The sequence below is a fragment of the Lepisosteus oculatus genome, chromosome 15, assembly GCF_040954835.1.
Source record: "Lepisosteus oculatus isolate fLepOcu1 chromosome 15, fLepOcu1.hap2, whole genome shotgun sequence".
In the NCBI taxonomy this organism is placed as follows: domain Eukaryota; kingdom Metazoa; phylum Chordata; class Actinopteri; order Semionotiformes; family Lepisosteidae; genus Lepisosteus; species Lepisosteus oculatus.
The window spans coordinates 27737263-27996844 of NC_090710.1; the positions used below are offsets into that span (position 1 = coordinate 27737263).

Sequence of the window (259582 nt, forward strand, 5' to 3'; positions counted from 1 at the left end):
TTTATTAAGGGCCTGTAGGATGTCTGAGGCAAGTTGGAGAACAAAGTCTTTTGCTTGACTTCCCCAGTCTTGAATTTAGACTCACAGAGGAGTTGATGAACCTTATAGTGACAAGTTGAATGACGTGGAAAAATTCACTGTGATGGTTACAGAAAAAAAAAAGAATCACCAGCACTTATCCAATACTGCTAGCAATACAATGAAATTAAATGACAACAGTAGAAGAAATGTAAAGAAATAATGCAAATCATATTTGATACTTAATACTACTCCTTTTCATTTAAAAATGTGTAAAAGCATATAAAGCATAAGCAGATCAGAAAGGGCTAAATAACTGAATGCATTCTCCTCATACTGCAATGAAGTTGACTTACTGTAGCAAGACATTCCAATAGGCTGCTCACAATGCACATTCTTTCACCTGCAGTGTCCCCTTGAACATCATTCCTTAGGATTGTTAAAGATGCTGTGCAACTGACTGTGTTTGAAAAGTGTTTTTTTCACTATGAACACAAAAGTAATAGTAGCTTTAAAATTGCTTGGGATTAAAAGGAAAATATAATCATTTCATTGAAAATAATCTGTTTTAACATGGTAAAGACATCACCTGGTAACTAGCATTAAATGCTTCACAAAGTTATATAATATTGAAAGAACTGCTGCCAAATCGCTTTACATGAAACAATGCAATAAAATAATGGTGATTTTTTGTTGGTTTACTTCCTAGGGTCAGCAAGCGATCTAGTTCTCCTTGAATTTTAATAACAAACAATGAAACAGATGTGGAGCCCTTCTGTTTGGCAAGCAAACTTCAGTGGAACATGCCTTTTAATTAGGTCTGCAGTGTTACGTGCTGTTCGCTTGCTAGGGAATTATTAGAATTCTCTGAATATTAGGGACAGTTTCCCCACAACCTAAAGCATAGCACAGAACAGTTATATTACAGTTTCACTTTCAATCAACACTACCTTGACACTACCAAAGATTTTTCCTTTGGGTTTTCATTATTTTTCTGGCAGTACAGTGTGTGTTAGATTTTAGAGCCACTTGAAATTTAGTCGAAAGGACCGCTAGATACGAAATACAAAATATGTATAAAAGACTATTTGCAGACATTACAGGTGGTACAGACAAAGAAAGCCTTTGAGAGAGTGGCTTGAAAATACATTACACTTAAATTTCAACAGACCCCTGACAGAAACACATTAAAACAGAGACTATTTCAGTCATAACACTGCTTGGTGAATAAATTAGTACACAGCGTAGAGTAGTATTTAGTTGGCTTCAAATCAAATTGGTCAAGTTTGGTGGTTTTAAATTAATTGTTTCCAAACTGAAGAGCATCCCAGTCACACTACACAATGTAAATACTGTAGCAAAGATGTTATCTACATTAGGAATTGCATTGCAATGTGTAGTGACATATCACAGATATAATGGTAATGCTCAAATATCTGTTATTGTGTATTAGGTGGAACAGCAGTGTATGAATAACTGGAGATTATTCTTTGTAAATGGATTGAATAATATGTTTCATAACATTTTAGACAATGGATCTTCTTCATTTAATTAGAAATAAATGTCATCCATTTAACACAAGGTTACATTTCTTTCTCTTCAGCTGAAAAGGGATTTTTGTCTGACATGTCCTTCAACCAATGGTTTTGAATAATTTAATTAAATTTTGAATTGTTGTTATAAGTTGTGTACAACATGAAAACATTTCCTGTTTCAGTCAATATCTTCAATCGTGCTTACAATAAAAGTCATTGGAGAGAAATAAAGAATGGCTGAATTCTAAATACAGGCAATTGGAAATAGTTTTAACACTAATGTATTTAATACGTTTGAACTGTATTTTGTTTACTGAAGAAATTCCGGTTTGTAAAACGATGTGCTAAAGCTTATAAAGCTGCATTAATCACACGAGCAACCCACCCCAGAAATTTTAGAAATAAATACATGAACTTCACAAAAAGTGAGAATATTCCAAGTCTGATTTTCAAGGAAACAAATGTATTTAGCTACCAAAGTTATCTGAGTTAATTGTAATAAAAATATATTTAAACAACGAGTACACAGCTGTTGTTTCAATACATGGTAATAAAGAGTGCACTTTGGCTTTACAGTATTATTAGTCAAGATCTGCGATGCCATACTTTTTCTGCAAATAGTTTGTGTGTTTAAGTCAAGCTTTGCTTCCAAGGGCAGTCATTACCCTCTCATTTCATCAGTCTGGCTTCTGCCCATTTCTGTTTAGCTACATGTTTTTCTGTCCATGGTAAATCTGCATTTCTATTACAGCTCTCAAGATTGACTCCATGCCAATAAATGTCACCATTAAATGATTAACATTATTTATGAGAGCTCCAGTGAAAAACAGAAGAAGGTGGATTTGTGCAAGCATTTGTCATGTCCGGGATAAATATATTTATATGCAGTTAGGGAACCATTATTGCCTGACAAATCTGGCATTTAGTGTTAACCTGCACAGCTGAAATTGTGGGTTCCACTGAGAATTGGAGAACAAGGATATAATTTAAGCACTTGCAGTCAATCCTGTAAATATGAATACCTCTTCCATACTTGTGTGATTTCACTTCGAGAAGACAGGCCAACTTGCAGTCTGTGAACTAAACTTATGATGAGTCATTAAAACTCATAAGGACATGGATCTCTAGTGTGATGTCATTAGGGAGTCTGCATATGACAAACTGCCTGCAGATTCAATAAAAAACTTAATATTTTTTGTTCCTTGTGGGCATATTCTTGACACAATAAACTATGCATAGTAATAAACTCATATGCCATTTTTAAATGTACACATGGATTTCACAAAATGAACTCCCTATGTGTTCCTGTGAAGTCTGGAAGTCAAATATTTCACTTTCTTCTTTTCATAAAAAAAATTGAAACAGGAGAATAGCACAGTTATTAGGATTTAAACTTCAGTGATCAATCAATCCTGTATCCTAGAGAACACGTGATATTGTTGCATCTGGAACAATCATCGAATGAGTTTACTGCACCTCATTTTTTCAGACACTCTCTAGAGTGCAATGAGTGCATCACTCGCGAACTTCCAGGTAACATTACCAAGATCTGCCAAAGCTGTCTTGTAGCTATGAGATGGCTTTAAACATTTAATATGCAAAGGTTCACAGTAGCAAAGGACTTCACCAATAGTAAGTTAGGTTGGTGATACAGTAGTTGTTTAATTTTAGCATTATATAATGTGTAAATCAACAGTAAACAGGCAATTTGGTTGATAGCAAGGTATCTCTGGTGATATGGTAGGTAGATATAAACTGAACAATCTTTCCACAGTCAACAAAAATCTAAAGAACTTTAAGTATCCATTCAGAAAATATTAATCAGATTGTTTTCATAGTTTTAGCTACACTAGCATTAGCTGATTCAAACATTCACTGTTGACGAAGGCTGCTGTAGAATCAGCAGTAAGACATGAGCCAGGGAGGTAGGTTTGACCCCCTGGGAAAGCAGGCTGAGTGGACCTGGGAGCTACAGTATCTGGAAGGAAGTAGAGCAAGATACATTGCTTGCCCCTACCTGGGATTGAACCCCAGACCTTCAAGTCAGGAGTGAGGCACCCTTGCCATCTGAACTACCACAGCTCCGAGACACATGCCAGAGCGCATGTAAGTGGGAGAACAGGAGGTATTTCTTCACACAAAAGGTTGTGGGAGTCTGGAACAAGAGGCCAAGCCATGTTACTGAGGCCTGAACACTGGCTTCGTTCAAGAAATGGCTAGATTTGATCCTTGGCTCAATTAGCTGTGAAATACACCAATGAACTTGATGTGCCAAATAACCACCCATTGTTCACAAACTTTATTTACTTCTGTAGACAAACTTCCACTCCAACCTTCCAAGGTCCATGTTTCTAAATATAATCCCTGCCTATTGTGTATGAGTATGCCATTTATATATGGGAAGCGAATAGCAAGCAAATACCTGAATAATACCAGAAACAGGCTAGCTGTTGAGTTACTGCTGATCAATTGGGTGTTTAATCTAAAACATTTCAGTCAGTTGCAATTATACATGACTTAACGTGTACTCTTTTGGGTTCTATTACAACTCGCAAATGTTTTTTTTGTGAATCTACTACATGTGGTATCTGAGGTCAGAGTACTATGTGCGGAGTCCCTTATTGTAATACGTACAAGGACGCAAAGGAATCCAATACGTTTTGCCTACCATGGGAAAAAAGGACAAAAAAAGACTATAATAGTTATAGCCTCAATGCATCTTTCTAAGTAATGCTTTAGAAGGCTGTCGTTGAGACAGAGGCTTGAAGCCCCTGCTAGAGCTCAAGAGACCCAGTTCAAATGTTAAAGGTCACAGAAAGTTTGATCAGCAAGCCAACAATAGCCAATGAAAAAGTTGTGTAAACAGGTGGTGAGATAGCAAAAGGTCTGGTTTATGAACAAAAAAAACAAAACAAAATGAATGACCCAGAAGCTCCCAGGAGGAATCCTATAATCTGAGGAATGTGAACCTGGATGATTGTCTAAAAACACATTGTGATGAGCCCAGACTTTTTCTCCCCTCTTCTTCACAAAAGAGGGGAAAAAGCAACTCTGTCTTTCCAGCACATTCACTCCTGGCTATAGAGTCAGTAAAATGTCTTCTGGTTTTCATTGCAGGTTTTAACTGAATGAAGATTCGAAGTCAGGTATAGTGTCTAACCTGAACCTGTGGCCCTCCAGGAGCTGTAGAAAATATCAGTGCTGCAGATCCACAGTATGTATAAAAGCAAACTAAAGTCACAAAAATGGGAATAGTGAAGCACAACATTTTCAAAATAACATGTATTTTTATTGAATGAGTATAAAAGATGTGAACTGCGTTAATGACACATTATCGGTTACCACAATGGAGTTATGGCAAACAATAATAAGACGTTATATGGATTTGAAATAGTGTTAATTCCTTATTTAGAAAACCCATTTTTAGTAACAATTAAAATTGTTTTTCTCTTATCCATATCCAATACTTAAATGTCAAAGGACACAGTACTCCAATGGGAAATCCTGCTTGTGTCCTGTACTAAACAGAGAAATTGGACCGTAACTGCAAAGTCTTCATTAAGGTTTTAACTAAACAGCAGGAAGAAAAGTGAACAGCAAAGTAAACTGTCTTTCTCATTATAGGCCTCATTATATGTGCTTTTGACACACTTGTTCAAATGCATTTGTGCCAGCATTCTCTCACAGTAAACAATTTGGACGCTGCTGTTGGAAAACAAATCCTGAATGTGGAGTAAAAGCCAGGAAGATTGAAAACGTTCTTGCACAGACACAGCCTCCTGGGAAGATGTCAAGATACTTCTTCCAAAAAGGTGTTTTAGTCTCAGTCGTTTTGCCTTGAGAAGCATCCCTAATGGTGTTTTTTAAATCAGACCAGTCAGTTAATTTTATTAGCCATTTAAATCTTTCAGCGATTGAGACTAGGGGATTTGGCACAAGTCAGAATAAAGAGAAATGGACTTAACAGTGTTTTCAAATGGCACTCGAGTGAATTGAAATACCACTGAGCAAAGCAAGGCAATAAACACATTTCTAGGTACATTGAGTATTAACATCAATAATCATTCTATAAATACAAACAGTGGCATCAGCTCTGCTTTTTAATTATCAAAACCCAATAGAAATATGCAATATTTATTTAAAGAAAATAATAATTCGAAAAAACAATTTTAACTGCTGGTTACATTTTATTGTCTCTTCTCTGCATTAATTTTCTGAGAGAACAGTTTTTGAGCAGACGAGAAGCTCTTTGTTACCTCAGTATCGGCCCATATTGTATCTGTCTGTGTTGTTTTCCACTGCAGCTATTAACCAAATCTCTTTATGCAGGAAAACAAAACATGATACTTTTATTTACATGGGGGAATCCAACAGATGCAAATAATTATTGTACTGCCTTTAATCTTAGAGCATGCAAATAACGTGGTATAATTAGTAAGAGAAAAATCAAGGCTTTTCCTGAAATTATTATATAAAATAATCTAAATATCTAGAAATGCATGTTTTTATTAGTATGTTTTGTGTTTTTAATTTGGAAAACCTCAACAAATTCTTTCCAAGTTACAATATGGGGAAACTGTGGCCTTCATTAAAATGCTGATATAAATCTAAATATATGTTGGAGAGCATGAATACTTCTGCCATGTTCCAGACATTTTTGTAAAAAACACACCTTCACTTTACAGGGTTCCTGAGTGGGTAATTGTGCCACGGTCTACTGCAACCTAGACTCATACAGTGAAGTGCATTAATTCCCAAATCAAACTTAAGAACTCCATGTCGGTGTTCCTTGAACTTCCCTCACAGTGTTGCCATTGCAAAAAAAAAATTAGCTTTACCCAAAAATGCAGAAGAAGAAATATATTAAATGAAAGAAATTTCTTGTCATTTGTGCCTCTGTGAAGTGAAAAGTCTGTAAACCTACTTCCTGTCTATTAAAAATAATAGTGTCTAGGATACACCTCTAAAAAAGTACTTATTTCAGTTTTCTGCTGCAACTCTTTTCTTGTCCAGTGCAAGCTTATGATTAAAGACAATAATAAATTAATCAGAAATAGGTTGTCCAACACTCAATGGAAAAAGTATCAGAACTTTTTTTTATAAAAACATACTTGCTGACTAAAGTAGGTAGGTTTTTTCGATGCTTAGTACATTAGTCCAGACAAGTAAGTAACATTACTCACTTAAGATTTGTGCGTACTAGTAAATAAACTGTAGATTTATAAATACAGCAGCAAGTGAAGCATCTAGGGTTAATTTTGTGATAAGTTACTTCATATTTCAACAGATATTTAACTAATATTCTTTAATTCTAAAGATAAGTGCATTGTTCCATAGCTATATAAGTGATGAGCTCCTTTGATGCTCAGTATACAATTCACTACCTTTAGGCATCTGGTGTGTATTCAACAAAACCACAGGGTAGAAGCTGGAACTGAAAAGAAAATTTATTTGAACAGGAAAACAATGGTAGCCTGACACTTGCAGCTTACCTAGCAGGAGTGACTATCACATTGCTGTTATTAAAATGTAAAGTAGATCCCAGGGCATCACAGTGGCACAGTGTTTAGCATGGCTGCCTTGCAACACTGGGGCCCTGGGTTAAGTTCCATTTCATCTGTATGTTCTTGATGTGTTTCAGTGAGTTTCCTCCAACAGTCCAAAGTCGTACAGCTCTTGTAGGTTAATTGGTTTCTGGTAAAAACAACTGGCCTTGGTGTGATTGTGTGTGTGTGCCTGTGTGTGCCTTGCAATGGACTGGCGTCCCATCCAGAGTGTATCTTGCCTTGTGGCCTTTGCTTGCCGGGGATAGGCTCTGGCTCCCTTATGATCCTGTACTGGATAAAGTGGTTGGAAAATGGAAGGATGGTTGGTAAGCCTATCCAAATCCCAAATTCTTAGCCAGTTTGTTTGTCGTGGTGATTGACTATGTCCGCTCTGAAATAATCTGTCTTGTTGAATTGTATTACATGATTGTGCTGCCTTGCTTTTCATGGACTAACAAAGAGCACAGAGAGATTTGTTTTCAAAACACTGTCTATTCCACTTAAAATACTTCCAACTTAATTTTTTTTCTTCAAAATACTACATATTCCGCTCAAAACTGTGAAGTGAGAAATATATTTGTCTGAAATGGAACAAAACATTCCATTATAAATTGCTTAACAATTGTTGAACACTCTTTTTGTTCCAGGTGGTGGTGTATTCATTTTGTTGATCTTTTTTATAGTTCTGGTTGTGACCTCTGTTGTATGTCCTGTAATTTTGTTGGCTTCTGTAAAAAGTTCTTTAGGTTGTCTAAAACACAATAGATTTGAGACAAATGGTATTTCTCAGACAGTTATGTGAAACAAAGTGATTTGCTTGTAAATGGGATACATTTATTATGTTTTAGACTTTATCACAGCATATATTAGACTGATGCATATTGTCTAGTTTGTTATTGGCTCTTGACATTTCTCGATTTAAAAAAAAATATGAATTGTGGGGCTCCATTTTGATAATTCTTTTTTTACAGATGTTTTGTGTTGAACTGGATTCTTGGCACTACAAAAGGGTCTGGCTATGTTTATATTACAAATATGCACAAAATCACAACAGTCAAATGAAATAAGAAGTCAAGTTGTTTAAGAAGCACGTGGACATTCTTGTTTCCAGTCCGTGAGTGTGGGATTAAATTTGTTGGGGGGATTTTATGTAGCCAAACGTTCTAAAGCACAATGTATCAATTACCACAATAAAAATTATATTACCAATTCAAATAAGTAAACCATCTAGGAGGTTACAAACTAACCATTCATTATGTGCTACCATCCTAGAAAATCTTTCTATAAACTCACTCTCATAACTTTGTGGTGACTTCTCGATAGTCACTGTACAGTATATTCCATCGACAGACATTTGAAGATACGAAGTCTTTTCATTCTCCTGATTTTGAGGCTAATCACATTTCCTGTGTTAGTCTTGTAGTGCATTTTAGGTAGCAAAAGTTTGTTAAGTCATGTCTGACATACTGGAATTTAATTTCTAATTGCTTTATAATTGATCTGTTAACCTTTAGGTGTGGTGCAATTATGTTAGTTTCAAGTGTAGCTTTCAATTTCTGAATTTCTGAAATTTGGTATTTGATATTGGGTATTTTTAACTAGGAAAAAAACTGCTACACTTTTGCTTGTCTGATGCAGGCTGAGAAATAAGAACATTTTGAGATTTTTTTACTAACATGTACAGAACATGTTTTGAGGTTAACAGTGAGAACTATAATGCATTTATCTTGAGAATTGTGAAGCCAGTAAGAATATGAATAAACATCATGTGCTTTAAGCAACATAGCAAAAAGTTATGTAACAGTGTCCTGTCTGGTTAACCACCAATTATTCAAGACTATTAATCAAACAACAGGAAATTAGTATTAATTATCATGGTTTAAGTGGCTATGGTTTTGACAAAGTACCAGAAAAGTATTAGGTTTTATAAAGCAAACCACAGGTTGTTGTAACGGTGTGGTAAGAAAAATATGTAATATAATCTTGGTTTTACATATTGACAGACAATCTGTAAGGAGAAAAGTTGTTTTTTCTTACCCTTACTCTTGTTCCACTGGTGTCCCTCAAGGTTCTGTGCTGGGTCCCTTGCTATTCTTGCTATATACCCATGCCTTGGATTATCTTGTTTCCTCACATGGATTATTATATTACTTTTATGATGCTGCTGCTCAATTCCTTCTTTTATTCTTTTACTGTAAGTGATGCTTATGTCTCCTCCCATATCCCTGCCTGTCTTACACACATCTCTTCCTGGATATATACCTTTCAAATTTAACTGCACCTCATTTTTTCTCACCTCAGTTTTTTTAGCTTTTCCTTATCTCTTTCCCTCATGATTGCACCATCACCTTTGCCAAAAACCCATTGACCCATCCCTCTCCTAATCTCAACACATTTGCTCTCTGGCACATTTCGCCAAAAACATCTGGAGCAATTTTTAAGAAATCCTCAATTTCCTTACCAATCATTCTGTACAACTAATAGCCCAGGCCCTATCACTGTCCCATCCAAACTTGTGATTGCCTTTTTTGCCAGCCTCCTTGGTAATTAGATTTTTCCTCACCAGCTCATTCAGTGAGTGTGGGTCTCCTCGCCGTTTCTCTTCCCTCAATGTTTGGCTCCCTATTGTAGTGTACATCTGTTAACATTAGTTCTTACCTACCATTGTCTCTGCTCCTATCTTCAGACTCTCAACTCCAACTCTCAGCTTTCTTGAATTACTCACAAGAGTAATTCCTACTCTTCCCCTCTCTTTGCACGTGTCTCTTAGTCTGCCAGATTTTCTGGACACCTTCTTTGTTCTCACATTTCTGTTCATTCTTCACCCTCACTCCTCAATGGTGGAAAAAACTACTCAGAGAGATCAGAATTACACAATACATGCTCTAGACAATCTGTTTAGACAGCTCCCGACATTTCTCAGCTGTCAGCTACATCCTTCAGTATCTCTTAGTCTCTATCACAGTAAGGTTTTCTCAAGCCAGTGATGTAACTTGTTATTTACTATAACTATGGAATGCCCATAGGATGCATTAACCCTACTTGTATACTGTCATAGTCTTTACTGTTTTTATTGCACTTTGTTTGCACAGCTCTTTCATTACTGCTCAGATTTGTGCTGTTTTAAAATTTTATTTTCATCTTATTTTATGATTGTTCCTTGTTTTTAAACATTTTTTGTATATACAGTAGGTCATCCTGGGTAAGAGCATCTGCTAAGCAAAAAGTGTATTTTCTTAATTACTTAAGAAATAAATAATAATTTATTTCAGATAATTATTTATTATTTATTTATTAGTTTCATGCAAACTTACATTAATCCCAATTCCTCAATGTCTATGAAATACAACACCTTCAGGAATGCAATTTGTGAGATAAGGGCTTGTGTTCCTAATATAATGATATCATATTCTAATGTGATCTGAATCACAGGATCTAAGAGAAGCTTAGGACTAAACATTAAAGTTACAACACACTGTAAATTGTTGTATAGCATAATATCCAGAGTATATGAAGCTGCAATTAAATGAGAAGAGTGAAAAACAAATATCATTTGGATGTATTTGAGAAGGTGGTCATACTTTTCATTAATCTGTTGCTTATACAATACATGTCTTACACATAGGATCTATTTAAAAATGCTTTGAAATACAAATTAAGCATTCCATACAGGCTGTAAAGTGGCATGACTTATCAATATGATTTCTTTAGTATGCAATGCATCCATAAAACACTAAAATGTTCTATAATTTCCTTACTAATCAGAATTAAAAAAATCAGCTGTATTTCTAATCAGCATATTAATTGTTCCGATGATAAAATCAAATCTGATGGCTTGTTACAACAAACCATGCTAATCACCCCTGATGAACATTTCCAACTTTTACACATTGAAGTTCTAAATCAAGAAATGTGCCAAACAACACCAATGTATTTGAAGCACATCTTTCCAGTTCTAGATATCCAGAGACCAGAAAACAAGGATTTGACTGAAACGTGGAGTGTTAGTACAGTGTCAAAAAAGATGCAACAATTTCTAGTTATCTTTGATTTTAACTTAATTATGGACAAATAATCTGTTTGCTGCTTGCAGACTTTTTGGAGCACGTGAAGAACAATGGATCACAGCCTACAAACATTCAAAATATTTTCCTCCCAACAGCCCAGAGAACAAGCAACCAATGTCAATCCTGTTTTCCACACAAACATCTTATATCAACATTTTGATCTTTCTGCATTTCATCATGGACATCAGCATATTTGTTTTTCAAATTATGCAGAAACCTGCTTAGGCTATGAACTAATGCCTGTCTCACAGTCGTTTAATGACAGATAGCCTGATTTAGGCTACAGCTGCTTTTCTAGAGCCAAGCTGGAACACACTGAACCATGTCTGAGAAGACTATTATTCACTTTTATTGCAACGTTTCCCCAAAAAGCATGCATGCATGGATACCTAAATACACACAATAATCAAATACTTCAGAAAATAGTACAAAAGGTTCTGACACAAAAGTTCAAGCCTCTGAACATTTTACCAGTCAATGATACGATTCCATGCATAGACATGTTGTACTGTATTGTTAACAATGGAGATATAGACCATGAAACGTTTTTTTTTTACAGCGACACTGCATATGTTTTGGCCAAGTTATATGCTTGTTGAACATGCTTTATAAAATGGACAGGTGCAGACTATTTGTGGAGACATTATGCACCTGAATAAAAATTAAAGTATAATTTATGCAAAGTAACTGACAGGAAAGACTGAAATAACAGACTGCTGCAAATATCCTACAGGATTCCTTTGTTTTGAAAGAGGTTATAGAAAATGTCTAAGATTTGACTCATAAAATAAGGCCAAGGGTAGTTTCTGGTTCCTTGTAAGGGCAACTGCATGTGTTCAACATAAAACAAACACTAGCAGCAAACAAAATAATTCATAACTCCTTTAAAGCCCAAACTCCACTCAAAGCAGCACCCTGTATATCAGCTGAGACAAGTAGTCTGTTTCCTCAATGCCTTCATAAAGAAATATAGAAGCCTACATTAAGAAACATTTACAGAGTTGTATCTACCAGCAAAAAACACCCTGGTTTAATGATTCCTTATGAACCATAGGCACCTTTTTTTGCCAACAACCATCCATGTTCACATTTCAGTTCAATTAACAATTATTCAATTACTTACAGCTTTCACACTACTTGTAAGCTGATGTGTCCGAGGCCCCCTAGTGTTGGTCCTGTGGTCATGACAACCTCTGACTTCACTTCAGCTGAAGACCATCAATCCACCATGGGACTCCTGCCCTGTTGCTTTGCTTTTCTTTCAAGAAAATACTTTCAGCACTGTTTTTTCAGTGGTATTAGACATTAAAAAACTAAAAAATTGAAAGTAGAACATTATTCACTTCTATTGCCTGTACGTTTTTATTTGGCTTGAACCACAGTTATGAGCTGAAAATAAACAGTGGGCAAGAGGGTATGACACTTGCAAGTGACACAGCTCTTCTGAGCTTCTTGGCTCAACTGTTACACACAGCAATGCATCACAGATGATCACCGTCAAAATATCCTGTCTTTAATCCAGGAATGCATATGACAGACAAGTAGAAGCCAATAAGTTCTATAGCAAGTGTTTTAGGCTCAATTCATGGGGAAGGGTCCTGATTTGGCTGCACCTGAGCTCTCAGCTTCATTGTTGGTCTATTTGTTTTAAGTAGCTGCATGGTTCAGCTCCTGACCTGGCTTGATAAAGGCGATTTATAGGCAACTGTAGTTTACAATTGAAGTTAATATGTATTTTGTAAGAAATCAACTGTATAAAACCTTAGATAAATCCTATGTAGGTCTTAGAAAATAATTAGGTTAACTGTTTAATTGACTACTGATAGTTGGGGGATAGGTGACTAAAAAAACTAACTCCAACTCTGGTCCTGGAGACACCCAATGCAGTAAGGTTTATAGGTCACTATTAAATCCCAAAGTTCTATATAATTCTAACAAGGTTACTGTGATGAATTATACAGGTTATGTATAGTTTACGTAATCCTGGAGTTATTGGAAGCTACATTCTGAGTAGGCGTACTCTTATAATAATAATTATAATAATTGCTTACACTTATATAGCGCTTTTCTGGACACTCCACTCAAAGCGCTTTACAGGTAATGGGGACTCCCCTCCACCACCACCAATGTGCAGCATCCGCCTGGATGATGCGACGGCAGCCATAGTGCGCCAGAACGCTCACCACACATCAGTTATCAGTGGGGAGGAGAGCAGAGTAATGTAGCCAACTCATAGATGGGGATTATTAGGAGGCCATGATTGGTAAGGGCCAATGGGAAATTTGGTCAGGAAATTTGGCCGGGGTTACACCCCTACTCTTTTCGAGAAACGCCCTGGGATTTTTAATGACTACAGAGAGTCAGGATCTCAGTTTTACGTCTCATCCGAAGGACGGCACCTGTTTACAGTATAGTGTCCCCGTCACTATACTGGGGCATTAGGACCCACATGGACCGCAGGGTGAGCACCCCCTGCTGGGCCCACTAACACCTCTTCCAGCTGCAACCTTAGTTTTTCCCAGGAGGTCTCCCATCCAGGTACTGACCAGGCTCACACCTGCTCTTCAACACTCTTTAACCCTAAAGGTCAAAGTTCTCATAACTAAACATATTACTTAATTCATGAAGACTGTTTTCAGTCGTTATACACAGGTGCCCTATAATGTTTACTACAGTAGATTGGGACTTTGCAGAACCAGCAATGTAGAGCTCTTTTGTTTGAGACCCCGTTTCCTAAAAACACCTTTATCAAGCCAAGTTAGGAGCTTAACAATGCAGCTACATAAAAAATAAGGAACAAGTAAAGGTTTATTCCATGTTGTAAAGAGAAGAAAAGAAACACAACATTTCAGCTGTGGGGCCTTCTTCGGGACAGCCGAAACCTTGTATTTCTTTTCTTCTCTTTTCAGCATGGAATAAAACTTTACTTGTTCCTTTGCAGCCTACACATGTTGACGCAGCCAACTACTTGAACTAAATAAAAAATTGACCAATGGGAGTGGGAGCTCAGATGGAACCAAACCAGACATCACCAGGAACCTTCCCCATGAATTGAGTGTATAATTGGACTACATTTTACACAAGAAGTCTGGAAATGCTATATTCCTACATACAGTATATACAGTAAATGGGTTACCAGCAACTGTACTTTCAAATTCACCATTGGCTTGAAAGTATGATTCTCGAAGTTTGTGTCACGCTATATTTAGTGTCACAGTGATTTTAAATCCATGAAAAACAAGACTAGACTAAATTATTTCAATTGTTTTCTTTTTATTGGATAATTTACCTGTTATTACAGGCTTTATTTCTTGGCAGTTTAAATTTGCCTATGAAACATATTAAAATAATTTTACTGTACGTGAATGCCAGTAGGTCTTAATTCAGTTTACTAAGGACTTTACTTCCACAAAGCTGACATTTGTTATGAAGGTCTTTATCATTATGGGTTACATATCTACAGATCTAAAAAAAACAAGTGTGTGGTGTTCAATTGGGCAAAGCAATGAAATCCAGAGGGGCCACTGGTGTTTACCTGATGTGAAGATGGTAGACATACATTTTTGAGACAAGAACTAAACAAGCTCAACTAAATACTGTTTATACACAACAGACATTCAAACGTGGCCAGAGAAAATAGGAAAGCTAAACTGAGCATCCAAGATGATATCTTTTAAAAAGTGCTTTAGTTCTAGATGAAATACAAACAAACATAAGTCTGCAATAAAAAGGACACTCATTACAAAAGAATCTTTAAAATAAACAAGAACCTCACAGGGAGTATATGGCAGACAGCAACATTGCTACACAAACACAACACTTTAAATAATGGATAAAATTTGAACCAGCTGTGGTTTGTGTCCTTATGACTTCAGCAAGGACTCTACTGTCCTCAACATTTGCCAGTGAAGACAGAGGGCCCAGAGGGTCGTTCTCAGATGTACCATAAAACATCACAGCCACTGCATGAATTGAGGCTGAGATAAGTAACTAACATTTACACCTCAAATTATGAGCTGGAAATCAAATACAACACATTGTAAACACAAAGAGACTAGTTTTAAAGCCTCACCCCAAACCGAAGAAAATAATTTCCTTGAGAAGAGGAAATGTTACACAGCTCATCTCGCTTTTTAGTAACTAATTCAAGGACTGTTAAAACAAGAGTTTAAAACAGTTGTGAATTCACTCTTTTTAGGAATCGCAGTGCCAGAAATCCTACTGAAAGTGATGGTTTATGGTCTCTCCCCACTGCCCCGTGTTTAAAGAATCCAACTCCTTTGCCTCACACTTTCACAGCCTCCTTCTCCACCCCACTCACACCCCTTTTCATTTCCCTCGTCTGCGGTGTCTGCTACAGTGCCTGCCTGCCTGCCTCTCTCCAGGTCTACCTCTTCGACTGCCCATCTCCTAAGAAGGACTGGGAAGCTCCACCCACCTATTCATAAAAGCCAAGTACAGGCTGCCAGTTACTGATCAGACCGCTTTCCCAGTTCTCTGCTTGCAGTGATTGCTCCTCTCACTGGAGCTTGCACAGATCAAGGTAAGCACCTTTTTTTTTTTAGTTGCCACCCCATGTGTTTCACAGAGAAACCGCCGTTTGCAATTGGATGCCCCAAAATTCCACCTGTTCCTCTTCAAGCTTTTTGTCTGCTTTCCATGTGTTTTTTCTTCCCAACTATGAAAAAGAGGTCTGACTGATCAGCCTCTATACCAGGGTTGCCCAGGTAAGGAGATTCACAGCTGCTTGCAATGCATTACCATTTTGAAGACCTAAAGACAGTGCCTGAAAGCGTGCTTTATTCGGGAGTTGAGGTTAGAAATCACTTTATTTTTTGTTAACCGCTAAAAGCTGCTGTGGTTTAGTGTGAAAGTCATGCATGAGTCAGAACTTGCCGGCAAGAATGTGTTCATTTCATCTGAAATACCAGTATCCTCTGGTGAGAAAAGAGGGTTTCCTTGGAGCTCTTTTCACTGACAACATTTATTTGTATGGTGGTGGAGGAAACCACAAATAGATGGCATTGTGATCTGTAAGCTTTTGTGTTATGGGAAAGGAAAGGGTATTTAAAATTGCAGTCAGTAAAAACTGATTTTCTGTACCATGAGTGTAATATGGATAGACATATTAGAACTACACAGACTAATTAGTGAATCACCTGCCAATGTTAAAGAGAAGAATAAGACATTCTCTAGAAAGATAAGAGAACCTTTGCTTTATTAGATAATAAATTGATCAAGTGGTAAACTTAATTACGCAATAAATTTTAATCAAATTCTTGCATATGTCGATTACAGATTTGGTTTTACTTTATTGGTATTTTTATGTATAATAAAAAATCAAGAATTAAAGGTATTCTTGAATATGAGCAATGAGCCAAGATGGACCGAGATTATTACTGTCAAAAGGGTAGTTGCATGTAAAATGTAAGCCCATGCCAGTATTTTTAAAATGTTGATGATACTGTGTATAATTGCCATCACATGTATTTGCTGTTGTGTTTCTCTTTGCTGCTCATAACAGTGAAGGTTTTGATACTATTGTTTTTCTTAGCCTCTTGACATAAATTGCCTGTCTCCCCTCTTTGCTTGCCAGAATTACATGGCATGTGACCTCATGTGTCTGCGGAATGATATCTCTGTACCGGTTCACTAGAAAAAAAAAAACGTCCCCTTTCGCATTCTTCTTCCACAAAGGTGCTTTTTTTAAAGGTGCAGAATTTGAAACTTCAGTGTGGTCTCCCCTCAGCTGCACTTTCTCTGGGGGAAAGTCAATTTCCTCAGGAATTTTGCAGCTAAACCTTAACATGTGCAGTGTGTGAACTGGGACCAGTGTTCTGTTTGGTGCTTACAGACAGTATGGGTGTTAGAATCTTGAATGGTTAACTCCTACTGGATACCTCTGAAATGCTGTATCTACATATGGAGTGGATCAGAGGATTCTTAGAGACAGCACTGATCTCCCTCCATCAATGCCAATGAATTGGCTGAAAGCAGTAAACAAAATCTCTGTACTGTATCTAGCATGTGATATACACAGCTTTTCTAGCCTGTGACTGCATTAATGTTTAAATGTATTAAGTATAGCATGCCTGTAACAGTAGGGGATCTGCACTATGATTTAGGGCATGAGAGAATGATTTTTGATAGAAAGTTTTATCTCTATTTAAAAAGATGCAGCTCTTCTTTTCTTCTGTACTTGCAGTTATTATACAAATGCCTTTGAATAAATATGTAATGCATCCCGTCTTAAGAAACAATTTGGCACACTTTTTTAAATTCAACAGTGATTCACAAAATTGCACAATCAGTCCTATAGGTTCTATTATTAATTCAGCAAATATGCTCATGCATCCTTGGGATTCTTAAAAACTGGTACATTGCATAATATTCTTAGAGATTAAATATTCTAAGAGTTATAAAATTTGGTATTCCATACTTTCTTAAATCATATTTTGTTTCACATACAGTTGTGTCCTTAGAATTTAAAAGATGATGGAAAGGAAAATATTATTGTGAATGTCTGTATGATAATATCCCTTTATTTTATTCCTAACACAGTGCTCAGAATTCTCACTCTAATAATATATATATAATAAGGGAGAAGCACACACAGGTTGTAATCAAAATGGATTATGTAGGATTCTTATTTTGCAATTCCAAATTATTGAGCGGGTATTTTGTACCTGTTTAAGTTTTATTATTAATTAGACTCCTAGATGTTCAAGGTTTATATAAAAGTAAGATAACCACTTCTCCCTCAGCATAGAACAGTTAAAATATCCCGTGTTTGGTGTTATTGATTATTTCTATGACATTCACTATAACCCATTCTACATTATTCCCTATCTCATATTCTAGCATATGAAAAATGTCGACCTCATTTTAAAATTCTTCTGCCAGAAATATGACAAGTTCTGTGACTGCCTTATCGTGGATATTCAGTGAATTCTGGAACAGAGATGGCTGTCTCCACAACAGTCAGAAGAAATGTATAGCTGATGCTATTTTCAGCAAAGTTGCATTGCATGAAATCTAATTCAGTTCAGTGAATAAGCAGTACAATACCTAACTTATATAACAGTTCTATTTTCTGTCCTGTCCTTTCTTTCAAGACTCTGACACGACCACACCACATCCTTAACTGATCAGCCTGGATAGCCAAGAGAGATAAAAAGGTCATAGTGTTCGAGTGATAAACGTGAAGTACTCTTCTCTAGCTGTGAATCAGTCCTACATGTATTTTTGAGACAAGTTCAGACAAACGTACATAAATTGAATTTGTCCAATGTTAGTTTTACTCTCAAGGAATATTGCTCCACATGCATGGATATATTACCAGACTAAAATGAGTTTACAGAGAAACAGAGTAATACCGTCAAACTCCATCAAGAGCAGCCGACAGTTTGATTTCTTTTTCAAAACTCTGTATCAAAACAAAAGCTGCATGCATAGTTTTCGTGCTTTGAAAATGTTCTGCTTGGTGATAAAGCATATGCAACTTCATCTTGGGGTTTCAATTAATTTTACAAAGTTAAGGTGTTTGATAAAACTCCCAAGAACAGGCTGCAAGGCCTGTCCAGTAAAAGTAACTGCTATATTTTACTACTTATTTATGTATCTAAAATGTTGAGGCTTTGTGGCTCAATCTATGTATGTACATAGAGTGTTGTCCTGTTTCTGATTAGTTGCCAATAATTCTTTAAAGAAGTTAATTATAAATAAAACCACTGCTAATACTCCTTTCATAAAGGCTATACTCTCTACTTTAAGGTAAAAAACTAAATCTTAAATGTTGGCAAAATAGGTTGTTGTTTTTTTTTCAAAATACAGTGGTCTACAATGATCACATTTTACAATTACCTGATAATCGTTAAAAGGAAGTTTGGGTTCTGTTAAATTTTGTATTTCAGATATTACATATTTTGCTTTACTTTGCAAGAAGCTGAAAAGAAAACCATGCATTTCAGGCATAATCTCCATTCAGACAAGCTTTTGGCCCATATTAACCACAGTTCCTTTTCCAAGAGCTAAATTCCTAAGCGGGAAACAGGCATCTGGAGACATGATTGATGGAACCACAAGTAAGCAGTAACAGCACATTCTCAAGATCGAGCTACTGTTACCATAATATGTTTTGTTGCCAAAACTGTATTTTGTTGTATTTTATTATATTTCCCACTTCCTACATCTTTGTGATTATTTTAATATCTTTTTGGGTTTAAAGTTCTATTTTATTTTGACTTCATACTATAAGCCTATCAGCAATTTTCACAGCGAGCTTTTTTGCCAGTGACACATTTCTCATGTATTAAAGACTCAATACCAGACACGTATGATGAAAAAACAATATTTATATAGGTCACACAGGATTCTGATATATATTGAACTTAAACATATGATACCCATTCCCTTATACAGATTGAGTATTGAGTATATACAATATTCTATAGGACATAGAATATTGTATATACAATGTACATAATAATGCTTATGTGTGAAAGAATGGATAGAATGAAATAGGAAAATTATCTTCTTTCATCACAACAGTGACCTTTAACAGAATTAAAAATTGCATTATTAAACTAATTGTATGGATATTTGGAAAAGTCTGGTATTTTTGGATAGGATAAATCATGTGTTGGCCGGCCATGGGAAAAAGCAATTTTTGAGGGCCTAACCTGTTTGTCTTAAAGTACCCTGAATGCTGTGAAGTCAGTCTAGATTTTGGATTTTATTGAAACTGAGAGAGTTGTAATTCACACTAATCTTTTGCTGGAATGTGATAAGGCAAATACTTATCCATGTGCTATCCATTCTCTAGAAGTTCCAAGAGTCAAAATGTCTTTGTTAAAATAAGAAGAGATTTTTTTTGGAATTCAGAACAAAGAAACCAAGTGAGATGTGCACAGCCTTGTTTTACTGTCTTCAGCTGTGTTCTTGGACCTGTAACAGTCATATCAACAGAACACTCTTCATAGTGTCTGGTAAGACTACTGTAGATTATTAAATAATAAAATGAGTAACCAACTGAGTATTGGTTTTGATGTCCCAATTCTATGATCTTGTTAACATATGGAATTCCACTAAAATAAACATTATTACAGTATATTATCTTTTACTGAGTTAGATTTGAACAGTTAAATTTTGAACAGCAAATAATATTAATGTTAATATTCAAATTATTTCATTTTCAGCAACAATAAATAAAAATATATTCCTTCATCTAGGGTTTCTTCTTGACTTGATAGCTAGCAGTGCTCACTTGCTTTTCCTGGATGTAACTAATTTCTTAATATCTCTGATCCGCATGTCGGTGCCATCAAGCTTTGTCAAGCGCAGGTTCACATTTTTACATATCTCACAAGGTAGCCCTTCCTTGATCCAGTGGCAGCTTGATGGCCGACAAATCTCCCAAAAGTACAGGACCACGGACAAATGTCGAGTATGTGCCTTAGCCTAGATCTCCGTGACGTCGTCACTCATTCCAGTGCCGCCTTGGTGTGATGGCTGCTGGCTTCACTGGTTTCTCTTCATGCCCACTTCTTGACGAAGACTTGAGGGTTTTGAGGATTTTGATTAAGACCACTCCAGATGGAACCAGGCATGGAAAACCTCCCAGCCTTTCCCCGCCTTTCCTTGATGATTCATACTGAGTTGGCCGGGTGGCAGTGTACCGAGAGCTCTGTGGCTGTAGCCAGCGCTCTTCAGCTCACCCTCCTCTGCCGATTGCGTGTCAGGGTTTGTGTTTTCAGCCTCTCTTCCACGCTCCACCAGTTTGTAACTGCGGTAAACTATAGTCACTGACATGTGCTTGCTCCATTGAATGTGATTTTATCACACTAAGATTTCCTAGGTGTGCTTTATATCTGCTCTGGCTGATGCAGGTGATGACTACAACGACTCAAAAGATTTATTTTCTAAATAACACAACTCCCCAGAACAGGGTGGCATGAAGGTAGTGCCTTGGAAGTGTGTGTGTGTGTGTGTGTGTGTGTGTGTGTGTGTGTGTGTGTGTGTGTGTGTGTGTGTGTGTGTGTGTGTGCAGTAGGTACTATATGTTTTTCCTCTGCTCAAAAAAAGCTCTTGGCTTTTTATCAATCCATGGCCCTGTGGTGGAGTGCTGTTCTGGCCAGGAGGAGATCAGTTATATGTTCTTAGTCATTGTGCTGCTGGGGTAGTCTCCTGCTTGCTGTGACCTTTACTGGGTTAAAAGGCTTGCTGATAATGACTGAATGGACATTTAGTGTTTAATCACACATTAAAGTACATTAACATTTTGTACAACCTATTTAAAAAGCCTAGGGCTAAACCAGGCCAAAACTATTTCTGGCAAAATTGTATAAATTAAATATGAAGCATTTTCCTTCCCCTTCAGGAATTTTACATATAAACAGAAAGTTTAGTTTAAAATAAAACTTTAAAATTTTATTTAAAAATAACATATTTATATTGCTAACACTTGTACTTAATTTTTAATCTAGAAGTGATACATACAGTATAAGTGGAAAATTATTTTATTTTTTTAAGATGGTGGCTCCTCGTTTTTAGATTTATTTTAGATATGGACTTTTTTGCAGTGTGAAACTGTGGGTTCTCTGAAAAGGGTGGAGACCAGGAATTTCCTGGACAGCTGCATTAACTTTCTTTTCACACCCCTTCACTATATTAATACAGCACTGCTTTCCACCCATTTTATGTAGCTTTAAGATCTTAAGATACTATTTAATAAAGGTAACAGCAACATAAATATGAAGACAAATTTACAGGGGTACATAAGACAGTTACAGTTCCATCTTTTCAGTGAATAATCACAGAACATTTATTTTTGGAGTCATACCTTTAGCATAAAAAATGTTCAGGAATATAAGAAAAGATACAGTGAAATCTTGCTCATTTTGATATAAAGTAGTTAAGTGAAGATAAAATTTCATCCAGCCATTTCTTCTGTGTCTCAACCACTTGGCTGGGACGTTTGTTCCAGCAGCTGACAGTCTTCGCACTGTTAAGAAAAAGTGTTTTCTATTCTCTGTCTCAGCTAGGATTCCCTGTTGCCATGGAATGGTGAGCCCTAAATGCAAGAACTAGTTTTGATAGGTGGCGTAGTACGAAGCAATTATGAGGGTGCTAGGACCTTTTTTCACTTGCCACAGGTTCTTTTTATGTCCCAGAACCACGGATACACCCACAGATCAGACAAAACTGTTCGCATTGATTAATGTGACCTTGTTATCTTAGTATTTTCAAAACCCTGTCTCCCCAACATCCAGAGCTCATGACACATAACTCTCTCCAAAGATTCATCCAAGCTCTTCTTCTCCAAAGACACATTCCAGATCAGCACAAGTGCCCATGTACCCCAGGTACCAGAACAAATGTCCCAGAAGAGTGCAGTCCAGCAGTTATGTCCTCTGTGTAGTTCTTTTTGTGGTACTTAGGCATCATCTTCAGTCCCAGGCGTCCTGAACAAGATGTCCCCTGTGTTCCCCTCTCTACCCTGTTTGTCTCCAAGTCAAGTTTTGGGTAGAGGGAGGAGAAAGACAATACTGGGGCTTTCCTCTTGTACTCTCAGTCCCTGGTGTTTGAGTTGAGTTCTCTCCTGGGTCCAGCCACTATAATCTCTCTTGCAATCCCTCCTTCTCCAGAGTCCTGATTTCTCTCATCGGGCTTTTTCAAGCCTTCTTGACAAGCGCCCATGACTCCTTCTGTGGGGAGGGGTAAAGGCGTTCCTTTGATGTCTGGGGTGTGGGCAGAGCTACCAGCTCAGGGCTCGTTGAGGAGCGAACCCCCTTCCTCGTCACAGGCGTAAACCTCACCTCTGAACAATGTGTTATTGCCCAAAATCTATGCTAAGAGGGCCTTTGATCAGAGCAGGAAACTGGAGAACAAGAGAACAAGGTGCAAATCTCCATCAACACTTAGGGTGACACTGGCCTTCAATGCAACTTAATAGCAATACAGACATCTGTCGCTCCACACCCATTATATCACTGTGTGGTACTATTAGGTTCCAGCTGTGACACTGCGACCTTGTTTTAGTACTGTGTGTGCAATAGTCCAATGGGTTGACTATTTTGGCCTGTCTACTCTAAATCTCCTTTGTTCTAGATTGGTCTGAAGATATTTAGCTCCTTCAATCAGTCTGTATATAAGATTCCACAGAAACCAGGCATCATTCTTCTGGCTCTTCTTTGAAGGCTTCCTTTGGGTATAATATATTATTTCTGGTATGGTTACCAAAACTGAACACAAAATTCTAGCGGGCATAGAAGAATCTCTGTAGTCATCCAGATTCCTTTCCAGTTCAGAGTGACCCAAGTGATGCATGGGTCATTTTACAGTACAGTTATTTTAAATGGCATTACCGTGTGTCCATCCGATTCTTTTTTGTTTCATAAAAATCGTCTTATAACTGTTTGGCTTCTGTTATTGAGTTTATGCCCTGTATTTTGTTTGTTATCTGCAAATTTACTTGGGCAACTTTATGAGAATCTAAATCATTAATACGAATCATAGTACATACAAACAGCATAAAGATATAAACAAGACATGGCCAATTGGCCCATCTAGCTCTAGCATCTAGACCCGATATCTAGATCAGAAAGAGCAATGGGCCTTAAATGAAACCCTGTGGTACATCATCACTTACATTAATGTACATCTGACCAAATAGAGGTTGCCTATTATTATATATTATGTTATTATTGCCTATTATTGTATCTCTCTTTCCTATTCATTAACCAGTTCCTAGTTCCTGATACCTGTGTATACTGTACATCACCTTAGATTTCTACAGTCCATGTGAATAAGGGACCTTGTTAAAAGCTTTCTACAAGTCTGAATATACTTTGCATTATGTTGCATTATGTTTTAATGCAATCAGCTGTCCATATTGTTTATCTGAGGAATGATATTGAATAATCTATTTTATCTGTTATATCATTACCTTCTTTTTTCTAAATCCATGTTTGGGTTTGGATTTTGAAATGATATGCAGGTATGTAAAAGAGGTAGTCAGTCTGTATAGTGAACTATTGAGTGCTTAGTATTGTAGTGAATTCAGGTTCCTGGGGTTTCTGCCCTTGCTGCTCCTGCCCCAGTTCGTCCCCCGCCTCAGGATCGAAGCCAGGTCTCCAGCGTCGCTCAACAAGGATGTTGCTGGCTGAGCTAAAGAAGGCCTTCATCAGCCCGGGTGGCCAACATCCCTGTTGTGCGCAGGAGAGGGCGGTGCCGTCACTGCGCTGTAACCGGCTTGTACAACCTGTATGTCGGCCGTACGTTACACTCTCTCCCGCTTAATTTTCACCGTCCTGGGTGAAGGGCTATCCCATCCCACTGCTGACACCAATGTAGCGAATTCGGGTTCTTGGGCTTGTGCCCTCGCCGTTCCAGCACCAGTCTGTCCCTCACCGCATGGACTCAAACCCAAGTCTCCGGCATCTCCAGGGTATTGCTGGCTGAGCTAAAGGAGCCCTTTGTCAGCCCGGGTGGCTAACATCTCTGTTATGCGTAGGGGAGTACAGGGTGGTGCTGTCACCGCGCTGCAACCAGCTCATACAACCTGTACGTCTTCATTACGTTATAAATACTTTGATATTTATTGCAAATTGTTACATTTTCTCACATTTTCTAAGAACGCTCCCTAACGCTGAACATGAGTTAGTAAGGTTAGAAATGCACACAAGGTGTCTTACAAGGTTCAGTGTCACCAGTAAATAAACTATAAAGTTTCCCTTTTAGAATTATATTTCTCAGCTGACAGATGGCATCAATACTCTTGTGTCCTGGAGACACCAACTATTCAAAAAGGATTCCCATTCCTATCAAAGCCAAGCCTTCATACAATTAATACTACAGTATTTCACCGCAAGAAACCTCAGACAACATCTGCGCCTCTAAAGTCAGTACCAACCAAAAAGTGTCATGGTAGGCCATATGGCAGTGTTGGATATGTAATAAAGCAGAGATGGAGTGTAGTTACAGTAAGTGCAGGCATCACTTTACCTTAATTAAGGAAGGAAAAGTTTGCTTTTGGTGAAATAAATGTCTATTCTTTTTCAATATGTTTGTGTTATTGCCAAATAACTATCAAAACTTTACAAATAAAAGAGAATAAATGCAATTTGTCCATTAAAATTATTTTCAGAAGCTAATGCAGTGACAATATAGCAAGTAACTTTTATTTTTAAGTAATTACATTGAATGTATATATTTACATTAGTTATATTACAGCTAGTACAGTCACCTACAACTTCCCACTGGAAAAATGTACCTGAAAATTGTTTAAAAACAATTTGCATTAGTATTTGTTGAACAAATATATGGAAATACAAAAGACTTCTAACTGTTTACTCCACAGTTTACTGCACTGTTTTGAAGTGGACCCTGGAACAAACCCCTCCATCTACAGGTTTTCTTATGGGGAATTAATTAGATTTTAATTTACGTGCTTATAAATTACAGTGTAGTTTTCAGCAGATGCATTGTGTATTGTAATGTAAATCGAGAACTTGGAGAATTCAAGTCCTTTAAGGTCAGCAGCAGAATTTTGAATTTTATTCTGAAATAAATCCATTGGCAGCTAGTGCAAAAGGAACCGTAAATTTAAGGGCCGAATTCTAGACCTTCATGATTCACTGATAAATTGCGTATCAATGGGACAGCGAACTGCAAAATGTGAATGCGTGAACGTGAGAATAAGATCAAAGAAGCTTCATAGATTCATTTCAGTGATCTATTCAGACAGCTGCAGATAATGTTCTTGATGCAAGATGGGATTGATTTCTTTCCAGTAATCATCAAGTGTTGCTTTTTACTACCAATACATTTGAGTTAAAAGCCACAACTGAAATCAACATGAAAAGGAATTTAACTTTATTGGATCACTTGTTCAGAGCTTCACACCTTGAACTTTCCACTCACTCATTACTTCAAAGATTTCTTATGCCAATTGCACATCTGTCTGACGTCTTATCCTTTCTGAGCCACCACGCTTCTACGCATTGACATTGAATGACTTACCTGTGCCAATTTCAACAACCAAACTCTTTCAGACTTCCCTGGATTGGCACAGCGGTTTTCACTGACCTTGAGAATCCTGACCACTGTGTTTAATCCAATTGAGTGCCGCTTCTCCAAAGTTATACAGTTTCACATCAAATCCAAACCCAACCCTCTTTAAGCACGTTCACCACCTTCCACACTTAAGGGTTCTGTTTCTGTTATTACAGGGTTCTCATTTGTTATACTTTCTTACCCTTTTTCAAACACTTTTATTTCAAGGCCATGTGTCCAGAACCATCTCTCTCTGGTCACTGTTGAAATGCAATTAAGCTACCCGCAATCATTTCATTTAGCTCTTAAATGTTTGCTTTGTTAACCATGCCTTCATTCATATCCTATTTTTGTAACTGAAGAATTGTACGTTAGCCTTACGGGATCTTTTTCGAGTTCCGACAAATCTGTCCCTCTGGGTCCCGCGATTTTAATCACACCCCCTCTCTGCCTTTCATAAGATCTGATCAAACTGACAAATACTGAAAGTGTTAGCTATTCTGCAAGCACAAAGACAGACTTTGGTAACTGTGAGAAACAGAATACTGTATAGAAAAACTGTAAATGCTACCAAACAGTACACTTACTTTTGTTTTGTTTTCTTTTCTGAAGCATGACTCGTTGCCAACCAGATATTTGTTGTGTAGCGTGTCAGTTAGAACATTATTGAAATCAGCAGGTACTATCTCTTCACCAATTCATTCCCTCAATAAGGTCAAAGATCAGACAAACTAAAGGGCCTCTGTGCCACTGCACCACTTCTACACAATTTCTGATTTGCATTTTATTGCGCAACTATCGGGGTGGCATGGTTGTGCAGCGGTTAGCACTGCTGCTTAATTGCCTTCTGGGACAATTGGCCCAGGTGTGAGGTGTGCATGGTTTTGTCCATGTCTGTCCTGCCATGGACTGGTGTCCCATCGAGAGCGTATCCTGTCCAGCAGCCATTGCTTGCCACGATATGTAGGTCCCAGCTCCCCTGCATCCCATTACTGGATAAAGCGGTTAGAAAACGAATGGATGGAAGGATGCATGTCTGCCTTGCTGCTGTAATTTTGACACCTACTGGCGTCTTCTGAGGCTTCTGTGGAAAAGAAAGTGGATTACAGATAACGTGAAGAAATAGAAAAGGCATCTTGTAAAGACCACATCAGAAGTACTTTGAGGTAATCTGCTCAGGCGTGAAATAGTTTGGTTCTGTGCATGTATAAATCCATACAACTCACATTCCTGAAAGACAAATAAATCTCAAATACATCAGTTCTATTTTTTTGTCAGGCATATATAGGGCAGCGCAGTGGCACATTCATTAGCATTACTGCCTCAGAGCACTGTGGCCCTGGGTTCAGTTCCAAAAAAGGGGTGCTCTCTTTGTGGAGTCTGTACATTCTTCCTGTGTTTGCATGGGGTTTCCTCCCACAATCCAAAGACCTTCAGGCAGGTTAATTAGCTTCCAGGAACACTCCACTTTTTGGAGTGAGTTTGTACTGTATGATTGTGTCTGTGTGTGTGCCCTGCCATAGACTGGCATCCCATCCAGCGTGTATCCTGCATTGTGCCTCTTGTTTGTTGAAATAGGTCCTGGCTGCCCTGAAACCCTGAAATTGGGTGTACAATTTGTGTTACATTCCGGGCAATAAGCTATGATTATGAAATATCCTTTTCAGCAGCTACTGTATGCTTATTTAATAAGTAAGTATGGCAAGATTTTCAAAGCACTAACAAACAGTATCAGGCAAAACAAACAGCTGACCATACAATAAGCAAGAAACAAAATAAGAAGTTTATATACAGTATACTATTGTGTTATTACTCTTGTACCTGCATTGCACTTTCCAGTCCATTTAACAGAATGAGATTCAGATGGTCAATGTTGTGGTCTGGAGCTATGTCTCTAAAAATGAAAGGCAAGGAAGTTCCTTAATTGAATTAAAATTGGAAGAGACAAGTTACATTTCATCCTCCTGAGCAAGTACATTCTCAGACAAACACAAAAATTCAGACCTGATGTGCAGATATAACCTACTGGAAAATGTGTCAGGCACAGTAACTATTCCAAGTGCTGTCTTCTCACAGATGCTGTGATAGTTTAGAAACACTCATAACTCAGCTGCAGCAAAGGGAGATTCATCTTCAGGCAAAAATAAATATTTTTATACGTACCTGAAACTATGAGAACTTGAATTGATGAATAGGTCGCTGATTGTGATTTATGTTACTGTCTCTAATACTGTGTAACAAATTGCATATCTATTAAATTCCAAAAATCTGATTTGTGTTCTGGGAGAGAAATATAGAAAAGGAACCGGTTTTGGAAAAAACTGTTTGACAGACTCGCTTTTCTCTTCTTTTCATGTCTTCCACATGTTCATTGCACTGAATCTTGTTCCATTTCTTCTCTTTATTATTTCCGTGGGATAATATTTTGGATTCAGATCTCATACTGTCTCATTAAAGATTGCAGTACCACAGCTCTTTACCTTTAACACTATAACACTATGGCGCATCCACCCCAAGGGCATCTGAATCATCAGCTAGTGGTCACAAATGGTGAAAACAGAAAGGATTTTGCATGAGTTCTTCTGAACCCTCATTAATAAGAAGCAAGATTATTAATGGCACTTCAAAAGGGCAGCTTATGTTGACAGTAGACATATTAGCTTTCATACACACTCATGTATACCACAACCAGTATTATAACTGTTTCCATGGCATGACAAAAATAATAAGGGTGCTTAAGTTCAACCTGCATACCATCTCTAATGGATGCATGGTTAAGTTACCCTATTTGTTCCAGCTTACTTCATTGGAAATTTCTCCTGATAAAGTAAATTAGTTTCAGGCCCTCAGTGGTATGTTCACATTTGCCTTCCTTTAGTTACTCTGTGTTCAATATTATATTGCAGGGAGAGGACCGAGAATAACTCATATTGCTACATTATATCCTAGCTATGAGAGTCTGTTTTTGATACATAATTTCCTTGAATTTGAGAGATTTGGCTTCTTGTTTAATAGTTTCTCATAAGCATCATAGGAACTAGGTAAATTATACACCAAGTTTAGTTAAATGATTTAAACATGAAACAAATGTCCATTTTGTCGAAAAAAAAATCTGAACCATAGTACACGTGTATGCATTTTCTCATTATAATGCTCTGTTAGCTTTTATTTAATTATTCTCCTACCTAGAAAATGCATTTTTTCTCCAGCAAGACCATTTCAATTAAAGCTTTCTTTCCAATTGTATGCAATTAATCTCCCATAGGATACTCTTTTCTTTCCAACTTGAAAAATATCTCTCAAAGATTTTCAAAAGAACTGTAATAAAAAATGATAGAAAATGACAGTGCGCATAAAATGTAGCTTGTTTTATCACACTTGCCAGTGACAGGATAGCATAAAGATGACTGTGTTTTTAAAATACCCTAGTAAATACTTATCGTATGCATCTAGAATAATTATATACATAAAGAGTTTATATATTTATTAATGTTTATAAATGTGTCCATTGCAATGGAAATAGAGGGGGAAGGCCCAACAAGGAAAATATGTGGTGTAGGGATTAATTTATAACAATTTATCAGCAAGCTAAAACATTAGCAATTACATTATCAAGACAATAGAATTTCTTCCTTTCACTGAACTCTGGACTTGTTCACAAAGTTCTAACAAGACCCATATAATAACAATGCATTGTAATTTTTACCCCCTTCCAATCATGCCAATAATATTTGTGATTACTGTATATTGTGTTTATGTTTGTACTGTATATGTTTTTAAGGTAAATATGTTCAATCAAAACTTAAACGCTGAAACTGCTGAAACGGAAATGCTAAATGCAGAAACTGATTAATTTTCAAGCATTAAATGTGATTTGTATGTTAATTGAAATTAAATGTTGGCTGTATAAGTATCCGTTCCCCTTTTCGTCTGGCCAACCAATATCTTATATATTATTTTACAGTATGTCTCCTAGCACACCAAATTAACTTGACAAAGTCGCAGATAAGTGTGCAATAATAGTGATTCACTAGATTTTGGGAATAAATATGCCGGTTTCTGTAAGGTCCCTCATTCGGATAGTGAATTTCAAATGAAAACTCAACAATGAAGACTAAGATCTCAAAACAGCTCAGACATAAGAATGTTAAGAGCCACAGATGAGGCGTATACACATTTTCAGCAGCACTGACTATCCTTTTGAGCATGGCGAAGTTGATTATTAAGGAATGGAAGGTTCATTATACTGTCCAGTCACAGCCTAGATCACGCCGTCCCTCTGAACTGAGCAGCTGGGCAACAAGGAAATGTCAACTTTCAAAGAGCTAAAGAGTTCAATGGCTTCAACAATACCTCGATCGCTCCACAAATCTCACCTGTACGGCACAACCCAAACCCATTATAAATCCTGGTTGGAGTTTGCATCAAACCATTCAAGAGATTCTGCAAATCCGTCGCGAGAGGCTTTGTGATTAGACAAGATAATGACGCAAAGTTCAATGCCAGTGCGACCCTGGAGCCGTTTAGCAGGATGAAAATGAGGGGCCCTGAAAAAATCCTCACCTGACTCAAGGAAATCTGTGGCAGAGGTTACAGATTGCTCTCCATGTATAGTATGGTTCTCAACCAGCTGAACAGACCCTGAGGATTCTCAACCAGCTGAACAGACCCTGAGGAAGTTTGCAAAGCAGAATGGGTGGCTGCAACATTCTAGTGTTTAAAATCGGTAGCGACATATCCATAACTGCAGCCCACTGCAATTGCACCATGTATTGACTCAGGGAGGTGAATACTTATGCAATCAACAGATTTTTGTTCTTGATTTTTCTTTGCAGTTGTTACTGATATTTAATTTCCTTCACCCATGAAAGTGTTCGGTTTGAGTGGGAAAGTTTTCATCAAAGAAATATTCACTCGAAAATGTACATACATCATTTGTAATTCAACCAAGTGGAACATCATTGGGAAAGACTGAGCTTTTTTGTACGGCGCTGTACATTAAATGATTGCCCTTTCACTTTGTTTTTGTTCCCGTGCTTCTAGAAAGTACATTGCAAATAATCTGAAAATAACTTAATCATCCTGCAGTTTCCAGGTATGACTGATGATGTCAGACCTCAGCAAAATGCCAACATATTAATGAGTTGGATGCAGAAAATTCCGACAGGTTTGATTGTTTCAAGGTGTTCTTCACTCTGGGATTTTTCCACATAAAACGGTGGAGAATGAGTTCTTTGAACAAAGACAAAGCCAGACTTCATGATGTCTACCCACGCTTTTTTTTCTTAAAGCCAAATTGGCCCAAGTCTGCCTCGCTGACAAACAGATCAGAATGGCCGAAGGCACCTCCAAGTATAATCAGCAGAGCCATGATATCATCAATGTCCTCAATGATTTCTGGAACTGAATATAAAGCGCTAAGCCATTATGGAAATATCTGATTTAGTTTTGAGGTACTGTAACAGCTGCTCTTTTTTCACCTTGGAGTCTATCGGTCATTCTAAAAGACAGGGTTGTGTCAATGCTGGGAGACCTATTCCAATGTGATGCACCAGCAATCAATAGGTTTGCCTTCCAGACTTCCAGACCCTTCTCAAGCTTCTAACGAAAAGTAAGAAATTATTTGATGTTAAAGATTCCATAGCTTTAATTGGATTGAAGCATGTGACTCTTCCCTGGGTGGGAGGCTGATCCATCACAGGGATTACATCCCAGTAATGCTCCACTTCCACAGCTGGAGGAACTGGACAACTGGTGTAAACTAACTTGCTCAAGGAACATCAGCAGTGTGCGCAGCAGGAACACGAGCCCACAGCCTGGTCAGCTTTGAGTCCAAAGGCTTACCCGTTACGCCATATGGCTGCTTATGTGGAATGTATCTTGTAAATGTTATTGCTTTGAAATAATGCCCACTGGACATTCCAAGCGGCTTGTGTAAGAAAAGTTTTCTCCTTGAGAGCGAACTTTTGATCACCGCCACAGCCTGGAAATAACAGGCCCGAATGTAAAATGTGCAACCCTGAGTCCTGAGCCTGGAGCTCTCGTGGAAGCGCATGCTGTCATCGACCAACTGTCAGGGGGAAAGATGAAGAAGCGGGACTGCATAGGGAGTTGTGCAGTCGTTGCGAGCTGCAGGTTTCCAATTAGCACTTCTGTTTCATTGAGAAGGAGTAAAGTAGTTTTCCAGCAGGTGTCTCTCTAGGGAAATCCTCTGCTAAAATGAGCATTAAAGCAGCTGAAAATCCCAAATTAGACTGCACAAAAGGGAAAAAAACAGAATGCCAACTTTAAAAAAATAGACTCCATGTAACTTAAAATGTCTGATTTTGACTTACCAACTTCCATCTAAAAAATTTATTTAATTTAACTTGAATACTTCATTCAGAATCTTCTCACAACTTTATCATCCTTTGGACAGAAAAGATGGGACACAGAAAAATACTGTTCACTTGACATTAGTGTAATAAAAAGGCTGTGAACTAATTAAAAGCTTAATCAAATTAAAGGTTAATTGAACTGGCTGGTTTAATTAAGGCAGCACATATTGCCCCACACTAAACATGAATCAGCACATTGATTAAGAGAACATAATTGGTTTTAAAATGAATAAATAGCTGCCAGGCCACTTATACACCCACTGGGAAAGATGGACAGTATCTAGAGCTTGTACAGCAGCTCGGGAAATCCCTCCCAAGGTAGGGAATGTGCAGAAAAGCAGCTCCAGCTTTTATACTGATCTGTCTCTCACCCACATCTGGTTTCTGAACTCTGGACAAGCTTGCTGTTGAGCTGCTGCGTAGGCAGACATTTTTTGGCCCAGTCCTCAGTTTTACAGAGTTGAGAGACAGGGTGGAGCATTCCTTCACATAAAGCAAAGGATCTGTGTTTCGCTTTGTTGTCCTGGAGAATACGAAGTGCTTCAAGATAAAATATAAATCAGCATCAAGTGAGAAGGCACGAAGGAAATACAAACATAATCCGTGGTACCAAAAACACTTCTGGCTAGAGACCAGTCTTACAGGATGTAAGACAGTCTTTATCCCACTATTTGCCCACCTGATACAATTCTAGGTAAAATAGCTTTTGCCCTATATTATCCAGTTTGGCAGCCATGCTTCAGGAAAATATTTTTTAGTTCAAATGAAGAGCATATGTTATACAAACTTTTTTTACTGCAATGCAATAAATTCTTGGGTTATCAGGCATTTTTAGGCCATTTTGAAAACCCAAAACTTTCTCATAGCTTTAAAGGACGGTAAGAACCCTAGGCTACAATTATGAAACATTAATACCACGTTCTCAGTTACCGTAATTCTATTTGAAATTAATTTCTGATTACATTTTTTCAGAGAGGACATTGGTAACCTTTTTTAGAGATTGCATGATGTTCTGTAAATTGAGACTCTGCTACCTTTCAGCTCAATTCTGAAGATTCCAAAGGTGGAGAGAACAGACCCTTTGAAGGTTTCTGTGTGCGTCAGTCTTTTCAAAAACGTAAAACATATTTTGAATCGTAGTATTACAAGATTATTTAAGACCATTAGTTTCTGAGCAGCTGAATTGTGTTTTTATGAGATTATCTGAATGTTATTTGAAGGTTTCTGGGTTTGTAGTGTAAGATATTTGTGAAGGCTGATCTCAGTCAAAGCTGGCTTTTGGAACATAATGTTTGATATTCTATACCTAATGTCTGTAAAGTTTGCAAATGCTCTAGGAACTACAATTGGTAATCCTGAAAGACAAAATTGAAAGGGTTAGGAGACAGCAGCGTTTGGCATTGTGCACAGCAGATGAAACCCAAATGTTCTATAGTCAGATTTTCCTGTCTTACAAGATCAGTGTGAAAATAAAACACTGATTATGTCTGAAGTCAATGATTATTTGGTCAAAGCATTGATATCCTGCCACAAAACTGTAAGATATGTCTGTGGTCAATACAGCTTTTCTTTTCCTGCATTACATTCTCCCATTTAGGACAAAATGCTGACATCTTGTTTTGCCTGGTTTAGCTGTTACTTGAGCTACATAGAGAAAATATACAGCTCCTCCAATTTCTGATAGGCTGCAAAAGTGAAAACCCAATGGATGTCAGATCTCCTGGCATAACGTGTCTTCTAAGTGGGTGAAAAACACAGAAAATCATCACATTTGAAACTCAAGTGTGTCTGCAAATCAAATAAAATAATGTGATTCTCTTCAGAACAAATATTCATTTGTCCTTATACACATTAAGAAAAGATTAACTGAGACACTGACAAGCACTGAAAAAGTTTTGCTGTTTTTTTGCCTCATTCCACTTGCTGTTTTCTGTAAATATTTTTTTTAGAAAAGTAAAACATTTTTGCCTTGTTTATTTTTTATTATGGAATCCAATAAAAATGTAGTTGGGAACGTGCTCAATGCTTTGCAATTCAAATTATTTATAATGGATGCTAGATTCTTACATGACGAGAACTACTTTCAGAGTCCAGTCCACAAAGTAATTCTAAATGACAATAAATTCTCGCTTCTCAATCTGTAAATTCACCAGCTGAACAGAATTAAGAAGAAAGAGTTTCTGTGTTTCTAGAAAATAGTGTTATTCTATTTCCTAATGTGCACTGGTGCGTTTTCAAAGGATTCCAGTTCCAATGTTGGAATTATCCCTGTGTTTTATACCAATGGATTAGTGAGCATTCTGAGGTTAAGACAGCCATGAAACAATCATCACCAGGTTTTAACAAGGGGGTCATGTAATGATGCAATCTACCAAGCTCTAATAGATCTGTTTTTCTGAAATACAAAAGCTGCGAAGTGTTATGACAATATTGAGCAAAAGTTACAAAATACAAGGGTTATTTTTTTCTAAACTTCTTAAATTGACAGCAACTAATGTAAATGAGTTAGGCCTGTCTTTGCAGGGAATTGTTATCTGTCAAAATGCCACTGAAAGCTAATAAAGGCCTATGTTATTGTAAATAGACACACTGGGTGCCGTAAGATACTAATTGAAGGTCACATTCTCACAAGGGTGTGATGACCAGACAGTCTGGGTACATAAGGACTTCATAGGGTTAGATGATGTTGGAGGATTTAGATAGCAGTTTCTTTGGGCTGTGGTGATTTATTGCTTTGATTTATAAATCTTTGTAATAGAGCACTGTTCTGTATTGTTTGATACTGATGTCCTACCCTCATTTACTACATATGATTTAGTACAGCCAAAATAAATCATTATTTAATTGCTAAAATATATCACTTTCTATTTATCAGTATGATAAGCAATTTGTAAATGTTCCTATACTTTTGCATAATTTGTCTATTCTGGTATAATGATGGATGTCAGAAGTGTGCCCTTATAGTATGTAAATAAGATGTTAAGTTAAATTACTGGGAACAAAGGAACCAACATTGTAGTTCTTTTTTTATACTTTTTTGCTTTTTGGATTTAGTGAAAGTGTATTTTTGTTGCTGTCACTGACATGAATTCTAGTCGAAGAAACAAAGCTGTGGTTGAAAATTTAGACATACTCTACAACTAGATTATTCTTTGATGTCTTAAATTCTTACTGACAATACCATTTTGTAACATTACTCTTAAGTTTAATAAGATGTATTTTCATTAAACATTTCTTCACCACTTTAGGGTACCTGATCAATTGATTATTCATGACCAGGAACTTAATATTAAATTATTCATATTAAATATTAATGATTAATAATAAATAGGATAGAGAAATCTGTGATGCAGAGTTTCTATTCCAAGATGCCTTGCCTGTACATCTCAACAAACAGCACTACATCTGACTGGGTTTATAATTGTATTACTAATATTTTTTTTTACAAAATCTTTTTACCAAAACAAAATTTAACGAAACAAACAAATTACCATGAGAAAAACACAAAATACAAACATCCTCATTTTATCTCTACAGGTCTGTAAGGGATTTACGAAACTGACATGATTCTAAGAATCAGTTAACTGGGGTCCATATTGCTTAACTCATTTTGTTTTGTACAACCTTGTTGTACAACTCACTGTGACAACTTGACGTGAGTTGTACGTCCAGGTAGGCTATTCTATTATTAGACAGTCTTGACATGGATCAGCTTTTATCAATACAAAGAAAATACACAAATACACAAAGCTTGTTCATAAAAGCACAAATTTACTCTTACTGAAGACATGCTGAAAGTAGTTTTATCAGATCGGAAATGATTTCAAGTCCGTGTGAGGCACTGAGGCTGAACACTTGACCAAAGAACAAGACCTGCATACAGGCATTTTAAGATAAGAATGTTATTATAATAATAACTGCTTACACTTATATAGTGCTTTTCTGGACACTCCACACAAAGCTCTTTACAGGTAATGGGGACTCCCCTCCATCACCAGCAATGTGCAGCATCCGCCTGGATGATGCAACGGCAGCCATAGTGCACCAGAACGCTCACCACACACCAGCTATCAGTGGGGAGGAGAGCAGAGTAATGAAGCCGATTCATAGAGGGGGATTATTGGGAGGCCATGATTGGTGAGGGCCAATGGGAAATTTGGCCAGGACGCCGGGGTTACACCCCTACTTTTTTCGAGAAACGCCCTGGGATTTTTAATGATTTTTAATGAAAGTCAGAACCTCAGTTTTATGTCTCATCCGAAGGACGGCACCTGTTTACAGTATAGTGTCCCCATCATGGACCCACATGGACAGCAGGGTGAGTGCCCCCTGCTGGCCCCACTATGTTGAGATGGATTTCTGAGTGTAGTATTTTCTCAGCATGTTTTTGTTATTATTTTACTTTTATTAGAATTATATTGCTTACTCTTATAATTGGTATTAGTGTTATTGTTGGGAATACTTCTATAACACGTTCAGTGTGTTTTTCATGTTCAGCGTCAAGACTGAAGAGATAACCAGAACAACCACAGAATTTTTCTACATTTTATTCATAGCATGTGAGTGACTGTTAAGTAATTAATTTAAGATTTATTTTTCATGAATGAAATCTGCTCCTGCTGTAGTAAAATATAAATGCAAGTATTTAATACGTTAGTATTAGAGTCAGTATCTGCATGGCATTCAGTATTGTATATTACACAAAGCTGATCATAAGAAATTGTTAAGACCAGTTTATTCTTCATTAATTGTCAAAAGAATGGATAAGGATAAAAATCTTTGCTTTGGCCTTGATAATCAGAACCTTTTGATTGTTGATTTTGATTGATTGTCTTTTGATTAACTCGACTGCTTTTTGGTAATTTTCTAAAACGAAATGTTTACCTAATAAATTGGATAGCTCTATGCTTCTTCACCTGAAAAATTCCATTTTCTGCTTTACTAGTTTACAGTAGGTCTGAGAAAGATGAAAGCATATTTTTTTTGTAATCTCTCCTCCTGAAGTGCGGAAACTGCTGATCATATTTTCATGCTTTGTCAGTGATTGCATGTATGTATATTGCCAGCACTGGGTTCCTTTAATGTGCTGAACTGAAGTTCTAACCAGGAAAGGCTGGGAGACAGAGTGGAATTGTCTCACACTTTCACATCTGGAGTCAATGTTACATTGTGAGAATCACAGGCACGGTCAGTTTGGTGGTTTTGGCTTAATTAGAGGTGGATATTTTGTTGCACCACATGATTTCAATTTGGACTATCTACTTTTTTTTTTTTCTCAATGATCATATGGCATAGATTTGCCTAACCTTTGTATTCCTCTGTGGTGCTGTGTGTTGATATTCTGAATTCTTTCAGAACCCTTTCCTGAAAATAGTCATCAAAGATTAAACCATGTACATTTCTTACTATTACAATACAGACGACTTCACTTAATAATTTTCATTAGGCCCCCCCACCACCCCAGTCATTACACACTTGTTTGCAGTCATTCAAAACAAAACATGTCAGTGTCTATTTCCAAAAGCCAGATTAATTTCGGAAAGCCAGCAAACACAGAAAATGCATCATGATTGGTCTTTTTAAAGCAATTATGACAGAATAAGCAAAAAAGAGTGAGAGAACCATTATGGACTTGTGATAATAATAACATGGTATGCTTTGAAGTAAACAATGAAACTGCACAGTTAGAATTCAAAAGGTTTACAATTACAATGTGTTCATCTGACAGATCAGACCATAACGGAGTTTGATTTGCTTAAAAGGTTCTAAAGCTCTCCTCCCACTTCATTAAAACCCGTTCATCCATTATTAGACTGGCACATATTCTTGGTAAGGGTAATTCCAGATGTACAGTATAGACGCAAGGTGACCAAATGAACATGACTTCAGAAAGTAGGCACTAGGCCAAAATCCAAACGGGGAGAGACCAACAGAAGAGAATCCTCTAGTTTAAAAAACTAACCCAGCTCTTGGCTTCAGTGCTAACTGCCACACCACTGCGCCACCCTTCACCAAAGTCCTTTCTGGGGAAACACTTTTAAAACCGTTTTTTGAAATAATACACAAAAGCTGTTCAGCGAAGCTGTATTTCTATGCAGAAAGTATGTAAGCACGGACTTCAAAAGTGCAGATACAGGACCAAATCTCAGGCCAGCGAAGATGGCACAGGACTGTTATAATTGCCACAAATATGGGAAAAGTACAAGTGTATTAGAGGGGATCATTAATCATTATGACAGTTCTGGCCTACTGTAGATTAGGAATATAGCCAGCTTTTTAACTTACTCAACAAATGAAACAGATCGAGGAAAGACGAAAATGTCAAAATAAAAGCCACCCCCCCCAAAATAAAACTGCTTAATGTATGATCATACTCACCATAGTGGTAGAAAATGATAGGATATACTCCTTCAAATCATTTCAGTGTGTCAGTACATAAAGGAGTATTGAAAGGTCTAATTTCACATCTGGTTATCACCTACCTGTCTTCATGCGCAAGTCTTGAATTCAATACGCTACAGTATGCACTGTGGACAAAGGCTGGGGGAAATTGTGTCTTTTCTTGACTTGATATATTTGAATAAGATACCTGAACAACACTCATGATGATGTGAGCAAAGGTCAACTGGTTCAGAGAGGAAGGACCAAGTAAGCCATTTTTTTTTCCAAGATCACTTTATTGGCCATATACAATTTCTTGTATTAGGAATTCGTCTTTTCATGTACCCCAACTTGGTCTCCATGAGACACACGGACAGGGAGAGAAGCTGGGGGTCAGAGCTCAGGGTCAGCCACTTATACAGCACCCCTGGAGCATTTGGGGTTAAGGGCCTTGCTCAGGGGCCCAACGGAGTAGGATTCCTTTACTAGCCACAGGTTTTCAACCGACAACCTTCCAACCACAGGCGCAGATCCTTAGCCACAGTGGCACCGCTCCGCCCATTTAAGCAGTAAGGACCTTCAGGCTCCAACATTTGCAATTTTGGATTAATTTTGGATTAAAACTAGATGTTAGTGACATTAATCATATAAACTTATATAATTCTGGCAATGGTCCATTAAATTCATTTTCTTCTAGGTATTCTACAGGATATAGAATAGACTTCCAACTGGTAAGACCAGTTACCACAGAAGAAAGATGAAGCCCACAGGATGCTGTGTCAATATGAGTTATACATTCCTGCAGAATTAAATACAGCTTCACCTAGAATTGAAAGAGAATCAAAGTTTAACACATTCTATGCCAATATATTTGTTGGTTGTGGGTCAGATCAGCTCCACGTTCAAGCATATGTGTGTTAGTTTACATGCAAGGAAAGGTTTTAGGTTGAACAGATAATAACCAAGGTGCTGCTCTAATATGAAATAGTTATTAGTTAAAACAATCTGTTAGATTTCTGATATACTGTCAACACATTAGAAAAGTTACAAAAAAGGAAGACTATCTGACCCATCTAGCCCATTCAGTTGTTAGTAGCTAATTGATCTCTTCCAGTTGTTTCTTGAAAGAAGCCAGAGTATCAGCTACTGTACAACAACATGGCTGGGTATCCTGTTACAGACTCCCACACCAAAACATACATATAAATAAGACAATTTACAGTAGCTAAATTTGTTTATCCCCCATTTTCATAGTGACTGTGAGGTCCAAGTTTAATGTCATGCATTAAAGTGCCACAGACACAAGCTGCCGGAAGGGTGTCACAGTGCTATGGAATTGTCCTGTTTGAGTTTTGAATCTTATCGATGTTTGGCTTTTTTCCCATTGCCCACTCATGCATGGTTTCCTGCTTTGGAAATGCCTTGGTTTTAAAAAATCACTTTTTTGTTGCGGTTAGGGTGGATTACGGCATGGATGAGGCGATAATTTGTCAGCAATTGGAACCGCATTGAACCAGTAACAGCAATGACTCAGGCTGGGCCGCATGATCCACTCATTGCAGGTTCAAGCCTGCAGGTTCATGTCAGTAGCCCACTGTGACCACGTTTCCTCAAGTGGCAGCATGACCCTGCATGGGGGGAGGATTGGCATTACTCAAACAGCTAGACAATTAGATGAACTGATGAGTGAATGGATGGGTGGATTGCTGGAAGGATAGATAGGTAGAGCTTTCTTGGCTCTCCGTAGCTCGACGATGCTGCGACTGCTGGGATGCACGTGCTCCAGCTGGCCCTGAACTTCCTGGACGGGTGGGCATGGCCTGTAATGTGTTAAAAAAATAGTGGCTCAGAGGCAGTTCGATTGCAGGACTCTGGCCATGCATTCTCATTCTCCCCTACGTGTTGCTGAAAGGTTGGTAGTTGGTAGTTGTGAGAGGAGAGATGAAAACACACAGCTGATGATTCCAAGCTTATTAATAGTGTAATATGAACTATTATTAATAATAGTGTTAATAGTTTCAATAATTACATTATTTAAATTATATACATTATTTAATAATTTTATTGAGAACACTCTTTACATTACAGAACAAATCAACAGTATAAGAGTAAAAAAAACAATGAGACAGAAAAAAAGGCATTTTTGTATCAAAAGTCATGAAAAGCTAGCCTGAAGATACTTTAACAAAGACAGAGAATTCTTGGCATAGTAACTTTGTCTTTTATGAAAGCTACAAAGGTAATAGACATTTTGTCTTTGAAAGAATAATATGATTTAGGCATGCAATGCATGGATTGTAGTACTGTATGTATAGCTATTTCTGTGCTAAAATAACATTCTCAGAATATTTTGTAGCCATTTTGTGGTGTTAAAAATGCAAGTTTAATATGTTAAAAGTAATGGAGTATGACCACAGAAGGCTTACAAAAAATAAAGATAATTTGAACTGAATTCCAAATTCTCACAAATTTGTGTAAAGATGTGTTTCTGATTTCCAGCTGCAAAACTAAATAGACCTTTTATTTATTTGTGTATTCTTTGTCTAAAGCAAGCCCAACGCTTGCCTTTTGAATCCTTTAAAGGGTTATGGATAGCTTCATTAAATCACACATAAATCTTTTTTTTTCTTCCAGGCTTAACACATTACATTTAGACTACCGCTGTAGTATTTGACCAAGCTAGGATCTGTGTGGTTTTCTGATGTCGACTCTTTAAGAGGTGCCATACAATAGACAGCAGTCGCAGCTGTAATTGTTGCTGTCAAGTCTCTGGCAGATACTGCATAGCACAGCAATTACAAAACCTTATTACAAAATGGGAACTATTCGCAGTAACCAAAGTTTGAAGTTCAGTAGCTTGTCTGTAACAGAAAAATGTATGGTTGTTATAGATAGCTATCTAAATGTTACAAATTCTAATCTGAAATATTAGAATTTGAAGAATCCTAAATGAAGCCATATTTTTATTTATTTCACACAGACAATTTAGTATTGGACTAAATTCTCGTCAGTAATAAAACTAGTAATTCAACCAATGAACTGTGACTGAATGACAAGCAAGCACGTGCAACAACAAGTTAACTATTCCAAATTACTGTGATAGAGGGTGTTGTTTAGAAATAAATAATTCTAATGACAAGATAAAGTAATTTTGATTCTTTAGATTTGAGCTAGACACAAGCCATTTACAGAATTTATAGTTCCTTTGTGAAATGTGCAAGCACAGACAACTTACAAAACGGTTTACCGATAAAACCACGGATTTACAAAAATAAAAATACAGCATACAAAAATAAAAATATAGTATCTAAGTTTGGTTGATCATTTTACTTAAAAGTTAATTTTATTCTGTTCTGAATGCAATTCAATTATCCTGAAAGAACTGTGTTACTGAGATGGACTTTTCCATTCCCATAATTGTGCTATAACTTTAATTCTAGGACCTACCTCCTTGTGGTTATATTATTTTGTATGCTTTACAATGAAGGAAAATACACTTGTTATAAAAAATAAAGATAAAAATACTGTATATAGTACAAAATAAATATAGTGTAACTGGATTACGTTAAAAACAATATAATTTCAAAACGGCATTCGTAACACCGAATGTACAGATTTTTAATTAGACATACTGTACGTTTATATAAAAAACAGGTAACAGGTTTATTCCATGCTGAAGAAAAAAGAAAGTTAAACACAAGGTTTCAGCTGTGGAGCCTTCTTCAGGTGTGAAAGACAGGGTACACAGCAAAGATTAAACAGCACAGGAGAACAAAAGCTGGACAAGTGGAGGAGGAGGGAGAGGGGAGAGGCAGAGAGGCCACTCAGGAAGTGCAAAGTGGAGAGGGGTGGAGAAAGGTCTCCTAGTCTCCTTCCAGTTTCCACAACGTAGATAGCTGGGCATTTTTTTGCAAGAGATACAGTAAAAACATATTCGTATCTTATGCATACTAAGTAGCGCGGTCCCCTCTACAGGACAGCTTTGGTATTGCAACCTGTTAAAAACTAAAAAATGACAGCAGTATCTACAGGACAATTTGCGTATTCTGGCTTTAAAATATTTCTGAAGCACTTAATTCAAATCCTTGTTGAGTGAGCGGTCAAATAGTATTTAGTACACAATGTCTGTTACATTGTTAAATATGTTTTCATGGGTAATATTTGTAAAAGATAAACATATTTATAGTTCTGTAAACATACCTGTTCACTGACCCCAAACGGCTGAAATGATTGTGTCTCTGGCTGTTGACAAAGAGTCTGAACCATTCTTTCTCAGATACTTCAGTGCAATATTTTGAATATTCAAATGAAGACATAAATCGTACACCAAAATGGAAATATAACATTGCCCTGTTGCTATTATATAGTTATAGATGATAAAATATGTGCAATATATCTTTTAAAACTGAATCCATTTAGTGTCAGAAAGTCTGAGTTCCTTTCATCCATGTCTTAAAATATAAGTACATGGAATTCAAATAATATTTGCAGTTCTTGCAGACATACAGTATGAGCTTTCTAAATATTTTTTGTCCGGTGTCTACTGTATGTACAGGCTAGTTTCGTTTATAAAATATGAACTGAAGCAGTTTCAGAGTTTAGGCTTTGCCATTTACAGTACGTTGTATTTCATGCTCTCCTGCTAGGTGTTTTCAGAGACATGCTGTTGGTGTGGGTATTTAACAGGGTCTAGTTTGCCCTGAATGGACCCTTTCACCTCCTGCTGTTGAATGTTACATTCTTCTGAAAAATACAGCCAAGCGAACAAAGAAGGCGAGAGCCAAATATAATATCCCAGACGACTGAGGAAGGATAGGAACAACAGTGCAGAGTGCACTACAGTACCTAGAAATTTAAAAAGGTAGAAAGATGAACAGATGAGAGGAAAACTGATGTAGCCAGAGGGGAAAAAACTCTGTGAATTTTCTTGAGGCAGCAATGACACTAACGTCCAGCACTGTTAATATCCATCTGGAGGTGGCAATGCAAGATTTATTTTAAAATGTACCCAGGTTTAAGCATCAAATTCATTTCATATTTTTGGGGTGGGATAACAGCAGTCATTTCAGCATTCCAGATTGTCTCTCAAATTCTAGAAATACGAGTGGGTTTACAACACTAAGCACGCTTCCCATATTGTCTTTTGTTTCTCAGTGTGTGAGAGAATGAAATGAGCCTGTCAATGATGCAAAACAAATATGTAGGGAAGGCTGACATGGATGTTAGCAGGTGTAAAATATTTCTTGACACTAGAAAAATCCCCCATAATCCTTCCTTAACATTAAGAGAAAAAAAGATGAAAATATGTTTTTTGTCACATTTCCTGGACATCCAGGAATGTTTTTAGTTTACTTCTCAAACAGTATAATTTTTTAATTAACTGCAAAATATTAATACTTCTAATCAGGTTCAAAATGGTTTATAATGTAGGGAATTGAACCTATAATAAAGTGAATCATGTATTACATGTATTATTTTACTTTTATTTATCAACTATAAAAGACCTTATAAAAATCTATATCCATTATTTAGTTAAATTTCAAATAATTTGGACTGACCTCTGAGATTTAAATGTTACTCATCAACCACGTAGGTTTTTCTAAACAAAAAGGATGCGTTTTCATACACTAATTTTGGGCTGCATTTTCAAAACTGAAATTTATGCTGATGTTGTTAAAACCAGAAAATCAAAACTAGTTCTATGTGAAAAATAGAGACATAGAGACATAGAAACAGATGAAAACTTCCAGAGGTGTATGAACACTTGCAACTATCAAATAACCATCAGGGAGACTATAAATTAAATTCCAAAGTCAATGACTTTAACAGTGTATCAGTCGATGTTGCCAGAAGTTCATGTGTCCACAGTGTCCTTAGTCTGGATTAATTTCCTTACTGCTTCTATTAAGATCATTGCAGCTTTCTTCCTTTCTGCTAAATTCATAAATGCACGAAAATGCAAGAACGTCTATAAATCTACCCATGTGCTTTAGCAGTAGCTCTATGCTGTATACTGTATGTCACCTCCTGTAGTTACAGTCGTAATTCAACTTGAACTCTTATTGTTGGGGTTTTGTGCAAAGGTAATGATGGCCCTAAAACAGCACATAAGCACCTGAAGTCCTGCAGAAACCACTAAAAGATCATCCATTGAAGCACAGCAAATATGGAGAAGATACCTTTTTGTATTTACAAGAGGCGTTCTGGTCCAAGCAGTTTAACTTTTTTATTGATGAGAACCTCAATTCAGGACTTTGTCTAACTCTTCATTTATGTGATGTGGAGAAGAAATGGATTGAAGTTGTATGTGGCCCAGTGGAGGGAACCACAGCCTGTGGTGAGGACGAGGCCGACAGGACCCCCCTCTCTTCACGAGGAATGAGCCAGGGAGCCGCTGAGAGGGTGAAGATGGGGGGAGGGAGAGAGTGCAAGAAAGGAGTGCAAATTGGGGGAGGATTTATGGAAGAGATATTATTGTGTTGGAAAGCAGAGGGGGGGAGTAGATTGCTAATTTGGGCTTCTCCCGAACTTCTGTTTAAAATCATTATCTTGTGTGGCCTGTACCAGGACCCAACCACTTTAATGTGCCAAATAAAATTCTGAAAACCTTCAAGACAGCCATTAAATTAGATTCTAGTCTAATACCTTAAATGACGTCTATAATTACTTTGTGGTGCTTTCAAGCAAATTAACATGAGAACAGTCACGGTATGCGGATACAAACTGGAATACAGAACTTTGTTAGGATAGTGATTTTGATCCATTATATGCAGCAAAACTATGAATCCCTATCTTGGATGGTGGTACTGTTTTGGTATATCTAGCAACAGAGAAAAATGAGCAGAAATCAGAAATGGAATTAGCATTTTGTCCGTTTAAATACAGTATTAAAAGAAAGCTTATTTGAAGCTGCAATGTGCAGTACATTATTTTTTCAATAAACAATCTTAAGATAAATACTGTAAGGATAAATATGTTTATAGGCACAATGTTTGCTTGCAGATTTTGTTAATATTAGTATAAAATCATAATCGTGTTCAAAATTATCATCATATGCTTGATGAAAGGATCAAGAATGTTCAAATTTATTTTTCTAGTTTAATTATTTCTGAGAGGGGATTGAGAGGTAAAACTAAACCAAATTACAACATTAGGTACAGTAGTAATAGCTAGGCTTCTGAACTCATAACCAGAAAGCTGATGATTCAAATTTGTTGTACTCTCGAGCAAAGTACTTCATTTGGATTGCCACAGTAGAATTGTCTGTTGTATAAATGGGTAAAAATCTAAATCACTTTGGAAAAAAGCACACACCAATTCACTTAATAATAATTGCAGAAAAGCTTTGATTTGATTTTACTGGGTGGGATTTTTTGGAATGTCTGGTGTGCTGGACATGTCCATTCAGCTGCTGTATATGCAGAATCTTTTCTATACTGTCTTTTCAAAGAATTATTAAGGAAACATGATAAACATTGTAATAGAAGCTCTCTGCAATGAAAACCTGGTATTATGTTTTTAAAAATAACTCATTATCCAATTTTAAAAACATGTCTGTTTTGACTGATGCGACGTAAATAAGTATATCACGCAAAATACAACATAGCTCATAGTCCATTTGACAAAATACAGACATCCCCTAACACCAGCATTGAACAGTCTGATGGTAATGTGAAAAAATTAATAATTTGTAATAGATGCCCATCTGAAATCAATTAATTAGCATGTTCACTGATGCTTAGAACTGCAGTGTCCAAAGTCGTTCCCACAAGAGGGGCACAAAGACACTAGGCTCTAATTTCTTAACCTGCAACATCTGGTAATTACACTAGCTCAGTCTCGAAGCCTCCATTATTGAACAGAACAGATAGTGACCTTCTTCGGGAATGAGATCTGGCATCTCAGGCTGACTTTTCTTCTGTACTGTAATTTAAAACCTCCTCAAAACAAAATATTTTTATTAAAGTAGAAAACTAGTGTCCTTGAGAGAGTGCTCAACTATCCAAGTCTGCAGTTTTTGGCTGGAGTGTTGAAACGATACCCTGGATGCATATTTGCGAAAAGTAAAATTAATCTTCATTTATTGCAAGGTCATTTACATAAATCACACTTTTATTGGTACCCTTGAACAGTATGATATCAAATATTTAAAGCTACAGTGGTAGATCTTTCATTTGATCTTTTTAAAAGAACATTTTGACTCAAGGATTAAATCCAATAAAACTTGTGATTATCAAAGATCCAAAACATTTTCTAACCCCTTCTTCCAATTCAGAGCCGCGGGGGAGCCAGAGCCTATCCCAGCAAGTATCAGGAGTAGGGCAGGACACACCATGGGTGGGTAGACAGACACAAATACACACTCACACCAGGGACAATTTTCCCAGAAGCCAATACCAGTATGTCTTTGGATTGTGGGAGGAAACCCACATGAACACTGGGAGAACATACGAACTCCACACAGAACTCCCAGAAACACCCAGAGCCCCAACGCTTCTTTTGACTTTGGCCTACAGTATATGCACTATATAATTAGAATTCTGGGGTATTATTTAAAGGGATATCTTTGAGAGGAAATTGGTACAAACGTTTTATTCACTGCAGTACTAAACCCAAACAATTATTATGTGTTTAGAAGTCATACTGTTTAAAAAAAATGATTGCTGATACAATATACATTGACTAGGCACTATTTCAGTTATCTACTGTGCAATTCACGGCCTATGAAAGATTATGAAAAAATATAACAGTGAGTAGTCATTAATATAAGGGAAAGTTCTGGCATGATGTGTTATTACAGTGCCCTCTGCTGGTTTGGGGCGGTGGTGCACAAAACAACTGGAAATGTACGTCAGGCCAAATAGTCATATTTGGATCGCTCAAACTGTATTTTAAAATATCTCTAATATTTAGTGATATATCAGAATAATTCCTATTTAATTTCAGAATCTTTAAGCTTCCCAGTCATCACGTTTAAGCCAATGAACTGGCTTCTTTCAAGAAACAGTTGTAAGAGATCCTTGGATCAAGTAGCTACGAACTACCGAACAGGGTCAATGTTACTACCATACTTGTAAAACATTTTGAGAGATCACATTTAACATAATTTAAAGGTAGATTTTCAGGCTCACTAAAACATGCAGTGTCAAAATCCATATGTCTTAGAAGTCGAGCGAACTAATTTAAAACCAACATAAATTTAGGATTACTCATTCGTTTACACTTTAAAATGATCTTGTGATTAAATATTCAATAATTCAACTTTTTCAGATAAACTATTGACCGATACTGTACGAATTAATAATGACCTGTATTATGGTACAGTGTCCACTGCAAATACCTCATGAGACATGGGCTATGAAGAAGCTTTACAAAGCCTTCTGAACAATTACAGTATATGTGAAAGTGAAAGGGCGAAGTTTTATACTATGGTATAACGGTATAACCCATGACACACACACACAAAAAAGACCTAGGAAGTCTACAAGTTGAGCGAGCAGGATTTTCTGGAGTCAGAATAATTGAGTGCCCCTTTTTGTGTTCATTTACTGAGGAAAGGTCCTTTATAGTGAAAAATGTAGAGAGCTATTGTCATTTTCGCCGGCCGATGGAAGTTGGTTTATGTGCAGCCAGTGATGAACTGACTTGTGAGACCACAAACACAGGGCAGTTCCTGTGCGGACACGCTGCTCTCCTCTGCTGCTTGATCTCGTCGGCCGATGAAATGGTTTTTGTTTTTTTTTCGGTCGTTGCAGCCTTTCACATACACGCACAGTATATGTATATACAGTACGTTTACGCAAGACCGTGAGAAGTTATTGCGAGAGTGAATATTGTAATGCATACGGCCGACAGGCACTGCGTAAGAGCCGGCTTACCAGAGCGGTGACGTCACCGCCGTTCCCTGTAATAGCACCGGGCTGGGTCCCTGTTGATCGACGCGGGAGTCCTGGGTTCGAGCCCCCGACGGTGCGGGGCCGACCTGTGTAGGCAGCAGGCGAGGGCGCCCACCTGAACCCCGTAGCGTTACAAGATGTTAAGAACGTAAAACAGTTTTTCCAAGTTACTTCCCAGAAGTCAGTTCGTGGAAGACTTCGTATCATGGTCCTTAATAGGTGACTATATTGTCACTTTTTTTAATGAGGTTAAGCATGTCGCGTAACATTACAAGAAAAATCTTTTTTTAAATTCAAAATACATTATACACTGGATTTACTGCCATGTTTCTCTCTTTATTTTGGCATACAGTTGTGCGATGGACAATGTTCTTTTAGATATTTTGATATCATGTACATGGGCTGATGGTGATTAGTGAACATGTTATGTAACATCATGTCATCAAAAAGATTGCTGTGCGAACATCATGACAGGGGCTGTTCTATGTACACCTCCGCCTCTACCTATCGCAGTTTGAAACCGGTAAACATGAAGGGTAATTGGTGGCAGATTCACTAGTACTTGTGTACCTGTTGAAGTCTCTGTCAAGGGCTAGAGAAATTCCTGACAATGTCTGTTTACTCTCCCCAGGTCATGGCTGTACCAGTGCTCCCTTCACAGCTCCTGGCTGTAGTTCTTCACCTGGCTCTGCTCCGCTCTGCCCACTCCGGAGCTTATTATGGGCTAAAGCAGTTGCCCCAGCAGCACCAGCCCCTGCAGCAGTTACCCCACATCCCCCTGGGGAAAGAAGGCATTCCCATGCAACACCTGGGGAAGGAAATGCCCCACATGCAGTATGGGAAGGAAATTCCCATGATGCCCCAGTACAGGAAGGAAATCCCCCAGATACCCATGCATTTTGGGAAGGAGCTACCAAGAAAAGAAAGCAAAGGTAAGCAGGAAAACGCTGCACAGCAAACCTGTTTCACTACTGTATTACAGTAGGATGAACTACAGAGGAATTCAATGCAAATCTAGAGGTTATGCTTTGAATGCAACATGTGTCAAACATTTATGAAAAGGGAAATACAAGTCCAGATGATTAAAGGAAAGGACTGAAGGACAAGAAAGGTTATAACTATTATCAGCAGCCATATCACCATGCAATTCACAACTGGCAACCCACTGAGTGTGGCCAGCAGAGGGCGCTCACCCTGTGGTCTATGTGAGTCCTAATGCCCCAGAATAGTGACAGGGACAATATAATGTAAAAGGCATCATCCTTTGGTTGAGAAGTAAAACCGAGGTCCTGACTCTCTGTGGTCATTAAAAATCCCAGGGTGTTTCTTGAAAAGTGTATTGTTGTTATCCTGGTGTCCTGGCCTTTACCAATCATTGCCTCCTGATCCCTATTTATGAACTGGCTTCATCACTCTGCTCTCCTCCCCACTGATAGCTGGTGTGTGGTGAGAGTACTGGTGCACTATGGCTGCTCATCCAGGTGGGGCTGGACACTGTTCGTGGTGGAGGGGAGTCCCCATTACCTGTAAAGTGCTTTGAGTGGAGTGTCCAGAAAAGCGCTATACAAGTGTAAGGGATTATTATTATTATTATTATTATTATTATTATTATTATTATTATTATTATTATTATTAGATATAAGAAATATATCTTTCTATATACTGTATACTCTATTTATACAGTATCCATCACGGTTACATGTTTTGTTAATATTCAGGCTGGAAAGAGAAATTGTTTGAGAGAAGAAAACACCAATTTCATGCCACATAACTTTCAGGATGACACCCAGGATTCAGATGTGTTTAATGGGTGCTTAAGTATAGAGAGGTTTGGCCTAGGCAGCTTGGCTGAGGGCCTGCCCCCTGTCCACAGGACGGGGAGGCTGGGACCCCCCTGCACTGTGAGGATGAAGATGGGGGGGAGTTGGGAATGTGTAAAGCCTCAGTTTTGTCTGATATAAATGTACTGTAGCTCCAAGAAATAGCTTGGGAAATGTATAAGATTAAGAACAATCGGCGTGCGACTGGCCTGATTGTCATCATCCCTCTTGAACTTCAGTTAAGGCATTCGATTCATTGTAAATCCAGGAAAGGTCTGTTGTGTTCACTACCAAGATCGTATACTCCTCCTACCACTTCAGTACTTTGCAGCTCAACTTTGCATCCCATTTCCAGCTCTCCTGACTAACGAGTGTTCAATGAATGAGCGAAGCACTCTCAGCACAAAGACATTTTGGGAGGTGCTAAAACAGAAAGTAATATTAAAGAAGGAATCAAGGGAAATTCAGAATCTGTGAAGGAGATGTACGTATCGCTCTTATACCACCAAGCTTCAGAGTTGACATATTTAAAGTGATTGTAATTTTTGATTAAACAGTTTCACTCCTCAATAAGGAACTGGAGACGTACAGTATCTCCAGCTGTATTTCCTTTGTTGCCTGAAACCCAAAGTATACAAAAACCATAAACAATGGTGTTTCACCTACGTACATTAAAAAAATGGAAACCATGTTTCTTCATACAGTGGTGGAAAGCATCACAAAAAACACTTGCTCTGTGACAAAAATCACATTTTTCAAATGACAAACCAAGCCATCATACAGAAGGAATTCACAGTGACCTGAGAAGAAACCAGCAGTGCTTTTAGAGCTATGATCTCAATTATCAGAAAGAAAAATCTGCTGATCTTGACAATAAAAATTGAGCTTCCTTGAGAAAAAGTTCATGTGTAAAGCTAAAACCAATAAGAATACAAAATCAAGAACACCCTGGGATTTTTGATGACCACAAAGAGTCAGGACCTCAATTTTACTTTTTATCTGAAAGACAACACCTTTTTACAGTATAGTGTCCCCATCACTATACTGGAGCATTAGGACCCACACAAGTGTTAAGGTGTGTCAAAGAAAACTCTTAATCAGCACTTAATTATTGCTGTATCCACCTTCAAAGTTGCTGGTAAATACTTTACCTTAAAATTAGCTAGCAGTGTTTATGCAATAGACCAGCTAACACCTCAATTATTTGTCATATGGAAGGTGAAGAATGTATGAATATCAGTAAGCCAAACCTGAATTATAAAGCATTTAAGGAATTAAAAGCCTGGTTAAAACTTATAAAGAAATAACAGATTAAATCGTGAGAACAAATCAAATCAATATACAGTAAAGTTTTGTCTTGCGTCAAGATATAAGATAAAGGTAGTCTTGAACTCGTGGTTTGAACATTTCAAAACAACAGCCAGTAGGACAGGTGAGTCAAACATAAGGGCCTGCATCTGGCCTGACAAATTAATTTGTTTGTCCCACATAGCAGTTACAATCAGAGTCATCATTATTTGTATTTTAAAAGGATATATGTTGCTGTAAATACCATAAAACCTACAAATAAATAGTAATATGTAATGATTATGCCTAGTGTTTTTGATCATTTATGGTTTGGATGGCCTGCTTGGAGTACATTTAAATATAATCTGGCCCACCTTAGGGTGTGTTTGACCTTACTGGGAGCAGTGCAGATCCTTCGCCGTGCGTGATCGTGGATCTGAAGGGAAGGAGGCACGAAAACGCGCTGTTGCATTATTTTCTTTTCCGCAGAAATGCTGCAGAAGGGTGAGAGAGGTGCCCCAGGAGATGTGGGACCACGGGGCCCTCCAGGTCCTCAGGGCCCCCCAGGACTGCCGGGCCATGGCTTGCCAGGACTCCCAGGGAAGCCCGGCCCCCCGGGTCCTCCAGGATATCCAGGGATGGGCAAGCCCGGCATGCCGGGAATGCCAGGAAAACCAGGAGGAATAGGCCTTCCCGGCCCGAAGGGTGAGCCTGGTCAAGGTGGAGCCGAGGGGCTGATGGGGATGCCGGGACCCCAGGGGCTTCCCGGCCCACCAGGTTTGCCCGGCGTTGGGAAAGCAGGTGGGCAGGGTCTGCCAGGACAGCCGGGGCTCAGGGGTGAGCCGGGGCTCAAGGGGCCACCAGGCCAAGCGGGACTACAGGGACTCAAGGGCGACAAAGGGATTGGTCTGCCTGGACTGCCAGGTTTGAAGGGCCCAGCTGGGCCACCAGGCCAACCGGGGCCAATAGGTCTCCCTGGAGTAGGGAAACCCGGGCTCAATGGGCTCCCTGGGGCCCCAGGAGGACAAGGAAAACCAGGCCCCCCCGGGGAGCCAGGTGTACAAGGGCCACCCGGGCAAGGTGGACAGCCAGGACCTGCTGGCTTACCAGGAGCCGGTAACCCGGGCCATGACGGATTACCTGGCCGGCCAGGGATTCCCGGGGGGAAAGGGGAGCCGGGCCCTCCTGGTTTGCCGGGGGCTCCTGGGCTACCCGGGTTTGGCAAGCCAGGATTTCCTGGCCCAAAAGGTGACCGCGGGTTAGATGGCTTAGCTGGTCCTCTGGGGCCCAAAGGAGAAAAAGGCCATGCAGGACTCCCCGGGGTGGTGGGTCCCCCGGGGGCAATCGGCCCACCTGGTTTGCCTGGTCCCATGGGTCCACCGGGAGGTATTGGCTTCCCGGGTCTGAAAGGGGAAGAAGGTGCGGGGGGTCCTCAGGGGCAAATGGGTCCCAAAGGTGAACCGGGCCCTGCGGGACTTCCAGGCCAGCCCGGATTTCCGGGAGAGGCCGGCCAGCCGGGTCCCAGAGGGTTACCGGGGCCTATGGGGCCTAAGGGGGAAATTGGCCACAAAGGCTTGCCAGGCCTTCCAGGTGTCCCTGGCTTGCCTGGGGTGAAGGGGGAGGCGGGGCTGCCGGGAGAGCAAGGCCAACAGGGCCCCAAGGGTATCCCTGGAATAATGGGCCCTGGTGGTCCTCTGGGCCCTCCAGGGCTACCGGGATCAAAAGGAGAGATGGGGCCGCCTGGTCTGCCGGGCATTCCCGGGGTAGGAAGGCCAGGGCCCCCAGGACCTGCTGGGCCGCAGGGGAAGCCAGGAGCCTACGGGCCTCCAGGACAACCTGGGCAGCCTGGGCAGCCCGGTCCCCCAGGTCCACCTGGTCCCCCGGCACAGCCCCCAGGCGTCGGCCAGATAATGGGCCCAGGCTTGGATGGTGTGAAGACCCCCCCAGGGGGGTACAAAAAGGGGAAACACGGGGAGGTCATGGGTGGAAATGGGGGCCTCCTGGAGATGCCAGCGTTCACAGCCGAGCTCACGACACCATTCCCGCCCGTAGGATCCCCAGTGAAGTTCGATAAAATCCTTTACAATGGCCGACTCAGTTACAACCCCCAGACAGGCTTCTTTACCTGTGATATTCCTGGAATTTACTACTTTGCGTATCATATCCACTGCAAAGGTGCCAATGTTTGGGTGGCACTTTACAGGAACAGTGAACCAGTTATGTACACGTACGATGAGTATAAAAAGGGCTTCCTTGATCAAGCCTCAGGAAGTGCTGTTCTCCCTCTTCAACCAGGAGATAAAGTGTATATTCAGCTGCCTTCAGAGCAAGCAGCAGGACTCTATGCTGGCCAATACGTTCACTCATCTTTCTCTGGGTACTTATTGTATCCAATGTAAAAAAAATGTACACATTCATGCATTTTTTTAAGTAACTTGTTTTTATACTGTTGAAAGCTACGGTGACAAGTGCACAGTTTGGACCGGCTCTTGCAATGTAAAAGTACAAGTGTGAGTTCAAAGGTTCATGTATGCGAAGTGTCTTATAATCATGCTACTGGGTACGTATTTGCAATATCTCAAACTTGTTCCCCTCCCAAAATAAATAAAAATAAACGTGAAATATTATCATGAAAGCTATATTATAGGTTGAGTTCACACGTTATAAAAAAAAACAGCCACATCTTATGTGGATTTCATGTCATTCCTAATCCCGGTGTTTAGTCATCTTCAGCGTACAAATAAATCAGTAAAAATTATTCTTGAAGTGTTTTGGGAAAATCACAGATTGCACTGTCGTGCAATTACCAGCATATGTTTCTGTGTTAAATTGGCAGCTGCACTCAGAAAAGATTGTAATGAAAAAATGTGAAATGAAAAATTGCAAAACTGTTTTTTTTTTAGATAGTAACGTACAAGAAACAATGTTTTGCGAAAGTTCTAGGATTAGTTTATAAGAGACCATTGAAATAGAAGACATAGCTATCAATAGAGAGGTACCTTATGTGGTACGCATAATGAATAAACGAAAATCTGCTAATTATTTATTTAAAATAGTTTTAAAAGACTTTCAAAAAATGGTAATCATAAGCAAGAACATTTAAAGTTTCAATACAGGGTACAGGTGAATGTTTTCTTTAAAATAGGAGAGACTATTTACAAATCGGAGAGGCGTAAATGCGAAGTGAACTACGTACAGGACAAAGGTGAGCTATTGAAATGATGAAACGATGATTTGGCTTAATGAAAATGGAGAGTAACGGGATATCTAAAATATACCTAAGATCCCAGAAGCAGATAGACATGCCTGGTTTTTTCAAGAGCTCAGGTGAAGGAGCCATTTCATAGTGCAGAATAGATGAGAATCTTAATTTATGCCGGCAAGCGCCATCTGTGATTTTATTTGCAGAAGTAAAAACATGTGTCTATACCGGGTCTCTCTCAGTCTTCCCATCTCAATGTATTATCTCTAGGGTCAAAGCTACAGTAAGTGGTGTGCATCTCGTGGTCTGGTGCTGCTTGGCGGTAGTTAGTTACTGTCTTAAGACACCCATACTTATTTTTGGCAACTGTGTTCAGAAAGGCACATTGAGGACACAATTTTACATTTACATTAAATATACAATAACATTTCAAATTTCAAATATTTCAAATTTCAAATATTTTGTCTTATTTTATAATAAGACATAATGTATTATACACATACAACACTTTTTTTTTACTCATTGTAGAAATACTTTCTCAATACTGGATTAAAATAACCCACTATCAAAATGATAAAAACGTAGCCATAATTGCACACTGTATTTATTTCATACTAGTCCTGTTGATTTTTTGCCAAATTTTCAATTGCACTATTTTTTTCACATATAAAAGGTATCAGCTTAAAGCAGAGGAAACTTCCATAATTCCTCGGCACTGTAATTCGACTGAATATTCAGTGTTTCTGTTTCACGGTATAGTAATGTTTGAGGAAATGAATTAATAAAATCATCCTATCCCATTATGCATGAAAAAGAACTCTCTTTCACTCTTTGTCCTCAATGATCCAAGATAAATAATAAAAGCTTTCAATTAGCTGGGAATTCAGACGGAACTTTGCTAGGGATTTAGACATTCCCTAGTACCTCTAACAAGAATTCCTATGAGGGAAATCACAACAGAGTTTAGAAGTAATCATTTCCTCGGAATTACACTGTTCTGCAGTTCACGACCATACCAAAACCAGCTACCTATTTCTGATTATAAATGAACCCCTTTGGTATGGACCAAGATGGCATAAATACAAAAGGCTACCTACACCAAGTTACATACTGGCATGTGCTGACTGCTGTTGTCAGGAAGGTGTGGAAGTAATGGTGGACAGATATTACTGGGTGTGATGGGAGTGATGCTGGACTGGTAACGCAGAGATCAGAGTGTATGGGGGAGGGGTGGGTTAGGTCATGTTAGGGGAGGGGTTGTTTTACTGTGCCTAGAGCAACAGAAAGGGGGAATAATTTTTACAGTGATACGAAACAATCCAATATTCTAATGAAAGCCGCTAGATCTGAAATGGATTTGTTTCAGCTTTTGTCTCTGTAATTTATTTGTTTGACTACTGATTGCCTAAATTTGTATATGAGCATAAAGGCAGATGGGCCTCATGAAGAAAAAAATAACCATGTATAAATTCTTTTTTTTGTCTGACAATGGTGCTAATCACATAACCAAGTGGAAAACTAAGTTTAATGTTTGTTTCTTGTTTTGTTTTTTTTTTAATAAAGGTGAATTAAAATGAATGATGTGCATTTTTTGTTTTCTTTCGGTCTTTCATTTCTGTGAGAACAGTATGTACCATAACAACAAGGGAGACTCTTGTTGAAAAGTCATAAAACTAGAAGCAGAATACAAGGAAAGAAGTGCACTTAACTTTGGAATTCATTAATTTTGTCAAAAACCATGGCTTGGTCTGGCCATAAATAAATTCTGAATCTGAGATCTGAATCCAATCCCCAGATTAAATAATGACAATTTTTTTTAATGTTGCACTGGAATGTCTATATCAGGGTGTAGCGAAGCATTATTCCACCCTATGCAGACAACACAATCCGGAGGAGTGAGGAAAACACGGGGAAAAGGCATGCAAAGGGCCTGGCAGGAAAACAGGGGGCGTGTTCATGGTGTGCTGGTGTTTGGGTGGGGGGGCCGAGGCAAACAGTCCAATGGAGCACGAGGCAAATCCACGGGTGTAGCAAAAGTCCAAGACCGGGTAATCCATCCTGACAGACGAACAGAGTTAAAAGCCAGAGCGGGATCTGGCGGAGGGACGGGGGAATAAAAGGGGGGTCATGGGACCAGACGCTCCCTATTCCCGGACTCAGAAGGTCAAGACACTGTGATGAAGCTTGTGCCATCAAGTCGCTCCTGCACTCACGGATAGGCGGGCTTCTGGGCGTCCATCTTCCAAAGCTGAGCCCCAATAGGCAGGAACGTCTGGCTTTTATAGGACGGGGGGCTGGAACCGGAGGCAGGTGTGGGAGATGAGTATAAAACAAGGAAGGGCTGGAGCGTCCTTAAGAGGAGGGGTTTACGAGCATGACACAGGGACTCTCTATCATTCTCTAGGGATCTGGAAAGGTTTTTCCAGTTGCTAAGTACTGGTTTTAAGAAATCATCACTTTTACTGCTTTCACGAACCCTTGAAGGGATTTCTTGGAACGTACAGCGAATGCTTCATCATTTCACATTGCATCTTTATACTAATTATGCATTGTGATGGAGCCTAATGTTTAAATTGGATTTCTTGTCTTGCTTGGTTGGTGAGTGATTGTATCTAGTGAGATTCAGTGTCTTCTTACTACCTTTCTGGCCTCAGTCCTGTTATGTACTGACTTGAAAAAATATATGGAAACCAGTGAGGAGATAATATGACTACTAGTGGTGTACCTGCACTGCTGACAGACAGAAAACTACAGAGCATCCAGCAAACTTCTCTCCCCCATTTTTCATTGCAAAACAAAACTCTGTACTCACTGGTAAATAAAACAGGAACAATGAAATAAAGGAATAAACAGTATACAAGTCAGTGAGTTGATGTGATGAAGATAGAAAGGAAATGTTGAACTTTGGGAAAAACTAATTCTTCATATGAAGGTAAAGTCAATACCAGAACCACAGTGGCACATGCGGCCAGACTCCAACTTGGTTTCTGTAGCACCAATAAGACTGCAGATCACCTGACTTCACACCTACTGTAGGTGGAAACTGGACTGGAGCAAGTGGGAAAAAATCCAAATCCAAGAGTACATCCACAGTGTCTATGGTAGGGCCTTAAATCCATAATCTGTAAATTTTGAGTTCAATACACTAAGCTGCACAACCTGCAAGATACAGAAATTGACGCTTCCAGGGGAATTCACAATTATTAAAGCTGAAACTTATACTTTTTACATATTTCCATTGTATGTCTTGCCTTTTGATTCTTTAACTTTCTAATATAATTTAAGTAAAAAAGGAATTGTACTTTAAAAGCATTAATAGGGGGAGCAGTATTAGACCATTTACTTTTGTGGATGAAGTATTTCGCCAAAATAATTAACAGATTAATAATTAGAACATATCCTTTATCCAAATCAGATCTAAATATAAACATATAAAATATCAAAATCTTTAAATTTTAAAGTAAAAGTTTAACATTTACCTTTAAATGTTTGACAATAACATTTTGCAAATCTATCCAAAACAATTTTGGATATCCTGAATGCAATTAAGAAATGAATGTAACAAAGATTCCTTCTCATTATTACAAAATACACATAAGTCATCTTGTTCATGTTTAAATCTAGAAAGTGCCAATTTAATAGGATAAAATCTATGAACGATCTAAAATGAAATGTCTATAACTTTATTTGTAAGACAGTATCTATCAGCAATTGTGCGACTAATTTCCAATTCCCTAAACATAGCATTCCAAAAGGAGACACAAGAAGGTATTAGGCCACCGTACTGTAGGCTTCTTTTGCCTGATGAGCAACCTGGCCTGGCTGCATTCATTGCTGGCGCCAGAAGTGAGATACGAAGTCGGGATTGCGAGATATAAAGTCGTAAATTCGAGAAATGAAGTCGGAATTCTGAGATTTTAAGTCGCAATTGCGAAATGTGAAGTCGTACTTCTGAGATTTTAAATCGCAACTGCGAGATATAAAGTCGTACAGTACTTCTGAGATTTTAAGTCGCAATTGCGAGATATACACTCGTCATTCTGAAATATAACGTCGCAATTGCGAGATACCATAGCGCGTTTTTTTTTTCCACTCCCTGGCGTGAACCTGCTTCCATAACAACCGTGATGCACGCCGCTGAAGTCCTCGCGTGTGTGTGTTTTGGCGTGACGTTTTAATGGACCGCTGTTTCCGTCAGCTGCCAGCAGGCGGCGCGAGCGAGTCAGATTTTCGCCCAAGGCGCGGGAGTGTCAGTTATAACCTGGACTTAACGGCCGGTGGTGGCCGCAATTGTGGAGAAGCGCTGCGGTCTTAATGACCAAACTTTGTACATTTACAGGTAAGCTGACGGTCTGAATTTCATATAAGTTGTGTAAAGACATTAGAGTCACTCGGGTATGTTTACTTTTTTAGTTTTTTTTCTCCCACTTAATTGAAGTCTCTGTTTAAATTTTGAATCTGACGGGTCAGGATATAACAAAGGAGTGGGAACTAACCAACTGAGTAAGCGTTGTGACTGAGTAAGCGTCGTTGGGACACATGACTCATGGTCAAATGTTAAACCAGTTGCAGAGTGTTAAAGAATATGTTGTACTTGTTATTTCTGAATTGGGTTGTATGTACATTTTATGAGGAAATTGGGCAAGATTCCACAGGAGGTCTAGCAATGGGCATTGAAGCGATATCATTTTATACGGAAACTACAGAAGCGCATTGCTGCCGTCAAAGAAAAACATTTCACGTGGTGACTCGTACTGTAACAATTAGATCCCGTCATTGCATGACGTTGTACTAGGCTGTCAATAGAATCATTGGTATCTCTTAATTATTATTTACTTTATTAATAAAGAGGTATCATAGGAAGTGTATTTTATCTTGATGGAAGCAACGCGCTTCCGTAGAATACAGTCTGTGTTGGTTATGAAATTCAGTATTACATATAGCATGGAGCTAAAAGGTGCTAGTGATGGTACAGTGTAGACGGACATAGTGGGAGATGTTTAATTGTATGTTTATGAGGAAGTAACCGATTATAACGACAAAATACCGCTGTGGTAAAGCGCAGCAGCTTTATCAGTCTTTGTAAATTTACAGATTTACAGAAATCTAAATGTGTGAAAGCCTGGATGGACACGTCTGTTCATTCCTTTAGTGCAACAATAACTCTCACCACAATGACCCGACTCACCTCGCCTTGTGTTTGCGAAGGACAAAGCAGTATTCATTAGTAAAGAAAACTCTTAACTTTGCTGCTTGAGCGCTTATGCACGAACTTTTAATAAAAAACAGACCTATTCACATCACATAAAAGAGCTTTGCAAAGGGGAGGGCGAGAATGAAACAATCTTTTAACACTATCGCAGCAATATACACGTGCAACATACACAAAGGTTTTCTTTATTGTGTAATTTGACTGGAAATTATGGATTAGTGCCTTCAGAATTTATAAATCAGCTCGTCAACTCTTTCCTATAGAAACCTTTATGTTTTGAATTACTTTGTGGTCCATTGTTAAGATTAGGGATGTTACTGTTCATTGGCAAAAACACCAATTGAAGTATTAAACACCAGTGAAATATTGCCTGACCTTAGTTCCTCTTTTGTGGGATAAATTTTGCAATTATTAAGATGCAGAATAACCTTGGGGCTCCCAGGCTTCCCTTTTTCAGCAGGATGTTTTTCACTGAAGGAGCAAAATATGAGGCAACCAATAAAGACAAATGTGTTGATCCATGCAGGCGTTTGATTATGCCATGTAATGCACAGGTGAAAGAGCAGTAACCTTGAGTATTCTACATCACATATGTTTTCCAACCATTGGAGGCCTAACTCTGTGTGTCCCAGACGATTTTGCACAAACAAGAACAATCACTCCGTACTTGTTTTATTTAAATTCTGCAGCACACATTTCACTGGCACTAGCTAATGTAGTTGTAGGCAGACACCTCTAAGATGGCAAAGGAACACATAAAGGTTTATTCCATGCTGAAAACAAAAGACCTCAAGATTTTGGCTGTGAAGCCTTCTTCAGGTATCACATGCGTACTGATGCAGCTACTGTACATACTGAACTTTTTCAACCTCTAAGACAGGCCAGTTTCATCATCATCATCATCATAAATTTAATTTGCAGTCAGTCATTAGTCATCCAATAATTTCTGGAAAATGTCATCATAATAAGAATCACAATATAGTATATTTTACTAATGGCTGGTAGTACTACATACTATATAATGTGTTCATTTTTTCTGTTTTTTATGCTATTTTTTCATACTATTGAATGCACTATCTGTATTTTATGAATTAATAGAATAGAAACCAAATTTTGAAAGACGTTTCATAGGTAAAACTCCATAAAACTGATTTCTGATCCTGCTAATAGTCAAACCTCCTAAGAAGAGGTAATCAAGACTGCTGATTTGATCAAATAGAATCTCTGGTATTAGGCCAATATATCAATCAAAAGCAATATTAGCAAACTTAAGACCTGGGCAACTGCAAAAAACAAATACTCCATACGTGTTTGTAATGGTTTTAAGATATCACAAAATACCACTTTATAACAATATAAATTAGGCAAAAATGTTCCTTACCAATGTTCCATACTTTTCCTTCATTACTTCAATTAATTACTTTTACTTTAGAATATTTGTCCTATTAAAAATCTTCTAAAATCAAGGGGGTAGGAGATGACTTTAATACAGCATAAAGTGGAGACCAATTATTTGATTCCAAATTAAAATAATCATTCCTTGTCATTCGATCCATTCATTTATCTCAACGTGTGTTTAGAAACATGTTAAGATTCTAAAAAAGGTTTACCAAAAGGTGCTAGGACAAGTGTGATTGTCATATTTTTTCCAATATTTTCTTGGGGGGAATGTAGACAGTAGTTTCATAACCCTTAACTAGCACAAATATTAGCCTAACTACTGTAGTCTTACTCTGTCAAATCAGTCTTTAAGTCTTCACACCCAGTGTGCCTCAGTGCGAGTTTAATATATACAGTACAGCCTTAATCAAAAGACTATAAATATCACACTACTTGCTGCCTATCTAGTGCAGAATTTAACTAAAACAGTTATTTACTTATTAACTTTTCATGTCGTCAACTGGTTAGACAAGTTCTGGTATACTGTTTATGCATCCTGTTTATTGAGTAGCTCCATGGGTGTGAGCAATCATGGTTGTGACATATTTTTCCAGCAGTTCAGTAATGTGTCTGTCTGTTAATGCTCAGATAATATTCACTATGGAGTAATAACACTGATTACGATTTTAGCGTTTTAATATTAGTCATACTATAATTGTAATGCACTTACACGAGGAAACGTGTTTTGTTCAGTAGAAAACCGATACACACTCTTTTACTGAATCTGTACGTTGTAATTTCGTTGTTTTTCCAATGTGCAGCTACCAACACCAATTTTTTAAACAATTACATAAGTGCGCTATTTGAATGCCTTGTCAGATTATTCTGAAGTATTTTGACGTGTTACAATGTTGCTGTTTCAGAGTGAAAACAAATCCCAGATTTTGACTGGACATACACCGAACCTAGTCCCGGAAGATGTACAAAATCAGATTAAAATGTTTAAAAGAGTTTGTAATTAAAACATTGTTAGTTCATGTTGTGTGTCGTCTGTGCATATTTAAAAATAATAGAAGCATGCATATTTGCTTTTGAATTTATGTACAAAGTGCTTGTTAAATCTATATGCTACATTTTATGACGATCCCTAAAGTGTTTCTTAAATTGTTATTTCACAGACCATCCCTAACTCCAGCGGAAGTGTCGTCACTGTCAGACAGCCTTATGGCCAATCAGCGACTGACTTATGTGTTTCCGCTATCCGCATGCCCAGAAAGTAGTTTTTTTTCTGGAGCGAGTTGGCTAGAAAGGAAAACAAGGTTCTTGTATTGGTTATATATGTATAGTTTATGTCACCGAATTATTTTTGTTAAAAATATCAGGCGAAATTAAAGTAAGAGTAAGTACAGCAGCAGTTTTATTAACTAGTTAACGGTATCATCCAAAACAAGGATGCACTGATGTTCATTCCAGTTATATTTACAGCATGAAAATCACGTTGTTCATGGATCATGAATTAATCAATGAAACAGACGCATTCTTTCCTTTTTCTCCGCGTGGTTCTAGTCGTAGTTAGCGTTGTGCTGAAAATCACACACGTTTTCTGGATTTTTAGTATTTTATGTAGAGGTCCCCTTTTTGTGCTTGGTCATTTACTTCTCATTGAAAATAACATTTTATCGTTCTCAAGCATTATAACTCTCTTAGGATATATATATATATTCTCCTATCTCGTTTTGTTCTTTAGTTTAAAATGCTGTTGTCTTTGAAAAGAAAATGACATTTGTTTTAAAAAAAGGCTGTATCTGCATGCTTTCTCAGCCGACAGCTCATCGCCATGGCTTCGCGAGCGGGACCCCGAGCTGCAGGCACTGACGGGAGCGACTTCAAGCACCGCGAGAGAGTAGCGTCGCACTATCAGGCGAGGTACACTCATTGACGCCTCGAAACCCACCCAGGCACTGCTAGAAGTACATGTTAACATTAATAACGCCTTGTGCGTACATGTAAACGGAGGGTATGGATGACTCTTATTTTCTGCCTTCATTTTATAGCGATATTTTTTACATTGTTTACTTTATGCATAACAACAGGATCATTTGGTAATAACTAATACCGATCATGTCCGTATCTGTACGTTTTTCATTTACCAACAGATTAAGATGAGAGAGAGTCTTTATTATCCCCGAGGGGGTAATTTGTTTTATAGCACCAGTGTTGGTATACAGAAGGACAGAAAAAAAAACCATGACAACATCAATACACATATATATTTCCATATAAAATCAAGTGTTAAGTAAGGATATGGCTACAGGTATGAATGAGAACTTAAATCTATTGTTTTTGGAGTTGGGGAGTCGATATGTGAGTTCTGATGGGAGTCATAGGAATTCATTTGTGTGAAGAAACGGGGGCATCACTGTTTTTTTTTCTTTGACAGCGTTTCCCTGAAGTCAGAAATTCGGAAGTTGAACTTGGTCCACGTGCTGATCTGGGCCCTTGTAGCAGCACAAGTGATTGTCAACTACCTCAGCCTGGTGTCTCATGATGTGGTGGCCACTCCATACCAGTGGGAGTACCTGTACCTTCTGAGCATCTTCCCCTCCATCTTTAGCTTCATGTCCATGCCTCGCAACAACATCAGCTACCTTGTCATCTCTATGATCAGCGCTGGGCTCTTCTGTATCGCACCCCTCATCTACGGGGCAATGGAGATGTTCCCAGTAGCTCAGCAGCTTTACAGACATGGCAAAATTTACCGCTTCATCTTCGGTTTTTCTGCTGTGTCTGTCATGTATCTGGTCATGGTGATTGCGGTACAGGTGCATGCCTGGCAAATCTACTACAGCAAGAAGCTTTTGGATGCCTGGTTTGTCTCCACTCAGGACAAGAAGAAGAAGTAAAAGGGCAAACCTGAGGCAAATTAAAAATCTTTATTTTTTCTTTTGAAAGAAAAGACAGTTCAATAAAGGGGTACACCATGTAGATTTTACTATGTTTATGCCATGAGATGTCCTACCCATTATCTTACCTCATTAACTACGTAATAATCCAGATTTAGACACTGATCTGTGTCTGAAAGTAAGCATGCACCAAGGATTGACAGAAGTTCAAACTGGGGGATTCTGGCTTGTGTTATGGCCACTCTCGTTTATTTAAGACTACGGACATATGAGACAGGACAATTCTATTTGTTTAATAGTTTCCTTTTTTATTGATGATACAGTTTGGAGGACTGGTGAGTGATGTTTGTGAATACCACATTTTGCTGAGGGTAATGAATTTATGTGTCTGAAGTGAAGCAGAGATAAATACTTTTTCGTTTGAGATACATCTGGTGTATACACAATGTGATGCTCATAGTGCTACTGTATTTTCAACCTCGGACAATAAAAAAAAAAACAAGACGTCTTGTGTTTTCTATTTGAATATTCCAGTAGTTTCCTTAGGAAAAGAGATTGCTGCATGTAAACTCCTGTTTCAAGACTTTCCTCTGCTACTAACTCTGTTACACCTGTGCAGGTTATTATTCATCTTGTGCTCTGTAGGTATGATGAGACCTAAAACCAGATCCCTATTGTAAATGACTATCACAACAGTTGTTCTATGTTGTTCTAATGCTAATCTGAATATATTGCTTTGTGTCTCCTAAAGGACTTATTGTAACCTAATATCATGTTTTTAATAATGCAGTGAACTACCCCTTTTTGAAAGTCCTTAACTATTTTTTTTACATGAATGCAACATTCCTTCTTTCATTGTCCAAAGGAAATAACACGTTTCTGTATTGGTGCCCTCAAGAGACTGTCTTACAAAGCACACGTCACACGTACAGTGTGCAAGGTATTTGTGAGCACCTGGTTTGATGTTACTAAATAAAAAAACTGCTCTAAGAGCAAAAAAAAAACCCTAGATGCATAATATGTGCATAGGTGAGTTCTAACATTCAGCATGTTGTTGTTATGTTTTTTACTTTTCTTTCTATTGTTAGTCACAAACTGAATGAGGAAAACATTGCTCTGAAAAAGTAAGAAAAAAACTGAAGCAATTTGTTGAGGCTCCTCTGCATCAATAATGTGTTTGTCTGGGAGGGGAGGAGACGTTCCTGTTCATTGAACACTTCTCTACTGTTTTCTAGACATGCCTTTTCTGGGTACTTTGTACTCTAGCTCAAAGTTAAACTTATTGGAACAGGACTCAACCCTTTTTATCTTTAATTGTAGTTATTGCATGGGATTAATTGATCTCTATGAATAATTTAAAGAAAGATAGGGATTATAAGAAGGGTCCCTTTCTGTGTTGATTTCATAGACAATTTTCCCACTTTCAGCAATCACCGGTTCTAAACAAAACTGAAACCTTATTAACTGCAGGTACAAAGTCCATTAGTTCATTTAAAAACAGAGAACTAAACTGCGGAAGTATTAAAAAAAACTGGGTAATAGAATTCCATTGTAATTCAAACTCTGCTCTGTGGTCAGTAAAACCTATATTCTGCTGCCTAATGGCTGAAGAAATATGGTTTGTGCTACTACCTGTGTTCTTCATGAGGGGTAAGAAATTGTTTCTTGATTTAATCTAATGATGCTTTGCAGTCTGTAATGTTATTTATGGTATAGCTTCAATTATGTTTCATTGTAATTGAACCAAAATATTTTTTCCTTTGTTATATAATGGAACAAGTAGAGGTTAATTTCACATTGAAAAGTAGAAAGTAAACAAAAACACAGTTTGGCTCTTCTGTGCTTTGTCTTCTGTCTTTGAACTTTTCAGCGTGGAATTAATGTCTACAGCTCACACAGTGATGTAGTTCTCTACTGAGAACTACTAGTTTATATAATAGTGTTCAAATGGGGGGTTACGAAAACAGTGAAAATCAGGATTTGACCGAGCTGTTTAGCCGTTAAGTGAAATAATTATTTATAACACTGAAGAGATAAGAGAGGGAAGTGACATAAAAATATCATTTCTTGTTTTTCTATTTTTTTGCAAACTATGCAGTCTAGTGGCTTGACGTAGGCTTTGAGCTCAAATATATATAAAGATGCTGCCTGTCCTTGGTCAGTAAGATAAAGGGCATGTATTTGGTAAGCTGGCTGTATGCCCATAACATGAAAAGAACTAACTGTTGTCTAGTCTGCAACTTAGATATAATTAATTGGCATGTGTTGCTGTCTTATCATTTGTTCAGAATGTGTCATAGTCTTTTTGTTTTAAGGTATAAAGGACCATCTTCAGCTACTTAATTTTAAGTCTGGTGGTTGCAAGCCAGACTTCCATATGCATATGAAATAAAGAGACCTCTGCTTCACAGACACCTGAACTTTGTCATTTGTATGATACAACAATTTGGCACTGCGGAGCAGGGTACTCCCAGCTGAGGGGACTCTGACAGAGAGGTGGAGAGGAAAAGCTAGGCGGCCGCTTCTAAAAAGAGGTAAGGACTCCTCTTTTCTAAAAAGTCCCTTATCCTCTCCATGTTGCTGTCGAGGGTTTTTCTGAAGCTGAAGCGAATACAAAAGAAAAATGAGTTTATGGTGTATGTGTTTGTAGACAGCTGTTTTGTGAAGTTGGGGAAGAAAAAGAGGGATTGCTGAAGGAATGAAAAAAATCCTGGTATGAAAAAAAAATCCAGGTGTTGTATCCTGGTCAGGTGTTGTTTCCTGATATGCGGAAAAATCCAGGCATTATATCCTGGTCAGATGTTGTATCCTGATACGAGAAAAAACCCAGGTGTTGTATCCTGGTACACGACTGCAGTACGGCTGAAGGCAGTACCTCGAACTGTACTCGCAGAAGAGCCAAGGGTGGTAACTCGATTCAAGTGTGTTATTAAAGCCAAGATTTGGAACCTGGTCCGTGTTCCCGAATTGTGATAGTTCGTCAGTTTGTCTCGACTGGGGGATTCCGCGGAGTGCGTGGGAGACGAGAACATGGTTTGGTGTGAAGAAAAAAAAATATTATTGGAGGTGTCTGACTGGGTGTCAGAAAAAAAAATTAGATTCATGCAAAGTGAAACTTTCAGACGGAATTTAGGCTGAACAGGAATGTAGAAAAGTGTATGGACAATGAGCTAAAAATAAACAGAGAAGGATTTTATTTTAGAGGAAAATTTGAGAATTCAACAGAGTATCATAGAGAAAATGGAATGGGATGAGACGCAAAAATTCCTGACGGAAAAGCTAAAAGCAATGGCTGAACGAAACAAAGTTATATATGCAGAAAAAGAAAAGGCAAAAGGAGAAATAGAATGCCTTAAGAGAGAATGTGGGAGAAGGGTGGGAATTAGTGTTGAGATTTTTTAAAGAGCATTACCCACCGAAAACTGATTACAAAAAAGTAACAGCATTTTTACAGAAAGGTTTATAACTTTATGGATAGTAAACTCGGGGTAAGCTGATGAAAAGGAAGTGAATGAATATACACAGTAATAAAACAGATTTACTTGAGTGGGTTAAAACTGATGTTGATAAGAATGTACAACTGGTGTTGAACCAGCAGACCGAATGAAAAGATTTAAAGTACCTGTGTCAGGCTATTGTTAAGCTACTTTTCAGGCCTTCTTTTATGGGTTTCATGTTCTAATTGTGCTTTTTCTATAGGTTCAACCAATGATATAATCCTTCTGAACTTGCTTGCCTTTACTTCCTCATCTTACTTTCTGTCTGCCTCTTCTTTTTCTACACCCATCATATCCTCCTCATCTTTCTCTACTCCCTCTGATTCTACTACATCACGGCCCTCACAATCTCCTCTGTATCAGTCTACCACACCAGCTCGCTCTTACTCTTCTTTCTCTGGCTCTACAGCATCACTGCCCCCCTCCTCCCTTCCCTCTGTAACAGCCACCTCTGACTCTCATCCCTCTGACGCTACAACACCACTTCCTCCCATGTCCACTGTTTCTGCCTCTACCCCACCAGCCCACTATTTCTCTACTCCCCCTGAGACTCCAACATCACTCTCTCCTCCCTCTTCCTCTGTTATTACAGACACCTCTTTCTCATTTTCCTCTGACACTCCAGCAACAACCCCTCCTATCTCTACTCCCTTTCTTTCTACTACAACAGCTGCCTATCCTCCATCTCCTCCCTCTCTTTCTGCTACAACAGCCTCTGATGACTCCTCTCCCCCTAAGACTCCAACATCACTCTCTCCTGCTTCTTCTTCTGCTATAACAGACTCCTCTGACTTTCCTATCACAACTCTCTCTCATCCACCTGAGTCTACACCACCATCCATCACTACCTTTCCTACCTCTGCCTCTACCCCACCAGCCCACACTTTCTCTGCTCCCCCTGAGACTCCATCATCACTCTCTCCTCCCTCTTCCTCTGTTATAACAGACACCTCTTTCTCTCCTTCCTCTGACAGTCCAGCAACAACCTCTCCTGTCTCTACTCCCTTTCTTTCTACTACAACAGGTGCCTATCCTCCATCTCCTCCCTCTCTTTCTGCTACAACAGCCTCTGATGACTCCTCTCCCCCTGAGACTCCAACATCACTCTCTCCTGCTTCTTCTTCTGCTATCACAGACTCCTCTGACTCTCCCACCACAACTCTCTCTCATCCACCTGAGTCTACACCACCATCCATCACTACCTTTCCTACCTCTGCCTCTACCCCACCAGCCCACCCTTTCTCTGCTCCCCCTGAGACTCCAACATCACTCTCTCCTCCCTCTTCCTCTGTTATAACAGATACCTCTTTCTCTCCTTCCTCTGACCCTCCAGCAACAACCTCTCCTGTCTCTACTCCCTTTCTTTCTACTACAACAGCTGCCTATCCTCCATCTCCTCCCTTTCTTTCTGCTACAACAGCCTCTACTGACTCCTCTCCCCCTGAGACTCCAACATCACTCTCTCCTCCCTCTTCCTCTGTTATTACAGACACCTCTTTCTCATTTTCCTCTGACAGTCCAGCAACAACCTCTCCTGTCTCTACTCCCTTTCTTTCTACTACAACAGCTGCCTATCCTCCATCTCCTCCCTCTCTTTCTGCTACAACAGCCTCTGATGACTCCTCTCCCCCTAAGACTCCAACATCACTCTCTCCTGCTTCTTCTTCTGCTATAACAGACTCCTCTGACTTTCCTATCACAACTCTCTCTCATCCACCTGAGTCTACACCACCATCCATCACTACCTTTCCTACCTCTGCCTCTACCCCACCAGCCCACCCTTTCTCTGCTCCCCCTGAGACTCCAACATCACTCTCTCCTCCCTCTTCCTCTGTTATAACAGATACCTCTTTCTCTCCTTCCTCTGACCCTCCAGCAACAACCTCTCCTGTCTCTACTCCCTTTCTTTCTACTACAACAGCTGCCTATCCTCCATCTACTCCCTCTCTTTCTGCTGCAACAGCCTCTACTGAATCCTCACCCCCTGAGACTCCAACATCACTCTCTCCTCCCTCTTCCTCTGTTATAACAGATACATCTTTCTCTCCTTCCTCTGACCCTCCAGCAACAACCTCTCCTGTCTCTACTCCCTTTCTTTCTACTACAACAGCTGCCTATCCTCCTTCTCCTCCCTCTCTTTCTGCTACAACAGCCTCTGATGACTCCTCTCCCCCTGAGACTCCAACATCACTCTCTCCTGCTTCTTCTTCTGCTATCACAGACTCCTCTGACTCTCCCACCACAACCCTCTCTCATCCACCTGAGTCTACACCACCATCCATCACTACCTTTCCTACTTCTGCCTCTACCCCACCAGCCCACAATTTCTCTGCTCCCCCTGAGACTCCATCATCACTCTCTCCTCCCTCTTCCTCTGTTATAACAGACACCTCTTTCTCTCCTTCCTCTGACAGTCCAGCAACAACCTCTCCTGTCTCTACTCCCTTTCTTTCTACTACAACAGCTGCCTATCCTCCATCTCCTCCCTCTCTTTCTGCTACAACAACCTCTGATGACTCCTCTCCCCCTGAGACTCCAACATCACTCTCTCCTCCCTCTTCCTCGGTTATAACAGATACCTCTTTCTCTCCTTCCTCTGACCCTCCAGCAACAACCTCTCTTGTCTCGACTCCCTTTCTTTCTACTACAACAGCTGCCTATCCTCCATCTCCTCCCTCTCTTTCTGCTACAACAGCCTCTGATGACTCCTCTCCCCCTGAGACTCCAACGTCACTCTCTCCTCCCTCTTCCTCGGTTATTACAGACACCTCTTTCTCTCCTTCCTCTGACCATCCAGCAACAACCTCTCCTGTCTCTACTCCCTTTCTTTCTACTACAACAGCTGCCTATCCTCCATCTCCTCCCTCTCTTTCTGCTACAACAGCCTCTGATGACTCCTCTCCCCCTGAGACTCCAACATCACTCTCTCCTGCTTCTTCTTCTGCTATCACAGACTCCTCTGACTCTCCCACCACAACCCTCTCTCATCCACCTGAGTCTACACCACCATCCATCACTACCTTTCCTACCTCTGCCTCTACCGCACCAGCCCACCCTTTCTCTGCTCCCCCTGAGACTCCAACATCACTCTCTCCTCCCTCTTCCTCTGTTATAACAGATACCTCTTTCTCTCCTTCCTCTGACCCTCCAGCAACAACCTCTCCTGTCTCTACTCCCTTTCTTTCTACTACAACAGCTGCCTATCCTCCATCTCCTCCCTCTCTTTCTGCTACAAGAGCCTCTGATGACTCCTCTCCCCCTAAGACTCCAACATCACTCTCTCCTGCTTCTTCTTCTGCTATAACAGACTCCTCTGACTTTCCTATCACAACTCTCTCTCATCCACCTGAGTCTACACCACCATCCATCACTACCTTTCCTACCTCTGCCTCTACCGCACCAGCCCACCCTTTCTCTGCTCCCCCTGAGACTCCATCATCACTCTCTCCTCCCTCTTCCTCTGTTATAACAGACACCTCTTTCTCTCCTTCCTCTGACAGTCCAGCAACAACCTCTCCTGTCTCTACTCCCTTTCTTTCTACTACAACAGCTGCCTATCCTCCATCTCCTCCCTTTCTTTCTGCTACAACAGCCTCTACTGACTCCTCTCCCCCTGAGACTCCAACATCACTCTCTCCTCCCTCTTCCTCTGTTATTACAGACACCTCTTTCTCATTTTCCTCTGACAGTCCAGCAACAACCTCTCCTGTCTCTACTCCCTTTCTTTCTACTACAACAGCTGCCTATCCTCCATCTCCTCCCTCTCTTTCTGCTACAACAGCCTCTGATGACTCCTCTCCCCCTGAGACTCCAACATCACTCTCTCCTGCTTCTTCTTCTGCTATCACAGACTCCTCTGACTCTCCCACCACAACCCTCTCTCATCCACCTGAGTCTACACCACCATCCATCACTACCTTTCCTACTTCTGCCTCTACCCCACCAGCCCACAATTTCTCTGCTCCCCCTGAGACTCCAACATCACTCTCTCCTCCTTCTTCCTCGGTTATTACAGACACCTCTTTCTCTCCTTCCTCTGGCTGTCCAGCAACAACCTCTCCTGTCTCTACTCCCTTTCTTTCTACTACAACAGCTGCCTATCCTCCATCTCCTCCCTCTCTTTCTGCTACAACAACCTCTGATGACTCCTCTCCCCCTGAGACTCCAACATCACTCTCTCCTCCCTCTTCCTCGGTTATAACAGATACCTCTTTCTCTCCTTCCTCTGACCCTCCAGCAACAACCTCTCTTGTCTCGACTCCCTTTCTTTCTACTACAACAGCTGCCTATCCTCCATCTCCTCCCTCTCTTTCTGCTACAACAGCCTCTGATGACTCCTCTCCCCCTGAGACTCCAACGTCACTCTCTCCTCCCTCTTCCTCGGTTATTACAGACACCTCTTTCTCTCCTTCCTCTGACCCTCCAGCAACAACCTCTCCTGTCTCTACTCCCTTTCTTTCTACTACAACAGCTGCCTATCCTCCATCTCCTCCCTCTCTTTCTGCTACAACAGCCTCTGATGACTCCTCTCCCCCTGAGACTCCAACATCACTCTCTCCTGCTTCTTCTTCTGCTATCACAGACTCCTCTGACTCTCCCACCACAACCCTCTCTCATCCACCTGAGTCTACACCACCATCCATCACTACCTTTCCTACCTCTGCCTCTACCGCACCAGCCCACCCTTTCTCTGCTCCCCCTGAGACTCCAACATCACTCTCTCCTCCCTCTTCCTCTGTTATAACAGATACCTCTTTCTCTCCTTCCTCTGACCCTCCAGCAACAACCTCTCCTGTCTCTACTCCCTTTCTTTCTACTACAACAGCTGCCTATCCTCCATCTCCTCCCTCTCTTTCTGCTACAACAGCCTCTGATGACTCCTCTCCCCCTGAGACTCCAACATCACTCTCTCCTGCTTCTTCTTCTGCTATCACAGACTCCTCTGACTTTCCCACCACAACTCTCTCTCATCCACCTGAGTCTACACCACCATCCATCACTACCTTTCCTACCTCTGCCTCTACCGCACCAGCCCACACTTTCTCTGCTCCCCTTGAGACTCCAACATCACTCTCTCCTCCCTCTTCCTCTGTTATAACAGATACCTCTTTCTCTCCTTCCTCTGACAGTCCAGCAACAACCCCTCCTGTCTCTACTCCCTTTCTTTCTACTACAACAGCTGCCTATCCTCCATCTCCTCCCTCTCTTTCTGCTACAACAGCCTCTGATGACTCCTCTCCCCCTGAGACTCCAACATCACTCTCTCCTCCCTCTTCCTCGGTTATTACAGACACCTCTTTCTCTCCTTCCTCTGACAGTCCAGCAACAACCTCTCCTGTCTCTACTCCCTTTCTTTCTACTACAACAGCTGCCTATCCTCCATCTCCTCCCTCTCTTTCTGCTACAACAGCCTCTGATGACTCCTCTCCCCCTGAGACTCCAACATCACTCTCTCCTCCCTCTTCCTCGGTTATTACAGACACCTCTTTCTCTCCTTCCTCTGACAGTCCAGCAACAACCTCTCCTGTCTCTACTCCCTTTCTTTCTACTACAACAGGTGCCTATCCTCCATCTCCTCCTTCTCTTTCTGCTACAACAGCCTCTGATGACTCCTCTCCCCCTGAGACTCCAACGTCACTCTCTCCTGCTTCTTCTTCTGCTATCACAGACTCCTCTTACTCTCCCACCACAACTCTCTCTCATCCACCTGAGTCTACACCACCATCCATCACTACCTTTCCTACCTCTGCCTCTACCGCACCAGCCCACACTTTCCCTGCTCCCCCTGAGACTCCAATATCACTCTCTCCTCCCTGTTCCTCTGTTATAACAGATACCTCTTTCTCTCCTTCAACTGACACTCCAGCAACAACCCCTCCTGTCTCTACTCCCTTTCTCTCTACTATAACAGCTTCCTATCCTCCATCTCCTCCCTCTCTTTCTGCTACAACAGCCTCTACTGACTCCTTACCCCCTGAGACTCCAACATCACTCTCTCCTGCTTCTTCTTCTGCTATCACAGACTCCTCTGACTCTCCCACCACAACCCTCTCTCATCCACCTGAGTCTATACCACCATCCATCACTACCTTTCCTACCTCTGCCTCTACCCCACCAGCCCACAATTTCTCTGCTCCCCCTGAGACTCCAACATCACTCTCTCCTCCCTCTTCCTCGGTTATTACAGACACCTCTTTCTCTCCTTCCTCTGACAGTCCAGCAACAACCCCTCCTGTCTCTACTCCCTTTCTTTCTACTACAACAGCTGCCTATCCTCCATCTCCTCCCTCTCTTTCTGCTACAACAGCCTCTACTGACTCCTCTCCCCCTGAGACTCCAACATCACTCTCTCCTCCCTCTTCCTCGGTTATTACAGACACCTCTTTCTCTACCTTTCCTACCTCTGCCTCTACCCCACCAGCCCCCACTTTCTCCCCTTCTTCTAACACTACAATAGCACGCACTCTCTCCACTCCTTCCAGCACTGTTACTGCTACGCCCTCCCTCCTTCCTCTCTCTTCCACTCTCTCTGCCTCTCCGTCATCTTCTGCTGCCCCTCACATTTCCACTCCTGGCTCTCCATGTGAGAACAACGGGACATTCCAGAATGGAAGCTGTATTTGTCATGGTGGATCATATGGGGAAACGTGCGAGTTCAGTGAGTATGTACTGTAATTCTATACGTGTGATTCCATGCTGAGCTATTAAGAGAGTGTATTTGTATATACTTTTACCCACATTTATAATTGCAGATACTCAGTTACGCTTTGCTGTGGATTGCCTAGTGTGATAAATGAAACTAAACTTGGTGAGGTGTTTTTTTACATTCCTTTCCTAGAGACTGAGTTTCACCAAAATGCTTTTTAATGCCCCCCCCCCCCCTTTTTTGCAAAGTATCTGGGCATAGCTGAGCTCGCACAAAAGTGGTATACAGTTTAGAGCAGGAAGGATTGTCAACCCCTAAAGCTCAGTGCAACCGTGTTGTAAATTATTGACAGAATTCCAACGACTGTCGGTCAAATTCAGTCACCAGAATTATAACAGGAATTTACAACATGGTTGTGTTGTGCTTTAAAGGGTTCACAACCCTTCCTGCTCAAAACCGTGTAGCAATTTATACTGTATATCTTTGCATCATCATTTTAGAATTGTGTAATATTACACTTTCCAAAGAAACAAACCTAATCTTACTGCACTAATTAGAAAGTACAGTAAGTACACTGGAAAGTATTGCATTGAACCAGCAGTGATTCATTTTCCTGAACTGTGCGTTTCTTAAGCCAATTAATCATTTTTCATATACAGTAGTTTTGGATTATTTATTCTTTCTTTCTAATGGAACTGTTTCCCTCCAGTATAGTAATACATGATAACATATTTCTGTTTCATTTCACCTTTATTAAAACTTGCGTAGGCTATTTTTTCTGGAAAGCACAGTGACGTGAGCACTGCCGAGATTCTTTTGTTAAGGATCGCTTTAAGGGCACCCAAAGGGTTTTGTAGGACAGTATCTTATTTCTGTTTTACACCTTCGATGAATGTTGTAAGATTTTCAAAATAAACTTCCATCATCGAATCTACTGGCCTTGTAGGTTCAACAAAAATTAAATCTGTACATTCTTTTTATTTTAAGCAATTCTCTGGGACGTTTTATTTGTTCTAATTCCCAGTATTTTCAGCCAAAACAGTCTGTCATTGAGCTTATCTATTATGCAATATTTCTGTTTGTTTATATCTACCCCCTCTCTTTCTACTATAACAACCTCTATAGCCATCTATAGACTCCACCCAGTTTTTTATGTTTGTTTATGTGTAAAAGAATGGACTGCTGTACCTGTGAACACGAAAGTGTTTATTGATCTGTTCACGATGTCTGTGGGATATAGGAACGCAAGGCTGTCGATAGGCACACTTTTTGGGGTAATTACTGTGGCAATCTGGGTGGTGTTTTGTTGGCAATTTTATGAAAGGTTCAAGCCAGGTAAGGCGTGTGTGAGATGGTGTGGAGGAGACTACTGGCGTAGTACTGTTATAGTACTGTCAGAAAGAGAGCTCAGTTACATCTGTAAACATGGTTCCGGTTGTTAAGCATATATTTGATGGATTTTATCATACAGTAAAATATAGCTTGTATGTAGCTCTTTTTGAAGGAATACAGATCATTTTGTTTGAGATAAGATCAATACCAGGAGATTCCAAACACAGAAATTAAGAATATACAGGTCTATATGGACTAATTTAAACAAATGATTGTGAATTGTGTTTTTATAATATATATTCAACAGCACATTATACTTTCTTGCAATCTTCATAATATCATTCTTTACAAAATTAATGTGGTTAATTTTTTAATTTAAATATATTTCAGCTTTACAGTCTGCAAACATAAAGCTAAAAACATCTTAACTTTGCATCTGCAAGAAAAAGACTTTGGAAGACTTGTGCTCACTATATGCAACGTCTATTTAATTATTAACATTAGATGCAATTAGAGGTTTAACTGTAAAAATTAGTTTTATCGCTCATCAATGACTGGTCTTTCATGGTTCCACTTGTAACAACACATCATAACACATGAAACAAATCCATAGGCTATTTTTATCCAAATTCTGGTATCATTTTTACTGCTGCATTGTGCATTTCATGAATAAATCTGTAGGATGCCATGGTAGCACAGTAGTTAGGACTACGTTCTTGGTCTTGTGTTTGAGTTTAGATTGGGTTACTGTAACGAACAGTTCTTTCCGGACCCTATGCGGACGACACAATCCAAAGAAGTGGGGGAACACTAGGGAAACGTCATGCAGGAATACGGGGCTGAAGACAGGGGGGGCGTGTCCAAGGTGCGCTGGTGCAAGGGGGAGGTGTGGCCGAGGCAAACAATCCAGAAGTAATCCATAGAGGGTATCCAAAAACACAAGAGTAAGTCCATAGCCAGGAGATCCATCCAAACAAGGAATTAAAACCATGAACTGGGTCGGAACCGGTGGACAGGGAACGGGAACGGAGATTAAAACCTTAACGGGACCAGGCGCTTCCAGGTCGCATGGTGCGGAAACCAGATGCAGAGTCCAGATGAGCGTCAGCGCCTGGCTTTTAAGGTGGGCTGGGAATAGGAAACAGGTGCACAGAATAAAGCCTCACGTGAAAGGGCTGGAGCACCCTTAAGGAGGGGGGACTATAATTGTGACAGTTACCTTCTCTGTGGAGTTTATATGTCCTCCCTGTGTCCCTGTGGGTTGTGTTTGGGTACTTAGGCTTCCTCTAATGTTCCCAAGTAATGCTGAAAGGACTGATCAGTGTGACTGAATTGTCCCCGTGATACTCCAGTCTTCAGTGTTGTGTGCTGTTCCATTCTGTGCTCTATTCTTCTAGGACAGATTCCAGCTTGCTGTGACCTTCACCAAGTGGCGTGGCTTTCTGATACTGGAATATATATATATATTTTTAATTCTCTTATAATTCACGATCTGTACTTGAAAATGATTTCTGTTGTCATAAATAGTTTTATCAAGAAGCAGATGATAAGACTGTCAATAAATGTCCTGCTGCGGGACAACATGCAAGGTTAAACAGGCTACACACATATTGTTTATCTACTGTAGATGACCTGCAAAAGCTTCTAATTTCTGTTGCCTCCAAGATATCATTTTAAACCATTTATAAATTTGAGCTTGATTTGGGGAGAAACCAGAGGACATTACAACCCCACAAAAGATGGTTTTGCAAATCTTGCTATGACTGAATTAGAGATAACGTAAATGTTGTCTCAGAAATGCATCTTGTAAAGCCAAAAATAGTCCTTCATGTTCTCATTAGTCGTTGTGTTTGTTTTTCTTTGTAGACTCGTCTACCACTGTACCATCTCCTACTACAGCATCTCCACTTACTTCTCCCACTACCACTGTAACCCCACCACCTGCTCTCTCAACTTCTGTCTCAACTCTCTCTACCTCCCCTGCAAGATCTTCCACTGCCTCTCCTGCTACGTTGCCTGCTACAACCCTCCCTTGGTGTGAGAACAGTGGAAGATACCAAGCTGGGATCTGTATTTGTCCTGATGAATGGTACGGGGATAAATGCGAAAAAGGTTAGAATTTTGATGTGTTGAAAATGTAACCTCATAAACAAAATACAGGCAATGTTTTTAATTATATCTGGAAGAAAGGTGAAAGAGTGGGGTTCATGCAGCTTGTCTTGTAGTTAGTAGCTAATTGATCCAAATATTTTGTGCATGTATTTCTTGAAAAGAGTCAGGTATCACAGCTTTAACAACAAGAAGCTGTGCAGCTTCTTCTATCTGACAGATGTACTTGCTGACATTTACTGACAATTCCAACACGTTTCTCCAGGTACAGCTCATATGAGAAGTAACTGTCCCACATCTAAGATCACACAGGATTCTAGCTCCCCAGCATTTCAGTAACTGAAATTAAGAAGAATATAGTCATGCATGATGATACTCCTTGTCCAGGATTAAAATTGTCTCATTTATTGCATTTCTACATTTGAGCCTGGGTGCGGTTTCAAAACACTGTCCCGCTTAAAAAATAAAATAACAACCTTGAAGAAGTTACTTTGAGAAATATTTTTTATTTTGTCAAAAGACTGTTTATTGTTACATTTTCTAAATCATGTAGGGAAAGAATAAAAAAGACAAACAGAATGTCAGGATACTGTATAAGGTTGAATGTGTAGAATTTCAAGGTCAAGGATATTACTGTAGGTTAAACTTGAACTGTGTACTAATAAGACCTCATTTGGAATATTGTGTATAATCTGGTTCACCATGTTACAAAAAAGATATCGCTGTTCTGGGATCTGCCCAGAAAAGAGTACAAAAGCGACCACATGTAATCCATTAAAAACTTGAAAGAGTTTCCTGTAATGATAGACTAAAATAATTTAGTCTTTTAACAGAGAAGACACAGAATTCTCACTGACACTGACGCACCAAAGGATTTAATCGGAAATAACAGTGAAGCACAAATGTTATTTCTCAGCATTAATACAGTATGTTTTTGCATGTCGATTATGCTAATTTGCAGGCTTCTTCCAAGAAGAGACTGGATGAGATCCCTGGATCAATTAGTTTCTAGCAAACAAACAAGCCAGATGAGCCAAACGATGTCCTCTTATTTGTAGCTTATGTTCTTATAAAAACATGTATAGTTAAAAAACGAGGTAACAACATTCTGAGCAACACTTTTGTGTCTTCTTCTGTTAGCTTTTTTCTGCAACAGTAGTGTTGTCGATTCTGCTGGTGAAACCCTCACGTTTGATGCAATTGTGGTTGGCTGGTTTGGTTACTCCAAGGAGCAGTGTGGAAAGGGAACACCTAATGGTATGTGCACCTCTTTATAAAATGTTTCTATTATAAAATAGAACAGTAAAGCACAGTGATAGTGCTGTATGATGAGAGTTAATTAATTGTGGTAAGCACCTTGTAGAACATATTAATGTACACTCAAGCATTGTAAAAGCAAAGTAAAGATGTTAAAATGTGTAGGAACAAATGTGGGAAAACTGTGAAGTAGTTATGACAAATCACTAATTCTGCAAAGCTTCCTTTGTGTGCATTTGTTTTACTGTCAGTGAAATAGTGTAAGCAGGTGACAACTTATATGGGCATTCACACTTTACGTTGATGTAATGTGGCAAGAAGCAATTCCTTCCCAAGAAAAAACATACACATTAAATACGTTGTTAATATTATTACTACAATATATTTAAAATAAATTCCAGACTTGAACCTTATTGAACATTTGTGGGTTGAAATGTGATAATGTGTGACATTGAGGGCTCAAAGCCCAGTGAACAGGCACATGCCTTTCAAGTCTTCATGACAGGAGTTGCACAGAATCCTACAAGAGAGTATCTGCAACCTCATACAAAGCAATAATTGTAGATGTATATCTTGTATTTCTTCCAGATGAGGCCACATACAGTATATTACTAGCCTTTGATATTAGATTTTGTGTTCATAAGCCCTGTTGTTGAACAGTGTTAGCCATTTAGCCAGGATTAGGAATTACCCATGTCTGTCTGAACTATCATCACCCTAATCCTCATCTCGAAATCTTCGGTCTTCTAATTCTGGTCTCCTAACTGTCCCCCAAGCCTGTCTACACTCTATGGGTGACAGGGCCTCCTGTTATGCCCCTAAGCTCTGGAACTCTCTCCCCAAGGATATCAGAGAGTCACCTTCTCTAAAATCCTTCAAATCCAGACTCGAAACCTTCTTCTTTAGAAGAGCCTGTACTTAACTGGTTCCACTCTTTACCTCTCTCCTCCTACTGTATTTAGTACCACCATCCACTGTCTCCTCTGTGTATTCTCTTCATGTTTATCTTGTGTATTTTTATTGTTTAATTGTTGTTGTTGCTGTTTTCATTCGCCTATAAAGGTGCTATATAAAGTTAAGTTTTTTTATTATTTTTATGTCATGCCATTTAAAAAAATAACAGAATACCTACTACAAAAAAGATTTTGTGATTTTTCCTGATAACTTTGGGAATTTGTTGCACTTATAAGGGATTATAACATACAAAAGAAATTATAAAAGAAATTTCACAAAAAACTGTCATTTTGTAATGCATGTTTCCATTACTGTACATTCCCACTTTTTCTTTAGTTTATATAACTGCAATATTCTATGTGCAGAGAACACATTATAAAGGTATAATGTTTAATCTAATGGGTTTATTTCACACATTAACAGAAAATGACTGTAGTATTTTCCTAAAAAATATTTAATCCAAGATGCATTGCATCAGAATTGGAGCTACTTTAAGGCATTATGTACTTGTTCCAGCTGGTATTTCTAAGGCATCTCGGAGATGTACAAATACTACTCTGGGACCAACATTAGACAGACCCATCTTCGTGAGCTGTAGGAGGACCCTGGGTAGCCTGGCAGAGCAGGTAAGCAGCGAAAATCCTCCTCCATAGGGGGTTTTGCAAGACAAAGTACAATTCCTATGCTTTATCTGCCCAGTGAATAAAACATTTACAGGTATTGGTAGTGTTTGTTGGGCTCTTTATTTATGCACAGCACATTGTGTAATTAAAGATGCAATACTGTACACATGAATTACGTTAAATAATTTTGTTGTTTTGTGTGTTGTAGGCATGACATTTAGTCACCTAGGTCAGAATGGGCTTTACATCTTGGGTAATGCTATACCGTGTGCTGTGAAATTTATGTACAGGGCCCCTAAGGCCCTTTTATTTTAAAAGCCACATTGACATGGCAGCTTTGAAATAATCTGGCACGATAGGATACAAGAACCAGACAGGATATGGCAGTTGTTAATTAAAGTTGTTAATTTAGTTGTTAACAGTTAACAACTAACTACTAAACTAAATTAAGAGTTGTAAATGAAATTCATGCCCTGTGAGGTATTAAAGCCTGGCTAAAGGAATTATAAGATAGCTGGGGTTTATTGGGTTGAATAAAACTGTGGAAGATTAATGTTTTACCTGCTTGCCAATTTTCATGCTTTTTGAAGGAAGAGATATGGGGTTGTGCTACAGGGTTGTAAGTGAGCCAATTAATTAGGGAGAAGTCCAAACAGATAAAAAAAAAAACTGATATGCAAAGGAGATGTTTATTGCACTGTAAGAGGTTTTACAGTTTTTAACCTACAGTATGGACAAGAATTAGAAAAAATGTTGAATGTGTTGTTGATGATTTTCAGTGCGCAATATAAGTGCTTCTGAAGGCTGGAAAACAGAATTTATCATTGTGAATATATATTAAATTTGTATTAATCTCATGACGCTATGACAATGAATTCCTTCTTAAAAATAAATATGTCTCCAGAGAATGATCTGTTAGAAAATTTAATTTTCTGAGTATTGGAACTACAGTATTAACAATATTATGTTAGTTACCAGTAGGATTCAATGAATCAATGGATATCTTATCTTTTTAACAGAAAAATAACAGTAGCGATTCTTGATTTTTCCTAAAAGATCCAAAACAACCAGACGGATTTGCTGGAGATTGCCAGCAACACTCAGATTTTGACTTCCCAGCCTGAGAAGTTAACTGCTCAGGAGATCTCCAATGCAGCAGAGATCATGAGGGTGATTCTCAATGCCTCCACCACAGCCTTCACTGAGGTAAAGACATAGGATTGAACACAGAGGGAGGCAGGGAGAAGGACTGATGTTTGTACAATACGCCCATTTTTCTCAGACCTACCTGAGCTAACAAGTTTAGTTCTGGCTCACACTGTTGTCCCCACACTGACAGCACTGCAATAATGAGAGGCTAAGCCAACACTGACCTATTTACTGTAGCTACCACATTACACGATAAAGTCGATAATGTAAAAGAATATGACTTTACATTGAACAGGCATTATTTTAAAACTTCTTCAAGTACCACATAGGTGCAGTGCCTTCTAAAAGTATTGGAACAGCAGAGGAAAAGCTGACATTTATGTTTTGCAGTCAAGAAACGTATTTCTTTATTATGACAATTATCATAATTACTATGATATTCAGGAATGTGATTATGTAAATAATGTATACTTTATTTTAGGGTCCATAAATTTCATCACGTTAGAACAGAAACGTACTTTGTATTCATCCCAGTGATTTTGCGAGGCCCAGAGTCCACCGCAATTAATTTCAGTTAATTTCAAAGTAGAAAAGTTGATATTGTGTTGCCATAATTTGAGGGAATAACTCTATGAAGTACACAAAGCTTTAAGCTCACCAAACCAAACTCTTTTAAAGATGCTTTGCCATGCCTTTGCTACAGGCACCCTGCGTTCTTGTCCATTACTGAGAAACTTTAATTTTTTTCTTCAGCATGTAGAATGCATGCTCAATTAGATTTAAATTAAACCTAGAGAGTCCAAGGATTTCTGCTTTTTTTTCTACTGATGCATTGGCTATATGGTCTGGGACTTCTGTCATCCTGTTTCGTGCTGCACGATGAGGTGACCACCCAATACATTTGCAAAATACATTTTCTTTTGCAGAATTAGACAAATGTATTTTGTTTATCAGCATTAATTCTACTTCTGCCATCAATTGTTCATCAATAAAGAGCAGCCAGTTCCCTTACCCAGGTCATGATATTGCTCCTCCTTCATTTAGGTTAAATATAAAACTGCTCAGCAAGTAATAAATGAAAAGAGAACTGTTAATGTCGAAGGGAATTGATTCATGTCAGGCTACTGTTTTTCTTGATGATGTCACAGCTAAATAGTTGGACATTCCTCTAGCAGTTTCTTTGGAATTAATACTGTGTTTAAATTAAATATGTATCATAAACATGGTCTGGAATTTTTTATTGTTTTAGGATATAGCTGTTTTTGCTGTGACCACTATTAGTCAACTACTGAATGCAAGTGATGCTGAGTTGTCATCGGACAGCGTTATGAACAACCTAAACAGGTATGTTACGGTCAGAACGTGGTAACAATTTGAACTACAAAATGGGCAAAATACTAGCGCACCTTTGTAGCATTGTAAAAGATGGAATTTCCACGTCTACGACCACAGACAAATGAAGGTGGGGTAAGAAAAAAAAGAGAAAATCACAAAAGGGAGTAATTGAAAGAGTTTTCAAAATTATTTTTTGGATAGATTTATTTATGGGTGTCCCAAAGCTTATGCTAAAATGTCAAATACTTTATAATATTCTTGCAGATAATGAGGGCAGTTTTAGCTGGGATAAGCTTGTTTGCACTTCTCATCTTGATTGCCTTATATTAAAGGTCTGGAAAAATGTGTATTGTTGTCCCAGATTTTCATCTGGGCCTTGAGACTATTAAATCTTTATTGGCATATTAAATGATAAATAAAGGTTTACTCCATGCTGAAAAATGAAGAAAAAAACACAGCGTTTCTTTTCTACTGTTTTCAGCATGGAATAAACCTTTACTCGTTCCTTTGCAGCCTACGCATGCTGACGCAGCTCCCTACTTGAACTACTTAAATAATAAATGATAGCTTTTAAATGAGAGATTTAGTCATAGAAATCTTTGTATATATTGTTTATCTATATTTTCAATTGAACAATACACATATTTTCAACTGGGCATTAATACATCAGCTTAATTAAGCAGTAATAATTTACAAAACTACATCTTTAATTGCTTTTAATCAACCAAAGCCTTCACATAAAATTAATAAGAAATACAGTATGATCAGGCATTGGGTGAATTATTATGAAAGTTAAAATGCTATATACTGCAGCATATTAAGATATTTAGTTTAATTACAGTTATGCTGCCATAAAAATCATAATGATGGCTGACATATTGATATGTTTCCAATGATGCTACTTTGGAACTTTTTATCGGACTATTAAATCTTTTCAGAAAAAACAGTGAAACACAAACCAGAATAATGCATGTGAAAAATACATAGAAGTAAAGTACATTTAAACCAAGAATAGGGTTGTTTTTTTATTCATGGCATTGTAGAAAAGAGGAAGAAGCAATTCAGGCATGTTGCTGGTGTCAACCCTGGCTTCTTTCAGGAAATCTGTCCATGTCTGAATGGGAAATCTTGGAATCATTAATTATCAAGCAGATACTTGCTGGGTTAAATGACACTTCCTTATTTGTAACCTTTCTTATGTTGTTTTAGAAATAAATTGATTATCACAGAATGAAATACTGAAGAATGTTTATTTAGCTAAATAAACTGAGACTTTAATTATGTGAAATGACATGCAAAATTGTTTTAGATGTCTTTATTAAATAAGTTATGTGATGTTAGATGTGTTACTCTAAACTTTTACCTGTCTCTGCCCTTAATATATAGTCTACTTTTAACTGAGCCTTAAACCTGAACCTCTGTCTAGTCATAAGATTTCTATTATCCAGAATTCGAAGCTTCCTTAGAAATACTTTAATTTGCTAATTAGCAAACAAAAACTAAACACATAAAAAGGATAACTGTGTTGCGCTCATGAAAGAAGAAGTTGAAGGTGCAGTGATATTCAATATGTAATGATGTAAAAACAGAATTTGCAACATAGCAAAAACAGGGAGAAATTGTTTGAGTTTGTTTGAATGTTTTAGTGGTGCTCTTTCCTGATTATACAGTCATACTTTACTTATTTTGCCTCCGGATTTATGTTTCCTTCTCTAGGTAATTGCTTTCTTTTATTTTTAAAATACCGATCTTGTGTTTTTGCTCACCTGCAGCTTAACAAAGTCATTGGAAGATTTCTCTCTGGACCAGCATAACATCTCGCAAGTGGTTCAGCCAAATGTGGCAGTGCAGTCTCTGAGTGTGACTATGGGCTCCACACAAGGGGTTCAATTTACTGCACTTACAGGTACTGTAAGTGTCACGGTATAGTCACCTCTGACAAGAACCTACATCTCCCTGCTGCACCAAACCTGAAGCTCAGCATTGTAGGCAGAAAATAAATCAGGTCATATTTTTTTAATAGTGAACAGTGTGCTATACAAAACTAGCTGTGTTACCATCTAGTATTCTGATCTTGTCACACCTCAGAAACCAAGCAAGACTGGGCCTGGTCAGTACTGGAATCAGAGATGCTGCACTATAGTACAGTACTGTACTGTAGTATAGTTTATGACATTTTCATATCTTTAATGGCATTCATACAAAAGTAAAGTATGCCTTTTTCAGGGAGCTAGTGGGTATTTCCATTTGTTGTAAAAATGAAGTGAAAACACTCCAGTGCAAGTTTCAGTTCCAGTTGAAGGCGGTGTTAATGTGTCATGGTGATCCTATCAGATTAACTATTGCTTTTTGTCTTGTAGGTGACACAAACAACTTGGTGTCAAACCGCATTGAACTCAAAACAAATGCTACCCAGCTGAGTGTTAACAATAAAACCTCTATAGATGTCCGAATTTTTGTCAATGTTTCTGCAGGTGAGTAAAGAAGAAATGCATACTTGGAAAAAATATTTTTTCTCTTCTAGAGTCTACAGATTCTGAAATGATTTGAAGAGTTTTTGCAGTAAAGCCCTATCTTGGCCAACCTGCACAATAAATTAGAAAAGTCAGTTTTATTATGGTTAGGATTATATTACAAAGAGCACCACATAACATCTAAAAATTAACCTATGAAAAGCTTAAGCAGACATACTGTAGAAAGGGTATGTTCGCTAATCAAATTGAAACAGGAACTCTATCAGACCACTTTACAGTAATTACTATTAATAAGAATTTCTTGCATTTATAGAATAGTGTATATAGTGTAGCTCAGGGGTCTCCAAATCTGTTCCCGAGAACCTCAAACCAGTTAGTTTTACAGGTCTCTGTTTTTAAAGATTGTGATCACCTGTAAAATATTTATAGATTAAGAAAGTAATTTGTCCAGTTAAGATATCTTTAGTCCTTAAGGGCTGGAGAGTACTTAGATTTCACTCCTAAATAATTGCAAGGCATCTATAATGTACCACCACTACAAAGAAGAACAGGTGGAGAAATAAGAAATTATTTTATCAGTTGAATTAAGGGGGGTTTAGTTCATTCAGACTGTGCAAACTCAGAGTGGATTACCTACTGTAGGACATCAGATTAGCAGCACCTGCTCTTATGAATCGTGCCATTGGATCTTTAATGATAAAGTAGTTAGGACCTCAGTTTAACTGAATATGACAATAAAGGGTGACACCTCTATCAGCAGAATATCCTCTCATGTGAGTTTGAAACTCCAGACTTTGAAGTGCAGAAAGAAGCAAATAAAAAGTCTGGACAATCATGCAGATAAACTGAAGACAACAGTTGATGCAGGTCACTCCAGGCCTTGTTTTGCTTGCAAGATCTGACAAGATCCAGCTAAAAATTAATAATGCTGCTGGCCAGATTTTTTATAACAAATCAGCCACTATGCCTTGATCAGAGAAGATATAGTCTGAGACGTTTAGATTGGTGTCACTGAATATACTTCTCTCTTCTCTGTAGAAGCAAAGATGAATGGGCAGATTGGCTTTGTCCTTTATCAAAACGACAAGTTTTTCAGATCCAAGGTTTACAGAAGCACCCTCAATATAAGCAGGAGAGTGATCTCAGGAAGTGTCAAGGGAGGAAAGATTAACCATGTAGATCTTCTCTTCAGCTCACGTGTAAGTTTTCTCTATTTCACTCATTCTGTTCTGGGGAAAAATCATGTTCCTCATTGTTCTTCTTTTCCATTGAAAATTATATAACTGGCATTCAAAATTATAGGTAGTGAACAATCTGAGGTGGTCATCCCTCAAGACACTGTCAAAAATGGAACACAGCTGCTTCTGAGGAACTGTCTTCATACCCGTTAGTTAAAGCAAAATCTAATTTTACTGATGCTTATCTTTTTCTTTGAATCAACCTGTTGACAAAGTACAGTTATGGGATTAAACCACATCAGGTCAAGTAAAGATTAGTTAAGAAAACAAAACTTAAAAGACCCTTGATATATGATATGTCACATTCCCATCAATCAATGACTGCAGGTGAAGCTTCCAGGCTGACTGTATTGTTGGTTACTGCCTTTTAGGCAGAATCAGTACAGCTCAGCCAACAAAATGCTACCTGAATAATCGGAAACTCAGTTTGTGAATTCGAGAGAAAATACTGGCATATAAACGTATAGTAATGTATTTCTTGAAAATGTAAAAATTGTAAAGTGTTTAGAAGTTAACCGTTAAGATTACAACAGAATGAGAATCTCTGTATGACCAATTTTCAACATACAAACATTATTTAATGTTTCGTAAACCTACAGTATAACAATATGGCAATATTTTCTTAATCTTTGATCAAGCACTTGTTCCTCTGGAAAAAAAAAAGGAATTGTGGGGTATGATTTGTGGTGTTTTATGCTCTGAATTGAAATCATGATGACATAAGAAAGGCCACAAATCAGTGGAAGCCATTCAACATATGTTGAATGTTTTTTACTTATTCATCCAACAAAGTCTTCTAAATGACTGTCACACCCTCTGCAGCCAGCGGGCGCTCCTTCTCTGTCCTGTCCCTAGTTTCCAGTCTGCTGTCCTTCCTGTCCCTCTTTTTCCCTTGGGCTATATATTTCCGGGTCTTGCACTCTGTCCTTGCTCAGCATTGATGTTCGGATGTCCTGAGACCCGCCTAGCACCAGGGCGCCCCACGTCCGCTCCCTGAGGGCATAGGTTTCTATACGGCATTCCTGAACTCTTTGCACTAATGAGCCCGGGCCTTTTTCCCGTCTCGCCGCTACGCATATGGGTCTTTTTCCGCTCTCCTGCTCCCCACGGTTAGTCCCTTTGGACGTCAGTGACAATGACAATGGAGATAAAATTCCCTTCCTAGTCTCATTCTCTGGAACCAGGGTTGTGGTGCATTCACAGTGCAATGGGCAATCGATAGTCTTAGTAGTATTCAGAATGTCTACAAACTGTTCTTGTTGGTCAAAGCCTTAGAGCTTACACCTTTGCCTGGTGTTTGTGCAGACTGTCCCCAATGCCACCCTGCATGACCATTCCTGTGTATTCTGGGACTACGATCAAGAGGTTTGGAGTACAGCAGGCTGCACAAAGGGAACAGATGAGTTTGGGAATCTGAGGTGCCAATGCAATCACACCACTAACTTTGCTGTACTAATGGTAAGAACGTTGCTTCCTGCTGTTTATCTCTTGTTAACTTTTCAAGGACTTCAGCAACATGGCAAAACATCCCTCAGGTTGAATAACTTGACATGTCATGAAACTAAAGCACAGCTTTGCACATTTAAAATCAAATCTTGTTCCACTTTTTTATAGACTTTCAAACACGATTACAAATATTCTGCACCATTACAGTGGATAACATTCATTGGATGTGGACTATCTATTGCAGGACTTTTTCTGACCATTGTAATTCAAATAATAACCAGGTAAGCTCTTTCTGAACTGTTTTTCGATGTATATTATAATAGTGCATACATTATAAAACTTGTAATTTTGAGTCGCATTACAGTTCATCCAGTTTTCAAAATTAGTTTGGATTTAAATGGATTAACAGGACTGAACTGTATGTTTATTAAAAAATAGACTTAGAGTACGTATGGCACAAGCTCCACTTTATGGTCTTAGAAAATGTTTAAATATGTGAATTTTCATTCCCCAGGAAATCTCGTAAGGCCACCCCTACGCTGCTTTTGGTGAGCATCTGCTTGTCGATGCTCATTTTCAACATAGTCTTTATTTCCGGCATCAACAATCCAAATGCCAATAAAACGAGCAGGAGCTCGAACACCAGTGAAAACATCTTGCTGGACTCGGACATGCACATTGACAGAGACGAGGGCCCGTGCACAGCTGTAACAGCCCTGCTCCATTATTTTCTTTTGGCCACCTTCACCTGGGCTTTGCTCTATGCTATTCAGATGTATATCCTCCTTGTCGACATCTTCAGACACCCTCCGAAGCACTTCGGATTGATCATGACAGCGATTGGCTGGGGTAAGTAAAACCGTGCGTGGTTTGACAAGTGCCTTCACCACTCGTCACATCAATGTCATCATTGTACAGTTGCTACAAACATTTCTTGAAGAAATTCAGTAATAAACTGCTCTTTTTCACAGGCTTCATTTAATCATGCTTTTTGTGAGATGCTTTGCAAAGAAGCCCTTACCCTCTGATTTGCAAAGATTATTGTGCTTCATCTCAGGAAATGTTTTTTCTTTATTTGCTTTTTGTTCTTTAACGCACTGTCCAAGTGTCCAATATTATGTTTTAAAATGAACTTTACAAATCTTGGCTGCTTATGTCATGCTTTATAAAAAACAGTAATAGAATGAGTCTCATTGTAAATAGTCTATCATATCATGGAGAGAAATGCACTTTTATTCCCCAAAATAATATAATTCTGTATAGGTTTCCCTGCAGTAGTGGTGGCTGTAACATTAGGAGCGCTATACAGAATTGAGAACCCTTTAAACTATCGCCAAGAGGAATTGTGAGTAAATTTGGTGCTGGGTATTTCTAGTGAGTCGCAAATAAATCATTAAACAGGTTAAAGTTTGACTTATCTTTGCCTTTCCCTGAACCTAAGAAAAGTAACTTTTCTTGTTTAAGTTGCATATGAATGTGCTATAACAAACTTGTCAATCAACAAACTGCACACAATAATTCTGTTTGTATATACTTTAAAGTACAAAATTAAGATAGTAAGTTTTTGGAAAGTTTTGTAGAAAACACTGTACAGTCATACATTCAGTTGTATTCTACATACAGTAAAAAATGAAAAGGGAACATGCTTTTGGAAACTTTAAAATTTGAGAAGTTCTTTGTCAGGGTATTGCGTTCTTGTATGAGAAAGTTGCGTTGTGCTGAATGTTGTGAGAAACACATACAATACATTTTAATGAATAATAAACATATTTTGGGAAGCCATTGGCCAAAAATAAAATATATGTACAGTTCCTTTGTTATCAGAAGAGCATATCTGCTGCTATTCCAGTTGGAATTAGTTAATATAAGCTGTGTAAAAAATGGCTGTATATCTGAGATGTCATTGACAATTAAGTACAGTTTAATTAATCATATTTAATAAAATACACCACAGTTGTTCATCCAAAAACACCAATACTTTTATGTGGAACTTCAAAGTTTGTGGTTCAACTATTGTTTTTCAGCTGCTGGCTGGCTGCTCTTGACAGTCAGGGAAGATTTGACATCAGAAAACCAATGTTATGGGCATTTCTTCTCCCAGTGGCCTTAATCCTATTATCCAACATGGTGATACTGGTCTGTGTCATACTCACTTTGTGCAAGAACAATCCTGCTTTAAAAAGGTATTTTTCATTGTGGCAACTGCAATAACCTAGATACTGTATTTTGGATACAGGTGATCTAGCCTTTTCTGTAAATACTGTATGTTAGTAGTTTTGTTGAGTTTGGGTAGCAGTGTTAAATGACTGAAAATCATTGTACTGTTACAAAACCTCAATTTCTCCCATTTTCGTCTCTTGGTGCTTTTGCTAATTGATCTTTATTCTAATTAACAAAATAGTTGACAGTTATTTGAAAACTTAAAAAGAAATGAATGTCATCTCTGTTACGGTTACTAGTTTTTAAGATGTCTAAAAATAAAAAAAATCACTATTTGAACTACTGTTTCATTTAAATAAATAATGAGCCCAGACAGTGGAATTTATAGGGTAGCCCATCGTTTTAAAGCTCTTGGATTGGACCTGATTCTAGTGGAATAACCTCCGTGGAACAAAACCATAATCATATGAATGCTCTTTTTTGCCAGCACTAAGAAGAATTCTTACCTGAAGAAACTGCTCAGCAGCCTCTCTATTGCTGTGGTGCTGGGTATATCCTGGGTGCTGGGCTACCTGATGTTGATAGACCACCAGCAGTCCCAGATGGTCTTTAGTTACGTATTCTGCATTCTAAACACCACTCAGGTATCTAAACATAAATCATATATATATATATTACATCTGTAGCAAAACTGACAGTGGGAATAACACAGTAATATTTAAAATGTATCACTAAAATATATCAATATTTATCAGAAAATAAAATACCTGGGTCATCTATTTACATTCAGGATAATAATTTTATATTACACTCTTCCTGAACTGTCTTTTTGCAACTACTGCAAATATAGATTTGTAAAAATCTAAACAAATGCATTTCACTGACTTCTTCTTTAAAATAATACATTTGTCTGTCTAATTCTCTACAGGGGCTACAGATATTCTTTTTGTTTGTGGTTCGAACACCTTTGTTCAGGAAGAAGGTGTCAGACATCTTTTATTCTATCCCCACTCCTGAAATTCACCTGCACTCAAAGACGTTCGTCTTGAAGTACAAACATCGAGGTTATGTGGGAAGATACAGGAAGACTGATACTTCTTTTACTTCTGTTTTCTAAATTCTGTTGTTTAAGTATCTCTTTCCCCCCTTTTTTTCTTTAAAAAAACTAAGTGTGTTGATTTGGAGCTGACAGTTCTTAGCTGAGTATATTCTCTTATTTACTTCCTAAAGCCCGTATGTCTCTCGACTACCTACAGACACTGTTAACTGTAATAAATTATTTAACATTTTCCATCATATGCAATAGAACTATTCTTGTCTGTGCTCTCTTACTTTTTGCAATTAAAGTTTCATGTACCACATAGTGAATATGAAGTGTTTGTTTTAAGAAAATCTTACTGAGTGCTTAAGAAAAAGAAAGATATATAATAATATGTTTTAACATTTTGAAATATCTATTTAAATCATGTTTGTCCTTAGCCTTTTCTAGGAAAAAGTTTATAAACAAATGGACAGAGTTGCTGTTAGTTGTTTACTGTAATTATGTAGAATAAAACTTTTCGTGTGTGGTATTTTGTCTTACCTGAAGAGGGATATGCTGCACTTTTACTGTCACCTTTAAATGTAGGGCTTTTGCTTTGTAGCTGACTGCGCCACCTAAGAATTTTAAGGTTTCCAGGACCCTTTTTATCTCCAGAGACATGTTTTTTTATCTCCCAGAACCACCAGTGCATCCACAGACCATACTATACAGCTGTGCTCCATAATTACACCTTTGATTACAGTTTATCAATCTACCTGTCATATACAAGCATCCCCAGACACAGACAGGTTGTGCAGCAGACATTTCACCACAGAAATGTTCCAGCATTATCTGCATGCAGAGTTAACAAGTAAGTTGTACAGTATTTGAGGGCAAAACCGTCTCGAAGTTGAGAGCAACACCTCCGTTGGATTAAAAGAGAGGCTTGTGAATACAAGCCTGTTTACAATTAATAAGATGGTGTCACGTCAGCGGAAAGTTTGGGTACTGTACATCAAAACATGGCGCTGCGCATACCTGGATATTTCGGCTATTTTGTGATGGAAATTGGAGGTTTTACAAGTCACTGTGCACATTTTACTCTCATTGTGGTCTGAAATGCACTCATCGACGCTGATTCTTTCTAACACAGAAAATATAAAAATAGCAGTGCAGTTCTGCTTTAACTGCTAGGGGCTGCTGGCTATGCACTGTAGGCAGTTGGCCAGGGGTACCGATGCACTGTGTATGCATAGGTTGCTCTAGCGCCCCCTCACCTCAGGAGGAGGCCCAATCAGACCTGTCACACAAGCCCACGTCACCTGGGTGGTAATTAAAGGGTCTGGGCAAGGACCTTTGACCAATGGGAAGACCCAGAACAAGGAAGCCAAATGCACCAGCCTCACCGACACACTGGCGGACTTTAAGTCAACATAGTCCTTGACCTCGGTTGACCCCCATTCCCATTTATTCCATTCTATGACAGAGTTTTGAGTACCGCCTCTTGCGGTCACTCCGATGACCTAAAATGTTGTGATTATGTGTTTGAACGGGGTTATTAGGGGGCGGCATGGTGGAGCAGTGATTTGTATTCCTGCCTCGCAGTGCTGGGGCCCTGGGTTCAAGACATGCTGGTAGGCTCATTGGCATCTAGGAAAGTGGTCCCTGGTGTGAGTGTGTGTGTTTTGTATCAGCGTGTGCCCCCTGATGGACTTGTGTCCCTTCCAGGGTGTATCCTGCCTTGTGCCTGTTGAGTTGTTGAGTTGGGCCCTGGCTCCACTGCAATCTGGCCATGTCCATAAGCCCCTTTCTGTGTTAGTGTTACACATGGTTCTGTGCAGAGAAAAGTCACAGTTCCTGTAGTATTGACTCAAAATAATGAATTAACCTTTACTGGCCCTGAGGGAATTTGTCTTGCACATCAAAAGCTAATAAACATGCACATACAGGGCAATAATACAACGCAACAACAATGCCATTATACAAAACAGCCTTTGACAACACTGCTCAGCCAGAACTGAATATAATCAGTTGTACCACTTCCGAATGGTTAATAGTACCGTAAAATATATCACAGACTTAAAAAAAAAATCACCTCTTGGAAAAAATAGAGCCGTAAAAGTTGTGATACGACCGACAAACATTAGTTATAAACATTTCCGCAATTAAATTCATTTTGGGCTGAACACCTCAGAAAAAAAAAAAGAGACTTCAGTATAAACAAAAGTAATCGATCACCCGCTTTGGGCGTGTTCTTTTAAAACTATTTTTTGTTTTGTTTTGATTTTTTAATGAGGCGAAGGCGAGTACAGGATGTTTCTATAAATGTGTCAGCGCTCCCGACTGCAAAGCCTGCGCAAGCCGCGAGACTCCTGGATCACTTTGTCGCTTTGAAGTCTGGGAGACCGGGGGGGGGGCGCACTGCGGCTGCGCGGCTCTGTTTGCCACGTCCAGTTCAGCTGGAAAGATTTCCTGGTGTGAAGATCTGAAAGTTGGCCCTCGACAAACAGCAGCTACACCCGGGCGTCTGCAGACCACAGGCAAAGGTCGGGGCATCACAGGTCTTTAACAAACCCAGCTTGTACGTCCTCAGCTTTTACACGTGAAGAAAGGCAACGGGGTGTGCACCCGACGGGCGATCTCTCATTGCGTGCGGTTCATGTGAGGCGTGATGTGGCATGTTTGCCGTGTTGTCACTTTCACGCGAATTTGTAACAGCCAGCTCGGTCAAAGATTTCAAACCGTGCAATGTGCTCGCCGGTGGCTTTGAAGGTTGAGTATGGCTTCTTGCTTTGGTCCAGCTGCAAATCTGGTGTCATACGCCGCCGGTAAGAAAATGAAAGGCGTGGGACCCCTTTTTTGCAGGAAGTGGATTTGCCTTCAGGTCGCTTTTGTGAGCTGTGTGTTTCTGAGGGGGTGACTATTTGGCAGACGTGAATATCCTGTAGTGACACAGGGAAATACAGGCCTCTTGTTACCAGCTGGAGAATAGAGAGGATTTGGGGTTTTGTTTCGTTGATATGTTTTGTCCGGTTCTTGTGCATACAAATTTACTTTGTAAAAACAAACATTTTAATATCCTATACGTATTCGAATAAAGAGTGCTGCAGCTGGAGATGTGAAGTACAATCAAGACAATCTTTCTCTCTGAAACTCACCGGTGTTGTGCAACTCGCATGTAATTTATTTTTTATTCAGGTGTGTTATATAGGCGATTTTTAAACCTCATTGGCACTCTGGGGATGATCAGATTTTAAAATTGATTTATTAATGTTAGTTTTTATATAGCTATTGAAATCCCACCTTAAAAGCCGGCTAGATGCTGTATTTGAAACAAAAAAAACTTCATTCAAAAGTACTGATGGTGGCTTCTTAATAGCTTTGGAATTGTTCAGAGGGACGTCTAAATACTGTAAATGTGTTAATGTCGAAATCTTAATTTTTTAAAAGGGTTTGCAACATGTGTGTTTTAAATAGAAGGGGACAAAAACCGCATAAACAGTTATACAGTCCGTCTTTATTTGAAATGCATTTACCCAGAGATGAAATGCCCAGTGATAAATGTACTATTTATCCATTGTTCTGCATCAACCACTTTCAATCTCCATATTCTGCGTTATCATCGGGTAGCTGCTGAGTCACCAATGACAAAACAAGACGTGTAATGGTGTAAAAGGTAATAGCTATAAAACAAGTGTGATAAAAATGACTGACAGGCAGAGCTGAAGACTTATGTTGATATGGAGAGAAGATTTGAGCTTTGGTCTCTGTACCGTTACTTTTCACCTTGTGAAAACGAAGTAGTGTTGTAAAAGGCTGTGCTGCAGCAACCTGTGCTGTAACTCCCCTCTTGCAGTCTGATTTGAGCAGGTTCTGCGGTGACAAAGCTGGAAAGGCAGGATACTTGCGAGCTGTAGCCAGTTCGGCAGGTTAACTCAGGTTGAAGTTGGATTGTGAGCAGAGCAGCAGCTGTAAAGATGTCCTTAAAGTGAGTAAACAAGCCTCTGTCTGTACTGTATCTAGTTTTGTAAACTGTACATCAGCGGGATAATTTTAAAATACTAGTCCTATATTTTTCTCGGAGCTGTCACAGTAGGGTACACTCGCCACATCAGCGTCTCGAGAATGGATGGGTATGAGAGGGGATCTGTCTCATTGCTCATTTTTACTTTTCTAATAATTAAGTGGGCCACCAATTACATCAAGCCGTTGTTTAATGGATCGCACTGAGTCGGCTTCCAAAATGTGTCAGTGAGTGTGAATTTTCCACGTTTCCACAATCATGTACATGCAGTGTCTGCCGTTTTCCTACCTGAATGCTCCCAGCCTTATTTTCCACATTATTTTCCTTTGTCCTTGAATTGCGACTATTCCCGAGTTGAATTGCTCGGCACCTATCAGATTTTGAGCACCCGAATCAAGTTCCCCGGATGTTCTTTGTTCAGTTTGAAATTTCAATAAAGCTAGCGACATCATTTTGGTGCTTTTGTTTTGGAAATAGGGTGATCAGTCAAGCTAAATTAACTTCATTTTTGATGGCTCCCTTTAAACACGCTTGAAACTAATATGCAAGAAACTGGTGGAGAAGAAAGTCATTGTAAGAAGATTAAAAGTAGACAGAAGTTTTTTAAATAATCCAGACTAATCTTAGTGGACATGTCTAAAAACATAATTAAACGATAGTCACTATACAAGTCAGTGTAGAGTATAAAATACTTTAATACAGTATAAAATACCGTATGGAACACTGAAAATTGTTTAGCTGCTCACTCATTTACCTTCGAATGCTTCAGTGATAGCTGTTCAACAAGTCAATTGGCATGCTTCAAGTAGTCTCTTGTAAAGAGTTTCACATGGCTTAGCTGAAACGTCTTTTCCCATCAGTGAGAACCAACAGATAATGAGCTCTGTCTTAAACTGACAAGCCAATTCACCTTTGACACTTTCTGCCATTTGCCTGATCTTCTCTGCACGTTTCAGTGTCCACAGAGGTTTTCTTACGCAGAAGTGCCATGTAGCAAATTATGTGAAACTATTTCTTGTTTTGAGCTACAAACAGGCCATGTGTTTTGCCTTTTAACTACCTGTTAGCCTCTTCGTTGAATAGCATAGTCTTCTTCAGTAGGCAGACCAGAGGGCATATCTGTTGACAGCAGACTGCAGGGTGCTTGAGATGACCTGACTTTATTTTCTTTACGTGACTGTTGAAGATATTACCCCACTACCTGCTGTTGTTTTAAATGTTCATTTCTGCACACTTTTTTTCCCCTTATTGAAATATAGTATGCTTTAGATTCAGTTTTCTTGCTTTATCTGATGTAGACTCTGGAAATGAAAAAGTTTATTTTGATGTAGCCTTCTTGCTTTTTTTTAAAGCATCTTCATTAGGAATTTTCTCACTGTCTTGGAATCGGGAAGTATTTTTTTTACTTCTTTCTGCACAGGCAGGTCTCAAATAAGTTCTTGTTGGTTGCTGATGTATACTTGTATTGGGATATTTTTACTGCAAATGTCAGTGTACCCTTATACAATACATTCACAGAGAACATTGCATGTAAGCTGCAAGTAAGAATTTAACAGTTGGGTGCAAGATTTTATCAACAGAGGCTCCACTGTCAAAGCCTAGCACTGACTTACAATTTTAATGGATAGTTAACTTTGTTTGCTGTGTGGAATATCTGTAAATAAGCATCCTTCCCTTATTGTTTTAGGGAATTCATGAATATATGTGTATGCACGGTCCCAAATTTATATTTTTTGGCACACCGGAGAATTTGCACCCAAATCAGACCCCATCGTAAAGGCCTCTGTCTAACCAGAACTTGAAAACCTAAGATTGATAAAGATGATGATGATTTCCAAATTCACTCCAGCTGGGCTTTCAATATTAAAATTTTTTCCCCCACATATGTACTGGGGTGAACTGCACTTGATAGAATATAGATTTGTGTCTCAAATCCCATACATGAGACACCTTGGGTTAGGGCTGGGCGATATGTCATTATCACGCTAAATATTTTCATATCAGTCGATATCGATAATTATCACGATAAATGTCAAATCATGATTTCTTTCGAGTTTAAAGAAAGATTTTTTATCCTGAGTGAAAGCTGAAGAAACCAGACAGTTAATTGGTAAATTAAACAACTCTTTATTTTAAGAACAACACAAACACTTGCCAAACAGCAGAAACATTAAACAAATCTGAGGTAGAGAGTATTCAAGTCTTTTTTTTATGTCAAAATATGCATTAGTAAAATTTACAAAATAAATATCTTAATAGAAAAATTAAATACTGCAGTGTGATAAAACACACATAGCAGACGGCTCAGACAGACCGCAAAGTTTAAAGTGCTCTGTTTTATGTCTGATCGTAAAAAGCCAAAATATCTCCAAATTACCGAAGTTGAATGACCTTTTCTGTCGATGACGTCATCGTCCTTGGAGCGGGTCGTTCAACGTCAATCCTGTCAGCCACCACCGTGTGGGTAAACAACACCCCGTTAGCTGTCCGGTCTGCAACACGCACCCGCACTCACGCAGTATTTTGTGTGCATGCGCATATCATGCGCAAAGCATTAACATATATCGAACATTTATCTAACTTTTGTTAAAATTATATAGAGGAAAATTATATCGTGATAATGATCAATATCGAATTATCGCCCAGCCCTACCTTGAGTGTATGATCTCTACCGAACTTCAGTTTTTTTGGGGTGATGGTATTGCATCTGTTCGCAGTCTGGTTTAATACCGCAGCTCTTATTTTATGGTGACAGCTAGAATAAAACGTGTCCTTCCCTCCCATGGTACAAGATTTCATTTATTCTGTCATTTCCCTGCGACCGATGTAAATTACAAATCGGTTCTGTTTTTATTTGATTCCGGTGTGGTAATTGCTGGACTTTAGAACTGCACACCCCTTATTCGTGAGGGAAAACCTGACAGTAATGCCTATAGGAACGTGTTTGTAAGGTAGTGGAGTCATGAACAAAGTGGCAAACAGTTATTTATGTAATACCAACCCGCAACATTTACATCTGTATGGATGCTCAACAAAAAAGAACCTTTCAACATAAACCCAATACAAAATAACAATATAAGACAATGATTTCCTTACCCTTTTGGATAATGCAAAAATGGAAATGCAGTACATACACAGCCAGAGGACAATGCCTGCTTTCCTAAGATTAGGTTCTTCATTGCACTGGAGCCAAATTCTCAGAATTACTGGGGATACTCGACTTTGAATGTATTTGTATAAAGTGCATCCCTGATCCCCCACCTTCATTATTGGTAGGGAATGGTAAAACTTTCAGATCAAACATCATGTGGTTACGTTTACCATTTAATTAAGATTGATATGTCGTCTACGGAGTCAAGAGTTATGCAGACAAGCCTTAATAATTATTTTCTCAGTCCTATGGTAATCTTCCAAACACCAACAAAGCAAAAATCTGTTCACCCTTACTTAATTATAATAACAACTGATATGAAATACAATAAAAGTTCCACACATTATTAAATATTAGTAAAAGAGGAATAGTAAAATTGCCTGACCACCTTGGCTCTAGAGTGACTGCCTGCATCCTAAGATAAGAGGCAGCTATTGAGCTCCAATAAGCTTAACCAAATGCTCCCAAAATACCATTGTTTTACCTTTAATTTATTGATAACCCAATTGGCACACAGCAGTATTCATGGATGCTTACGTAGTCCCTTTGGATACAGACACATTGTATGCAAGTTACACCCCTTGCCCAGTATATTGAGCTAAAAGAGTAGCACAGTGTTTCTGATCTTATTCTCTACTCATTTGTGGAGATCCTCATAAACTATGGGCGATCAGTGTGAGTTGGAAGAGGATCATTACCCAAATTGTATCTTTATTCCTCAGGGAGCAAAAGGCATCTTTTTTCATATGTGGGAAGAGCCAAATATGGCTGCTTTCTAAATGCAGCTCTCTTCAAGCTTATCTACTTTTCTAGAGAAAATCATTCCTTGTTTTCTGGCATTTCTCTGGTTGTATGATGACTCATTGCATAAATTTATCTCTGCGTCACAAGTTGATTTGACGGTATGATAATACTGCTACTAAGAAGGTCATTCGGTTCTGACACCCTTTGTATGTATAGCAAAATCCTCTTTTTTTTATATTTTGGGGTGAAGGCAAGGGCTAAGAGCACATTGTAGCTTTTAGTTGTCCGGACAGAAAAACTTCATGAGGAGTAACAGCAGCAATAGATAAGTTTATGCAGCACTGAAATTGCACTGGGCTTAAAAAATAATGTTCAAGGACTAGTAGGGAGTAGATGTCTGGAGCTGTAAATAAGCTCTTTGTCCTGCGATATCTTTGCTTTACGCTTTACTGCACAAATATGTTAACTATTCCTTTTTGTGCTTGTTTTTGAAGCTGCTTGTCTATATAAATGGGAAAAGTTACAGCTGGTACTTTGAATAACCCGTTGCTCCTGTGGCAATTCCTGTATGCATACACAATAAACTTACTGCGCCTTTCTCAGTGAACCCGACAGATCATTTCTTTCCTACCAGGGTTAGAAACAATCTGCATTGAGTGCATTTCAAACTACAATGAAAGTAAAATTGTGTAAAACCTCCAATTTACATCACAAAATAGATCACATTTCCCAGTATTTGCAGCTCCATATTGCTGTCGTAGTCTGCGATTCACAATAAGGCAACAAAACTTCCAGTGATGAATTATAAACAACCAGGCTTGTGAATATGTCTCTTTTAATCCAATACCAGTATCGGTCTGGACTTTGAGACTGTTTTGCCGATAAATACTGTGTGTCATGTCTGCATGAAGATCACATTGGAACATGCCTGCAGTGAAATGTCTACTGCACAGCCTATAGTTTTTTACTTGTACATCAGTCATTACAGGGACTAGTGAGCAGGAAGGGCTGGCTTAAATCACAATTCTCACAAACTAACGCTCTCGTCTGTGGCAATAATATAATAATAATAAACTTTATTTTATATAGCGCCTTTAAAGGTGGCTTCTCAAAGCGCTTTACAGGATGACAATAACAATAAATAAGAAGACTACAACAATAAATAAGAAAATTTCACAAGACAGGACACAATTATAATTACAACAATACACCAATAACAATAGAGGAGACCGTGGAAGATGGTATTAAGAAGAGCAGAGGGGTGAAGAATGGAAGCAGTTAAGTAAAGGCTTTTCTGAAAAGGAGGGTTTTGAGTCTGGATTTGAAGGAGTTTAGAGAAGGTGACTCTCTAATATCCTTGGGCAAGGAGTTCCAGAGCTTGGGGGCATAGCAGGAGAAGGCCCTGTCGCCCATACAATGTAGACGGGCTTGGGGGACAGTAAGGAGGGCAGAATTTGAAGAGCGGAGGTTGCGAGGTGGGGAGTAGGGCGATAAAAGTTCAGACAGGTATTGAGGTGCCAAGCCATGTAAAGCCTTGTAGGTGAGCATGAGGATTTTAAAGTCTACGCGGAATTTGACCGGAAGCCAGTGCAAGGACTCCAGGATAGGAGTAATGTGAACACTTGCACTAGATCTGGTCAGGATTCTGGCTGCTGAATTTTGGACATACTGCAGCTTGTTCAGAGTAGATTTAGATACCCCAGGGAGCAGAGCATTGCAGTAGTCAATTCGAGAGAATACAAATATGTTGATCAGCTTTTCAGCCACAGTTAATGATAGCATAGGGCGTAGTCTTGCGATATTTCTAAGGTGAAAAAAAGATGTTTTGACAGTATGCTGTACATGTGGGTCGAATGTTAAGCCAGAATCGAATATAACCCCAAGGTTTTTCAATTTTGATTGGAGCTCAAGTACAGAGCCATCTACAGACAGGGTTACAGGACTGGCTTTACAAAGTTGATGGGGGGTACCAATAAGCATGACTTCAGTCTTGTCACAGTTAAGATGAAGGAAGTTTTGAGTCATCCAAATTTTTATGTCAGAGATGCAATTAGATAGAATAGAGACAGCCACATCAGTGTCGGGTTTGGTATGGATGTATATTTGAGTATCGTCAGCGTAAAAATGAAAGCTGAGGCCATGTGATCTTAAAAGCTGACCAAGTGGGAACATGTAAATGCTGAAGAGCAAGGGGCCCAGTATTGAGCCCTGAGGGACACCAGACTTGACAAGACCAATTTCAAAACTGTACCCATTGAGAGAGACAAAGTGACAGCGATCAGTGAGGTAAGACTTAAACCATTTGAGGGCAGTGTCAGAGACTCCAAACACAGTCTCGAGACGAGAAAGCAAGATGTTATGGTCAACAGTGTCAAAGGCAGCACTGAGATCAAGAAGGATGATTCTACATATGACCAGTGGTTTGCAACAACATGGCGACCATGCAGGACTTTCACAAAGTTCACGATTTTTTGCTTTATTTAGAATTTGCTAAATTTTGCAATAAGGTCAATGAATTAATTTTGTTACCGAGATTTCATAACCGGTCTAAAAAATTGGGACTGCAGTTCCCCTGTAATAATATTGTGGTTTACTTCCGCCATCTGTAGGCATAATGATATAAGGGAGTTTTGCTGAAGATTTCCCTGTCACTTCAACCTGCCTGCAAGTATACAAGGTGTTTCTTCCCTAATAGAAATCTGCTATTGATTGCAAGACATATGTAGAATTTGAAGTTGGCAGGTGGATCAAAGTTTTTATTGAACTTGATTCACAGTCTGTAAAATAAGAAGCTGCTATTTCTTTGAACTGTAAAGTTAGTAAGTGGACATTTCCTTTCTGCATGTGCCTCAAAGATAATAAGGCTAGGTTAAGGCCTTTTGATTGCATTGTTTTCTCATTAACATGTACAGTTTCTGTATGTATAACTGCGAACTATAGTAGAATGATCCATTTGGTCTGCTTTTGTCTTTTAAATGAATCAAATTAAACAGGTTTCATGCGTTATATCTGTCATTGGGAGATTCAGTCCTTAGAAAAACACAAAAGAAAGTGAGACATTTAATCTGATGTACACGTAAAGAGGTGGGATAACGAATGGTTAGAAACACTTGTTTTTGTTGGAAAGTAAGTGTAAAAAATACAGAAAATGTTTTTGGAAAATGAAAGGGAAAATATCTGGTGTTTTAAACTGAACTAAATGTTGCAGCAGATTCTACCATCTAGAAACGAAGTCAACCCTTCGTTTCTTTACTTTGTCCACACACATCTTTGAGCGAGGGGATTGTATGTACTGTATGGGTCTCTGCCAGTCACACCTTTCAGTGCAAGGAGGGATACTCATTTTTGTAGGTGTCTGAAGATAACAATACCACTATCCATCTCCATCGGGGTTTGAAATTGAATTACTTATTACTGCTGTGCTGATGTGCTTCTTACTGCAGACTGCCGGACAGGACTTGCGTTTCTAGGACATCGTGCTGACGGAAGAGTAGGCCGTGACACAAAAGATGTGTGCCTGCGTAATCGCCGCCCTCATTTTCTCCACCTGCACAGCAGCTGGAAAAGAAGAAGGGAAGCCTCGCTGCTTTGCCTACCCTTTGCAATCCCATGAATATCCCAAAATTTTTTTTGAGCAAACATAGGGAAACTGGTTTAGCGACGGTGCTATCCAAATGCAATGCTAGCGGCAGGTGCGAGAACGATCCTCCTCTCTGTGCTTTCGTGGCTCACCCGGCGTGTGTCCGTGTGTGTTCTCCAGGAGAGCAGGCAGGCTGAAGAGGGGAGCACCATGAACGGCCAGCTGGACCTGAGTGGGAAGCTGATCATCAAAGCTCAGCTGGGGGATGACATCCGCCGCATCCCCATCCACAACGAGGACATCACCTACGATGAGCTGGTGCTCATGATGCAGAGGGTCTTCAGGGGCAAGCTGCAGAGCAGTGACGAGGTCACCATCAAATACAAGGACGAAGGTACTGCTGACGTTTCTGAGCCGTTGACCACTGGTCACATGTTGAGCTCCTGTTAACTTCCAGGAAGAGGCAGGCAATTTCATTTCGTTTCCTTAGGTGCCACATGCATACTTTTCGTATGCCCGTTGTATATAAAAGCCAATCACCTGTGTAACAACTAAAACCGTCAATTCAATAATAATGATGTTGTACACCTTTGTTCTTGGTATCCAGTTGTGTTGTACAAAAAGTAACGTTAGCTGACTCGCGAATGTTAAATCTGTTCTCTTTGCTTACAGTAGCTGGGTGGTGGTTTGTAAGAGTTTAAATGGCATGTTTGTGTCCTGCTGCATGCGAGGCTCTGGGGTAGAAATCTCCAGGACCCAATCGGGGTGCAGGGGGAGGGGAAAGCCAAGCAGAGGGAAATGTTATTCGATCCACCTGGTCTTGTATTTCCAATAGGAATGAGCAGCATTGACAACCGGTTGACCGAATAAATCGCACTGTGTCTGGGGAGGCAAAGTAAGGCCTCGCGTGTTGACCTGAAAAGCGTGATGACAATAACGGGAGGGTTATTAATGAAGACGCTGCTTTTAAAAACAAGGCTGTCCGTAAAACAAAGCAGCGACCAAGTGCTAAGTGTTGGTGCAAAAACACCTGTATCTGAGTTTTTTAAAATCTCACCCAGTGTTTGCACAAGAGATATCTTTGATCTCAGTACTCCCAGAACTGCAAAACCGGTTAGTTTGTTCCTGGTAAATTAAGACTTCATATGTAACCTTACTCACAATACATTAAACCTTTTAATCTGTGGTTCACGGTCCATTGACACTACTGCAAAAACTGTGCTTGACTCCACAAGGATTGCACTGCGCTTCTTTAATTTTCTGTCTTTATACCTCATGTTTCCTTGCAGACGATGATCTAATCACCATTTTCGACAGTTCTGACCTCTCCTTTGCCATCCAGTGCAGCAGAATACTGAAGCTCACTCTGTTCGGTAAGCAAGAACTAGGACATTTACATAATGAGATATCTGATTTTGCCACTGGAGGGACCCATAACTCCACTGCAAACAGAGTACTTGAAAGCTTTTTTTTTTGTTAAAGAAATGGTAAATTCCTTTATGTAGAAGTCACTGAATGTCCATACTTTTACACATTTACACATTGGATATTTCATATTTACATAGGAGTTATTAAAATGTTTTACACATGACTTTTTAATATACTCTTTTAATATATGTGCCACTTCTTAACAAGTTTTTCTTGAACTTTTCAGCTAACTGCCTAAACTATGGTTGCAATGCCTTGTGCAAAATTACTTTTAGAGGAACCTTTCCGAATGCATGAAATTAAGGAAAAGTAAATGTTGTGAAATGACTGTGAATCATGCAGTGCTGTATATACAGGCAGTAGTTTACACTGTTCCTTTAATGGCAGGTGGTTTTCAGAGTTCTTTAACAACAGAACCCAATGGCTCATCATTTGCCTTTGAAGTCCCTTCCTTTTGTCTTTGAAATGCTACAGAAATGGCTTCTGCAGTATTAGCCTTCCAGTCACTTAGAGTAAGGATGAAAAGACTTTGCTTCAATAGATTTGGTGTCTGTCGTCTGTATTAATCACCGGAAATTACTGGGAGGGAAGACAGTAACTGCATCTCCACCCCCCTACCTCACCGCTACACACGCTGTTTAAATCTGTATGCTCAAACAGAAACCATATTCTGCCAACAAGCTAGAGCTGTCTTTCCACTGCAGGCCCTGTGCTTGATGGAAACAAATATCTTGCTTAAAGCGTCAATTCAACAGAGACAGCTTTTGTTTTTCAGTAGCATCTGTGTGCCATTTGTGTTCTTGCATTTTTGGTCTGACTGTAGAATAGTGCAAATAAATAGCTGTTATTGCAGTGAAGGCGTGGCATTTCATTTGGAGCAATATGTGCAGTTGTTAGTATTTTAATTCCTTGATTGAAACATTTGTTCCAGGTAAATAAACCAGTTTTTCAGATGATAGTTTAGAGATAAAATAAGAAGTAAGTAAGATAAAATGTTCGGATCTAGACAAAAAGATTATTTCGTATTGACTAAAACTACAGTACTTTCACGATCTTTATAGTTTTCATCTTTCGGAAAGCAGTTTTGTTCCGCTATCCGAACCTGTACTGTAGGGTTGATTTTTTTTTTCCATTGCAACATTTTTCCCAGTTATCTTGAAAGCGAAACTAGTAAGTTTTGTTAATAGAGCCCTGAAGTTTGCCAGGTAATCAAGAAATCATTATACCTTAACCTAAAGTTGCTGAATGTTATAGCCCATTATTCACAGCTTATGACTGGCTATGAACGGTGCCACAAAAGCTGAATCTAGCACTTCCACAGTAGTGTCCATTATTAAGATGTTTTAGGAATGAGGGTGCAATTCTATCTTCGCAACACAGGCTGAGACACCTGTAAATCGCAGTCGTAACAGTTGGAGATCTACAACACTAACTGGCATCTTAAGCATACAAAGTATTGAAAACTGAAATTCAGTATCTCCATCATCAATTCGGTGTCATTTTGCTTGAAATGAGCCTCTTCTGAAGGCGAACCATAAAAGAATCATCTCAAATTTGCCAGACTACACCGGGGTCATAATTTGAATCATATATCATGGTCAGATTAAATGAAAATCGATCTTGATCAAATGCATGATCAGCGTTTTGTTTGGCATAAAAAAGGTTGAAACTTATGTTGAGATAACATGCCTACTTAGGAGGTTGATGGTTTTGGGGTTGTTTTGCATCAACAGGCCCCGGAACATCTGCTATGATAGGGGGAGTCTTAAACTCCAACGTTTAGCAGGACATGTTGGCCAAACACCTAGTTTCTACAGCCGAGAAGCTCAGGTTTCACCGAAATTGGACATTCCAGCATGACAGTGATGTAAAGCATACTTCCAAATTGACAAAGAAGTGGTTAACTGCACATCCAAAAAATGTTCTGAGCTGTTTGTCTCAATCTTCAAAATTCAGTCTAATCAAACATTTGTGGTTTGAAGACAAAGAGCATGAAGGATCTGGAGCAATTTTGCTTGGATTAATGTTCAGAAATCTCCCTCAGATTTACCCAAACCACATAGAACACTGCTGGAGGAATCTTTTCAATCTTTTGCCTGCCAGAGAAGGATTTACAGAATGCCAACTATAGGACTGTGACCCTCATGTTTTCTGGAATTAAATTAATTCTGACAAATATGACTGCTCTGTCTTTGGCTTTGATTTAAGTCTGCTACTAAGATTAAGCTATAACAATTTTAGGAAAACAGAATACAACATGTTGTTTTTTTCGTATTTCGTCAGAGATATAGATAATTCTGCAGGGCAGTACATATCCTGATATTTAGTTTGCCTTTTTTGTTGTTTCTCCTCATTGTCTAGAAGATGAAATGATGTGACACCAATGTGTCTTTTTCATAAGCAGCTTTTCCAGGATATTCCACTTAAGAAAACTTTCAACCATTAATTTCTGTCATTTTATTCAAATGCGTTTTGATTTAGAAAAGCATGTCCAGAAAGCATTTGTTTGGTAGAAAAAGTTAATAAACTGCTTCACATATATAAAAAGCAAAATGTGTATTTGTTCTGGTGTATGTATAGTATGCACTGTACATTAAAATGGCAACATATGTGCACTGACTGCTTGGATGTAATGTTTTGGGAATTAATTTGTTAAATTAATTTAATACTGCTAAGCAGGATATATCCTTAAATTATAAGCACTCAGGGGAGGTAGGCTTTACAGACATACCAGCTTTTGCTTGAAGTGTTTTAATGTTTAATGTGTGCATCATGGAACAATTAAAATAATTCCAGTTCTTATTAGTAAGGTTTAATTTCTGATTTTTAGCAACTTGAGTCAAATGATTCATTACTATTTTTCTAAATCTGTTGAAGAAGTTTGTGACTCAGTTGCTGCCAAATCTTGGTATAGGCTTAAGCATACATCAGGAGTGTAGGTTTGTCTTTGGTTTGCTGAGCAGCCTCATTAACAGACCCCATCAGATATGTTCACATTTTTGTCTGTACGTTTTTGACTATTCAGGAATTTACATATTACGTATTGGGCTTTTGGAATATCCCTGTGGAATATTGCCTCTGTCTGGGAAACCTTTTTCTTCTTATACTTTCTTTCAAGAATAGTACAGTTGATACAGTAATAATAATAATAATAATAATAATAATAATTGCTTACACTTATATAGCGCTTTTCTGGACACTCCACTCAAAGCGCTTTACAGGTAATGGGGACTCCCCTCCACCACCACCAATGTGCAGCCCCACCTGGATGATGCGACGGCAGCCATAGTGCGCCAGAACGCTCCCCACACACCAGCTATCAGTGGGGAGGAGAGCAGAGTAATGTAGCCAATTCATAGAGGGGGATTATTAGGAGGCCATGATTAGTAAGGGCCATTGGGAAATTTGGCCAGGACACCGGGGTACACCCCTACTCTTTTCGAGAAGAGCCCTGGGATTTTTAATGACTACAGAGAGTCAGGACCTCAGTTTTACGTCTCATCCGAAGGACGGCACCTGTTTACAGTATAGTGTCCCCATCACTATACTGGGGCATTAGGACCCACATGGACCGCAGGGTGAGCGCCCCCTGCTGGCCCCACTAACACCTCTTCCAGCAGCAACCTTAGTTTTTCCCAGGAGGTCTCCCATCCAGGTACTGACCAGGCTCACACCTGCTGAGCTACAGTGGGTTGCCAGTTGTGAGTTGCAGGGTGATATGGCTGTTATGCAAGTACATCAGCTTGCATAACCATGGTACTTTTTTTTTTAAAGCTTGGGTTTTTCTTGTACAGCGTACAAATAATTGATCAAATACCTTTATTCAATTCTGCTCTCTTAGCCTTATAAGTAATTATAGTTTTTTTTCCCCCCACTTCCGTGTCAAGACAGGAGGGAGAAGCGCTGGTTTGGTGCGCTCAAGTATCACCCACTTACAGTATATCGGGAAAATGTTCAACTGCAGTAAAAGTGCATTTCTCAGGTGTGATTTTTCCCTCTCATCCCTTGTCTCAGTGTTGTGTGAAAGTTCTGGTTTTCAGGTAAGGAACACATTACATTACAGTGAGTGTGAGCCAGGTAATGGCCATATCCTCATAGTGAAGGGATCTATCCTGCTTTATTATGATTGTTAACATTCTCGTAGCGCAGGAAACTTTATTAGTATTATTGTGGCAAAGCGATTGCTGCTCCAGCTGTTCGCCGTCTGACGTCACTAGCATTTTTCAGAGAAAACCTTTTTTTTCCAAGCCCTCCCGTGCAGCTGAGAAACGGGGGACAGCGCTCACCAAAAGAATCTTTGATTTATCTTTGCCTTCGGCAATTGCAGAGCTTCTAGAAGTTAGGACCATAACAGTGCAAAACCAAAATAATTGAGTAAAGAGATTGAGGTCACTCCTATAGCAACCCTCTAGAGCTTTCTGCGGACTGTGATGAATCTGTTCAGATTTTTGTTGAAATAGCTTCATGACATCATACAGCAGTCCTTGAAGAATGCTGCAACAAATGCAGCTATATAAAGCAAACCTCATTAAAAGCAGAGTGGAATCAACATATTCGTACAACTGTTAATACAGACCCCAAACTTTTAACGAGCACCATTTTTGTCAACAATTTGAAAGCATAGGATTAACGTTCTTCTATTGCTGCCATAAATTTCTCAAGTCTTATTTTTTTCCTCTTAGTATGCTCTCAGTACTGCACTTAGGGGAATGTCATCTCCCTATTGCAGTAAGCTTTTAGGCTCTGCTGCTTCATAGTTTTGTCTTTCTGTAGGTTTGCAGACCACGATTGCTTTACAGTCGGGGGCCATCATAAATAAAAAATAAGAATTTTAGTAAACAGGTTCTGTTTACTACAATTTGTACTAGTTAAAATCTCGCACCTCATGTAAGCTGCCACATTACACCCCTACTCTTTTCGAGAAACGCCCTGGGATTTTTAATGACCACAGAGAGTCAGAACCTCGGTTTTACATCTCATCCGACGGACGGCACCTTCTTGCAGTATACTGTCCCCGTCACTATACTGGGGCATTAGGACCCACAAAGGCCGCATGGTGAGCGCCCCCTGCTGGCCCACTAACACCTCTTCCAGCAGCAACCTTAGTTTTTCCCAGGTGGTCTCCCATCCAGGTACTGGCCAGGCTCACACCTGCTGAGCTTCAGTGGGTTGCCCGTTATCAGTTGCAGAGTGATATGGCTGCTGGCCATAAGTGTAATTGTTGCACAAATCAAGATGGCCGCTTCTCTGATCCTTTGTTGCTGATATATGACCTTTACAGAAAAGTACTACTGTTCAAAACTTCCAGCTTGATAATATTACTTTATTTTGTGTCAGTGTGACTTAGAAGTCTTTGAAATTTCTTGCATTTTTCTAGTTTCTCCTACTGACACTAATGAAACAATTTTCCCTGCAGTTTTGTTTAGTTTTGTCAAATACTAGAACTAATTACAATGTGGGAGTCTGAGATAATGGAAACTCGGAACAAATCAAAGTCACTTGCATTTCCTTGCATGGCGTGGCATCAGCATGAAGCTGTTTTAAAATTTATTCCATGATGTCTGATAGGGAAACAATTTTCTAATCAGTGGATTACATCAGCCTGTTTATTTTGGAGGAATGGGATGATCGATTAGGTTGAAAGACTGCCTACTGGAATCGGTGTCTATAGCCACTTTGTTTTAGCTCATGTCATTTAGGAGAAAGCAGATGTTTTTTTTCACTGATATGTGCCTATTTTCAGTTTTATTACTCACTTTTAACAACAAACTCCTACTTATTCCCCGACAACACAATCATCTTTCCTGGAGTTTCAGGAGTTCCTGAAAACTTTTTCAACAATGGAATTTACCCATTTGCCTGAAAGACGAGATCAGTTCTGGTAATGCATTGCATTCTCATCACTTGTATGTAATAATTAAATTGTCTGGGAAAAACAATTAAAAAAGCCTTATATTCACAAAGCTATTAATTATTTTTGTTTTTCTATTCAGATTGTGTTCAAGTGGTTTCTGTTAAATGCTCTAACAGAAGGTACAGTGAGTTGTGTAGGACTGATCAGCAACAATTTTATAATGTTATGCAATAAAAAATAACATAAAGGGACCTGCCTATTTAATGAAATAAAGATATTGATCAGGTGCGTTTTTGGCCCTTGTAAGCATGCCTCTTAAGAGATTTCTGTTGGCAGGCACCCACCAAAATCAGTGTTTTGTGTCCAGATTCAAGTACAGATGAAAAATACATATGCTGGAGATTCTTGAATGGATTCTGTATTTGGATGTTTTCTTGGTTTTAAAAGAAGTGTTTCCCAATAAACTCATCGAGCCCAAGCATCTGGAAACTATAATCAGTTAGCAAGAATAAGCAGCAGTGTGACACAAATCACCGCCTCTGCTGCTTTTAAATTATTTTATATTTTTAGAAAACAAAATTAATGTGCGTTGCAATCTTAATGACCTCGGTCATTAGATACGGTCAAGTCCTTACTGAGTGAAGCTCTGGGAATAAACCCCTGGACACCTCATCATCTCAGGTTGAGCTCTGGTTTAAGCGATGTATTCACTTCAGTAATGTAACATCTTAAAGTTCAAGAAAATGCCTATAAGTAATAGTCAGTTGCAGTACAGATCTTGATTAAACCATTAGTTGTTAAAGACATCGCATGATACACGAGCAGCACAAGTATTGGACAAACTATGCTTCTAAATTCTCAGTTTTGCAATGTAGATGAACCCCTGTGACACATCAGCCTTTAAACTGAGTGGAGAGACATTCAGTGGAAGAATGTGGAACATGAAGTGTTGTAGTGCTTCTTCTCTGGGAGTTCTGTAAGACACTGGGTAATCGATTTCACATGCTGAGGATTCTGTTCTGTGTCGCTGTCATTAGTTTTTGGCTCTGGAACTCGGCTTATCCATATCAATATCATAGCCAGATGTTTCTGTTAAAAAAAGAATGTATCTCCCTCTTTGTCCATAAATTTATCCAAATTCATCCTCCAATGCATGGAGAAGTATATATGAGTGGTCTTCATTTATTTTTGTGTGTAATTATTGTATTGCTAATATGTAAAATCAAGGGTTATGAATTAATTTATTCTCAGTCATGCAAAACTTTATAACCGTTTTGTTTTCACTAAAACCAAGCATAAAAATGTAGCATAAAATGTGGAAATGTGTTAAATCCAGCAAATATGAAGTTGAATGTCTTGGTTGTTTTACAGTTTTCTTCTGTTGTTTTGGTGAAAGAAAAACAAAATTTTAAAAGACAAAATGTAGACTTTAACTGGTGCGACCCTAGCTTTAACTGTTATGGTTTTTTAGTTATCGTGGAATAAGATAAATATTGCCAGTTGTGGTTTTACTGAAACATTCTCAAAACTTTTACTGTGTTTACAAGAAAGTTGGCTAATTTTGAAGCGCAGCTGAGTGGGAAGTAATTCTCTGTTTAAGAGAAGGCCCGAAGGATATTCCTATACCTTTCTTTCTGTTCATGGTTTAGGCTGTATATGATATTACACATTAATATAATTCAAACTTGTTGGTCTGTAATTACTTGGTTCCGTTTTCATTTCATGGGTGGGCCACTACTTTAGTAATTCTTGAGCTGCTGCTGGAAGAATTCATGAACACCTGAGTGAGGTACTCATTTACTGTGTCAGCCATTTCGTTTCATTTAGTCTCCATTGTAGTATTCTACTGTAAAAGTAGGCCTGCTTTCTTGTGAAGCCAAGAAGGCTAATTTACATGTATTTGCTGCAGTTTCTACCCTCTTGCTTAGTTGCAACTGGGGATAATCTCACCCCTCGGTAATTTAATCTTGTTCAGTAACTCCAGTAACTTAAGAACATAAGAGGATGCCACTGAGAGCAAGCATGCAGCTCGTCCAGCACATTTGATTGCTGGTAGCTGAGACATTTCTCGAAGGAAGCAAGGGTATCAGCATCTACACTACAGTATGGTTGGGTCGCGTTTCCCGGCTGCCCTGTTTTGAAAACATTTCATAAGTCGCATCTCTTTTTGGTTATGGTTTTGAGAAGTGAGTTCTTTGGTTACATGGATAAATGAATGAAAGGATCCTTTAATCATTCCTAATGATTCCCTCCCGAGATAATTGATTTAAAAAAAAGAAAAAGATATGCAGCCGTACGTTTCTCCCTTTTTCTCCCTGTGGCTTGTGAGCTTCGAGATTGTCTGCTTTGCATTACTTCACCCTGTCTACAGTCCTTTTGGTTTGCTTTGATGCAACAATCTCTCCTTTTTCCTCTAGCCGGGTGATGTCATTTCCTTCACTGTCATGAATTTGCTTTATCAGTTGCCGCCATGCTATCCACGCTGGTATCGGGGAAAAGAGCTGTAAAGAAAGTTCTGAAAAAAGTATGCTCCAAAACCCCTTCGCCCACATACTGTTTTGAGCAAAAAGCCCAGCATGTGGCTAGTAACCTCACGTGGGAGAGCGTGTTCAAGGCATGTGTGGCTGTAATGTGATTTTGTTTTTTGGTCTGCTTTGGTTGACGATTAATGGTACACCGTGCCACAGCAACAACATCAAAAACATGATAAAACACTGGAATTAGTCTCTGTATCATAATCAATACCCTGCTAACGATCCTGAATATCTGTCAAATGTGAAACGGGGGAACGTTTTTGGTTTTTACAGTCATGAGATGGAGTTCCAGAAGCATATAGCTCATCTGGTTTGAGTGGTTCTCCAGCCGCCAGAACCTTTAATGGTACTTAAGTCCTCTGACAGTGAAGGAGAGGGTGACAGACAGCAAAACAGTCTTGTCAGTCGCGTGGATAAGGGTTTTGTTTTCCTCTGTTGAGGAATTCAAGTTTATGGTTTCAGCAGAGGGCTGTTTGAGAACATGAAACAGATCCCAGCAGGCTGTCATGTACAATGATGCATCTAATGTACATCCAAGTCAATTTTTTTAAAAGTCTTTTATGTGTTGCTAGTTGAGAATTGATTCCCCTGTACTGTAAATTACCCTCCAAGATTTTGTATATTTAAAAATGGACCATAGTCCATTTATTCCATGCGATATTTGTCCAGTAATTGTTGGATTTTGTACAGTATGCCACTGTTGGAGACGATTTTTTGACAAATGATTTTTGATTTTGCAAAAAAGTGAATCTGGTGTTCCAAATTTTTGAATTTTATAAATTCCGAGTATACGCAATATAATTACAAACCGCAAATGAGTTGGGTGTGAAAATATGCAAACCTGTCATTTTATCTGTTTTTTGTTTATAAACACTCATTTAGAAGTCATTTTTAAAACTCAAACAGTGTTTGTTAACGATTATATTACAAAACGGGGATTGTGAGAGCTTACAAAACAAATTAACTAAAGGGATATTGGAAGAAAATATCTTCTTACCAGTTAAACTAGAAGTTGCAGGCCTAAATGGCCTTAATAAAGATTAACAGAAAATACTTTAATTTCCAAGGTTAGATTACCTGCCCCCCTTTGCACTGTTGTTACATCAACAGATATAACATCAGTTTCAAAGAGTTCATCTTTATAAGTCATGACAACTAAATGAATCATCATGCAGCATTTGCGAAAATGCCTAGTGTACATTTTGTGTAGACTGTTAACTCTTTCATAAGTCACCTTTTATTCAAGAACCTTATTAACTTACAACCACAAAGCATATGCTTGATGCTTGTCTGTTCCTAATAGTTGTGTTTTATCTTCAGGTTTAACTACTGTGCATTCGAAAACCAAATTATTCTGACAGCATTAGGTGCAGTATAGTGTAAAGCAGTTCTGCAAATTGTGTTGAACCGTGTACTATATATGTCATTACAATGTGATTTTGGCCACGTGTGGGGAAAACAATGGCCGTGCTTATTACACAGGCTGTGTTTTATTCCATGGGGGACATAACAAGGAGTTTTATGATGCCAACTCTAACAGTAACAGTGTATATAAATGGTCAAGCACCTCTCCCTCTACAGAAAGAGTGACACTTTCCTCGCTGCTGGTGGGCGCAGAGCCATACCTGTAATCCAGAAGGCACTGGGCAGAATCTGTTCAAGTTCACGGCATACAGACTGATCATGGGCCTTGTGTTGTCTGAGAATGGTACAGCCTGAAGGTAGTTTCTGTGATAGGGTTAGTTGGCAATACCAAAATGAGTTGTAAACATATGACAGGAAATCATGGCATGTAATGGCTGAATATTTGCAGTTTCTTTTCACCACTTTGTGTTCTTACACGTGGTTGGTGTTTTAAAGGCTACTGAACGCTGACGTAAAGCTTGAAATATTAATAATAAATGTGCCTTTTTCATAAGAAGAACATACATCTTGTGCATTTTGTTATATTTATCTCACTTTGGAACAGAGTTTTTAGTAGTTAAAACACAATATAAACACAATGTCTATGTCTAGAGAAGGAAAATTGGGACATATAGATCTGGAATTGTTAAAGCTTTTATAGATATAACTAATGATTAGTTTTCCCTGCAAGGAGAACCGATCAACGAAAACACAGGTGATAATGAACGTTACATTGGGGAAATACTTTACACTGACCACCAAGTCAGAGACAGTTTATCCTCTTTCACTGTGCATTATGTTGGGGTAAACCTGTAACTAATGGTGTTTGAATTACAAATCATAATGGGGAATAAAGCTACACATTGAAGTATTTTGAAGCCTCTCAAGCTTATCGTAGCTTTCCAAGCTAGTTACTATATGAGGTCAGCATGCTTTTCGCACAGGATAAAGTGCTACATCAAGTAGGTTTGCTTGACAGTGTTTTATATGTCCCTAAATAGTTCAAGATTTTCATTTGATGAATTAGTTTCCATCCAGGCTGGGATTTTGTGGAAGAATGGAAGAAATTAGGAGCTGTGGGAATGACAGCTGGTGTACATAGTGTGGTTCCTGTGGGATTTTCAGTTTCAACCTACACGGAGTACTGCTGGCTCTTGGTCATCTGTTTAGCTTGTGGTCGTTACGGGTTGAGCTTTGTGCCTAGTCCTGGAAAGTTGGCAGCAGACGGTTTATGACACCGTGAGTTCCGCAACTGTAATGCGTTCTTTTGATTAAACTAACATTCGTAGTGATTTCCTTAAAGACCCATTAATAGGTGAATTTATGCATTTAAAACTAAACTGGTAAGCTCAGTTTCCTTTTCTCCCTTGGCATTATTGTCTTTTGCTAGGTATTTCAGAGTCAATTAAAAAAAAATACTGGTGGTGTAAGATGGGCAGCAATAACGTCTTCCATATTCACATGTTCTGTGATACTATAGATTTTCTGAGAGCTCTGCTTACAGTACTTGTTAATAAGGATTTAGTATAAAATGATTGCTGGTAGTTTCTAGTTTTCTACCAGGATTACTTCCGTGGGTATAATTAAAACATATTCAGTCATTTTTGCTTGAATTGATACGCTGCTTTTCATCCTGCTTTTCATGCTTTTCATCCTAAGGAAGCATTTTATACTGTATATATCAGCCATCAGGGAAGTTGCATCACCACATCTGAATTAAGGGGGAATCTTCGGAAAAGCAGACTGTACAAACTGCAATGGAAATCTAAAAGTAAATTGATTTTTAAAATGTAGAGAGCTTTAGGAAAATATATAACAAAGTACGGACTGTTTAGGTTCCTTTAGAAGACAATGTACCAAAACAATATATGCTGTCTGGGTCGTTAGATTAGCCGAAAGTAACTGATAAGCTTTGAAAAACAAATCTACTGGTGCTTCTTCTTATGTTTTTATGATTTGATCTGTTTTGTCTTAGGGAAAGGGGAAGTGTTAGAAGGGACAAAGTGCTGAGCTTTCTCTTACAGCGCAACATCTTATAAAAACCCTGTACTGCTTGTAACGAATGGAGTCTCTGATGCACTTTGCAGAGTGGCAACAGGGCTCCCAATATTGCAATATTGAAATATTGAAATAAAGACCTTACTCAGGTGAGAACTCTCTCTCGGGGCTTCCTTGATAGGTTTATTTCCATGAAAAAAACCCAGAGATTAATTGATGGAATGTATAATAAACAAGCAACCAGAACCTCTGTTTCATCCTAAGGATGGCACCACTGCAGGCTGAGCCAGTCACCAGCCTGTAGCATGGTTTGGGAATTCTCTTCCAAAAGGAAGAGCTTCACCCACTGGCCTACTTGCACTGCTTACAGCAGTGTGGTGCTTTTCCTTCGGGATACCCCAACCTGGTTCCGGTCAGGCCAGACCTTGTTTAGCATCTGAGGTCTGACAGCGTCTGGCAGCAAGATGGTAGTGCTGCAGCGTTTTAGTAGCATTCTCTGGGCTACAGTGGCTGTTCACTTAACCTAAGGTATTTAATAGACTTGAAAGCATGTTATGCTTGAAAAGAAAGTACTTTACTATAAGATACAGTTTTCAAGTCTTAAAGAAAGTAGAAGCATGTACAAAGTAAATATTTTTGTGAGTTGTGACGGTGGTGTTTACCATTGTTTTGCCACTTGCGTGCAGCAGAGTCTTTCTGAAGTGTAGGCACATCATGTGCCCGTGTGAGCATCTCATTACATCATATGACCAATATTTCTACTCTGTGGTACAGTTCTGTAGTGAAACTGGGTTGATGGATCATCCAAGAGTGCTGTAAGCTGAGATGTAAAGAATGAACTTCATGGATTGCCTGTAACATATGTCAAATCTACCATTTCAAACAAAAGTGCAGCAGTTTTGGCAGTACAGTTGGACATTTCACAGATCAGCTAGTTTGGGGAATTGGTTCTGTTGCTGTTCAATGTACGGTAAGAATGAAGTTGTGAATATATATGTTTAGTTCATTTTTTTTTTTAGGTTCCCTCTCCAAAAGAATGTGCTCTGACATTCCTGTACCCTCCAGGAAAATTGAGTCAGTGAATTAATTAGGCTCCAAACAGTTTAACAAACTTTTCCAATAACATTTTTGTGTTTTCACATCCTGTTACAGTATGGTATTGCTGCAGTTTACATTTCTGTGGCAGAGTAGATTCCCGGTCTTGAATGTCTTCCTAGATTACAAATGAATATAATTTTGCAGACTTCACACACACAGTCACAGCATAATTGCAAACGTTTGGGAACATCCAGATGAGAAGTTGTTTTGATCAACTAACCTTTGAGCTCTGTGTCTTGTCAGCTTCAAAATTCAGTAGCTGTTCTGTGCTATAAACCTGTTTTCTCTGGTCTTTTTAAGCACACAGTCATCCTTTGAATTTAGCCTTTTAATACTCCCATGTGTTGGAGACCTCCAGGGGCAATTTCTGCCTGGAATTATGTCCCCTTAAAAAATTTGTAATACCTTTAAAAGTATATCCAGTAATGGCCTGGTTCAGGTCTTGAATTGATACTGTACAACAGAAGATGTACCTCAGAAAAAGATAAGAGTAAGCAGGCAGTTTTTATTTCATGTAACATAAAACTAAAACAATGGTTAAATATGATATTTATGTGCAATATTTTGTCATTTGTATCTGATATGGTTCTGTCTTCCTGTAGAATAAAATTTTAAACCATGTATATATAATTGTACAGTAAACCCTCACATTAACAAACTTTAAACAGACATTAGATTAAATGGGCAAAATTCCCTGAATTCTTCTACTCAGCAAATCTTATTGTGACACTTATTACTGCCCATTGTCAGCCTGGTTCTTGAAGTATGGGTTGTAGTTTGAGACTGCTCACCGGATACCGTCCATCAGGAGGGTGAAGGAGAGAAGATTATTATACTTGGTCTTGATTATCTTTGTTTTGGACAGCGCTGCCTTAAACTTCAGAAGCGCATAGTTAGAAACAAAGGAAATTCTCCGTTTACTAATCCCCAGAAAAAACTGTCCCTTGATCTGTTTTGCTGCTCAATGTCTTTTTTCATATTTTTTTGTCTGCATATTAACTTTTTTGAAAATCACAACCCTGATAGCATTAGTGTTCCATCACATCAGTTTTTTCCATAATATTTAATTGCTATAAATTCCTGTTGACTTCATATGCAAATGTGTTCAGACGGGGGAAAAAAGTTTTTTTGTTTCTGGTGTTCTCTACAGACTTAGAAAATGTTGTTCAATTAGAATTTTAGTTTTGGTTTAAATATATACAGGTATAAACTTATTTAGAACATAAATTGATTGATTACGTTGCGTATCTAGTCTAGCCACTTCTTGAAGGCTCTTAAGTAAATGGCTTCAACAGACTGGCTTGGCAGCTAGTTTCAGAAAAACAAAGTCCCTTCTGTTCTCAGTCCTAAATGCATTTCTTAACTTTCACTTCCATTTGTTTAATAAACTTGGTCAGTAAAACACATCAACAGAATCAAGTGGGCATAAACACGTCATGCCAAATGCATTACTGAAGTACACAGGCTTTAAACTTAAAGAAATGTTACAAGTGCAGTGTGAGTTTTGGAAAGAAACTCTGCAGGCATCTCTGGACACATACGGACAGATTTTACAGGGATGTCAAAACTTTAGAAAGAAAAATGTCACAGGTGATTTAATAGTGTGCACTTGTAATATTACAGGCAGGCACCCTCTTGGTAAAAGAGTGTTCTGTATTTTTATAATCATTTTGCATGTTTGTTTTCGTGAAGATGTATTGCTCTTTGGGACCTTCCAGTAGAAAGCATGAGACAATTCTCCAGTTAACACTTTTCTTAGAGAATTCAGTTTTACACTAAACTTTGATTTTTGCATGTATCTTTAATGAACACAATTCACATTACGCAAATGTAATATAGAAAATGTGCTAACCATTTTATCGACACAAGCATTTCTTTTATACTTGCCATTCACATTTGTATTTAATTGATTTGGGTAGCTGTAGTACTCATTTGCAACAACACTAGCAGGTACATCACAGAGTTAAGTATAACATTTCTTGTTCTTTGTGGATCATCAGCTGACCATTGGCCTGTTAGCAGTCCTAGATATCAAGCACCATTGGATATATGTCTCAAATTGTACATATTTGTTTTAATTGAGGAGCACTGACTTTTAAAATGTGCAAAGTGAAAGCACAAATTCTGGGAACTAATTGGTTAAATGAGAAGAACAACAAATATATTTATTCCTTAAATAATAGAAAAAGAGTTAAAAATAATTGTTAGTAGATTTTTTTTTCTGTTAATCATTGGCAGACAATTCTTTAACAGAATATTCACTGTCCAGTTGCCAGTAGAATGTTTAGTCCTTTTAAAAGGGGAAAATAAAATGGTAATTGTAATTTTTCCTTATTTACTGCTAAATGTAGACACTAATAATTTATTTGTCTGAAATTTTGTAAAATGTTACCAGAATAAAGTAAGAAAAATAAATTCCTTTTTTGTAGCCCAAAATTGTTTACTGTTTGATTTAGTTCTTAAGCTACTTGACATAACTGCTTTCCCTGTCTTGCAGGGCAAACTAGAACATAAATGTTAATAAAACTGTGATCATCAAAGTACAAGGCATTTTCAGAAAAGGCTAGGAGACTAGAACATGGTTGTGAAATAAATGTTCCTTCAACTTTCTAATGCCCAATTACTACAGAATATATAGTCCAGGTTTAATATGTTGTTAATTGTGAATGTTTATTAAATGTGTTCTTGGTCAGTAGTGCACTTTACAGGTTCCTATTAAAGTATGTCTGAAGAAATATTGTAGTAATTTTTTCCATTGTAAGAAAAAAAACCTCTGGAATTTAATTTTACTTTTTCTAAGGATTATTACAGCCTGATGTAAGACATCTAACAAAATAAAATACTTATTATACTGTAGCGACAAGAATACAATCAGAGTTCAGTCTAATTTTAATTTTCAATAATGCATTCTGTAGTGCAGTATACAGTTTAATAATATAACACCTTCGAATAGCAGTATACTTTGCAATCTCTTGAATTAAAATCAGCATAGCTAATATCTATGATTTGCATCTCCACTTGGTCATTCTCAGACATCTGGGAAACTTTAATATAACAGCCTGGCTGAGTGATGTTATAATAAAAGAGAATTATAGTAAGGCCAGGTTATCGCAGTTAGGAGAAGCTGATCTTGAATACAGAACGACTGTCCGAAACCCAGAGGTTTGTTGCTTAATAAACTCGTGGCAGCTTGTGATGCTTAGATGGAAGTTTGGAACTTTGGATGGTAGACAGATTGTTTTTAACTCGTAGTTTGACCTGAATCCGTCAAAGTTAGTATGAAAATTGTGCATAAACAAAGTTATAAGTGGGGACTGGCTGACTCTTAACAAGGAATTTAAGAGCTTGGCTTGTTCCAAACCACTGAATGTGGTGACTGGTAAGCCTTCCTCTGCATGTCTAGTGGTGGTTTGTTTGTCTATAGGTGAACACAGCAGAATACTTGCACTTGATCTTTAGGTCTTCTGTTTGTTTTTCATGTGCATTCACAAGGGATAATTATGCTTCCCTTTTTTAAAGATCCATTGAGTTGAAATGCAAGACTATTTATTCAGCATATGAGTTATTGTGAGAGATTATGTACTTGGCAAGTTTTACCTGCTCCATGATGTCACATTTAACTGGTCTGAAATGTTAAAAAGGGCGATCATTTGTAAGCAGCTTTGGGCTGATCTGGGATTTCCCTTTACTGTTCTTGTAAAGTGGGTTGAGACTGGGATTCAGACGTGATGCTCAATATTATGCTTTTGCAGTGATTTGGCCAAACCTGTGTTTCCAGAAATGTGGATTTGTTTAATCATTTTTGAGGTCACACAGATAGCTGGGTGAATTGGGTATTAACTGGAGATAAGATGCATGAGTTCTGCATTGTTTTCACTTATTCTTTCAGTCACAGCTCAGCACAAGGCTAATTTGACATAGTTAAGGCATATTGAACACCCTTTCCATGCTACATGATTATGGATTAGGATCCTGGATATACAGTATAAGATTGATAACAAACTATAGGATGAATATCAGGGCATCTTTTTTCCCCCCAACAAGTTCTATAACTCAGGTTACATTGTAATTTATGGTGTAATTCAGAAAGTCACTTGTCACCTCAGTTTCATCCGTTCCTTCCTTTCCAAGTTTCGTTCTGCCGCTCTGCTTTCACACGGGGAGGACGGGCACTGAGGTGTTGTTAACATCTCGGGGTTATTCAGAAAAGGAACCCATTCTGAGGGCATTGCCATTCCCTTGCCTGGCCTATGTTATTAGCTGACTTGACTGGGATTCTCCAGAGCTGAATGATTGCAGACATGCTATATTTCATTAGCCAGGGTGTCATGTGCGTCCGCTGTGATTTGTCAAGTGCCTCTGCTCTTGTACCACTTTTCCAATCCAGGCTAACTTGCATGTGGGCAAATGGCTTTAGTAAATGCTCCTTTAGGAAAGATTACCCACTCCTTACTTTCTAGTGCTGTTGGCAGAGCTATATCAGTGAACTGCTATCAGCATTTGTACTAATTAAGAAAAAAATCAATAAATATAGCAGTGTGATTCAAGAGATGTGCACACTGATGTAGAAGATAAAAAAGCATTAGCTAAAGAGTCAGAAACTGGAAGGAAAGAGAACACTAGCTTACAGTACTGTATACGTTACATGGAAAATTAATTGTCAAAGTAAAAACTTTGAAACCTGAAGCAATGCTCTCTGTGCTTTGCTCTCTGGTAGCATCTCAAAATCAGACAATTCAAGACAATTTATTTGCCTTCTGCAGCTATGCTTTCCAGTAAAACACTTGGTATGTAGCTGGACTCTCCACTATAACCAATACATCTGCTTAAAGGAGTGAATATGAAACATACAGTAGTGAATCTGGAAAAACCTTAAACCAAAACGGGTAAAGAAAGTCAACAGATGTAAAATAAACAGACTTGGCTGTTTTAGTTCTGGAATGCCCCAAATAGACACCTTTTTGATTACAGTATTTTTAGAATCTTAGGAAACCTTTGATGATTCATTTTAAATTACAGCTCAGGAGTTGCAGAATTTAAAAGTTAAGGACTGTAGTGCAAGCTAAGAAATGAGGTGCAGTTTCACCTCATTCGCTTGCACATCTGTGTATCTTGCCTTTTTGTTATTACAGTACAGAATTCCTGAGTATTTAGGTATAATCTTGGCTTGTAGAATATTTTTTGCCTTTTTTGAAAGGCTCGAAATTTCAGTTGCCTGGCAAGTAAGATCATGGCAGTAAATCAGGAAGATTAATGGCTTATTTGGCGAGTTTCTTTGCCTTTGAGATCAAGCACTGTTGATCTAAAACTTGATTTCCTTTTATTTTGAGGACTGGAAAACGCAAGACATTTCAGCATTGATTTATGCACAAGCTTCTTAACCTACATATTCATCTGGCTCTGCAACGTGTAATTTTAAATCGCTACAGTAATTTTTATTAATGATATTTCAGTTGTACATCACAGCAGCATTTGTATTCTGATAAAAAACACAAAGTTGATCGTTTATCACGTCCCCAGAGTTGTCTCTGTTTTGTCTTCCTCTTTGGAAAATGCAGTCATATTGTGACTGAACCAGTGGTGGAGCGGAACAGTAAAAACGTCTTCTGCTCTGATTTAATTGAAACTTACACCCATCTGCCAGATGCCGGTTATTAGCTCTGTACTATTCAGTGGATTGCTAGAATTAGTTTCTTGTAGCTAAAAGCAAGTAATAATGACTGGTTTTAAACTTGGAATTGGTGTTGAAATGAAGTGTCAAACATGTCCTAAACCTATTAGTATAAGAAAGATTTGATTTTAGATATTTTGTCAAATTACTGGAAATGATCATATAAATCCATTATTGGCTCTGTAATTATTCTGAATAGAATACAGAAAGCTTAAAAATGATCATTGCCTGTGTTCTTGAAAAAATAAGGGTGTAACATTGGAAAAGGATATTACACTCACATCTAGTAATCAGAGAATGATCTGATAGATAATGAGTAATTTACACTACAGTGTTTTTGTCATCAGTGCAGAAAAGAGAGAAGCTATTTCATGTGATTATGACTTTACTCTGAACTCAGGTACAGTGTGCAGGAAATTATAAAGTATTTAATACTATGGAAGCATTGGCTTCATCAGCCATTTGTGATTAAGGCCATGTCTGCGGGAACTGAGGTGTAGTTTTTGAATTCCATATGCTGTTCTGTGTAATGATCTTAAGTTCTCATTTAACTACCCCAGCTTCTGAAAAGAAGTCCCAGTGTAGGTTGACTGGAAATGGTGTGACGGGCTATATTTATAAGTGGCTATGGTACAAAATTCCTACCCTTTCCTGTGTACATCCCTTCAGTAAAGCCTAAAGACAATTGTTTTCTTCGTGAGTAACTGACATGGCCACGAACAGTTGGAGGAAGAAATGCCATGAGAAAAATCTAAAACAAAAACAGAATTTCAGGATTATTTAAGGGTCTTTACAAATATGCACAGATTTGGCAGGTCTTTCTTTCAGATCTTTTATTTCTTCAGATACACATGCATCATTATGATTCCAAAAGTCTTCCCAGAATGCCCACCTCAGGACTCTGTTTTGCACTCCTTTCAAATGTAGTGTTTTTTTAGACTATATGCAAAATGTTCTGAGTTCAGTACTGATATTGAGTTAGGCAATTGATGTTTATTGGTGAAAAATAAGTGATTTGGTTGGAAGCATTACAGTAGGGTCTCGGCTTCTGAAAATTTAACATTCAGGAATTCGCTTTTTCTTGGTTTTGTCTGGCTGATGGAAACTGGGATGGAAGAAAAGCAGAACGGGAGGAAAATGAGCTGAAGGTTAACTGCAGCTTTCAAATTGGTAGCTCAGCAGACGAGGATCCAGGGATTGAAACCCTGCGGTAGTTTGCTTGATATGCAATGAAATGCAGCATTCTGTCATTTTGGATCTCCAAAAATGACAATGGAATCGGTTATTTAAAGAACAAGCCAAAGTTTCACATTCCTGGCTCTTTTGAGGTAAGAAGGATATCTGACCATTTAAAAAGTCAGTTTTGCTCATGCCATATAATAGAAAATTCAAATGCATTCAGAAGTGTCTATTGGCATTATCTCAACATTTGCCATTTGCCTTAATTTTATGGTTTTACTTTAAATGATTGGGCTAAATTTGCTTGAATAATTAGCCTGTGAATTGAGTCTGTATTGTTTGTAATTGTATTAAGCATAGAAAAGCTACAGCACTGTAGTTTTACGTAGTCAGCATACAAGTAAATAAAAAACATGAGAGATTACAACGGACAGGGAGCCATTTGGAACCCTGCACTTTTCTGTATTACCAAAAGTCATCTGCCAGGTATGTGTTTGTCCAGACTTTATCTAAATCTTTATCTAAATTGTTGAATTTTCTAATCCTCTTGATTGGGTATCATCTGTTTACTTGACTAGTTCACTAACCATCCCAGAATCTAAATCATTGATATAAATTAGAATGAGCGTGGTCCTAATACAGGTCCTTGTGGTACACCGCTTATTAGAACATCCTATTAATTGCATTTACACCCTATCTGTACTCTGGTTTCTTTTTCTCAATTCTCAGCCAACCAATTCTCAATCCAAAACCCTTGTTTCTCTGAATTCCTACTGCCTGCAATTTGAGAAGGAATATTTTATGAGAAACTTCGTCAAAAGTCTTCTGAAAATCAACAAAACATCATCATATATTTTGTGTGCATCCCTTACTGTTGCTGTTTGTTCAAAACATGTCTGACAAGTTAAGTAGGCAAGATCTGCTTTTTCTAAATCAATGTGGAGATTTGTGTTTCTCAAGCTCACACCATGGCAATGAAGTGTAGATGCTTTCCATAGTAAATGAGACCATAATGTAGCATCAGTGGACAACACATTGAGACAAAGGGCCCTGAGAAGTTCTCAGAATCAATTTAGCTTGGAAAGTGTGTCTGAGTAGACGTAATCTTAACCTCATGAATCAGGTATCGCACAGTGAATTACTAGTATCAGGAGAATATAGTGATAATGTGCAGAACCCTTTGATAAGGCCTTTCATGTGATCCCAACCAATTTATTTTCCTGCTCTTCCCGATTGTTTTTTTACAAGCTGTTCGTTTGAGGTTTTCCTTGTGCTTTGTGTTGGCAGTGAATGGACAGCCTCGGCCCTTGGAGTCAAGTCAGGTGAAGTACCTTCGGCGGGAGCTGATAGAGCTGAGGAACAAAGTAAATCGTCTGCTGGACAGCCTGGAGCCCCCTGTTGAGCCCGGCCACACCTCCAGCCTGCCAGAGAATGGTACAGCAGCACCTGTGCACCGGCCGTCATCTGTATTAAACTCCATATATTTGAGTCTCGTAGAGTCTTGTCAAAGATTCCCACTTCACAGTTAAAGCACACAGTACATCTCACTCCTGCTAACAATTCCTAAGTGCATATAAATGGGTTTAGTGGAACAGGTGTGTTTTCCTATTGGGCTTGATATGTGCAGATGTCAACGTCGAAAATGCAAAGGTCAGTTGAAATCATAGACCATAGTAAAGAGCTGTAAGCTGTTCACCCAGTACTGAGAATTTACACGGGTGTGGTTTTCTGCCTCTTCTTTGTGGTCACCTAAGTGTTGCAGTAAACAACATTGCAGTAAAAATCCACATTGCTGGGAAATGACATCATTTTCAGGTGGGGTCATGAAATAGCTTATCCAGCTGTGAGACAAAGGATGACTACAACTCTTAACATGGGGTTTGTGTAAGATTCCATGGTTAGGTTAGAGCAAGTGTCTGGCGCTGGCTGACATAAAGGAAATTGGGATAAAAAGCTTAGTTTTCTGTCCTTATTCTGAACACGTTTTACCAGGTGGGTAGGGAATAGAAAGGTTGGAAATTCTGTTTTAGGATTTTCTGAAAGCTCTCTAGTTATGGGGTTAATTGGCAATTTTATGTTCAGAAATTCAAATTCAAAGGTGATGCACTATAGGAAAAATTTTGGTTAATATAACAGTTTACATAGGTTAAAAGATTTATTCACAGCACAATTAATGTGGAAATATGCAAAGCTGAAAGTGTTCCGTATATTTCCTTGTTTATGCTGTGTTTTTCTCTGAATGAGATGTCTTTATCCTTAAGTCACATAATCGTACATATACAGAATATTAAACAAGCATGTTAAGAAATGTATCACAAATATATTGGTCAATGAAGCTCACAAGGTGAAACAGTTCAAGTTTGTACAAAAATACGCAGCTCACTCAACACCCAGGATGGCTCTGTGACATGGACTGACTCTTGTTAGCCTCTGCAAGAAGAGGATTATTTTTTACTCACAACTTGCTAGAAATCATAAATGTCCTGCCATGAAACAGGCTAGCTGTGCTTGGTGACTTCATTTCTCTTGTAGGTGAGTGAGTGTTCTCGTTAGGTGCTACAAAACCTGTGACACCTGTGTGCTTTTGCACATACTTTGCAGCCATCTCCTGCTCAGGGGTGTCCTAAGTCTGGGCAACAACACCGGCTTAATCTGGTCCTGGTTCTGTGCAAGTTCACGAGAAAGAGATTCTCCATATAGTCTCCAGAAGAGATTATCCATTCATACATAGTGGGGGACTGCAGTAACCACCGTGCACTCATTCATGCAAAGATTGTTTTTATTAAAAAAACACAAGAAAAACAGAAGCTAATTGTGAATCATGGAATTTTCTTGGAATCTTTCTGTGAGGAGCTTTGAGTTTAAGGAAACATATGAATGTCATGAGTCATACAATATGAAAGAATCTCAAGAATATGTTCTGTGACTGAGGATGAACTAAGAAAAAAGAAACAGCTGGTTTTCTACATCAGATCACATCCTAGCACGATATATCTGAAAGAGAACGATAACCTTGCTCTTCTGAATAACTTAACACTATTGAAAAGCGATAAATACAAATTGGGCAAGACTAGTTCACCAAGGGAAGAGGACGTGTACTCAGAAGTTGAGCAATGCTGAAGAATTCAAGACTGTTTTGAGAAATGTTACTTTCAAAGAGTCCGAAGACCTGCAAACACGGATGGTTAAGTGCACCAGTGCCTGCCTGAAATCTAGAGTGGATCTAGAATGGTCATCAGCATCAAGAAAAATGTGGTCTTATCACAAGACAGTTCTATTCATGCCAGCAACCAAGAGTTACAAAATGTGTTTCATTTCCACTGTCTTGGCTGCACTGTGAACCTTGAGAAGAAGCTTGATGCATGCTGTTGGAAAGCCTCCACCGTTTTTTTGCAAGATAAAGGCACATGTCTGCAAAGCCAGGCTTTTCAGTTCCAACCACAGTTGATATTTATAGTATAGATCTTGGTCCTGGATCTTGAATGCATTATTCATCTGAGTCCTGTGTGACCTGCTTGAGATGTGCATCAAACTGTGTGTGTGTGGGCGCACCTCCTAAAGGACTAGTGTCCCATCCAGGATGCAGTCCTGCCTTCAGCCCTGTGCTCCTCAGATAGGCTGACCAGGAATAAGCAGCTTTCTGCAGTAATAATGAAGGGATACTGGGATCAGTACACGGGGGTCAGTCTGTGTACCAGATGAGTGCATTTTTCTGGTTGAGCTACTCTGCAAAATCATGCCTCATTTAGTTTGAGTTACTGTTTGTCATCACTCGTTGTTGGTTTTCTTAAATGGCTTAATCAACATTCACAATTATTGTAGCGTTGACGCCCTTCAGCACTAGGGAACATTGTTAAATTTGGTTGGTTTAAAGATCTTTCGTAGCTGCGAGGTCTTCACTGCTCAAGTCAAAATTACATAGATGTTGCTTTGTTTTTCATTGTTTGCAGATCAAAAGGGTTTTCTATTCCCAGTGATTACATGTACTGTACATATGCCATATATTAAGAGAGACTCTGCTGAAGGTTTTTTTGGGCATGTGAATTCCCAAATCGCAGTGCAATTATTGAGCTGTATGAAGATAAGTAAAAAGTTCCACATCTGGGCTACAGCTTATTGTCAGTGGAACGTCTTTAAAATTAAAGTTTTCTGAATTTAGTGGTTTACATTAGGATTCCATAACAGCAGCATAGTCCTTCAATTAGATAAATGCATTTATTACATGATGAAGTGCTATAGATTGATGCATATTGTAATCCTGCATATTAATTTTACTTAAAATCCAGAGGTTTAAGTTGGCACACCCAAACAGGTGACTGGAGATACATGACAATGTGCCAGGTATGAAGTGTAGATTAATTGAAAACAAAACCATACATTCGACTTTAATTTCACATTGGTGAAAGATGAGCTTTTAATGAAGTATGCAGAAACACATGATTCCGTAACCATAATGTGCTCACAGGATTTTTCCAGGTTGAACTAAAAAGACACAAGATTTTTTTCAACTTGAGAGCTTTCTTTGTGAGCAGCAGCAATGGAACATTTTCGCAGCTGTGTGTTTTAGCAGCCCAAAATGAGCAGTTTAACAGCACAGGAGGGAATGCATTTGCAGGGCAGAACGAGCAGATATTTTAACCAGTCTCTGCTACAAAGGATGTCTGAGCACAGTCTGTTACTCAGGCAGCTCCCCCCATTTTTCTATCCAAGTGCTTTTTAACACTTTTCATTCTGGAACGGATAAAGAAGCAATCTACTCACAACAGTGTGGAAAAGCCTGAAAACGACTGAGCTACTGAGCATAGTTTTCTTGCACAGTTGCAACAAGGTAACTATTTCGCTGGGTGACGAGGCTGAACCTGGTCAGTTTTGCAGTGGGAGATTTTGCATGGAAATCAAGTTGGCTGTTGGAAGTGGTGTTGGTGGACCAGTAAGTGGCGCTCTTTCCCCTGGATTAGAGCTTGCGGGGACATCGTGCTGTAGGACGTGCCGTGGTCTTGACTTCTTTCTCAGTAAAGAATCCATGGTGCATTTCAAAAGGGCGGGTGGCGTTAACCCTGGCTACATCCTGCTCTGGGATCGTACTTCTTAAAGTTGCCCCTTGAGTCCATTGATGGAGCAATTTTTCGCTTCCTCTCCTGACCTGCTGTGCAGTGGGCCTGCTGGCCCATTAATGGCTGCCATATGTGGGTCCTGCACTTCAGGGGTGTAAAGCACCCTTTTTGATGCAAAGCACTGCATAAATATAAGGAATTATTGTTCTTTTCTACATTTTTAGGGAGTACGTGATTAATGCCATTCAAGAAATAGGCCAAGTGACGTTTTAAGCTGATAGCCCCACAACACCCCTTTTGCAGTGTTTCTGTTGTTTAAATGGAAGAGATAACTGATCATCTGATTTCATTATGCAGGAGCTCAAAATGAAAGATTTAAGAATGCAGTGTCCTTTATATGGAAATTAAGGTTTTCAAAAATTTGGTGAAGACCATGTATATCTGCTTTCCTATTTATACGTTCTTAATTGTGCAAATACACTTCACATAAGTATGCACTTACAGTATGTTCATAAATGTGTACAACATGTACCTGTGTGTATGTTATGTCCGTTATGAATAAATACTGCTGTGATTTAATCATGTTTTTCACTGACCAAAAAACATATGTTGTCAATGTACAGATGGTGTTTATGTGGAATATACCCAGGCGGTCTTCAGATTCACAGGCAACTCTGGACTCTTTCTTTTTTTTATATGGCTGTGCCTAATTTGTTATAAAGGCTGGAGCAGGTTTTTATGCCCCTGAAAACTGCGGTAAAATTTCCAGAATGATCTCAGGTTACTCTTATTGTTTGTTACCTTGGTCCATGTAATGTCTGTCTCATTTAATGGCATGGCCAGGCAGCACTGTGGTGGTCCGTTGGCACTTATTTTATTGTTTCATTCATTTGTCCCAGGAGTAGAATATGTTTATTACCCCCCTGGAGGGAAAATTCAAGGACGTTTTTGTATTTTGAATTTAAGACTTGACAATAAACAGGAAGAACTTCAAGTGAGTTCAGCCTGATGAAAGAAAAAAACAGACAATACCAACAGCAGTAGTATCCACACAGGGATACTAACTAGCGGAGGAAAACGTTTACGGTATTTGCAGAATAAAGCCCAGTATTTTATATGCAATGCCAGAAATGCCTTTTAACAGAACATTTTTGAATTGTAGAATATAAAGTTAAAAGTGTTGACTTCACTTGAATCAGGTAAATCAAGGGATGTTGCCGTGTTCAGCCTAACAACCACTTGCGTCGTCGTCTACCTGCCTCTCACCTGCAGACTAGGAACACCTAGTTTTCAACCACGCATGGTTCAGGTGTTCTTCGGTATAAATACCCGGGCGTGACTGAGCTTAGACGCTGTAATTTTGTAATTGTAATTGTAATTTTGGTCAACTGGATGCAAGCAATAAATTGCTGCCCTGGAGTTCATCCATAGAAAGGCAACCAGGTACATTTCTCATTCCTCCTTCCCAAGGAAATGTACTCCATTGACAGACAGGAAATAAATCTTAGATACTAGGTACTGCAAGACTACTAGGGTACCTGATTCAGATACTAATAATCATTTCTATCCAGAAATAACTGGATGAGATTCCCAGATCATTTAGCTTCTAAAAACCAAATTAGAGACTGACCCAGTGGTCTCCCCTAATTTGCAGGCTGTTTTCTTACTTGGTCTTCGTTTCCTCTCCACCAGCTGTTGCTCAAGCACCCGCCTGGAGGCTGCTTCACATGGACCCGTTATTGTGCCCAGTACCCCAGTATTACCCTACTGAGTCCTGCCTTTGTAAAAGGCTTTACCCAAAGCAGCTCTGAGAATAATGAGAAACAGGTTTCAAACCAATAAAAGTCCTTTGCAAGAAAAAAAAACATGTTTAAAATGCCTGGCTACAGTAAAACCCCACATAATGACATGTCAAGTTTTAGCTCCTTTTGCTTATTTTATAAAACATTTTAAGTGGAAATTAGTTTAAACTTGCTACAGTACGTTGCATGGGCAAAATTCCTCTGTAAGGCTATTCCACTGCATTATTTCAATCATTTAGAAATAATGCACAGCAGTCAGTCAGTGTAGGCTGTAAATGAGCTGTGCAGATGGCATAACTTCATTTCAGTAAGCCTGGTATTTCTTGTTTTGCCAATCGCATTGTTATATCAGGAAATGAATTTAAATGCCTGTCTCAACTGTTTTACCTTTTAGTACCATGTTGTGCGTCTGTTGTCCCAAACATGGATACAGTCCTTACCAGCCGCCTTGCTCTAGGCTGTTGCCACTAAACCTTTTATTCACATGTGGCAATCTGTTTGGAATAAGTGAAATTGTGTGTAATTAATTCCCTAATGTTGATGCAACGGAAATGAAGAAATATCCAAGAAGGGTCATACATATTCTTGTATAGTTTTTAGTTTTATAGGTCCACAGTATTTACCTGGATACGCTTGTGCATCTGTAAAATACACTTTCGGTAGTCTTCCATTCTGGAAAAGAGGTCGTTTTGCGAGATGCTGCATTGAAGTGACTTGCACTTAGGGAGACGTTAGCAGATCTGTCGAGACTCTTGTTAACTGTTCGAGTAGACAGTACCGTGGGAAGTTTGGGGGTCAGCCTCTTATCATGAGGTGAGTGAGCCCACAACCTCCCTCACGGACACCGGTGGGCTTAGCTGTTTGCGGTTGACCGATCTTGATGTCCCTGTGTCCTTCATGCTAATTTCAGAGGCGGTAGATGGCAGAGAGGGGAAGCAGGTGGCTCCTGACTCCACAGGCAAGCAGCCCATCCCCGTCAGTGCTGCCAGCATGTCGGCCTTTGACCCCCTGAAGAACCAGGATGAAATGAGCAAGAACGTCATGTCCTCCTTCGGACTGTCAGAGGACCAGGCCTCAGGTAGAAGCCGCTGCTTGACCTTTTTTACGCATCTTCAGACGAATCATGCAAACTTTATTTTATGCAGAGTTGTTTGAGTAAAATACTGTTGAGAACGGGTTCAGAAAAGAACTTACAAGCTTGGAGCAGTGACTTCGTATTCACCCATTTTGTTGGTTCAAATGGTCTCTTTTTGAAAGAGCTTTACCAACTAACATCCACAACACAACTTAATTCGTATATTTATGAAAACTATTTAATGTGTCTTTTTAATTTGATGAGAGTAGCCTAAAACCCTCCTATAATTTGGTTGAATGGTGATTCGTTTTTAAGCATAAGGATGTTTGAATACAGTCCAATCTTGACATTAAACAAAAGATCCAAAACAGTTGTGTAATAAAATGGACCCATTTCACAAGGATTGTTTATGTGTGCGTTGTTGAGAGTTGTTTCCCCCATTTTGTTGGATTTCATTTTCACAGCTCAGTGAAGAGGAAAAAAAGCTGGTAACAAGTAAGAGGGACGGGAGAGTTCTTGTTTTAACACTAAAAATATATTTTTATTCTGGATTTCAAAATGACACAATGGAGCTGCAAACAAAATGAGGCAATTGGGACCGTCTAGCTTGCTGGTAGCTCGGTGCTCTGTGGATCCCCTCCAGCCAGTTCTTGAAAGGAGCCAGGGTATCAGATTCAAGAAACATGGCTGGGTATCATGAAAAGGTTCTATAAATGTCTGAAAAGACTCTTGGAGCATGTTACCAGAAAAGCGATTTTGGGCAAACAAACTTACAGGTATGGGTTTTTATCTGTTTGAAACTGTAAAGGACTTCACATGACGTCTTCTGCAAATTGGGAAACTGGTTCAAGTCAGACGTTTGCCTTGAAATAACCCAGTATCTGGGGATGTTAGATCTCAAGTATATTTATAAACCTTTGGTACTGAGCTCTTGCATGCTAGTTTCCTTTCATTACCCACATGGATTCACTTTTCTTCTCTCTCTTGTCTCTCCAGTTGGAAATTGCCATGACATCTTTTTTATAGAAAGAAAGCATACACTTGACAACGTTGCAGTTGCCAGCAGTACTCTTCTTTCGGAATTTGTAAACATTTTGCCAGTTCCACTCACACGTTTGCTTGTTAAAAACCTGCTTGACTGATAAAACTGTATTCTATTAAGATCTGCTATTTTTTTATGGAGTACCACAGAAATAAGAAAAAAGTTGATTTTTTAAATTATTTTTATAAGACAATTAGTTGGTACAAATTGCACCTTAAAAGTGGATTACAAACAGTTGTTAAAGTAACAGACAAATGTCTGACATAATATAATAACCATGCAATTAATCATTAGCAACGGTCACTTAATTTCTGGCTGTCTTCATGATCTCTACATGTGTTATGGGCAATAAAGTATTTATATATGGTTTTGCAGTCCCTATACTGAAGTGTTACTGAGACTGTTCCTTTGCAACTTAGGCATAGATAAATTGCATAGTTCAGTTATTGTATATACAAATCTGAAAAAGGCAGCAGTACCATTTTTAGTAATGTTGAATGCTGTAGGACGAGACTCGGTGCAGAAGCGATCTGAAGCTTTTTCCTGAGAAGAGAGGCGAAAAGGTTCTGCCAGCTCTCTGTTAGAGGAGCGCTGTTATCATCATGATGAAGCCCGGCGAGGGCTTGGCGAGGCTTGGCAGGTGGTGGTGGTCTGGACTGTGTAACTCACCCCTGTGGTCTCCATTCTCCAGGCCCCCCCAGCGCGCCAGTGGAGGAGCGATCGGGGACTCCGGACAGCATCGCCTCCTCTTCCTCTGCTGCCCACCAGCCTGGACACCCCCCTCCGCAGCAGAACCAGTATGGAGGAGTACAGCCTTCGCCTGCCACCATGGACGGTCAGCACCCTTGTCTGTATTGGTTCGCCGCATTACTCACGTTCAGAGCTTGACCAAAAAACCCACACAGAGTTGGACTCTGGGTAATGCTTCAGGCATTGTGAGTCTTCGTTACTAAGGCTTACAAAAGGGTTGTTTTTTTGTTCACCAACATTTTAAAAGAATTTAATATTATATAAGTAGGTGCCAGTCCCACTGCTCTGCATTATTAACTTACACATATGTTTTAATGTCATTACATTTAATTAAAAATCACAATGCCACTTGACAAGATTTTGACAGAGTACACAACAGCAGGGTAGAAAGCTGCGCTGTCGCAGTTTGAAATATTTCAGAAAGGTCAGACGAAACTCTGAAGTGTTAAGGAAAGTGCTGCATTTTTGTATGTCTGTGAATTTAATGATAAATTATTGAATCATTTCAGAAATCATTTTAAAAGAAAGTCTCTGCAGAGCTTTAATACATATTTTATTTCTTCTTAAGTTTCCATTTTTATGTAATTCAAAGTTCAGTCCAGACAGGCCTTTCTTGTGCATTGTTCACATAGTGTAGTCTACTTCAGTGATCTCTATCTCTTTCCATTAAAATGCAATTACTGACTAAATTTCCATTCAGTTTTCAGCACCACAATAAGCCCGCGTTTTGCTTCCATCTGTCATGTAATGGAAAAATGTTTCATAGTCTGTTTGGCTGAGTGTTTTATCCTTCCCATTATTAAGCTACATGGTGTGTGAGGAGTTATTTTGTCTCTACCTCATTCTTCGATTTTTCCACCGGAAAATGGTTGCTCTGAAGCAACCACCCTTTCCTTCGGACGAGAATAAGGTGATGAAACAGTTAGTTTCTACTGTACAGTATTTTGGGACCTTTTTTAAGAATGATGTTGTTTTTCTGTAATGGGTCAGAGCTTGCAGACCTTAGTGGAACACAAGTATCGGATCCAATTTAGTGTTCCTGCACTGCAATAACTGTCTTAAGATTTTTTTTTTAATTTCCAGATAATTGCGCGCAGCTGCTGTTGTTGAGGAGTAGTGCTGAGCTTTGGGGTTTGTAGTGCTGAGCTTTGGGGTTTGATGCAGGGTTTTCATGCACTCTACCGTATCTTGTAACCACTCCATATTCTATTAAATTGGCAGATCAGACCCTTTTGAGATCAATACCAGTTGGCACAGGGTGTTTTTTTATAATTGAGGCTGTCCTAAGACTGTAGCAGTTATCACTACTGTGCTGTGTTTGCACCTTTGTCTTTGCAAACTTTAAGCAGTTTGTTGCTGCAAGATTGTCCCACAGCCTTAGTGCCATACATTTCTTGTGCTCCCATGTAGAACATCTGTGTGGAGTGGGATTTATCCAGAAGAATGACTTGTTTTCCAGTGATGTGAACAGTTTTGACAATGAGTAGATGTCGTGTTTATGCTCAGATGTCGTGTTTATTTGCACACTGAGAGAAATGTTTTGTGTTTTGCTGTTTCAGGCTTCATAGAAGAAAATGTATTGAGAAACATTTCAAAACCCATTATGAGCTACATTCCCTTTTTGCACTCAGATATATTTGTATAGTATATTCAATGTGAAGACAAATGAAATTGAATGCAGTAATAATGTAACATTTAACACCTACACTCAAACTTATTTTATGATTTGCTTTTTTGTAGTTGTATAATTTGAAGGCTTATTTCATTAAACACAAACTTCTTTTAAAAAAGTAACCTTTGAAACCAGTACAAAACAGATTGAGATATTATTTAACTGCTGAGGTTAAATTCAGACTTATCACACCATACAATCCTCTAGTATGAAATTATCTCCTAATTAAATGATAGTGTCTTAATTATTTGAAATATTGCACAGGAAAGGATTACGAACAGAGGCCTTTGCCCTTGTAATTGTATTCTTGATATTTGAAGCATACCATAGTTTGAAGATCCAGTAATTCTGTCAATATTATGTAATAATATTGAAGACTAATGTTTAAAAAACCTGTAATTTGTCTACAACCGAAGAATGAAGTTTGGTCACTTATCTGTTCTACAGATTCCAGAAAAATGTCCGTTTTGATAGGGCTTTTAAATATAAGCTTGGCTTCAAATATGGATTCTTTCACCAAAAAGCCCAAATATTGCAAAAGATCTCCAAGTGAGGAAGAAAAAAAAGAAATTTGTGACATCCGTGTCTTGTGCTGGCAGTTTAATGAGGTAATAATGCCCCCCCTACTGGAATGAATCACGCTGATTCACCAAACACCTGTAATTCAAGTAAATGCATCCTTTAATTATAAACAATTTGGTTTGCTTTTCACTCAATGATTGCTCAGCTTTTGCTAGGTTAGGTTTGTATGACAAAGAATGACACAAAGTATGACGTATAAACTGTTATTTTCCATAAAATATTGTTAGTTCTGTTTTTTTGTAGAGCATTATGACCGTGTTAAAAAATAACTTATTTGTTCAGTTCCCATGTTTTTGAAAGCAAGGGCAGGATAATTTGTTCATATTGTCTACAGGGAAGTATTAGATGTGATGTTTAAACATGATCTCTGTAAGCAGTTTGCCATGCTGTTGCCCATTTATGTGTTCCAGGGAAAGGATTTATTGAATGTTATGTTGTTTTGTTTTTTGGACCTCATTGCAAATTTTTTTATTCTATTCTATTCTGCTCATCGTTTTCATTTGGCCATTATACACAATAGCTAGGTACAGTGGTGCTAGAAAGTTTTTTTTATAATGTTCTGAATTTCTGCATAAATGTGACCTAAAATGTGATCAGATCTTCATCTGTCATAAAACTAGATAAAGAGACCCCAATAAAACAAATAACACACAAAAGGATATAGTTTGTAATTCATTTATTGATCAAAATTCAGAAAAAGGGTTCACAAACGTTCTAGCACCACTGTAGATAGTTAAGTCCAAATCTGTAACATACATGACTAAATACATCTGTAAGACAAAATGTTAATCAACAGTGTCTTATGTCAATGACGATGAATCATATAAGGCTACCACATAATCAAACTTGGACAATGGAGTAAAGGAGTACTGTTTAAAGACCATTACAGGAATCAGCAAAATTTGTGACATCCTGTTCTTAGAGAAACTGCTGTCCACTTACCAAGGAAAAAATGTTCAAAAAGTTTGTGTAAACCGTATTTAGGTCTTATTAGTTATGAGTAACTTCAACTGGAAAGAAATATTTGCAAATGTTGCAAATGAAGCTGCTGAAGGGAAAACGCAGCCAAGACTGAATAAAAAAAATAATTTCTTTACATAGATTGCATTTGTGAAACGATGTCATTTAAGTGAAATTCACCAGTAGACAAAACAGACCATAGACTTTTTCCATTTTCAGTTTTCTACAAGAGCTTCCTTAGGACTTTTCGAAAAGTGAGAATAAGGTATTTGCAGTCACCATATTAGGGGAGAAAATGAGTTCTTAAGAAATATTATGTTGCAGTGATTAAAGCATTGTGAAAAATACTTGATTTCAGATTTTCACCATGTTGGTCTGAAGTCTGTCCTTCTAATTTATGGTAAGAGGAAATGTTGATTTCAGCAGTTTCATAGTTTCCAGGGCTATGTATTATCTGTCAGGTTTTAAAGCTCTAAAGTTACCACTACACCTGTTACCTGGCAACCAATGTGGCCATGAAACCCTCATCGAAAAAGTTTTATGAGCAAAGTCTTAGAATCTGGATGGATACTTTGTTTTTACAAATACCCTAGGTGAAACTAGCACAGTTTATTTTCCAGCTCTGTGTTACAGCAGTTCATTTATCTGAAGATCTGCAAAGTGACTTCAGAATTGCCTGCTGAGTAATTCATTTTCTAATCTAATGCTTTTCAATTCTTGAAAAAAAAGTCTGTTATTCCGCAAGGAATGATTATTATGGGCATGTAATGGCTTCTTGAGGGATACCACATCTGAGGTTACATCCCGAACAGGCAACATAATTCATTATTTCTTCAGGCACCAGTAAGACAAAATGGCTGGTTTTCCGAACGTATTTCTTTGGAGTCAATAGACCACTCTGTACCACAAATTTAAACCAAAATGTAAAATGGCAGCTTAAGTTTCACAGTTTTTGGAGCTCGGTCTGTTGGTTACAGATTCATATGTTCATTTTTCCAAAATAGTCCATTTTGTTCTAAGGCAGGTCTTTATAGTAAATGAATTTCTGAAAGCTGGCAGTATACCCCAGAGGATTAAAGTGAAAAACAGAGCCCTGAGGTGAGGTAAGGGTTTTGTGGTGAGCTTTTATAGTCCTTTAAACAGATGAGAACGCTTGGGCAGATGGACAGAGAAGAAGGGGAAGAGCCAATGGCTGATTAGACCTGTTGGAAAAGTGAATCTTCATGTGAAACAACTTAATTAAAAACATGTACACGTACTGTATGTATAGACACAGATTAGTAAGGGTGGTAACTGCTGATAACTGAAGCCAAAATGTTCCTAGTAAATTGCAAAACAGACCTTGAGGGCTTTGGAGACAACATTGACAAGTGTAGCCACACAGCTGTAGTTAGGTTACCCTCTCTAGATATGATTAAACCCTATTCCTTCAGTGTGTGCTGTTATGTTGTTGTTGCGGTGATGTAATTGCTACTGTTTCATATAATTTTATTTTTATTTACTACCTGCCAGTGACGTGATAGTATTTTAGATGGTAGATTCCGGTTAACCTTTAAAAGATGTTGTTGTTTTTTTCCTCAGACTAGATGCTGGTGGCTAATATACAAGTCTGGATTTATTGTTTTTTTTGTGGTAACTTGCTGCTGGTTTGAATGTACTAAACATTAGTGTTTCGGTTTCTGAGTTAAGCATCAGGTGTGAGTGTGATTCCTGCCTGCAATTCCATCATTAACATCTGAGTTTTGGTTATGTTTCTTGGAGCTGTCAGTAATAACAATAGATTGTTTAACTTGCAGCTCTGGCCACTTGTAGTACACAGGAAGTCTGTTTCTTTCCACAGTTCCATCCAGTGTTCAGTGTTGTCTGTTTGGCATAACATCACGTAAGAGCTATTTAGAATATAAAAGCAGCATGGAAAGGCAAAGGAACGTTATTTATTCTTCAGAATCCATAAGCTTTATTTCTGGCTGAAGTATCCAGTTGATTTTGAGATTAAGATTTAAAGACCTGTGTTGAGGAATATTTTGTAATCAAGTGCATTTTAGGGTGTTCTTAGCATGTTGCATGTTTTTAACTGGTTTGCAAGTATACAAATGTGTGGACAAATACAGTAATCAAAATCACTGCCGAGTGATGTTGGTAAGTCTTGAGTGAGAGCCATTCTGAAAGTTATGCTTTCAGCAAGAATTCACACATTGCAAACAAGGCAGAGGTGCCAGTTTGCTAACAGTGATTATTACGTTCATATATCTGTGCATTTATAAACCCTTTAAAATAGAAAACCAGCAAATATGAAACATCATTCAGGTTACATGGTATATGAAAACACAAATGGAAATAGATGTTTAGTAATATTTCTTTCTTTCGAAGAGCAATAAGCAATAGTACTTAGTCTTTGCATGTTTGCAGATACTGAAGATTCCACATTTGGCTGGAACTCCCTCTGATTTCTTGTGCTGTCTTCCCACTGCTATATCTGTCTCTTGGGTATTTTTCTGTGTTTAGTTTGCCAGCTTTTTGCAGGGGTCAGCTACCTTTTAGAAGGGGCGCCACCAGAGTTGGCGCATGTGCTTCGATTTTACGGTTTTGCTTGCCATGGATTTTTTTATGTCTTTAATAGCCCTACTTACATTTTGATTAAGAAAAAATGTATTAAAATATATGAATATCTAAAATGATAGTTAATATGCATTTTGTACCACTGATCCTTGCCCTTCCCAACACTTTAAGCAGCACACAAGCCTCTGAGTGTGCAGTTGTTAGCCAGCTATGGGAGAGACAAGGAACTGACTTCATGTGTGAAAACACCAGTTCACAGAGGTACTGTACATTGATTCAAATGCTGAAAAAATTCTCAAATTGCAGTCTTTTAAACATCAGTGGTTTGAAATATCTTTGCATTTTCCTTGCAAACTGAAACACTGTGTTTTAAAAATAAATAATGTTTAAATGATAAATTGGAAGTTGGGAAAACAATCACAAATCACCCTCAACAAAATGCAAAAAGTTTGTCATCTCCAGGTGGTTTTGTTAAAACTCTTTTGAAGTTCCAAAAAAATGAAAATTGTGCGAATATCAGACTTCGAGCTGACTTTACTGTGGTGCATTTCAAAATCCTCAACACCCATCCACTGAAACACCGAAAAATCCACACCCCTGTTAGCGAAGCTGTCTGGTTTAGTCAGAAAAAACACTGGGCCCAAATGTTGGAAATCCTGATATCTGACAAAATGTAACCCCTTTTTCATTGTGCAGTTCGGGGTAGTTTTGACCTTTTGTATTTCTAGATGATGTCCATGCATCAAGACAGTCCACAAAGCAAATCAATCCCTTCCACAGCTTTACCATGCTTAACTTTACACCTCAGTGAAACGTGTAGCGGGCATTACTAATTGCGAGCTTTCTTGTGACAAGAAGAGTTTAGCACCGCTAAAAATAATGCAGTAAATAAACCAAGTGAATTGTTTTTTCTTCTTCAAAGAGCTTTAAGTGGGTAGCATGTTGTAGAGAATGACAGAACATCCAAGCATAATTATGAACATTTTTTAACTTACTTTCTTTGTGGCTTCCTAGACTTTCATTGCACTTGCCGTTAAAAATCCCTTTGCGTGCGGATAATGGACCACATGCTGTAGGTTGCCATCCCCTGCTCTAGGCAACAAAGCTGAGGCTTAGCACTGATTTCCAATTACTATGGGTCTCATTGAAGACCGTCTGGACTTAGTTTTCATTCAGCAAGCTTTGTCTCCTTGCCAGATGTTTGCTTTTAGGAGTCACAGTCTTGTAACACCTTCACGTGTCCCATGTTTTGTATAATTCTTGATGATCTTTTCAGTGTTTCTGTGTTTGTAGTGATGATTCAGATGATTAAGATAGACCCAGCATTTAGCTGGTTTCATTATTTAAGAACCTTAATTATTTTTATGCAAGGCTTAATTCAACTTGTATAACCATTAAGAAAATGAAGTTCCCTCATTTAAGTAACCTAACATTTACAAAATAGTGCATTTTTCCTAAAATAGATCCACTTTCTTAATCAGTATAGCAGGTTGTGATGGTCTTTCCCCCCGAGTTCATCCCCACTTGATGTATTTCTGGTGTAACTTGAAAAATGCTTTCACGTGAAGACTGAACCTCTACATTTGTCTTTGATGGCATGGGAGATAGTTCTAGGTCATTTTTTCGGGGTCCTAGTCAGTCACAAATATACACACAGATTGTGGGACCGAGTAGCTCCATCCAGTAGGAACTAATTGCTTGTCGAATACATTTTGAACCTCTTTTTGCAGTTATGGTATTTAAAGCTAGTACTGTTGGAACATTGTAAAGCAATGAGCACTTAACTGCAAAGAGGTTCCATAAGAGGACATTTTCTTGGAGCTGCACAACTTATCAGTCTTTTCCTTCTTGTTCAGGCTGAAGGGTAGAAGTGCTATGGAAAATATTACATCCGTAATTTCCTGAAGTGTCCATGAAGTGTTGGCTGTTTTGCATGTTGTACAGCATCATGGCAGACCGTCCAAGCAAACTTTTATTTTTGGGAGCTCCAATGTCTTGCTGAAACTCTCAAAAATAATTTTCTTTCCCTTTTCTATGGAGATACAGACTGACGTGCAAAATTCCAACCACATGAAAGATGATGCCATTAATCTGCTACATGGAAATTGCTTCAATACAGAAAATAATGATGGTTGGTGAGTTTTACCACCATATAGAAATGTGTAGTTAAAAACACATAAATCAGGTCTGACAACCATACACTTTTACACTGAGAAAATGCAGTAACAGATGAGAGAGACTTCTGACCTAACTTATGATGGGCTTCTTGGGGAGAATATGGGACGGGTATTTCGGGTGCTGCATTTATCAGAACCTAAAGGAAATCTGCTCACACATCATACACGGCATGTTAGAAGAAGACAGAAATTCAAGGTCGGTTTTCGGTTGGGCTTAAGTTGGATTGACAAACTGTAACTGTAACTCAGCTGCTGCTTTTACCAGTTAAGACTGACGTTCTTCCCTGTATTCCTTACAATCATATGAACTGTATTAAGCTCTTGTTATGCATTCAAAAATAATTTTTAAAAAACCTCATTCATGTTCTATGTGAGAAATATTGAGTTTGTGAGTTTATTGGTCTTAAGCCCAAGACATTTAAAAAACTAAGAAGCCTAAACCAGAACCCTTGACAAGAATATGGTTGTCGCAGTCTAGTATGCATTCCACCTTCAAAAGTCCAATTAGCTTTAGCCACACAAGTAAACACACAGGAATTAATAACGGGAAATAATAGCATCCGGCGTAATGCCCAAGTGGATTCTTATTATAATAATAATAATGCTTGGTTGTGTAATTCTGAAAATTCCCTTATTCATAAAGAAATTGTCCAAATTCCCAGCAGAGGTTCATTTTCGCGTGGTTAGAAGGGATGTTAAAGGAATAGAAAACTTTGAGAAAGTTATTCTGATTTTGGATCTCTAAATGCACCTGAATAGTAGAAGTCTTATTCAGAAACTTTAGTCAGGTCACACATTCAGTGGCTTCCACTTGCGCTGGTGTGTTGACACAGGTATCTAGACATCTGGTAATTATGATTAAGTATTAAAATGGGCTCCATATTAGCTGTGAAGAAGTTGAAGCTGTCTTTTTAAAATTGTTATACAAGATGGATAAATTTCCCAGGTAGAGCTTGGGAATAAAATGAGACATTTCATCACTGAGCTGCTAGTCAAAACACACAATCTTGCAGTCCTGTTTAAACAAACCGGCTGGTGTTTACCAGTCTTTTATTTTCTTAACTGTTCTTTTTTTAAATGTATATGAAGTTTTTTAAATACTTTGTCCAGGCAAAATGATTTGGAGACCTAAATATACAGAGTAAGGGAGTACTGTCATCTCCTCTTTAGTTTGCCTTCTCTTGGACAGAGCTGTAAAAACAATTTGGCAAGTCAAAAGAGTTGGGACAAGAGAGAGGAAAATTTAGGCCTGCAAGTTTACTTGGCTTAATAATATTCACTAAAGGCTTTTTTTAATTTTGAAAGGGTTAGTTTGAAATTGTTTTCAGTTTTTTGAACCAAGGTATAGTTTGAACAACAGGAGTCCTTCAGAAGTAACCAGACTCTATAGCAGTTCTCATATCTTGTCATTTTAAAGCTTGCGGTTAAGACAGTTTGAAATGGCCATTAACATGGTATATACACAACCTACTCCACACATTCAAAGCTCAAAAGAATGAAGAAAACAGGAAATTTCTGTGGAAGAGAAATGGAAAAGTCGTGATTGCAGAAGCACTGCAGCCCTTTGCCTGTAGCATTTCCTTAGCAATCCACACAAGTCGCTGAGTGGCCTCTGTCATCTGTGTGCAATAGTAATGGTTTACATGACTTCAGAACACAAAACAGCTGTTGCTGCAAAGTTCCTCGATCAAGTAGTGACTCTCAAAAAAAGGTTCAAGTCAAGGGTAAAGTCATTGAAAAGAGCAGCACAGGAGAAGGGTACAAAAAATATCAAAGTCTCTGAATACCCCTGTGAGCACAATCAAGCAATGGAAGTGGCATTGTACCCCAGAGATGCTGCCCAGATCAGACTGCCCCCCCCAAACTGAGCAGCTAGGCAAGGAGGAGGCTGGTGAGGGAGGCCACTGGGAGCCCAACGACAACTCTGGACAAGCTACAGAGTTCGATTACTAGAATGGGAGAAAATGGGAATCTATGAGCAATATCCAGAACATTTCACAAAACTGCCCTGTATGGCAGGGTGGGTACTAAACCTCAAATCTCAAAGCCCACATAGAGATTGCAGAATCCAAGTGGCCTGTAGGCACCTGGAAAAATGTTGCAATTGGTGTCACTAGAGACCAAATTGGAACTTTTTGTCAAATGTTAGCTTAACATAGCACATCTCCCTTGCAATGCTATCCTTACAGTCATGCCTGGATGTGGCAACGTTCTGCTCTGGAGATGCTTCTCCTCAGCAGAGACTAATAGAGTTAGCTTGTTAGGGTTAAAGAAAAAATGGACGGAGCGAGGTACAGGCAATTACTAGGGGAAAACCTGTTTGTCTGCTGAAGACTTGAATTTGGAACAAAAATGTAACTTCACCAGGGCAGTGATTCAAACCACAAGGCTAAAGCTTAGAAAAAGAAAGTTAATGTCTTTGAGTGGCCCAGTCACAGTCCTGCCCTGAATATTATTAAGAATCTGTGGAAATACTCGAGGACTGCTGTCCATAAGCAATCTAGCTCAAGAGAACTTGGGCAAATCTACCAAGGAGAATAGGCAAAATAATAATCAGACATTGTAAGTTCTGTTCCAATTACCAACAGCAATTTTAATGCCATGTGCCTTTTAAGAATTTTGTGGTTTGTGACATCTTACTTCCTAGTCAGTAGTATTTTTCTAATTAAAATCAGTGAGTAAATTTATTTTAGATAGGCTAAATAACAGCATGGTCCTCTCAACACTTTTAAAATGTAGTAGTGAAGCATTATTTAATGTGGATGTTTTGCTATTGAAGTTCAGAGCATTTTCTTGCGGTGAACAGTGAATAGTCCATAGTAATTTGGTCAACTTGATGTTTTTCATTGTAACCAAGCAGCCACTTGTTTTTCCGAGAACTTTGAATTTGAGAATCATACAGGCATTTCTGAGCTCCTAGATAACATGTAAAATTCTTTGAATCTGCCTCACTGGGTATCCATCTCTAGACTGTTTAGCTTAGCCACGTAAAACACAGAAAAATTGTGCAGATGCCTTCTGCCAATCCCATTAGTTGTTGTGGTGCAGGATTTTTATCAGCTTGCGTGTTGGTGGGGAAACATGTTTTCATTAAAATTAATGTTAATCCTCTTCTCCCAGACTATAATCGAGATGACAGTGATGTAATGCGATTCCCCCATGCCAGGCATACCACGCCGGCCCAGAGAAGCCGCAAGACATTCCCCTACAGTCTTAACTTTAAAAGCTGATGAGTCACATGACGTCCTGTGCAGTCCCTTGCTTCTAGGGGTTTGCCACCCACAAACTGTAAAATACATTTCTCGCCAGTGTGACTGCTGGAAATCTGTTATTTTTTGTGGAACTGAAAAACTTTGTATCTGACGTGAAGTGGGATGTGTGGTTTTTATAGCTCTTCATAAAGCAGGTGTGTGTGTTTAATTTATATACTGAAGTACCTGTGACCTAGCCTTGCCACAAGAGTGCCTTCCTTTGTAAAATATGATTTACTGTGGCTATTTGTTATAGAAATATACAGCAGTTCGTGCTACTGCTAGTTGTCAGCAAGGAGAACAACTCCACATCTGATGTTTTTTTGTTTTCCTCTCTTGTGATTTATTTACCGTCTGTATTTAAGTATGTCCAACCTGCACAACATTGTCATTGAATTTTGCCCATTGTTGCATTATTGTGTCTTGTAGGAACTGTAACATGTAATCTTGGCTTCAGTTTAGTATATTTAGCTTCAGTAGCGTTTGTGTGTTGCGCTGGCATCTGCCTAGGTTTGCCTTCTACAGTCTTTCTCGGCAAAATTTCAGTTTTCATGCAGCCCTTTAAAAAGCAAGTTTATCCTCACTGTACACACAAGTTAAGTCTCCATTTAATAGTCTAGGAATTCTGTTTTGTGGCTGACTGGCCCTCGGAAGTTCTGGGAAAGAATGTGGGGCGACAACACCTCCCAGAGAAGCAGGATGCTCGGACAGCGCTTTCTTGTGAGGTGGTCATGAACTGAAAAAAACTCCCCTGGAACTAACTCCAGGCAGGTAGCCACTGGGCAGGTGTTCCAAGAAGTCCTCGGAGAGAGAAAAGCCTCGGCGTGGGAGGGGATCAGAGGTGCCATCGGAGAAGACAAGACAAATACACTCTGACGGAGGGTGGCACTGCTGCAGGAGAGGGAGCGGCTGTGCCCTGGACCAACTCAAGGTGGGAGGTGCTTCCTGGGTAGAAATGAATGTCACGTGATCTGAGGGGACAGGAATGACCTGGAACTGACAGAGGAAGGAATGAGAGATTCCCACGCCAGCGACTTCAAAGGGGGTACTGGGCATGTGAGGAAAGGAGCCCGAGGAACAGTTGGGGAGAGCGAGGTCAATCCCGGAGTCCTGGCTTGCCTGACTTCCCTCTGACTCCTGTTCAACTCCGGATGGGCGGAGAAGAGGTTGGCGCTCTCTCCCCTTGATGGGAATGATGTGGTATTCTCTCATCCAGAGGGGTTTCGCGCTCTCAGGGCAGAGACGCAGGGAGATGCCCCCTTGAAGAGCAGATCCACGGAGTGAAACGAAAGATGATGGCTAGGGCTCAAAACTGAGAACAGGAGCTGGAACACAAGGACGGATCCTGTAAGGCAGCCTGGAGAAGGAAGTCATATCTCAGCACCAAACTGAGAAATTTCTCCGGAGGTAATCCCCAAGGGAACAAGAAGGAGAAGGCCAAAGATTCCCCACAAGAGCTGAAAAGTGTCATAAAAGGCTGGATTTCTGGCTCTGAAGGCAGAGTAGCTCCATGCCTATGGCAGGACTGGAAGTACAGTCTTCCAGAGTCACGATGCCTCAGGATTGTGGGAGAAAAATATCCACACACAGGTTATTAAAAATTATTTAGAATTCAGGTAGTTCGGGAGCCATTATGGGTGGTGGGTGTTAAAGTAAAGTTGGAGAGTGAAATGTCCGCACCTGCTGACAAGCAGGTACCCTCCTACAGGACACTTCGATTTGATTCGAGTCGAGTCAGAATACTTTATTCAGTATTTTATTCTCAATAAATTCTCAATACTTTATTCTCAACATGCACCACAAGCTGAAATAACCACAAAGCAGAAACAAACTTTGCTAAGAAAAAGGTATACATTAATTATAACAGCAAAGGGACAATAGAAATTAAATGAAATGTTGTATTTGGGAAGGTATTAGAACATGTTCATGCGTCTTCTTTGGGGATGTGTGAAAGACATGTTCACATAGATAATCACAGGAATAGGTCTTGGCTTTTGAACCATGTTACTGATGTGATCCAAACACTATGTGGAGCAGTAAATTTAACTATTTGACTATGTGTTTGTGCAAAATGGAACAAGATTGTAGAGAATCTGAGATTTTCCAAAGTACACATGCACCTGGACATGTGTGCGCTGCTTGGATAAAATGTTTTTGAGCCCTAATTATCTGCAACACGACCGCATGTTTTGAAAATATGAGAGCAACAGTACATGCTTTGGAGTGAATTACTGTTTATGGAAAGGCACAAGAAGAGATATGGAAAAGCTGATTATAGAATTGCAAACCAGATGTGTATTATTTGTATATTTGCCAGTTTTCAGAGTGAAATAAGCAAAACAAGCAAAGAGCAGACAGTTCAACTACCATTTACTTGACTTGAAGAAATCCAATATAGATTAATACAAAATAATGCAAAAGTAATTAATTTGCAAACCAATAGGTACACTGTGCTCTGATGTATAGGTTCAACATTTTGTGCTCTGAAAAGTTTGTACTTTGTATGTAGATTGTATTTTATGGTGTTTTTACTTATGTGTAGATCAAATTATTGTTGCTTCCTCTGATATTTTTATGTGACTCTTTTCACAGATTATTAAAGGAATATGCTCATTAAGACTTAGTGGGGTACCCTTTTAAGCCAAGTGCAAAAGATCAGTATCTTCTCTGTTCTTATTTCCTTTGCGCAAGGTTTTTCTGGTTGCTATTAAATTACTAATTTTAACATTATTTAGTTGTTTGTTCTACAATAAGAGGGGTACCTGTATGTCTCGATTGCAAAACGTGAAGGTTTTTTTATGTATGCTGTGGATTCCAGTTTTAACTGCATCTTACATTTAACCCTAACTCTAGCACTGGTAATTAGCATAGGTAAGCTTGAAAATTGCTTTGCTGCTAACAAATTGGAGATTCTGAGTTATTTTTTTAATTATTTGCTTTTGGCTTTACAGTGGTTGTTTCTTTCAGCCAGGCAGACCTTCAGCAAGTTGCTAGCGGGGGTTTAAATACCATTATGATGTAACTTCTATAATGTTCCCTTGTTCTTTTTTTTGTAAAATTAGAAACACTCACTCAGTGATACCTTGGCTGCAACCTGTGTTCCCTATGCTTTTGACTTGCCGTTCGGTATCAATAGATTTAAAACGTACACTATCCAGGATCTTTGCCTAAAAAGAAGGGTTCCACGGAATTCCCTAATTCATTCCATATCCAGGGAATGAATCAGCCAATATCCTTGGAACTCCGATTCTAAGAATGCGGATTAGTCCTTTCTCTGGGGTTTTCTTGTTTTTCATAATCAGTTCTTCCTTTTTCTGCAGTGTCATAGCTAAGATAATTAGTAATTACTGTCATTACAGATTGTGTTGATTTTAAATATTGTATGTCTCTGGTGCCGTTTTAAAAGATTATAGTCCAACATGGTAAGTTCCTCAGAAATCATACACTTAAGCACGACGCTTATTAAGTGTAAAAAGATCCTTTTAGTTTTATAAATTTTACTTTTTTTTTAATTTGGAGAAGACTGTCAAGGAATGAATTATCCAAAATGAGGTCTGTCCACCAGACAGTCCAAACAAACAATAAAGGACAGGGTTGGTTATCTTGGGCACTTCATTTCATTGCATTGAAAGTCCATGCCAGTTATTATATCAGAGTGATTTAGAGCACCTGGTTTAATTAAGCAATTACAGATCGTTTCAGTAATTACTTTATTGGAATGGCAAAGTTGGCCAGCCCTGCTATAGGAATTGAGCTGAGCAATTGTGAAATTCTGCAATATGGAATGAAAATATATGTTTCTCTCTGATTTAAAACATAAATCCACTGTTGCTGCCAGACCTTTAGACATCTGTTGTACAACTGGGATTGTATTCCCCAGCTATGAAACAGAAGTTGACAGCAAAACTTTAGTTGCCATTTTTGCTGTAGAATTACACGTTTGCTGTGGAATTAATCAGATATCGGATGTTAGTAGATGTCGTTCTGTCTATCTCAACAATAAAGCCCTGAAAATGTCAGATAGTTGGAACAATACAAAAAGTCTCTTGTGAATGATCTTTGTCCAGTACTGATTAAGTGGTGTCGTTTGGAAATTCAGCAGTATTTCTTTGTGTCAATTTCCAAGGAAAACGCCCTGAAAGTAGCTGTTTTGCACAGTTTCCAGGTCAATCAATGCAGTTTTGATATTATTTGTCATAGTCTTAGGTATCTGTGCAAGTATGATTAAAAATAAGAAAACTGCTAAATCAAATTGCAACTTATCATATTTGCAGAAGTCTGTATGTGAGGGTTCTCTCGGGAAGTGAAATTGTAAACATCATTTTGAAAACACACAGATTTCAACTTCATCAAATATAGATTAATCATTATAATTTTCAAACGTGTCCAGATGTGCTAATAAAATATTGTAGTTTACTGGACATGTTAGTGGATGTTATAGTTATAGTTGAGGAGTTATATTCATAGTGCCTCAAACCTGGGCACTGAACAAGCAGTGTTGAGTAGGAAATGAATAAGTAAAGATGTGTATCATTTCTGAATCTGATATTATAAGCCTGATAATGATATAATCAAGGCTTAAACTTGCAATGAGAATGTCTTCAAAGTTTTTTTAAAGAGCAAATTCTGACTTCTCATTATCTAATGTGCAGTATGCTTTGCAGAAACTGCACAATTGCTACTTCACCTGCTCGGTTATTCTTTGATTTTGTTCTGTCCCCTCATCACATTGTTGAGGATTTTGGCTCATGGGCTTTTGCAGACAGAAAACAGATTCTTAAGAGGCCTGCATTTTCAATTACAGATTTCAAAACCAGTACAAAGCTGGGTGGACATTTTCAGGAAATTTGGTCACGGTATAAAAAACCATAGTCCTAACTTATTCTGCCAGATCCCTTGCTTTTCATCTTGTTTTTTTTTCTTGTACATCTTTTACCCAGCTTTGACTGAGACACCCATTTTAAATTTCATGTATGTGCATGGCAAGTTATTTTATTCTTGCATTTAAGATTATACCCTTTCTTAGCTATTAACTTTTTTCTTATAGAATATTCTGTCATTTTGTAATTGGGTAAGAAGTCCTTGAACCGTTCGTGATAGGGTTTTTCAGGACATGTCGAACTGAGATCCTGGTAACTTGAACAATAGGAAAGCACCTAGTGTGAGGAGGGATGTTAACCCAGTGTCTTGGCAGTTCCACTCTGGACTTGCACAGTTGAGAAAAGTTATTTCAGTTTCTCACTCCTCTGGCCTGTTTTGCCCCTAGATTATGGGGGTGTTGGCTTCTGTTCTCTGCTGGTGTGCGCGGGGAATTGAAGATTAATGTGCTGTTACATCACTGTCACTAATACCATGTTCAGACTTATTACAGTATGGCTGGGAGATGAGGGAGGATCACACAAGTCTTTTTTCCTCATCATGTATGGGATGAAGCCTGTCAGATATAGGAGAGAGGAATAGCAAACATGTCTTAACTGCATGTTGAATTTTTTTTACAGGTGGTTTTCCTTTTCACATGATGAGTCTGGCTGGGGATATCTATCCTTTTCCAAACTTGTTTTATAAAATTGAGAGCAAAGAAAGATGAAAAGTGGATTAGGTTGCAAAGTATATCACCATTGTTATTACAATGGGGAGAATCCCTGTCCTTATCTCATTTGTATCTAGATATACAGGTTACCTTGCAGATGGTTTAAACTTATGTTCTAGTGGTCTCCTCAGAGACTTCTAAGACCAAATGTTTTGTGCAGTCTAATCACACAAGGTGGTCATTAGATTTATTTCTTTTTCTGTTGTTGTGATTTGCATTTCTTAAGAGAAATGCAGTATCTGGTTTGCTGTCATCTTGTCTTGACACAAATATCGTGTGTTGTTTTTTAAGCATTACCGTACTTTCTAGGGAGCGGTTTTTGGTCTGTTTGGGTAATCTATGACAGACCCATATTTCTCCTGATTGTTGGTGTGCCAGCTGTTAAACAAGCATGGTCCTTTATTAGGTGTCTGTTACTACTAAGCAGAGGCTCATTTAACCTTTCAGAGCAGTGCTGGACACTGAGCCGGCCAAGTGCCAGCAGCGTAGTTCCATAACCAATTATTTTAGTGTGTCTTTACCAGGGTGTCAGTTCCTTTCTTAATTCTTCCTAGAATACGTTATCTGTGTACATTTGTTTACTGTGGTATGTCACGGAAGAAAAGCTGTTTATTTTTATTTGGTATCTCAAAGAAAATTGCAATTTTTTCAATTTATTGCTACCTTGCTTTGAGAGCAATAGTTTTTACCTTTGCTTGGAAAACAGTGTGGAAAAAGATGTCCAAATTTCATCCATAACAACTTTTCCATGACACATTTTACTTCTTCCAGTTTCTACAACAATCCATCAGTTTCAGACATTTGTTGTCCATGCGTCGGGTTAGTACCACTGACTAACTTATGTTAATGCCACGTAATGTTAATGTCCGAGCTCTCTCCAGCAGCAGTCGTCATTAGTACACTGCATAATGTCTTTGTCTTGTAATTGTAAATTAAATGTTCTACACCAGTCTGTCATTGGACAGACAATGGGGTTACTTGTTGGTGCATCTTTCCTAGAGAATCACTGATTCATGGAATCCTAATTCCCCCCAGGTAGTGTACAACACACATGGCAAGACAATTAGGTCTTCTGTGGGCATGCCACATTAGTAAATTGCACATTATAGAGTATGAAAAGTTGGAAATTAAACATGACGGGCTGTGGTTTAGACAGGAATATTGTGAGCAAATTATCACCATTAACTATTATACCAGGTAATGCGCACACTAAAAGAAACTCGGCAAGTAATTTGGCATCCTGATAAAACAGCTGACATCCTGTCTTCAGAGTAAATACACAATCAGATTTGTAGTTTGTTTCACTCCATCGCTTGTTAGTTTAGAAAAGTTTTTTTTTTTTGTGTGGATTTTATAGGACATCTGCTCACTCAATAACTGGCTGCATTTGCCTGTATAATCAAGTAGAGGCCTTGTGGGCTGTACATTACTTTTGTGCCACCTTGGGTTTTGGAATAAAAATGCTAAGCTTTAGGAGACATTGCATTGTGGCCAATATTATATGAAAATAGTAATATTATAAGTTGAGTCAAGAACAAAAATGATTGTGCGCACACTGTCAATAACCTGAAAAGGTGGCTAAGAGAAGACAAGTTCATTTTTAGGCAGATGTGACTATTAAATAAATCAAAATATTGTCCAGGAATCGCCTGTTCTCATACCAAAGAGCTCTTGTCAACCATAGCCTAGTTTTGTACAGTACATGAACATTTAAAGACAAGAAAAATATGGCTCTGGCACGGGGACTATGCACAAGATTTTTTGTTTTGTATTGTATTTGTTCTGAACAGAGCTTTGTGTGTTGGTCTTGAAAACTGTGTTGTGTATTAAAAAAAAAAGAAAAAAACATGAGTCTTTTTCTCCCTCCTGTGTTTCATTATAACTTAGGCCTCCATCCTGAGTACATTAAAGTTTTTTTTTTTCCCCCAGACTGCAACAGGAATTTTCTCTTTTTTTCCCCCCTGGTCGTCTTTCTCTTATGCGCTCTGTTGACAGATGAGTTGCGGTCAAGAGGAAATTCCGTGGTAGTCTCTGGGTAGGTTTCTGTATAAGGGTTTCCCAGATGCAAAGCAAAAAAAAAAGCATGGATGGATGACTAGAGGGAGGGAGAGAGCTGTACCTGCTGGTCCTGGAGATGAAGCAGACCGACTGAGAAGCAGGGAGATCAGTCACCCTGTTTTATATCACCAATTTAACAGACCACAATGGCCGTGCTGGCTGGGATAAGTGAACAGAAATAAGAAGGCCTTTGTGAGGAGATTTGTTTACAGTATGTCTCAAAAAGTGATACCCTGCACTGTAAGCAGAAGTGCTTACAGTACCGAGAAAAAGAACCCCTTTAGGATTGTCACGTATTTCACATATCTGAAGCCTAAAATGGTGTTGGATTTAAGTCCTGATAATATGATGAAATACTGTAAATGACAAAAAAACATGGTGCACTTTTAGCATGTATATATCCTTCAGTGATGCAGCATTTAGTATCCATGTGTGACAAGAGTAGGTGAACCTTGAAATTCAGTAATTCACTGGCACCTCCTTGAGCAGTAGTGACTGCAGCTACACATTTCCTAAAACCATTGGTCAGCCTGTTGTATCATTTTTTGGGTAATGTTGGACTGTTCCTCCTTACAGAACTCCTCCAGTTCTGACCTTTAAGGGCTGAATTTACAGCTCACCACAAGGACATTTTGATGGGGTTTCAGTCTGGGCTTTGACTAGGCCATTGTGAAATGCTGAATTTCTTTTTGTTAAAGCCATTTTTTTCCAGAAGTGAGCATTTGGAATTACGGAAAAGTACTTGGAAAATGTTTAAATGATGTATCTTTATAAAACACCTACATCTTTCCAACAAGTAACTTCTTCACGATAGGTGTTTGCTTCGTTACAAGCATTCAAACAGGAAAATAAAATTGCTGAATTAATAAAAAAAAGTCTTGTTTTGACTGATCTAGAATGTTTTACACAGGAATTCATATAGAATTCCTAAGAAAAAAGAATTCAATTCTTGTTGAGGTAAAATATTTACACCATAAACAATCAAGATACATTTCTCAAAATAAGTATTTTATCCAGTAAAATGTTATACATGTTTTGTGAGTCACCAAATGAGGTAATTGGGAAGGTGTAGACAGTACTTTAATATCCATGTCAGGCTTGTTTTGTTTTATTGTCTTGAGAGAGGTTTCTGCTTACATCATAACTTGAAATGTGCTTTGTATTATGAAGCTTTATTTTCCATATTTTGTATTTGGGTATGTGAAGGTAATGTTAGTATTTGAATTTTCCAGTGTTTATTTTTACATTTAGGTTCAAATTAGAAGTACGTGTTTCTTGGAGTCTGTGGTTAAAAAAGCAGTCAACGTTAGAGGCAAATTACTTTATTATTAAATCCCATCTATTGTAAATGTGTAATTCTTATAATGTATAGAGAGAGGATCCTGTATCATTTTTCATATGCATACCAGACATACACCCCAATTTACACTTAAACTTAATTTGTCATTTCAGAATGGACATCATAACATTTGTACTTTAATAATAAAGTATTTTTTAATACAGCCAAAATCTGCTTAAGACCAATCCAGGTGTATCAAGAGGACAAATTTGATATCTTAAGGCGATTTTCGTAAGACGCTATTAAAGTTCCAATATTTTACTAAAATTGCTGTGCATTTCAAAATCCTCAACACGCATCCACTGAAACACTGAAAAATCCACATCTCTGGTACTGAAGCTGGTTTAATCTGAAAAGAAAACATCAGGCCCAAAAGTTGGAAGTCCTGATATCTGACAAAATGCAACCCGTTTTTCACTGTGCAGTGTGGTGTGGTTTTGACCTTTCTTACAAAACGATGTTGATTGCACTTCGTGGACTATCTGTCCCTTCCACAGCTTTACTATGCTGAACTTTACACTTCATCGGCGACACGGATCGTGAGCTTTCCTGTGACGACAAGAGTTTAGACCCGCTTAAAAGAATGCAGTAAATAAAGCAAGTGAATAGTTTTTTTTTTCTTCTCCAAGGAGCTTTGTTGCAGAGATTTACAGAACATCCAAGTATAGTTATTAACATTTTTTAACTTACTTTCTTTGTGGCTTCCTACACTTTTATTGCACGTGCCGTTAAAAATCCCTTTGCGTGCCAATATGGTGCTCATGCTGTTGGTTGCCGGCCCCTGAATTGATGCTTTTTTTTTCTTGAAGTGTTTAAACCTCACAGCTGCCTGGCCTGGATTCTCATGCCAAACCTCTGCAACACTAATCTTACCCTGGGCCCTTTCTTGGATCATTGCCATTTGCCTGTGGAAAAAAAAATAATTTATATATAAATAAATCGCAAAATAACACAGAACTTTTATAGCACTTGAAACACACCTGTTATTAATGGCTTGGTGTTAGTAGGGCCTAAAATTTGTTGCAAACACCTGTCAAAAACAGCAAATGCAGCTAACGATGCTGTAGAGCTAACCCGAACCCCAATGATGAGATTGCAGGGACACTGATTTCGCATCTGACTTGTACCGTGATTTCGGCCATACGATATATATTTTTTTTTTATTGGGTATTGCAGCAACTGCTTTTGATTTTCTCAAATCACAGCACAGTTGGTCTTCGTTCTCTTAGAATGGATAAACAGTTACAAACGCTTGCTTTACAGGTTCATAACTCATGGATCTTGAAAGAAGCCAGAATATCGGCTTCAGCATCATAGCTGGGTGGCTGGTTTCAGTCTCCCACAAGCCTCTGGGGGAGGAAGTGCTTCCTATTCAAGTTCTAAAGGACTTGTTCATGGTTTCCACTTGTATCCTCTGGTTCCTTTTACAGTGTTTATTCATTTTTTTTCAGGTTGTTTGAGTCAGGTCCTCACATTAGGCTAGGAATTGCCTTAAAACACGTGTCTTTATCCCTATCCCTAAAGGTGAAACAGTTTCAATGATACATCAAACAGGGTTTAAGAAGGCTTGCACAAGATATGCGTCACAGCCCTGTTTTGTTCTAGTGAGGTTTGCTCAATTTTGTTGTGGCCAGAACCATGGCTATTAGTGAGCCTAGTCATCTGCTCACCATGGGCTCTGTTCTGAGCTAGCTCATCTTGCTGTAAGTAAAAATGGAGAAACATGCTGGCGGTGATGCTGTCTTAGCTGCTGACAGTACTCCTCTTTCAAGTGCCAGCTTTGTGCTCATGGGAAAACTTTTAAAGGAAGTATAAAGAAGCTGACAGTAAGATTATATATAAACAATCAATTTTAAAAGCAAGGCTCTGTATTCATACGGAAGTGTTGCTTTGCGATTTGTGATTTCTTTCTGGCAAGCCTATGTTCCGCTTTCATCAAGAGGACAGAAACTTAATTCTGTACCTTCACTGTGACTGTGAAGTTAAAGCGGCACCATCACAATCCCCTGGATGTGCAAGGTCTGTGTTTTGCAGGAGGGGGAGAAGTTAAGTCGATAGACCCTGAGTTTACTGTGATGTTCTTTCTTTGAGCAGGCCAGATGTACCAGCAGTACCAAGCCCAGGGTGGCTATGCACCTCCTCAGCCTGCAGCCCCTCAGCAGCAGTACGGAGTGCAGTACCCAGGTTCGTACGACAGTCTTTCATCCTTCTCATTTTAAACTTTGATTCGAGACTTTGTCCATCGGTTTTCATGAGAACCACTGAACCTTTTATACTGTATGTACATTAGTCACAATTAGGCCTTACTGACCTCTTTGCTAGTAGAAATTAGACATTATTCTTTATACATGCTTAGGCTCTGCTGTGCTAATATGTTTGGATAATATTTAATGGTTTGTTGCATATTGTTATTAACAATGCATAACTTTGCAGCATACATTGAGTTAAACATTGGCATTCAAAATCTGGAGAGCATTTCTAGTGGTTTTTTTTTTTCCTAAACAAATTGTGTACGTCGGAACAGCTGCTTATAATTTATGAAGGGGGCAGGGATATGGGGTTTAGGTTGTTTGTGAGAAGGCCACAGTCAAAACGCAGCCACTTCCTAACCTGGTTTTGGTTACGGGATTATGTAAGTGTTGTGCAGTCTAAAAAACCCTGACCTCCCCGCGGAAGAAAAGGCATGTTTCTGAGCGAGTCCTTCTCTGGTTCTCCAGCAGGTTACAATCCCCAGGCGGGCCCCCAGCCGACACCTCAGCAACCGCAGCAGTTCCAAAGTTATAACCCACCAACGTCCCAGGGAGCTGCCCCCGCGCCCGGGTTCACGGGGCAGCAGCAGCAGCAGCCCCAGACTGCCCAGCAGTACCCACCTGGTACCTTCCCTCCCCAAAACTATGCCACCCAAGCGTCCCAGCCAGCTAACTATAACATGCCCCCTGCCTCCCAGCCAGGTATGGCCCCTGCCCAGCCCGGGGCCGGCTTTCAGCCCCGTCCGGGTTTCACCCCGCCTCCGGGCAGCACAGTGACCCCCCCGCCTAGTGGCTCCAACCCTTACGCCCGCAACCGCCCACCCTATGGCCAGGGCTACACCCAGCCAGGCCCCGGGTACCGATAAGGCCCGGCGGGGTTCTCCACCGACTGCAAGAGCTCAGAGGGGAGCTCTGACGGCGCCCCGCAGCCCTGGCCAAGAACTAGGAAACGTCCCGTCCCCCCGTACTCGCGCAATCCAAAACGCAAAGTTTTGTTTTTTTCCCTCTCTCTCTCTCTTTTTTTTTTTATTGTATATGGTTGACGCATAAAAAGTGGGCACCTTTTTTCACAGTTGCATTTAAATAAAAAAAGAAATAGCGAATGTTGGCAAGGGTGGGAGACCTGGGTGAATTATGTTGATTTTTTTTCCTTTTGCCACTATCCAGTACATTGGTATTATACGTAAGTAAAGTTAAATCAATCTTTTCGGGAGACACTAAGTATATATCATTAATGGAAGAAGTAGATTGAACCTTCTGAAGGATATTACATTGTTAGCTTTAAGTTTAGATTACCTGTGTTTGTTGTTTTTTTCTCCAGCTGGTTTTTACTAATATCTGATTGAAGATTCCACATGAGTGTGTCCTTAGATGTTCTGTACAAACTGTAACATTCTCTTAGAAAGCTAATAAAGATATCCAGATCCACCTTGTCGTTTTTTTCTTCGCCCTGTCCTGTGCTTGTGAAGAAAGCCATGTTGAATTTGACTTGTTTAACCCTTCTGTCTAGGACTGGAAAAGTGTTGTAACTCGTATTTCTGCTAAGTTTGTGGTTACAGCTGACATGAAAGGAAAAAGACACAAGGCTTTATTTATTTGACTTGCTGGTCAGTAGTCTGACTTCACTTTTTACTTGCGATCAGCAGGTATGAATTATAATTCTGTTCTTTCCTTGGCTGACGTAATGAAAAATGCGTTTTTCAGACACAAAGGGATCACTGAATTCAGAATTTCAGACTCGGGCACTACTTGGTACTTCTTGTCTTTAACGCCGAAAAAGCAATTTGTATAAACCAGAATGTGAGTGAAGTAAGATCTCGGCAGTGTCATAGGACACACAAACATATAGGACTAGTGGCAAACATAAAGTGGAACTACCTTCCCAGTTTTTTCAGACTGGTTATTACATCTGGGTAACAAAATAAATTCACGTTACAGAAAAAAATGACGAATTTCAAATCGCGTACAAAATTGTGAACTTTGTGAAAGTGCCCTTCCTACTCACTAGTAACAGAAATGTTCCAACATGATCTGCATTTAACAAGTATTTGATGACCAAACCACCTCGAAATCGAAATTCTATTGGATTGAAAGAGATGTATTCACAAGCTTGCTTGTTTACAATGTAAAATGGCCGCAACATGTCACCGGAAATGTCTTGCCTCGCTCTGCATCGCAGAATATAGCATACCTGGAAATTTCGATTTTGTGGTGTGAAGTGGAGGTGATACAAGTCACTGTACATTTTACTTTCACTGCGGTTTGAAATGCACTCATCAATGCTGATTCTTTATAACCCTGAAATACGAAAATAGTGTTGCAGTTCCCTTGTAAGAATAAGAAAGTGAATAACCAAGAGTCACCTAAAGTCCTGAGTAGAATCCTATTGAGACACTGTGGGAAGGCATGAGGTCATGAGCTAATCTGCCAAGAGGAATGGGCAAACTTTGCCTTGAGTCAGTGTGTCCTGCCCCAACTGGCCAGCTGCAGCAGTTGCTGCCAGTGGTGCTTACCCCAATATTGAATTCATAGGTCTGAAGACGTGCAATCGACCGTTTTCTTCTCTTTGGTATCTACTGTATGTTAACGTAAGCCCATAAAGTTCGAGAATCCGTGTGTTGAAATAACACATTTTTATCAAATTAATATGCAGCATTTTGTCGTTTCACAAAAAAGGCACCCATTAGGAATGGTGTCAATGCTTTTGCAAGGCACTGTATTTTTATCTGGCTATGCCCTCACTGGTGTGGAAGATTCTACCGGAAGAGATGTACATACAGTATGTATTTGGCTCTCTTAGTTCTTTTTTCAGTCTTATGCTTGCAGAATTCCCTTCTATAGTTTCCTATAAAATGTCCTTTATCCTTTTGACTGTTTTAGCAGTCATTTGCTTTATAATTGCACACAGAGGGAAAAAGTCCCACAATTGCATATAATAAGTAATAAATTATCCTAAATGCATCATCCTTCCTTACATTTTTAGATCTGTATGCAGTGTAAACAAAGCAGAAAATCGCTTGCACAAAACAATACGTTATGGAAGAGATTAAATCGCTGCATAAAATATAAACATCTTAATGTATTGGTTAATGTCTATAGCCGAGCTGTCTTTAATTTCAAACACACATGGTGAGTTGATGTTTTTTCCAACACTCTCCTCCTTTGTATTTTGGGTGCTTAAGGTTCCTTTCCAGCCCTGATGTTTTCAGAATCTGTTATTGTGCCAAATCAGAAAAGTAATTTGTGGTATGCTGGCACAACAGATAAGGTAGCAGGGTAGTTCGACTGCTGCAGCTATGCATTTAAATGGCCTGATGCTAACCATTTAACCATTTATTGCTATTTTTTTAGACAGGCTGAGAAGAAAGAGTAAAAAAAAATGCTGAATAGTAAAGAATCTGTCTTAAATTGAAATTTAAAAAAATCTGACAAATTCAAAAGTAGTTGTTTAGTATCAATCTTTTCCCCAATATTCTAGGTTGTATGCCATGCATGTGGTAATAAATGAAAAATAATTACAAGACAAAATCTTAAAAAAGGAAAAAGTAAATCTTTTCTTTATTAATGAAAATATGTATTGGAAAGATCATACATGTCAAAAAAATTACAATTTAATGTTACAAAAAAATAATGATTAAAAAAATCTTAACCGCTGTCGCTGCTTGCGAGCTTTGATTTCTGTACAAATATAGATTCTAGACGATGAAGAACTCCTTTTGCGCTTACAAATATAGTATGAAGTAAACCCTTCTTTTTTAGAATGCATAAATACCACACCCTTAGTTAATCCATGTATGAGATTATGAAAAATAGCAGGACGTATGCATGAAGAGACTGGTGGTTCACAAGCGTAAAGGGAAATGATTTATTCCAAGTTCATGTTAAAAGGGCTTATTATTCTCCATATACATATAAATACATATTGTGCAAATTGCAATTGTAAACCCCTTCAGACTACAGCCACTGACTGGCGCAAGAAGGAATTGAATAGGTGTGAAGGCTTTGGATATAATTGAGACATCAAATGCAAATTCCACCTCTGCATCTGGCCGACAACATTGCTGTTTGGCTGACAAAGTGTTTTTTTGTAAAGCACCAAAGTCAAGAAAATGAACAGAATGACACACCACGATTCCTCTATGTCGGTTCTTCCAGGAATCTATTTCAACGTTATAATACCTCTGTACGATATATAAACCATAATGCGGCTCACGGAATCTGCATCCCTTACTGACATTTCTACAGCGATTTCAGGAAGAGACGCATTACTGCTCTTCCTGTGAAGCCCTGTGCCTAGGTCCACTCCCTTGTCTGCAGATAAACCACCAGAACGAACATTTTAATACAATGCTTCGATAAATAATATACAAGTTATCAAAATACTTTCAGGGAGCCAGCTTCCCATTATTTTATTCTATTTACTTATTTATTTCATGATTCTTTTGACACACCCTTTTTCAGTTGAGTTTCTCTGTCACCTTTTTTGATAAATAATGAGATAATTACTATTACATATTACAAATATACTCAATAAAATTCTTGATTGCGTAGGTCCTATACACATTTTATACATGAGAAAGGCTGAGGTTTACATGTAAGGGGATGCTATATTAATACTAGGTAATCATCCTCCTCTCTCCTGCCTCCACTTTTTTTTCCATTAGCCCCCCCACCCTCAATTTTCTCACCAGACTCCCCTGATGGTTTTACCACTTCCCTGGTATTGTTGTCCCACACTCATACCAGGGCACATAGGTAATATGGGAATTTCCTCCTATTTGCCCAAAGTTGACAGGTTCCTGGCGGACAGCTCTAAAATATCCTGGGGAGAAAGTAAATGTAATTTACTTTTTAGGGAAAGAAAACTAGAGAAAATGATCAAGCTCAGACCATATAACATCAGCACCATCCTCTAACCTAGTGTTTGTGCAGCTAAAACATTCAATCTACAGCAAGTGCGGGTTGTTGCTTCAGTTTTGCCAGGCTCGGTCCCTATCCCTTCAACATAAGTTTTACATGAAGAGCACAGATAGGATGTAAATGCTCAAATCAGGCGGAGATGGTTAGCGAAGTACCACAGGAATCTGTATTACCAGCACTGAACTTCCTAGTTTATATATCAATGATCTTCACTTGGCAGTAAAACACAAGGCAGAGAACCCTTTTTGCAAAGTATTGTGTGGTTCAAACGCAAGCCAACTGCTGAAGCTGGCAGAAGGCAGAATGAGCTCCTTAGATGAATAACCTCCGAGCAGTCACTCTGAATGACCTCCTTATTTGTACTGTAGCCTTTATTGCATTGTAGTGACTGTTAAAAGTTTGATTTGAGCATTTGTGTGTTAGTTAGTGTTTTGTTAAAACTTGTTCTGTCCATAAAAAGAAAAACAATACAGATTTCTTTTTAAAAAGGATAGTATCTTTATGTTCGTTAAAGGACAACTATTAACGATTAAACTGAAATTTGGAAATTCGGCTTAATCAGCGAGTGACCACCCAAACTGCATATTGAGTTTATCAAAGTAGCGTTAAGTAACCTTTTAGCCAAGCGTAATGTGAATCTGCCCAAAGATCTCGTTATGAGAAATAGCTGAAGCTCTTAAAAAGTTACTCACCTTCTCTAGGTGGCAGCTGGTTTCCAGTGAGTTGATGTCCTGTCCGCCCATCCAAAAAGGAATCCACAAACTGGCAATGATCTTCTCCATGTCCTGTCTGGTCTCCTATGTTAAAGAACTTTCCTACAGGTGTGAGAAAAGATGTACTGTCAGGAAAGCAATGCATCAGTCTGGTAGATTCTATAGTAAATGAAACAAGGTTCCCCCCCCAATAACTATCTTTCACAATATTTAGATTCACAGAAGAGTCAAAAAAACATTAACCTCATTCCATGCTGGACATTAAAGACTACATTTAGAAGACCCTTTTACACAGTACACAAATATAGAAATGTGTAAGTCTTCAGTATAAATTCATTTTCCTGAAAATGTCAGGAACCTGAGCTCTGTGTTTAACAAAGAGTTTAGTAAGGCAACAAAGAATGGTGTGTAGACCCTGATAGAGCAACGTTGTCCCGAAATGTGGGGGGGGAGTTCTGTTTTTTACACAGCACATGCAGACGGGGATGATGCAAGCCTGACCTTTGAGGGAGTCACTGAGATAAATTTTATATCTCAAGGAGTTGCAGAGCTGGACACCAACAAACTTTCGGTACCATGTTCTTTTCACATACTGTTTCCCGTTGCACTCGGAGTACGTGTCAGGCTTGAATGGGAACTCTGTCCATATTGCGTCTTTTCCTGTGTGCAACAAATAATTCCTGGTCAGACAGAAACACATCAGACCCAACAAGTTCCATTCTATGACATATTAGGTCTGCGTTCAGAATTTGTGTTTGGGCAGGTTAAAACAAATATTACTGAGTAATCATTTATGGAGTTAGTTTTGAATCTTTTGCTGAAATAATAACTACAAAGTAATACAGATGGCACGTCTCTGAGTTCCTTCAAATGAAACAATACATGAAGGTGTTTTATTGAGATGCACAATTTTGAGGAGGCTACTACAACATTACAATGCTACTTAACACCCAAACTTGTGTTTTCTATTCATGTAAGTCAAAAAAGCATCGTAACAATAGAAGTGAAATATCACTTGTGCGTAGACAGGTATTGAATTATTCTTTGAACTCTAGGATGTGGTTTATTTAATTTAATATTTTTTTTTATTTATTTAATAATTATTAATTATTTAATAATTATTTTCTAGTTACATGTCCTATTTCTGTTAGAACCTTTCTGATTGTAAATGGAGTTGAGGAAAGCAAGCAGTATTTTCTGTGTTCCAGATCTAAACAGATCCCAAACAGAGCTGTGGAGGAAAGGACAATTTCAAATACCTCAAATATCGAATATCATGTATGGGGGAGACAGGATGGTACTAGACCACCAGAGCAAATCACATGGACATGGGAAAAACATGCAACCTCCACTCCGATACATACTAATGGTAGAATCAAACCCAGGACACAGCAGTTGTAGGCCACAGCACTGCCTGCTATGCCACCCACATTTCTACCCTGATGGATTCATGAACGAACATTTTCTGGCAAAGTTGTATGTGATGGATTACATTTTCCTTAGATGTAAAATAAAATAAAAAGGCAATAAGTTTCTCATGAAAAATAACATTAATCCACCCCTATTAATTTTTTTTTCTTTCAAGTACTATTTGATATTGTTTCCCTGTAAAAAAAGTTACTTGTTTCATTCCATATTCTTTCTGTATAAATATTTGGACTGGCAAGATATCAGGTGAGCAGCTCTGTGTGGAAGAAGTGAAATCATACGCAAAGAAAGACCATTTCACGGTGTGTTGAGCCTCAGCAGACTGCCTGCTTGCCAGGCTCTCGTATTAGATTGTCCATTAATTCATTGCAGAAAAATGTGTCATATGGGACTCCTGATTGTAGGAAGCACTAGCTTCTTACCTGATAGATTTTCACTCACACGGGGGTCAGCTGAAGGGGACAAAGGGAAACAAAACACATGTCATTAGAAATTTGTAACATGGCCTGTGAGACCTTCCTACACCCCCTGTGGGACCTTTCCACAGTCAGGCAACAGAAAAGTTAATATGTTTGACATGCACTCCAGGTAGGCTACTTAATGAAAAACTAATGGGATTACAATCTTGAGCTTAGAGGTCTTGTTATATAAGCAGTGGGAAAAACAACCTTTCAAGGTGAGTAAATGTTTATCTGAAATGAAGTGCAGACTTTTTTGCTCCAGTTACTAGTTTGCAGTTTTCAGCGTTACCATTTAATAATTCAACCGGTAGATCCCTAAGCCCAGAATATTTCTTCGGATAGCACTGATGCAAGTACTTTTTGCAAGTTGTACAGCTGGTGAATTCATGCACGTCTGAGCTCCTTATTAATACTCCCGAAAATGTTTGTGTTTCCTAAAGCCCCTTTGAAAAGCACAGACTCAACTGGAACGGCTCAGGGAGGCCAGGTGTAAAGGGCTGAAGCAGAGCTCAGTCCCCCAAGACACAGTGGTTTGCCAGCATCCACCGGTTGGGTTTGCCATTGGAATAAGTGAAGCTGGCTGGACAATGCAATTGGATGAAACTCATCTGCTTTCAATCTCCTTTTGCTCACATTAATTTTAATAAACTGGCATTGCAGGAATTGGATGCTTCAAAAAAGGGGTGAAGAAATTGGGGGAAAATTAACTTGACACTCAAATGAGTGCTGTATATGTACAGTATATAACTATTATATAAAAGCTAGGCGAGCTAAAAAAGCACTGAAACTCTCCAGATCAGAATCCATCTGGCCTTAGCTGTTAGCCAGGGTTAAGAAAATGGAACGACATGCTGAAATCATTACGTTAATAGCACATAATTAATTATACAGATCTCTCGGAGAGAAAGTGAGGGTATAATTTAATAGCCACTGGTGGTAAACTGCACTGTGTGTATGGCCTAGCATGAGGCTGGTCCCCTAATGTGGGCTTTAGGTAACACTGAGCATGATAATAATATTCATACTCCCTTGCATTTCATATAATACTTTTCAACCTGGACGATCCACAGGAACTTTACTTGTAGGACCTGACTCATTTTTCCCATTGCTGAAGTGCGGCTCACACTATAAATAGAGCAAGTTCCCTCCTACACACAAAGCATTGTGGGATCCTTCTCGATGTGAAGTAAATGCTTCAAGAGTGGAAAGCTTTTACTAGCTCTGGCACAGCATACGGGGGATCACCCATTCTTCCTTCGGATTTAAAAACGCATGTTTCTGCATCACAAGGTGGAAGATTTCTGAGCTCTGAGGGTTCAGAAGATAGCTAATAATGCTGGTCATGGCTTTTCTTCTCCTAATCTGTTCTTGTAAATATCTGTAAAATATAGCCAGCATGGGAATTTAATTTGGTGTCTACAGTCTGCATGCAGTGCACAGGGAACAAAGTTATGTGTTGAGGGAAATATAATAAATTTTGGTCCTGGCATAGAGCCCTTATGGGTGAAAGGGAAGTAAATTTCTGTTTAACTACTGTCATTAAAGCACAAAAATTTGAATAATTCAAAAGTGTCAAAAAGCAACATGCAAAGACCGTAAATCTTTTTAAACATGGAGTGCTACTGGAAGGTGATTTAATATCCTCTTTGGCGGCAGGGGGTTTGTCTTCTTAATAAAAAAAGAGCTGGGAAGGAAAGTGTGTGGCCCTTTACTTTAATACAGCACTTGGGCTCTCTGCTGCACCTGAGTGAAAAATGGCAACAAAATCAGGACTGATTGAGCTCTGAATACAAATAGCACATCTTGATGTTTCTGGTCTACCATCGAGAATTTGGTAAATAAAGTGTTAAACATGTTCAGGAGTTCAAGGTCATTTATTTCACAAACTTTAAGTTCAACTGGAAATGCGTGTATGGTGACGTTTTACCCAGCTCAATAAATAATATGCAATTTGAAGTGGTTTAAAATCTTACCAGATTCAGTGGAGAAAGTCACTGGATCACTAGGTGGACCAGTTCCAAACTCATTTTTGGCTTGTACTGTAAACTCATAACTGTAAAGGAGAATATATATGCGTTATAGGTCTATTTATATACATAGAGGGAGAGAAAGCATTGGTCATTTGTGTATGTGTTTGTATTTGGTTAGTGTATATTGTGAGATCATAGTCCTGGTAGGTTCCTCATTCCCCATATTCCTCTAAATAATTTTAATGTGGTTTACCTGTTTAATTATCTCAGATATTGATTTATTTCCTGTTTTATATTCCTTTGTTATTTATTTTCCCGACTTTCCTGATTTTTCCGGCATAAATATTTTCCTGGCCAGTTGCAGGAGGCCTATTGGTCTGGTGACTGTTTTAAAAGCAGGAAGAGGACGCATTCGTCTGTCTGTCTGTGAGGGCGAGTGGTTGAAGGAACAGAACCTTTATAGGCATTTCTTGACAGAGTGTCAGGAAAACACATATTCTTGTTCAACATGATAAAACCTCCTTGAAAAGTCAGTTTGCGTTTGGTGTCTGAAACACTGATGCTTGATATTTTACTCTTCAGACAGAACCTGCAATGAAAGCCAGGTCGCTGCCTTAATGGCTATACCATGTGTGCTGCTCAGATGTTATGATCATCCCTGAGCCAGGAGACTCAGTTCATAGGAAGCTCTGGTTTATATTGTCTGTAATATTCTGCCAAATTGTCCCTTATTCAACCACAAAACAGCTCTTACAGGTGTGTCTCTAAGCTCAAGTCTGCTAACATTTTTCACATGAATATTCTGTGGGGGTACTTGGTTAATACAAATAATTCTAGGGAGTCTTTTAGGAAAGATTGAAAGTGAAACTGAATTTTGTTTATGACAAACCAGTAGGAATGAGACAAATAGCATTTGATATGATAAATATGATTCATTATAAAGAAAAGTTTCACATTGTTATCTGCTGTTAACATCTATTATCTTGGGTTACATTATGTGGGTTCTAAAACGACTGAAAACCAGTTATTTTCAAAAATACAGTTTGGTGCTTGGTACTGTATATAAAACTGATTGTCATGGACAATGGATGATTTAACAATTAAAGCAATTCTGGAAGTCCTAAAATTTGTGAAATTAGCCATTTTGATATGTACTGTACAGTAACATAGGAGGAGTTACGCAATGAATTTAAATCTGGTTGTCATTTTCTGGTTTGGGGTTCATCAGTACAAGTAGGTTGATTAAATATTCATCTTTGACTTTTCTCATGTTTCACTTAGCCTGTCAAAGAGGTCACTTAGTAAACTTTCTTCCTTCTTAATTGTAAAGAAAAGCCTTGTCATGTGTGAAATTGTGATCATGGGGAAACTCCCTGTGAAATTACAGTAATTGAGAGCTTTGTGTCCTAATGGAATTGCTGAAAATATGACTGGTGTCTTCCATGTAATATTTAAAATTAAAAACACATTTGAGGTTACTTGAGTGGAAGTGTTAGATATCTTGCTTGAAACTGTCCTCCTCCCTACAGATATGCCTCTTCCTAAAGATATAATTCAAAGAAACATTTTACTGAAAGGAATAGAAAACCACTATATTAACGTTTAGAACTGTATCGCACTGAAAAAATGCTTGACTAAGAGTTGGTCACTACAAATAGTTAAGTTCAAATTAAGCAGTTCAAATTATCCACTTCCCAACAAAACTAAGGCATGCAGACATTTTTTTTCAATAATTGTGCATAATCTGGACAGAGTCCTTTTTACACATTGGTCTTCACAGTATGGAGTTTAGTTACCTACAGTACTGTATGCCATTGGCTGCTACAGTACCTTCTTTGCCTGATTTAATGGACTGAAAGTACTAAGATGTGTCGAAACAGTATTTTTTTTTCTTTTTAATGATTGCCAGTTGGTCATGCACATGGAGTAAGCAATTGTCCTGTAACAGACCACTTTTCTTAATCTCTATTTCTTTCTGTTCAAGTATTGTACCTGCTGTTGGGTTGCAGATTTTCCACAGCAGAGTGGGTCTGGTTGGTCGTCAGTACCGATTCATCTTGAACTCCAGAGCTATTTATTTGTTTTGTGGTTACTTGATATTCTGCATTGAAAAAGGAGAGAAGTTTTAAATGCTTGTCTGGAGAGAGCAATTTCAAGAAGACTGCCTAAAGCTATTTTGGCCCCTGAAATCGATGTTTGTGCTCATTTTTCATGCAGCTACTGTATATGGTTTACTTTTAAGAAGAAAGCTTACAGACAATAGATGGGTGTACAGTATCTGCAGGAATGCGATTGAAACTTCAAATGTAAGACCTGACCCTTTATTGTCTTTAACAAAGACAACTAGGAGGGAGAATTATCCCAGTATTCCAGACCCACAAAGGCACTGACAAAGTCAGCACTGCCGGACAACATTTAGAATCACCTGTGAAACACACCAGGAGGACACAAGTGGGACCTGTATAGGAAGTTTAAAGCCATGGACAGGAACTCCCTTAATCAAGGGGTTGTAGGAGTAAAAAACAAATCAGTATGTTGAAACTGATACCATTCAAGAAAGAGATAGATCAGACCCTTGGATCAATTGGTTTTTAATTACCAAACAGACTACTAGATGGGCCTAGTAGCCTCCCTTTGGGAATCTGATTTACTGACCCTAACTCCACCCTCTGGAAATGAATACCAGCATAAGTTGATACGGCTTGCCTGCTCTTAAATCAGCTGAGCACCAGCTGCATCTTCCACCACCAACCTGTGGATGTGTCATTGTCGGGCTTTTCCCAGTCCAGGATGATGAAGGAAGGGCAGCCCTCCACAGTCACCACAGTCAGGTTTGTAGGAGGATTTCTGGGAGCAGCAGTGGCATTCTGGTCACTAACTTCTTCCTCAGGAAAATGGCTGAGGGAGTTTGTGATAGAACAAGGCTCATCTGGCTTCTTATCCACTTTATATACAACATGAGGGGCTGAAGGCAGAAAGGAACAAGGAGAAACTGGGTTAGTTCTGTATAAATACAGAAGGGACTGCGTGGGGCTAAGTGGGATTTGCACACTATACCTGTAAAGCGCTTTTGTCCCATTGCATCCACATCTGACAAAGGAACTGAGCTAAAGACTGAAGAGTTGACGCCAATGTCAAACCTGGAGGCTGTAAGAAGGAGGTTGGAGTCATTCCATAAAATACAGAATGTTTCAATCATATTCTCTAATGGGATTCCTGTTTTTGGCAAGCAATTTAGACTCAAATGAATTGCAACACTAATTAAACCATTGTTGTAATGACTGGAATGTGCATCACAGCAACCAGAACTGAAAAATGAGAAACTGACTCAAGTATCATAGCTTAGAATCCTTCAATTCCTTAAGAGCAGGTTATGATGGTCTCACACCATTGCTGCCTACCTTCCCTTGAACTGTGGCTCTTGGAGCTCATTTTTCCACCCTAGCACATGAAAATAGCCAGTGCCAAAGCCACATTCCCTGGGATTCTCTAACCGAATTCTCTAAGTGCATTCAGTTCTTACCATTCATTGTGGGAGGACTTATTGTGGTTGTTTGTCTCCTTTCTTGTTTGTTAGGCTTTGGAGTCACCGAAGGTATGACTACCTTCAGAATTTTGTCATTTGGCTTTCTTGGATCTTTAACACAAGAAGAAATTTGTTTTTTTTTAAATGATTACAATCAATGGTCAAGACAATGCACATTTATTTTTCTAGCTTCCGAGTCATGATAATGTCTTATAAATAGCTTGGAGTTACAGTTAGTTTCTTTGCCTTTTTGTGTTGTATTATAGGCATTTTAAACACAACTTTCCCGAAGCTTATTGTAAGGTCAGAGGATGAGCTGAACTATTTTTGCAGCTAGAAATGAAATATCTATCCTACCTTTCTTACCAGACTTGTCCACTACTGTGTTAGTGGTGATTTGGGATGGGGATCCCTGTCTGGGAATCACTGTGAAAGACAATGTAAAAAAAAACTTTGACAGAGGCAGTTTTTAGTCATTCCTTGCTCAATAAACAAAAATGATTACCCTTTCCAGAATGACCTGTATTTTATGATTTTTCCTTTTAAACAAATGAGCACATTCATATACAGTACAATAAAACAGCCAAAATAACTCCCATATTCCCCCTTCGTTCATGCAAGACTTTCAGGGTTGCATTGATTGATATTTGTCAGTAGCACTTACATTTAGGGTTACAGGTTACAGTATAAGCTTTATTACTGAAATGCTGCTTGTTGAGTGATAGTGAATGACTAATACACTGCATTTGTAATGCAGGCCTTAATTAAAAATGTGGGTATTATTAATGACTAAAGGTAATGAGTACCTAACCTTTTTACAGGGTTTGTACAACATAGAACAAATAACTTACAGACTACCTATTAACTTAAAGTGTTAGTGGTTTGTCCTGTGAAACCAAGAGACTTTCACATATTACAGCAAGCTTTGTTACTGCAAATACTTTAAAAACAAATCCTTTATAAATGTTTAACTATTGTTTTTAGCTGGAGCAGGAGCATTATACTGGAAGCTGTATTTATGAAAAAAAGAAATCAAAATATCTGTAACTTGAAGGAAGAATAAAAAAGAAAAGCATTATGGCATAGTTACACCTAAAAGAGAAAATAATACACTTTATTGGAATTAACAAAAATATACTGCCAACAGTTTATATGGGTAATGAAGGCAACAGTTATTTGTCCTATTCAACATCCAAAAACTTGAAACTGCTTGTCTTGTGGCAATAAGCATAGTTAAGTAACCAGAAAGCAGATGTTAACTTCTTTGGCATATATATGTTTCTGTTGCCTGCAGTTAATACGAGCACATTGTTTCTACAGTTGTGCAGTATGTAGTGATGCAGTTATTGGCTTGTTGTTCTAGGCCTCATGGCTCTGCTAAACAGAAGAATTGGTCCCAGAAATTACTTGAGTGCATTGATCTAAAGTTGTGCAAATTCATTTTTTATTGCCAATTGTGGCTTTTAATTTGCTCTGGATTCTAGAAATACCCCCATTCAATATGAAGGACAAAAAGAGACATCCTTATCTTTTTAGCTATATACCTGTCTGATGAGGCTTAAGAACAGTGCCAGGTTTTACGGAACCATTACCAAAACTCCCAGGGCGACTACCACTGCCAGGATTTGAAGACCGATCTCCTATTAGGCAAAATAAGAGAATAGACATACTTTTTAAATCCTTGGATAACTTTCTTTTCCTTTTGCACATGTGGGAAACTTAAACCTATAAAGGAAATTACAGTGAGAGTTATGTTACAGTACTGGTGTACAATACAAGTACAGTACAATTCAAGTCTTTATGGTGTCAAACAGAAAAGCTTCTATGAATATTATGTATAAAGAACTAACAACCAATGACACCGTAATGTCCATTAATTGGTATGCCATGAAAAATATGTCAGCACTAAAAATAGAATCAAATGTTATTAGTGTATCCAGAGGAGAAAAGGGACAAAAATGCACAATTAATGGAATGCTGCCTCGCAGTCCCTGTTAAAAAAATGACACACATCATGCAAGGGGTTAGAAATGCTTTTTTTCCACCACTGACAGAGCACTGCACAGAAGAGACATTTAGAATTTCCTGTTTCACCTCCAGCAGTGAGGCAGTCTTAATACAGTCTTGACCCACCACATAAAATATCTTTCAGAGAGGAACAAACATGCCTTTCTGCAAATCCCAGAACAAAAGATTACATTTGAAATTGTGCATTAAAGTGCCTGTCAGAGGCAAAGAAAAATAACCAGATGAATAATGAATAAAGGCTACTCCAATTCCTAGAGACCAATAGCACTGAAGACCAATTAGACCAAAGTACTAGAAGCTGGAAGCAATATTCCTAAAGGAAAAAAAATAAGAAACCTTTGTGTAAATCATTTTATATTAGAATGGATTATGGTGAAAAAATACATTCCTCAATGTAAAAAAAGAACTAAAAACCTGCTAGGAATTGGTTTGTTACAGCAATGCCAAATGCATCACAATCAACCTATTGTTGCAGCTCCAAAAACAGTTCTTTAAAGTCTAATTGCTGTGTCATTGTTATTTATTTCAGTTCAACAATCTGAAGTGTGTAACAAAAATGTATTTTACCTCAATGAATTAATTTTCTTCATATAGTTACGTTTCATCACCTGAGAAAAACTCAGGGATGGGTGCTTGAGAACAGATTATTGGGTAAAATGTGTTGTTGTGTTTAGGTTATAATAAGCAAAGTGCAAAGGATAAAGAAGACTTTTTAATTACCTTAATATAAAAACATCCTTAAGTAAAGAAGTGAAAACTCAAATATTTGTAAATGAGAAAAAATCTTGAATTCTTAATTCAGCAATGCAAACTGAAAGGTAACAAATTTCATGCACAAATAAAAGTATATGCAGATTATTTTGGTGGCTTAACATGATGTTTGTACCAAACTATTCTAATAAAACTGTCTCTTTCTATTTTGTGTGTAAAATGTGAAGCTACTTAATTAACTTAATTAAAATGTACACTAAAAATATAGTTTCAATTTATTACTTTCCACTGAAACCCACTTTTGATCCAATAATTTTATTGGAAGAACACTACAAGTTGGAACAAACTAGAATTTACCAAGCAGTAAGCAGATTGCAATTATAAAATTTAACAGCAGAAGTATTGTCTTTAGCCGAGCCTTAATTCAATTTTCTTAATATTTTTGAAACACTGAACCCTTTTTAAGGCTAAATATTCTGGACAGTGCAGCGCTTTTCATATAGTATGAGAGAATTCTAAATACTGGCACCCTTTAATTTGTGGTGTGGTTAGAGTTCACTAGCTTTTGTATTTTTAATACTTGCATGTGAGCAAAAAGCAAATCGGCCCAAAAAATTGAAAACCACCCAGTCAAAAAGAAATAGTTGTAAAGTTCGAAAAGTAGCCTCAAAAGCTTTTATAATTGTTGGTACAGTACTTTGGTTTTTAATTGACAAGGAATCAACCGTTTTGCACAAAACATGAAATGCAAAGCTTAATAACTCACAAAAGAAACAAGCCAAAATAAGCTCAGATGATGAGACAATGTACTTTCCAACTGAAAGTACCTTGCAAAGGCCCGGACAATGCCTTTGGTAAGTAGACAAGAAAATACAAGTGTTCTTATTGAAAATGATATGTGACTGGAGTCTCAATGGAGCATTCAGTCTCATGCAGTTTTAATCAGATTATGGCGCTGTAGTTGCTGTTGTTTTACAGTGACGAGCCAGCCTTGCGTGGAGAGCAAAATAAAAAATGTTCAACAGTCATGCCATTACCAGAGAAATTGTTACCCAGTGTCGACTCTGACCATTCATAATGATCAGGGATTGCAGGTGCTATATCCTCCAACAATGAGTTGTTAGCTGTAGAAAAAGCACTTCAGTTAAAATGAGGTAGAACATTATTAAGAAGACTCCTTTCTAAAGACACTTTCTCAGGAATCATAACATTGATGTTCAGTCCTGAAAGATGTACAGTACAGCATCAGTTGTATTAAAATCTGTTCAGACACAGCGCTTGAAGATATTGTAAACACCAATCCTTTTATCACTGCAAAAAAACACACATTAGAGCACAGAGAAGGTAGTTTGGGGCTCCAAATACTTTTAAATTGCCAAGATGAAGTAAGGTAAAAACTGACGCAAACTGGTTTCATGTACAGTAGCTAGAGGGCAGCATTTTATGGGATTCTCCTTAGGTTACACCCATCCTAGTGCAGACATGAAAATTCATCAGTGGTATACAGCCAACCTGAAGATATTTTTGTATTTTAGTTCAGCCCAAAATAAAATCTACATAGAGCCTCATGAAACATTTCAAAACTTAATCTGAATGGGAATTGTAAGTGCATTTGACATAAATACCCCCTGGGTTCAATAATGTTATTTTTTTCCATTGTTTTTACTATGCTGACAAACAATTGCTCATGTGAAGTACACCTGCTGACCTGTTATATTGGTATTCTCTATCTCCAGCAGTATTGTTCACTGAATTCTTAAATATATACAGTAATTAAAGTTTTTAAATGATACAGTATTTTATTAAACTGTACTAGATATTAATATTTGTCTGTGTTGTTGTTTAAATATTTAAGTATACTCTACACACCCTTGCAATGATGCAATTGACCAGAAATCGTAACTAGGGTACCATTTTCTTGGATAAGTGACTTTTCAACAGACTGTCAAATCACATAGTTTAACAAACAATGTTTTTATATTTTAAAGGAAGTGTACAACACTGATGGAGGTGGAAGGTAGCAATATCATTGACTATTTAAGCACCAACATTTTCCTTTTCATCTGATAGTGCTTTAATCAGAAATGTACAGTATCTCCTAATATTGAATTTGCATCTATCTGAATTACAACTGTTTTGTAAAGTACTGTCTAAACAACACAATTGGTTAATGCTACGTGTTTATTCAAGGTCAACTAAGAAAATTGAATTCTCTCAACTTTCAGTTCAGTAGCATAAAATGAGAATTGGTCCTACATTTCTTTGTGAAGCTAAACTGAAGGTTTCTGAATCTTTGTGAGACTGCATGTGTATTGCTGCTATTTCCAAGGTATTGGAACATGGCCAGCTGTGAGCTAATCGGTGCCGAAACCATTCCAGAGTGGCTACAGTGGGCCTTCTGAAAACCACAACATTCTGATAGAACATTGCCTGGTCCGCCCTGTACTCATCTCTATTCCAAAGGATGAGGTAGCCACTAAGAGACGAAATCCCATGAAAGTTGGCACCTACAGTTAGAGAAATTTGCAAATGTGGGGTTTTGAAAAAGCATGTTGCTTCTTCCTGAATCCATGCTCACGAAACCAATAAACATCCAATATGCTGATTCACATCTGGACTATACAAACCCACTAGATTCTTAGTGCAAAACCACTGGGCATCCAATGTTTGTGTAAGTAATATATACAGTAAAAGACGTTTTTATCTATCAGCGTTCTCTATAGTTTCTGGCAGTTCTGTTCAGCTTTCTATGAATCATCATGGTAGATGTTTAATTCTTCCATGACTTTTGTTGAAAATGTTAACTTTTTTGTTTCTTTAACTCTGTTGTAATAAAGTATAACGCAAGTATAAGTACAATTATCAAGAATTAGATACTGTATACAATACTAAATGCATACTATAGTGTACACCATTCTGAATAATCTAGAACACATCCTTTACCCTGCAGGACTGAGACAAATCACAAACTGATTATGAGCAAGAATGATATGAACCCAAGCCAGCTTAGCACGAAAGGCTATGGCTTTCACATCACATGCTTGATGTGGATGACATAATCAGACTTTAACATGCAGCAAATATCCATGCGCACAGTCCCCCAGACCTGTGTGTGCTTTTTGAAAGCCCCCACTACAGACAACCAGCAGCAAAATACTGTGCAACTGAACTCTACTTTAAAATTACTGAAAAGAGGCGCTTGCTGCTTTGAGACTCGCTTTTGTGAAGGCAACAACAGCATCTGATCTGCAAAGCTTGCATGCAGATACTTTGACATCAACACAACAGACTGGCAAACAGACAAAACACGAATGAAAAGCAACATAGCCGTATGACTCAGATTAGCCTGGGCTGGAGCTGAAATGGAATGGAGAATGCTGTACAGCAGGTTAAGGTGAAAAAAAAAACTCAGCAGAAAGTAGTAATCATCTCTTTTACCTATGCTGCTTTGTTGCCACTTGGGCCGCACATTTCCTTTATGTTGTTCTCCATTTACTGTGGGGAAAGAAAAAAAACTTGTCTTGTTAGCAGCCATTGGCAACGATAGATATTTTTTTCTATGGTTGTATTTCTGTGATCTAAAATGATCTAAAATCTTTAAACTGTTAAACTTTAAAATCAATGGTAATAGTGTGTACCATACTGGACCAACAAAACAGCTCTGAAAGTGTAAGATTTAAGTTACAAAAATTCATTGCAGCCACATCACAAAAATACTTTCCTCAGAAGGATCTTCAAAAACTCCATGGAACTCTTGAAAACGTCATACGGAAATTCAATTTAAGACCGAAGGCTCACTATGAGCAAACCACACTTGAGTGACTTGATTATTGTGGCTTGCAGATATATTTTTTATGGTTTTTGTTTTTTTTACGAAAGACTGGGAAAAGAGTGTTTCTAAAAGAACCTTATCATAAATAATGCTTGTAATCTAATGTAGATCAGAGAAATAATCAAGCAGGAAAAAAAAACAAACAAGATTTCAGATCTTGTAGAAGAGGACTTGACAGCAAGTTGGAGCTGCCAAGTATGTGAACAGGCCAAACCAAATTATCACACTATTTAGCCACTGATTAGTGATCTGAAATTGCATTAGTCCTGCAACGGAAAAAGCCAGTGGCAAAATTCCTGGGAGGACTTGCATTTCAGAAGCCCTCTTAAAAAAGCTGACTACCTGAAAAGTTTGGGAAGAGTTGGAAACCACTGTAAACAGAAAATAGATTCCATTACCCTGGCGACGGTTCTCTGTTGCTTGAGCAGTATTAATTGGCCCGGGTGGGACATGTCCCGGGCGTGTTAATCCGTTAGATGAATTAAAAAAAGTTCTCATTGAAGGTTTTCTATATGGCTGGTGGATTGAGGGGCTTGAGGGATTTGCCGTCGGGGCTGTGAAGTTACGGAAGGGATTTCTTTTATCTAAACAAATGAAAAACAAAATCAGGCTTGGTTAGAGCTTCTTATAGTTTTCCTGATAAAAGCACCATTTTCATCGCACAGACGAATGATCCCGTTCGGTTAGAAGGCATACAGCAGTTAGATGTAGCATGACCATTGATGTCGCGTTAGCTGTGAAGAAAAAAACACGATGACGTGATTGTGCTCAACACAGTTTTGCTACGACATTAAAGCATACTCCTTTGGATGAAGAAGTAACTCGCTTTCAATACTTGCGTTATTTTGAATAGGCTGAAGACTAGATGGCAGTTTTCCTTTTCCAGAATACTTATGACAAAAGAAGTCCTAGGAGGAACAGAGACTCGTAACTGCGAGCCCCCAAGTGAAAGAACAGAAAAGTAAAAGAAAGACTTTGATAAGATCATTCTCATTGACAACAAAGGAAAAATGTCAGATTATGCTTAAGTTTAGCATTCTGTATGTTTTATACAGTAAGTGAATAGATGGTGTATCTTGAAACTTATCAAAACTTCAGAACATACACAGTTTTGGGTTTGAAATAAAATTACCGTTAATACTCGCTGGTTCTTGCTGTATTCTTTTATGGATGAATTGAACATTAGATCTCATCCATCCATCTATTTTCTGACCATTTCTTCCAATTCAAGGTTGAGGAGAAGCCGGAGCCTATCCCGGTAAGCAACGGGCACAAGGCAGGATACACTCTGGACAGGACACCAGTCCATTACAGGGCAGACATGGACACACTCACACCTAGGAGCAATTTTTCCAGAAGCCAATTAACTTTACCAGTATGTTTCTGGACCGTTGGGGGACTCTGGAGCACCTGAAGGAAACCCACATGAACACAGGGAGAATATAGAAACTCTGCACAGATAGATAGCACCTCAGGTCCTGAATTTGAATCTGAGAGCCCAACACTGTGAGGCTAGGTCACATTGATTTTTAATTTATTTCTGTAATTAGCAGTTATGCTAATTAAGTTTGAAAACTGGTTTGAGCTATTTTGGTTCAAAAGTGCGATTGACTTATTTTGTATTTGTAAAGACTGAGGGCTATAATGTTTGACGTTTCACACTGTGGGCTTGTATGCTGCAGACTTAGTTGTGATTATGTCAGATGACATACTTGAACAAAAGCCTAACTTCAAACAAACAGAGATCTTAGTCGCAAGAGCTGATGAAGCCAAACCAGTCCACAAGCACAAGACTGAAGCTAGTTCAGATTTTGAAAACATTCATCTTTTCACATCAGGGAGTTTGAGTTGCAATGAAGTGCAAAATTGTTCCAGAGAGAATTTGATTTGTGTGATAGGAAAATGGAAAGCTCTGAATCTAAAAAGCAAAACAAACGGTGAAGGCTAGCAATTGAACAAGCTGGAAAGCAGTGAAGCTGCAGGAGCATGACCTAAAGCCTGAATAAAAAAAAGGAATTAAAATGAAGTGAATATAAAAACAAAACAACCATTACCCCAGATAACATTTGGTCTGAGAGTAGCAATGGATGGTTTGGATACAAAGTGTCCTTGATATGTTTCACCTTTAGCTGTAGAAGAAAAAAGAACACTTTTACATAGGCAGTCTGGGCTACATAGAAACATCAAAGTAAACTGTAGAAAATGCAGAGTATGTGAATAAATTCAGTTCATCGACATTTGTAACATTTATACTCTATGTACTGTACATGTATATGGTCATTAATACTTCAGCATGATTAATGAATTGTGACAAAAGCACCATTGTGTCATTAGGGGAAACATCAATGAAGAATCAATGAACGTTTTGCATTAAACTTTGTTGAATATTGTTCAAATTAATGGTTGAAATGTAAAGGGAGACACACAGTCGGACCAAGTCCCAAAATTATTGAATGCTCCTGACTTTCATTCAGACTAATTCAACATGATATGAATCATGGTACCGTATCTATAAATAACCACATGAAGCAGATTTATAACTATTCAATCTCAACAAACATGGCTCATGTATTTGAACCTTGTAATTAATCACAATCCCATATTTGTTTTTTAGACAGAGCAAATTGCTCTTGGCCACAATTTATTTGTCATCAGCTGTCAGCAGCAAGATATTCTATTACGTCCATGAACTAGGAGGAAAGAATATGAACTACAGTAAATACTAACTTAAATTACGTTTTTCACAATTTTTTTCACTAATTTATCTTACAATTGATTAAAATGCTATTCATTTTCCTACATTTTGTCTGTAACAAAGCGACTTGAATTGCACAAATCTAAAAACATGATTGGCCGTAGCTGAAAAGAAGTGAACAGCTGCTTTCTATAGACCAAATGAAGGATCACTACAGCCAACAATAACTTATGCGCTGGAGCTATCAAGTCTCTAAATACTTCAGAACTATCAAATGTTTTGGGAAAATGTCATAGAACACAGCAGTTACCGAAATTAAATTTCACGCAAAGAACTCATCGCTGTTGCCCCTTTCTTGTCCCTGTAGGCTGGATCCTTTCAGTTGCCGAGCTTGGCACTGACAGGAAAGGACAGCTTACAAAGGCAAAAGGATTAAGTGTTGCTTGAGAAGACGAAAACGGCACTGAACACTTCAACTATTGCAGCGTTGGCTAAGGCCCTGATGCCTTTGAAAGGATAAAAAAAGTGGAAAGAATCTCATTTACCCAGAGAAATCTGATGTCTTTCAGTTGTTTTAGTTGAGGAAATCTGTGGTCTTGTGGTTGGAGTATCTGCTCTGGTTTGAGCTTGCCCTTGATGCTTTTCATCGTTTACAGAAGGAATAACAACTGGAGTGGCAGATGTAGTGAGGGTTTTGGAAGGAATGAATTGGGTAGTGGTGTCTGGCACATCAGCAGGTGAGGACGGGACCTTTGTAAAACTGTTTGCTATACCTGGATGAAAAAAGACATTTTATTCAAGTGACCTTCATGGTATCCATAGTGTTTCATCAGTGGATTTCCTTTAAGTAGGGAACCAGAAGAAAGTCTGCAATTAATTCTAAATTATTACTGTACTCATTTTTTTTATTCCTTCAATGCTTTGATTTGGACATCTGTCAGTACACAGTTTTAAGAGGATAATAGGCAAACAAGTTTGTAAGATGAATTATTTTCAAAAGATGCTCTTTTCCTCTGCAGGAAGAATTAGAAACAAAATTAAAACCATCTTCATGCCTGATGTGAGTACTAGTGGAATGCAACATCTATAGTTTGTACTGTAATGAGGGAAAAACAATGAAGCCAATTATTTATACAAAGACTCTGATAGATTGTGATCAATCATTTTAGACTGTGGCATAACTTATTGTTTTTTCAGTCTTTAAAGGCTATGACTAATGTCGACTAATTAGGCAATTGCTAGAGAAATAGTAATTCCTTTTCATCATGTTTTTCTGATGCTATAGGCATTATCATTCACTGAACTTAAAAGTTTAGACAGATCAACCTCTAAGATATAAAAAGTATCATCTGGCATTGTTTTAATAGTTGATGCAAATCATTTACAAGGAAACGTAACTAAATTCTCACAAAACTTTGTAAGAATTTATTTTAAAGTTTGCTTGAACTCAGAGTATGGTAATAATGAAGATTCTTAAAAACACTATTTCTAGACCTTTTAAAAAATATATCACAAAATGATGGACAGACCAGAGCTTTTGTGTAAATCTGGTCATATAATATGGTCAAAAATGCTGATGAACTACATACCCATCTGGTTTGGTCATTTACAGAAAGTATAATTGATTTATTAAAATTACTATGGACGCAAATTGATGATGTAAGGGTAGATCAGCACATTTTTCCTTAAAAGATAAAAATGAATTAGAATTTCCCAGCATGCAGTTATGTATCAGACACTGCACATGCAGTCTGGACGAACCCAAAATGTGCAAATAAAGCTTGGTTAAACATCTGCTGAAAGCACAACCTTGAAAAAAAAATCTTAAACATGAAAAGAAGGAAAATAATCCGAGGAAAAAGATGAAGGAAGTACATAAAATATGGAATAGCATGGCACAAGAATGAGTTTACATCTGAGCAGAAAGTTGACTTGTAAGGACAAATAAAAATAAACAATAATCTAATAATAAATACATTTGAAAACTCTGTATTGCAGTCCCTTGGTACTGAAAGGCACTGATATTAAGATATTTAGATTACTAAGATATTAATACCATTGAACTTGATTTGGAATTCTACTGTTGATTCAGTGATAAAACAATTTTATTTGAATGGGTATTTACATTACTGGTCTCACATACCAGGATACCTACTGTATTCTTACATCCATTACATATCATCTATTATATCCTGAATTAAGTCAAAGCATAAATACTGCATTAAAATAAGGTTTTAATTTTCAGGAAGCTGCCTAGTTCACTTGCTGGAATCCTGGACAGACATTTTAGAGACCATTAGCTTCATTTGATTTTTAAAAATAACCCTTGAGAAAACTAAGCAATATGAATAATACCTTTAAGTAAATTATACTGGTGAATCATGCCTAAATTAATGATTTTCCAATGAATTTAGCCAAAGTCCACTAACTTAGTCCTGGTTTCAGGCCCATTTGGCATTGGCTTAAAGATAGTGCCTTGTTCTTAGTGGGATACTATAGTGGCTCTGAATCATATGATGAAGTACTGTAGGAGGACTTTTCACAAAGGAGAGTAATCACCAACACAGCTTCCTCAAGGAGTGGACACCATTAAAGACATCAGGAAAGGGAAGAAACGTTTGGTCAGAGAGACAACCAGAAGCGACAGACAAAAAGGTATGTGAATGAAACACAAACCACAAAGACACACACTGCACAACAAAGACAGGAATGGATGAAAAGATATTGTGCGCAGAGCGTGAACGGGCAATATCTCTTGAGAGCGCTTAGTGTCATTTTTCCAGGGCATACCAGCAGCTGAAATTCAAACAGGACACAGCAAAAAGAAGAAACCATGCGCAAACCTTGGACTGGGCAACAAAGTCTTTCCACTGCCCAGACAGACTTACACATCTGTTTCTCCGGGAGTCATCTGTCTCACAGTGGTGTTGGCTCGTGACTTTAAAGAGACTCAAGACATGCCAGCTAGCATCATGCACTCCAAAACAGCTACATACTTAGACTCCTCCAATAAAGCAACAGTTTTTATGTAGCCAAGCTTGGACCAATGGCAAGTAAGCTGCGTGATAAAAAAAATAAGAATTGTCTGTCTCTGTTACCCAGTGTACCCTGTGTCCTGTGAGGTAACTTGGATGATGGGTCTGTGGGTGTGTCCGGCTGCTTTCTGTGTGATGCTGCAGAAAATAATAAGGTTTCAAAACTTCTTAAAAAGATGACATATCGTAGACCGAAAAAAAAAACATCTGAGGCAGCTGGAGCAATGACAGTGTAAAAACACAGAGGATCATATGGAAACAATGAGCAGTGCTGTGAGGTATTGATCTCCAATTGCTCTCCAGTGATATGCCATGTAAGATATCCCATGTAGGAACAAAACTCTTTCACACTGTAAAGCACGTCCAGGCATCACGTATTATATTTAACCACAGTAGAGAGCTGCTGATATATGAGCTGCCATATAGTGGCATTGTGAATCATTTTAAAATTTGAAAAAAAAAGAATACTGTCACTTATCAAAAGCACAGCTTAAATGTTTTGCAAAGCATCTTACCAGGCTGTTACACAATGGGACAAATGCATTTTTCCCGGTGAAAATTCAAAGAATGTGTTTTGTTTTCCCACAGCTGCAACAGAGATGATGTCTTATACGGAGTAAAGTGCTTTGCATTTGTGTAAGTAGTTTCCAGTCATTGCATATACAGTAATTACATCCACCTAATAGCAGCTGCATAGAAGATAATGTGAGTTAAAGCTGTGGAACAACAAAGAGAGGAACAGAATGTCAGCAGAAAAAAGGACAATTACCAAGAGGTCTCCTGGTTGTTGAAGGAGAGCCAGGATGATTTGTATGGGGAAACACTGGTGGTAGGGTCTTGTCATGAACCACTGGAGGAAAAGTCAACAGATTATATTAACTGCATTTCACGAACGTCACAATGAGCTCCCTATACCACAACATAAGATTGATTGATCACAGTTCATATAAGTCTGGAGTGTCTGTGATTTTACTTCAACATAGACTCATTTTTCTTTACAAATCCTCATGTAAAGGAATGTTGGTTATATTATAGTGTTATTGGTTATTCCCTATCCAAATATCTGGGCTGAAGTTCTAGATATTCCTGGTCTGGATGGAATTGGCTCCTTCTAGGTTGCCACAACCATGAAGTAGCAACAGCAGGACTGGCCATGAATCAAAGCTCATCGTGAAATGATGGCTCAGCTGCAACAAAATAATTAGTAGCACTAAGGCAGAACTCAGACAACACTCATAGCCTTACATGTTAAAGCCTGAAACATAAAAACACATTTTTCAGCGAGTTTAAAAACCTTTTAGTTATGAACATGGCTCCATTGTTTAAAGAAACTAGAGCAAAAAGCACTACTTCTAACCCATGTTGGTTCTATTCAGTGGAGCTTTACTAAGACAGTTGGACGTTGCCTACTGTACTGTACCTTTCATGAGTTACCTTTTAAGAAAATAGAAATTGTTCTGTGTAGTGTTATCCTCATTCCTGCTTTATTACTATTACTGTGTCATTCACTCATACTCCACTAGGGGCTACTGGGACAAGATGCCGTGAGCCGGTCATTGGCTTCACTCTAAATTGCCATCATCCCACCAGCATGAGGTCCACATCAGGACGAGGAGGCTGGGACCCCCCTGCAGGGTGAGCAGTTAAACAAGGGGGAGCTGGAGATGGGGCAGAGGAGGCTTGAGTGAGGCGAAAGGTGGAACAAAAAGGGATTTGACTATTATATATACAGTATAGCTTCAAGAAATGACATGGGGAATGATTACGATTTAGAACAGCTGGATCGAAAGGCTTGTCGTTACCACTCCTGATCTTCAGTTAAGAACTTCCATGAAGCTTTTTAGCAGCTGTATCCTGTGAGCTAATGTGAGGGACTTATTTCATTATAATATGCTCGTTTATTAGGAGCACCAACAGAGACTGTGTTTTAAGTCAGTTATCTTCTAATGGTGGCAGAGTACAGCTATAAATAAACAACAGTTACAACTGCCCATTTTGTCTTTTTTTTGTCCTGCTAATATACCGTCAGTAATGGAGAAAAGAGTGTTCTGATAGTAACTTTTATCTTAAATATAAGTTTTCATTGCTCAAAATATGCAGTTATCTTGAAGGATATTTAAGGAGTGGAGAATTTTATAATAAGTATTCAAGTAGGTGAAGATTAAAGCAAAATGCTTGGGGGATTTAAAGATTAAGTCAGATCAGCTGAGGTTGTCCTGCAAATGAGAAAGCAGTTATCCATTTGGATAACTCAGTTCATTTATTAGACCCAAAATGAACAATTCCAAAATATTTGTTCTTGTGAAAGTAAATACTTACTGATTTTGGGCGGTAATGGATCTTTGACTGATGGAATCACCGGCTTCTGAAAAAAAGCAGGAATACCTTCTGAAAAAAATACTTTTAAATACCTCTCTAAGGATTTGTCTCATTTAGCATGCTCTGTAGCAGTTTTAAATGTAACCATAACTGAGCAGCCAAAGCAGAGAGAACAAAGCAATCATTTTCATATGTACAGTACAAGTGCAACTCAGTATTATTACAGTTGCTAGAAACAAAAAGTTATATTTAGGCAAAAAGTCTCTTTGGATGCTCGCTTGGGTTCTCTATAGTTTAATGTTTTCTCAGGAGGCTCAAGAGTTTCTGTGGAGTTACTGTATAAGAAAGGTGTCAGAATGAAATCATGGAAAATTGGGCACTGAATTTACTGTTTGTCATATCGGGCAGAATCGATATTTTGTTTCTCTCCTGTGTCTTGCCAAGTCCAGTGACACTGCAGTGGGTAAGAGAAATATCAAACGTGAAAGGTGAAGTGAAGTGAAGTGAAGTGAAGCAGTTACGACTGCAGAGGAATGAAAACAGTGCCTTCCATAGCAAGCCAGTAAACTGAATATCAAGGTGATTTATTTTGTGTTTATACTTGGTATTCTTACTCTCTGGAGAGGTGTAGAGACATCTTGGAGACCTGTACAAGCAAATGCTGACCGTCCTAATTTGTCCCACCCACCTTCAGTGGCTCAAAACGTGTTTTTTTTAAGAATTCTTTTGCCTTGTTAAACAGGGGAAGATAAAGATATTCCTTACTCAAATTTCCTGTAGTAATATGCGCTCATCTCCTTCATTGAGCTCCACCTTGAAAGTGCTGGATCCATCCAGCTTTACAAATGTTATGGCTGCTTTTCGCATGACTTGTCAGTTTTCAATGACTGTGTGCATCTCTGCAAGTAACTTAAGAGCTACCAGAAGTACTTACCAAAAGCTTATCAGTTTGAGGCTTCTCTTCTTTTCTGGGGTTCATCATGGGTCCATTTGGTTTCATGGGTCCATTTGGTTTCATGTGTCCATTCGGTTTCATGGGTCCATTTGGTTTCCTGGGTCCATCTATAATTTTGCATACATATACAGTACACATGATAAGTACATAACATCATATATTGTCAGATAATGCATAACTAACATATCAGAAATTTTAAAATAACTACTGTATATATCAGTTACAAAGCTATTAACAAAATCCACTGATAGTAATTTGTACTTGAGTACAAAGTGATTCAAGTGGCAATGAAATAGCATGAAACAAGAGAACAAATGAGACAATAAAAAACATAAAGCCATTAGTCCCCAGATTTAAGCAGAAAAGTGTGTGTTAAAAGGTTAAAAGTTTACTTATTGTGTTTTCTGGGAAAGGGCTTTTCTTGATAAAGTTTTGCTATTATCATACAATATGTTAAATATTATGGAAGCGCATTGCTGCCACCAAGGGAAAAAATGTGCCCCCTTATCTCGTATTAATGAAATAGCAATGCTTACGTCAGTGTTCATCCTGTTACGTTGTGCACTGAATGCACGTACAGTAGAAGCTACCGCGAACTTGGCTGGCACTTTTGGTTTAATGATCGTGTCAATGTCCAGTGCTGCAGAATTTATAGAGATTTACTTTCAACTGGGGCTTAGTCATAATGAAATCTTGCAATTTTTAGTAAATATGAACAGAATCATTAAAACCATGAGGACCAGTTTTGTGGGATTTAGAGATCAAAGCATTGATGGTTCTGTTATGAACAGTTACACATGCTATCACTTCCACTGCTTAAAGTAAGTCCACAGTTAGTGATATATGTATTAAAGGAAAAAGTTAAAGGTTTATTTCATGCTGAAAGGAGAAGAAAAGAAACACAATGTTTTGGCTGTGAGGGCTGTTTCTTTTTTTCTCTTTTTTCAGCATGGAATAAACCACTAACTTTTTCCTTTGCAGCCTACGCATGCTGACGTAGCTACCTACAGTACTTGATATCGGTATTATATGACAATTGTGCAATTGCGTGATCACATAAAGTACACGAGAATTACTATTTTGTAATTGCGAGATAATTCAGGGCGAGAAAGTTATCTTGTAATTATGAGATAAGGGTGAGGATTTTTTTTTCCTTGGTGGCAGCAATGCGCTGCCGTAAAATATACGATGAGTGATCCATTACCTTTCCCATTTGTTGAATAAACAACTGGCCTGCTCCACACTCCATCCTGTTTGTTCTTGCTGGGCCTTACACCAAACTCATAAGGGGTGTTGGGCCTCAGTCTGTCAATGACAGTGTCTCTGGTGGGGCAGGTCTGGTAGGTCCACTTCTTGTTATGCTGTTTTGGCCTGTACCTCACAGTGTAGTGTCTGAAATATATAAAAAAAGGTTTGGTTTACTTATGTTTTTATTTTAACAGGACCACCTATAGATCAGAACAATACTTCAGTATATTTATGGGATATCTATTTTAATTCCAGCTAACTTAATATTTTATGTTAATTTTTGAATGCGAACACTGCAGAACTGGAATTCAGACAAACTTAATGTAATGAGACCTGAAGAAGGCTCCACGGTCTTCATTGAGCTTCTTTTCTTCTCTTTATAGCATGGAATAAACCTTTACTCGTTCCTTTATTCCATTTATATTAACTACATTATTATATTTGTTGTAGGTACAGTATGCTTATGTTTATTCAGCATAAAAAAAGTTTAAAATATAGCATATAAAATGGGACATAACTGCGTTCTGCAGAATAAATACTGTAGCGCCCCCGCCGGACGCTTTAGCGGTTGTACCTCTGTATTAGCTACGTGCCCACATCATCTAAAACACCTTGGAGGGAAATTAAAATACTGTGCTAAATCACAGCTCGTCTCCCAGAGCCATGAAGTAACACGTAGCAACACGTAGCAACACGTAGCAACATTGTTCTACAGAACTGAGATTGATGGGGCTCAACAACTGGTGCTAAAGCAGACACCTGCAAAGCATCTAGTGTAAGATCACAAAAAATATAGCCGTCTGATCACACTGGGGCTCATTAAAATCTAACATGAGCTGCTACCTTGACAGTAGGGCTGTTGTTTTGCCTTGCCTTTTCATATGCAAAGATTTTTTTAAAATGTATTATTAATTAACTTACACTAGAATAAAAGACACACATAGACATTGACAAGAGTGTCACGTGTTTGCCTAATTGTAAAGTTCCTAAAATAAACAAAACTGTCAATTGCAAGCTTGTCTGACAGTCTAGACCTTTTTTCTGATGTGGACTGGATTTTCTGTTGCGTAATTGTGTCCAATTCATTTCTATATTTCCATCTAAATATCAGATATTTCACCCTGCTGATGGTTTCCAATACTTAATTTTGAAGTACCTTAAAATGTACAAGAGTATCCACTCTTGAATTCTGAAATATAAAAAAATAAAAAGATATATTCAGGTAGCAAGCATAAAATAGTTTGTATTCCAAAAATACTTCTGTTGTACAGCATAGTCTAACAACAGGCATGAGATAACAGAAATCAGATTTTTGAGAGATCCCAGTATGCTGGATTTAATCTTATCTTATTCTAGATTTTTATTCTGTTCTGTGATTGATATGAGCCCCAGAGTGATCAGACAGCTCTAGGATTTCTGTCTGAGAGCTGGTTTTCATATCCTTCTCAAATCCCACCTCTCCTCTAAAACACCTTGGAGGGAAATGAAAATACTGTGCTAAATCACAGCTTGTCTCCCAGAGCCATGAAGCAACACGTAGCAACACGTACTGTAGCAACATTGTTCTACAGAACCGAGATTGATGGGGCTCAACAACTGGTGCTAAATCAAACACCTGCAAAGCATCTAATGCAAGATAAAAAAAAATATACTGAGAATGTATTACCTATGTTTAAAGAAATATTTTGACCAAGATGATGAAGAAGAATAGTTTTAGTGCTAACTGATCCAGCCCCCTTTTTTTACTAAACTCCATATGCAGTACTATAAGATTGATACTTGGAAGATGTACACAGTAAAATAATGAAGGATTGTAGCAGCAAATTAAGAGCAAAAGAGCCAACATTTGTTAACTTATAGCAACTAAGAACAAACAATTATATATTTGTTCAAATGCATTTCTCCACTGTTATGCACAGTGGAGTGCTGAATAGTAATAATCACAGAGGTGTTATGTCAGTCTTGGAAATATACTTGACATATCCGCACATTCTTTCTCCTCTCTCACTGGACAGGCACCATGAAAAAGAAGAACTATCAATCACAGTTTGGATTATAAAGGAGTCAATAACAGCAGAACTGCGATCCAATAGGATATTGCTAAGGCCGTAACTGCTGGGAATGGAAGCAAACTGTTTGTACGGAGCAAATCCTTCTGTTACCTTGCACAGGAAATTAAGAAGACACTGTAATAATGTGGGAGTACCAGGCAAGTGGATCAGATTATTAAGATCAGGCATGGAACATTTGTAAAATGCTATTTATTATTTTTTTATGTTCAATTCTTGTCTTTAGGTTATTGCAGCACAAAGACAAAGACATGTCTTGCTGCTGCTTTCATATTTTTTCACATGTCCATTTAGTACATTTTCTGTTGAGCACAAAGTGCTTAAAAGTCCAATGTTGGCATTTGTTGAGTGAGTGGAAGTATCTTGCATGGTTTCTCGTGTTCCTTGTACAGCAGGTGGACCCCAGAAACAAAAAATATTACATTAACCTTTGCTACTGACTCTATTTTTCTTTCTACTGCACACCTTTGTTAGATGTGACTGCATTGCTCTGATGGGAAGCATAGATTACTACTATTTACTGCTCAGGCATGAAGGGGGTGTCTTATGTGCTACAGCAATAGCTTCACGTGGTAATACTTCAGAGAATACTTGTAGCTTACCCATCTTCCAGGCAGTCATTCATTATGCTTCCTTCATAAGGCATTTTCAAGAACATTCCCCAAGACAGCAAGACAGACGTGGGTGTCACAGAGCCGATGACAAGATGAAGGGGTTTCTCAAGGTTGACTTGGCCTGTATAAACATAGAGGGTTTTTTTTTTTGGTCGTTAATAATTCTGCTTTGGAGAATTTCGTTTTGGTTCTGAAGATGCCAAGACGATGCATGGACATACGTGGCTTTGGTCATTAGAGAACAATTTCACGAGCACAATATTCCAGTGTGGCAGCCACACCGCTGGCGTTAAGTGGGGGTTTCTGTGAACCCCACCATGGAACTGGATTTCATTTCTTGTTTCAAAAATGTGCTGACAATCCCCACTCTTCCTCTCCTGTGATAAGACATGCACCCCAGTCACACAGCAAACAGCTTGAGTAGCTTGAGCAAGTGTGCACAGTTAAAAGAACGCCAGCACCAGCATGTCAGCCAGGCCCAATGACGATTTAACGTAAGAGATGTGGTAGATCTGTGTGGCACAGAGTTTCTGAAACCCATAGAACCGTGTAGACAAGGAATTGTATACAGTAAATTGCTGTATAGAGAAAATAACCAAGAAGCAGGAAATCCACTAATCAACAAAATAGACAAAGGTGTACTATGATCAAATAGATAATTCGACAAGTGGCTCTTTCCAGGTGAGTTCAACAGACTGAAGACTGCAGTCTTGAATCCAGCCATCTACGTCTCTCAAGCAGAGTGACAAGGAGTCACTTTTGATCACTAGGGTCTGCTGGAGGATCCTTCTCTTACCGCAGTGACTCCTGCCAGCAGGTCTGTGGGTATCAGACAGACACGGGCCCACCATCCACATGAGCTTTAACACAATGAGCCCCGTTTCACCCTTGAATCCCAGAAGGGGAAATTTAGGCTTTGAAATCACATTGTGTTGTGAACCACGTTACATTGAGCTTTGCTAAAAAAAAAAAGGCAAACCCTTGAAAATGCCGACAATGTGCTAGAATAATTTCTAATAATTTGTAGCTGCTGGTGATAACTTTAATAACATCCTTTGAGTAGTGTTGATCTCCATGCTCACAGCACTAGTTTAGAAATCATTACGCTACCATAAAGTAGTTATAGTGTACTCAGCTGCTGTTACTGGCATTTTGAATTTCGATTTATTATCAATTCAGGAAATATTATTGAAAGTAAATTGGTCAGTATGAAAAATAATGTGCATTTCCTTTCCACTAACTGATTAATGCCTTGGCAAAGATGACTGTGTATTGCTTGAAATGTCTCTAACTTCTTAGAGAAAATTCCAAAACACGCCAAGGACAATAACAACAGCTCATTCTTCTCACACCACACGTGCTTTCCATATGCAGCATATGGAATGGGACCAGGGATGTGAAAACACAGAGCCCCTAATAAACCTCTGAATGGCCTGTTTGAAAAGCTCCACCTCACGACAATAAAAAGAGAGGATATCCAGTGCAGAGCATTTGAAAGTTGTTGACGGGCAGTGGGAAGGTTTTACAGTAAACAGTTTTAAGAAGTAAGTATAAAACCCTTTTGTCGTTCTCTAATTGACATTAACCCCTTTTAATCTGCATAATACTTCATACAGTATAATAAGGATAACATCATAATTTATACATGGAATATGCTGGAGTATTGCTATGATAATAGTCCTTCAAATTGACATAATAGGTTGCTGTGAGTTTTGTTACGGCACGATGCCAGTTTGGATTTTTTTCATGGGCCCCTGAAGTTGCATTTGAATGCGACATGTTTCACGTACTGTATAAGGTTTCCATTTCCATTTTCAGCACACACGCAACACAATCATTTAAAGAAGCAGAATATTTTTGTATTTATTTACATGAAATCCATTTAAGGAAACAGTCGTTCTTCTCTTGAGATATGAAGGTGAGGATCTCGGTGCAATAGCATGGCAGTCATTTTACCTGTGCATTGTTTCTTCACGTCATTGGCTGGGATTGGCTGCACCGCTATCAGATACTTGGGTTCAGCATCTAAATGAACAAAACCAGCAACTGGTTAACACACAGAGAAGAGTATTTTTAACGGAAAAGTGAGCAGAAAACTGGAATGATCTGGCTCATTGATGAGGGTGGGGATACAAATAGGAGCCAGCACAATGCTGTAGAGAGTCGCTCTCAGTTTCCAAGGAAAGCTGACCATAGAACTGGCCATCAAATTAAAAATAATAGCTGAAAATGTGTTTTGCAACAGTCTTTAATCCCTGAAGGCAAGTCCTAGTAATGAAGCATATTTTACAGAAAGAACACATGAAAAAATGATTAAAAACATATATATATTAGAACCTGAAGAAGGCTCCACGGCCGAAACGTTGTGTTCTCTTTCTTCTTTTTTTCAGCATGGAATAAACCTATTACTTGTTCCTTTGCAGCCTACGCATGCTGACGCAGCTACCCACCTGAACTATATATATATTATGCTATGAAACAGTTTTATGAGAATTTAAGCATCATAGCCCATGTTGCAACATACTGTATGGAAACGTAACGTTTGAAACAAGTGATGATCTGAAGTGTGAAACTGATTCTTGTGGAAATAACAGAAAGAAATAAGGTATCATCGTACATTGTACAGTGAAGGGTGAGCTCTATGACTAGCTGACTCTGACCAAAGCTCCCCAAGTCACTCCACACGCGTGGCAGAGCACCACGGGGGCAGGGCTGTGATGAGACATGTCAGCCTTCCAGCAGGCGGCCACCCCTGGGATTGCCAGGTGCCTGCAGGATTGCAGAGCCATCGGCGACCGATGTCCTGCTCCTGCGGTGGGCGCCGCCTCCCCCAGCAGGCGTTGAGACGTCTGCGATGTGTCGAACAGCGAGTGGCTCGGGGAATGGGGGTGTCTCCCAGGCACCGTGGGAGCTGCTGCCCGGTGAGTCGGAACTTAAAACAAATCGCAACTCCGGACTGGGTGGGTGAGCGATTAAAAAAAGATGACGTGATGAAAGTTAATGTGCAAAACACGCTGGATATTTGATTCTCATTACTGACTTGATCTCAGCAGACTGTGCTCTCTATAGAGGTTTCCCTGCTCCAGAATATGTGTGATAGACAGGCCTGCAGACAGGAGCCGCCCTCTAAAAATGGATAAATAGGACCTTTCATAGTAATACCGAAATTAATTAACTAAAAGCCCGTATTTGACGTTAGTTTATCATAAGCTCTAGAATACTAGCTCTGTACTTAAGCAACAAACAGCTACCCAACTGACCTTCAGTATTTCCATTTTTTTCTTATGATTCATGCTAGAACTTTGATATGATTTAACAATACGAAAGATTTCCATAGAGATAATGTGGCTGTTTACAAGGACTCTTGGCAGCTTTTCTGTTTTGCTATTTTGTGTCAAAAGCCTCTGTCCCAAACAACTGAGTCATGAAAATTAACTTTTTTTCACATCCAACACATTTCAGAGAAGGGTGGGTAGAGGAAAGCCTTGCAAAACGACTCGTTCCAAAGGATTTTCTTTGGAAAACCAAAGGAACCGAGTCACAGATGTTCCTATATGAGTGAAATGGGCACTGGTATTAGTTCAGAAAGACAGAGAGTTTTGGGAGGGGTACAGTAAAGCAGTATTAAATACTAAGTTTTTATATCCTTTATATTTCTGACATCACTGTTTCCAAATTAAATACAAAACTTGAAAAAACCTAGTGTCATTGGTGGCACAGAAAGTCCAATCTCTAATCCTTTCATCTTCTTAATATCTTAAAACGCAATCTTAATCTAACCCTATCTAGCCCCGATCAATTGTAAAGATACCCAACTCTGCTACAGATAGAAAATTGTTCTCTGTGGCAATTCTTCGAAACAGTCTGGAATAATTAAATTCCATTTAATTAAATGCAATTCAGTTGTATAAGGAAATTTTGCATGACTTCACATTGTTCTATTTAAGTAATCTCACTCCACACGAACAGCAATTTCACAAAATACTGAACTACAGGAATTATAACCCCTATCATTCTCAAGTAAAAGTTAACATAGAGCCAAAATGGTTTAGGAAGCATAATAGTTTTCTCTGTGTGGAAGCCAGTATGATTTTTCTTGACTGGTATTGGCGTCAAACGTGTGTGTAACAGAGTTATCATCAGCAGTTTGCAAGGCTGAGCCAAAAAGCAAACCACAACTCAGAAAGACTTTAGCAGTAAGCCGGTTTGACGGTGCAGTGGACTGCTGAGATTAGTTCTCCCACATGGCTCCATGATTCATTGCTGTCTAATGATATCATATCAGCATCCTTATTTTTGTTTTCTGTTTGATTCCAGTGCATTTTAAAGATGCTTTGTAAGAATGACTGTTCTTTATTGACGTACTGTATTGGGAAGCACAAGGTATGCATGTTAGGAAGCAACACCAACAAAGATTTATTGTGCATAATACTACTGTGGAACAGACAGATGGGTTTGTGGATTGTGGCGGATTCTGGAGAACAGTTGTTTTTTTTTAAGCAATCCCATGTGCTTTGATGAAACCGTGCCTTTGGTATACATTTTTCTTGAATAGAAATGCTAACTGGTACCCCCCCTGCATTCTCTTAAACTACTTCATCTAGGAAATGATGGCAAATTAGTGGAAAGCTGCTTGTTGAGGTGTTGATATTCTTGCAGAGCCGCATTTGTAAACTATTATGTTTTTTTAATGGCAGAATGCAGTATATTTATTCCTCATTTATAGAAATTCACACATTTATGAAGAGAATTGTGACAGACTTGATTTATCATTTTAGGAAAGTAATGGTTTTTCAGAACCTACAGGCTTGGAAGACAGTAGTGGCTAAAAATGCACCATCATTTTAATATGACAAGCGATTTTAAAACAAATGCACATTTTTCTGAAGCATGTGGGAGAACACAAGAAGTGTGTGCACCTGTTTGATAATGCAGTGCCCATCTGTTTTCTTTTTAATAACACCACAAATATTTTGGCCAAAGTAGTTTCTACCTTTCAATAAAACTGTATTATATGGATAAACATTAGAACATGTTAACGCACTAAACACTAGCTTTGGGGGGACTGGTATTCCTTTTTAACCTTTCCTTGACTTGCCAAGGTAGTCTTGGAAACTATTTTAGAAATCCAAACAAAAGGAGTTTTGTTTAATGCAATTAATGCAAGGCAGAAAAAACCCTCAGGGAAAAACAAACATTGTGATGAAGTCTTTAGGTATTCTTTTAACCCTTTCTTCAAGTGTTGTTCTGTGCAAGCCCATAACCCAGGAGGCCAAGTCAGGGAACTGGTTGTTGAATTCACTGTTTTTATGCCCCTTCAGTATATGAAATGTAAGTTTGTATCTGCTTTTCCTTCACTATACAGAACCAATATTGCCGTGGGGAAGTGTATTATTGTCCAAGGAATTCCATTAGTATCTTTCAGCGGGATGACCTGCAGGCACGGCAAAGCATATGGAAAAAGAGAACCTGTGGAATATACAGTAGCAATTCAGTGTAATTCAATAGGTGTTTATTTCATATGAGCATTTATATGTATAGACCTGTGTAAAAACTTATTTATACAGTATATCTATGTGATGTGCATTTATGGTACTTTGCTGCTACAGACAATACAGAAAAAATGCAACACAGGATCTACAAATCATTATGCACTGTTTATCTCCAAATATTTATGAAACCCTTTCAGTGTATAATATTTTTTTACCATCAGCACTTAGTACATAAGTAATTATTCACTTAAGACATGAACTATAAACATTTATTTTTAACCGACTGCAGTATCCTAAAAGGCATACATCAGCAAAAACTGAGTATCCATGGTTATACTATATTATGATTGAACTGATTTCAAACTCACTGTTAAAGCAATCCACATCTGGAGGCCCAGGTGTGTCTGTTAGTTTTCATTCCAACCCAAATCTTAACAAGCTAAACCAGCTGGTTAATGGCTTAGCTTAATTTAAGCAATTTAATAGCTTCTCCTAGCATTTCAGGTGCTGTTGGTTTTAAGTGAACTTTAAATGAAATCAGCAGACACATTAGCTCTCCAGGGTGAAGACTGGATACTCCTGTATTAAAGGAAAGAATTAAGATGCATGCAATGAGACCAAAAATATAATATATTTTATAAAATAGTTTTTTTAAAAGAAAAAAGTTAACAGGATGTAAAAATTTGGTAAGAAACTATGACTATCCTACAGTACCTGTTCAACTTTGCACTTCTCTTTGACTGTAGTAGGAATCAAGGAGAATGTGTTGGCACTTATTAATCTATACTGTATATTATTCATTTTCCCTGTGTTTGTCATGGAAATCTGACTTAATTCCCCTGATTTGGATAGCTCCTGTTTAGCAAGAACTGGCAGCACATCTCAATAAATCATACATGGCCTTTGTGAAAGAAAAGTTTTGTCAGATGTAACCAATTAAATAAGGTGCCAGATGCATTATTAATACACTGATCTCAACAATGTGTACTCTAGGTGAAAATAGCACATTGAAGTGTGATAATGGCTGATAAGCCCCTTCTCCAAATGATCATGCCTTGGCATATAAAGTTATGTAAGGCTTGCTTTGAATTGTTCTTTTATAGAGTATGCAGGTACAATTTTCATTCATCATCAAACCTTGCCTTCCAGCAAACATGAACTGGGCTAAAACCTTCAAAAGTACATCTCTTGATTTCCAGCTAAACCTCATATACGATAATTGCCTGCAAAATAGGAATTTAACCCATGCTCGCCTTAACTTGTTGAAGAAAACTCAGACATTTCTTAAGTTAATTAATGTTATAGTCAATCAAAGGAAAGCAAAGGATGCCTAATTAATATTGCTCATCAGGAGAACAAACTTCTAAGAGAATTAAATTAATTCCTTTAAACATCCAAAGTAATGAAAGCCAATAAAAATGGGATATCCCAATAAAAATAATAGCTCATTATAAAAAAATAAAAAATAACAGAAATTACAGATGTTATTATTGTAAAGACGACAGGCTAGAGTATGTAACTGTTCATCCAACGTATTGGATTTATTGCCATTTGCAATAAAGTCTTCTTTTCCCGGAAAAAAAACAAGAATCTTACCGACTTCTGTTTCATAAGGCACCCCATCTTCTGGCAGCTGGATGAACTGTTTGGAAAACATGCTGCTTCCATATCCAAGGATATAACCTTCCAGCTTGGTGTCTGGGCTTGGCCGAACAAACTTGAAGGTAATTGTGTCCCCTGTGGCATTTATCCGGACCTTCAGATTGTGTCTTTTGACTGCAGTGAAACATAAAAGGTAAACTGTGAGGGTTTTTCCTTCATCCATTATTTGTCAATATTGTTCTTGTTTCGTGTTTAAAAATTCAAAATGTCACATCTATTTTTGCCCAACGCACCACAGCCACATACATTACACTATAGTACTAGAATTGTAACAGGTTTGCCAATAAAATGCTTAATATTCTCATTAATATTGCTCAGCCTCTCATTCTGGTAACATTTGCATACAGTATCTCCCACGGAATCTTGTTAGATACACAAAAAATGTAGACTTTGAAATTTAAGGAACAATTTGCTATCCATTAATACCAAACAGATTAAATGTTCACTCGACCCTTCTTAAGCTGGATAGCAGGGACTGGCAAAGAGCCTGGTTCAAATGTAGATAATAAGTTGGTGATACAGTATATTGTATGTTTGATTAAATCCATGTTTCCACTTGCCTTGATGAGATTGATTAAACTGTTGCTAACTAGGTTTGAAACGGCAGTTATATAGTGGAAGTTAGTACAAGTTAGTTTTACACTAGATGACATACCACTGTTTAAAACGCCTCGTAAAAAAGTGTCTTACAAAAGAAAACGAAAGGGAAGCAACTGCAAAAAGGGATCAAATGCTTTGACTATAGTGGAGATTACTGCTCTTTTTTAAATCCGTGGCTTGTACAATGGAACTGAAAAATACTCTTCTTCCATCTTGACAGGAATAGCAATTCCTGAAAGCACTGCACTACAAATCTTCTACAAGGAAGAATTGCAGGACATTCATCAATGCCACTGTTCAAAAGTTCAGCCAGTTTCAGTATTCTATGAGCTGTGCAAACACTCCAATATTTATCTCCCACATCCCAAACAAAATACAGGATTAATTCCAGAAATTATTTCCAACAGAGCAGTATCTGATACAACCACACACAGACAGAATAAAAGAGTTTGAGATCTGAAGTTTGACAGTCCATTCCAACACTTCACCTCCTGACACCAGTGTTTGATCGTGTTCTTGCTTTTGAAATGATTGATAGTGGACAGGTATCGAGCCAAAGGGAGAAAGCACTTGACATGGGCTAGAGTAGGCAAGCACTCATCCAATGTGCCATCTGGCACAATCCCATCTTGAGAAGCGAAAAAGTGAATAGTCCTAACTAATCTGAGCACCAAAGGGGTGAGAGAAAAAGTCTGGGTGGAGCTTGTCTTTGAGTTTTCTCTACATGAAAAGGTTGATCATGCAGCTGCATTATCTAGAGTGAATTCTGGAGTTTACCAGTATGGTTCAGAACTACACTCTTAAAGATAAAAAAATGTCTAAGCAAAAACTTCCAAACTGCTGTTTCAGATCTTGTCAGTTTTGTCTGGTGATTTTCATTCCAGAATACATACTGTACATATATACAGTATAAAGAGCAGTACAGCTAAGGTAAGCATGAAGTCAGTGTAAATGTTAAATGTTTTTTTTTTCTTTAAACTTTGCCTTTGTTAGTACTGTCAGAATATATATTTTGAATATGTGTATTTTTCAGTAGAATCAAGAAACCTAAATATCTGTAGAAGCAGGTTTGGACATCACTGACAAGAAAAAGGTTCCTGATGGTTTCAGTTCATGAAAAATTTAAGCGAAGAAATTACACTTTTTTAAAAAAGGGCAAAATTTCAGTATAGACAAACCATAACCACTAGAAATAATATATTTGCAATTATATTCTACATTAAACTATACAGTATTTCAATAGTTCAGTTAGGCCCGAAATATTAGGTTAGGAAAAGAGGCGTGATATACATAGTGAGCTTAATTGGGGTCACCTGGCTGAGGACAACGACACCCCATCTGTAAGGAGGGGGCTTTGTTTCCCCACCTCCCACCCCCTGGTAATGAGGAATGAGTTAGGGAGCTGCCGTAAGGGCAAAGATGAGGTTGGAGAAAAGAGTGCGGAATGGAAACATGCAGGGGTGTCAGTCAGAAATGGAGGTTATAACAAAAGTTCAGGAGAAAGGATAGACGTTAATCCCGCACGCTTTCTCTCACCTACATGTAAAAGTCTCACACCCGGGACTTCCTTTCTCTCTCACATTGCTCCCCTCCTTCACATCTACACTCTTGGAGCTAACCCCCTGGCTCAATCCTAGCAATAGTAAAGGGGGAAGTGGGTTTGGGCAGCCTATCCAGCCTCAGATAGGCTGCCATTCCCTCAGCTAGGTGAGTCAATCTCTCTGTTGCATTCATTAGGATCTAACCAAACCGCTGAAGTGATATTTATACATAAGCAGGTAGAAGTAGTTGAAATTTGAGCTTGACCTCCTTTTGAACTTGTGTCTTCAACTCCTTTTTTGTATACTTTGAGAGTTCAAGAACGACTATGATTAATAACAATTATCTAAATTTATTCCTGAAGTGTGTAACATATGGATTGGATTTGACTGAAAGGTTACATTATATGCATTGCGAGAGGCCCATTTTCATCAAGCTTCAAGCAGAATTTACTTCAAAATGCCCTCTGCAAAATAGTGATATTCTGAAACTCGTAAATCACCATTCAGACAGTCCAGGTCATATGATCAAGGCATAGTTAACCTGAGCAGAAGAAATTACCAGGTGGCCAGTCAGGATCACTGCAGGACTTACCCCTTAGGACCCATGCTTTGACATGTTTGTACACATACAGCGGTTTTTACAAGGAGTTCATTAAGAGCAGAATTTGCTTCAAGGATTTCATGAAGGCAAACAAATTAATGACATGGAATTGAGCCTTCTGAGCCAAAATTATCTGGCATTTTCTCCAACTGATGCCCAACCTTTCCTTATTATCAGTTGTCTTAACTTATCAGCTGCATATAGAGATAAAGGCACATTTAATGGTGCTACAGTACCTTTTCTTTGCCATTGCCCATTTCTATCACAGTACACCTTACCTTAGGGTATACTACACTTTGCTACTTACTGTACTCTAGTAATCTAAAGAGATCTTTTAGACTGCATCAAACATTGCTCCTGAAAAACTTAATTGATTCTAAATTCCAAAAGAAACACAAAGAGAGATATTCAGGAACAGTACCAGAACATATACTGTAATGTGTGTTAGTGATAAAATTAAAGCTACAGGTACCCTTCAGAATTCATTTGCCTTTTAAAACTACTGCAGCAAAACTGAGCTACAGTACAGAGCAGCTTTCACGTGGGATAACTGGATGTTTGTATGAACTGAAAAGTGAAAAGGGTAAATAAATTAAATCATGAGTGTAATGCACAAATTGCATGTTTAATCTTTTTCTTTATATTTTTTTAATCGGAGAACTACTTAACAGCTCTATACTGCACGTGGTGCAATATTCCCAAGTGATTAAACTAGTACACAAAGAATTCCTTGTTTTGTAAAAAGTGCATTATATTTTTTCTGCTTTTCATATTTATACTGTGAAGTATAGTTCCAGTAGTATTCTGGTTGTGATGATTTTGAATCCAACAACAACCTCTTCTGACTGTACCTGGAACCCATGTTGAAGACTGGATCTTGTAATATTATCATCATTCCAATACAGATTGTAAAAACTTTCAAAACACTCGTCAATACAACACATCACCAAAAATGTATACAATACAATATGACAAAATTTGAAAAAATGTGACTATCGTGCAAAGTTATTAAACAAAAACAGTTCAAAATTTGCTTCACTGTAGATGAAACCAAATAACAGCATGGCTTATTGTAAAATCCTTGCATTTCGAATGGCCATTCACAAGCTATAGAATGCTCCCCATGTAATACAACTTCAATAAGAGTGAATTCACTGCTTCATAGCTGGCAACATCTGCTACTTAGTTCATTCAAGATTTATGAGCAAAGGATGTGATCAGTTATGGCTTCTGTTTTAAGATCAAGCCTTATTGAAATAGAGGTCATTATTCTAAGCTAAGTCTCGTGTAAGACATATAAAATACTTTATTCCTGTTGTAAAATAAGGATTTGTGATATTAAATCTACAACAAAAGGCTTTCTCACACAATAAAGGGATATGTAGTAAGGAATTTGTTCAAAACAAAATTATGCTTGCCCATGCTGTATACCCCTGAAAAATGGCCATTACCATATTCTGAGGTCTAATGTGCTTTATGGCATCGATGATCAGTGAACTGTTTATCACTAGAACATCTGCATATGATACCTTTGCTTTCCTTTATTACAAAGAAGGTGACATGCACAGCAGTGATACATAGGAATAAGAAATGCACCCCAATCGCATGTTTTACATATTCAATACATATTTGAAAAAAAAATATTCAAAGAACTATGAAATATATTTGATTTCTTGAGTGTGCTGGGAAAACAGATTTGTTTTGCCTGCTTCATGGCATATTTGTGAAAAACCACTCAAAGAAAGACAAGATTCCTTTCCTCTACAGTGTTTTCCCAGGAGCTTTTTTGTGTATTTCTTTTTGGCATCTGTTTGATTTTTTAAAAGAGTGTGTCTTGAATTTTGACATGTGTGACATTTGGAATCATGTGATCTAATACTTGGCTCGGGTATCTTGTGCTGCAGCTGAGAAGTTTCCAAAGCGTGAAAAATAACAAAGGGACATCAGGTTAGACATCTTGAACTTGCCATGTCACTACCTGTAATACCTGGAAAATGTTAAACAAGCAAAAGGTTACTTAAGGAGCTACAGTAAAAGGTTTAAAGAAGCTAAAATTGAGCTTCTTTTTCCAAATCCAGATGTCTTTTGCAATATATATTTTTATTTTTTAACTTTACATGCTGCATGTGTAATCCATGAGATTCATGCATAGATCTGTATCTACATAATCTTGTCCTTTTCTTAAAGAAAATTTCCAGAAAGTCAAAATAATGTTGTACTGTAGTTCTTGACTGAACTCATTGCTTCAGTGCTGGATTGTTTGTGAGATGTTTCATGTTGATTTGTGACAGTTCAATGAGGTAAAAAATGTTTTAACCTATCCAGATTTCTCGTCAAGATATATAGTATTTCAAATCCCCTTTTCAAGAATGCATCTGAAGAGAATACAACGAAATTCTTGAATACGGGTTTTTGTCTATATTTTTAACAGGCTCACTGCTGACTAATTTCAGGTGATCACATTCCTCAATGCCTTGGTTCAACACCATCACTGAATAAGACTATGTTTTTATATTTTCACTTGCCTGTGGAAGAAAACACAGTATGTGATGGATAAAAACATGTGGACACAGTATAGGACTTGATAATAAAGTCTGTTCTCTGCTATAAACACATTACAGTTGAAAGTGATCTAGCAGGCTCATCTCTGATGTTTGCAGCATTCTCTTGGGTGAAAAATCTAAATTCCAGACCACCTTATTTATTTTTCCTCCTAATACATTCAGGACAAGACTCTCTTCCACCAGAATTAATCACTGTGATCTTATGATATAGTATTGTAAAACTGATTTTGGAACAGAGTATAAAAATGTATAATAAACTGGTTCATTGTAGTTATTAGTTCTTTATTTCTTTCTACTTTTCCACGGACACTTCTCCATGAGACACATTAACAGGTGGCCTGTCCCCCTGTGGTTTTCCAGAAATATTTCTAAGGATCCAAATAAGAACAAAGGTAAATTTTTTTGAAGGAGTTGTTCAGGTATTTCATTAACACAATATGCACAGCAAAAAAAAAAAATCAGATGTTCTATTGATAAGAATATTTTTTTATACTTCCATTACTACTATTTTAAGTCATTCATATTACAGACTTGTTTCCAGTTCTGATTCTAGCATGTTAAAAAAACAACAATCAAGGCAACAATCTTTTACTTGCAGCCCTTACATGCAATAGGCAGTGATTCCCTTACTTTCTATATAAAGATATTCAGTGACAGAACAGGACGGAAAGCCATATGACTATACAGAATGTACTATTTTTTTTCCCTGCTTTTGAAAAGTCACATTATAATTCTTCAAACTCCAATCAAATTTACAATTTTTACAATGCCAGAACTATTCAGTTAGCCATTTAATGGCACTATTCCATCTGCAGGAGCTGGTGAATAATTACATCCATGTGTTCAAGCTGGGCATCAAAACAACCCTGGTAGACAGTATGTCACTCAGCTAATTTTAATCTTGGAGCCACATCAGTCCCTATGCCATAAAATATAGTTTTTTTAATTAAAATGAAACTGAAGTATGAAGAATATTTTACAAAGGATCTATGAAATGCTCTTTATAACCTCCACTCTAAGGGGGAGACATGTTTCCAAAGAAGGAGCTTTTGTCTAAAAACCTTGTCCTTTGATGTTCGTGAGACTCTTGTGCTGTAGTGAAAGTGAACTATTTACTGCCTAGTAAAGTGCTAATACGGCCAGTAGTGGAAGCCATGCTTGGTGTGATTAGTTCCTAATGGTGCTTCATTGAAGCAAACTTTTTTTGACCAAAGAAAGTAGGCTCATTACCTTCATGTAATGCTGCTTTCCAATACTAGAGCAAGGATTTTCTTGCTGAACTATCATTTTTCATTGTCAAAAGAATTCCCATGGAAAAGCTACAATAAACAACAATCCAGTCAGCACTGGCCTTTTGGCAGAAAACATGGATTTGAGGTAAAACAAGGAGGAAATGCTCTATCAAGTCCTTGGCAGTAAAAGGACCTGATCTTAGTCACTACTGCAATGTTTTGAAAGATTAAAAGCTATGACATAATTTAAAAGACAAATGTTGAGGCTCCCTCGTCAGAGCAATGATCATCGTTTCTGTGTAACTACTGTAAACCTAAGTGACTTACTGTACAATAACAACACAATGACATTCACACACCTTTGAAGTTTTTACATATACTCTATAATATATAGTTATAATATAAGTTAATCATTAGTGATGTTTGCATATTATATGGAAATTCAGTACATCAGTAAATAGGCTACACAAAATACAAAACAACAATTAATAATAATGAAGAAGCAGATTTCAGGTGTGTGGATGGAGTTGGTCACCTTTTATGTGTAAAGTGCTTTACAAATGAAATCACTCAATTCTCTTACTTTATAGTCCATTTCCAGATCACATTGATTCTTCCAAATCATCTTTTTGTGTGTATACATTACACTGCTTTCATTAAGTCGTTGAATATCAGCTAATTGTATGATAATAGTAAATAATATTAATTAAATAATAAGTGCTAAGTATAATAATAAAATGAAACCAAACAACCCCACTCCCCATGCGCTACAAACAAAAACACAGGTATTGATTTCATTTCACTGTAGTGCAATAGACAACAGGTGTACATCAGAAAGTACACACATAAGACAGAAGATTTGTTATGATGTATTAATTTACTTTTGGTTCTAACAGCAGGGATGTGATATTGAGTTAAAGCTTCTGGAACCATCAGCGGCAGCAAGGAAAAGAACAGAAGGTACTGTAGCTTGACTATACAGTATATACTACAGCATTATATACTGTAATATGAACATGTCAAAAATGACAGGTATTAATTATCAGCTCTAAGCAAGCACAATAAGTAATAAGTTAAGAATAAAGCAATGTGAAGACAGCGACAGGAGAGCAATTCTATTTAATTAAATACTTGCTTTACTACAGTATTTTGAGAGCTTTCTAGGGAGATGTTTGGCTAAAGATTGGCCCCCATATCTTCAATTGCTCCGACTAAAACTCTGCAGCTGTTAGCATTTTCTCAATAAACAACTAATTTTCAAACCGTCTGTTTATGGTTACGGGCAGATTTAATGTCAATACAGACGGGGCAGTAGAAGTGTTCAAGCTCCTCTAATGAGAGCAAATTGTATCCGCACATCTCAGCACTATACTGGGTTAAATTTCCGACTGCCTCAGCTGGAGCTGAGCGGATTGTTTGTGGTAGTACTCTATGCTGCAAGCAGAATTTTCTCCAGGGAGACGGTGTTTTGATAAGAATGACATCAGTTTCTTTTAAACAGAGCTACATGCATTTCTTGGCCAGTCTTTAAAGTAGCACCAGTCCCACAGTGAGGGGATAGCTGAACTGCTGTTCTAAGATTGAGGAACGTCTGCATGGTGAACAGGCTGCAGACAAAACCCTGCAGACTGTGCAAAGTGCCAGAATTTAGATTTTTGATCAATCTTATTTCTTCTTAACTTCTCGTTTTTTGCAGTACAGGATTTTTCATGTTACATATGTCTCCAAAATAAAGGAAGCAAGAAGAAACAAAGATTCTTAATTTATTAAAATAAAAATTTTAATCATCTCAGACTTGAAATTTGCATTTGCTATAAATTAAAATCAGAATAGCCCTTCCTGCCTGCAGCTGACACAAGCTTAACTACCAGTTTAGTAAGTGGAAAACATCCATTTGAATATGCAGCAGTTAAAGTGAAGATTCAGTGTCAATACGTATGTCTACAGCTGTACAGACACCCATACAACATTTGAACATCAGTTAAAGTTCAGGATCAGTCCACATCCTTTACATCTTTTTAGAATGAAAAAAAAACATCCATAGAGGGCAAGTAACTTTAACTTAGTAGAATTTACTGAAAAATATTTTCTTGCACATACTGTACAGTGTGCTACACAGTTATGCATAGCTTTTAGTAAACCAGTCAGTGCAGAGAAGGAATAACAGATATGTAGTAAACCTATTCTGAAGTCAGCCTTCACTTCACCATTGTTTCTTCCAAACCACTTCTGAGTCTATGTATGCATTCAGCTTTAATGACAGCTTCAGACAAGATCTGAACCACACTAAACAAACAGACAATATAAGACTAAGATACACTGCAACCCCTCAAGAAAGAAAATGTGATTTAGGCAGGGTTTTACGTTTTAACCAATGTCCTCAACTAAGAATCCAGCAAAAAGCAAGAACAACCCTCACCAGCAGGTATTTCCGCAAAAGGTGTATTTCTAAGTCTTTTTTGAAAATGAGAACAAAATGAGTAGACTATATAAGATAAACTAAAGAAACAGGTTTCCTCAAAAACCATTATAACAAAGCAAAAAACAAAAACCTGAAAGCAATCTGTAAAGAACATCATAATAGCATAACAGCATAGCAATACATGATTGTGTCTCAAAATACCATCCTGAAAGAAAAATTCTAATGCCATAAAAAAATATTTCTTTATCTGTGAAGATGTACAACAATACTGTTTCACAGACCCACAGTGGAAAGAATTAATCAAGCAGAAAAAGTCCAATAGGACACCCCTGGTGCACCTTTAATATGAAATGTTTCATGCACTGTACAGATTTTTCAAAATGAACTGAAATCTTAAGAGACGTCTAAAAGTTCTTATCACACTACTTCATTACTCATATGCCTGCTGGCATGACCATGCTGTGCCCACTTGCCTCTCGGTATTCTCTGTGTTGTCCCACAGCTCAGGAGTACAATCCCACCGAGGACGAACAGAAACAGCCTGGGGAGCATTTTCTTGCGCTGGCTGTGGAGGGTGCTGGAAGATTTCACTAAAAGGTAACAATTGACTTAGACTTCTTCTCACTGTGCAAGACTGTTGAGTGATAGAGAGAGCAGGTCCAACATGAATCTATATCTGGTGAGGGAGGGGACTTATGACATCACGCCCCACCAGCACACTGTGGAAGCTGGCAAGTGTGGAGCTTGATTTTGTTCCCTCTCTCTCTATTTTTCTGTCTAACTCTTGTATAGATTTCCCCTGCCCTACCAATCAAATGCTTGGATACAGCATGTACTGCGACAGGGAATAACATCATTCATCCTTCTTTCATTGTGATCTAACAGGACTGTTCTCCCTTCACCAGGAAGGTTGTGAAAGGATGCAAGGTTTCCACCAAAGAGGATCGTTTTCTGTATTAATCAGGTTTGTTTCTCAGCAGACACAGTTACAATGACTGACAGAGGTATTAAACTAAATGCCTGAAAAACCTGCTCTGTATACCCACCCTGTTAGTAACCTACTGTGAGCACATGGAGAGATAGCAGACGAGGAGGAAGTCATGTAGATCTCACTGGTAGCAATGCACGCTCACAGACACCTGGCAAGCCAAAAGAAAGGGTTGCTGGCACTCAGCAAGCTGACGTTTTCCTGCCTGATGACAAGCATAGCCAGTTCCAGCAGTGCTCGGCCAACACACCACAATTTGGGGAACCCCAGCAACAGAAAGTTCAGAGCATAAGCTTTATTAAAAACAGCAGTCTCTGCACTATAAGCCCTAAACTGCATGTAGAACTTTTTGCTTCTTGGGAGTCATCATAGTGTATATCTTTTATAAATGCCCCCAGGCACAATATGATTTTTCTTCCAAAATAGCTCCAATGCCTAATACTGTATATACTTGAGGTTCTGTTTTGGGATCTATACTAGTGCTATGCCTAACTATTTTCTTATCATTCTTAAGTGGTGTCATTCTGTACAAGAGCAGTACTTTTGTGGAGACTTGGCTTGGTTGTGGTCATATTTAATCAGTCATAGAATCCATATTTCAATAAATAATGTGTCTTTGAAGTTTTGCCCATTCTTTCATGAAACAATGTCTATAAGAACTTTTACAGACTTGGATACATATCCTGCCAATCTATTTCTCAATGCAAAATAAAAAATAAGGCAAGCATTGAAAAGGAACTAGCCAAAATAAGCACTGTATGTCATTTCCTTCTCTGCGAAAACCCATGCTGTGATGTTTTTCCTCTTGCAATGCGATGGCACAGTCTTATATTAAAAAATGAAGGCAAATGGTATCACTGAACCTCTATACCTGAATTGCATGACCCACAGAAAGCAAAACCTGTTACAAAGGTAAAGTGATGTTGAAATCAAGCAGCAGAAGTCAGTGAAATATTCTTCACAATCCTTGATTTCCACAATCAAAACATGAATCTTTATTCAATTTGTCAACATAAAAGATTGCTATTCGGGCTATACCACCTAACCACAATTTATTGAAGAAACATTGTGTTTGCCGTATTATGATTCACAGGAATCTTACTGTACTGGGAACAATTACCTCAGAGCATATGGAAAGTATTGGTGCCAATTGAAACGATCACAAACATAGTTTTAAAACATAATGAAAGAGATAAGACCTTTGCAGTGTGGTGTTTCAGGCAATAACTAACACTACAGCTTTTCAAAATCTAAATGCAGCTGTGTCAGGCAGGGGGCAGCAAGTCCCTAACCACTTAAGACTCCACTTAAGCCAAAGTACCCTGTGCTTTAGTCAACCAGCAGAGTCAAGTTAGTTTCTGTAACTTATCATAATGATGAGTGTTGAAACTGCAGGGAAGGAAGAACCCAGCCAATATGTTAAGAAGTTTGTTGAGCTTAAATAACAATCTCTCACTGCCTGCTCTGTAAACCCAATCCTTTCACAGGAAAAAGCATTTGTTTCACAATGCACCCTTTGTTTCGGAGGCCTGGGCATTGATGAAAAACCAAAAAAATATATATTTTCGTTCTTTTTTGCTATGTCCTGTATGACTGTGGAGTTAATGTAAACATTTTGATCCCTGGCCTAAGGCTAAAAGAAAATTTTCAGAAGTATCTTCACCAGAAAAAAAAAACTTACAAGCAATGATTAGGTGAAATTACAAACATGTTGTTACGTTTTTAAAAGAAACAAAACAACAAAATACAATAAACGACATACAAATGCAAAAAAAAAAACACTCAAAGGAAAGAAAACGTTTGATAACAAAAATTAGATAACATATCTGATGATACTATCACAGTTTATGAATCTGGAAAGTGTAAACTTTCCATATTTATTTCATATTCCAGCACCCAGCCTTGTAAGATAGATTTTGTGTCTAGCATTGAACAGTGAAAGAGGACTGATATTCATTTGGGAATTGTCATTAAACAAAAAGAGTGATCTCCATCTGGAGTCAGTACTATGGTGGTACACTCCGTTCACAAGTTTAAAAAGGGAAGAATATCATGCTACGTTTTTAGAGGAAGAGATAATATTGTCCCAGACTCCAAGCAAGTGCAGACTACCGCTCATAACAGTAATCTAAACCTCTAACCCAAATAAAAGTAAGTTATTTTGGACAAGAAATCATACAGAAAAAGTCATACAAAGAAGAGTCTAAAAGTTATTTTAACCTGTTGTTAAAATAATTCGATTAGCTACTGGGCAAGAGGGGCAAAGCAGAGTCTGATGATGCTCTGTAAATTCCAATGGCTGAGCTGAGTCTGACATACAAAAAGCAGGAAAATCCCAAGGAGCAAGTAAGCACTCCTTAGATCTTGAAATATGCACAGGCCATCAAAGCTGCTATCCTACAAACTTCTCTTATAGAGCAGGGTGGGTAGGCATAGGACTGAGAATCTGTCAGTGTGATGAAATTATTCCAAATCAGAGAGAGATTAATTAATTCTGCCAAGAAAACAGCCGACAATTTCCACATTACAAAAATAATTTCCAATTAGGCTCATTCCACCACAGACTGTCCTGCCATCAGGTGCAGAAAATTAAAAATCCTTGTGCCTAATTAGCTTAAGGAAAGCTTCCTCTATGGGATGCCATGAAGCTGATGCCCTTGGCTCCAACCATGTCTTAAAAAGCCTCAAGCGAACAGCCAAATTGACAATATTTTAAAATAGGTACATCCAGGCCACCAAAGCTTTGGAGTGCTGTAAACTCAACAGCTGAACATTTGGCGGCTCACTCATCCAAATGAAAGTAGTTATAGAAGAATTAATTTGTTCTAGTTAATGTGGTGGGAGTGAAATGAATAATATCCACCTGCTTTCTTTCTCCGCTGGCAGAGGACAGAGCAGCTGCAGTCTTCTCCTCCAATTTTGGAGGCAAAGCTGGATGGTCCCCAGAGTGACACAGATAGCTTTCAGAAAAGAGATCTTTTCTTAAGAAAAGCAAAACGAGAAACTCCCAGATGTCAATTCCATTGAAAACTGATGAAACCCATGAAACAAGCAGCTCAGTTCCATTTGCCATTACTCACATCTGAAGGTGATAAGATACAGAAGAATTTGATGGGATTAGGCTGCAAATAATCCAAAACATTGTTATATTATAATCTACTTCAGCCAGTACTATGGATTTAAGTTTTGTACCGAAAAAAATGAAAGAAGTAAGGAAACTTATGCAGTACTATAAATGTATTCTATTTTTTTCCACATTAACATATATGAAAAATGAGTCCAATCAGTAGAAGGCTAACCACAGACCTGAGTACCCTCAATACAGGTCAAGCACCTGCTTCTTTTGGTAAGTTAATTAATTAATACTTCTAGCAATGAGGGCTAAAAAATACTCAGAAATGTTTCAAAATGTGATTAAAATATCGAATTATATAATGTTACCTACTATACCTACTTTACCTACTGGATTGTGACAACCCAGCACTGAGGTTAAGGAGTGATTAAGACAACCAGGGCTATCTGATTCATTTCTCTGTCCTGGAACAAGAAATTACTGGGAAGAGCTGCTCTCTTTTCCTATTGGTGAACGACAGGGAAGACCTAAGGGTCATGCGAGGTCTTGCAAAGGAAAAGTAAACACTTATGTCCATGCCTTGAGAGAAAGAGTTCAGTTGGAGATTGTTACAGCTCCTTGGTGTGCAATTATAAGAAGCAGGGCAGCTCTAGAACCAGATTCAGAGCTTTCAGAGGACATACACGAGAGGTTCCTAAAGGGAGACTCCAGGATCTTTATTTTTCACTGGAAAAAGGTTGTTACTGTGTCCACATTTCCAAATCAACCATGCAAGCTAAATGCCCAAACAAACAATTATGTGTCTTGTAGCACTCTTGGCAATCAACACAATTTTGAACCAATACATGTGAGAGTCTGCAATTACTCTAGCCGTCATATCCTGTTTGTGAGCAATTCCCTTGAGCAACCGAGCCTCAGGGTAATTTACTATGGAATGTCTATTGCTGCTTGACATCTCAGGAAAAAAAGAAGGCATGGATGTCCGCTGTTGTGGGTATTCAGTACCTTTTGTAAATGGTGTGAGAGAGACAGGACCTGTCTCTCTCACACCTGAAGAAGGCTCCACGGCCGAAACGTTGTGTTCTCTTTCTTCTTTTTTTTCAGCATGGAATAAACCTATTACCTGTTCCTTTGCAGCCTACGCATGCTGACGCAGCTACCCACCCTTTGTAAATGTTTGTGGTTGAATATTATCGAAGCACATCGAGAAGTGAGGTGAAGAGAGAAGGGGAGCTTCATTAGGTGGTGGTTGAGACTGGTATTATCCAGGTGAAAGACTTGAAGTAAAGAACTATCTGCTGCAAGTAATTAACTCAAATCAAAACGAATTCCATATTCTGTCTGCAAGCTGGGAGTGAAATTTCATCCATTGTTTATAAAGAAGAACACTGGCAGTATCTCAGCCTTTAGCTGAGCGGTCACCCTCAGTTTAATATCAGTTTATTTTCCTGTTCCACTGCTTATGTGTGAGGTTTAAGGACTGCTTTACTACAGGTACTTACTTTAGATTAGAGCTTAATGATTCCAGCCTGCTATGCAGATGTAAGACGTTTCATGATACTCGTTAAAAATGAAAGATTGGAATGACTAAGAAGCTCTATTCAAAATCCCTAGGGAAATAATTTCACACACCTGGTATGCAGAAAGTGAAACCAACCAGAACCTATCCCTGGGTTCTTTTAACAGCAACATTTTACAGCAAAAGCTCATTTCTTGTTTCATGGCCTAAACAGATCAGATGTTTTGGTGATTATTTGTTTCTCTGAAGTTCTTTAATTTCTTTTGTGTGTGTTTTGGGTGGGGTGGAGTTGTTGAATTGGAAACTTTTTATTTATTTAAACTTATTTAATTATTTTTATTATTATTTAATTATTTAACTGCTTTAACCATTCAAAAGTCTTGCAATTGGAGCGTAGATAATGCTTTTCAAAAGAGAAAGCAAATTAAAATACCTCAGCTTTTCAAAAAACGTTGCTTCACCTAGTTATCATAAGAGATTCTTTATACTGTACCTTCTTGGTTGTTTGGTTGCTGATAGTTTATTGATCAGTGTATTAGATGCACAGCCAAAGAAAACCAGTATAACCTCTATAAATATAACCTGTATAAGAGTTATGCAATGCCCTCAAGTCCATAAATGAAGTGTTGTCACCATTTATTACCAGAACTACACATCCTTTGGCATTTGTGTTGTTACTCAACTAACGTCACTTGAAAACTTTCTACCCCATAAATGTTTTGAGGACAAGTGTTTTCTCATTTACAGGTTCTTTTAATTCAGGCTTGGAGAACACGGTTTTGAAAATGATCAGAAAAAAGAGTAAATAACTGTAGTTGTTGCAAATATTAATAGAACCATATAATTAAAGTCGCATTTTCCACACGAGATCCGTTTCTGATATCATATTTCCCACCTTAGTTTAACAATAATTTGTGAAAACCTTACTAACAAATGTCTACTAGTAATGACATAGCCCACTGTGTCCATAAAATGCAGTTTGTGTCCATACATTATTAAAAAAAACAACTATTCCTTTGTTCTGGTGATAAAGGATAGTGTGCAAAGTGGAATTAGGCCCTAGATGGGACACCTGTGAGTAAGAGGTACAAACACAGGTAAACGTTAGAGATACAAATTAAACTAGCCAGGACGTGTTGGGTAGGTGGGAGGAAACCATGCAGATAACCTGCAAATCCACACAGAATGGAGTAGCAGTTCAGAATAGAACCTGAAACTCAAAAACTGTTCAGGCAGCAGTATTATCCATCAAACCACTGTGCCCTTTTGCACTTCATTTAATTCAAGAAAATCTGATTAGGTGAAAATCATCCTTCCAAAATAAATATGTGCGGATTAGAAACAAGGAAGACTGAGCCTGCTGCTCAAGTATTGTGCAATGATGACATATGTGGAAAACTGAAGTACCTCCCTACCTCGTATTCAGTGATGAAGAATATTTTCAAATGCTTTCTTCTGGAACAAATAATGAGAATAACAACCACATCGAGGACAGAAGAACATTAGGAACACATTTTAGAAAAACAACAACATAAGCAACATAGGCGCACATACTGTAAGCAACACAAAACAACACATAAAGCAACACATAAGCACAAATGTATTACAACAGCAAATCCCAGTGTGTTCCTAGAGTTCTCCTGTCTCTTTTGGCTTTAATTCCAGCTGTGCCTAATGTAGATTATCCAACTATTAATTTAACTTTGTTCATCATTTTAGCTCAAAATAGCGTGACAGTGTTATTACAAAATACGCTCAAATTTTGGACTTAGCATTTTAAGACCATTTAGGGCTGTTTAAATGACCTGGTAGAATTTAACTATGAGATTAGTTAAGATTTAACTGTTGTCACTAAGAATGCTTATAGTGTTCGACTGTATGTCATATCCAGATATTTTTGTACATAATTAACTTGATAACCAATCAGGAAAACTTTAGAAACGTTTGCAAGAGCTACAGCTTTAAACCAAGATTCAACAGTAACTTCTAAGTAATGCAGAGAATTAAAGATCTAGAAGCATGGAGGAAAATATAAAGACATGAAACTAGGGCCTGAGTCCAGCGAACAGTGAAAATTAAGCACATGGTTAAATCAGACGTTCAATAATAACAAACTAATAAATTTGCACAGAACCCATAAGGCAAAGGGCCAGAAATGGGGAAGTACTGGTTTAAAAGAAAATGTGTAATTTGTGTAAAATTGACTTAGGTAAACTGGTTTTAAAATCTCAAGCTGGAGTACTAAAATCAAGCCTTTAATCTTCATATTTCCTGAGTCTGAGAGTCTGAGTCTAAGTATTTTTCAGTCAATGCTTACAGCACAACAGGTTAAAATGCAAGTTAACAATCCATAGAATTATTTTTTAAAATGTTGCAAATATACACCTAGAAAACATTGACGAATCTTTGTGTTTTTAATGGGCAGCTTTTAATATTTTAATATTTGACTACCAGGGTCATGACTTGCTCTCATTTTCCACTGATTTTGTTTGTTTTTTCTTATACAAAATGTCACAGAATTAAGAAAGTGTCACAGGGCTAAGAGTGCCAGTTTTAATATTAGGCACAGGACACCGCACAGTATGAATGAAAGTGAGTTCACACTCTCATAAACTCCCCCCCCCCCCCCGTCTCTCGAGGTGTTAGAGCTTGGAAATCTGTGTTAGGAGGTTGTGTGTCTTTTTTTTCTTGTCAAAACAATGATCACCCAAAGCTTGGTCCTGCATCAATGACTTCATGTGACATTTTCCCCTTCAGCTTTTCCTGTTATTGGCAGGAGCAAACGATGGCCATCCGCGCAGATTTATTGACTTTCACGTAGCGATTCTCAAGATGGATTACCTTGAATGAAGTGGAAATATGGCATGTGAGCTAAACGTAGGCGATGCCAAATACCTCACAATATTAAATTAGAAAGCTCAAGGCAGATTTTTTTTTTGTCAGCAGGTTTAGTGATTTGGAAAATGTTTGCAGATGTGAGCCATATGGGACTCATGGCTGTGCTTTCAGAGTGCACCCTTGCTGATTACCCTAGTTGGACACTTTTTATATTTGGATAGTAGAAAAATACAATTATCTTATATTTTCCATTTCCTAATGTAATACTTCTAATGTATTTATTGATGGTCTTGCTTGGGAGTACCCATTTTCTCTTTTGGAGTTTCTGTTTGTAGGAGCAGTTGAGAATTTGTGATGTTCTATCACATTTGTGTCAACACTACTGAGTAATGTGCTTGAAATAGAACAGAAAATAATTCTAAGTATATAAGAATTGTGTATTTATATGTTATTTCAACTAACAATGCAATACTGCATGCTTCAAGGAAACTTGTGCATTGCATAGTAAATATTTAAGCTGTTTGTTTTCTTTGCCCATTATTAAGTATTCACCTCATCAAACATGCAATATATTCCTTCTGCCTGTTGAATCATTTGAATGCAGTTAATCATACTAACGTAGTGATCCTATGGCGAAAAATGTGATTATCCAGGGAAACTTACAGCCGCAGAGAATGAAAGTGGACAAAATTGACACAATAAAGCAAAGAAAATCCAATAAATCAAACAAACGTAGTGTATTAGTAGAAATATAACACCATGCAGGACCATTTGTGCAGATGTTGTGTAGGGGTGCGATTACAATGCAGTTCTACTGGGAGAGATGATTCAGCATTGCAAGGTAAAGTGTGACACAGATAAATACATACCGTACACAAGATAAACAGTGTGTGATGAAAAACATTAGTACACTGGTGTCTCTTACCTTCTGTCTGTAGGAGCTCTAATTGGCAGCACTTCTCCATTGTACAGTTTATCTTTAAAAAAAAAACATTGATCATTAGACCCTGTGGCATGACAGTGGGCAGCCTGTGTTTCTCTCTCACAGATCCTTGGCCCTGGGTTTGAATCTGGACTGGGAGCATGCCGGAAAAGAGTTTTTGAGGTTTCTCTGGGTGCTCTGGATGTCTTCCCCTTCCACACACGTGCTAGCTAGGTCAATTGGCATGTCTAAAATTGCCCCCTGCATGTGTGTCATCCAGGGTGTGGTCCCACCTTGTGCCCTGGACCTGTGAAGTGCAACTTTGGCTTACAGAGACTGTCACAGGATCAGATGCTTACAGCGTAGGGGAGGGGGGTTGTTTTTCAGGTTATGAAGACTAATTGCCAGTTACAAAAGAAGTTTATTACTAATGTATTTTGTAAATGGCATTAAAATACAAGACATGAGTACTGGAACAAAAAACGTTTGTGTATTTCATCTCCATAGATTATTATATATATATACTGTAGATCTATATGTGTGTGCAAAAGGCTTCTGCATCTTAGACTCAAAAAGCCGTTACAATAGATGTATGTCATGAGCAATGTACGAGGGTGGTAAGCTCAGACAAGATGGAGATCTTTATCTGAGTCACTGTCCCCAGTATGCGGTGGAGAGGAAGATGTTGTCCTCAGTCACCTGGCCAATCAGAGAAAGGCAAGAGGTCAGGTGATGATTTAAAAACCAGGAAGCAGAGGCTTCCAAGTCATTCAATATTGTCTTTATCAGAACATTAACAAGACTCCTCTAAAGTCCCCCTCTAGTAACCTCTCTGGGTAGCTAAAGCTGCTTACTGGTTTTGCAACAATTTCTGTCTCGAGACCGTTCTCTAAACTCTGTTGTCCCAAAATTAAATCTCTGTCTGAGACTCAGCTCACAAATGTACAAATGCTCCAGCATCCATCAGCCAGGCACGTCCTTCCTTCCCCTGGAGAAGTTGCACAGCAGAGGATCTGTTCTCTGTCAGACACAGCAGATGCTGAGTTACTTAAAAGCCTTTGCTTCCTGGTTTTTACATTGTTACCTGATCAGGTGGGACCAGCCCACAAAAGAACAGCCAGATGCATTCTGGGGGTTTTAAGGAATGTCCTTCATAAGAAATGAATATTTTTACAGAGCTGATGACAGTCAAAGAGAGTTTTGAACAGAACGTTGCTAGTGGGCAGCATGGTGGTGCAGAGAGTAGTCCTGGGTTCAGCTCCTGGGGTGCTATCTGTGTGGAGTTTGGCTGCTCTCCCTGTGCTCACATTTCCTCTCCCCTCCTTTTCTATAATACAGTACTTCACTTCTCCACACTTGTATTTCCAACAATATTTCAGGTGCGTCACATTTTTGAGTTACCTTAAAAATAATATTGTCCTAGATTTTAAAAGTACTTTGTAAGACACTTCATATTGTATATGAACCACAAACATATGAAATAGACATCAAATTCTCCCTTCTTTATATCAACACTGGACCATGAAAGCAGTATTAAGTGAACAATTGTCTTATAATTGTCTAAAAAGCTGATTCCTTCTAATCTAACATTTATATGTGAGGGCAAAAACCTCGTCTAACAATAAATCCTCTGAAGTTGTGAATGAATACATCATTCCCTTCACTTTGAAGGTTTCCTGTTATTTTTCCAGAATCATATTACAGGGTACTTTGACATTACTAATGTAGTGCTTTCATGTTTTATCGTGTTGACCCCTCACTTTGTCTTCGTGGTATATACACTCTCCATTCATCTTGTCTGTCACAGTTAACTGGAATTCTGCACCTTCTCAACTTAAAGAGAAAAATATGCATCCTACTGAATGCAGGTGAAACACATCTGCGTTCACATCTGGTGCCAACACTGACTCTTCTCTTTTCAAAAACAAAGTGAAGTGTGCTTCCTGATTTTTTACTGTTTTACTAATTTCTTGCACAGTAGAGTGGTTTACACATCCATCCATTTATTCATTTTCTAACCACTTTATCCAGTACAGGGTCACGGTGGGGCTGGAGCCACAAGGCAGGACACATCCTGGGCAGGACACCAGTCCATGGCAGGATACACACAGACACACAAACATACACACTTGCACTAGGACAATTTTCCCAGAAACAAATTCAACTACACGGATGTATTTGAACTGTGGGAGGAAACCCACACAAACACAGGGAACACATACAAACTCAACACAGATAGCAGCCCAAGAATTGGCCAGAGCCCCAGCACGGCAAGAAATCAATGCTACAACCCCAGCACGGCAAGAAATCAATGCTACAACCATGTTGCCCAGGAGTATACCTACTGTACAGTATCTTGAGTAATAATTACTCCTTCAACAAAATGAAAAGTGTATGCCAACTATGTCAAGGCATTCTGCTGCTCAACAGAAAATCTGTTAAGATGCCAAACAACGCCAGGTTCAATGAGTCCAACACTGCTTGTAAATACGATTTTAAACTTATTCTGTATATTTAGTCTGCTGTTTACTATTTTTTTTGTTTTCTTTAACTTCCCTGATTGTGCAAGGCATTATCGTAAATTTCTATGAAAAGTGTGAATATTATTAATAATTAGCAGCAAAATGTGGAAGCACTCTCACATAATTATCAGTTTGCTTCTCAGACAAGATCCCAGTTGCAGTTTTTGGTGAGTCTTAACCCAGGATCCCAGCTGCTGTAAGGCCTAATAGGCAACTGCAGAATACCTCTATAGTAAAAAAAAAGTTCAAAAACGTAACTATCCAAATGCTATTCAAACAGTAGTTCCCAATAAAACACTAGCCAACCTTAACCTTGCACTCAAAGGTGCTCTGAACCTTGTAATTCTAAGGAAACAGTAAACGTAATGGTGCCACTGTTTTCCAGAGCAATCACAACAGTGAAGGGGACTGAATGGCTCAGGGGGTTTGGCAAAGGCTGCAACAAGACCCAGGGTTTCATCTCTTTTGCCCCAACAAAGGAAGGGTGCTCTCTTCACCCCCCAGGAGTAAGTGTATGTAATTAATGATTACGCTTTTGGTAATAATTTAGACTTTACTGCGAAACATTGTTTTCTGTTGTTTCATTCTCATTACAGCTGGAATAAATACCTAATAAATGGGTAAAGACCAATAATTGTCATAGTTTTGTCTTATTTAAGTGTTTAACATCTAAATGTGAAATTCGATGGAGGTTTTGTGATGTTTTATGTTATTGCACTGTTACTGTTTGTGCTAAAGTTGTAAAACCTTGTCTAAATAACCACGTAACCACTAATAAATGCCAACTGTTTTCATGGTTTCATTGTACTTATAACTGGAAAAAACACACTTGTGAGTAAAGACCAGAAATTCTTTTGGACTGAAAGCATTATTTTACAGACTTTCTTATTTTTCCCGATGTACACAAAGTTGTGATCATTCTGCTGTATACATGCCAATTATTTCCATATTGTTTCACATAATTACTGCAGGAATGCATAATTAAATACATATGGTCTGAGTATTCCTATCAAAACTGCATGGTAACCTTTTGTTATATTAAAAATATCTCAAAACATATTGTAGGGTTTATTGGTAAAGTTAAGATGCAATGAAGCATGCACAACCATTATTTAAAATAATGTCTACAATATGCCAGGTTTAATAAATACTCAAATATACCAAATATACATTCTTCTTAAGTCCAGTTACTTTGGAGATGTACTGTAACAGAGAAATTTTAAGGAACAGAAGTAAAAAAAAAAGCATGTAAAATATCTCTGCTGTTTTGTTTTGTTAGCATTGTGTTGAAAATATTACCATGGGTCTACTCATATATTCACTTTTGTATTCTAGCTCAATAATTAGTGTTCATCCAGCAATTGTTTTTCCAATTTATAACTAATTAAATGGGTATCGAAGTCTTCACTGCATAATCGTTGTAGCTGAAGGAACTGTGAAAAAGGGAGAGAGTTTTTAGTGAGTTTGGGGCGAAATGAGCTATACAGGAGATAGCTGTGTGAATCCGTGGGTTTGTAATAGACTGAAGAGAGTTTGGGGTAGTTAATGGAGAAGTTGATGTCTAGAAATGGAAGAGTAGTGGAAGATATGTTAACTGTATATTTGAGGGACGGGTGGAAGTTGGTGAAATGATGCAGAAAGTGCTCAAGCTGGTCGTTAGAGCATGTGGCAGCACCAACACAGTCAGTGTATCAATGTCATCAATCGCTTGTAGAGGTCAGGGACATAGCCAGTGTAGGAAGCGAAGAAGCATTCAACTACCCTGCCGACAGAAATATTGGCAAAGCTGGGTCCCATTCTGGTGCCCACGGCAACTCCACTAACCTGTTGGTAAAAAAGGTTATTGAATGAGAATGCGTTCAGTGTGAGGACCAATTCTGCAAGGCGTACCAGGGTGTGGGTGGGTGGATCAAGCACTGTGCGTTTGTCCAGCGCGATCTTGAGGGCTATAAGGCCGTCATTATGGGGAATGACAGTTTAAAGAGATGTGATGTCCATGGTAAAAATGGAGCATTCAGGGCCTTGAAATTGGAAAACATTAAAAAGTTGGAGCGCGTGGTTGGTGTCCTTGATGTATGAGGGAAGACGTTCAACCTGGGTAATTATTTACCATGGGTAAGAAAATGGGTATACCTGCAAAAGGAAGTGTTGCAAAAATTAAGTCTTAATGGTGTGTAAGAATTGAGTCAAGCTTTTAATACCTATTAAACCTGCAACAGTAACCCTGATTTATCCTAACCAACCTGTTGAATCAACTCTAATATTGCTACCAACCACAACTGATCAGTACCATTGCCAAGTTTACATGTTGCATGTTCTGCTTTTCTCCCACAGTACCTCACACACATACCGTCTAGCTTACCTGACATTTCTAGCTTAGGTGACATCTCTAAACCTCTTATCCCTATCCTTACCCAGGTGCAGGTGGGTTCATCCTGTGATCGACTGGCATCCCATCTGGGTTGTGTAGGCTCTTCTCCAGCACCCAAAGTTCTCTGCAGCTCTGTACAGGACAAAGTGATTATGGGATGGCTAGATATACTGTACTGTACGTATACAGTAAATAAAAAAGTATCTCACAGCTAAGCCCAGTGGTAGGTGGTCAAGTGCAAATTTCTCTCACGTTGCCGCATGCTGCACCAGATGTGGCTGAAAGCATCTACTTTGATAATTTGCCACGTTCTGTTGGTGTATCACCAATACACCTGGGTGAAAGTGTCTCTTAATTCTAAGAAAAAGCAACAGTAAAATTATTTTTCTGGGGGGGTTGGCAAGCAAGAAGTAAAAGACTTAAAAATTTTGAAGGAGAGCCAACATATTCTTTTGTCACATGCAGCTTGATCTCTCACAGTTTGCCGTTCAATTTCTCTCAGCGAACGTGTAAATTGTTATGCAATTATGTAACTAATTACATAATAAATTACACTGGAAACCCTCCATTCAGAAAGCTAACATATTGGATGCAGCCTAGAATTGTTTTTGGATTTTGTCTTCATAAACACAATCCATGCGGGATTGCCTAAAACCTTCACCTTCACCTCCAAATTATGAAAACTGAGAAACAATTTTACAGATACGTGGATGATTTCAAATATTAGAAAAACTACTTTAACGGAGGACTGTAAATTTACTATATATTCAGTTCTGTTGCTCTATTTTAATGAATACATTTTAGTTCTCTTCAGTTCTTCACTAAAAACATTAGGTTTACGATGGCCTCTTTTATGCTCCCAGGGAAGCTTGTAATTAAAGAAATAAGAAATTAAAATAAAATCCTTGACAGGGTCATGAGAACTTCGTTTAGCTGAGCAGGTTCATGCAGTTCAGACATGCTCCCACAATGAAAACATGGAGAGCCTGCTAAACAAGACTAAAGATACAGTAGCTTTCCTAATCACTGAGCAATGAATACTGGCAGTTACATTAAGGGAGTTTTTTTTTCCTTCAGAGCTATTTGTTGTCATTTTCATGTACAATACTTAAAGTTAGGCTGACAGTTTTGCTCATTAATGCACACAGCATTTAATTACAAACTCTTCAATGAAAGAGGTACAGGGAAGAGGCACCATACTGTATAACAAACCATGAGGTGTTAACAAGGATCAACCAGAAAGATCTATTACTAAGTAATAAAACGAATGCAGGTGCCATAATGTTTGTTCTTTGTTTTGAGCACAGCAACAGTGCCATGAGTTTAAAAATGTTTAACATTTATCAGCCTTTTACATTTGAATCTACTACAGAATGTATATTATCTTGTTTGTATTTAAAAGCACAATGCTCTCAAATATACAGTATCATTCAGACAAATGTAACATAAAACATGGTGGAAACATGAGCATTGATGAAGATGAAGACTAATAGGACAGTCCATTAATTAATAGATAGATAGATACTTTATTGATCCCGTGAGGGAAATTGCAGAATAAGATCCTCATACTATTTTTGACTGAAAAAAACAAGCAGTTTTACATTTATATTATAATGCAGTACGATCTAGCTCAATGATGCAGTAATAAGAGTTCCCCATGGTCAGAATGGTATGATAATGTTAATTCAGTGTTTTCACAGAAAATAAAAATAGTTTGGAGAACTTCAGAGAAAAGCAAATGTATTTGAAAGCTTTCAACACATTCCATAACACACTAAAATAATCACTAATATTTTAAAACGGTCGTTTCAATTCAATAAAGCTACTCACAAACATGGTACGTCTTGATTTTTTTAAACAAAAATAAATTCATGTTAAATGGCACTTGAGAGTAAATTAACTTTCAGGGATCTGGTTTATAACTGATGTCATTAGCATGAGCAGCACTGAAAAAACTGAGTTACATTAAGAATCTGCTAAACAGATGAGAAGTATTTTTAAAGAAATGTATTTCAAAATAAAACAAAAATAAACCAAACCATATTGAAATCTGTAATTGAGCTGAAGGCTTCAATAGCTCTGTCACATAACTGATAGAAATAAAAAATCTATGAAAGAAAGTCCCATCTGTGGCAGGTACTGTATAAGTTTACTGTAATAAGTTACACTAGTGTTTCCTGAGTCAAGAAATTCATTTACTATTTCTCACGACTACCATCTATAAATATTAAAAATATGGAGGAAGAGATGGTATTTTCTATTATTTTTGTGGATTCCTATCCTTTTGAAACATAATTTCACTAATACACTCTTAATGTATTTTATATGGCAACTCAGATTGTGTGTATTGTAGACCCAGTACTCTATGAAGATAATCTGATTAAACATAAGAAAACCTTGATTTAAGAAATTAGGAATCCAACAGTAAGTATCTTTGTGAACAATGTGTTCCTCTAGATTCAATAACTGGTGGCACCTTCGTGAACAGCAATTTAATCAGCTAAACAAACTACTGTAGATGTTTCCTGTTTCCTGCTCATTGTACCTTACAGAAATATAGTACTTCAAGCTGGTGGTATTTGAAGGTTTCCTTGGATAAACATCTTGCTTCAGGTCCCGCCATAACAATTTCAACAGGAATTAGATGTAGCCTTTGACTTCCCCAGTCCAAAATGTGCAATTCCTTCTTCTTAAGCCATTCTGTTGTAGATCTGCTTGAATGCATGCATCAACGACTGGCTGTATGACTCACTTTCAGGATAGATTCAGCCGAAAAATAGATGTCCTGACATTCTGCTTCCGAATTTGCTGATACATCAACAAAATCACAGTTCTTTCAATGACGGCAAGCCTCTGGGTCCCTAGGGAGCCCCAAGCCATGATACTCCCACCATTATGCTTGACTGTTGGGATGAGGTACTTCTGTTGGAAGCAATGTTTGGTTTTCAACACACATATGTTTCTCTCGTTATGGCAAAAAAGATACATTTCTGACTCATCCTTCCAGAACACATTCTTGGTTGCTTGGTGGATGGTCCAGGTGCTCTTTAGCAACATTCTTTAAGGCAACAATGGTTTATTACTGGCTATGTTCTCATGAAAACCAGGTAAGTTCATTTTTTTCCTCATGGTAGATGGCATTAGCCACAGTGAGGGAGATCTGCAGATCATTAAACATTACTCTGGTGTTTTCTGTGACTTCCTGAATTATTTTCCTGTTGCTCTCAGGAAGATTCCAGCAGGAAGAAAATGGCCAGGGTAGAGCCACTGTTGTTTTGGCTGCCTGATAGATGGAGATAGATGGAGGCCCAGGTTGTGTACCCCATACTCATCCTCATCCTCACTATTTTTCCGATTATGGCTTGACATGCTTCCATCCGCCTCACTAACCTGAATAATGAAAACCAAACTCACAAGTTTTCGAGCATTGAATAAGGACAGAAACACCCCCAACTCAGTCCATCTTTCTTGTAACCCAATTATGTAACCATCTGATTCTAATTAAACTTGAGGGCTCTTATTATTTCAAGTGCACTGATTGTTAATTAGTCATTGTTTTCTATTTCACACACCATTGCCTCTAAAAAAACATTGAATTTGTAAATATTACCACTTTTGATTATTTAACAAAAGACTGTTTTCAATTAAACAAGATTTAACAAGGCTTCCATTACAACAAAGTCCCATAAGTATACTTGAGATTCATAAACTGTTTCTCAGCACTATATCTGCTCAAACCATCGGATTTATAAGTTAAAAGTTAAAATGGGCAATTTGATTAAACTACAGGTGAATTCTAGAGGTGAATTCTAGTCACCTCTGTTACTATAAAAATAATTACCACCTGTTGTGTTTGTGCAAATGTAGTATAATTAAAAAAAATGGATTGTTTACATCAAGGATTGCAAATAGAGGAAAGGTCTGAGATCTTTATTAAAGGGATGTTTTCACAGCATCTTTTTTTTGCAGGTATTTTCTAGCAAAAATGGGGTTTTGGCCAGTTTGTAAAAACACTAGGGCGTGCTGTGGAGCAGAATAGAAAACATACAGAAAGGAGATACTGTAGGTACTTAGTGCAATACTGAATTTGGAATTAAACTGGCCCAAAAATATAAATCAAATATATTTCACAACCATTAATCATCTTCCCCAACATAATTTTTGACAATTTGTATCCCAAATAGCTTACAAATGTTAAAGCAATATTAAAACCATATACTGTACTTATATATTTCCAAAGAGCACTAGATCATACTTGAGTGCTAATGATCATGGGAAATCCTTATTATGTCATTTCAATTTTATTTCATATTTCCATACCACCTGTCAGTTCAACTATAATCCCTATGCTAAAGCACAGAACTAATTTCCACTTTAATTGTATCAATTACAATTATGTGAATGCATTTCAAACTAAAAATATTAAAAATATAGAAAAAATATCCAGTTCTATGATTCAATTAACTTCAGTTGCATTAATAAAGGAATTTCAGCACTATATATAAAGACACACATTTAACTAATCCTAGTTTTACTTGTCATATCAATGGACGATTCTCTCTTGACAGAAAATGATTTTATTTGTGACTCAATCAAAAATTCCATATTCAAGTTACAACCAAAAGAAAATGTAGGTTATATTATCTAGTTTAAACATGTTTAGCAGCTGTAGTGATACACAATAATCAATCAAATAAACAAATCTGTAGTAGAAAAGTTATCAATTTATTTTTTGTTTATGCACAATTTAGCAAATATAACTGATTAATAATTTGATTTCACAGCAGATACAAAAAAGTGTCCACATGAATGGAGTAAAAATTACTGAAACCTTAAATTCAGCAGATATTGCATGGCTAGGATTTTACCTTAATCTTCTTTGTCAAGTACAAGCCCGGACCAGAGTCACTTTCTTGTCCCTTGTACTTTAAGTATAAGAGACAAGAGTGATGGCACTGTGACTAAGGATCTGCACCTGTGGCTAGAAGGTTGCTTCAGCCGGCAGAGGAATCTTACTCCACAGGGCCCCTCAGCTCCTTAACCCCAGCTGTTCCAGGGGTGCAACATAAATAGCTGACCCTGCGCTCTGCGCCCAAGCTTCTCCCTCCCTGCCTCTGTGTCTCATGGAGAGCATGCTGGGGTTTGTGAAAGGACAAATTCCTAATACACGAAATTGTATATGGCTAATGAAGTGATCTTATGTTATTTACCTGCAGTCCAGGAGCTACACTGGTTGATGTCCAACTGGTGTGGTGTTGGCCCTCAATCCCCCCCCTGCCAAAGTTTCCAGTTGCATAAGTAGCTGATATTTCTTCTTTTGGGGGTTTCCTCTTGGAATACACCCCCATTCCTACTTTTGTTCCTACACTCTCTTCCTACTTCTGTGTTATAAGTTGCTCCTGCTAGTGCATGTTTGTTGACTTGCGTTCTGTCTCCTGCATTATAAGTGCTTCTCATTCACTTCATTTGTCTCCTCTGAAGCTCTGCATATCCAAATATATCCAATCAGGCAAGTTTAAGTCCGCATCACATCTCATTAATTTCATTCTGCCCAGTTCCTTCGAAACTGCAGCTGAAACGGCTTGCTCAAATCTCAGTATTCAAAACATGCATCAGTAATATGGAGATTCATTTGTCAGGATGTGACAACACTGATCTGAAACCGACACTGTTATTTCCTCAACCCGATGAGTTAATGCCAAAGTTTTAAATGCTCTATCTCTTTATATTAATCATCTTATTTCATTATTATTAGAGCTTGACCGAACAACTGAAATATAGAAATATTATTCTAGTCATCATGGATTTATAAAAGGTAGGTTTTGCATAACTAACTGGTTAAAGTTCTTTGAAAACATAACAGAAATACTTAATACAAACAGGATGTATGATAGAGTATATTTAGACTTTCAGAAGACTATTGATGTGAAGTTCCTTATATAAAACGAGTTCACAATTTACAGGGGGTAGGTGTGTTCATGTATTGGGCTTAAAGTCTGGTTAATAGAAAGCAGATGAGAGTACAGATGAGGGGTGAATAGTCAAAGTAATTAAGAACAGTATCACAGGGATCTGCATTAGGGTGACTTCTCTTACCAGTTTATATCAGTGATCGACATTCTGGCATAGTTACAAATCTGTTTAAATTTACAGATAATACCAAAATAGAAAGATTAGCAAACATTGGTAATTTGCATTTTACAGAAAACTGACAATCATTTAAACATTTTCTTCTAAGTACTGTACCTACTTAACTTTCATGATTCATAGGTGGGCATACAAGGTAACAAAAGCTATAGTATGTCTTTTAGGTAGATTTGGTCCATTTGTCAAACTGTTAATCACCTACAAAGCTATTTATTTTCTAAACAAAAAAGAGCCAGTCTAGCTATATACTAAAGTAAATAACAATAATAAAATACAAGAAGTAAACTTGGATGTATCTCCTATACACAGAGTATAGAAATACCTGTACAAAAGGAAGGGAATCTGGCAGCAGTTCCTGTTCCCAAACTGTTGCCATGAAAGAGCTCCAGACCTCAGCCATGCAGAGCAGAAATGGTCAATGGTAATTCTCAAAATTTTAAAGTAAGGTAGAATAAAAACAGCACAGCCCTTTGAGACTGCGGTTCAGAACGAAAGGAAGCATTTTTCCATAATTACATGCAGGTGACTGAAAAGTGTACCTAATGTTGCACCACTACTCCATAAACCTGTAACAGTATCTCCAATAGGGCCTTTGGAACCTTATTTTGAAAGCCATTTTGACCTTCAGGTCTCTCGAAGTCATTTACATCTATCAAGGTAGTGTCTAAATTGTGAGACAATGTAAGAAAACACATGAGAATGACAGATAGTACTGTGACTTCCATGGTAACAGATGTTATGAAATTTCTTGACAGGTTAAAGATGGCATTTGCAGCAACCAAGAAAACAATCGCTTTAAAATTTTCACATTTTTACTACTTTAATATGCTTCCTTTAAGAATGGTAAATAAAAAAGTAGTAAATATTAACAGTTTTTAGCAAAGTCATATCCTGGTGTTTAATTCTGTTTGATTAAGATCTGTCATAGCATATAGCATAGCATATAGGAGCATATAGCATATAGGAGGACCATAAAAATGTATAAACCCATACTAATACCAGAACACTAACTGCATATTCTATTTTATAGTGTATTCTATTTTATACTAGATTTTACAGTATCTAGTATAAAAACTATTAAGACAAGCCAAAATCCGTAATGCCAGGAGAGGAAATGCAAAGGTTTCCAATTTAATGCCAATTAAATTGAGAGGATAACCAACAAGAACCATTTCTGCTGCAGTGACCAATATGGAGTCATCACTTAACTAAAGCACTGACTGTGTGCTTAGAATAGTTTTATATAAGTATAAACTACATTATTATAGTTTTATATAAATAGCTTTGTACAAAAAATGGACAAGGAAGACGAAACTTGTCTCCAAAAACTGTGCTTATAGAACCCCATGGACAGAGAGTACACAAGGGACAGGTTTTATGTTATACTGTATCAACTCACGGAGACAACAGCACTGTAACGAACATTTAAGTGCATCTTTAGAAGATTCTGTTTTTTGGAAGAAAATTTATTTTAGCACAGATTTACAACACAGAAGAAACAAACCCCTTTGATTTGCCCTGAAAATCTCAGATAACACACTGGGTGTATAGACAACCTCACATTCACAGGGGACACTACATGCACACACTTGTAAGTACAAAATGAAGGAAGATCTAGGTACAGTAGCTCATGTTCAGATTGCATATCCTAAAAAGAACAAAAATTATTCTTTTGATATTTTAGTGACTCTCAAATGTCAATGAGCTTTTTTTCCCTAAAGTGGAAAAGAGAAAAAAGAATTACCAGCAAAGGGATAAAGATTATGCAAAACAGAAGAATAAGAATGATGTGTCTTCTGGGATTTCATAAATCTTTCCACTAAATGACAAGCTGTAACTAAGTATTGTATGTAATTATTGGGCCAAAGTGCATTCTGCAAAGTTTCGATGGCTCTGTACTTAAGCTTCAATCAAAATTGAAAAACCTCAGGGTTATATTCGATTCTGGCTTAACATTCGACCCACATGTACAGCATACTGTCAAAACATCTTTTTTTCACCTTAGAAATATCGCAAGACTACGCCCTATGCTATCATTAACTGTGGCTGAAAAGCTGATCAACATATTTGTATTCTCTCGAATTGACAAAAAAAGTTAAATTGTTTAATTTTCGTCTTTAAAGTATAAATCTAAGGTCAAAGGGAATTGGAAAAATTGGTTGATTTGGTAAAATCAGCTTATACCTGTTTAAAATGTTATTAAAGTGTCTTTCAGTGATTCTTAATTCCAAAGTATCTTAAGTGAAATCAAGCCGTTTTTTTCTGTTTCGAAATTCATCAATGGCAAATCAGTACTTGAAAAGGATTACTTAAAATTCAGAAACAACTATTTTAAGCAGAGATGAATTAATTTTCTAAGAAAGACAACATCAAAACTTAAACAGCTATGTAGCAGTCATTCAGTAAAACTAAGCTAGATGCAAGACTGAAGTTGATTAATGGATAAAATGGAATAAAAAAGCAATGTCTAATTGCACTAATGACATAGACTTAATGTAAATAATCTCTGTTTGGAAGAATTAAGATTGTATCAGAAAGGCTATACACCATCCAATTGGGTGTTAATAATGTGGTTAGCCAGTAAAATAAATAGAGAAAAACAGGTTATTACAGAGAGATTTGTATGTGTTTATATTTTTCTGGTCTTTTTGATTTTTTAGTTGAAGCATTTTTGTTTTATTCAATCATAAGGAGCATGGTTCACATGTCACATGTTAAATTACACATGAAACAAGTAGAATATATTTCTTTTTTGCATTTTGTAGCACACTCCACTTATTAATGAATAATGTATATACTGTAGCAAATGCAAGACTTACAAAATCTATATTTCTTTGTGTCATGTTTTCTCTTTCATTCTTCATTATTTGGAGAAAAAATCTAGTTAATGCAACAAGATTACAAGAAAATGTGTTCAACATGTACATAGTTAAAGATGGTAATGACTGGTTTGAAACAGCAAGGCAAGAAAAAACTTCCATTCAAAGACATGACAGAGGTGTACATATCAACTTGTAAAACATTGATAATTTAATATAAAAGCAAATTTACTCATCATTTTCTCAGGAAAGAAGCATAGTTAAGAAATATTAATTAAAAACAGGGAGTTGCCCTTAGATTAAAAAAAATATTAAACACTTTAGTATGGTTTGAATGGTTTTAGAACGATGAGTTAGAAATATAGTAGGAGATTCAACAAAACTGATTTAAACAGATTTTTAAAATAAACACCTACATTATCATACGTAGGTGCCATATGGATTGCCATATGGATGGCAGAATTAAGTAAAATTCTATGTTGAAAAGCAACTATGGGGTTTCTTCTATGCTTGTCTTCAAATGTTGTGTGTTCTGTTTTCTATGTAGAGATATCCTGTACTACTTTGATACTTACTGTTTAATTTTGGAATAAATTTTCTGTCTGTGCTGAAAAGAACTGTACTTTTGGCAAAGCACAGAACCATAATAGATTTCAGGTCAATAAACATTCTTTATTAGGCTCAGTGCCTTCTATTCCATTATGTCACAGTACAAATGCAAGGCAAATTCTCTTACCATTCTAATGCAAGCTTGACATTTATTCACAAGTCTGTGAATAAATTCAAGTTTATATGCCAACAAAATATCAACTTTCCTATCACACATTTCACATGCAAGTATACATTAAAAGAAATAAAATCAGAAGCATACTATTATGCTTTGTGACTCTTTGGGACATGATCTGAAACTCATTTTGAATTTCTCTGTGTGAGTCTCTGTAACTCTGGAGATATGTTTGTGTCATCATACAGTACATTGCATGTGTGTATTGGAATTCAGTTCAGCCATAATCAATGTGATCTACAGAAGAAAACATATTATACATTTATTTGGGGTAATTTACCTGGCTGACAGAATGGTAGCCTGCCCCTCATAAAAAGGATCCCTAATATTATGGAACCTCGTACCACCTATGCATAATTCTTCAATGACAGAGCTTGGGGTGCAAGGTTCAGATACATGCAAGACTTGCAAGAAACATGCAAGAAAAATACAGATCTTGGGTTTGGTGGAAGAGATCTGAATTAAAATGCAAGTTACAGTACAAAGTTTAGCTCGGTAGTCTGATTCAGGATTAGTGCAGGAACCAGTAGAGAGAAACCACTTACCGATGCTTGTTGGAAAGGGACAGAATAGCTGAACAATTCCAAATTTACCACAAAGAGAGAAGGTATGGGACACAGTGCTCTCTAGAGAATGGTGTTTCTAGAGGGCAAAGAAAGAGAATGAATGAGAACCCATTTACTCCGAAGCAGAGCCAAGGTGAGCATTATTAAAAGTTGATGATGCCTGAATTTGATGTAAAATCTAAAACTTCAGGGAAGTAATTCTCAAATGCTAAACATGATGATTGGGACTCCTGAATGAACAGTAGAGAACATGTCACTTATAAAGGGAATGGTCAAAAAGTCTTTTCTGTTGAAGCTGACTGAGTGATTCAAGGAATGATGAAGGAACCAAAGACAGATGTCACTTTTCATCGATTTCTTGATGAGTAGTGGATTGGAAAGCAATTAATGCTCCTTTTATTCTAATGCATTACATATGACTGAGTGGATGAGGACACATTTTGGTTTCAAGTTATGGAGGAAGCATGGTTATCAAAACAAGAGACTGTAGACAACAAGGGATGATGTATTTAGTGTGCATTAAGTGGCTGAAGATGACACATTGAATAAGAGGAGAAGGAAGTGGTGATAATTGTCTTCAAGCAGCCCAAGAATGACTTCTGTCATAGAGGTGCAAATGATTAATTATGCATTCAAATCAGTGACAGTCCCATAGTTAAACTGGTGGTCTGTGGCTTATGGAGTCCATAGTAAACTGGAGGTTAATTCCTTCGAGCAGGTGGAAGTAAAAAAAAAGAGAAAAAGATCATGCTCTTGATAACAGCATAGTCTGTTGCTGGCTGAGAGAAACTACAGGGGAAGAAGAAAGAAGTACAAAGTGGGCGCTCAGCGGGTGAGATATTTATGTGTCGGATAGCGGAAGTGGGAAAGATTTGAATTTGCCCTCGTCCAGAACTTCTGTTTAAAAGCACTATTTGTCTTTTATAGCCTTACTGCTACGGTGTCTTAAATCGAGATATTTAATAGGCACATTGTTTATTTTCACCAGTTGTAAGTTATACTAAAGATTTCTACTGACATCTGGGAAAAGAAAAAGATGTTAGGACCTGGCAGTTATTCTTCCACATCAATACCAACTTTGCCATCATCAATTCATCAATTCGTCTTGTTGCTGTACTCCACAACTGACTTGTTGTAACTGGAGAAGTACATATTTTCTCAAGACCCATGCTGGCCTAACTGGCTTCACAGAGCAGTGAGACAAGGAGACAACAGAAGCTAAGTATTCCCTGAAAAATAGAGCTTGAAATAATCAAAGTGGCATTAGGAAGCCCCATGAGGTAAAGTTTTTAACATGTATTCTTCAAAGGTTTTTGTTTTCTCAGATTTGGCAGATCTTTGCCCTATCATTTTTACTTGAGGTTGGAACAGGAGCATCAAGAAACAAGCAAAAGCAAAAATGGAGAGTCACACAAAAGAAGTAAAAGGGACAAAAAAACAACAGTTGCAATAAAAGTAAAAAAGAAGCTATGAGAAATGATTTTAATCTTTTACTCACAGGTTACACATCATGGTTCTGTGCTTTCCGTTTCTACGTCCTTGCACTATTGGTTCAGGTTGGGCCTAATGCCATCTGCCTGCCATATGCCTGTCAGAGTAAACTGTAATCCATTGCCAAATATTCTTAGCGGACAGCAGCTAGCTTCGTATTTGCTAATGGAACTAATTGCACTGCAGATATTTTTCATCTCATGATGCATGGAAAAATGTTCTCTTAAATCAATTCCAGGAAGCAAGTTACATGGAAAATGATTTAAGAAAGACATGCTATATCTGAATGATCATGTCAATAACAGAATACCATGGAGAATTCAAATGATAGCCTATACGGTACATGCAGGGCTAAATTGGATACTGTTTCATTCATTTGTCTGTCCTGATTGATGGACATCTGTTTACTGGAGTGTTTTCAATAAACGTGTCTCAACCCAAAAAAAGACAAATCTGTGAGGTTGGTTTTGTATAACATTTTTTAAATTTTTTAAAGCGAGTATAAAGCAAGTGGTATTCTAATAACCTTTTTTGAAACTCTGAAAATTTTTGCTTTAGTTTACTTACTGTGTTTCTTGACTTTGAGATGTTGCACAAGAAAGAGATATCCACATATACCTAAGGTGTTTTATGCATCCAAGCCTCATATAGGCCAAGGAATCACCACAGTTCACAGCTGTTACAACTAATCATAGTCCATGCTGATCATAGTTTCTAAATGAGTTAGAGGGATTGAATTGCCTTCTATCAATTAGAACCTTTCTTGTGCTCTTAGACTGAAATAGCTAAGGTCTAGTTTGCTTTTTTGCTTACATATGCTGTATATTTTGCAGATAAAGGATATTCATGAGATGTTAAAAGTTATATTTGAAACAATCAGACTTTGACAGGCAGTCAGCTCAAATCACTGCATTTTGGAGCCAGCTGTCTGTCCAACTGGATACCTGACAGCTGGGCTCCTTCTTATTCTAATGTATGCTCCCTCTTATCAGGGGTGTGAGGTAGCCAGCAAGAGGGTAAATATACTGAAGCACACCAGAGAGCACTGTGGGAATGCTCCACAGAGAGAGTAACCGAAGAAGCTGAAGGTCCCAGAGAGCCAAGGGGCTGACAGCATGACAGGAGACGGCCGGCTTTCAGACCTACTAAACAACGAGCCAAAAGGTCATTCAGAGACAGCCTGGGAAGTTGTTGTGCAGCTGAGTTGATTGTTTTCTTTCCTGTGGTCTAAGTTCACACTCCAAACAATTTATTTTGTTAAAAGCATGAAGGGCACTCTGGCACTGTAACCGAATGGACCGTCTACTGTCTTCATATTATTCAGGCTAGAGACCCTGCCCAAAAGCATTCTTTAACATAAATGTGTTCTTAACATAAAAAAAGAACACAGCAGTGCATTAAGGGTGCAAACGTAAAAGGTTAGATAAAAGTCCACATGTTCATTCACAGAGCAAAAAATACAGATTTCATTTGTTTGGTTTTTTTTAAATGACGCCACCTGAGAATTAACTGGATTGAAAAACGTTCATTGAGTATTTAGTCACAAGGCGATGAAGAGACTCGGACCACCACGCAGCTTGGGGAAAGACCCAAGGGGCAGCTGCAGAAGTGGAGATGGGTTCACAGGAGGGATGCAAAAGATTAATGCGAAGGAGAAAGGGCTTATGTGTAGTAGAGTATGTTTTTTTTTAAATAATTATGAATAATTATGGTTAGATCAGCTGATGCAAATGGAGTGCAGTTGCTGTCATCCCTTCTTCTTGCACATACAGTATTTCAACCATGGAGAAAAACGCACCAATTCCCCTCACTACTAGCATCAGTGGTGTTACTCTCCAAGTTTCTATCAAAGAACCCCTAAAACAAATTCAGACAGTCCCGATAGAAATACTACTAAGGGTACGACTCTTTAAGCAGAAGTACTCTACGGCTCCACTATCAAAACAGGACAGCATCTACTGTAGTGATGCCAGGAGAGGAAAAGAGGCTTAAAACAAAGAGCCAATATATTTTCTGCGGTGAAACCAGACAACCAGATCAGTTTCTGCAGGTTTGAGAGGCCAAGAGTCATCATTTAGAAAGAGTACTACAGTAGGTGAGAGCAAGGAATATTCTTGTACAGAAGAGTGGGCAAAACAAAAAAACAGAAGACTGACATCATGGGACATTAGGTGGAAGTACTTTAAAAATACATTTTCATTAGGTATATAGTATGAGCTTTATTACTCCCTTACAATTCTATCGCTTTTTTAATTTCTTGAGAAGTGAAAAGAATAAGATGGAAAAGAAATGACTCTGGCTAAGAAGGTACAAATCCAAAATATATTTTTGGAAGAAAAATTCCAAAAGAGTGGAAATCTCCTGAACTCGAACTGTGATGGAGCACATCATGAAAGTGTCCCTTTCATCTGCTTTAATCACAAGCAGACGGGAGGCATCTCGCTGTGCCAGAATCAACGTGTCTGGTTAGCATTGGAATAAAAACTTGACAAAATAGGCACTGTAAATATGAAGGACTTCTTTCTCTGTGGGATAAAGAAGTTTTAAAACTTCTCCCCACTCTGAGGTGCCAAAAAATGTTTTACAGATGATCTCACTGCCGTGTCAATTGTGGTATGGCAAATAAAACATTCAAAGATTTTGTCATCGGTACCACTAAAGTCTCCCAAAGGACAGGATTGGGCAGATGGGATGATGGGGGCATTTACTTTACTCTAGGCTTTACTGCAATCCATTACAAGTGCAGCTGCACACTGGTCTTTGTTGGTCATGTCTGAATTTTGCATTGCTTCACCGCACTGTCATGCAAAATACATTTTAGACAATTCTGTTGTAAACAGTCTTTTGAAGTGCTTCAAAAAATTACAGGGTGCAAATAAATGTGGTTAATTAAATCAGTGTCTCTCAACCTTTTTTGTACCAGAGTCCAACTTCCTAGAGTCTTCCCTAAGGAGGTCTGAGGAACACTTAAGCTAAAATCAAAACACTGGAAGGCAAAATGTTGAATTCACTCCATTGCATCATACAGGCCTGGTCTTGGCTTTGTCTTTCTGCATGAGCCCCTCTCTGCTGTCACGCTGTGCTGTGTTTTTGTTGTGTCCTCACTGTGTCTTTCTGGTGTCTCCTGTGTTGCCTCTTTTTACGAAAGTACCTCTCTGTGTCTCCCTTGTACTGTCTCTCTGAAATATATACAGTTACCAAAGTAAATGTCAAACATACAGTTTTATGTTATATGAATAGCAGAATTTTACAGTAGAACTGTTTCTTCCAAAAAGCAAAAACAAAACACTTGATACTGGATTCACATCTTGATGACAGATAATTGTTAATAGAAGGAAGGTTCCATAAGCATGCAATGGTTCTCAACCAAATTAACACATTGAAATCCTAGAGTATAAATAATGTTCTACAGATGCTTCATATATATAACAACACAATTCAACTAAACTTCCATGGAGCAACTGGGCACAAAGACTTGCACCTTGCATCAACAACTGAGGACATCATTAATTTGCTGAATTAAAACATACCTGGTTTTTGGAAATGTGGTGGGAAAGCAGGTATGATCCCTTCGGCAAACTCTTACTGGCAGTGACTGGTGTTCAGCATTCTTTCATGATTTGTCACCTCCTCTTTTTTGGGTTGGAAAAACTTTTCTGGCTTTTCCTTGAGCTCTGGATGATACAGTATATAGTACCATAGCTCCAGATGCTGAAGCACATTTGATTATCATAGTATCACTTCTAAGAGTGGTCTGGCAAATAATCTAGACAGGTTTCAGCAGGTAACTCTCAGCAGATAGAAACCCAAACTTAATATACAGTATGGCAGATTGCATTTTTGGGTGAAGGGATGATACTGTCACACCCTCTGCAGCCAGAGGGCGCTCCTACTCTGTCCTATCCCTAGTTTCATGTCCTTAGCTCTCATTCCGGTGTCTCTCTCTGGAGCTATATATTTCCGGGTCACTTTTTCTGCGTGGCTCAGCATTGACGTTCGGATGTCCTGAAACCCGCCTAGCACCAGGTCGCCCCACGTCCGCTGCCTGAGGGCATAGGTTTCTATTCGACTCCTGAACTGCTGAGCCCGGGCTTTTTCCCGTTCCGTCGCTACGCATAGGGTCTTTTTCCACTCTCCTGCCATTCCACGGTTCGTCCCTTCCAACATCCGTGACAGATACCCCTTCACGATTGTTTGCACGATCGTTTCAACACCATTCTTTCTTTTTTCGGATTTTGAATCAAAATATACAGCACCTCAAAAGGGGCTGTGCACAGACCCAACCGTGGTTAGTCATGGGTAGGAGTCTTGTAAAAGTTGCTTTGTTAGCTAATAACAAGTGTTCAAAGCATAGTTACATACACTGTGATGACAACGCTGCCATGATTCAAACCAGAAAGGAATGTCCAAAAACTGTTCAGGTGCTGTCCAGCAAAAGCTGGTAAAGGTTGCGAACCTTTGCACACTCATGGTTCGAAGCTTGAACCTCTCTTCACTTATGTCTATGGGACATGCAAAAACAAAGAACAGGAATACGATTTAAACGGCAACATTATTTAAGGTTATGGCAGCGATTGTTCAGCATTGTTCTAGGGACCCAGTACCAGTCCACCGACCAGGGGTTGAGAAGTGTGGAGTTACTTCCTTTTTAGAAAATATCTTCAAGTTACCCATTATTAACACATTGACATCCTAGAGCATAACAAAAAAATGTTCTACAGGTGCTTCAACAAGATAGAAGGTAATATTTCCCTGTTTTGAGGAAAATTGTGAATGTTCTATTTTAAAAAAAGGGATTAAAGTGTCTCACTCAATGTAGCTCACTTATGGCTTCATTGTTTTTCTGTCAGTTAAAAAATAACAGTTTCACATATTAATTAATTTTTAGTTATGACCTTCTGGCTTACTCTATCCTTGTTTACTCTTGTTTTGTTTTTAAATCCCTCTCTCCACTCCATCTTTGCCCTTGTAGTAACCCTCTGCTATATCACTCATTAAAGTTGGGGGGGTCCAACAGCCCCAGGTTTGACAGATAGGTTGTCATTGCCTAAAATGTAACAAAAAAATATTGGATTCCAAAGAATGTAAAAACTGGAATCAAAATTAACAGAGGAATCTCACCCAGATGAATAGGTTTTCTCTGGATATGCAGGCTGCACATGTAATCCAGACTGTGGCAACATCCACTGGAAGAAAGGAAACTAGTTGTCTCGTATGAAGACATCACCTCACCCAGTATTGGCTGTATTCATAAAGGCCAACGTCTTTTTGACTTAAAAGAAGACAGGCTCCCACGAGCTCAGGCAAAAACAAACCTGGCAGATTATTTTTTTAACAAAAATGGCACTTACAGTGTTGCCCACACATTCAGACCACATTTGAAATATTTCCCAATTTATAATTTTAAAAGGAAGGGAAAGCAAAGTTCTTCTACCCATGAAGTAAAACACACTTCCCATGTCTTTTCACTTGTACTGTATAAACTTACATAACAGCACTCTGCAGTTGCCATAAATGTGTTTGGTGAAGTCTGGATTATAGGGCTCTACCTGAACTCCAAACAAGCATCTTTATTCATTTCTTCTCTTAGAGTAAAACATTTCGATAAAACCCTTTTTTCTGACTGAGGCATTACAGATCATTTGAAATTGTGAAGTAAACATGATGTTTCATCTTTTTTATATCTGTAATCAAAATATATGGACCATAAATCATATGTGTACTTAAAAACTTTAAATTTGATAATTTTGTAAGGATGATTGGAACAAAATCTGAATGTTCCTCTGAAGAGGATCATGATTTTTTATCGTACCGTTGGATGCTTTCTAATTAATTTCCTGTTTTGCTTAAGCGTTCTGGTTATGGATAACCAAGAAAAACAAGGTTTTCCTTCTAAGGGCTAGAGGCTAGGAGTTTTAGTATTCAGAGTCTGGTTAGAGTTAGTGTTGCTTCTACGGCTAGGCTTTGGTGTTTGATTGGGGCAAAAGATTTCATAGTGTTACAGTGACATGACAGTCCAGGAATCGCAACAATGTTTGACCCTCAAGAGGCAAAAATCCAGCTTTTTTAGCATAGCAGTTTCTCGGCTGCTTTCGAGGTCTGTCTTGCTCAGTCTCCAGGAGGTGCCTGGATAGATGGAAGATTGAATCCCTGGGGTCCAAACTAACAGGTTATGTTAAGATTAGTATTAGGAGCTTCTTGGGGTTATGGACAGGTTATGGACAATTTGAAAGTTTTGAATTCTTGAGATCAGATATAGGGCTGATTGCATTAGAATGATTATATTTGAAGCTGTGGTTGATCCTTTTTGTTAAAGCTAAGGATTAATTGTGAGGGATAGAGTTGGGTTTTGTACCAAGACAGGAGTCTGCTGATCAGATCAATCAATAGAGTTCTGGAAACCGTGTCAAATCTTCCTAATTAAGAAACTGATTATAATCTATCTAAGCCATTCAAGCTCTAGAATGGGACGACAACCAGAAGGCACTGTAGATATCACTGTAGTTAAAATGAGGGTATGAAAGAATGGAATATGATGTCACACTTTCATACCTCTGTCTTCATGAAAAGAAAAATATGATTTGTTTTTCATCCCTGGCCCTGAACAGTGCTCAATAAAATAAATGTTGAAATATACTGGCAAATGTGGTCCTTACCTTTTAATATTTCATAGATTTTAGGCCAAACTGCTTGAAGTCCTGGATGAAATGGGTTCCTGTGTATACTTTTGCAGAGAAAAAGCATTTAAAATGAAATACCAGAGCAGTGCTTAGTTACTCCATAACTCAAACAAATCGGTCTCTGTGGCACCTTTGAATCTCATAAGCTATCGGCCAGCAATATTGCAGCTTAGCCCTGTCAAATATCTTCTTTAAAATACCCCTGTTCCTTGTGGAGAATGTGGAGGCTACAAAAGAGTATGTACAGTATGACTGCAGAGCACCTCAAGTAAACAGTGCAAGGGGAATCTCACTATTGACTGAACAAATATCAAGTCGTGATGCTGTTTTCATGATTGATTAAAAATCTGCATTGTTCTCATTATAGTCTCACATGAAACAGCTTTTTTATATCCATTTATACTAACTACAGCTTAAAATTATTTGTTTAATATAGCATTAAGGCAGACACTCATCTTCATTAACATGACCCTGAAATTGTAGCGTGTGTGCACTTCAAATAGAAACTTGGCTTGCTTGACGAGCATTATTAATAGAGTGTGTTGCAGACCTCTGCCAGATTATATTAAACTCCTTTGTTTTCTGAAAATTGGACTTTTGTAGCCTTGAATAGTTCATCACACTTCCAGTTTTAACATGACAGGGCCACATTTAATTGAACAGAGCACTGATCATACAAAGGTTTAAAGACCTATTTTCAAAATGACAGTGATATCATATACTCCCTACCACACACCAAGCCTTCTTGATGTATGGCATAGTTAGGTTTACTATCAAGAAATTAATTTCATTTCATACCAAGTCAAATGTAAATGATCAACCAAGGACAGAAGCATGTATAGAACAAAAAGGCCAAGTAAAACAAATTGTACTGGAGGCAAATCGAGACACATTTTACCTCCAGACTTGTTGTATTCGGTTTCAGTTACATTAATTCCAGAAGTCTTGCTAAATGTGGACAGTATTATTGCATATTTGTACAGCTGACATTTTTTCTTCATGCAATTTTATTGCGCTACAAAAAAATATTTGCACAGCTGATCCATCATCTTTTTTGTGTACAAGTGTACTTAGGCACTAGCTGTAGGGTTAAATCTAAAAGAAAAAAAAGATAGGTTCATGTTTGCAGCCAAAATGATGCATCCATGGAGGTGTGTTTTCAATAGGAAATCAAATTTTATTTAAAATAATGAAATTGTGACAATTTGGATTAATAAGCAAATAAGCAAAATTAATTAACATTTTTAAAAATCTTCAGACAAATGTTTTCATTCAATGGGCTTAGAGAGTATGCACAGCAGTGTACCAGCCACTAGATCACAGGACTAGATGGACCAACAGGGATCTTCACATTTGTAATCTTTCTTGTCCAAGGCTGCAAGCTCACGCAAGACAACAAGGTTGTCATAAATAATGGGAATGTGTAATACATGTTGATGTAACAGTAACAGCTGTTGATATAGTCAAAAACCTCTCACAAATTTTGGCTTTTGTCATTATCTGTTGGATACCATTCTGCCTCCGTCATAGGCTACAAACATAAATCACACTAACTTCAAAGCTTATTAAAACAGAAAAAGGAATGCAAGTATCGTTCGAGGTAAGGGCAAGTGACACTGAATTCCACCATTTCTCAAAATGACAAGGCCACACATGACTGCACCACCTTCTAGAATGGGCAAGGATAAGAAAAAAAAAAGTCAATTAAACTAACAGGAGGTCAAGGGAATTAATGATCACAGTCCCGGTTTTTATTAGGTCTTTTCATTTTTTCATATTTCCTCCTGCTGGAATCAGTTTTACATGAAGTCAACACGTTCTCCGAGTATTCCCCAAAGGTTTACAGGAAGAAAAAACTGTTGTGCTGTATTTTAAAAGCACTAGTGCTGTCATCAAAAAAGTGTGTGTGGTGATTACCTCCAACAGGTGAATCAAAGAATGAATACTGGAAAGTAAATCAGAGCTTAAATGTTTAATTAGTTCATGCCTGTTAATTTTAAAACTATATATATAACTATAACGGTCCTAATAAATATAGATATAACTTCCTGTAAAAAATGCATTTCATTTTCCAATCAAACCAGGAAGGTACTCATAGCTTTTGTTTATCTGGCTGTTTTCTATAGGAAAAAAGGGGATTCACATCTCCCAAAGTGTCAAGCTGAATGACTCACAATTAGAAAGAAAAAACAATTTAATGTCAAGGATGATTTTAGTCAAACCACAGGGTTAATCATAAAATAAAAACATCTCTGGTTTCAACACATGCAAATCAATATTGGCTGATGCTGTCCCACACTGGGGTTTCAGTGGTCTACAGAGAGTTCTCGTCTTTCTGTCAACTCCAGTACCCTTTCCAGTAATAGTTTCTTGACAAGTTGACAAAGCTCCAGCTTAGGCGAGTTTTATGATGCGCAGAAGCTCAAGAGATTTGGCTCATGCTGAAATACAGTTTATATGAAGCCTGTAAGAGCCATTAGGCCTTTTTGGTTTGGATAAGGATCAAACTTAGTACTTTGTGGTTCAAAGGCTGTTATACAATGGAGTAATTCAGTATGTCAAAAATATGGATTTTTTATTACACAAATAAAAGCCCCAGCTTGTACCAACCATACCTGTCAGGTTGAGGTCCTGGAAAGTTACAAAACCAACGGCAGTCAATTTTTTATCAACAAACACTTGCAAGGGGTCTTCAAAAAGTTTGGACTGTCAAGCCTTTGCCACTGAAGAACGTCAGTTTTCAAGCTGCAGTAATAAAAGCAGCAGGTTAATCTAATCCTGTGTGTATACCATGAAGTAATTTCAAAAGCATGATGTATGCTGTTAATGCTAATCTTATTCTGGGGTAGTGTTTCACATTTGTTCACATTTTCAGCTCCCTCAGGATGGAGACAAAGCTGTTGCATAAAAATATTACTGGAACAAGGAGACGTAACTGAAGCAGAGTGGTAAGATCATATTTCTCAATAAATAAGTACTATTTTAGTATTATAAGACAATAAATGCAAACCTTGATGGACTTGTCTTTAGGATCGCTCATGAAATGTTTTTTGTTCTTTGTACAAGTAGGGGGGGTTCGAAAATAGAGAATGACAAAAAATAGTTTGAGAGAGCTAATCAATAATTAAAATAAATGATCATAGGAAACAAATTGAAAAGATTGTGCCAAGAATATTCTTAAGAGAATAGTATAATCAGAGGCATCTAAGTTATTAGCTCTCTGGCACAGTTTTGGTGAAAAGAGTAATTAATCTGTCACAATGGGCCAAAAAATGTTTATTAACAATGACAATAACATATACAACATACAAGTAACTTAAACAAGCTGTCTCAGAGGCCCATCTTCTACTCAACTAGAAAAATCCCTGACTGCTACTAAGTATTCAGATCTTATATAACGCCTACACAGGCCAACATGAGAGATACAGTAAACCTGTCTTCTAAATTAAACAGAATACAAACTACAGATAGCTCTCAATGAATATAAATCTGGATGCTACAAAGTGAGTGGGAAACTGATCTCTCTGTTCTAGATTTGCACAAGCCAGGGGAGGCTGTTTTTAACCTAGGGATTACCTATACAGGAAATCTGAGTTTCCTATAAACAACACAATGGCAAGGTCCCTTAACAAGGCTCAATACCCAACTCGAATTTGGTCTTAAAGGCTGATTGGAACAAGGACCTCTTGTCTGGCACACACTTTCTTCGCTCTTCCATAATGTCTTATGGCCCCTAAAATGGGAGGACTACAGTATGTATAAAAAGGGCTGTGAGTCCTATATGGTTCACCCAATATAGATGTAAACACCCTCGAATTAAAGCTGACATTCTGCACTTTAAACTCATAGTCATTGTTTCATTTCAAATTCTATGAAATTCCCATTAAACATCATTGTTATAGCTAATTGATATGCAGATAATATGCACAATAGGTAAGGAACTGTTAGGACAACAAAAAATGGATTTGAGACAATAGAAGTATTCGCAAATTGAGCCTGTTTTGCATGAAACACCATCACAATGTTTTTCAGGTGAAATAAAATCACTATTTTAGGCAACTGTAATTATTAATATGACCAAATTGCAGATAATTAAATCCGATTAAGTCTGCTAGTCTTGAGTTACCCTAGGAATGCATTACCCTAACAGGACGAAGGAACTGAACTATTTTGAACAGAGGAGTTTGTGACTTTGTAGATGTATTCAGACTTTACAAGGGCAATGACAAAGTCAATCCAACAGACTTCTGCAGAATGAGCAGTGAAACACAAAACTGAGGACACAAGTGGAGACTATGATGAAGTGCATACAAAACTAAAAACAGGAGGCACCTCTTTACTCAAAAGGGTGTGGGAGTATGGAACAAGTTAACCAGCCATGTTGATGAAGCCAGTACCCTGGATTCTTTCAATAAATGACTGGAAAAATATTATTGGATCAACTGGGTAGTAAATACCTCACAGACTTAGTGGGCCAATTGGCATCCTTTGAATTGCAACTGACCTTATGTTGTCCTATAACCTTGAGAGTGCAGGTATGTTCTGATTGGTGCACAAAGGAAAATTTGCAATGTGATGCTTACTGGTCTAGAGCTAATTACTGCAAATCTCAAATCTGAAAGAGCAGCTAACCTGCTTCTAGTGTTGGACACTGCATCAAACACAAAACACCACCATCGTTTTACAAGAGTCAGAGAGAATGTTTGGATTAAAAGGTCAATAACCTTAATTATTCTTATGGGGTTTTCTGAGTGTGAAATGTGTTTCTGATAGTTTGATGTATTTCTTGGCTACTGCTTAGGCATTTTTTTAAAAGACATCCCTTCTTAAGATACGTTCCAAAACCACAGGACTTCATCTAAAGGCTAACCCAGGGTCTTCCCCAACAAGATGCAGAATTAAGCCATATTTAAAAGATGCAGTAATGACTGTAATATTTCAGATTGCAGAAAAATAACATTTGGAACAGGATTACAAAAAACCTTAGCAATTGCGTTGTGTATAAATCCAATGACTCATTACTACAGGTTGTAATGAAGCGCTCAGAAGCACGATCCAGGCGTGTTAGAGAACCCACTTGCTGGATGAACAGGCGGCTGAGATGGGGAGCCTGCAAACGGCACACAGGGAATTGCCCAGAGCTGCTTGTTACCGAGAACGGAGGGAGTGGGGAACAGGCATCCTGAGATCGGGGAGCAAGCTGCTTGCCACGTATGCTGGCAAATACAAATCAGGTGAGAACTGTAAACAAGAGAGACATGGTAGCAGACTAAGTCAAGGAGGACCAATGGGTCATTGTTTCAGCCCGAGTTCCAAGCCATGGCCCATAGTCCAAAACAAAGTTAACAAAGCTGAGGGGTGAACCAGGAACAAAGTCGGGATCAGAGCACAAACGAAGCAGAGCATGGGAGTAAACACAGAGACGACGCTCGAGGCTTGTGAACCAAGTCCACCTGTGTGTCCAGGTGATTACTTTTCTGCAGCAGCTGGAGAAGGGAGAGACAGATCGACGGTGAAGACACCCGGCTGCTGCACCACAGCTAGTTGGCCCAATAGTCCAACAGCTGGAGCAATCACGGCACAAAGTGTGAGCACTTAGACATAAAGACATTGTGGTATAAACCCAGGGTATTTTAAGCATTCGAAATCATGTCAATATTAATTTACTTGGAAATTTTGATATGCTAAAATTCTTACGAATGCTGGATTTTGATGTCTCTGACCATTGAAGCCCTTTCTAAACAAACAATACGCTCACGCTAAAGATAATTTAAACAACAAGGGGAAAAGTTTAAACATCCGAATTCTGCTTCTGGATTCCATTATATATAAAGTATATATAAAAAGTGTGCCTGACAAGCCACACTCATACATAGTTAGTCTGTGAGGGGGCCTGTATAGTGATTACCTTGACAGGCCCCCCTCACAATGAGAGCAATGCATGCAGACACATTTTCAAGCTGGCAAATGAGTCAATCAAGCACCCTGAGCAGATCTTTACTGTACAGTAAGTTTAGTATGGTATATGACATATACAGTACTTGTGTGTACTGTGCCTTGGCAAGTGTTTTGATGACACAAGACGTGGTAATTAAAATCATATTCGTGATCAAAAGAACTATAAAGAAGCATTTTGAAATAAAAAATGCTCTTTTGCCTTTTGTCTAAGATAGGGGTCCTGTAAAATCTTTTACGTTCTTGGCTATCCTACACATGATAAAAAAACCTGTTTAATAAGAGAATTTTAATGTTAACATTATTTTTAGTTGCAGACTAAATAAAGAGCAGAGGCAGACTGAATTGTTCAAAGCATCTCATATCTTAAGAGTTGACTGAATTTAGAAAATAAAGCCTTATTTGTTCAGTTGCCAACATGAACTTTCACTGCAGTCCGAAACACATTGAAGTACACATGCCTATACTGTACATGCATCATATATTGGGAATATTTGAGTGGAACAAAATTGAAACAGTACTTGTGTAAAGATATTCAATACTTATAAATAGTTTTGATCAGATGTTGTTTAACTATTTTTGTGGAATATTCAAAAGACTAATCCAAACACTTGAACTAAGGGAAGAACGCATGCTATACTTTTACCAGTTCACATTTCACCTCACACATCCTCTATATCCTACAAATGACCAGTGAGAAATGTATCATTTTCCAACACTCTGAATACACTCATCCAACCAAATTCTGTTTTTGTCTTCTTCCAAAAAACAAATGACAGCACATATCAAAACCCGACAAACAGCTAAGTACTGCCATTTTGAATATCTAAAGCCAATATCGTTATGTGAACTTCATCAGTGACCTTGAGAGGACTGCATTTTCTCATGTAGTTTACTTCCATATTACAGCATAGTGGATGATCAGGTTAATAATTTAATGATCCGGTTTTACCCCATTGAAAGCAGACAGATGAACCAACAGGCTTAGTAGTTTCATTATTCACTGTCTGAGAAAATACTATTTTGTCAATGAAGGCAAAATTTCACAACTGTCATTCAAAAATTATTCCACACATAGGTTACATATTTAATGAGCAAACTTGTATATTTTAATTATATATATATAAAATGTATATAAATAACCATTACCACTCACTTTAAACTATGGGTAAACAGTTTTGTGCATCAGAAAGCATGAGTTATGTGAAAAATATATCCTTTACTTTGTATCCAATCAGACCTTTCACCACACATTTTAAATATTTAATAAATACATACTAATACAGTACATATAAGGTTGCTTATAAAAGAAAAAGCCAAAGTGAACTTTTTATTTACTGCACATAGAAATTAAGTATATCCATATAAATTAAAGAAACACATTTTGTTTTAACAGTCATGTCTGTTATGTTATCTCTCATGGCAACACTGCGGTTTTTTAATTTATTTTTCTGCCAGCTTCTTTAATAGATTTGGGTTTATCTATTATATTATTATGCAACCCCTTTTGTTAAATGTGTTTTTCATTTAAATTCTCCTTATCAGGAGAAAGACTGTTTTCTGTGAATCAGAAATTCTCTAATTCAGTTCAGGCTGCTGCCAGACAGAATGTACATACAGAATGTGGAAAAAAGTATTGTGAGACAGTTGTATTAGAGGTGTTTTATAAAATACATTAATTTTTGATAAAGTTAGTAATTCCCTAAAATGACAAAAATATGTTTTAGCTCAGTTCAGATGTTCTATTAAAGTGAAGGGAGAGACAAACTTATTGTCTGATACTGACATATCATTGAGAGGAATTTGAGCCTGTGTTAAATCAAGAAATGTTAAGCCCTTAATTATCATATTTTCAATGGTTATAGTAGTGCAATAACTGATTTAGTCTAGACCAATACTTACAGAAGCTGCTCTGTGTAGGACTTTTTCCACAAGTGCTGTGATATACACAGAGAGACAATTCAATCTCCAACAAACAAGTCGAGCTTCATTTTAATTAAACAAGAAAAAAAGACACTGACGTGTCTTAAGCAGAAAAAATGGATTGCACATAATGCATAAGATTTTATGACAATTTAGTCCTTAAACCTCATATCAAATCAAAAGAAATTAATACATTTTTTCAGTGAATTAGTTCATTATTGTCTGTGTCCTCCATTAGCTAAAAACAATGCTCACCCTCAATGTTGCACCAACATTACAGGTGTGTATGACCATCTTTGTAAAATCATGTTCCACTTAACGAGAAGTACCTACACTTTGGGAGATCCCAACTACACACACCAATCCAGTTCATCTCAATGGTTCTTATTGGTTTCATACTGGATAAATAGACCGGCCAGTCAATAACAAGAACATTGTTCCTTCCAGGGAAAAAAAAACAAATGAAGCCCTAAGATATTCCTAAATATAAGGGCATACGTTTGTCAAATTAAGGTGCAACATGCTGGCCGAGAACATCATGTATGTAGCATTGCACAATCAACTACCAAGAAATGCTTACTGTGATTTCTGTGCATACAGCATTGCTGTCCATACCATAAGGTGTTCACCTGTGAACCAGTCCACATCTAAAAAAAAAATGTTTTTCAACTACTTCTCCCCTCTCTGTCTATAATCATGCCAGGACAGACTCATCACAGAACAACAAAATGTATTTTTGGCCAATTTGTATTGGAATGCCTTCGTGCCTAAGCAAGAAGCATTGCGTAAATCAGACTTGTCAACCTTACCCTGTGCAAACATGGTGGTTTCTGGCTGCCCTAGCTATTGTCAGACGAGAGCTGAACCCATCTGAATGTACTGTGACTGCAGAAGTGATATTGTCAACCACTCCAAAGTATTTTGGAATGGATGACATTGACTTCCTGTTCTCAGGATCCCAATGGCCTCTTTCTTTCTAGCTAGTGGCAGTTCTGTGGCCCTGAGTCCTCATGGTCATGGGTGCAATAATGTGAGCGTGATTACACCCTCCTTTGCACATGTGCAAACTGTTCTTCAAAAACACAAACAACTGAGATGAGTGTTGTTATGTTGGGTTAATTTGGAACATAAGTGAATGAAATGATTTGTGAGTACATACTTTTGGGGATATATTGGAGCTAAAATCCATTATAAGTGCCTCTCGAGTATATATATATGAGAACTATATATACACTGTGTACTGCAACATTGTTTATCTTGCCTCTTCTGATTTCTAAACTGCCATTCATTTGCTCCCTTTGAAAACCAGGCTGTACAGTATGATTTTAACCTTCCCTGCTGGTTTTTAGATTGAGTACTTCAATCTGCCTTCCAGAAGGAAATTCCAAAAGTCAAAAGCAATTTTTTTTCAACCCTCTTCACCTGGTTTTGTTCTTAATTGCAAGTTATTTCCATGGACATCTGTGATAATCGCTGGGTTGACAAATCTTCCTTGTTAGTCCAATCACTTCCGTCTCACCAAGCATGCCCTGGTGTAATCTAATTCAGTTCTCTGTAGGAATGTCTGAAGTCAGTTCTTCATTCTATTCAAAAATAGACTAAAAAACTAGCCCATTATTCAAAAGCATCAGTGACTGCCATTTTGATCACAGCCTTTAAACTTACTTTTTTGTGATGCATGTACTGTAAATGTCACTAATTTTGCAGTCCATCTTAATGTAGGACTACATTATTTAATTGAAGATGAATTCACAGTAGCAACTTAATAAAAAGCACCAGATAGTATGAATGTAGAGAATGAGAAATTACTTTTTTTCTAGTTACGGATACTTTAGAACAAACTGTTGGTATCCCATATAATTTAAAGTAGGCGCATATTGGTTAAAAAAAATCTGTAATAAAAGCCATACTGAGAGGTGACATTTTCATTTTTATACATATTGGTATGAACGTTATGTAGGTAACTTATATGTTTGGCAGTATTCCTCCCATTTTCAAACTTCAGGCACTTATCAAGCTAGTAGTTGGTCACTAGAGTTATTTATTTCTCACATTTAGTTCATGGGGGTTTCTTGTATCAGCATCCATTAACTATAAGCAGCAGGAAAAACATTAAAATGTTTCACTGGGTTAAGATTATCTTAGACTCCACTGTGCTTAAAATTCCTATTCCACAGAAATGGTGTTTATGTTTTTGTATTTTTCCTTCTTTTGGTTTCAAACTCTGTTCAGCGTAGGAATAGTAGCATGTGTTTGTTTTTTTTATGATACAGCTGTCTGGGTGTTGAAGAAATATTTACCCATCTGAAATTGCTGTCCTCCAGGACACATGCTCTCATGACAAAATTGTGTTAGCTTTTCCTCTACAGAAAGCCTGAGAGGTTGAAGTTTAAAGGATGTAAAGTGCTATTTCTCTCCTCTGCTCAAGTTGAGGAGACTGAACTTGCTCTAACCCTGCCTCAAGACTGAAGAGCTCATACACGTGAGTGGAAAAGGGAAACCGAGGTCCAGGCACGTGCTTGCAATGAAACACACTGGAAACATTATTGTGGGCCTTGTCTGCACTGCTCAATATCAGAAAAAAAAAGAGAAGCAAAGAGGAGGCAAGCCGAGCCAGCTAGCTTTGGAAGCAAGTACTCTTGCCCTCCAGGAACTGCCAAACACAAAATATTAGAAAAAGCCCTAATTTGTTATTCATAAAGAAAACAGAATGAGAAATTTTGAAAGCAAAACCAGCAGAGGATTTATGTGAAATCCATAAAAGGAATAATAGGAGATTTAGAGAGCTTCGATAGCATTACATCTGTGGCCAAGTGCACCATATTAAATGCAGTATCTCTGATGTATAATGTATGCAACACAGGTGATGGCCAGCATCAGTCTTGCTTCATTTTTAAATAGCACTGCTCTCATGTTTGTATTTATAAAAGCCATAATCAGAATTGTTTTATAGGAGTCTTTAACTCATCAGCTGTTAATGACTTTGAGAAAGCATCCAAGTGATTCATTTAAAGCAAAGTAGCTCATAACTGAGAACACAACTGAAACAGAAAAGACCACTCTTTTGGCACTGGAACTGAGTATTGCCATTTACACCAATATTACAAGCAAGAAGACAACATTTGACATATCATGCTCATGTGGCTGCCAATACCTAATTAATCAAAAGAATCTACTTCATACCTTTTGAACCTCCTCCTTCACATCAGCCACCTGAGGTCACACCACCCTAAATCTCTCTCACTACCACCATGATACATTTTTACCTCTGTTTTCATTCATTTAATGTTTTTGTTTAAAACATGGTCAGTAAACTTTTACTACTCCCTCATAAAACATGATTCAGTCATTGTTATTGTGGAGCACATGCTGTTTACTGCAGTTATCTGCACTTGTTTATACATTTTAATGTTGTTTATCCAATTTAATATTAAAAATTGAATTTTAGAAAATGTGAAAATGTCAAAAAGCAGAAGTGGAACACCACACAGATTTTCTTTTTATGGACATTATTTTTCACAGAGCAAACATTCAGTATATTGACAGGAATTGTTTCTCAGCCACTGTCTGGGAAGCCTGAGCGCAGCTGTGCCTAACAATTACTAAATGGAATCTTACTCTGAGGCCCTCAGACTAAGAAAATAGCTCCTTCCTGTTAGATCTGTGCTGTGGAAGATGTGAAATTTACAAAGCTTTTCTCTCACTCTTCTGGGGCTTAGATTAAGGATCAAGCTACACATTAAATAGCATGTACTGTAGCTGTTGCTGCAGAAAGAATGTCTACATTTAATATTTCCTCTGAGCTTTGTGGATTGAACTACACTAATAAAATGAATATTTTTGTGTTCATTTTTAATAAAGGTAGATACATGTTGGCAAATTGCATGAAGAGCCTTTATGAAAAGAGGCCGATGAATTCCATTACAGCTAGAAATGAGCTACACAAAACCATTCGAAATATTAAAAATAAAGGAATAATTAATGTTGCGCTTGAACTGGCACCAAAGTGCTGGCATCACAAAGAATGTTAGAGCACACTTTACTGACATCCAGAATACCATTATTTGAATTAGGAACATGTGGTGCCCATTGAGTCATTTCTGTAGTTGATAACATTAATGGTGATTTTGTCAGAGGAGAGCATTTTATAAAAGGGATTAATAGTATACCCTAGACATTCTTCAAAATCCCTTATAGGAGCTTGACGTTTCTCCCAATTGTATTTCTAGAATGGCCATTATACCAGTATAATCAGACCCTAATGTGATTCAGGAATATTCATAACCTGATCTCCCACTACTACAGCTGCACACAATTAGATGCCTGGTGATGTTAATGAGTTAATACACAGAGCCTCCTTGTGGAGAAATGCAGCCTTGGAAAGCAAAGAGGTCTGCTTTAGGCTAGCACCAAAATCCTTTTAAAAGGATTACTATCATGCTTTAAATGATCTTCATGGTAAACTATTTCAAACCTATCTAATACATATTGTAACACATTCAAGGACTATTGGTTCTTTGGGAGTACATTTTTTGTTTTGTTCTGGAAAAAGCCATTCCCACAGAGGGAAGAAAGTACTTTATTACATAGTGGGTTGTTCCCTATACATTGCAAGTACATGCTTAATAAAAGCATCAATGATTACAATCCATTTAAACTTACTCATATTCATGAGTCTACAAGTCTTTCCACACTCCCAGGCACGTTTCCTGTGAGGAAAAGTTCTTCATAAGTTTGATTCCCCCCCCCCCCCAAATGCAAAAGAACCCAGGGTAGTCCCTTGTTCATTTTTCCTAGACCAATAGCTCCCTGCTATTTGGTGACTTCAGAGAGTACGATGGGCTTCCCCCAGGACTAGCAAGAGGAAGCCGGTAGTTCCAGACAAGAGTCTCTCATTCTTACTACCCTATCAATTCCTCCAACTTATCCTTGGATTCGTACTCAGCTTTCCCATTGAAAGACTGGAGGCTGATGAGTTTTTGTTCATCTGGCCACCCCATTCCTCACTGGAATGACTGGGGTGACAGTCATCAGGCTCTAGCTCCTTTGAAGTTAGAGATGGATGACTCTTCCTCCTCCACTTTCCTAACCTACTAGTAGTTGTTCACCCATCTCTCCTTTCTATTTTCCCTGGGTGGCTCCATTCTGGTTCACTTTTCCCTCTTTTTCTTGTGCCTTTTAGAAAGAGACTTGCCCATTCCCTTCCTCCCCTTCTTCCTTTTGGAGCCCACAATCTTTGTGTCCTTTGTCTGGTTGACTATTCCTCCTGTTGCTGGCTGGGGTCTCTCCTACTTGCCACAACCTGAGCATGGAAAAAGCTTTTGTCCTTCCTTTCATTGTTTGGGCAGATGTCCACTTTTGCCTCAATGACTGTCCTGCAGTCTTTAGTGGTGTACTTCTTGTCTCCACATCTATCCACTTCAAATCTCTTTTGGGTCCTTCCTCGCAGGGATGTGGTATGGGCACTTTCTTGTCCAAATGCTGTAGTCGCACCTCAGCTCATCTGAACCCAAGGTTTAGAGATCACAACCACCTACAGATACAGGATTTCTGCGACCGCCTCTCCAGGAACAAAAGGGCTGTACATGTGCACAGTAACCACCTTGAAGTTGTCCTTCCAAAATGGTTCTGGCTTGAAGCCCGCTAGCGAAGGTCTGGCCATTCTCTCCTTGCACTTCTGCAGCACCCTCTGGTGACTTTCCTTTGTCAAAAGCTAAGTAAGAAGCAGACAGCACTCCTCACACATACTAAAAGCACCCATTCCCTCATTGCCTGTGAGCTCTAAGCACTCAGTGGGAACCCTAGGGAGAATGATATTCAATCTCAATCACACAATTGTCACAAAGGTCACAAGCAAAATGGATAACAAACAGACACCAAACCAATACAAAGAAACAGTAGTTGCCAAAACTAAAAGACCAGTATAATTCAGTCTTATCAATTTGAGTCCCAGCAGGGGTGCATCATTTACAACCCAATCACATCTTCCATCATCACTCTGAGGCCTCTAGGAGCCACAATGGCCCATCAAGGGATGAGCATCAAATAATCCTACCTCAACGTAGCAAAGAGACCTATGAGTCTTTTCTCCATGCATTAGCAGGGGCTCTGGGAAATCAATGGCACCATTTGTGCCATTGATTCTGGTAACAATGCTGACTGCAATGCCAATGCATCGGAATGGCCTGACCCTTCCAATGACTCCACAGCTACAGGGTTACATTCAGTGTACAACATCTAATAGCTGGCCAAGAATGTACGGATCTGGGGTAAAAAAAAAATTCCCCGGACAAGTTCAGCATTTGGTTGAGTGTGGAAGGCTTGGCCAACTTCATGTTATGTCTTAGTGAAACCAAAGTCAGTTTGTTACCAAAGACGGCAATGGCCATTTGATTCACTACAACAATGTCCATCTCTGCCTAGCTCTTTTATTTCAGTAGGTGAAAGATACCTTGGTCACTCCTCTTACTACCATACCTCAAGGAAAAGGTCTTATGAGGCCGTTTCCAGATCATGGGTGCAGAAGCATCTCCCAATCAGCTGGCTGCCAATTATCTTCAGAGAAGAAGCACTCACTTCTCTGAAGGTACAGTATCAGCTTGCAGAAATGTAAGTATGCACCTTCTTTCTTACAAAGCTGTGCTGCATTAAAAACCATGCGTGTCACGACTACAGGGGAAGATATAGCCAAAATATTTATTAACCATTTCAAGAAAAGACAAATTGACATCAGGAAAACATTTTACTGATGGTGCCCCTGCTGTGGTTAGAAAAAAGGGATTCATAAAGATCACTGTTGATCACATTGGCCACACCACTGAATTCTTACCCGGAAAATCCTGGTACCAAGATTGTGAATTATTATCTTAACGATTACCGCAATGGTGAAAAAGTAGTAAATGTTCTTTTTATGAGGTCTGCCCTGATGAACAGGCAGTTTGGAAGTGATTGGAGTGTTTGCTAAAGGAATGGAAGGTTAAGGATCACACTAAATGGTAAGATGGGGATTTTAATGTATTAATTTTAGATCTTGTATTTCAACATTAATCTAAACATAATTATAGTTATTATTAACATTAAAAAAAAAGTATGGATAACACGCAGATCCATAAAAACAAGTGCATGAGCTAACTCTTGGCATGCCCCTTGTGAAAAGTTGCCAACCACTGCTCTAGGGAATACTGCCAAGTTGGCCAGCCTATAGTCTTTAGATTTGAGAATGCGCTGGATTTAGTGGAGAATAATCAACCTCTTGATTTGCACGGACTATCGCAGACACTCCACTGAGAATGATCAAACCAATTCTACGTCTTGGTCTGACAAAATGATAACCATGGCCTGACAGGCTCACAGGGTGGACTGTCAGAGTGCCAGCAGTTCCAGAACTATGTTCTGCACTAATGATTTGCTGGCTACAGCTCTAAGTTCCATTTGGATTTATGTTTGATGATGTACAGTTGTAAGTGATATACAAAAATTGTTCAGTTTTTCAACATCTGTATGCCTTGCTGCTTAATGTCAAGGTTAATAGTTCTTTACATCTGCTGATCTGTTTATTATTGACAGTCTTTAGTTCACTGACAACTTGTAACAGAAATGACTGTTTCTGTCCTGAAGTGAGGGAGGTACGTACTGTAGCAGCGCAACTAGCATGCTGAAGCAGTGTTTTTCTGCTATCTAGCGGATTTATAGAATAATGGCATTTAGGGGGGGAAACAAAATCTATGCATGGTTTCTGCCCTAAGGGTGGGTAAATGAACATTCATGATATGTGCACCTTGCAAATTTGTCTCCTGCTATTTTTGTTTGGATCAGTAAATAAGTAACATTTTGTTTTCAATTCTTTCAATCAGTTCCCAGATTTCAATACATTCAATAGTTTGAATACAGCCATTGAAGAAGACGGACTTCCTGATTATAACTAAATTACATTAGAAAATGACTGACAGTCAGCCAATCAGCTTCTAGATCTAGCAGGTATTACTTGGCGTTATTGAACAGAAGTTTGAGTGGAGGTCAAATTCTATGCTTCTATGCTTCCCATGCTTAAATGCTCCCTGGCTGAACACAGATCAGCCATGCATTCTCTCAAGCACTCCGTGTACTGCTATGTTGTAGATGGATGAATCTCACATTCAACACTACCAGAACCTTACCTTCATTCATCCAGGACCAGAACTGCTCTCACCTCTCCAGCCTTAAAGATTCACTGAGAACAAGCTGCTCTGTGCTCACTTTGCCACCAGTGCTTTTCTTTCAGGTCTCCTGATGCCAGCAAGCCTCCAAGAAACTGAATGACTGCAGCAGCTGTCCTCATGGCAGTTTGGTCCCCTTTTACTTCTCTCTCTTCCTAGTCTCACCTGCTTCACTTTCCTCCCTCCATTTCCATTTCTGGCTGAATATCCATCCACCACACCCTCTACTGTATGTTGTTTTGTCTCTCCCTTCTCCCTTAACCTACTTTTTGCTGTAGGTAGTACCTAAAAAGTAGGTTTAGGGAGAAGGGAGAGAAAACAACACACAGTATGTTTTGTCTCTCCCTTCTCCCTAAACCTACTTTTTGCTGTCCACAGCAGTCAATGACTCCCACACCAACCCGTGGGTACAAGTCCACAGAGACCATCTTCACCAAACCTGGGCTTCCTCATTCACCCCCTCCCCCCCAATGCTGTCCCTAGCCAGGCTTTGGCAGCTACAGTGATGGATTCTCATCTGTAACCTTCCTTTCAGCTGGTGTCTTCCCAAAGTCTTCAAGTCTTCCCAAAAATTCCAGCCAAATACATAGCTGATATTTCTTCTCTTTTCGGGAATTCAGCTTGAAATACCATTCTTGCCAAGTTCAGCAAGCAGTAACACTCTTCTGCATTCCACATTAGCCTACTCTTCCAGTCTCCAACTAACCTCAGAGCTCCAATCCAAGCTCACCAGTCTTGCTACTTCCACTTCTGCTACCCGTTTGCCATCTTGTCATACACAGAATCTGAGCTTCTCACACTGCATCTGAATATACTAGCTAAGACAATCGTATACATATCCATTTGTTACCAGCATATTACCTGATTTTACATCCACATTCAGGTGGTCCATCACATTTCAGCTTGCAGACCCCTCCAGGGTCCTATAATATTCTGGCAGTCCATTTTGAAAGAAGCCTGCTCAGTCCCAAAAACCAGTTTGTCTCACAGAGGTATTAGCAAAGTCTCTCCAGTTCCTCTTCATCTCCTGTGGATCAGCTCTTCAGTCTTCAAAAATACACCAGAAGAGCCAGAGCAGAAGTCTTTCTGCTGCTGATGATGATGATGATGATTCCCTTTCTCTTCATTATCTAAAATACCATATCAATTTCTTTCACTGGGGCACTCTGGAACCATCTTTCCTTACCTAAATCCAATCAAAAACCCCTTGCAAATTTTTCATCATTCTTCCTACACCCTACAAACCTACAGTAGTGTTAAGACTGCAGTGCATCTGCCAATATAAAAGTACAGGAGAAAAATCTACTCTTGTGCCATCTAAGCTCTCCAGTCCATATTAACTACACACACTCTCCCTGAACTGCAAGAACATAGCCATAACCCCAGCCCAATGCCCCTTACAGCTGATATACCCTGATTGCTGATCCTGTGGAATGTGCAAATTGCCCAAAGGGCCAATCAAACAAACTCTTTTTTCACCTGTGGAATTGCATTCCATGGGAGGTAAATCAATTAGTGAAGGCAGGTGTGTCCAATTTGCACTCCAGCATGATCAGGCTACAACACCAGCCTCACCTCAGCCAACCCAGCCTCACCTCAGCTTGCACCATCACGACTGAGTGACTGAAGTGGTGTTATTGAGCAGAAGTTGGGGTGGAGGCCAAATTCTAGTGCCCCATTCCCACTTCCACTGGCTGAACACTCTGTAATAGTCATCATTATTGGAATTTGACCAAGCAACTGAATTCAGCTCAGGAATGCAGAAGTGCTTAACTGTGAGTTAAACTTAGTCCCCATCCAGTAGGTAAAACAGAAAACTACATGAATACAGAGTAAAAATGTTTATATACTGTATTTTTGCATAAATATTTATCTTATTTGATTTAACTTTCAGTGTCCTTTCCTTCGGTTCTAGATGCATAACTAGTCACATCATGTCACTTACCACACAGTAGAACCTTCATCTGTGGGCAAGACCGCCTAAATATAAAGTCAAAACATGAATTTGCACAGAGATGTCAACAGATTTTTATTTTAAAAGCACCTTTTTGTTTACTTTCATAGAGGCTTTGCTTCACACGCGGCTGGGCCTGCCTTTATGTCCTAATCACAGCCTTGGAAAAGCCTGGCATGCTTCAGCAAGCTGCTGGCAGGTTAATTAAAGGATGATAATATTTCACACTATGACAAAAGCAGAGCAGCCAAAAGGTTAGTGATGAAGTATGCATGCTATAAGTTTACCAAAGAACTTCTGTTGGATTTTGTCATTTCTCGTTCACTCTAATGATTCTGTGAGGTTTTCCAGCAAAACAGCCCCTGATACCTTTTCAGTATGCATAGAGAGAGCAACAGACCTCGTCTGCAGGCCTTGCATTCCTCCCACACGCATGTGTGTTGGTAACTGTAGATGAAGTGCAAATTTCCACTCTGCAGGGATCACACTGCCCCACACACTACCCCCACGCAAGTACCCTTTAGTTCTTCTTCAGATCCTGTGGCAAGGAAAAATTCAGATCCTTTCGTAGGCCTCATAAGTTGTTTATTTGTCAAACATAAAGTTGCAAATGGTAGAGGTCACAGCACTGATTTCTCTGGAATAAAAGTTTAAGTAAGCTTTGAAGACCAAAAGAAACGAAATGTCACATATTTTAGGATGAAGGCAGTAAAGACCAATTTTTACTGGTGTGTAATTATTAATTAATCTATTAATTGATGTGGCACCGTGTCATTCCACAGTTAAGCAGAAGATAAATTTCACAGGTTTAACCTTTACAAATTGACAGAAAGCGAGCAAATGATATTTCACCAAACCATCCTGACACATTCTTTGATTTGTCTGTTGAATGGACAAGTATTGTCAAGTACTTGATACTTGCTCTATGCAGGACACAAATATTATAAATCATATTTCATTTGCTGTCTTTTACACGGAAGCTTATTAGAGCCTTGGGGATTCATTTTATGTGTTTAAATGAGATAACGTTGCGCTAAAACACGAAAATTATTCTGTGAACATTATTGCCTAATATATTCATGTCTTGCAATACAGAGTATATACAATAATATTGTCTCATGGAAAGTAGCATTGTGCTTAACAGCAGGAGAGTATTGTCACACTCCTCCTTGTGCCGGTGAGTTACTCTAAAGAAGCATGTGTTCTTTCTTTTGTATACATGAAGTAGAACACCCTGTGATTGAGCATTCCTGGATTAAACACGTCGTTTCTACCATTTCTGTGAAAACCTTTACAAATGTATTTTATTCTTAATGTGAAACTGCAGAAGCATGTGCAGAAGAATCCATAGGAGTTTACCTCATCTTTAAACATTGAACACAATACTTGACAGTAAGACTTGTACCTACTGTTGGTTTACTGCTACTATTATTATCGGTCAATCATTGAATCTTTAAGCACAAAAGACTCAAAAGCTTTTAGCCTACTGTGTGCGCACATCAGATATATTTGAATTGTGGGAATTACACAGCGAAATGCAGGAAGCAAGTCATTTGAAGGGAGAAGAAACAGTGTTTCTGTGTCAGTTTGCACAGACACGCATGTAAAGAGAAATGGAAATGGCATTACAAATGCCAATGCCAAAACAAAATGAAATGAAAATCAAAACCAATTGCAGGACAGCGCACAAGCTGTAGCCAACAGACTAAAACATTTATGAAGAGAGTTTTGTTGCTGGCTGTTACGTCCCAGGGTGTGTTCTGTGTGTGTTTTTTCTGTTCCACACTGCTGACCCTTGATTGTTCTCCCTTCCTCATTGGCCCACCGTCACTCCACTGTTTCAGTATGATGTCATCATTAGTTAGCCTCAGCCAATCAGAACACATCTTATTCACTATATAACATGGAGGCTTTCAGAAAGAAGAGGCCTTTTGTTTGACTTTGGTCCTGTTCGGTTTTGGTTATCGCTTCGCTTCGGGTTATCGCTTCGGTTCAGTTCGGTATTTTTGGATAGCTTCGGCTTTGTTGTTTTGTTGGATTTACGTTAGTTTCTTTGTACTTTCGTTTGTTTGTGTGTTTATCCTTGTATTGTCATTACCTTGCCCCAGTGTTACATGTTCAACTTTTGTGTTCTTTTTGTACCCTGCTCCTATTTATTACTCTTGTTTTCCCTTATTTGTCTTTCTGGTTCACTTGTGTTTTTGTGTGAACTTTTGTATATAAGGTTAGTTTAGGTTGTTGGGTACACTTACACACTTAGTTGATTTTGTATTAGTACATTAGTTTAGTACGGGTGAGTGCCGTTTGTCTTGTATGGTTTTGGGTAGTCAGTGCAGGTTAGATAGGGTGTTGAAGACGCCGAAGACCGTGTGTTTCGGGGTTTCTTTTGTAGTCAGATTAGCTTTCCCTCACTGTCCTAGCCAGCTCCATTTTGTTTATTTTCTTTCCTTTGGCACCACTCTAGTTCCTTACCCTTATCGCGCTTCCTAGTCCCTCACCAAACCCCCCCCCTGCTTCCAAAAGGATTATCCTAAATGTTACACCCCTTTTCCCCTAGACACTTGGGGTCGTAACACTGGCAATGTATTTGCGTCACTATCTCGTGTATTATAAGAATCTCGTTTAAAAGCAAAAAGTATCTAATTTAAACAAACAAATTATCTTGTTTTAAATCTGAAAATTATCTTGTTTAAATGCAACTTCTTTTTTCATCTGTGGCACCAATTAGCTTCTGTACTTTTAAAAAGGAAGAAGGTGTTCCCTGGAAAAAGTAGCTAAACTTGAATTTTCAAATTCATGTTCTAAACTTAACAATGAAAGCCTTTCACTCTTAAAACGCTTTTACCCTAAAAATTCGGTAAAGAATGTTTATGTTGTATATGCTTGTGTGAAAGTGACGAAGACAGTAGTTAGTGAGAAAAACACTTTGTGAAGAAAAGAGCCCGGGTCTGTTCATTACGTTGGGATTTTGTTCCATTTACCTTGAACTCTAATCATCATTGTCCCAGATGTTTATGCCTGTGACTGTTGAAGCACCACAGAAGCTCAGCAAGTGTTACAGTAGATTCAGCCCACTGTCCACTTCAACAGCACGCAAACTCCTCAGGCCATTGAAGTGTGTGTGAGTGTGAGAGAGAGAGAGTTTTACAAGCGGGTGTGCTGACCAGGCCTCGTGTGAAATCCTAACTCGATTTTCAGAGCAAACAGTGTCCCGCACCACAGGGCCTCCAGTTCCAACTAGCAGAGGATAATCCCCTCTCGGCCCTCCCTCCCGCAGGCAACTCCGATGGCTTGAACTGATGTCTGCATTTGGGCTGTCTATTTATATCCCTCTGCCCAGCGAGGAAATGGGATAATGGGATTTATCCTGGCTGGAGGAGCAAGATTTCCTGTAACTGGAAGGAGCCCCGTGCAATGAGGTGAGAAAACGGCAGTGGCTTTCGCTTCAACATA

At 38.3% G+C, this 259582-nt stretch overlaps 5 protein-coding genes across 24 annotated transcripts; 4 read left to right on the top strand and 1 right to left on the bottom strand.

Moving 5' to 3' along the window:
- The first annotated feature begins 15628 nt into the window (after window positions 1-15628).
- col8a1a (collagen, type VIII, alpha 1a) lies at window positions 15629-56761 on the top strand. Of its 2 annotated transcripts, none has more exons than XM_006639181.3 (3): window positions 15629-15709; window positions 49506-49806; window positions 52471-56761. In XM_006639181.3, the coding sequence occupies exons 2-3, from the start codon at window positions 49509-49511 to the stop codon at window positions 54378-54380; spliced, it is 2208 nt and encodes a 735-aa protein (XP_006639244.1). In that variant the 5' UTR covers window positions 15629-15709; window positions 49506-49508; the 3' UTR covers window positions 54381-56761. The 2 variants fall into 2 exon arrangements, with proteins under 2 accessions (XP_006639244.1, XP_015219511.1); XM_015364025.2 differs by lacking the exon at window positions 15629-15709 and adding an exon at window positions 15732-15893.
- A 6311-nt stretch (window positions 56762-63072) lies between these two features.
- On the top strand, window positions 63073-65182 carry jagn1a (jagunal homolog 1a). The gene is made up of 3 exons (XM_006639182.3): window positions 63073-63094; window positions 63597-63701; window positions 64216-65182. Exons 2-3 carry the CDS (start codon window positions 63613-63615, stop codon window positions 64676-64678), a joined length of 552 nt encoding a protein of 183 aa, XP_006639245.1. The 5' UTR covers window positions 63073-63094; window positions 63597-63612; the 3' UTR covers window positions 64679-65182.
- Window positions 65183-65845: 663 nt separating this feature from the next.
- adgrg7.1 (adhesion G protein-coupled receptor G7, tandem duplicate 1) lies at window positions 65846-92461 on the top strand. Of its 5 annotated transcripts, none has more exons than XM_069178898.1 (17): window positions 65847-66328; window positions 68378-74833; window positions 78020-78265; window positions 79403-79519; window positions 80990-81099; window positions 82153-82302; window positions 83495-83589; window positions 85353-85486; window positions 85941-86054; window positions 87093-87253; window positions 88598-88750; window positions 88907-89019; window positions 89253-89587; window positions 90002-90083; window positions 90763-90921; window positions 91386-91542; window positions 91827-92461. In XM_069178898.1, the coding sequence occupies exons 1-17, from the start codon at window positions 66280-66282 to the stop codon at window positions 92013-92015; spliced, it is 8820 nt and encodes a 2939-aa protein (XP_069034999.1). In that variant the 5' UTR covers window positions 65847-66279; the 3' UTR covers window positions 92016-92461. The 5 variants fall into 5 exon arrangements, 4 of the variants coding, with proteins under 4 accessions (XP_069034999.1, XP_069035000.1, XP_069035002.1 ...); XM_069178899.1 differs by lacking the exon at window positions 65847-66328 and adding an exon at window positions 67130-67212; XM_069178901.1 differs by lacking the exon at window positions 65847-66328 and having other exon boundaries at window positions 74689-74837.
- A 1854-nt stretch (window positions 92462-94315) lies between these two features.
- tfg (trafficking from ER to golgi regulator) lies at window positions 94316-158172 on the top strand. 4 transcript variants are annotated; one of them, XM_069178865.1, is made up of 8 exons: window positions 94316-94500; window positions 103599-103812; window positions 104708-104791; window positions 125872-126018; window positions 132351-132518; window positions 134249-134392; window positions 156590-156679; window positions 157213-158172. In XM_069178865.1, the coding sequence occupies exons 2-8, from the start codon at window positions 103629-103631 to the stop codon at window positions 157608-157610; spliced, it is 1215 nt and encodes a 404-aa protein (XP_069034966.1). In that variant the 5' UTR covers window positions 94316-94500; window positions 103599-103628; the 3' UTR covers window positions 157611-158172. The 4 variants fall into 4 exon arrangements, with proteins under 4 accessions (XP_069034966.1, XP_069034967.1, XP_069034965.1 ...); XM_069178866.1 differs by having other exon boundaries at window positions 94316-94480; XM_069178864.1 differs by having other exon boundaries at window positions 94316-94465.
- A 2102-nt stretch (window positions 158173-160274) lies between these two features.
- LOC102686642 (target of Nesh-SH3) lies at window positions 160275-206091 on the bottom strand. 12 transcript variants are annotated; one of them, XM_015364482.2, is made up of 26 exons: window positions 205856-206091; window positions 196357-196536; window positions 191225-191293; window positions 189257-189389; window positions 187742-187774; window positions 186542-186729; window positions 185317-185444; window positions 184383-184425; window positions 182833-182913; window positions 182127-182201; window positions 179574-179801; window positions 178388-178462; window positions 176732-176917; window positions 175940-175996; window positions 173539-173625; window positions 171307-171402; window positions 170120-170188; window positions 169760-169873; window positions 169294-169383; window positions 168989-169201; window positions 168229-168337; window positions 166240-166319; window positions 164228-164257; window positions 162879-163037; window positions 162357-162479; window positions 160275-161566 (listed from the first exon to the last, which is right to left on the bottom strand). In XM_015364482.2, the coding sequence occupies exons 1-26, from the start codon at window positions 205932-205934 to the stop codon at window positions 161451-161453; spliced, it is 2841 nt and encodes a 946-aa protein (XP_015219968.1). In that variant the 5' UTR covers window positions 205935-206091; the 3' UTR covers window positions 160275-161450. The 12 variants fall into 12 exon arrangements, with proteins under 12 accessions (XP_015219968.1, XP_015219969.1, XP_015219966.1 ...); XM_015364483.2 differs by having other exon boundaries at window positions 182136-182201; window positions 184383-184428; XM_015364480.2 differs by having other exon boundaries at window positions 184383-184428.
- Window positions 206092-259582: the final 53491 nt, after the last annotated feature.

Excerpts from the sequence above, each read along its gene's own strand:
- col8a1a (XM_006639181.3), top strand. The coding sequence starts at position 49,509 with ATGGCTGTACCAGTGCTCCCTTCACAGCTCCTGGCTGTAGTTCTTCAC. Across the intron at positions 49,807-52,470 it reads ACCAAGAAAAGAAAGCAAAG|AAATGCTGCAGAAGGGTGAG; the intron begins GTAAGCAGGAAA and ends TCTTTTCCGCAG.
- jagn1a (XM_006639182.3), top strand. The coding sequence starts at position 63,613 with ATGGCTTCGCGAGCGGGACCCCGAGCTGCAGGCACTGACGGGAGCGAC. Across the intron at positions 63,702-64,215 it reads GCGTCGCACTATCAGGCGAG|CGTTTCCCTGAAGTCAGAAA; the intron begins GTACACTCATTG and ends TTTCTTTGACAG.
- adgrg7.1 (XM_069178898.1), top strand. The coding sequence starts at position 66,280 with ATGGCTGAAGAAATATGGTTTGTGCTACTACCTGTGTTCTTCATGAGG. Across the intron at positions 86,055-87,092 it reads TTTTGTCAATGTTTCTGCAG|AAGCAAAGATGAATGGGCAG; the intron begins GTGAGTAAAGAA and ends TCTTCTCTGTAG. Across the intron at positions 90,084-90,762 it reads AACTATCGCCAAGAGGAATT|CTGCTGGCTGGCTGCTCTTG; the intron begins GTGAGTAAATTT and ends ATTGTTTTTCAG.
- tfg (XM_069178865.1), top strand. The coding sequence starts at position 103,629 with ATGAACGGCCAGCTGGACCTGAGTGGGAAGCTGATCATCAAAGCTCAG. Across the intron at positions 132,519-134,248 it reads GTCAGAGGACCAGGCCTCAG|GCCCCCCCAGCGCGCCAGTG; the intron begins GTAGAAGCCGCT and ends TCCATTCTCCAG. Across the intron at positions 134,393-156,589 it reads TTCGCCTGCCACCATGGACG|GCCAGATGTACCAGCAGTAC; the intron begins GTCAGCACCCTT and ends TTCTTTGAGCAG.
- LOC102686642 (XM_015364480.2), bottom strand. The coding sequence starts at position 205,934 with ATGCTCCCCAGGCTGTTTCTGTTCGTCCTCGGTGGGATTGTACTCCTG. Across the intron at positions 178,463-179,573 it reads AAGACATCAGATTTCTCTGG|CTAAAGGTGAAACATATCAA; the intron begins GTAAATGAGATT and ends TTTCTTCTACAG. Across the intron at positions 169,874-170,119 it reads GGACAAGTCTGGTAAGAAAG|ATCCAAGAAAGCCAAATGAC; the intron begins GTAGGATAGATA and ends CTTGTGTTAAAG.